At 38.6% G+C, this 288,358-nt stretch overlaps 15 protein-coding genes across 25 annotated transcripts; 6 read left to right on the forward strand and 9 right to left on the reverse strand.

The window, feature by feature from the left end:
* Positions 1–4,067: 4,067 nt before the first annotated feature.
* On the forward strand, positions 4,068–9,219 carry LOC110169527 (RIB43A-like with coiled-coils protein 2). Its single transcript, XM_055155908.1, has 6 exons — positions 4,068–4,278; positions 6,153–6,440; positions 8,042–8,160; positions 8,655–8,815; positions 8,890–9,054; positions 9,150–9,219. Exons 1-6 carry the CDS (start codon positions 4,068–4,070, stop codon positions 9,217–9,219), a joined length of 1,014 nt encoding a protein of 337 aa, XP_055011883.1.
* Positions 8,542–15,085, reverse strand: ada2a (adenosine deaminase 2a). The gene is made up of 10 exons (XM_020934916.2): positions 14,838–15,085; positions 14,201–14,534; positions 13,118–13,337; positions 12,097–12,310; positions 11,494–11,621; positions 11,126–11,216; positions 10,941–11,049; positions 10,713–10,870; positions 10,094–10,296; positions 8,542–10,010 (listed from the first exon to the last, which is right to left on the reverse strand). The coding sequence occupies exons 2-10, from the start codon at positions 14,499–14,501 to the stop codon at positions 9,890–9,892; spliced, it is 1,545 nt and encodes a 514-aa protein (XP_020790575.2). The 5' UTR covers positions 14,502–14,534; positions 14,838–15,085; the 3' UTR covers positions 8,542–9,889.
* Positions 15,086–15,353: 268 nt separating this feature from the next.
* On the reverse strand, positions 15,354–39,221 carry LOC110169510 (chromatin remodeling regulator CECR2). The gene is given in 20 exon segments (XM_055155116.1): positions 15,354–17,357; positions 17,428–17,484; positions 17,569–19,264; positions 19,551–19,919; positions 19,922–20,366; positions 20,557–20,682; positions 20,798–21,132; positions 21,699–21,825; positions 21,913–22,004; positions 22,086–22,126; positions 22,199–22,328; positions 23,022–23,160; positions 23,282–23,371; positions 25,883–26,046; positions 26,130–26,200; positions 26,319–26,429; positions 26,601–26,728; positions 27,504–27,687; positions 28,727–28,821; positions 38,938–39,221. Coding segments are annotated over 19 exon segments (4,509 nt in total). The 5' UTR covers positions 39,058–39,221; the 3' UTR covers positions 15,354–17,357; positions 17,428–17,438.
* Positions 39,222–42,039: 2,818 nt separating this feature from the next.
* On the forward strand, positions 42,040–44,913 carry slc25a18 (solute carrier family 25 member 18). Its single transcript, XM_020935152.2, has 9 exons — positions 42,040–42,181; positions 42,387–42,509; positions 42,883–42,938; positions 43,163–43,253; positions 43,432–43,547; positions 43,622–43,796; positions 44,080–44,243; positions 44,392–44,467; positions 44,556–44,913. The coding sequence occupies exons 1-9, from the start codon at positions 42,162–42,164 to the stop codon at positions 44,695–44,697; spliced, it is 963 nt and encodes a 320-aa protein (XP_020790811.1). The 5' UTR covers positions 42,040–42,161; the 3' UTR covers positions 44,698–44,913.
* atp6v1e1a (ATPase H+ transporting V1 subunit E1a) lies at positions 44,910–48,802 on the reverse strand. Its single transcript, XM_020935162.2, has 9 exons — positions 48,635–48,802; positions 47,937–48,002; positions 47,725–47,834; positions 47,009–47,075; positions 46,852–46,941; positions 46,666–46,734; positions 46,506–46,600; positions 46,309–46,396; positions 44,910–46,087 (listed from the first exon to the last, which is right to left on the reverse strand). Exons 1-9 carry the CDS (start codon positions 48,665–48,667, stop codon positions 46,025–46,027), a joined length of 681 nt encoding a protein of 226 aa, XP_020790821.1. The 5' UTR covers positions 48,668–48,802; the 3' UTR covers positions 44,910–46,024.
* A 1,046-nt stretch (positions 48,803–49,848) lies between these two features.
* On the forward strand, positions 49,849–57,070 carry bcl2l13 (BCL2 like 13). 2 transcript variants are annotated; one of them, XM_020935125.2, is made up of 7 exons: positions 49,849–50,044; positions 50,689–50,880; positions 51,705–51,794; positions 51,972–52,128; positions 52,207–52,279; positions 52,399–52,527; positions 55,478–57,070. In XM_020935125.2, exons 2-7 carry the CDS (start codon positions 50,751–50,753, stop codon positions 56,498–56,500), a joined length of 1,602 nt encoding a protein of 533 aa, XP_020790784.2. In that variant the 5' UTR covers positions 49,849–50,044; positions 50,689–50,750; the 3' UTR covers positions 56,501–57,070. The 2 variants fall into 2 exon arrangements, with proteins under 2 accessions (XP_020790784.2, XP_020790783.2); XM_020935124.2 differs by having other exon boundaries at positions 49,862–50,052.
* On the reverse strand, positions 56,805–58,791 carry bida (BH3 interacting domain death agonist). Of its 4 annotated transcripts, none has more exons than XM_020935315.2 (4): positions 58,433–58,791; positions 57,985–58,279; positions 57,703–57,821; positions 56,805–57,616 (listed from the first exon to the last, which is right to left on the reverse strand). In XM_020935315.2, the coding sequence occupies exons 1-4, from the start codon at positions 58,433–58,435 to the stop codon at positions 57,419–57,421; spliced, it is 615 nt and encodes a 204-aa protein (XP_020790974.2). In that variant the 5' UTR covers positions 58,436–58,791; the 3' UTR covers positions 56,805–57,418. The 4 variants fall into 4 exon arrangements, with proteins under 4 accessions (XP_020790974.2, XP_020790973.2, XP_020790972.2 ...); XM_020935314.2 differs by having other exon boundaries at positions 57,703–57,818; positions 58,583–58,790; XM_020935313.2 differs by having other exon boundaries at positions 58,583–58,788.
* A 109-nt stretch (positions 58,792–58,900) lies between these two features.
* Positions 58,901–63,329, reverse strand: wee2 (WEE2 oocyte meiosis inhibiting kinase). 2 transcript variants are annotated; one of them, XM_020934842.2, is made up of 12 exons: positions 62,978–63,329; positions 62,511–62,768; positions 61,899–62,107; positions 61,251–61,308; positions 60,735–60,904; positions 60,537–60,658; positions 60,328–60,474; positions 59,948–60,055; positions 59,792–59,877; positions 59,543–59,713; positions 59,328–59,476; positions 58,901–59,228 (listed from the first exon to the last, which is right to left on the reverse strand). In XM_020934842.2, exons 2-12 carry the CDS (start codon positions 62,757–62,759, stop codon positions 59,063–59,065), a joined length of 1,635 nt encoding a protein of 544 aa, XP_020790501.2. In that variant the 5' UTR covers positions 62,760–62,768; positions 62,978–63,329; the 3' UTR covers positions 58,901–59,062. The 2 variants fall into 2 exon arrangements, with proteins under 2 accessions (XP_020790501.2, XP_055011177.1); XM_055155202.1 differs by having other exon boundaries at positions 62,969–63,329.
* Positions 63,330–63,380: 51 nt separating this feature from the next.
* Positions 63,381–69,079, forward strand: dennd11 (DENN domain containing 11). Its single transcript, XM_020934843.2, has 9 exons — positions 63,381–63,932; positions 64,534–64,633; positions 65,232–65,390; positions 65,857–66,010; positions 66,103–66,241; positions 66,336–66,467; positions 66,549–66,699; positions 66,924–66,992; positions 67,077–69,079. Exons 1-9 carry the CDS (start codon positions 63,560–63,562, stop codon positions 67,270–67,272), a joined length of 1,473 nt encoding a protein of 490 aa, XP_020790502.2. The 5' UTR covers positions 63,381–63,559; the 3' UTR covers positions 67,273–69,079.
* A 177-nt stretch (positions 69,080–69,256) lies between these two features.
* Positions 69,257–72,205, reverse strand: agk (acylglycerol kinase). Its single transcript, XM_020934844.2, has 14 exons — positions 71,890–72,205; positions 71,628–71,667; positions 71,462–71,541; positions 71,293–71,368; positions 71,088–71,213; positions 70,910–71,004; positions 70,768–70,837; positions 70,617–70,696; positions 70,486–70,543; positions 70,232–70,379; positions 70,034–70,131; positions 69,863–69,933; positions 69,692–69,776; positions 69,257–69,607 (listed from the first exon to the last, which is right to left on the reverse strand). The coding sequence occupies exons 1-14, from the start codon at positions 71,997–71,999 to the stop codon at positions 69,479–69,481; spliced, it is 1,266 nt and encodes a 421-aa protein (XP_020790503.1). The 5' UTR covers positions 72,000–72,205; the 3' UTR covers positions 69,257–69,478.
* Positions 72,206–72,443: 238 nt separating this feature from the next.
* Positions 72,444–84,716, forward strand: nup205 (nucleoporin 205). The gene is made up of 42 exons (XM_055155963.1): positions 72,444–72,574; positions 73,185–73,327; positions 73,435–73,606; positions 73,717–73,861; positions 73,948–74,107; positions 74,193–74,421; positions 74,871–75,035; positions 75,331–75,506; positions 75,596–75,712; positions 75,795–75,932; positions 76,012–76,162; positions 76,235–76,440; positions 76,521–76,703; positions 76,784–76,834; positions 76,938–77,147; positions 77,224–77,461; positions 77,533–77,722; positions 77,805–77,925; positions 77,997–78,078; positions 78,152–78,316; positions 78,400–78,524; positions 79,076–79,190; positions 79,744–79,893; positions 79,963–80,037; positions 80,113–80,270; positions 80,629–80,709; positions 80,794–80,985; positions 81,184–81,382; positions 81,471–81,569; positions 81,651–81,799; positions 81,906–82,097; positions 82,175–82,296; positions 82,402–82,534; positions 82,609–82,735; positions 82,833–82,903; positions 82,987–83,115; positions 83,229–83,355; positions 83,452–83,624; positions 83,722–83,851; positions 83,964–84,092; positions 84,171–84,241; positions 84,324–84,716. The coding sequence occupies exons 1-42, from the start codon at positions 72,544–72,546 to the stop codon at positions 84,474–84,476; spliced, it is 5,973 nt and encodes a 1,990-aa protein (XP_055011938.1). The 5' UTR covers positions 72,444–72,543; the 3' UTR covers positions 84,477–84,716.
* Positions 84,717–84,803: 87 nt separating this feature from the next.
* Positions 84,804–158,231, reverse strand: fgd4a (FYVE, RhoGEF and PH domain containing 4a). 6 transcript variants are annotated; one of them, XM_020934893.2, is made up of 18 exons: positions 157,967–158,231; positions 124,452–124,532; positions 104,467–104,616; positions 102,802–103,000; positions 98,337–98,700; positions 94,720–94,809; positions 94,490–94,635; positions 93,247–93,403; positions 92,704–92,842; positions 91,205–91,263; positions 90,975–91,121; positions 89,253–89,425; positions 88,872–88,902; positions 88,682–88,762; positions 87,948–88,073; positions 86,992–87,132; positions 86,761–86,904; positions 84,804–86,504 (listed from the first exon to the last, which is right to left on the reverse strand). In XM_020934893.2, exons 1-18 carry the CDS (start codon positions 158,073–158,075, stop codon positions 86,220–86,222), a joined length of 2,622 nt encoding a protein of 873 aa, XP_020790552.1. In that variant the 5' UTR covers positions 158,076–158,231; the 3' UTR covers positions 84,804–86,219. The 6 variants fall into 6 exon arrangements, with proteins under 6 accessions (XP_020790552.1, XP_055011939.1, XP_055011940.1 ...); XM_055155964.1 differs by lacking the exon at positions 157,967–158,231 and adding an exon at positions 153,623–153,848; XM_055155965.1 differs by lacking the exon at positions 157,967–158,231 and adding an exon at positions 153,485–153,615.
* A 2,157-nt stretch (positions 158,232–160,388) lies between these two features.
* Positions 160,389–190,332, reverse strand: bicd1a (bicaudal D homolog 1a). Its single transcript, XM_020935297.2, is given in 11 exon segments — positions 160,389–160,512; positions 161,499–161,584; positions 163,141–163,351; positions 163,483–163,634; positions 163,740–164,477; positions 164,546–164,932; positions 165,532–166,020; positions 166,304–166,456; positions 168,772–168,795; positions 168,797–168,985; positions 190,117–190,332. Coding segments are annotated over 11 exon segments (2,769 nt in total).
* Positions 190,333–198,757: 8,425 nt separating this feature from the next.
* slc23a4 (solute carrier family 23 member 4) lies at positions 198,758–205,076 on the forward strand. The gene is made up of 11 exons (XM_020935066.2): positions 198,758–198,805; positions 199,856–199,984; positions 200,831–200,988; positions 202,550–202,709; positions 203,093–203,274; positions 203,359–203,479; positions 203,554–203,964; positions 204,040–204,204; positions 204,284–204,392; positions 204,468–204,563; positions 204,763–205,076. Exons 1-11 carry the CDS (start codon positions 198,758–198,760, stop codon positions 205,026–205,028), a joined length of 1,845 nt encoding a protein of 614 aa, XP_020790725.1. The 3' UTR covers positions 205,029–205,076.
* A 333-nt stretch (positions 205,077–205,409) lies between these two features.
* On the reverse strand, positions 205,410–208,252 carry LOC110169751 (protein FAM180A). Its single transcript, XM_020935335.2, has 3 exons — positions 208,106–208,252; positions 205,938–206,038; positions 205,410–205,864 (listed from the first exon to the last, which is right to left on the reverse strand). The coding sequence occupies exons 1-3, from the start codon at positions 208,182–208,184 to the stop codon at positions 205,541–205,543; spliced, it is 504 nt and encodes a 167-aa protein (XP_020790994.1). The 5' UTR covers positions 208,185–208,252; the 3' UTR covers positions 205,410–205,540.
* Between the last annotated feature and the right edge of the window lie 80,106 nt (positions 208,253–288,358).

Here is a 288,358-nt window from a genome sequence, read left to right on the forward strand (position 1 = left end):
GGTAAAAGTGAAGCAATTCTACAAGCTTATCCTCAAATGTATGATCCTTTTCATCCAAGGCATTTTGTAGCATTGCGGTGTTCGAGCCATATAATTCCAGAAGAATTTTCCTTACACTATCAATTATTTGACTCATGTTCTTTTCAGTTTGCTTAACTTGATCGTCTGATAGCTCGATCTGCTCCCAAGCTTTTTTAGTTAAGCGAGTCAAGATGAATTTGTAAGTCTTATTTTCAGGACGTAATATCAGTTTGCCCTTAAACAGTTTTACCAACAAAGCCATAATCAGGTACTGAGTGAATGACTGACCTTGTGACAAACAAGACTCTCGGGAGGAAGTCCCAAGAGAATACTGTTTTTGCTGGTTTTGTGGTGGAGTTTTCAAGACAATGGCTAAAAGGTCTGCAGGGACAAAAGAAGGAACAACCGCTTGGGGATGCATCCGGGCAGCTGTTGGTGTGTGGGCAGACTCTGGCACAGGTGTAGCTGCAGGACTTCTGCTTGCACAAGGGCAGATCAGTGCATTTAAGCAGTGCTTCAAACACACTAGAGCTTTGTCCACTATGCTGCTCCCAGCGCTCGGGCTACTCAAAGAGGAGTCCACCACAATAACAGACCTTTGCTGTTGTAACTTGGATGTGTTTGACAGGGCGCTGTTGACTTTGTGAGTAACTTCATTCTCAATCATAGCAGTGAGATCTTGAGACTCAATGCTTATGTCTACCTCTGAAGGTACTGCACTCATGTTTAGAGCACGAGCGAATATCAGACCAATGGACTCCTGGAGCACCGCTGTAATGGTCTTTAACACGCGCATCGACTCCGTTACATTTGTACATACACTGACCTCACTGAGGGGGATGACTACCCGCAAAACGTTTGTGGAGATATTTTGTACCATCTGGACAAACATGGAAAGGATAATCTGCTTGGTCTGCATATCCCATGAACCCCTGGACAACATCTCCCAGCCGTCGGGTCCGATAATTTTGAAGTGGCTCCTTACGATTTCCAAAAGAGCATCAGAAGTGATGAAAGTTTGCACACTGTGACCGTTTACTCTTGGCACTTCCATTTTTAATTTCTGACAGGTCAACTATCAGAAAACAAAAGTAATTGCCATTTTTTTCAACACTGTAATAAAGAACAAAACAAGAAATGGCAGAGGAACCAAAATGTTAATTCATCTCTCTCCATTCATGATCTGCTAGATCAGCGATGAGGGTAAGGATCCTTGGGTTTACAGTCAGATGCTTCTTGTTTTTCTTTGTTTCCACTTTTGTGCCCCTCTCAGGGTTGATGTTGAAGAAACACCTTTATTAACAAAAACAAAAAAAAGCGATTAGTTCCATTTGTAGCACACAGACACACTGGGTGTCCAAGGTTCCAACACCTTGGATAACATTAAATTCAAGGACATTCCAAGATCAATTTCTTCAAATTCAAGCATCACACGCTGCATCATGTACCAGCACCTCATGATAATCTAAACCCTTTGCCTATGGGGTTACTTTGTGTCATTAATATTCACAAATACACATGCAAATAGTCATTGCTTTATACATGTGTTTTGATATCCACAAATGCAAATTTAATATTTGAAACTTGTATTTTGGTATTTACAAATAGATGTATATTTGTAATTAGACATTTTTTTCATTTGCAAAAAATAATTTCATTTGTAAAACTGAAAATTCTGTTTGTAAAATGTGATTTGCATTTGTGGATCACCAGTTACACGAATTCACCGATTTCTGGTATGAGGTAATTTTGAGACACTTTTGAGAAATCCACAAACTCAGAAAGATCCACAAACTCAGACACTTACTTGACCAGCAGGTGGCAGCAGTTGGCACACGAAACATTTGACGTCGCCAAAATGGAAGCGTCTGTAGGATGGTCTGTAACATTAATGAATTGTCTACAAGCCCAGTTACTTATTGATTATTAATTATGATCAGTGTTGTTACTAAATGATTATTATTATTATTATGTATTAGCAAACCTCATAGTCTCTTACTAACACAATGTCCAGTAACGTCACTTAGGCAAATGTTTACCATTATCAAACGCCGCAACAGCTAAGGACTAAACCAGAAGTGAACCAGGACTGAACCAAAACTAAACCAGAACTGAACCAGGACTGAGTGTCGGGCTGGGCATGGAGGTGCGCCTGCGTAGACCATCGGGTGACCGTGGGCGAAAGGACCACGCTTCACGGGGGCAAAAGCGCAGCCATCGCGCTTTGCTGACACTCTGCTCCACGGACTCGGGGTTCTCCCTTTCTCTGTCTCTCAAGTCCAAGATTAGTCCTAGGTTAGATGTGCTTTAGTCCTGGTTTAATCCTGGCTCAGTCCTGGTTCAGTTCTTTAGTCCTGGTTCAGTTCTGGTTTAGTCCTTAGCTGTTACGGCGTTTGATAATGGTAAACATTTGCCTAAGTGACGTTACTGGACATTGTGTTAGTAAGAGACTATGAGGTTTGCTAATACATAATAATAATAATAATCATTCAGTAACAACACTCAACACTCAATCAATCAGTGAATTCCTGTAACTGATGATCCACAGATGCAAATCGCATTTTACAAACAGAATTTTCAGTTTTACAAATTAAATTATTTTTTGCAAATGAAAAAAGATATATTTACAAATATACATCTATTTTTGAATACCAAAATATAAGTTACAAATATTAAATTTGCATTTGTGGATATCAGAGAATGAGAGCCTCGCACATCAACTACTAGAGACGGGTGCGTTGGAGGAGAGGCTATGACTATTTGTATGTGCATTTGTGAATATTAATGATACAAAAGTACCTCCATATTTGCCTACATTGAGCTACCAGAGCAGGGATGTTCCTCTCTTCCCGCCCCCAAAGCCCCCACCCCAACACACACACGCATGCACACCATACCTTTGAAGGAACTCCAGCGTTGATCCCAACTCTACTGGATAGTGGATATTCAGGCAGTAGTAGCTCCCAAACATTATGTTGATGGCAGCGATGAAGTTTGTGATGTTGTCATTTAGAATCTTGCCATCTATGCTTAGCATGAACAATTTTGCACTGTAGCAGGAGGTTCCTGTAAAGATTAAAAGATCAAGAATTATTTGTTAGTTCAAAGACAGTTCTGAGCTGCAATAAATGTTCTTATTAATGCACAACAGAGATGATTTTTATATTTTTATGGTGAAGTCTCTCAATACACAATCACAAAAAGCCTTTTGAACCATGACAGTTTGCCTATTAGATTATGTAACAATGGAGGCTCCTTGATAATCTGAGAAAAAAAAAAAAAAACTTACCACATACTATGATGCATGGGGTCACAGGCAAGCAGTCCACCTGAACGTCATCTGCCAGGCAAGTTTCTTCAATATAGTGGAACAGGCTCTCCTCTTTTTCGTTGAAGTAGGACAGAAGCAGAAGCATCATATCCTTGATGTCATCTGAGCAACTCTCCAACTGTCCTCTCTGGAACTTCAGTTTAGTTACTGTCTCAAAGATGCGTTTGGTCTTGTTTGCACAAACAGTTGCCATAAAATTCAACAGCCATCTTCCTTTTTTTTCCCCACACATTCCTCCCTCAGGACTTGAATAGCTGTTCCTTTGTTTATTGCTTTACGTTGGGAGTAGTATGTGCATTCCATAAGTGTTGTCACCTCATCTGGGCTGAAAGCGCCTTGTTCATGTAGCATCTTCATTTTTTCTTTCTTTTCTTGTTGGCTCTCAAGTGTTTCAGTGACTGGCATAAACTTAACATCCCACTTTATGCAGCCATATGTGTCCTGAACTGATGCTTTTTTCTTCGCTGTTTCTTTTTCTGTGTCAGAATTAGCTGACTCCAGTTTACGCTTGTGTATTCTTGGGGTTGAATGACGCTTCTTGTTGTCTATACGGGCTTGAAGCTGTTTAACTAGACTGTGATATCCTGGTCCCACTACTTCACCTTCTATAACATCTTTTAAGGACTGGGGATACTTGGCAACTAACTTTTTGGCAACTTCTGTAGAGGCTTGTTTCGTGGGAGATGCACAAACCTTCATCATCTCGGTTACAACAATGCGGATCATTTCTCGCTGTAAACTTGGGCTTGGCCTTTTGCCCCTCTCCAAGTACTGCATCAAGGGTTCAGGAAATCTTTCCCAAGGAATCTCAAAGTGGTCAACCCAATCGGCACCTCTAACCAAATGGCTGGGTGAGGGACAAGGTGAGAGTGAGGAGGGCGTGGAGGTAGAAGTGGTGAGGAGGAGTGATGGTGAAGCTGAGTGGGGTGACATCTCGCTGGCTGTAGGTTTCAGGACTGTAAAACAAAAACAATCAAATAGTGGATTGCTGCATTGTCATTTGGTATTCTTCTTTTTAAATTTGTATTATTATTTATATATATATATATATATATATATATATATATATATATATATATATATATATATATATATATATATATTTATTTATATATACATATATATATACATACAGTGTTGGGGAGTAACGGATTACATGTGCCGCCGTTCCATAATCAGAGTACAAATTATGAATAACTGTATTCCATTACAGTTACTGTTTCAATGAGTGGTAGTTGGATTACAGTTACTTTGCTGAAATAAGTGGATTACAAGGCGGTATTTTCCTGTTTTCACATTTTGTGCTACATCCCATTTATTTATTTATTTATTTCGGTAATTTCACTCATTGCCGGAAACCCAAACAGAACGCGCGCAATAAGAGCGATGTAAACGTCATGTTAAAGTTGGCAGCGTCAGTCACACAATGGAAGCAGCAGTGCATTGGTAAAAACGCATTTGTGTCTTGGAAATTCTTCTCCCGATGTGAGATATATATTTAAAAAAACAAATATAAAATCGCCTACAACTTAAATGTGAAACAGGAGCTACTATCACTGGCAGTGTTGGGAGTAACGCGTTATAAAAGTAACGAATTACAGTAATGCATTACTTTTTGCTGTAACGCAGTAATGTAAGGCATTACAGGGGAAAAAATAGTAATATTTTACTCGGTACAAATGTGAGTAACGCGCGTTACAGTGTTTTTTTTAACCTGGATTGAAGTGGTGGGTTTTTCTTCATACAAATTCGCTAAAATCACATATCAGCAGCGGGGAAACGCCGGAGATACGCCCTCATAGACCTTCAGGTAACCGCGGGCGAAAGGACTGACAAAGAACTCCACGCTGTTTAGACCTGGTTTAGACCTGGGTCAGTTCTGGTTTAGACCTGGTTTTCACTCGTCCCTCCCTCTATCGCAGTTCACTTTTCGCTGTCTCGCAGGTTTTTTTTTTTTTTTTTTGTGCAATTTTGCATGCCCTGTTTTTTTTGACATTGTATGAATGCGTATTGCGTTCCTCCCGCTGCGTCCTGATTGGCCAAGGGACTCCTGTCTCCTGTACAGCACAGTACAGAATGTGTTCAGCTGCCAAATTTAAATACATGTTCAATCTGTATCAGTGTGATTCTGAAGTGCTGTACGGTTGCAAGTTTTCTCCCCGACGAAACCCACAACGTCGACGAAACGTTCTGCACCGACAAAGGCTCCTGCGCTCGCACCCAAAAGACAGAGGACGATGCAAACCATCACACAAAAAGTTGTACTTCTGGACACGCCGAAGGAAGGTAGAAGTTACACGCTGTAACAGACTCTTGCACCGGCTCGGGTACCTGCAAATAGTTGCTGAAATCAGGGCCGCGAGCCCGAGCAGCAGGGTCCATAAAGAGCGATCGGGTGACAGCCGCTCTTACCTCCATGAGGTGCGGAGCAGAGCCGCTCCTTTCTCCTGCGGTCACCTTCGAGCCCGTCCCTACAGTGAGTCCTGTTTTAGTCCTAGTTCAGTTCTAGTTTAGTCCTAGTTCACTTCTGGTTTAGTCCTGGTTCAGCTCTGGTTTAGTCCTGGTTTAGACATGGTTTAGTCCTGGTTCAGTCCATATACAGCGCAAAAGTTATTTTGGTGAGAGTAACTTAAAGTAATGCAATAGTAATGTAATGCCTTACATTTTAAATGCAGTAATATTGTAATGTAACGAATTACTTTGAAATGACAGTAATAGGTAATAAATAACGCATTACAGTTTCAAAGTAACTTGCCCAACAGTGATCATAACATACATCATAAGACATTTTTCCCCACAGATGCAGAGATGCTCCATTACCAAAAGGTAGCCAGCATTCTGACCCATCGTCAACAAAAGCAACAACAGCAAATAGCCCAGGATACGGTGATCTTCAGGCAGACGTACCAGCAGCCATCCAGTCGGAGGGAGTTTGACCTGAATGACCCAGACTTGCTCAAAAACATGAGTCCTGAGGAGGCACAGATGATGATCCCCGGGCTGCCCGGTGAAGACCCCAACTGTAAAGACCGCCAGCAGAGACAAAGGGAGCAGCTCAGCCACTGGCTCATACAACAGCAGGCAGAACGCCAAGGACTAAACCAGGAGATGTGTGACGCACACAAAATGTGCAGTCACATTTTTATGTTATATGTTATTTTATGGGGATAGTGTTATTTTGTAATCTGGCTATTTGTGTTGGTGCTGTTAAGTAGCTCCTTTATTGATAACATGTACTAAATTGCAAATGTAATGTTTTCCCCACGTTTCTGTAAAGTTTTTAGGATACTCTTGCATTACCGAGGTGCGCCAGGAGGTGGCAGTGTAGTGAGTAAGTCGCGGGTCTCCAGCCACGGCCCTTCTTGAAAAGTTTTGCGCCGCTCCTCTTCATACAATGAAGCGAGGCTGCACAGAACATGGATCTATTAAAATAATAATAAATAATTGTTTAGAGCCGATATACAAGTGGTTTTGATAAAGATAGATCGCGTTAGTTTGTTAAAAGCTGTGCTAGTCACCGCAGTAGGAACATGAGGTTTTGTAATGGCGGCAACTTGAACTTTTTTTAATAAGCATGTAGTATCCCGGACTATTTGTATTGTTCATATATATATAATTTATGATTAACAGTTAAGATAAAAAAAGGTAAATTTAAGGTTGTTGTTTTGATTGTAAAATGAGTAAATGTGTAAGCCGAACTGTAAAAATATGAATAATAATTCAGTTAATTGTCAAGTAAGAAAAAGGTACTGTTTAGATATATATACAGATATATACACGTATTTGAGTAAATATACGTTTTTTCGGTAATTGGACAGTATGTGTGAGGTTAGAACATAGGTTGGAACATGTATTGTGAAGAAACCAAATTATTGATAAATGTGGACTAAAATGTAATTTTGATTATTTTGTAAATAAATATGCAATGAAGCGAGGCTGCACAGAACCAAAGCTCACTGCTCACTGTCTTTATTTTTCTATTATTCAGACGCATTCTTCTGTGCGGGTCTGCCCCCTCGACCGGACCCGTAACAGATGGAAGGTAGGTGTTTTTTGTTTTTTTTTTTATCAAAGAGTCAACTATCAAATAAGGATCTGGTGTAACACTATTAAAGGGCATGGGTGCTATTTTATGAATTACAATTCATAAAAATAATTACAGGGCTCATTAAGCTATTTTCTGATCTGCTGTTGTTGTATACTCATCAAAAACACACTTGGAGTTGTGTTTTGTTTCATTCACACAAATCTTGCACATTTTGGCTGAATTCCTCTCTCAAATTAAAAGCAATCCAGCTTGTGATGTCATGTGGTAATACAGGAAGTGCTCCACTGTGTTTTCAAACTCCATTCACTTTCACTAGAGTCATTTGGATCATTTCAGAATGGCTGATCTCTCAACAAAAGGTAAAAGGAGCTGTTAACTTGAAAACTACCACTTTTTTGCATTTTGAGCTTTGGAGATGTAGACTCAAACACGTGTGAATAAAACAACACACAACTCAGGGTATGTTTTGGATGACGTGATAACATTATAACATTGCTTAAAGCGCCCTATAGATATAGAATGTTCTATATCTATGAAAGTGCACAAGAAATCCATGTTGTGTATTATAGGACCTTTAATGTCTTTGTTATAAAACTATAGAGCTTGTGAACTGGTTAGATGCTGTAGATTTCTGTTTTCAGATAAGAACTATGACCAGTTCATGGTGGAGGTCAACAATATGGCTCTAGAGCTGCAAAACCTTGAGATGGAGAACCGAAAAGCCGAAGTCATGGCAACTAAAGATTTCAATCTTGCAATGGTAAGTCAACTTTCTAACAATTTGCCATATACCAAAATGTGAGTAACTAAGCACACTCTGAAATGAACCACTTCTCCCGATAAGATCTGCAAATATGAGATGGTGTGACCCAGACATGTAAACAGTCACAGTTCTGGACAAGTCTGTCAAAGCTTGATCCTGTCAGGTCTCTGAAGCTAAGCAAAGCCAGGCCTGGTACTTGGTTGGGAGACAGTGGGGGCAGTATTTTACCACCAGGAGTAATGAAGTGAATGAATAATGTCCAAAATTGTAAAGTGCCTTTGAGCATCTGGGAAAGCACTATATAAGACTAATGTTTCTTTTTCTGATTAAATTCAATCAATTTGGAAGCATGAAAATGGAAAATGCACACACAAAAACTCAGTTTGTCTTCGAGAAGAGCTTTTATTTATGCCGGTGGAATGGGTTAGTGGTTGTGTTAGACAAAAAATAAGATGTGTAAATAACTACCACTGTTTTTCCATGCCAGTCAGAAGAAAAAAAGGCGTCAGCAATCTAAGGATAAGGACACCGGAGTTTGGGATTTCATGGATGGAGAGATCAATGCAGACTCCCCCCAAAGCATAGTGGAAAAAGAGAGGAAAGAGATCTTAAAGCTTAAAGAATTTCAGCAACAACAAATGGAAGAAAAAAAGCACATGACAGACCCTCCACCAGAAAAGTTACACAATACACATTTAAGCTACTGCTGTGTGCGTATTTGCAGAGACAAAAACTGAGTGAGGAAAATGAGCAGCGTTACTATGACAGCATCCGCATTGATTCAGCTCGGACGGCCACACTCATTGAGAGACAACAGGCAAAACTCAACAAACAAATGAGGAAACACCTGGACAGCACCAACCACATGTTAGCAGAGACCAGGAAACAAATGTAAATAGCAACAAAGTATTCAACAAAATAAAGTATTCAACAAAACATGCATGCACTTTTTAACAATATGTTCTATTTGTTTTTTGCCTTTAAAGAAAACCGGCGATTTCAAAGGGCGCTGTCACTGAGAGTTTCTTCACCCAGTTCAACACTTGCAGTCGATGATGAAAGTCGTATTGGACTGCAATAAATAAGCTATGCAAAAAATAACAACAAAACACATAATAAATCATGATAAGCAATCAACATTCATTTGTCATTGAACGGAGTTGTTAGGGCAGCTTTAAAGGCAGATAACGGTAAGTATAAAATTCATTCACACAATGGATCTCAACAGTGACTGCCCAAGTCCCAGACCTATCATTTTATTTAAAATCTGTTTCTGAAACCACTCAGTTATTAAAGCATTTTGCATAATCTTGTGTTTTAAATGTGCTTTCTGAATATTAGTTAGCAGATAGGTGTTTAGTCTCCACAATGTCTTTAATATCTATTGGAAAAATGAATGAAAATTTTACTTCCGGGACCGGAGCGAGCAGTCACTGTTGAGCTCCATTCATTTCACCTGAAAAAATATGTTTTAAAAATTGTCTCCAAAGATTTGAAAGCACTCATCACATTAAAAATCCAGTGTTCATACTCTTAAAAAAACATAAAAGTCTAAAGTGCAATTGTAAAACGATAACAATTTCTTGTCACAGTTTTAAAGGCTGAATTTAAATTATGTGTCTCCAACACTGCTACAAATCACTATTTAAATGATTACAATAAGCAAATCACAAAATGTCTTGTCTTGTTATGTAAATACAGACCTCTACCTCTCTTTTTTTCCTGTTTAAAATATAAACTCTGGATAGAACCCTGATATTAAAGTATTTTCAGATATAAACTTGTCCCATCTTTTCTGCCACATAGCCAAAGCTTTATCTCGTTGCTGGGCGGGTAATGAACTGTACCTGGAAGATAACACAGGCATTATGACAGTAATTAAGATATTCACATTAGCTCATTGAAAAACACCCTATAAACTCAGTCTTACTTTATGGAGTTCATAGCCAGTGCTTTGAGGGTGCCTAAGTTGGACCTTAAGCCCCCAAATCCAACAAAAGCTTCATAAAAGTCATAGGATAAACCCGAGGCACCGAACATGGCCGGATCATCAGAGCTGATGACCAAAGGGTGGCCCTCTGCCATCAGGACTGCCCCGGGGTGGTTTCTTAAATCATCTACCAGCTTTAACACCTGGGGAAGAAAACATACAGCTCACTTACTTTACAGGAGAGGCAAGTTTGTGGAAATATATCTATCCAAACTGTCTTCAAATTTTCAACACTTGGATGTCAACGTATAGAACCTGATCTAACAGTGAAGTCTTTTCATGACAGATCTCTTAAAAAACAACAACAAAAAAAACAAGCTTTACAGCTTTACTTTTTCATCAAAGCCTCTCAAAGTGCTACACTATAGTCATTATTCACTCACTAAATTGCTGGTTGAAAAACTCTTCCAAATCAATGTCTCTGTAAATTCAACCATAGTTCGAATATGGCCTATAGGCTGCAACAGCTCCTACTCAAAAGTGCATTTTTTTGTTGTTGTTTTTTTCACTATTACATTTTGACTGCATCCACTCATAGATTTTACATAATTACCATTACCTGGTTGGAGATGGGGCAAATTTCCACAGCTACTCCTCGTTTCCTGGAGAGCTCCTTGGCCACAGGGTGACGCAGCAGAGCAAAGCCATGTCCAATGCGGGACGTGTTGAACAACAGAGCGTCCAGCAAGTTCTGGTCCACTTCAGAGCCCTCCAAATCTACACACAGTCAAACAATAACATGAGCCATTATCTTTACTTCTACAACATAAACAAAACAAAGACATACTCGTTTCTCCTGCATGGAAAAAGAAGGGAAGGGACAGTCCTTCGTCTGATGGGAGAGACAGTTCATTTCTGAAATACCACAGAGGTCTCCCTACATCTTCATGGCCCACCTGGGAGCAACACATTACAAAAACACATAAGCATGCTTTAAAACTGAAACATTTACAATAAATACCTCATCCTCACCAAATCAAAGCCTGCCATAAAATCCGGAAAGTCTTTCTTGAACTTCATGGCCTTCTTCACAGCTTGGGCCATCACAGTTGAATTTACACTCCTGTGCAAGTCAGATTATCATTAAAGGGCACATATTTCAGATATTTTTTATAATGATTTAAGCCCTGGAATTGACAATCTCTACTGAACAAAAGGTAAAAGGTAGCTGTTATAGGCAATATAGACAGACTTAAAATAAAGGATTACTCAAACTTGTGTGAATGAAACAAAACACAGCTCCAGGTCTGTTTTTGAGGAGGTAACAACATTATTACATGGCTTAAAGCTCACATGAATCAATTTTGTGTAATATAGGACCTTAACACACCGTGGTTTACCTGTGCATAGTGAAAATGATTCTTGCTCCAAAGAAGTCTGGGTGATCTGCTGTGAACTGTCTCGTGACCTCCTGGTAGGTTTTTATAGTCCATGCCATGTCATGAGTACTGCCATCCAGCTCATAAATCTAAAAGTAATGGGTGTCATCATTACAACTAACAGCGTTTCCCATTAACAGAATAAACTATGTTGGCCCCCACAGTCTAAAATTTGCCCCCATAGCCTATACATAAGAGAAAAAAGTACCTACAGTGTTTAAAAAAACTGCTAAAATATTTACATACAGGCAATAAATATCATTCAAAGTCCACAAATAGTATGAAAGAAATTTATCAATCTAGAAATGATTTGTGCCACAATAAAGTGAGAAAAGTCTTACATGGGATGTCTGAGCAGTTAATCAGCAAATTGCGTTTTTGATATGATCTTCAACATCTATCTATTTTTGTGATGAATGATTGTTTAAAATGAATATTAAAATCATATTGTCCAGTCCTAGTGGATTTGATCAAGGAAAGATTAAAATATAAACTCTTCATTACTAGTTAAAGGGCCTAGAATCATGAGTAAATTTTGTGTAATATAGAGCATTTAAGCTGTACCTCAGGAAGCATCCCCCGCAGTTCCAGATACATGACATTGTCTGCATAAAACTCGCTGAGGCCTTGGTAATAGTAATCTCTGAAGACTGGAGCGTAGGTGACCAGACCCAACACAGCAACAAACGACTGCTCAAACCGCTTCCAGATCACGGACTGGGTTGGGTACAGCACATTTGGGTCCAGCTCAGTGAAAATGGTTAAGTTCTTCATTATACTGGCCAAGGATAGAGTGAAAAATGCATTAACAAATAGGTTGATGTTGGACTATTTTTCCTAAAACACAAAAATCTCACAGAAAATGTATTTTAGGGAATTTTAGTTAGCTAAAAGGTACATGCAGAATCAAGCCCTGTGCTCAGGTCTCTGCACTGGCTCCTGTGGCTCAGAAGAGACATTAAAGCAGCTCTGTTTGTGTACAAGTCTCTCCATGGCCTAGTGCCAAAGTACATCTCTGACATTTTAGTGCCATATGTACTACTCTATGAGGACCAGCCTCGTGCTTTAGTCCTGCTTTAGTCCTGATGTAGTCCTGGTTCAATCCTAGTTCAGTCCTGGTCATGATCAGTCCAGTTTTATGCAGCTAAAATCTGGAACAGTCTTCCTGAAGTTGTGAGACAGGCCTCTACTCCGATAATGTAGCTGTGCATATCACTGAAAAGCTTGACAAATCCTCTAATATGTTCCAAATTTTCTGAATGATAAAGTTAAGATGATGTGAAATAAAAAGCAGCTTACCCGCAATCACTTTATGCTACTTTACTACAGCTAACATAGAGTCCCTATCCTTGGACATCGACAGTAATGACAACACTAAACTCATCAGGGAACCTCTACAATACAGAATACCAAGCCCAAATTTTTCATAAACATTTTATATTGTTACCACTTTTGACTTCAGGCCAAGGCAGATCTGCAGTTTTTCATCTATTAAATTTTGCTGCTGCTAATCAAATATTCATGTGCTCATTTTCTTGCCTCTAACACATGAAATTAGGACAGACTTGCTGCTTGTTTCAATTACCTGTGATCAAGCTCAGTCACATTGGCAGTCATAGCTCTGAGTTTTTCCAGCAGAACCCAGGGGGAACAGCGGGGCACTGGTTCGGGCATTTGGGAGGAGAATATGAATTGTATGATGTGAGTGTTGGTAGTGCACATATAGAGATGAGGCCTATACGTCGCGTTTTTCACCAGCCACTCCACATCCGTAATGGAGAAGTCATGCAAGTGAAGGGCTGCACCTGGACACAAAAATACTCAGATTTCATACACAATAGAAAGCTCTTACACTTTAACCGCTGTTATTTTGTTATGTGTTATCTGCTATTATTATTTTACCCTCATGGAACTATAGCATGAACCCATTTGCGTATTTTCACCGTAATCTGTAGATGAAGTAAAAGTAAGTGAACAGTTTTTTTCTGTCTATTTTATAGTCTATTTTACTATTCTGGGTTACGTTTCTTTGTAACTGTTACGAATTTTGTATTTGTTTTCTGTATCACCTGCCTAGCTGTATTTACAGATGTTCATTAATAAATACTGTACCTAAGTAGGGTCAATTTAGATTATTTCCCCCAAATTATGTAATTTGAATTTACTACCAACTCATCTCATATATCAGCCAACAGATACTCTTCAGTTCTATTTTATTTTTATTTATTTTTAGTGAATTGTATCCACAATTTTTCTCTTTCCTTGAGTTACTACTTGTTTGAAGCTTCTGTAGCAATATTGTAGTAGGTATTGGATTACTTTCTGAGTAAATATGACCTCAGGTGGTATTTAGTGTGACATGTTTGAAAAATCACTGGTATGATTGACATTTCGTGTTTTTAAGTAAATGTTCGGCTGACTTGCAGGTGTCGCGACTACGTGACGCACCTGTGACTATTTTTATTGAGCAGATATTTAAAAAAAGGAACAAGTTGTTACTCTACCGTGTAAGCACATGTGACCACAGTTGCACTTCCCCATGAGCACAGAGCATATGACCTTGTTTTTTGATATACATGAACTCTTTCTGATTGTATTCATGCACAGCCTCTATGAGTGTTTAGAAAAGCCTATATAAATAAAATGCGTTATTATTATTATAGGCTACCTTTAGGCAATTTCTGCAGTAGACGGAAGAGGGCGCTGTTCTTGATCAGGTCCCTGGCTTTGAAGAAGTGCATTGCAGGTGGAAAGTCTGCCCTCATCACCTCCTTCTGCTTCATCTGTAACAGTCGTGAGTTGAGTATTTTCTCCTTCTCGTTCAGCACCACCTCGCCTCCTGTCTGCATGGACGCCTCCATCTTCATGAGCTCCTCTCTGTATGTTGGATCTGGCATGGACACACCAGCCCACAGGCAGCACAGCGCCATCCACACACACACCACGAGATGGCGCTCTGGGACATCCATGTCTGTAGCAGAGTTGGATTTGTAGCATTCGGTCTGACAAAACAACAAACAGACGATTTTCATGACTTGAATTAATTCCTCACTTACATCGTAAAGTTGCAGAAATGTGTTTTTGTAATGCACGAAACAAAAAAAAAAGCACCGTTATTTCTTATTGACACAGCAGATACTGTAAGTTACTGTACCGAGACAGTAGCCATAAGCTACACTATTTCCTCAGTTAAAAGATCCACACAACTCTTAATGTTTGAACAAAATAGAAAAAAAAAACAAAAACACGGCGCGTTGTTAAAACATCATATGATTAAGTGGATAAATAAATATAATGTTTCTTACAGTGTAGCAGCAGGACAGGTCTCGGAGTCTCCGTAAAGCAAAGGTTGTTGTTCGTCAGACATAAAAACAAACCGAAGGACAAATATAACGCATCGTCACTGTGAGCTCAACTTGGAGTGAAAAATAACGTGGTGCACTTTGACCATTGACTTTATATAGACGGAAAACGCGGATCTACAGTTTTGCAGCGTGATTTGATCCTCTGTAAAAAAATAAGCTCTGGTTTATGGGAGCCACCGTCCCTCCCCCTTTTGTTGTGAGAGGATGAGCTCATGTTGACACTGCTGCTCGGATTGGTGAAAACAAATAGAGACATGTGTGGGAAACAACTGTAACTGCTATTTTCTTGTTGGGTCTATTGACAGTTCAAAACTTACTCTATACTGTATATATTTTTTTGTTAACAATTAAGCCTAAATTTCTCATAACTTAGCTCTGCCAAACTATTTAGCCACCAGCTGACAACTGTCATTACTTCAGAAATGTGAGACATATTTACTTAAGAAAAGATATTTATTTCTAAGAAATGTACAGTATTTCGATCCATTTGAAAAAAAAAAAAAAAAAAAAAAAAAAGATCAGTCAGATATGAAGCGCTTAAAATGAAGCATACTGGTCTTTTTGTCAAAACAATCGAGGTATAGGACAACAATTTAAAACATGGAGAAAACGACAGCACACATTTATATTAAAACAAGGGGAAAATGTACAAGAAAAAAACGAAAAAGTTTAAAAAGCAAATAAATATGATTCACATTTTATCACGTTTCCAATTGTGCAGAAAGAAGACAGCAGAAAAACAGAGCTGAATGGATCAAGTCATGTGATGATTCCACACAAGACACTCATACACTCTCATCTGTACACTACAGGCAGTGCCACCACCTCATCTCTGGTTTAATATCGACAAAAATTAAATCTAGTAATGAGACCTGATCAGGCCCACTAATTATAGAAACAAGAATCTGAATGAACAAGGACGTCTACAGTGCATCTTTCAGTCCCTCTGTACACACTGTTACAACGCCAGCCAATGCGTAGAAACAGATTTTAATAATAAAGACAACAAAATCCTGTGTGGCCAGATATGTGATTGATGAAACGGCACAAAAACAGATTTTTGGAAATAATTTTGTAATATAAAAGCTCTACAATTATAAGTTACATTACAGTGACACTGGCCAATCATAACTATATAGCTAAATAATTTACGATAAGGCTGCTACAATCACATTTAAGTAACCTACATGTGTCTGGCAGAACAGTAGAGGAAGTGGCTACTCTCTGGCTCAATGAGGTAGATATGTTTAGGATTACAGAACTAAACAGATGGAGAACAAGGCAAAACTTGGTCTAAACAGAGACTATAGAAAGATAGCACTGCCACTAAACTAGGACCAATTTGAAGTTGAAAAACGAGGGAATGTGAAATATAACATGAGAAATTTTAATATAACCTAACCGGAGGAAAAAGGATGCATGACAATCAGTAAAAAAAAAAAGAAAAAAAAAAAAAAAAAGTGTGAGGCGTATTCAAATTCCTGTGAACAATTAAGAAAGATACCCGTATACAGCAATTGCGCACCCTGAGAAAAAGTTCAATGTGAAAGAAGAACCTCTACCATTTGAAGTAAAAGAACAAGAAACATACACAAAATCCATTACCGTGTTAATAATATGTGCATACACCAGCAGACAGGGCTCATAACATCTGAGGATTATTGAACCCTTTTTAGAGAAGTGAAAACTCATTACATTTGGGACTGAGGGAAAAACAAGTCACATTTTCTTGAGTTCATTTTCTCTATAAAACCTTCAATCTCATGTGAATCTAAAACAGAATGGAGAAGGCTGTACTCATAACTAAACTAAAATAAAAATGTGTTTGTGAAGACTATCCAAGGCCACTTGTTTCTAGATTAATAGTGCATTATAGAGTGGGTTCTGGTGAATACAGTGTGTGTCAGACATTCTTCACTTGGAGGGCAGAGTTTGATGCACAAAATTAAAGTCTTTTCAGGTTTTTATGTTCTACCCTGCTGAACTTCTACTTAACATTCACACATACATTCACAAAGTAAAACAAGGCATTTGTAAGGGGGGGCCTTCAAGCTGGCTAGATTTGTCAAATAGTACCTCTTGTTAAACCTGAGTTAATTATAAAGTGTGGACTAATGCAGTGATAAAACAGTTGTCTTCATTAAAGTACTCAAAAGCTCTCAAATTCTACAGAGTGGGAAAATATTCCACTGTATCAGACATGTCCAGTGTTGCTTAAGGCACAGTGGCCTAGTGGTTACAAAGAGCAGTATTCCTGGAAACACCCCTTTGCATCCTTGTCTATTACAGGAAGTGGGGCAGTAAACGGCATCGAGTCCCTTTCAGTGTATACCACAAATAAAGTCATGGCTCATAAGCATTTTTTTTAAATTGTGTCCATTAGGCGCAATGTCCAGTGTCACAAATTACATGTGTTGGTGCTGAAGATGCACAATTCCCTCTCCGAAGGATCTGCTGAGTCTATAAAAACAAGACGTTATTAAAGCTGCATAATAGTTAACAATAGTAATTTACATGAAAAGGCCCTTACTCAGTGGATTCTTAAGATTGTTTATTGCCAGAACCACCAGGCATGGGCATCTGTTGGCTGAAAAATAAACGGTAAAATCACTTTATATCACTTACATCATGCACAGTATAGCATATTAGCATAAACACAATGTGATGTTACCTGGCATGCACAAAGTGGTCTGGTGGCAGGCCTCTCTGGACCATCATGCCCTGGTAGTGTGGCCCAGGCTGTGGGGCTGTGTACATGTTCATGCGGCTCTGTCCAGGGGAGTAGGGCAGCTGCTGTGGTCGCTGCAGCGCCTCCATCAGGTGAGGGTGGGGTCTGTGAGCGTATCCTCCTGGAGGAGGGTACGGCTGGCTGGGATATGGAGCTCTGTTGCCCATCCCTTGAGCTTGTGACATCATGTGCTGTGGTGCTGTGTGCATCGAGCGGGGGGTGTACATGAAGCCAGGGCCCATGGGAGCTGCAGAGGGGTGATGTCGAGTGAGAGTAGGGGCGTGCTGAGAAGCTGCATTGTGACTGTCCAGATCCAGGATTTCTTTGGGGCTTTCAGGCCGCTCACATTTCTCCTCTGAGAGTCCCTGCTCTGCTGGACTGCCTCTGTTGCCATTCACACTGCCCCGCTCTTCTAGCCCGTCCCCGACAGGACAAGGGGAAATAAGGTTAGCTCCACTGGAGCCTTCTGAGCCCATTGGGGACATGCTACTCTCCCTGGCCTGACTGCTCCCTTTGGCACTGGCTGCAGGGAGGTAGGCACTAGCAGGCATTGGCTGATGAGGCTGATATTGTGAGCGATGCCAGTCCTCTGGAGGATAGCCACCTCTGCCATTGACCTGACCATGGCCCTGGCTCTGTGCGTGAGGGTAGGAGTACTGAGGACCAGCGTACATGTTGGCATGGGGGTGTGGCTGCCCAGGAGTTGAATGATAGGGGTATGGGCTTCCCTGATGGTGGTAGTTGGCACGTGGCGCAGCACTGTGGTGAGGATTGTAAGGCTGACCGTGGTAGGGGTGCAGATGTCTATTTGCTGGGTTAAATGAGGGATTGCTCATGTTGTATGAACTCATAGGTCTATTCATGTGTCCTTGAGGATGAGAGGACATGGGGGGATTATGGGTCATTGTAAGAGCCCTTGGAACAGAGTTGGTTCCCATGGGCTGCCCTTGATGACTGCTGGGGCTGAAGGCCTGGTGAACACCATTAACAGGACCAGACTTCACATCTGGCTCTGTGTCTGATCTACTGCTGGGCTCAGGGAGGCTGGGAGCTCCTTGGCTCGCGGGGCTGAGCTGGGGCAGAGCAGAGAAAGAGGAGGGTTGCCCTGGTGCAGCACTGGGGCTGCTCTGTGCCTTTGGCCTGGGAGAGCTGTGTGGAAATGGATGAGCGTGTGGACTCTGTATGTTCTGAGGAGATGCTCCCTGTGACTGCTGTTTTACAAAAGGATGCTGATGTTCTTGTTGGTTATGTGTAACATCAAAGTGTCTCTCTTGTTTTTGATGTGCAGAGTTTGGTGATGAAGAATCAGTCTGTGGCAAAAGCACTGGACTTTTTTGTGGAGAAGTGTGGACTAAAACATGTTGAGGAGGCCTGGCATGTGGATCCTGGGAGCTGCCATTGCTTAAGTTTAAGTTTGCTGAATTCATTATGCTGCCCCCTGGGAGTTTAGGTCTCCCAGACAAACCAGTTCCATTCACATTCTCACATCCTCCCTGAGGACTGTGCAGCTCATCCAAGGGACCGTTTGGATGAACATTTGTGACAGACAATGTTTCCTGGTCCTCAAAGACAGTGTCCTTGTGTGCCCAAGCATTGTCCACACAATTATTGGAAGGTATTTTTGTCTCTGACACTGAGCCTAGAACAAAAAACAAACACCATGTTTAATTACAATCACATTTATCTACAAATATTAAATTTTAGCACTGTATGTAGTTTTTGCTCTAAACCTGTTAAATAAACTCAACGAAGCAGTCATCTAGGCTAAATCTCCTTCAATATAATAAACTTCTACATTTAAGACATAATTTAACAGATTTTCATATCACCGTTTAGATATTTACATTACCCCTGGAAGTTAGGGTGAGCCAGACTCACTCAACTTTCAGGATTAAAAACCTAAGTGTATAAAAGGCCTGACACACCTGTGGGTGCTGTGCCCATCTGCTGAGATGGTGGTCGGTCTGGTCCATTGTGTAAAGAGGGATGTGGCAGCTGAAGTTGGTGTCCAGGAGGCGGGCACTGAGAGGGCTGGGCTGGAGTGCTGCCAACTGCTGAAGGGAGGTCAGACTGTTCATACATGCCCATGTGGGGATGTGGGGCAGCAGAGGGGGGTCCAGAGGGGGGTCCAGAGGACGCCGACAGCTGCTGTAAAGCCAGCATTTCTGGGCTTTCCAGCATCGAGGCCAAGCCGGTCCTGCCTGACAACTCTGGACTGGGCCCAGGGGGACGAGAGGACATGGGCCCTGGGCCATTGCCTGAAGCAGACATTTGATACTGGGCATTGGGGGGGGGTGGGGGTATCCTGCAGCTTCGGGCCACGGTTTGTGCCCCACTGGAGGGGGCATTCCACCATAGCTGTAGTTGCGCTGGTTCATTGCACTGGGGTCCTGCATATGCATCCCACCAGGAGGTTCCTGTCCACGGTGAGTCAAGCTATTCCACAGATGTGGTGGTCCAATAGCAGGAGGCCTCATCCCAGGATGGTTGTGCTGCGGTGAGCCATCTGGCCCAGGGAACCTGTTGGGCAGAGGAGGCATAGTGTGGCCTTCAGGCTGGTTGTGGGAGGGGTATATGCTGGCTTCAGGGGGAGGGCCTGGCTGAAGGGCCACAGGACGGGGCCCGAGCGAAGGGCCATGGGTAGGGCCCATGTAAGGATGGTGCTGTCCTGGTTGTGCAGGCGTGGGATTAGGACCCATTGGATACCTGGCACCCATGTGGTGTCCCGGCAACATGTGGTGCTGATAAATAAAAGGAACAATTGTTCAAACTTAGGTGAAATCAATATTTAAAAAAAAAAGTTCAAATTTATTCTGACACACATGTGAATATGACACTAGTGATAAAGATAAGCCAAATAGTCCAATTTAGATTTAATATCACATGTCACACGTAATGTAGACACACTAGTTTACACGATATATACATTACCTGCATGTTAAAGCTGTGACGTAGCGCGTTGGGGTCACCATTCTGTAGCATGTGATTTGGATAGTTGAAGTGAGCATTCATAGGAATTCTTTGGCCAAACATGTGGGGACCATGAGGCCTCTGAAGCTGTAGAAGAAAAAAAAAATCAAACAAAATGCAATTTTTTTTTACAGGTTTAGGACAAATAAGAAAAGAGAAAAATTGAAAAAAAAAAAAAAATGGAAAAAGTTGTATGACATACCTGTTGCCCAGGGTGAAACATGCCCCTCATGGGATGGCCCTGCTGCTGGTTTGGAGGATGGCCAAATGGGGGTGCATTAGACCACGGTGGTCGCGTTAATTTATAATCGTTTTCCTCCATAGGTGTGTTGCGTTTACGCTGTGCCTGTTCGGTAGCCTTGATTAGACTTTCTGGACCTGTAGTTTTATTTCCACGACTGCGTTTTTTGTCTTTTCGCTCCTTTTCATCTTTGTGAATTTGAAATTCTTCATCCGTGTCTCCATCTTCAGATGGAAAGTGTTTCAAAATAGCCCGATTAAAGCATCGCTCGAGGGATTCGGCCATGATTGTGTACTCTGCGGACAGCAAACATTGTCGTAAGACATTCTGACGGGAAAAAACACTAACCACAATACAAAAAATGTGTTCCAACAAAAACCGATGGCAGCTTGGGTTCGTATAGCCTCATGTTCACAAGCTAAGAGGAATATTACTAGAATGTAAGCCATGGCCACGTGCCAACAGCCTCTCTTGACCTGGTCAGAGGGTGTACATTGACCTGAGCCTCACCAAACCCTCAAACATGTCTTGTCCCTCCCTGGGCCTCCTCCCTGCTCCTCCCCCGTCCCATGGGAGAGCGTTCAGTTGGATAGATGGCTCCAGACAGCAGGCTTAGGCTGAGGCTGGAATGTCTCTGTGGCACTGCAGGGCTAAGATCCCCCTGAGCACCAGAGCACGGCTCAATCACTCTCCATTAATCACTGTCAAAGTGCTCCTGGCCTGGCCCCAGCACACTGCACACTCCTGCAGTTTCCTCACAAACACGCATACTCTTTCTCACAAAGCCTTTAGTATTATGCTGATAATGGTTGTTGTCATTTTAACTTATATGTAATGTATTTATCCATGTGTTTGTATTTACCACTGTCTTCTCCGTTGTATTCAAGGCAGTTTTCAAACATAAGCTTCACATCTGCTACAAACTCTTCCTTCCCAACATACTTGCCATCACCGAGTTTCTTCTCAATAGTAGACAGATCCATAGGAGTCTAAAATTACACAAAACAGACTAGTTTGCTAAGGTAGTCAACAAAAAACATACCTCATGCAGGACAGAACTGATTATCAATAAACACCTCAATAATTTCGTGGTAATTGGGGGCATAAGAGTCATCCACAGGTTCCAAAAAAGGCCAGGCATCTTTATGGGCTTTGAGTGCCTCAAGAACTGAAATAAATATAAATTTTATTAATACAACAGCATTTAATTTCATCATTAACTCAACAAAATATATGTTTTTGATTCTACCTTTATATAAAGCAGTGTAGTCATCGTCAATGTCATAGCTACTGCAATGAGAAACAGAGCAAGGTAAGTTTAAATCTTTAAGTTTTAAACAGCCAAACGTCAATGTGCCTTACAGTTCTTTGTTCCTGCGTTTCCTTTGGACCGGGGAAGAGGGCTCTAGGTTTAAAAGTTCCGGTGGCAGGTCTTTCCCCTCTGAGAGCAGCCAGGCGCGCTCCTCACGCATCTTCCTTCTCTTTGCCCGCTCTAGAACAGAAGATAAGACAGGGAAGGAAATCAGTATAGGTGGAAACATTCTTTAGAATCTTGTAAGTAAATATGTTGCACTGGTATGAAACTTTGCATAAAGTAGCTTAGTTTACAGTAGCTCGTCACTGTCAGAAAGTCAATGAAAACCAGACCATTCCTGTGCCACAGAAGAAACTATGAAAGTAGAAAGGGAACGATTCATCAGGCACTTTTCTAAGGGTCACATTGATCAAAAAAGCAGAACAGTGTAGAAAGGGGGCATATGTATTGCTTTATCTTTGGACATAAAAGGCCGAGGCCTGCCAGCCCCCTGCCGGGTGGATTAAAGATGTTTGAGGGCGGACTCCACATATGCAATGCACACAGTGAGCAGCCCAGGTCCTGCTGTTCATCTATAATACATTAATGAGGCTCCTCCACTGAAGCACAATCAGCAGTTCATTAACCCCTGACAGATGACATCAGAGGCGGGGAGAAAAAGCCAAGTGATCCTCTGATTAAAGGCCTCTACATTCTCTTTCACAGTCTACACAGTACAGCACATAAATCACACAGATCCACTCATGCTATGCTGCGGTACATTTCCCAACCGCTCAGGCCCATAGCAATAGAAAACCCATCTGAGCAAACACAACAGTTAGTTTTACATGCTGTTTACTTTCTATCTGTTATATGTGTGTAAATGTTTACCCTCCGCAGCTTTGAGCTTCTCCATCTTCTCTCGTTGTAGTTCCTCTTGAAGAAGTCTCTCCTCCTCTCGCCTCTGTTCTGCCAGTAGAACCTGTCTATCAAGATCTTCATCTTTGTTCTCATCTTCTGACAAATTATTCTGTGAATGTGAACAAGTGTCATTATTGTGCATTAACTGTTGTATGCAGAATTGGATGAAGGACCATTAAAACATTACAAATGTTAATAATTGGTTCAAGAAAAATGTTATTGATACACACCTCCTCTTCTTGCTTCACGTTTTTTTGAGAGAACCTTTCTGATGTTCTAACTGGATTTGGGTTGAGTAGCTTCTGCTTCTGTTCCCGCTCCTAAAGAAATAGAGAAATCATAACCATGTTAATCATTGTGTACGTAATGTAACTAAATGACAGTAGCATCAGCATTAGGTCTTCTTTTATAAATTAATTGATAAAGGCATAATGTATTTTAGGGCTGCAAGATTGTGATTAATCAAATCACAAATCGCAATTTGAATTAATGCCATTAGTAAATTGCAAAGGCTGCCACGTATTATAATTTCCTCCAGAAACAACAAAATATCCTGCCTTAAGTACACACTACAGGATTTTTCAGTCTTAAGAGCATTTTAAACATGTGACAAAAAGCGTAGACCACAGATACGAGGAGAATCAGATGAGATTTTAAATTTCCTAGCAGGATGACTGTAGCGAAGAGACAGCGTAGCACAAGCTAAAAGTTGCAAGTGCACCACATGTTGTGTATATAGTAAAATGACTGGCTTTGAAACTTTAAAGTGTTGAAAAGATCAGTGCACTGCACTTCTAGTTTAGATGCAAGTCAAAACTGTGTTATTATTTGTGAAATGTGGTGCAATAGATCAGATAAATGATTTTAATGCACAGAAGGCTGGTGATGAATTACGCAGAAGTAGAGTTGTATTTACTGTAGCAGCAGCTTCACAGAGATCCTTGCTGCCTGGATTTATGTAAACAGACACACGTGAGGATCTGCTCTCACCGTTTTACTTTTAAAGAACACATCAAACTAGATTTATAGCTTTGTTTAACGGAATGAGTGTCATTGTTTGTATAGATATGATGCTGCAGTTTAATTTTACAACTTCACAAGAGGTGAGTAATAAAGTTGCCTAATTATTTTAGATATTTCCAGAGTTTGTGTTTGTCAGCCTGTCTTCCTCTAATGCTCTGTTTTTTTTGGCTGGAGCTGAGGCAACAAGGTTTTAAAAGGCTTTACCGATATTTAAATCAAAATTTCTATCTGAAATATCTATCTGAAACACAGCATGTGGTTAAAGATAGACTTAATTGAACATAGAGAGCTCAAAGATGCTATTCACAGAAAACACGCAGTCACCACACTGAGAGGTCACAATGAGGGCCACTGCAGAGCTGTCATTCAAGAGGCTCCATCTGCCTCAAGGTGAGTGCCCTGTCCAATGAAGGCTGACAGCAGAGAAATGGCTGTACACATGAGCACTGATTCAAAGGATCCCCATCTTAAAAATTACACTCATTCAAAGATTAGTTAAGGGGTCCATATTAAGCTATATGTTACATTGTTTCTTCATCAAAAACATACCTGGCGTTGTGTTTTGTTTCATTCACACATGTTTGGATTTTTCAGTCTTCAAACATGCGACAAAACATGCACACCAGACACGAGGAGAATCTTATGGGATTTTAAATCTCTAATCACAAAGACTGCAGCGGGATATGGCTACATATCACAGGCTACAAAGCTGTGAGTATGATCACGTCAGCTGTTTCCTGACTACACTAAAACCACTCACTGAGACTCTTAATTGTTCAAAAGATCAGAGCGCTGCACTTCTAGTTTGGACACAAGTCAAAACTGTGTTTTATTATTTATGAAATGTGGTGTAGTACTTCATATACATTCAATTTAATGCACAGAAGGCTGGTGATAAAATACAGAGGAGTTAGAGTCACCATCGCTAACCTGCAGCTTTACCTTGATCTGTGCGCTGTGTGGATGTAAACAGACACACATGAGGAATTACCCTCTTTTTACTTTTAAAGAACACCTCAAACTGGATTCATAGCAGAGTTTTTTGGACTGGGTGTTATTATTTGAGGGCAATTTCTATGGATAATGTGGATAAGATGCTGCAGTTTAACTTTACAACTTTAAGAGAGGTGAGTAATAAAGTCACCTCATTATTTTCACTATTTCGTGAGTTTGTATCTTGTGCCTCTGTGTCTGTCACTCTGTCTTCCCCTGACGCTCTGTTTTATTGGATGTTACCATAGTGTTGCTGATGTTTAGTGGTTATGATGTGACCGAGCAGCTGAGAGTCACACTGACACCACACACACACGCAAGGAGAGCAGCGTCTTCAAAATCACACACAAGGACACAAAGTCAGGTCACGCCTCCACAAACTGCAGCTAAAATCGGGCAAATTCTCCTGTAATGTGTGGCGGGCTTTAGGCTGTGTTCTTCTCTCAAACTAAAAACACCCTGTTCCACCTTGTGATGTCATGTGGTTATACAAAACGCTCCACTGTGTACAGCTTCAATGGAATCGTTTGGATCATTTTAGCCCCAAAATTTCCAATTGCCATCACAAGGTGGAACAGAGCATTATGAGCTTTGAACTTGCTTTGCAAGTATGAATGAAACAAAGCACAACTCCAGGTATGTTCTTCATGAGGTAACAGCATTATAACATGGCTTAAAGAGTAAATTTTCTGGTTTCTGGTTGACAAAAAGACAACCTTTTCCCTACACACTAGATACTATAATTAATGCCAAACCCTACAATAATCCCTAAAGGAAGTCAGTGATAAAAATCCTTTACAAAGAGTGTGTGTGACCTTGTGCTCGATCATGTTGCTGATCTCGGGGAGGAAGTTATGGGTGATGACGCGGTGAAGGTGACGGTCCCGTGAGGAGCTCTTGTCCTTAAAACTGTCTGCCAGACTGACCCACTGCTCCTCAGTATCACACACAAGTGACCAGGCCCCACGTTTACAGTCAGCTAATGGGAGATTCCAAGTATTAGTCTTTATTACTGTAAATCTAAGACCAGCACAGGTAAGGAAAAAAAAAGCACAATCTTACTTTTATATTCAAGTCTTACAGGGGAGGAATCCGGTAGATCGATGTCGAATTTCCCTTCACTTTCTGTATCACTAAATAAAAAAGTAGTTGTTAAAATACAAACAAGAAACAACTTTCAGTGAATTACATTTTTAAAAGTTATGTTCCATCTTGTATTATCTTGTTAACATCAATAAAGTGGTTGTAAACCTTTGCTGAAGATCATCAAATTGTCTCTTCTTTGGTCTTCCTCTCCGCTTTTTCTCTGATGTTGTTGAGGCAGACGATGTGGAGGCAGATGATGTAGAAGCAGGGCTCTCACTGTCCCAAAAACAGCACAACACTGAGGAAGCTTTTCAAAATGACACCCTTTTACAGTAACAAGTAGCTCCTCTAATTAACGCGCAGTAAAAAGTGTCAGAACACCAATTACCACATGCCCAAGAGTTTACCGAGAGTTTAGAAGATAACACACCAAACAGTAGTAATTACCTGCCCTTTTCACACTTTCTTCTGAGAGGCTCTTCTTTGTACATGCGGGTACCATAAAAATACCAGTAGAGGGCTCCATCTCCATCTTGCCCCAGTGGTTCGACTCTCAGACTGTCAGCATCCAGGCCCTGTAGGAAAGTCAGCAAATGTTATACATGTGATACATTCATTTCAGCTTAGTGGATATTTCAATCAAAGTTTCTAAAGTAAAGTACAGAATACAAACACAATTTGTTTTAGGTGACTGGGTAGAAATATATTGTAATCTACAAATAAACAACAAACTAAAATGGCAGAAAAGGGCACAGCTTATTCAGTAAAACATTAACTAATGACACTGCATTAGTGTTGGTAAAACCTTGAACATTAGACTGATTTTATTATTTCACTTTGGCAGTCAGCTGCAGGGTTGCCCGATTTTCAGACAGCAACATGTGACCAAGCTTAAAAAAGCCCAACTAGTAGAAGGTGGCTGCTGAATCAGTGAGATGTGCATATTTTTATCACATTTGAAAACCTGGATGCTTACAGCTCTATTATTTTATTGATTAAACTAACACTATACCCTATACCCATTTCTAGGAATCTGAATAATTATATTTGAAGTACATCTTCATGTTCAAGAACAAATTCAGTAGAACAATATCATATAAACACACACTTGTGTCTTGAGCATTGGGGAGGCTTCTCTACAACTCATCATGACCTGCCAAAGCTTGATATTGAAAGAAAGGTATTATAACCCTTACGTTAATCCCATCACCTAGATGCCTTTTTAATGACAAAATATTTGTCTATGGTTGACTCCAGTGCTACACTCCACACTGCCATAACCAGAGTCATCTGAGAGAACACAAATAGCTAAATCCCAGTAGCTGTGTGCTCCTGAGGCTGAGCCTGTACCTTGAGTAGGTCAAAAACATCAGCAGCGTCCATGCGATAGTCACAGAGGCGGTGTAACAGCTCCACCTGAGTGCGGACAGGCAGGCCCTCAAAAGAACTGTCGTGGAGGGGGTTGGGCTTCCCTTCTTCTAGTTCCCACCTGTAGCTGATGATGTCATTCAGGTAACTGCTATATCCATGAGACCTGAGGAGGACAAAGGAGGACAGACTTTACCATATTGTGTGTTTCAACAATGTGTTGCTGTTTTGCCTTTTTTATGACATTTCATTTTTACATAGTATGCCATAAAACACAATGTCTCACCTCCCTCTGGGCCCTAAAAATTGCAAAGTACAAAAAGTGAAGGTATAAATGAAGTTGTGAAAAAGAGTGTGTGTCTTAGTGACCAAACAAATGTTGGTTCCGGTTTAGGCCTTGCTGATTAATCTGTACCGTTCAGTTCCAGCCCAGCTGAACAGAACAAGGGCTTGGGGCAGGGGTTACCATCTATGCAGCCGTACAAAGAGGAGGACAGAAAAAATGGCTTATCTTGAAAGAGCAGTGAGCACTTTTCACACAGACAGCTGCAGGCTCCCTCCTCTGCCCCCTCCGTTCTGCTCTTTCTGCCCCTGTATTCCTCGACGGCAGCCCTCCCTTCTGGGGCCCGCTCCGGCAGAGCGTTTAACGCGTGTGGATGAAAAGGGCAGATCTGTGAAAGGCCAGTACTGAGCTGCCACCCCCAGGATGCCAGCGCCTGTCCAGTCCAATAAAGCCGGCTGTACTCTGTTAGCAACAGCAACTCAAGTCCAGACTCTACTACACAACTATAGGATGATTGTACTGAGGGCGGTTTGTGTGAACAAAACAAAACTACAAAACATACAGTTCCTCTATTGTTATTGGGGGAAATGGTTGATTGTAGTGATGATGTCCTCATGCACCAAGAGGACATGCTGACAGCGCTGTGACTCGTCAGTGAGCCACATCAGCATCTGACTAATACTTCCCAGAAAAGTAATAACTTTTATTTTTAATGTCATTTCAGTTGGATATGAACATAATTTATTTATTTTAATTCATTTACAGAAACATGTACATGTGTAAACAATGCACTAGTGTAAATAATTGTTTTATTTTCAATTATGTATTAGCTTTTATTGGGTGTAACCTGGATTACTTGATTAATGCACATACAGTTAAATACACACTATGCTAAACGGTTTCAAAAGTGTTTTGGTCTTACGTGATATCTCTCCGCTGATAGCATCCCTGCAGCAAACAAGCAATGAGATCTCCAAGGAAGTCCACATCCTGCTCCGAGAGGGCCTTCTCCAACTCCTGTACACAACAGAAAGACGACACAGGGTTAGACTTCATTATAACTGATTATTTTTAGGAGTAATAAGTAGGCCTGTCACAATAATTGCTATATCGACTTATCAATATATATCTGACAGATGGAACGATAATTTCTGGAAGTCAATATTTATCATGGTACTTTTTCTTTATATTAGTTTGTTATTTTTCTGTTGTATTAGATTTGATCTTCAGAGAGTTGAATAAATAACTTCTATGACTCATTATAGACACAAAATCCTACAGTCATTCAGCCATTTATTTATTGTAGTTTGTATTTTTTAACCATATTGTACATATGTGATCATTTTTAGGGATAATTCTGCTTTATGATTTTGTCAGTGGCATAAAACAATTTCAAGATTATAGTTTATCGTCTATATTTTCTTACACTATATATTGTACTTCAAAATGTGTTATTATGACAGGCCTGGTAATGAGTTTGACTAGAGGAGCAATCTGCAGCAGCTTTATAAAAGAAAAGAGCCCTTATTTCAACAACTCAGACAACAGTGTACATTGTGTTGTTTTAGTCTTGCTTACTTCTTAAAGAGCCACTATGTAGGATTTTGGAATTTATAATAATTTCTAAACACAACACTTGTAGTGTTTGATTTTTTATAAAAGTGACAGCTAAATAGAAAGAGCTTTACGATTTAGTCCAAAGTTTTATTAATTTAAAATTATTGGGACACAGTAGCTCACACAATACAACATGATATAATTACAAATTATTATTATTATATATTAATTACAAAGAACAACAATACAATTGATAATAATAAATTCTAAATAAGTGTCAAAAATAGCAAGAGACCGGTGTCAAACAAGCCATAATTATATAAATCTATGTACAAGTAAAAATAAACTATAGAAATTTAGTAATACAAAATATATCTCGACTATATACAAGAGGTGGGTCAACTCCAGTTAGACCCGTCACGATGATTACTATATCGACTTATTATTCAGTACAGGAAGGCTGGAACAATTATTTTTTTTTCGGTCAGTATTTATTGTGTGTACTTTTTCTTTGCACTTCTGGGTCATTTTTGGTTATTTTTTGGCTATATGATAAGATTTAAGCCATAAAATGTTGAATTATTTCTATGACCCACTACAGATGCAAACTAAGTACTAAAGGGTTTCATTCTACTGTCTATTCATGGCAGCTAATGATTTTTTTTTTTTTAACAATACCAATAGGTTTTTTTTGGCATAAAACTTCTCATGGGTTATTGTGTCAGTGGCATAAATTCATCTATATTTACTTCAGCAATATGTCACACTTCAGGATTTGTTATTGTGACAGGCCTAACTCCAGTATGACTTAACTTCAACCTAGAAGTTCTTGAGGTCACCAGAGGTCAGCAGCACACACCCCTCGTGAAAAGCCAACAGTCAGCGGTGACGAAAGGCAGAGAAAAGGAGAGGCACAGACACAAGGCTCAGAGTGGAAAAACAGGATGAGAAGGATGTTTCTGCTCGAGGTCAGACTGGAGTGTGCGCAGTAAACTCATGCTAGAAGAGCGGGTTTAGCCAGTGCTGATAGAAATCTGCCACATGACTCAAACAGAACAAACCATTACTCCTTTTAATCAGCCTGCTGTAATTATGAGGCAAAGACCAGGTACATGTGGCAGAATGTACTGGAGTTATAATAGGATGGTGGATACATAATGGGATATTCTGCACAGGTCATCTCTTCACTTTGATATCAATTTGATAAATGTTTTCTCTCACATTATTTACACATAAAGACAAGCACTATGCCAACATAAAAATCATGACCTCAAGTCAGTAGGAAACAACCAAGACAATGTATAATGATGAAATGCTAACAAGACATTCTAATTTCTCTGTTTATTTTGTACAGATTTAATAATCCATAGTGAGGAACATAAAATGACTGATGAAGAAAGTGGTGTTTCTTAAAGTGGTAGGTTTTCAAATGTCTCGATTTCAAAAACAGTGTCCAGGTGACTAGCATTTAAATCTTTACTACCATGGATCATTCTTGGACAAATGAGGAATAACACACCCGTACTAAGTGTTTGTGAAAGGCTTGTGTGTCAGAGTCAAATCTGTGAGAAAAGGTTCCCCTGAGGGCCATGTCACACTGGCCCTTCTGCTCCCTATCAGCCTGGGCTAAACTGCAGGGAGCGTGTCCACAGAGACACTGCACTTTGATCAGTGCAGGACAGGGCCAGTGGACAGAGCTGAGAGGGACAGCTCAGAGTCAGAGGGTTATGGAGGAAGACTCCAATTCAGAATGGAGCAGGATTAACAGCACCAGTCAAGAGTGTCAGATGGTAGAGGAATGCATCTGCTGTCCATGCCCTATCTATATCCATCCACACTTCTGTGTAAAGACATCAAACAATCTTTAGAAAGATTTCACAAATGCACTGAGGATAAACAAGGTACAGAGCAGCACTTGGGCCGCTTTCATTAATGATCAATAGTCCAAACTGATAAGGGCAGTAGGTGAAGTGATAAGCCTCAGAATACTGTGTATAAATCAGAAGATTGTCACAATCAACAGAGCAGCACACTGAAGAGAGTAGTTCTTAGAGAAACATGACTGGGTGAGACAAGGCGCAGTGAAAGGACTGTCATGGCCACAGCCGCTGTCGTCAGCCAGCCTCAGGAGGTCTCACACTTGTGTCACTACACATCCTGCTTTACATGTAACATCTGCAGCAACCATTCTGTGCACGATTCTACTAAAAACAAGAGAGCACTTCTCTAATCAGACAGGATACGATGCAAACAAGCAAGAAGAATACAAGAATACAAAATATCTCACAGCTAATGAGCAGAAGACTGGCTTCACGGGCATTATTATATAACAAAATGATACTACAATGCTAAGCCACCACCAGATATCATGTTAGAGGACAGAACTGGAACATGGTCAACAAATAGCACAATTTATAAATTTTTTTTGACAGAACATATGTATTTGAAGATAAAAGTTGAACGTGTCATTCCCAGTGGGCAGTGCAATCATCCGCTAACATAAGAAAGGCGCAGATAAAGACGTCAGTGTTCAAGGTTGTGTCGTATCCACTTGGTGCGGGGCTTCCTCTGGGCACACACTTCCCTCTCCCTCCTTCTCTCCAGGCGCTAACAGCTCCTGTGGGCTCCATCTCAGTAGCAGTTGGAGGATGTGAGGCTCTGTGACGGGGGAGGGGTCGACTGTTTGTTGTGTAAAGGCTCTTCTTTCTTTATTTCTCACTCCCCGCCCCCACTTTCATCTCACACATGGTTCCTCCAGGAGCCATCATCTGACAACAGCCTCTGGCCCCAGCTCCCGCCACATGACAAACAACAGGAAAGGGTTTGCGTCCTCATCAGATTACCACAGTCACACGTCAACGTCGCTGACTCATTGCTCCATAGACTCTTGATGACTGGTTCTAGTATTGAATGATGGCTAATCTACAGTCATGGCTGAAGAGGGCTGAATAGTTGGGAGCACACCTGCCCTTAACACAAGCTGACACAGCTCAGCAGTTAAGAGCCTGCAGGCGCGGAGCCCATTTGCTCACTGACAACAGGAAGGAGCAGTGTGGATGAATGAAAACTCTCTAGTGCGGTTTTCCACCAGACCAACAGCACTTTTATTACAGTGTCAAATGCCAATGTCATGAGGAGTCAGACGGCTGATGGACAAGCACAACACATAGGTGGGATTAATGACTGTGTGAGTCGAAACATTAAGCATACAGGAGACTGGCTGCATCTCTCATTTACTTAGAGGTTACTTTACTAAGAGGTAACCAGAATATCACCTAAAAACATTATAATTCCTAAAGGACATGTAAACAAACCCAAAAAACCTGTGTGTATTTGAGTAATGTGTACCACTGTTCCACCTGTAGCTCCTTTCCAAACTTGCACATTCACCCTGCTCAGATTGGATTAACCTGAATAACACAGTTAGTGAAGTGTGATTCACAATAAATCACGTTACCATGTTAGACAAAGGAGCAAACCCAACCCTCTTTACAATACTTCAGAACAGCTTTAAACGCCCAATGAAACTTCCACAACTGTTTTGGTGAGTGCTCTGTTTTGCTTCAGAGTGCTGGAGCTACAGACTGGAGACAGACAGAGGGAACCATGGGGAGCATCAACAATGGAGCGGGTGCCCCTGAGCCTGCTCTGTAGCGCCCTCTTCCCTCCTTACCCCCCCCTTACCCTCCTCACCCATCCTCAACCATCAAACCATCTGATGCCACCGCTGCTTCCACTTGTCAATCACAGAAGGGGGAGGGGTGATGCTAGTCTAAGACAAAGCGCCTCTAAACTCTTCTGTGGGAAGAAAGGAAATTAAAAGTGACATACAACAGGTTTTTGATCTGCCATTTTACAGATGAGTTGGAACAAACATGTCAGAGTAGGTTGTGTCAGCAGGAGGGCTCTGTAGGTTGGACACAGAGGGAAAATCCAAAAGATGCAGGAGGTGAATGAACCTTTAGAAGACAGGAAGTTGAGGTAATGACACAGTGCTTCCAGAGCTGACAGCTCTGAGGGGTTTACAGGGGCAAGTTTCATTTTTGCACTTTCCTGGGCATCTTGGTTTGTGGCCTGTTGATTTGAGTGTTACTAAACTGGAAACTATGTTAAAAACATCACAGCTGGATTGGTGAGATGGTGGATCATTTTGGGGGGCAATGGGCAGGGAGAAGAGTTTCTCAAGAGGTAACAGGTTTATTATAATACATTCATTCCATATAATGCTTTTCAAAAGAAACTCAAGAGACACGAAAAGATTGCTAATAATATTGTTTGCACAGTGCTGTTTGAAAATCTCAAACTACACAAATATAACTAAGGCTGCATGTATATAGTGCACTCTGACAATGAGAGGACAGAAACTCTCCTATCACTGAATCAGACACAAATGATTCAAATTATGGTTTCTCCACCACAGGAAACTTCAAGCTTCTGTTAAAATGAAAAGAAAAAACTGCCAGGACTTGTATGTGTAGTCTAAATATTTACTTCTCAACATTTGCAAATTAATCAAGACACATGACTTTGTAGAAATTCATTTTCTGAAGAGCAGATATAAAAAAATGCCTAAAGTTATACCAAAAGAGCTCTGTGTGTGCGTGTGTGCGTGTACTGGTGTTTGCAGCAACTCTGTAGCATCAGCAAATCTCTGTCTAGTGTTTATGGTTGATGCAAATCGATCAGAACAATACTGCCACATTGAACAGACAAAGAAACATCTAAATGTCTAAAAGAAAGTGTAAATAGATGTTAATAATCTTATTAAAAGTGTGGATTTCTAAAACAATTTTAAGCAAGAAACATTTGACCTTTGCAGAAATAAATAACCATACATTATTGATTGTCAATAACTGTTCACATAATAACCACCAATCACAGAAAACATATGCAGCCTCAAAAACAACAAGTGGCAAGTATCTAAAGCACAAAAATCTCTGTTGCCCTCTTGTTCAGCTGATCAAATAGGACTAAACACCCTTCACAACAACACTGGGGCCTGATAGAGGGGCGTTTGCAGTGGCAGAAGAACCCTGCTAGAGACAAGAGCATCCACCTGCACCACGCACTGTGCCAAAATAAAAAAAATAAAAAAATCAACTGTGATCTGGACTTTAGTCTCAGTGATGCTTAGACAACTTCACAGAGCCACCGCACAAGGCCCTTTGCACAGGGCCCACCGCACGGGGCCCACCGCACGGGGCCCACCGCACGGGGCCCACCGCACGGGGCCCACCGCACGGGGCCCACCACACGGGGCCCGAACAAGCTCAGGTGGGTTTGAGAATGACCAACACCAGGTCATGAAAGGATCAGTGGACAGTCCCACAGAGGAAGTCACTATATGCTGAAGCACTTTTTTGTATGGCTGTAAAATTTATCACAGTCAAATCAAAATCACAATTTAAATGATCACAATTTGTAAATTGATGCAATACAAAATTTTCTTTTGCAAACAACTGACACTTGCAAAAAACTGACACAATTCTTGTATAGCTTATATGGAGTTCATATTTCTGTCTGTAAAGATAGTGAGTGTAATTAGATGTAGACAGTGGCAAAGACCAAAGCGTGGGAGACATACGGGAGCTTGGCTAAGAGCATTTAAAGCTCCAGGCTGTAAAGGGAATCACAAATGTCATAATGTCAAATGAAGATTGTACAATACCACATTATAACACAAACAATGCAGTTATATCAAAGACTGGCCCTTTTACACTGAAACCAGATCTTTCTTCTCTAATTGGTGCTCTGCTCATCCTATAATTGCAAAGTTGGTAGTCAGAATCCTGAAGTGTCATTGTGGCGTCAGGATCCTCATAATTGCCACTGTACTGTATATTGGGAGAGGTAATGCTTGCTATGTGGCAACAAGATAAGAGTGATGTCAGAAATGATTACACAGATGGTAATAATAAAAGAAGATGACAATAAGAAAAAACAAAGTATAACAATGTAAAGTGTAATGCAGTGCGTGTTTCAGAGGGCTGGCTTAACACATCTCTGATCAGTGGCTGATGGTCTGTTTTAGTAGCAGTCTACTCGCATGAAATAAGGAAGGAGCAGAAATTGAGTGAAAGCTGCTGGGTTCAAACTCTGACAGCAAAGGTGTGGAAAGAGCATAAAAGTGCATTAATCAAGCAGAACATACAGAGAAATATATAATATATATATGTGGAAATATATAATATTTGTCTTAAGCAGACTGACAAATAACAGTGGAGAATTTCAAGAAGACCATTTTCTCCACTTCCATCATGACATACTATGTAACTCTCAGGTCCATACAAAGAGGCCTCCCGGACACCTCACGACTGTGACAAGTGGAGTCGGCATCAGCTCTGGACAATATGAAAGGCCTGCTTTTGTCAGGTCTCCTGAGAGGGCCCAGGCAAACCATTATGACTGAGCAGCACCATAGAAAGAGCATCGCCCACTAGCACAGCAGTGTCACTGGACTGGATCATTGGGTTTTGTTAAAAAGGCAAGAGGCTGCAGTATTGCAGGATCCATATTACGCTATTTTCTGATCTATATTATAATGCTGTTTCCTCATCACAAACATACCTGGAGTTGTGTTTTCTTTCATTCACACGTTTAACACATAAACCCTGCATAATTAGGCTGTGTTCTTCTCTTAAACTAAAGACACTCTGTTAGACCTTGTGATGTCACCTGTAATACAATGTAGAAGTGCTCCACTGTGTTACTCCATACACCGTCAATAGAATCATTTGGATTATGTCAACCCTGGAATTGACCATCTCTAAATCTACTGGTAAAAGGAAGCTGTTAACTTGAAAATTACCACTTGATGACATCACAAAGTGGAACAGGGCCTTTTTGGTCTTTGGAGATGTAGACAGACTAATAATAAAGGATTACTCAAACATGTGTGAATGAATGAAACAAAACACAATTCCATGTGTGTTTTTAGGAGGTAGCAACATTATAACATGGCTTAAAGCTCACAAGAATCAAGTTTGCATAATATAGGACCTTCAAAACTATTTTTTAAACTACTACAATTATAACATAATTATATGACAAGTTCTGGTGTCTGCTGGTAAGCCCTGAGGGAATGCTTGACAATAGCGACCCGGCCTTGGTTAAATCATTTGACGCCTCTCACTCAGACATGACCACTCAAAGTCACTTCCTGTCCTTGTCTAAAGTAATTCCACTAGCGCAGTCGTCCTACAGGGGCAGCACAGAAGCAGCTTTCTCAACACCACGCTCAGTTACATGTGGCATCAGAGTTGTCCCATGAACTACCTAGGCACAAAAAACATATAAACAACAGCACTAGACAGTTTGAAATATCAATTTGTACTTCTTAACCTTATAACAAAGCAGCATTCACTGCTTTGAATACACTATACATGTTTGGGATAGGCCTCATTCAAAGAAGAATTCTGGTATTATTTTAATATGTTTCTGCTCTGGATCATTTCTGCAATTGAACAAGGTGATACAATCTGCAGTATGGCTCCCCAAATCAAAGACTCTCTGGACTCAGAGCAGCAGAGAGAAATCTATTTATAATAACGGTGAACTGTGTGCCTATTCTGGTGGAGGATCAGCTACATTGTCTCTGTAGAGTTGTTACCGCTTTAACTGGAATGTTCCGTGTTATAGAAAAACACTAATACCCTGAAAAACACCTTCTTATGTGAGTCGTCTCAATGGAGAAATTTCATGTCATATGGTGGAACACTGCAGTGCTTTGCAGTGCAACGTTCAATAACATTTCCTTGGAGACAAGCAGGTTGCGAACCTTTAAAGTTGAACCTTTAAATGCGATTGAATAAAGTGCATGATAACCCTTAGCAGATTGTATGATGTATTTTTCTAGTAAAATACATATTTTTTCTCATGTATAATTCAGCTGTTCTGTTTGGATAGATGAAAGTTTAAAGGGCCCATATTAAACTATTTTCTGATCTATATAATAATGTGATTTCCTCATCAAAAACATACCTGGAGATGTGTTTTGTTTTAATCACACATGTTTAACATACAAACCCTGCATATTTAGGCTTCTCTCAAACTGAAAACACACTGTTCCACCTTGTGATGTCATGCAGTATTACAGGAAGAATTTAAACTCCAATTAATCTTTACTAGATTCATTTGGATAATTTCAGACCTGGAATTGCCAATCTCTACAGGACTCTTCAAGTTAATGTCTACCTTTTACCTGTAAACTACCACTACATGACATCACAGGGTGGAACTGTGTTTTCAGTTTGAGAGACTGTTGACTAATAATAAAAGGATTACTCAAACACTCACTAATCAAACAAAACACAACTCCAGGTATGTTTTTGAGGAGGCAACAGCATTGTGACATGGCTTAACGCTCTCAAGAGTCAATTTTATGTACTATAGGACCTTTAAAATGATCGTTATGAATGGTGATCTGGCTTAATTTTCACAGAAACATGGGTGCTACTACAGGTCCTCCCATCTGTCTTGCACGTCGCACAACAACAAAGCAAAGGCTGTGTGAGTGTGTGACCCGGGGGGGTGGGGACTCAAGTGATGGAGACTGTTGATACGTGATGTTACACTCGTATTGCGTGTTTTGATCGATTGGATAATAGCTTGGTCCTACTAATATTACTAAAGAAAGTATTGCTTAGATTAAATCATTGTCGCAGCAGAGAACAGCCCCTTTTCACATCAAGAAACCCAGCAAGAAGTTGGTTAATGTTATGTTTCAGAGTAGTTCCTGAGTTAATCGGATATGATAACTACATTAAGCTTGTTGTACACATTTAGCCCGCCGCGGACAACACAAATAATCAACTAAAGGGAGGGTCTTCAAAACAAAATAGGTCTTGTACGAGTAAACAATGCCCAACAGCAGCATCTGCGTCCCCAGCCAGGCCAGATGGCTTACACCACAAGACAATAACTCCCACCTCACGCCATGAACTTAACTTTATTTGACAGTAACGTAATCAATAACAAACTAAAACACGCAGATTGGAATAAACACGTGTAACTATAAACAACAAACAACAACACAAGATGATTAATTTCCTAGTAGTAGTAGCGGTAGCAGTAGTAGTAGTTTGTAGATGTGACTAACAAAGATTGATAACTTTACATAGAAGAGTGCATAGCTGGTTAGTTTCGAAACAAGCTAATCTAATTCAGACAGTGGTTTTAAATTATGATGAAAACAAACGAGTAGCACATGGTTTTACGTCTAGTTTGTCAAAATGGAGCATCGATGTATTGGAAGCAACAACAAATACGTGAACGAGGCTGTTTACTTCGTCGTTGTAGAGCAAATCAAGACCAATCGTATGGTTATTTTCTAAAATAATAGAGGTTAATTAGTGGTACAACCTGCCTGAGCTAACAGTGGCTAGTTACCTAACAGGATCGCCTTAACTAGTAATTTTAAAAGACGGGAAGTTAAGGCAACATTGCTAAGCTAGTTATACAACATCACACAAACGCAAAACAAAAGTCGTTTGCGAAGAGAAAGCTGACACAAACAACTTTTCTTTTCGGTCATTTTCAACACTGGCGCTTTCTCAAGAGTAAAACTTTGTAATTTACCTCGATTTCAAAGTCCGGGAGGTTGAATGCAGTCCTGAACAGCGAGCAGAAGTGGGCTATGGCGGGGACTTCCCACCAAGACTGGATCTCTTCCACAGAAATTGTACATCCCTGTGACATTTTAGGACAGAAGAAAAGCCGCGGCGTTTATCTTTCACATTAGTAAGTAGTTTCCCTGGTGTCCTCTTTCGTGGACGTAGAATTAAACATGTTTCAGCAGCGCGACAAAAGTTGCCTCTTCCGTCCTCTGCGCGGTTGCCATTGCGACCCGTACAGCGCCTCAATCTGTTTCAATCAGTCTCACCCACGGGTCCGACCGGAGCAGATGGGGAGGGCCGTACCATTACGAGACTACCGGGGGGAGCACACGCACTCTTATACTATTATTATTATTTAGTAAGAAACAACTATTCTACAGAACTATTCAACAATACGTACACATATCGAGCACAAAACAACGTGTAAATATCTAAAACAGGACGCCTTTTACTTCTTCAGTTTATTAGCCTGACGGTATTTTGTTTGTTGTATTTTTATTTTTAGCAGTTACAAACATTGGTGTGTATTAAAGCTTTTGTATTTACTTTTTAAATGCTAAACTCGAATAAAAGCATGTTTTTTACTTGTTTATTTAATTTTAAAAATGTTTTTATTGCATTGCGTGCTTTCTCTGGGGGGCTTGCATCCCTACTTACCTGGCTCGACCTGGATAATCGTCCTGCTTGTCTCCATGGAAATGTTCATGGAAATTCCTTTGACTGAAATATTCCATAGTATGCAGTCGATGCATAAAACCTACGAAAAATGATCCAAAGTGTGGTTTTAACTTTATATATCCATGAAATGATGAAGATGATTACCTCCAGACAGGTGGTGCTGCTTGTGTCAATTAAATATGACCAAGCCAGTGAATTACACGTGGATTTATCTGATTAAATGATGATGGTATCCATAAAAATATTTATTAAGTACTAATAGTAAAAGATACACAAGCCTAGAGCTCCTCCGTCTGGTGAAAAGGTGCACAGACATCTGCTAGAAAATCAACAGGTGCATTCAACAGGTCCTTTGGAATAAAATAAATAAATACATAAAAAGACTCCAGTTAGGCCTATGCTATTTTAATTTAACATATTTTACTAGCCTGATAAGACGTGGTATGACATTTATTACACTTAGATGTTAGCCAACAAATGTTTTCGTATACAGCAGGTTAAAAGTTGGCCAAAAGATGGCGCAAGAAGACTTATTGTTAGGGTGTGTATATAGGCATAACTAAACAGTACCAAACTGAACCAAGAGTGAGATTTAGATTACCATTCTGATTGGACAACTTCCACTGACACTGTTGTAGAAATCTATATGTCAATCAATGCCTGTGCAAGGGTCAGTGAGTGACCTCTCTATAGGACTGCATTCATACAGCTGCACAACTCAGTCTGATGTGATAGGATATCAATTATCTGTCACATTTTTACATTATTTTACATGTATTCTTATCATTTAGAATTATAAATATTGTATTTGTTTTTTGTTATTTGGAATTGCACATTTATTTATCTGTTTATTTATTTATTTGGACTTACACAGATTTTATTGATCTGTAAGGAAAATTACTTACTTTGGAGCCCCATTACCTTCCACCAAGTGGTTGCTAGTCTTCCTGGGGTCCATTAAAAGGTATAAAATCACACTATAACATAAACGTTCCTGATTACATAACAATTAAATAACAAATACAATTCATGCATATTCATAACAGCATTATAATAATTCCAATCATCCTCCATATTCATTCATTCTTGTTAAAAGAACATCTCCTACTTATTTGCAGTGTGCATGCTTTCTATTTTTGCCTTCATTAAAAAAATGGAGAAGAAGCAAAGTTTTCACTTGATTTAAAAAAAAAAATAAAAAAAATCTGTAAACATTGGGCATTCAGCTTGCCTGGGGTATGGCATTATGTAACAGTGTAATGAGAACTCATTAAGGATTTCTGTACAAAAAAAATGAGACGGGGATTATAACATTTCTGAAATGCACAGTACTGCACTTGTGTGAGAGGCTATGTGTTGCATCAGATTTGGCAGCACCTCCACATGCATGAGTTTATGTCAGGTTGAGTTAGTGCAAAGTGGTGCTGCTGGGACTGTGTCACACTGGGAATCACCACGAGAGGGAGGGATTTAGGCATCGGGACAATGCTGCTGTTTGTGCAACGGCCCCTGAGTGGCGGCTGGTTCTCTCAGACCGCTCTCGCTTGACTACCGTTACTTCACACATTGTTGGAGTGAAAGCAAAGTGGACGGCTTGATCCTGCCTGCAGGATGCTCTGAGAGAGGTAAGTCCTGATTTCCCACTGTGATATCTTATTTAATAGACTAACTTATCTATTTTAGAGAAAGTTATGAAACACTACTATTGTGGAGTTGACTGAGAATAGCGGGGTCTGGTCTATGGTGAACTCTCAGCTGTGTTTTGGCAGGGTCTTCAATCCCTGTGAATAGAGGAAGTTGAAAGAAAGAGGCTCACTGAAAGGCAAGGGAACTAAGACCAATAAAGAAAAAAAAAAGATACAAGTCTAGAATATTTTATTTAATAGAAATGGAAATGAGATTAAATGGAAACACAGAAAAGGACCACAACATTTACATTAGTTATGCAAATATAAATCATCTTTATGGATTCTTAAAATGAAGGATGTGAAATAAAGCTTAGTGGAATGCTGTGCCAGTAAAGCATGTTGGAAAGTAATTCATTGTCCGCTCTGTCTACCTATCAAATACTCTTATCCCTTTTAACTCGCAGATTAGAGGAACTCAAGCTGTTCAGTCTCCATGTGGTAGTGATATATGCATCCATAATTATGAATGAACCTTTTGAATTACATGTGGTTTGTCATTAATCAGGCAAACCACCAAGGATATAATGTTAACTCCCCTGTGTATCTGATAAAAGAAGTCAAATACACTCCCCAAAACATGATGTCTTTGTGTTGTTACAGATTTTTGGAGGAATGCACTTCATGACAGAAAAACAGCATCTGAGCCATGATACATTACTAACATTAGGGATTTCATTGTACTGGGTGGGCCAGTGAGAGGAAAGCAAAGCTGTGTTAGGCTCTGACAAACTAAACTAAAGAAGGTAAACGAAAAAAAAAGAAGAAGACAGAAAGGCTGAAGAGGATATTGGTGGGCCTTGGAGCCCAATCAAAAATCAGTATGACAGACAAGAAAATCAGGTATGTGACACTTCCTAACTTTGTTATTTGGGAATGCAAATAGTAAAACTATTTATGTTTAAACCGCTGCTCTTGGTTTGTTTGGAATACAACCCCTTCTATATATGTGTATACATATATATGTGGACATGGCTTCTGCTTGTGTAAATGTATAAACGGTCCATGCACGCATGTGTGCGTGTGTCTGTGTTGATCCCTCTTGCAGCCTACCCGCTAAGCTGATTAATGGAGGTGTGGCCGGCCTGGTTGGTGTGACATGTGTATTTCCTATTGACTTGGCCAAGACACGCCTCCAGAACCAGCAGGGCGTCAAGGTCTACAAAGGAATGTGAGTGGGACTTACTTAACTTAATGCTAATTTGTAATTGATCTGTAATTAGAAGACTCACCATCACTTGCATGTATGCAACACAAAGAAACTATTTTACAGTATAAACTGCAATAGTACATAGCTTCATAAATATATCTGTCAAAACATATGATAAAGAAAATAACTAAGATTTTTACTGCTATAAAAGTTATTTTACTGTCTGATTGGGAGTGGTAACACAGACAATGTGGGTTTTCCACTGTGAGTCATACACAGTTTAAAACATCTGGTTCTAACCCCAACCTTGGGCAAACTATTTTAACCAGTTCCTACCAAGATGGGTAGAAGAAATGAAAGTTAGAGTGAGATTAATTGTGTTTTTGTTTTATAGGCTGGACTGTCTTGCAAAGACGATACGCTCGGAAGGCTATTTTGGATGCTACAGAGGTATAATTCAGGTTTCTAATCCCTGTGACAAACAACTTTACTATAAGTAATCTCATCTGTCCACCTACGCTGTTGTTTTCCCCTTCTAATCCTTCTCCTAATCTTTTTATCATAATAACCAGGGTCAAAAGACATTAGTTCACATTGTAAACTAATGGCTAGTTCCTTGTTTTTTTGTTGTTGTTTTTTTGAGAACTATAACTGAAACATTTTCTCTATTTCAGGTGCAGCAGTAAACCTCACTTTGGTAACACCAGAAAAGGCCATTAAGTTGGCAGCCAATGATGTCTTTAGACAAAAGCTCTCAAAGGATGGGTAACTGCATAATTTCCCTTTCTTGTTATCAACATATGCAGTAAAAAGTAAAGACATTTTAATCATACATGTACAACATAGGGAAGCTAATACTGTTACAGTTTAAATAGACCTAATCTGTGATACATTGTTCATGATAAATGTACCATATGTCACCATTATTGATTTCTGTTGCCAGGAAGTTGCCCTTGTGGGGAGAGGTACTGGCAGGCTGTGGGGCTGGGACTTGTCAAGTTGTGGTGACCACTCCAATGGAGATGCTTAAAATACAGCTGCAGGATGCAGGAAGGCTGGGTATGTTAACTATAGATTTGAGTGGGTTTCTGAATATGTTCTGAAATCTCAGTATTCTAACCTGAATGTTACAGCTGCTCAGAGACCAGCGCAGGCACCTGCGCAGACTGTAGGTCCAGCTCCATCACTTGTGTCGTCAGTGCAGCCGGCCCCTCCCCAAAGGCCCTCTGCTACCGGCCTCACAGTGCAGCTGCTGAAGACCCACGGTCTGGCCGGCCTCTACAGGGGAGCAGGAGCTACTTTAATGAGGTTATACCCAGCACGAAACACTGCATTTGTCACACACTGTCTGTTCATGCATTTGCATTCACTGCACACTTCTCCTCATGAGGCCACACAAAGCTGTGAGTGCCTGTGCATAATTACATAACATTGATTGTTGTATTTCCAGGCATTGACAAAAACAATACTCAATAAACTTTTGGCAACACTGCACAAGTTAAATTAGATAGGTCTTTTGATATTTACCAAGAGCACCAAAATGTCCTCACTTGTAACATACTCCTTCAGCAAGTCATTATTTTTGTTATAGGGACGTACCATTCTCAATGATCTACTTCCCACTCTTTGCCAACTTGAATGCTTTTGGCCGGGAAAGCCACAGTGACGTGCAAGGTCGAGCACCCTTCTGGCAGTCCTTTGTGGCAGGCTGCATGGCTGGCTCCATAGCTGCTGTAGCTGTTACCCCATTGGATGGTAAGTATAAAAGTATAAAATAGAGCTAAAAGTTAAAAAACATAGTAAGTCCAGTTATTTTAGTTTAACTTGTTAATAATAGAAAATAAAATAAATAATATTTTTTATGCATTATTAGTAAGAATTTATTTATCTTTGTACCTCTCAGTCATCAAAACTAGAATACAGACCTTACAAAAAGGAGAAGGGGAGGACACTTATCGAGGAATAATAGACTGCACAAGGTATGAGTATAAGCATATATGTATCAGTATGAGCATACAAATCAAATTCACTGCTCAAACCTACAAAAACTTTCATCCCTTTCACTAGGCGCATCATGAAGAGAGAGGGCCCTTCAGCGTTCCTGAAAGGAGCAACATGTCGTGCTCTAGTCATCGCTCCACTGTTTGGCATTGCTCAGGGCGTCTACTTCCTCGGTGTAGGGGAAGCGGTTTTAGGGCTGCTGGAATAGCCCTGCGGGAGGATGAAGGATGTGTTGCATAAATTGCTCTGCCTTGAAGTCACACCGATGAGATAAGCACATGGGCAGAATTTGTGGTTGACCAAATGAAGAGTGTGATCCATTCTCGTGTCTATCCACCAAAATGGATCAGCTTGTTTACTTCACTTAAATGGCTGTTGTATCGGTCAAACAGGGCTGTTGAGCAGAGTATGTGGCTCTTCCAAGTGAAAGGGATGAAATGTGTTTAAGCTTGCTAACAAAATGCCTATAAGTTTAACATATACGTGGCCATGTCAAACTAGTTGCATAACAGCAACGTTCATGTAATTAATTGTAATATTTTTATTACTACATACATTTGATTAAGGCATATTGCTTTGCAATGACTTGTGCATAACTGATAAAAATCAGTTTTTTCAAGTATCAGTATGTTTCCAAAAAGAGTCTAATCTCCTTGCTCTAGGAGGCTACTCTATCCGTGAGTTGTAATCTTGGATTCTAGGCTTCCCCCTGGATTGGGAAGAACTGTCTGTTGGTGTCTCTAAGGTCATGTGTTAATCTGATGGTAATGCTTTAATCCCAGTATTAGAGTAGCATATAACACTGCTCGCTTCCTGCCTACGGCACAATGTTGGGATGATGCATTTGAGAGGCTTAAAATACATTTAAACAGTTTTTAATACATCTATGAAGATTGAAAGAAGTAAACGTCTTAAATGAAATTGATGCATGTACGCACCAACTTAACAGATTACTTTTTGTGTGAAAATATCTTGAACAGTTTTAATCAAATTATTGACAACAAATGTCTTAACTCATATTGCACCTTTGAAGACTCTAAGTAACCTTGCTCTCTGCCATTTGCCATTATCTTAAGTCCACTGGGTGGCACCACAGTTGTTATTGTTGTTTTTTACATTTAGTGGAGTAATATTTAGATAGAGTGCACTGCTTATTTTCAGGGCTAATACATTTTAGTGTAAACAAACAAACAGAGTAAACAATGTACATTTATAAAAGATCAATAAATAAATAAATAATATTTGTCTTTCTCTCATAAACATTTATTACTTTTGAATATTTTTGTCTGCTTATAAGAGTCAAAAATTGTGGGCTATTAACCTGGAAAATCTATCTATCTATCTATCTATCTATCTATCTATATAGATAGATAGATAGATATAGATAGATATAAATATAGTTCTTTTCCAACACAAACAAACCTTGAACGTAACAGGTAAAATGTCAAATACACATCATATTTGTAACAATGGGGAAAAGTTAAAACATTACACTCCATCCACCTGTATACACACAGCTCTCCTCAAATGCACTATTAATCCATGAATTTGCGATTAGGGTTAACTCCAAACAAGGCCACTCTGATTTCAGGTATTATCTGGAAAAGTTTCAGTAAAAGCATAAAACATTTTTAATTATCTATAACCACTGCATAAAAAAATATAGAAATATATATTATGAACATGCTTTTAACATATCGATGGGTCACAATGTACTGCTTATCATCTAACTTTGCTATAACTGAACAAGTATCACAAACTATGCAATGGCTCCCTCTAGAGGTAAAAGACAGTAACTTCACAACAGTAAAGAAAGTACCTGGTGAGTTATAAGTTCGAGTCTTCTTTCTAGTGTATTGGAGACCTTAATCTTCCCGTTATCATTATAAACATCAACTCCCCCACATCTAGGAAAAGATCAAATCACATTTTAACCACTTATATTAAACATATATGAATTCACAAAATTGCAATAAATATTATAATTTTAAAAGGGCTAAAATATGTAATTCTCACATATCCGAAGGAAGAAAACGGTCTGGATCAATTTTGACCACAATGTTCATTTTCACTGACTCTTTATAAATAGGAATGACCTTGTCAACAGCAGCCTGTCAGGGAAATTGAATTAACCCTTACAAAACATTAAGTATAAAAACATACTAGGTGCCAGTACCTGAACCATCGCTACATCCTGTTGCCGACAGCGGACAGTTACTTTAGATTCGAGAAGTTGGTAAAACCCCTGGAAACACAACAGTAAGTTTTGACATGTAAAAATCTATTAATCTATTTTATCCTTAATATTCATTACACTAAATACAGATTGTGTTTGGTGTTTTAATGTTTTACAATGTTTAACCTGGAGCAGAAGACCTTGTAGTAATACAGAGTAGTTATCAGGATCCTTGGCAATGTCTGCAAGTCTTTCTTGGGCTTCTTTTATCAAATCCTGAATGACAACTGATATGTTATATATTAATTTTTATTACAAATTTGTATTATTTATTTATTTTTACCATGATCATGTCATCACGGGCCTTCAGCACCTTTAGCCTGGCTTGGTTCAGAAGGTGGGACATCTGACTATTGGACAATGAATAAAAAAAACCAAAAACATAATTTACAACATCAATATAATATACTTATAATCAGGCAATAAAACATGCATGATAAAAACGTACGGTAGTCACTCAATGTTAAAGGTGCACTGTGCAACTTTTCTGGTGGAGGCTCTGTCATCTGATTTTTTTCCCATGGGGATTTTACTTCTTTGCCTGAAATGTTCAACAGTGGTATTAATCTATCTATCTCGCATTTATTCAATCACATGTGTTTTTATTGCTTAAAAAACAGAGTAGAGCAGAGTCAGCTCTCCAAAGATCTGGCATGTAACTTGGCTTGGTGGTCTTATTTTTTGTCTCCATAGAGATAAATACCACCAGAAAAGTTACACTGTGCACCTTTAACAATAATAATTTTGTCTTATATAGTGCTTTTTGGACCTAACAAAAGCAGGCTCTTGCTGGAACTGGGATCAAACGGCCAACCTTCCAGATGTAAGACAGCTCTCTGTTACCTATTGTTGACCCGACTGAACCACTGTTGCCCCAATCAAGCCTTAACTTGCACCATGAAGTTTTTAGCAGTGAAAAACTAAATGCAGTTAGTTATTGTTGGAGTTTGCCAATGATTGTCACAACACACTAATTTAACACTGAAGGCATGCACCCACATTTTCTTGTGCTGTTCTATCTGCTTTTCTTTCTTCTCATAGTATTCCATTATTTTGACCCTCTGTGTCTGCACAAGGCGTCCTTTCTCTATGTTGAACTCTTCCTCTGCCTGTTAATAACATGGGAATGACAGGATCCATTAGTAGTCACCGTGGAAGTGTGGCAGTCACTTATGGAGAAATCACAAGACCCAATGATAGAGTTAAGTTACCTTAGCATCAATTTCCTCTACTTTTTCGGCAGCTTCTTGCTCAATGAAGGCCATCATGTGCTTGATCTGCAACAGACACGAAATATAATGTAACAGCTAAAGTACAAGTTTATGTACAACTAAGGAGACTTTGACTTCACCATTGTGTGGGAAATACTCAGAATTACCCAACTAAAATGGTTACAACAGTCTTAACAGGTAATAACAAAACATTTGAAGATGCATTGTGTAACTTTTCTGGTGGAGGAAGAAAACGAATTGCTTTCGTAAATGTTTCTCAGTATGGTATTAAACATTTTTTATCTTCATGGAGACAAAACCAGACCAACTTACAGGTCAAATCTGTGCAGAGGAAACCCAAGTATTTTTCAAATGTAAAACCACCTGTGATTGAATAAGATAATAATGTAAGGTAGAACTGTTTAATGTCATACTGTGGAACATTCCAGATCGAGCAATGACATATCCTTAGAAATAAGCAATTGACAGACCCCCAACCAAAAAGTTACACAGTGCACCTTTAAAGACCAGGCCATTTTAATGCACACAAATAAATATGAAATGTCAGAGTTTAAGCTGAGACTGACTTGAGTAACCGACTTGTTATTATCAAAACTTGGGTAGCCTAAGGGCAAACTTGAACTTGTTTATCTTACTCAAACACTCACACAGGGTCTGACCGCGATAAATACAATTACCTGCTTCTGGACGTCTGCATCTGTGAGCGCCATTTCTTTCGTTAAACTAGCAAAGTAACCTATATTTAACAATTAAAAAACAAAGTTGTGTTCTCTGTCGTTTACACACTTCTACTCTAAAATAGTTTGAGGCACGAGCTGTCCTAACACGTTCCGCTCGTGCCCACGGTCAAGTTACATCTGTAAAACACCAGAAAAGTCTTTCAAAATACAGTAAACACACATTGCACTTGAACCGAAATTAAATACAGGTATCTAATTGCGTTGCTGACATATAGTTCAAGTGCAAATTATCTGTATAATTTAGAAAAACAATGAAAAACTAATGATAAGTAATATTTGGCCAGAGCTCTTTTATTTGGAAGGAACAGTCCGGTACTGTCTCTTCTTTTGACTTCATGCTTTTTTCACTTGAGCTGAACTTAAATACAGATATCTAAATATTAATGTTACCATATTGTTCAACCATAAACTGTCAAAGTAATATAGAAAACCGCTGGAAAATAAGAAATATTTGGCCATGGCTATTTTATTTTGAGGGAACAGTCCGGTACCAAAGCTGTCTCAGGTGTGACCAGACGTCCCTATTTACCTGGTCCAGTCCAAGTTGTGAACCCCTTGTCCCCAATTCCTGCAGATTTATCCAAACCAGTGATTTGTCCCAGTTTTATATAAGAAATGTCCCAGGTGTCCCTATTTTTTGACCAATCTGATACCTGTCAACAGTAAAGAGAAGCAATGCCATTTGTTTAGGTAAAATACAGAAAAGCACAAAGAAAATGTGACTATGCTGACTGACATTAGTGTGCATAACAATGTTCCTTAATTACGCACTTATTTCACAGTTTTATTATAACCAACCACTTCAAACCAGGGCCGTCCCAGTTTTTTTTTTTTATCTGGTCACCCTAGTCTCCTCTTTTAGCTTTTTTCACTTGAGCCAAACCTAAATACAGATATCGAAATACTAATGTTACCATAATGTTCAACAGCAAACTGTCAAAGTAATTTAGGAAACCGCTGGAAAGTAAGAATTATTTGGCTATGGCTCTTTTATTTTGAAGGAATAGTCCGGTACCAATGCTGTCTCCTCTTTTGAGTTTTTTCACTTGAACCAAACTTAAATACAGATATCGAATACTAATGTCACTTTATTATTCAACTACAACCTGTCAAAGTAATTTAGAAAACCGGTGGAAAGTAAGCTCTTTTGTTGGCTCTTTTATTTTGAAGGAACAGCCCGGTACCAATGCTGTCTCCTCTTTTGGTTTTTTAGCTTAGCCCCTCAGCAGCAGCACAGGGAGCACACCGTGTACTTGTCTTTTAGTGCTGGTGGTCTCTACTCTGTCAAGGCATTGTGTTAACTCCTGATCAGTCGTTTGTGTAGCCTACACCGTGTTGCCTTTTACGGTAGGACGGTAAGAGTGCAGCCTTACCCCTTAAATTTGCAGGAATTACATGTTTTATGGTGTGAAATAGCATATGATCGACACATGTTGTAGAGCTAGCTAAGGTGAAAGCGGGTAGTGGGCATGGCATGACCACTCTATGACTTTTGTTTCAGAGGTCATTCGTAGGCCTATACCCTAAAGAGGCAATACGATTTATAACATTACTGCTCATTTTGTGTTAAGTACAAGCATGGCCATTGTGTGTACTGTAGTGCCGCATATAATGCAAAGGTTTAAAATATGCTTACTGCACTACTACTTTATATATTCACTTATTTACTCTAGACACTTCTGAAATAGAGGAGTGCTTCAATTTGTGAGCTGAGTGTAATTTTGTGTAGGCTCTGCATCTGAGGCAATGTTAAATTCCAATCCAATGTGGTTACACAAAAAGGGTTACACGCCCACCTTTTCTCCACGTGGCTACTGTACTTAATTGTTGCCTTTTAGCACTGTATTTTGTCACATTTGTGTTTGTTGTTAGTTTTATTTTTTATTTTGTAGAGCTTATTCATTTGTGAGTTACCTCTCCACATTTTTGTATTTATTTCAGAGAAGTACAAAACAAAGCTCCCTGACATTAATTTCTATTTTTCTCCACAGGTTTAACGTCCTGTTTGGCCTTTCAAACATATGTGCCTAGAAGCATAAAGTGCGTCTGTCCAATGGCAACCTCTGATCCCACCCCCACTCACACTTCTGTGTCTGATGAGTTCTATTATGAAACCAAATACATTGTGCTCAGCTACCTGCGACTGCCTCCGGCCAGGTCACACGCTCTGCGCAGCGCTCAGGGTGAGAGGGCTGGTTTGTGCTGTTGTGAATGTGGCCATGTCAAAGTTGGGGCTTTACAAAACACAAATAGATTTGTATTCATGCATAGCTGTAATGTTTGGGATGGTAAGGACATGGCACCTGTTTCTGCTTGCTTACTGCGTAACAGGACTAGAATTAAAATGGTGCATTGCATTAGCATTATGTTTTAATAAATATTTTTGATAAATAAAAAATGCCTAAGTGATGTGTGAGCTGAACTCAGTTTTGTAAGAAAATGAGCTTGAACAATGGGCTTGAACCTGTGGCATCCTGTATGACTGGTAAATTTCTCATATTTGCACACAACTATTGAAAATGAGTGCTTTGTAAAACAGTATTTTTGTTGACTAAAGGGGAAAGCAAACACATTTTCCAGTGTCTTTTTATTGGTGTGTAAAACAGCGGTGGAGGTGTCAGTTGATCCCAGCTTTCCGCTTGAACCAGTCCAATTTCTGACAGGCTGTCATGTGTAATCACCGCAGGATTACTCACGAGTCAATGGACCAAAGTGAAATAGTTGGCTAGCTAGTTGTCTGGCTAAACGCTGAAGCAGCACCAATACCAGAGAATAACAACAGTGATTCTTAGGGGGTGGGTGTGTGGGTTGCTGCCAGGGAATAACTCACACATAAAAGCCCACTGTCAGTGTAAAGTGATACTTAATTAAATTATCTTGATCCATAGTAAAACTCAGTCTTCTTCATTACTGCAGAGACCCTATATATAAGATATTAATGAAAAAAAATATAAAAATGTTTGATGTTCAGTCAGATATATTGTGGAATAATTCATTTATTTTGCAGGAGATGCACATATGGAAAGACAAAGAACTGATGAGATTAATGAACAGATAGAGGAAGAGTTGAGAAAACTTGAAGATGAGATTGCTTTCTGTAAGTATGCACATATGTAGTACCGGTATCTTATACCCAAAATTGTGACTTTTTTGTGTGAAATCATCATAGTTACCTTTCTTACATAAAAATGACTAGTTACTGTTGTGAATTGTACAAATCATAACTCACCTCATTTAGACTTTCTCCAGCCTATAAATGACTGTGTTTATGCAGCCTCTTCCAGCACAGGTTTTGACCGACACACATCATTGGTCTTCAATCCCACTAACCCTGAGAGTTCGATTGAAGACTGTCTCGCTGCACTCGGAGATCAAGTGGCTGCTGAACTGGATCCACATTTGTCAACTGCTGTGGACACACTCCTTACAGGGTTAGTTCAAATATATATATATTTTTTATTTTATATATATCCTTCTTTATCAAATCATTAATTTTATGTGCTGTTTAGGCCTCTTGACTATGAGAACTTCAGACAAGCCAATCTTAATCTGTCTGTGCACACACATGGGGGCTGGAGTAAGGTATGCAGTACTTTTGTGTTGAAGAAATGCTTTATTCATTTTTATTATTTTTTTTGAGAACACTGACATTATTTTGATAGAAAACTGACTGCTTTTCTGTACAATATATCCTCTCCTAGGTTCTAGTGCCTTTAGTGCTTCTACAAGCTTTACAAGCTAAGGGCCCATCTTTATCAAGTTTGCTGCCACTTGCTGTGCACTTCCTCGAGGAGAATGAAGCTGAATACATCACCCAGCAGGGGGGATGGGTGAGTATTCGCAATCATGCAATACAAAGAATGATGCAAAAGCAAATCCTCAGTACTCTATTTATAGAATTACAAATCATTGAATGGCCACAAGGGGGCGACTGCATTGTTTTTTCACTCTGAATGTTATGGATATGAAATTATAAATGTATTAAAAAGTAGAAGATTATTTATAAGATAGATTATATATAATTATACAGGTTATACAGACCACAGGTATCTGTATTTGTGAATACAATGTTGTTGTTTTTTTACTTTGAAGCAGTCATGTTAAATGTCAAGGCTCAATATACTATGCAAAAATACAGCCATAAAGCTACATTCTTAGTCAGCATTATGTCATAGGGGTTGAACAGATGACCGGACAGGATCAGCAAATGGAGGAGGGACGGTCTTAGCGAGCACACTGGAGAGTGGCAGCACAGGCAAGGGAGGGTGGGCTCAGAGATGAGGGAGGAACTGCATGGGCACGTGAGCCAGAAGTGAAACACCATTAGTCTGACAGCTGGCTACATGCACACTTGCACCAGGGCAACTGGGCTGCTCACCTCTTCTGTTGAAAATCAAGGTAGGACATTTTGCTTTGTCCTTAGAATTACTATTATTCTAGCATAGTGCAAGGTACAAAGCAAACATGATTTTGTTGTCATTTTCTGAATGCAATTTCTGGTTGACAGCAGCATTAATTGTTGTCTTTTTAGAGGAATACAAGGACTGTAAGCTTGTTGTAATATTCTGTTTACTGTCCGCAAAAGGGGCTTGGGCACTGCAAATTCTGCAATTGGCTAAAAGTGTTTTAGAGGTTGACTTTGATGACTGTGACCTGCTGCTGTTTATTGTGTTAAGTCATTCAGAGGTAAACAATGAGGGGTGACACAAATAATGATGAGTAATATTTATGGGTGGGATGAGTAGTATTTTCTCATTTTACCTTGTGTTATGTAACATTAATGTCCAGTTTAGAGGAAGCAGGTCACAAATATAAAAACATATTTGTTAAAAAAGCAATAGTGTTTTGCTTCGGGTAGTGGTACATTTGTAATATGAGGCTTTGTTGGCACACCCTCAAGTTGGAGGTAGAGGAATAGGAATGCACATTTTTTTGCATGTTAACTTTGCACTGATATTTTAGGGACAAAGTGCTTCTGCTAGTAAGTCAGGGCAAGTCACACTGCACCATGTACTGTGTCAACACTAACATTATGTAACCACGCTCTTACGTCTGCCGTGGTGAAATCTGCACATTATAGTGCCCTTTGGCTTTGGACATCATATTATAATGGAGCAGAGTGTCTCTACAAACTGAGAAATTCCCAAAATAACTCTCAGTTAATTCTGTAAAACATCAGCAGGGGTTTGAGTCTCCCACTTGTGTGTGAAAGCTCAAACCAGCAGCACATGGGGGCTTTCTGCAGAGGATATCCAGGGCTTTAACAGGGCGTCCATTTGTCCTGCCTCAGTCACATCACTATGCTGTCATATAAAAACACTTACCTTTCAAGCAGATTACACAGCATTTGACAGTTTTATGTGTATTACTTCTCCACTTCAGTGTAAATTAGTCTTAATCTCATTTTGGCCAGCATTAATATTTTACTGCACAACTGGTAGATTAGTTACCTCCCACATGAACGTTATGAGCGATATATTGGAACTTTCCAACTGAATTAACTTGTATATAAACAATGGCTAATGCTAAACTGTAAGATAAATATATTTAAACTGTAAATAAATGTTTCTAACATGTTACACAAGTCACAGACTATTCTCAGAATTAACCTGTATTAAATGTTTATATTGTCTATGTGGTGGTGAACCACTCAGATCCACTTCTGTAGTGATTGTCATTGTTGTAATGCATCACAGTTTAAGTGCGAGTCTCTTGACCATTGCCAATTTAACGAACGGGAATTGTCAGTTTGAGTGCCAATCCAGGGCATGTCAGAGGTGGGACAAATCTGCCTGGAACACAATTTAGAGCGGGGGTCTCCAATGTTTTTCCTCCAGTGAGCTACTTTTACAAAATGAAAATGCTAGAGTTACCTATTTTATCAGTCGCACAGAAATTTTGTATATATAAGAGCCTCGGTAAGCCTTAGATGCAGAAGAGTTAGATGCCTATAAAACATAAACCATTACCTATTTATCAGTGCACAAAGTTAGGTATGAAAATGATACATTTACAATGGTAATTAATCAGATTTTACTTATTCTGTACAATACATGGAATTCAGAAATCCCTTGGTGAACTACTTTGAAGGGGGTGGAGAGCTACTGGTAGCTCCTGAGCTAAAGATTGGAGACCCCTGGTTTAGAGGTTTCACCAAGATATTCAAGCTCTGTTAGGGCTAATATTATTTACATATGAAATAGACAAAACATTTTTATGACTATTTATGGCTTCTATATGCAAAAATACATAGATAATCACACGATTTGGTGCTAAATATAGGATTGCTGTAAATTTACATTATAAGGTGCTGCTAATGATCAACATGTGCATCCTAATTGGAAAGACTAGAAAGATGAGCAGCTGTACAGTAATTAGTCCAGGTCACTCCCATGTAATGTGTAGCTCACCAACTCAGTCCTGTGTTTAACTTACTTTGTTGCACACAAAACTAGATTGTACTGGTAAAATATTAATTTACATTGCTGATCCTTCTTATATTATTATCCTTTAGAACTAGCACTACCAACCCTCACTTTTCTTTGATTATTGATAAACATGATATTTTTTCCATTTTGCTTTTAATTTTCCATTCCCTTTCTTGTTAGAAAAATGTGTTATATAATGGCAAAAATAGCTGTACATTTAATGCTATGGCTTGGTAATTCCACTAGGTGGCATTATACACAAACGTTGGTTAAAAACATCACTATTTGTACAACCCCAACATAAATTATTCATTTATTGTATATGATATACTTACTGTTCTATCTTTCACAGGGTAAGGTCTTTGGCCTTATATCTGAGGAGGAGCGAGGGGTGACCATAGCTGAGGATAGTAACGACATTTACATCCTGTCAGGAGAGCAGCATCCAGACCAGCTCAGCCCTCCTTCGTCTCTGTTGTGCACCGAAGGCAACAGCAGTGGGCAGAGCTCCTGGCAAACTGAAAGCTTACCTGTGTCACTAGCTGCTCACGAGTCCTGGGCGCAGGTCGCTGCTATGGACCCTGAAGATGCCAAAAGCCTAGACAGCAACGAAGGTGTAGCATTGGTTGAAGAGCGTAGTGAAAATAACTCCTCAAACTCTGACATTGTTCATGTGGAGCGTGAGGACGCTGAGCTCCTGGAAGCCGGTGAAACTGAGGCTATAGAGGAGAGCATGATGAGTGTCTTGGGCACAGAGAGTGATCTTGCAGCACTCAGGGAAGAATACAGGGAGCAGACGGCACCAGTTCCACCTTCATATGAGTCTGCAGCACCAGCTTCACTCATGTCACTGGAAGAACCTGTAGTAATAGAGACACCTCCTAGTTTGTCCGCTGAGCCTTCTTTCATCTCATTAGAAGAAGCAGAGGTTCCTGTGGGGGCTCCAGAGGCTGTGGCTACCCCCAAAGAGCTACAACCTGTTCCTGCTGTAGAACCAGAGTCTGAGCCAGTCCCAGTGCCTGAGGAGCCTGCTGCTGTAGCCATTGAACCCCTGATTGAAAGTACCCCAGCACCAGAAGTGAAGGCTGGTTCCGAAGTACCCATTGCAGTAGAGCCTACTGAAGTGCCTGTCCCCTCAGAAGAGCCCCTTCCCCAAACTGAGCACGTGACAGAAGAGCTGGTCCTGGAGGCAGAAGCGCCGCCTGTGGAAGCTCCTGTCATAACTCCTGCTCAAGAACCACCTGCAGAACACCCAGTGGAGGCAGCAGAAACAGAACCTGCCTCTGATTTTCCAGTCCTGCTTTATGGGGGGGCAGCTTTGGCACTTATCACGGCCATTATGGCATATGGCGTAATTTCTTATAGAAGGAAGTAAAGAAAGGACTTTTCAGAAGGACCTTTTGTTGATGTAGAAATAAAATTAGTACACTTAATGAAACAATTCTTACAAGGGATTCAAATCTGTGCTTTTAAATAAATCTCACCAGCAACCAAAACACCTTTACGACTTGTTTAGCTGTGGATTAAATACAAATATGGCACTCCACTTTTATTGTCAATTTATGATTCACATGCCAACACATAAATGTGGTTATAATTTTAACTATTCTGACAAAGGGTTTCAGATTGTGTGGGTTGATTGTGGCACAATGTGTTGGTGATAGAAACGTCAAGTCTACTTCCTGTTTTTTCATGCCTTTAATACTGTACATTGCTACAGTAGATGGCTTTATTCATATGCAAGTTATTTAAAACATGTCATATACAAGAGACAAACACGTTACTATGCAATAGTACACTAAATGTAATTGAACAACATTGTGTAAAATGCATCTGTCCTGTCAATGTTGTGTTTGAAGAGTGAATGGGTGTAAAGAAGATGAAAACATACTTTGTATTCCGTACATTGCAGCACTTCAGTAAAAAAATAAACTCTTAGAATGTCTTGTTACGGTCAGCTAATTTAACATAATTACATTTAATAGAAGACAAACCATTGTTTGAGACTTACAAACGTTTATCAGAATAACACTTAAATCAAATGCAAAATATAACATTCAAGTAAAAAATGAAAATCAAGTATTTTAGGTTTATGGTCACTCAAAATCATATGACTGATATTCACCAATAACTGCTCAGGCTGAGCTTTCTTTTTTAAACCACACTTCATCAGTTCAGTCAAAATAATACTACAGGCAAACCTGTCACTAATCACTGACATTCACTAATGACTGCTCAAGCTGAGCAAGTGTTCTTTTTTAAACCACACTTCAGTTCCTTCCTCTGTAGAATGTCACTTGCCTCCTGTAGAAGACAAGTACTGCAGTGTTGTGTGAAATAAACCCCTTAGCAGCCAAGGAGCCTGTAGACACACTCCCTTTACCAGGGTGAAAGTGAGAGCTGCTACCACACGCTCTTGTTGTAGATTGTCCAGCCCCACTCCATGTGCTAGTATGTGCTGGACTTCCCGGTGAAGATGGTCTTTCCAGTGCTATAAAACAGATTCAGTAATATTCAATAATTTTGCACCATTAACCTCAACCTTTGAACAAATCCACTCAACTATGAAAAACTTACATCGATAGAGGATCCCAGTAGGTTTCTGGTGAGGTTCCCAGTGGCATGAGCAACAACATTAAGTTCAAGGTTTGCAGCTATTTCACGTATTTCTGCTGCAACCTGCTGAATGTTCTCTGCTGAAAGGAGAAGTAAAAGAGTAAAGGTTAATCAAATCAGTGACTGAGATTTAGTAATTATGAGCTTGATAGTGGTGCAGAGACTAGGCTGAGCTAATGCAACATTATTGTGCCTGAAAAGAGCACAGAAACAGTGTTATGAATAGGATCAGTGGAATCTCACCAGGGCCATTTTCATCTAGAGAGGCTTCCATGCCCTCAAAGGCGATTCTGAGGTTACTGGACAAGTGACCGTCGGTCTCCAGATCTCCATCAGAGTCCACATCGCCACAGTGCAAGACGGGCAGTGAAGCTCCAGTGCCTTTGAAGCCTTTGGCTCTCAGAGACAGCAGCTCTTTGCGGTATTCTGGTGGACAGTCTCCGGAGTCCGCCTGAAGGAAAGTCCAGAAGAGCACAGAGCACTGTGCCCTCGATAAACTCCCATTGTCCCCCATCCGAAATGAAAATGTTAGGTCAACCTAAAAAATAAGTAACTAATGAGGTTCAAAGTAATACATGTAAACACTGAACAATTGATCTATACTAAGTATCCATTTAAGCAACTCATACATTTTTTGTAGTTCGCATATCAAATCAAAGAATTGTTAGCAGATCATGCTAACAGTACTTGCCATTTAGTTTCGAAAGTTTAAAGACATTTTCCATTTCCTCCTTGACTCAAGTCACGTTTATTCTACTTACATTTAACTTTGCGGTGTGACGAAGAAGACACTACGCAAAATGTAAGTGATCTCTGCCAAAACAGTCTTAAACCCTCAAACCTGCAGACACAACGCGCCGCGCATCTGGTTGTTTTTGTCGCGGAGTGCGGTGGATGCAGGGGGCGGATCTTCTCTTGGCGGCTGTTCGCTGTCCTGTGGTGTTCGGTTTCTTCCTTTATGAGATCATACCCACGGCAACAAAACTCAGTGATTATAGACCCTTTAATAGCTTTAGAGAACTATAATGCAGTACAACTTTTAGACTGCATAGGAATCCTGCACCGCTGTAACACTATGGTTCAGAGAGATAAGTCTGGAAAGTCCCAGTTGTGGTTTTGTTCACAACTGTTCTGCATTAATCATGCCACTCACAATAACTTAAAATTGTTAAAATGTTTATTTACAGTAAATTAAAAACGCATTCGAATCCAGACATGTCAGATGAGGCATTGTAGTAGTAGGCATATAGACAAAAGCCATGTTAGCAGTATCAAACATGGGCTAATTCAGTAGGGGACAGGAGTAAAGTATGGGGGCCCATCAGACCCCATACCCTGAACACCCAAAGCTCATGGAGCGTGCTACTTTCCTGCCAACAAGTCTTCTGCCCGAGTTGAGTTGAGACCTCAACTTCTCAATAGGCTTCAACTTGAGATCAGGTGTCTGTTTTGGTGAAAAGGCAGCCAGACGAGCCTCCTTCAGTTCTCTGTGGGTTAAACATGTATTGTAATCACATCCTGTTTATGCTCTTTACTTCTATTTTACTTTAATTACAATTTTAGAATTTTAGTATGAGGCTACTTACTTTTCCAACATTGCAGACCTAAACTTCTCAACATTTAGCTCTTTACGTAGCTGAGCAGCTAGTTTTTCTGACCCTTCATCCTTCAACACTGGGTGCTTGCAGAGCTCCTTAGCAGATGGCCTCTTTGCTGGATCAGGGTCTATCAATAACTACAAAACAAAAACAATTTAATCAAATTTTATTCTATTTTTTTATGTAATTTTAAAACAGTATACCTGAAGTAAAGCTCCAAAAGGGGGTGAAAGGACCTGTGGGAGTTTGGGGAGTTGGCCCTCTCTGAGACTATGCCACTCATCTCCATTTTGAGGAAGTGGAGTGGCTCCAGCTGCCAACACCACCGTAAGGCCCAGAGCAAAAATGTCAGCTTTAGGAAGTTGGCTGTAGTCCTGTAGTAAGTGTTACATCCGTTGTCTGTTTAGAAAAGTACAAATCTAGATAGAGTAACAAACAAGCTGAAACTTTACTTCATGTAGCACTTCAGTGGCAAGAAAGCGACTGTCACCCTCTTCGACTTGAGGATTGTTAGTTGACGTGACATGTCCAAGGTCCCCTAGAAAATTAACAACACATCATGTGTAAAGCCATCCTCGGATCAGGCATGTTCTTACAACAAAACCAACCTATTTTATAAATTACACCAGCAGACATGCTGGTTTCATCTTCCTCTTCACTTTCTCCTTCACCTGCTGAGGCACTTTTGCTTTGTTGCTGGCAAATAAAAATATTACCTGCAAGCAGATTTAACAGAGAATTTTAAAATGCCATATGCAATTGCAGCCTTTTCACATTTGAGAGAAGACCCTCCTGAAAACTGCAGTTTATATTTCCATGTTTTTGTCTGAATTGATTTACTTTTGTAAGTAAAATTGTGGAACTTGGCCAGTGGTGCAACAGAAAACAACAAATTACTAATTATAGACTGTTTCTCTATCTGATGTATGTAGTAGAGTATACAGTATGCCTTCTGTACCAATCACCATTTACCATTGGTGAGACTTACTTGGCTTGATGTCCAGGTGTACAAGGCTGGAACTGTGGATATATTTTAGACCCATGGACACTTGAAGAAGCAAATCTTTCAACTCAGCTTCTGAAAAAAGTTCTCCTTGCTCCTCCTTCTTTACAATGATGTCATTTAGACTTCCACCTTAGTCCCAAGACAGAAATAAACAAACATTTCTGTCCAGTGTAAAATGTGTCTAATCTTACCGTCACAGTATTCATTCTGAATAATCATGTGATCATCTTCTGCCCAAGCTGAATAATATCGGACAACATGTGGGTGGTGTCCAAGAACAGCATGTGCATACACCTCCTTAAGAGCCAGCTGTCTACAGAAAAATCAGAAAGATCCTTTAGTTAAGACCAGTGAATAATAAACTAGTTATTGACATACAGTTGACTCACTCATTGGCAGAGCCTGCAAGTGGCCGACGAGAGCGTTTAATGGCATACAAGCAACCGTCCAGCCTCTTGACACACTTATAGACTGCCCCAAACTCGCCCACGCCAATGCACTCCAGCTCCAAGAACTCACTCTCGTACCGCGATAGCATGAGGGCCTGCACAGCTCGCCTCTGCCAGATAAACAGATGGGAAGTCCTGTGTTACAGAAGTCTCTGAAGGAGAAAGACGTCATAGAGCTTGTATGGGCTCGTGCGTGCCTACAAACAAGAGTTTTTCTTGGGCATGAAACCAAATATGGTACGATTTCCACCAGAAAAGAGGTTTTGTGGAAGGCTGACGAGCTTTTTACGGTGATTCCTTAGAAAATCCGGAAGATGACTGTCAGTGTGCCATTTTGGACAACACAGACAATATGAGGAGGTGGAACGAGATGAATGCTGGTAATAAAAAACATTAAAAAAAACAGCTGAGGCAACTATGTGGGAGTACACACGCACGCACACACACAAATTGTACCTTTGGTGGAAGAAATGTTTCATCATCCTCCTCAGATGATGTGAGACTGTGTTTGATTCTGTAAGACATTATGAAGAGAAGTTATTTTAGGCTGAGATGCAGGACCACACTTCACGCACACCTATTGCTGTCACTACTATACATTACATATTATATATTTCATCTCCTCGCTCGCTCCGTCCCTCCCTCCCTCTCAAACCAGCCTGAATATCTCTGGTCTATAATGATCATTGTCTGCATCAGGTTGCCCAAAGTTTATTATTATTATTCGGAGGGCCAAAAAAAAAAAGTGCATTAGCGGGTCGTGGGGTAAACCTAATGCCAGTTTGCACATAAAAATGTTCTTCTGCAAAGAAATGTATGATTACACGGACTTACACTGGAATATTAGGAAATAGACAGGACTGGGCTTCTTCTCATCTAACAGTCTTTTCAAATCAAAATTGAATCAAAATAGATTAAAATTTCAGAGCTCTTTCGCAGGCCAATTTAGATGCCCCAGAGGGTCAAGTTTGGCCCACAGGCACCCTTTGGGCACCCCTAGTCTACATGTAAAATAAAGTCAAGGTGGTCCTTACTAATGGATGGGCATAATCATAAGCTTGCCAGATGTACTTTGATTCCCAGTGTAGTGTAACTTGTGTGTACCTGCGGCCATAATCATCGTCATCGTCACTCCTGAAGCCATGTTTACACTGCTGCTCGCTCGTCCGACGCACCGTGTCTGGAGTGAATGGGTTTACATTGACAGATGGAGCCTGGACACTCTTTAAGGGTAGAGAGCTAAAACGACGGGACCTCTCGTAGTAACTGGTCTTAGTGCTAGAGCAAAGCTGTGATGATTTTGATAGAAGGCTCTACAAAACAACAAAGGCAATCCCTTCATATTGATAAATGTCTGTCCCTCGGTCATCCAGGTAGAGCACATAGCAAAAGAAAAGTTTATTCTGTCATCTGGACAAAAACATTACAGTGAATAGGTTTCAGTGCTACTCAAAGTAGTTTCTTCAGTTCTGACAGGGTTCTGGTAAGTGACTAAGAGACAATAATGAGTATTAATATTTACTGTAAACAATGCGAGTGTGCTAGTTTCAGTGTAGTTAGCTCCTTCCTTTAGATAGATATTTAAGGCTGCCGCTTACTAGACCCCTGTCAGAGCCGAACATGATGCTTAGAGGTGGCTCTCTAAAACCGTCCAGTTGACAGAATAATTTTTGAGATATTGATGCACAAATGTTTTCATGTGAAGACTGTACCCACCTTTGGCGTGCTTGGAGAGTCACATAGCCTCAGTTTTCTCCAGGACGCATACGGTATGGGGCTGGTGCAGTGGGCAGGTGAGGACTGTGTGTGGCTCCTGCGATGGTGCTGGGCTACAGGTGTTCTGCAGGTGGGGCTCTTGCTCTGGATCCTAAAGCTGTACTCATCCAGGCTGTTGTCACTGTTGCTGCTGTCCTCATCACAACTGGAGAAGTATAATTGCTGACTGATTCCTCCCAATGCCTCCATGATTATGGGCTTTGGAAAGTGACAGAATCATGATCATTACTGGCTTAAGTCAATGTAGACTTCAGTGTTTACTATGAAGGGCACAGCCAAAAAAATCCAAGTGAAATTGGCAAGCAAATAGGCTATCACATAAGATTTGTCTTTAAAAAATAAGCTCATAGTTTACATAAACATACTATATCTACCTACTACAGGCCTACTCCACTTACATTACTTACCAGCCAACCCACTCTTCTGGCTTAACCACTATCTTGAATTTAGCGCCACAAATGTAAATCACTTCCTGTTTAAGTAAACTCAGCCAAGTTTTTGATTGGCTGAGCTTTTCTGGAGCGCGCACCTGGCTTTGAGGGTTGCCAACGCTCACGAACCCATCAACATTTTTTTTGGCATAATGCATCACATTGCACAACCTAGTAAAAAAAAAAAAGCTATAAAGGTTAAAGTTGTCAACGCTATTTTTCAAATGGTCATAAAATATTGCTAAACCTGGGCCCTGTGCTGCTCAGTGAGGTGCAGAATAAGAAGAGCCTGAATGTTTTGGCTCCACAGTCTGTATATGGCTCTGGCCTCGTCGTCATGTGGGCGGAAGTGTGTGACGTAATGACAACAGAGAGCAGAGGAGAGGCTGGAGAGGGAGAGGCTCCGTCAGTGGATGTGACACGCTTACAAATAGATTGGAAAACAAGCCAGGGAGCGGCTGTAAACCATGTACAGGCATCAGGGACACATTTAACGCGTTTGTTTAGATTTTAAACCGTCTTTGTTCCGCCCGTAGTTTCTCTCAGATTGGTGAGATCATGGTGGAGCAGTCGGACCGAGCCCCGCTGCTAGATTGGGAGGAGATCCCACGTCCAGACCCGACCAAGGCGGCTTCCCCACAACGAGACGCAGCAGCGGAGAAAAGTTCGCAGGCGCCAGTGCGTCCACATGGGTGCATTGCGGTGGACTCTACCGTCACCTGCACTCCGAAGGGTGGGACTGTGGTTCGTATCGTGGAGCAAAATCCGGCCCGTCCTCTTCTTGAGCCCCGTGGGCATCGGAGGGAGCATCCGTGCTACCACAGCAGAGATCGCAAAGATGCTCATTTCCCCGTGCTGGCACTGAGAGACCAGTGGGAGGAAAAGGATCAGATTGTGGCCGTTTTTGTAGTTACCTTTGATACAAGATCAGGTGAGCATGATTATTATGTTGTTGACTATGGACTGAGTCATAAAATAATTAGGCCTAAATTAAATGCTATGAATTATATGGTCTGTAGCCAACCTATTTGTATCTTAATTCTACCATATGGCGTATCATACTGAACAATGTGGCTGCCAATTTGTCTGTATTACATTGGAATACATTAGATATCTGCACAAAATAGTAGTTTATTATCGCCTCCTATGTTTCACAACTTACTGTGAAACTGAGAATTTGAAACGCTGTTACTAAGAGGTACTACTTAAGGTCCTCACCTCCAACAAGTCTTTAATTCTTCTTGATTAATGTCATTTCACTTCCTCTTATTTCATGGTGCAATCAACTAAAGGGCATGAAGAAATAATGGAAACAACACTATTGAAGCTTTCTGTTTTAAATGTATGGGACAGTGTCAGGTGGTCACACTTGCTGAGTCAGTCTGTTCTCTGTCCTTGAACTCTACAAAGGCACAAGTGAAAGACAGAGTCAGAATGAAGAGGAAGCGGTTGAGATGAAAGTGTGGATGACGGTGTGATGAGTTGTAGAAGTTTTATTTCTGTATTTATGTGTTTCTCCTTCTGAATCACAGGGAACATGGTGGAGTGGTGTTTGCCTCATGACATAAGTCTGGATGGGGTTGAGTTCAAGTCGATGGCCAGTGGTTCTCATCGCATCACTAATGATTTTATGTATGTAGCGTAAAGGGTCCATATTCCACTATGTTCTTGTTGTTGCTGTAATGTTTCCTCATAAAAACATACCTGGACCTAAGTTTTGTTTCATTTACACATGTTTAACTCACAAATCCTACATATTCAAGATTCTGTCAAACTGAAAATATTATATATGAAAATAACATACCTTGTGATGTCAGGTTTTAATACAGGAAGCGCTGCACTGTGTTTTTAAACTTAATATACCTTCACTAGAATCATTTGGATGATTTCAGCCCTGAATTTGCCAATCTCTACTGAACAAAAGGTAAGACGTAGCTGAAAACTACTGCTTCATGACATCACAAGGTGGAAGAGAGCGATTTGAGCTTTGATGATAAAGACAAATGAACAAAACAGGATCACTCAGACTTCTGTGAATGAAATAAAACACAACTCCAGGTATGTTTTTGATGAGGTAACAGCATTATAACATGTCTTAAAACTCATAACACTCAATTTTACATAATGTAGGACCTTTAATTTGCTCTCTGTTAGTGGAAAGTATTGTTACATTTTGAGACAACTTTAAAGTAAAAGCCAACTAATTGAATTCCTGTGTTGCACTTTTTAGATATTTCCGTAAAGGCTGTTATTTTGGACTTGCTTGTTTTGCCAACATGCCAGTGGAGAGTGAGCTGGAGAGAGGAGCCAGGATGAAGTCTGTAGGAATACTGTCTCCTTCATACACTCTGCTGTATCGCTATATGCACTTCCTTGAAAACCAAGTCAGGTGAGGGATTTTACTGTTTGAGTTAGCCTGAGCCCGGCCTCTACCCTTTTCACACACATGCCGCACAAGAGCACACACACATTTCTTTTCATCTGCCCACTGATGTTCACGCTTTTTGTTTTTCAAATGTTCTCATCTATTAAACATGAGGCTAGAGTCCTAGTAACAGTTATAGCTAAAAGAGCCCATTCATATGCATATATATCAACTTTAATAGTAAATGTTAATTATATTTTAATTTTTATTTCATGCAAGTATTGTATAGGGGTATAGCATTTTACTGTCTGTGTAAGCTTCACATTCACTAAGTATTAGAAGCAACACACATTAAGTTTAATTCAAATGCATGCATGTAAATGAGGGTCTTAGTGTCCATGAGGGTATGAGTCGCTGTTAATGTATCAAACATATTTTTAATTATTACAGAAATTACAAAATGTTTAATACACTATTTATTTCTCCACAGACACCAGCTGAAGTGCCCAGGCCAATACTCTCCACTAGAGGCATTCTATGAGGACAAGAAAGCTGTCCTACCTCAAAAAGGAAATGGCCTTGTCAATGCCTGTCCAACCTGGAGTGTAACTAACGTAAACCGTTGCATGCACCCTGAAATGAAGGTCTGATTTCTTTCAGTTTCATACATTCTCGTTAATTATGACAAATGTATGCCAAAAAAAATAAAACTATTTGGCTGTTTGTTCCAACATAGATTACACACCCAGCTGGCTGCATGTCCCAGTTCATCCAGTTTTTCGGCGAGCATATTATGGTGCTGTGGAAGTTTGCTCTGCTAAGAAAACGTCTTCTCATCTTTTCCCCTCCACCTGTAGGTGTGGTCTGCTACAGAGGTGACATGCTTGAACAAATATTTAATTAACATTTGGTTTTGTTACTATTTAATTTGCATAGATGTATGATACCCCTTGTACTTTTCATGTACAGTGTACTGTCTTTGCTGTCTGGCTAACATCTCAATACCTGGGATTGGAGTGTCTGTTCCAGAGTTACGGCCTTTCTTCTATGTCAATATAGCTGACATCCCTGCCCTGGAAACTGAAATGTCATATGTGGCTTGTATGTAAAACATTTACTTAAAATGATTTAGCTCTTATGACATTAATTATTAACTTACAAAACAATGTGTTCTGATTCAAGGCACGACAGAAAAAATATTTGAGGAGAAAAAGGAGCTGTATGACGTTTACATTGATAACCAGAATGTAAAAACACACAGAAGCCACCTCCAGCCACTGCTGCGAGTCAATGCAGCTGATAAAGAGAAGTACAGGAAACTCACGGAGCAAAGGTACCTCATTCCTTTAGTGAATATTTAACCATCTTCTGTGACTACTGCCTCAACAATATGATCATAAAATTGTTGTGTCTATACAAAGGTGAAGTGTTATTAGAAAGCATAATTTTTACATAATGGAAAAGTTTGTAACGTTTAGCCGCAAAGTTGATAATTGGGACGGATGTTGGTATCACATCAGCGGTAGAAATGCAAATTATTATTATCATTTTCTCTAGGCAAATGCTGCTGTACTCACAGGAGATTGATGCTGACTGCACCTCAAATGAAGAGGATCTTTTTATTCTGTGAGTCAGTGGCAGATTGGTCCAGCCAAGACAATACTAATGGGTATCTTTGGCTAATGGTGTTTTTTCACTTCTTTTCACCAGGTTCTTCATGGAGCTGAATAACCGCATTTTTCAGACACTTTCAGAGGTGGCAGGCAGTGTCGACCCTACCCTCACCTCTGAGCATGTGAGGGCCATGGGGCTGGATCCTCAGGGGGACCACTCATTTCTGATGGACCTACTGGAGGTCTATGGTATGGACATAACACTGGTCATAGACAATTTGTGCTGCACATGAGTCTTGTTCAATCTGGGAAAAAAAAGCTTTGGGAGGTACTGGATACTCGTGCCTTTTATGGCCAATGCACCAAGACACTGACGACACTGCCTCCTCCCCAGGTCTTATATATGTTGCCTACTGGGTGGTCTATTACCCTATCTGTGTTTGATCAGACTCATGGACACTGTTTGTACGTGGTGAGTTAACAATGGATCGACTGTCTTGGCCTTTCATCTCACAGTCATGCAATACGGTTATTGACAAGAGTTGTTTTTTGTATGCACTTCTATGGCACCTGAAAAGCACTGGAAGCTGATCTCTTATTCCCACTTGATTTCGCACATGTTCAAAGAGTTTAATATTACATTGTGCTCCAGCAGCATAGTCCTAAAGCCTTCATAAAATGCAAATATAGATACATTTTATATAGATACAAGTTAATGCAATATCATAGGGGCTTTTTTATGTTCCCCTTATACTATTTTGTCAGCATTAGGTTTTATCATGTATCACATTTGCCTTGTTGAAAAGGTATCAATAGAAATAGAATTGATAACCAACAATTTAACTAATTGACTAACATTGTATTTTGCTGAAATGGTTCTACTTTTTGTTTTGTTTATTTTAGGTGGTCAGATAATTTTTCTTTAGCTAGGAGCATACAGATATTTTATTATTTAATGCACTTTTTTGGAAAGTGTAATTATGTCATATATGTGAGGGCACTGGAGATGGCTACATGTTTAAATGTTTATAATTAGTGAAGACTTGTGGATGTCTTTTACCTGTTCAATGAATGTGAAGTTATAACTAACCTTTCACAAATGCTGCACCATGTCTGACACTGGACTGTTTCCTATTATACACCGTGTTTGTATATTGTTGGGTGAGGATGTCATTTAGCCAGCAAGTTTATTCTAAAGTAGGTGAAATATGCAGGAAAAAAGTCTGACCTGTTGAAAGCATTTGGGGCATTCAAACGCTCTTGAGAGAGAAGTCTTCCACTTGTCTCTTTGGCAAATATGTATGATAACAATAACAGCAAGAGTAAAAGTTTAAGTCCTCCTTCATTGGCTATTAGACAGGGAGGCAGTCTGCTGTGTTCTGAGCATCTGATTCAAAGCGGCTCTGCAGTGTATAGTACACCCAGATGAAACTCAAAATGTAATGGCTAGTTTTGAGCCAGCTATCTATTCTTATGGATTTTTAAATGATCTCTAGAATGCATAATTAATGTGCAGAAGGAAGTCAATGTAATTATGTCAATACATATTTCATAAGCTGGGAAAGGCAGAATTTTATAAAGATTTATAGAATGGTTTCTGGGAGGGTCAGTGAAAAGTGCACTAAAAGCTGTATAAAGAAATGGGTGTTTAAGCTTTACTTCAAATGGGGCCTTATGGAAACGTGACATTTGTTATTGTGTGTGTCTTTGTTAAAAGGATTTATTCTTTTTAAATACTATCCAATAATATTTGGATTGGTAGGTTTATAATTCCGCTAATATGTTCTCCCATTTTAGTGTTTGCCTTTTGAAGATTTGCATATACTGTTAAAATCACTGGACTAAACACTAAGTGGAGACATTAACACATTTCAGCTTAGATAAGTAGTAGTTCACTGAATGTCATAGAAAACAACCACATTACATAGTCAGCACAGTGGTCTTAGCACTTCCAAAATCCACAAATAAATCCATATCCACACATCAAAGAGCTGTCTGAGTTGTCAGTAATGTAAACTGAGGTCAGAGCATGAGCATATGTTAAGTAAACAGTACTGCCATTGTGAAACAATAAAACATTGTTACAGTCAAGAGTGTCAATGCTTTTGCACTGTGCTTTCCATACCCTGCTATGTTGTATGTACTTAAATAATTTATAATTAAATAATATGGGTTTCTGCACTTTAACTGGACAGGACACTTTACATGGACATACACTTCTAACAGTCAAGACTTTAGCATTACTTCTACATTAAGCATTACAGGTTTTTAGTTTTTAGCATTTCTTCAGGTAGATGTAGTTTGGTTTAATTGTTAATACTATCTCCACTCCACCTCAACATCCATCTGATATATTAAATACATATAGTAAAACAAATCCTTTTTTTTTCTTAATATAGTGGAAAAGACTAACTTTTTGCATAAAGAAAGATAGTGGAATTACACTTTAGTCAGCTCAGAGTCTGTTGTATCCCTGTGGTTGCTACTGTTTTCCTCTCATCACTGCGTTTCTAGCTGGCTTCGGCGCTCTGCACTAATAAAAAAACGCAGTTTCCTTGGCAACAGCCGTACTTCCACTGGCATGGCCTCATACTCCTCATTGTCTATGTTATAGAAGCCACCAGTTCCCTGCAGGGTTAAAAAAAGTAACATAAGAAAAGAAACATTTACTGGTCTACTGAAAAGAAGAGTGCATGATGGACTGTCTCTAACCTCAGGCAGTTGCAGCATGCATGCACTTGCTTCCACTTCTGTAGAAGCCTTAGTAAATATACTTGGGTCTTCGTCCTTTTTGGATCTAGACAAAAGCATAGACGTCGTGTTAAATGGCTCTGCATGTGTTTATATAAATGTGTTTATATACTAGTAAATGTAACTACTAACCCAACTGTGATGAATTCGCTCACAGTGAAGTCATCAGGCTCTGCAGAGATCATCAAGGAGTCATAGATCCGCTGTAAGATTTCATAATTTAGTATTATTTTCCCAAACCTTATTCAAATAGATTTCATTCACTGAACTCAAATCTTGCAGAACAATTTTACAAATACAAACCCTTGTAACTGGATTTTTATTGTGCGTATGAATGCACAGCTCATAGGTAGACAACGTTTTCTCTTCCCACTTCTCAGGCTTTTCGGGTTTTGGAGGCTCTAAAAGGGACAAATACACCACATTCAACAATGAGGATGGTTATGAAAAATTACCATCTCTATTTTCTGCAAAAAAACAAACAAATTTATAGCTGCTTACCTTCAACTGGTGGATTCCAGTAGTTTTTTAACCGTTTCATGATGCGGTGCAGCAAACTAGGCCTGGGGGGTTTCTGAGTGGGTAAGTCAGGGGGGCGTAGATTTGGGGGCAAATATGATATTGTAACTTCTCGTACTAAAGGCCACTCCTGAAGATAGCAAAAAGGAAAAATTAAGATCATAACCACAAGCTCCAAATATATCTTTATTAATCTATAAATTGTAGTGAACAAAAACAATAATCTGGTTTCTTACCTGCAGTGTTTTAAACCAGTGTGCTGCTTTTGTCTTCAGTGGCCCAAGATACCAATATCTATGATCAAAAATTAACAATTACTATTTTGCCTAGATAAATATGTATGTGCGTGATAATCAATTTATCTTACTTGCTAATACGTGAGGCTACATCTCTGAAAGCTCCCCATCGAAGTCCCATAAGAGCAAATACTGGCTGCTCCTTTTCTCCCTACAATCACATACAGTAACAGTAAAAGAAAAAATGCATATAGCAATAGTATAGCATGTATTTATTCTCACTTTGATTTGCAGAACATCTAGTGGCACTGTTTCTCCTTTTAGAATTGAAAGTGTAGCCGAAAGAATATGTCTAAAATACATAAAACCGTTGATAAAAATATGTTGTTCTTAATGGCACAAAATAACAACTGACAATACTTACTTGACTTGGTTGTCACTGAGGAGATGAAGACTTGGGCTCAGAGAGTTGTGAGACCCAAGAGGAATATACCCAATAGGTGTGTTACTGAAATTTTCCTATTGTCATTGAAGATTACAAAGATGTTAAGTGAGATTTTTGTACAAATTACCAATTAAACCAGTTACAAAGATCTACACACCTGGTCTGGTCTACGTAGTAATCCTGTAATCACTTCCTGCAACGTACCATCACCTCCAGCAACAATTAACATGTCTGTCTGTTCCATCAATTCAATTAGTTTTTTGGCTTGTCCTTCATAGTCGGTCTGTGGTTAGAAGAAAGTGTCTTAATTATTATTTTAGGACAGATTTATTTGTAACAAATAAATGAGCACAAACCAATACCTTGACAATGGTAAAGTCGACTCCGGCTAAGTGCAAAATAGGAGCTGCATTTTTCTCAAAAAGTTTGTTGGCTTTTCTGAGCAAATTGAGAAACACAAGATAATATAGAAAATATTAAATTCTATTAATGACAAAAAATATTTTGTAACTGCAAAATGCATTTTCTTACCCTTTGGAAGCTGCAGGGTTTAAAATGACAGTAGCTTTTTTGAGTCGCTCTTGTGAACCAATCAGTTGACGTCCAAACTCCTGAAAGATATAAAATAAACACTATAAATAATTATTGCCACACAATAATCAGAGTTGCATTTATAAGGGAAAAGGTGAAGCGTTACCCTGGCCTCTAAACAAGCTTCCCTCCGCAGGAGATTATCACTAAACGAAAAACAGAAAATAGAGTAATTATTTTATTCAATTGTAGGCTACGTGAAGCCTCTAATAGGTGCTACACCTGAAGAAAAGGTTGGTGATGTGGACAATGTAAGTATAATATACTTAAATCGACATCATATGATAGCCACGCTAAGGATAAGGTGGGGCTGGGAAATTACTTTTCTCACAATCAATATTGTATATTAAAAATACAGCAGGACCCACCAGTGTTTTCCATACAGCCAGTGTCCTCCATATGACAGGACGCAAAAAGCAACTGTTGACTTCTTCCAGTGGTTCCGAAGAGTACGAAACACTCTAACAACTCGGGCCATGATGTTGACGATGAATATTTACATTGCAGAGGAACTAAAACTGATTTGAGGTAACGAAAAAACCTTCAAAGACGATCTACTCTCGGGCATGGGCGATCCAGTGCAACTCGAAAGAAGACGGAGTAAAACAAGACCGTAAAGCATTAGTACCGGGTTATCGGTTCCCACAGATTGTTACTCTATGCATTATGTTGTATTTTGAACAGAATTTAGGATAGCCACAAACAAAAACATATGTTTTAATTGTCCTGTTTCAAATGAACACACACAAACATGTAATATCGTATTTTCAGATAACTATATCATTTGAACTACATTTCCCAATTTTGACAAGACGGGAGCTCGAGCACCCAGGACCCTGCCTGAATGAATTAAAAAAATATAATTTAACAGCTTGGAATAATGAAATAAATGTAGACTATTTTGCTTTGAACTCTACTGCTTGTGTTTTCTCCACAGTTCTGACCCAAAAGCGACAATAATAAGGATATTTTAAATTTCTGACTGGCTCTGCACGGTAGCTTCTGCCCCGCTGTCTAGGCTCATGATGGCGGCGCAGATGGCGGTAAATTCAGGTATGTATTACATTTTTCTTGTATTGAATGGAACCATTGTGCCTTGTACCTATAATATATATTACGTGCCTATATAAATAAATCTGATTTTGCCTGGTTTTCATTTTTTTCGATTGTCGTTTGTTCAGTTTTCTATCCACATGGTGCTCATTCAGAGGGCTGGGCTAATTTAGCTTAGCATCGAAGGCAATAAAATGTATTTTGTCAACAAGTTTAAATGTAGTTTGTTGGAGAACTACTACACTAAAGTATAATATTCGTGGAAATGTCACATTTTCCCTTTGTTCTGCCGGATGAGCCGACTTAAAATCCAATACGTGTATTGTGTATAATTAATATATGTGTATTTACGTGGCGCAAAAGTGAAACTGCGAATATTGTGCATATTGTGTTACACTGCGATTCTGGAAGTTAACATGAGAACACATTTTTTAAAGTCTACATATTGCTGAGAGCAGTTTTGTTATTGTACTGTATAAGAATTGCACATATAGCTGTAAGCATTCAAGTAGAAAGCTGTTCAGTGATTTCACAGTATCTCTCTTCTGTCTCTCTTGGCTTGTCAAGACTTCATTAATTAACAAGGTATGTGTCACTTTCATCTTTTCAGGTGCCAGTATGTGGGGCCCACTCAAAGAGCTCTCAGAAACTGTCAGTGCAGCTGTGACGAGGAAGCAGCCAGACAGTGTCCATCTTCTTGATCTGCTGCTAAAAAAACACAAGTCACACTTTCTGCCACTGTTTAAAAATCCAGTGAGTCAAACATCTAAGAATTCATCGAATTATTCCTTTATTATCAACAATCACGAACAATCTATGATATAATAAGACATCCATTCATCCTGTGTTCACTCTTACAGCCCAAGAGTTCAGAACAGAGAGAGAAAGTACGCAAAGCCAGTACTGAAGGAATTACCGTTCAGGGCCAACAGGGATCTCGCCTCCTTCCAGAGGAGCTGCTGTCAGAAGCCTTCATCCTCAGTGATCTCTTTGATATTGGAGAGTTGGCAGCATTAGAACTCCTATTGGCAGGTAATGTTTATGAATGTGCAGACTGAATGTGCAGTTATTATTTCTTTTTTTTTTTTTTTACTTTTTCCTGTGAGTGTCAACCTCCACACCTTTTGACATTTCACCCTTAGGAGAGCAACAGCAGCCTCATTTTCCTGGTCTAAAACGGGGGCTAGTGGCTGTGCTGCTCTACTGGGATGGGAAGCTTTGTGTGGCCAATTCCCTCCGTACACTAATTCAGTCAAGACAAGGAAAAACATTTACCCTTGAGTTAAGGTTAGCAGAGATCTTTAAATAACCTTACAGTGCTATTTAAATTATATTTTTTTTTAAATAAAATGCGTTTGTTGTTGATCATGCAGTGGAGAGCTTGTGACACTGACAACGCGGTTCACAGATGAACTTATGAGCCAGGGTCTGACCAAACGCATCCTCACCCTGGTTTCTGAGATAAGCGTGACTCGAGAGTTTGAGCGACTACAGAAGGAACGTGGCTTGGGCAATGAGAAACACAGAAAAGAGGTAAATGCTTTATTCATGCTTTAAAAATGTGGTCAGTGCACACTGGGAAATTGATTATACTTCAATACAACCATATATTTAACAGGTTTCAGACTTAATTAAAGAATGCAGACAGTCCCTGGCAGACAGTCTGTTTTTATGGACATGCCAGTCCCCTCTGTCTCAAGATGACACCCTGGCCCTCATTGGGCACCTGGAGACAGTTACAGCTCAAGCAGATGGCTCATTGGACAGTGTCAACCTTGCTCTGGTCATGGCTTTACTCTACTGCATGGATGTCAGTTTTATAGAGCAGGGGACTGAAGACAGAGAAGGTAAGCGCATACTGACTTCTTGTGAAGAACTGATCATTTGCAGCTGATGTCATCAATATTCCCTGGGGGTGTAATGCTAACTTGGATTAATGTAGCCTTTAATCTCAGCTTTATTTAGCACATTCTGACCAGAAAGAGCTGTTTTAGTTGGAAAACAGGTAAATTGATTTGCGATGTTAAACATATCTCACATATTGACCTAACACATAAACCTAAACAGGACCATGAACACAGATATTAATCACAGTCTTCTGAAAATGAGTTGTTTAAATACATAGTTTATTTTTCCCAGACGAACTTAACTTTTTGTGTGCATTGTTTCACCATAGTAACTGCTGAACATTCTGCCAATAAATATACATGTAGAACACCCCCAGCATGATGTCACCGCAAAGCACCAGTAGGACTGTGCATTACTACTGAAAGCTACAACTTTTGTTCCCCTCCAGATTTGCTCCAGGCTTTGCCATTGCTCACAGAGAGGCAGTATGTATCTGCGGTTCACAATCGTCTAATGAACAACCAGCCCTGGAAGCTTCCTGGGCTGCAGGCTGTGTGTCGACTGGCCTGGGCCCTGTTTCTGAGGGTTCTTTCACAGCTCCCCCAAGGATCTGGTAAAGTATCACTAGAAAACTACTGAACCACTAACCATTAGAGTCCACTGTTTGCTTGACCGCTGCACACTCTGTCTCCTGTGGACTCTTTTTTTATTGCTATTTATTGGATGGATAACTTTGCCAGTACTGTTGCACTTGGACTACAAATTTGTGAAAAAGCATTCCTAAAAACAAAACAAAAAAACAAAAAACAATTAGAAGTGCAGTGGAGTAGCAAACAGTGGAATTTAGGCTCACACATTTTTATTGTTACTGTAATGCCATAATTGAATATCTTTTGTATCATCTTCAGCCCTTGTTGAGTTCACTGAGGCAGATGAAGCTCTTGCTGACCAGGCTTTACTTGGGGATGTCTTCCTGTTCATGAAGGAGGGTATTTTGTCATGTGAGAGTTTTACCCAAGAGGAGTTTTACACCCGCCGGCTTCATTCACTCATCACAGACTTTTTGGCACTTATGCCCATGAAGGTAAAAAATGCAATGTATTTATAGACTAAAATATGTTTTTGTTATACACTGTTATGTCATTATGTGTGTGATGCCTGTGCATTTTGTAGGTGAAACAGCTTCGTAATCGCGCTGATGAAGATGCTAGGCTGGTCCACATGTCTTTACAGATGGATAGTGAGCTTCCCTCATCGTTGCGCAAAGATCTCGACCACCTCATGACACTAGTGAGTCTTCTATACACACTAGCGACACTATCTGTTCTTTTTTTTGTGAATAATAAATTTGAGCTATAACATTTACTTCTAGATCGGAGAGTTTTACAGTAAAGACCCTTTTGGACTGGAGCTGGCTTTGGAGTTCTGGTGTCCCACAGAGTCCCTTCAGCACACCAGTCTACATGGCTCCTACTTGGGAATGGCAATCCAAAGACCTCCACATAAACAAGTAAAATTATCCCTTTAAATGGAATTGAGCCTTTCAACTTTGCCTTGTCTTAACTCTTTTTATTATTGTAATTTTGCAGGTTGTTCTATCAAAGTTTGTGCGACAGATGGGAGATCTTCTGCCCTCGACCCTTTACATTTCCTATCTGCGAATGCTCAAAGGGCTGTCAAATGGTCCACAGTGCGCCCACTACTGCTTCAGCCTGCTGAAAACCAATGGACCCACACACAGTAATATTGCCTCATTATCATCATAATCATAATAAAGTATACTTTATAAACAGTTTATTGTGATATTAACAGGTGACAACATTCAGGGCGTATCTGGGAGCCCAGTGTCATGGGAGCACTTTTTTCACTCTCTTATGTTGTACCACGAGAACCTGAGAAGAGACCTTCCAAACCCAGATGCGGCTCACTATCGCCACCCACCAATAAGAGGAATCACTCAGAGAGAGCTGGAGGGTCTAACTGCATTTCTCCAGCTTCTCACTAGTATAATAACATGGGTAGGTGACTTTGAAATAAAATATAGCACAAACTAAACACGTGCTCCAATATTTTAATCTGCTCTTTGTTTTTTGTTTAGAGTGAAAATGCTCGCCTGGCACTTTGTGAGCATCCACAGTGGACACCTGTGGTTGTGATGTTGGGTTTGCTCCAGTGCAGTGTTCCTCCAGTGCTGAAAGCAGAACTTCTCCTCTGCCTGGCAGCTTTTGGGAAGTCTCCGGAAATAGCAGCTTCACTGTGGCAGTCTCTTGAATACACACAGGTATGTTTGTCCTTCATACTTTTTAAATAGTTTTTCCAGTGTTATCCTTCTAAATCTGAAAATGTTTGTCTTCTCTAAAGGTTCTTCAGACTGTGCGAGATCCTGGGCAAAGGCAAGCTGCTGGAATTGAGGTGACATTTCTAAATTTAATGTGCCTAAAATTTGTGTTTGTATTATTCTTTGTGGTTTTGCCTTTGATTAAATTATTTGATGTGCTTATTCTTAATTTCATAGGTCGAACTCAATGAAATTGAGTCAAGTTGTGAGGAGTATCCTCTCACACGAGCCTTCTGCCATTTGATCAGCACGCTCGTGGAAAGCAGCCTTCCTGTTAATTTGGGTGCTGGACTTCGGGTTCCAGGCTTTCAACCATATTTAAACTTTCTGCGTGACTGCGTGTTCTTGCCGTTTCCTACTAGAGCATATCGACGGCCTGGTGAGAAGGTAAAACACTTATTATTTAGATGAAAATAAATCATCTTCTATATAAACATTTAAAATGCATATGGCTTTCTCTCAGTGGGAGGTAGCAGATGCTGTACTGGAGGTGTTCCACAAACTGTTGCGTGACTACGAGCCTCAGCCCTCAGACTTCGTTCAGGAGATGGTGGAGCTCCAGGGCGAGCAGATCCCCACTCACAAACCTCCAGGTCACAGTATAATGTTCCACCTGCTGAACGACTCCCCCACACTGGCCCTGTGCCTTAGCCTGCTGGAGGAGGGGGTCAGGCAGCTCGACACCTATGCCATCTTCCCTGGTGAGATATATGGTGCTTGCATCATGGCATGGTTTAGTTTTATTTTAATATTGATGGTTCTTCTTTTACAGGGAAAAAACACCTGGAGTCTGCAGTGCTGCATTGTTTGTGTCTGCTGGACTTGGCTCTGCAGAAGGAGCTGGTGTTCATGGACCTCCTCAGGGAGAGTCAGTCCTCTTTGCTCATTTTTCCTTTGGAGCAGCTGCTGCAGGGGGTCAGCTCTCAGACCAAAAGAGCAGATCACATTGTTAATATTGCCAGGTACCTCTTTTGTAACATTTACAATTCAATATAAATTTAAGATTATAGTTTTAATCAAAGTTCTTCATTCTTGTTTTTTCAGGTATCTTTGCCACAGTCACTCTAATTCTGAAGCTGCTTTTCAAAGCTCAAAGATCCTGCGCCATATAGCCAAATATCCTAATATTCAAACAAGACTCGTGGGAGATTTCATACATGACCAGGTAAAAAAAAAAAGCCTTATTTTGACAATCTCAGTAGTTGGTGTAAATTAAATGCATTGGATTAATTTTAGGCTGTGAGCAGCAAGTTGATGGCTGGTTTTGTGGAATGCCTGGACAGTGAAGAAGCAGAAGAGGGAACAGAGAAGGAAGAAGGTAAAAATTTGTCAAACGTTGTATTTTAACAAAGATTTGGGAGCATTTTCATATTTCCGCTTTTATTTTTCAGAGTTGGATTCAGTAAGGAAGACTGCAAGAATCCGCCATAAAATCCAGATTCATATTCTCAACCTCCTCATCACGTCTTTGGAGCTAAAGACCCCAAACCTGGCCCTTTATCTTTTGGGTTACGAAGTGAAGAAGCCAGTGTCCTCCACCAACCTTCAAGACCCAGGTCAGCCCACAGGCTCTGCCCTGGGAGTTAATCAAGTATTATGATCCTACTCAATTGAATTAATAACTTTCCTGCATTCATAGGCGTATTGGGATGTCCGAGGAGTTGCTTACATTCTATATTGAGTTTGCTGCAGAGGGGCACTGAAAAGAGGTCAGGTCCCATACTTACTCAGCAAGCCCCACATTTGGCCGAGCTCTGTTATCAGGTACTGCAGTTTATATGGCACACATTTTGTATACTTTTATCTTTAAAGGTGCACTGTGTACATTTTCTGGTGGAGGGTCCATCATCTGTTTCTCTACATGGAGATATTGTCTGGAATGTTCCACAGTTTTGATTAATTTATTTTAGTCACAGGTATATTCTGACATTATTCCACTGACACTGACTGTCATATTTAACATACATTGACCGAAAAGGTGTAGGCTGAAGCTTGAGCTTATAATGCCTACATTTTATTCCTTTGTCATAGTGTCATCTCTACAGAGACGGCAAATGACACCATACTATATTACTTATTTATCTTACTTACTTATCTTACATGTCAGATCAATGGAGAGATGAGCCCTCTCATAGTAAGAATTCAAGATTTTAGGTAAATTACAACCCATGTTCTTGTGTAAATGCAAAATGGATATATATAAACCGTAAGATCTCCGTGGAGACAAACAGGTGGTGAACCCTCCACCAGAAAAGTTACATAGTACACCTTTTAATATAAATGTTTATAGTGTGTTAACGTAATCTGTGCTATAGGTGATCTACCAGCTTTGCGCATGCCCCGACACCTCTGGACCCACAATGCGCTATCTCAGGACCAGTCAAGACTTCCTCTTCTCACATTTGCAACACTTGCCTTTCATCCTGCCTAGTAAGTTATCAAAGGGCCCATATAAGTTTTTTTCCTCATCTCTTATAATGTTCTCATCAAAAACACACCCAGGGTTGTGTTTTGTTTTATTTACACTTTCCTACAAATTTAGTTCATCTCTCAAACTGAAAACACTCCATTCCACCTTGTGATATGATGTGCTAATACAGGAAGTTTCAGCCCTGGAAGCTTTAGTTTCCATTTAACTGAAGGTAAAAGGTAGCGGTTAACCTAAACTACAGTTTCATGACATCACAAGGTGGAACAGAACATTTTGAACTTTCGAGATGTAGACAGACTAATAAAGCATTACTCAAACATGTGTCAATGAAACTAAAAGACAACTCCAGGTATGTTTATGATAAGGCAACATCATTAGAAATTGGCTTAGAACTCTGTCAATTCTGTTCAATATAGGATCTTTAAATCATGGTGCTATACACAATTTAAGTCAAATAAGATTGATTCATGGAAAATTTAGAATCATAAGTTATAAAGCTGGTAAAATCCACATTTGAATTTAATTTTGATGTATTTTTGCCTTCTTTAACAGATAACCAGATTGCTGCACTCTCCCAGATGTCATGGCTAATAAAAACTGCAGCTATTGAACTGAGAGTGACGTCATTAAATCGCCAGCGGTCACATACACAACGTCTAGTCAACCTTCTGCTTGACGACCAGCCATACACTCAACACACAGGTTAGGATTCATTATACTTGTTTAAACAATTAAAATACGTAAACCTGACTTTAATTATGATGTCTTTAGCTGATGGGGAGTCTGGTATGGAGGAGGAGTCCAGATCTGTTAGTGGTTTCCTTCATTTTGACTCTGTCTCCAAAGGTTTGTTTTTAACATTTACAATTTGATGTGTTGTACAAGTTAGTAACCAAAATACTAACTGTTTTATCTCTCCAGTGCGTAGAAAGTTGCTCAGCGTGCTTGATGCCATTGATTTCAGTCAAGATATCCCTGAGCTCCTGCAGCTGGACTTCTTTGAGCGCACTCAAATAGAGCAGGTCATCTCCAATTGTGAGCAGGTCAATGAGCAAGGACACACTGTTTGCAATGTTAAGGTACAGTTTCATTTTCAGCTCACTTTATATTTTTTTTTGGTGAAGGGTTCGCCACCTGCTTCTCTCCATGTAGATGTTGCTTTCCACAATATGGCATTAAACTTGAAGCAGGTGTCATCAGTCAAATCTAGGGATAATTGCCTTTGCTCAAAGAATGCCTGTTTTTCAAGGTGTTTTACAGCATTGAAAACACCTGTATGTGAACAAATTCAAGTTTACTGGCATACTGTGGCACATTGCATTAAAAGAAATATGTCCAAGGAGACAAGCAGGTTGTGGGCCACCCACTAGAAAAGTTGCATAGTGCACCTTGAAGTACTGTTCTCTCACTTGATCATTTTGAAAATGTTTCTTACAGTTGTTGCATCGAGTGCTAGTTGCTGAAGTCAATGCTCTGCAGGGAATGGCTGCTATTGGACAAAGGCCTCTGCTGATGGAGGTTAGTTAACTACCAAACTCAAGCAAAACATCAGAGTAATTATTTCACTATATTTTCTAAAACCCATCCCTGCTTAACTTCCAGGAGGTGAACTCGATCCTGCAGCAGGTGGTGGAACGAAACCGAGTACGTCGGAGCCTAAATGCGAAAAGACATGCTCTTCAGTCCTGGAGGAGCCTGGTGGAGACGCTGCTCACTGCATGTCCATCTGACCTCATCCCAGCCGAGGACAGGCAGCTCATCATCAGAGACCTGCTCCTGGACCTGCACGATAAGGTTGGAACTTTTTAATACTTATGTAGCACAATATAGGGCTGGAGTTGACTAAAGAGCTCATAGGAAGCCAATGCATTACCCTCAAAAGTTGCTCCATGCCTTTGTGCTGTGGTACACATAAATATATATGTTGGTCGACTAATACACCATTGGCCATTCATCGAGTGTAATTTAACAAACACTGTGATTCTGTCTCAGGTCTTGTCTGAGGATGCTGCTGGAGAGCTCATGCCTATTGTGGCTGGTGCAGTCTTTACTCTGACCGCCCACCTCAGTCAGTCTGTTCTGTCAGAGCAGCAGAGCACCGGAGTGGAGTCGTCCTCTGGGTTTGCCTCCATTGCAAACTCCTCCCTCCACCTGATTCTTCGCAAACTGCTCGACTTTATTCTTTCTACTGGTCAGTTATATAAAATGTTTATTATATAATTTAAGTGAGAGTAATTATTTTAGCTGTTCAATTACAAGTAACTCTAAAACCATTTTAGGAGGTGGATACCAGCGACTACGTGCTCACCTCTATGGCTCCTTGTTGTATTACCTTCAAATCGCCCAGAAACCAGAAGAACCTGACACTTTGCAGTCTGGTAACAATCCAGCAGTGAAATTTAAGTCTCAGAAAATCATTGAATTGTCTGTTGATTATTATTTGCTTTTTATCTCTGCAGCAGGGAAGGCAATGTGGGAGCGTCTTACTTCCCCTGAGGACACCTTTTCCAAACTGCAGAAAGAAAACCTCTCCATCATTGAGAATTATGGAAAGTCACTCATGGAAGTGGTTTGTCGAGATGCATGTGATGGCCATGAAATTAGTAGGGTAAAGACCAAACTTTGAAACTTTGAATTTTGTATTCTCTGTCAAATTTTTTTAAAGGTATAAAAGAAACATAAATGGAGGTTACAGAAGATGTGTTCTCTCTTAGTTGCTTGCCTTGGCAGTGCTGGACAGACTTCTCTCTATCGACCGTCAAAACCAATGGCTCTTGTACATCTGCAACAGTGGGTATCTGCGCACCCTGGTGGAAAGTCTGAGGCAGGACGATGGTGCTTTACAGAGCCTGCTGACACCACAGCCCCCTCTCTTCAAACCGCTCTACATTTATGAAAGCAAAATGGTGAGGAGATCATTCTTTAGCGCTCCTCTGTGTTACTGCTGCTGTATAAACTGTATAAAGGTTCTGTGCCCTTCTAGGCCCTGCTCACTCGAGTGGCTAAGACGGGCCAGGGTGCGGTGGAGCTGTTGCGTTGTGGACTGGTGGCTCACCTCATTGAGTGCCAAGTATTTGACATGGTTCCAGACAGTGATGCACACAGGTATTGTATGTATTTTATATAAATGTAGGTTTCCATGCTTTTAGCTGCAGTATACATGTTTTCGCTCACATTCTATGATAATCATGTCTCTGTTCATGTGAACAGAGTAATGAGGGACCCATCAGGCTTCATCCCTAGTCCTATGGACCGCTACAGACAGATTCTTTTGCCTGCGTTAAGACTTTTTCAGATCATTTTGACTTCTACCACGATGAATCACCAGCAGGGGGCAGCACAGGCAAGTATTCTTTGTAAAATATAGTGTTTGGTTTAGAATTATTGTGTTTTAAAGTTTTTTTCTTTGTATTCCAGATTCTTCAGTGGTTAATTATACACTCAGACACAATTCAGTCTCTGCTGCGCTGTCAGGAGCTCAGTATGGGAGCGTTACAACAGCTCTCTCTGCTCACTGGCATCATCAGTAAGACTGCTTTGCCAGGTACAGACCCTTCTTCACACTGTACTGTTCCTCACATGGGCTCTTTTGTTTTCCGTCATATTACTTTCTCTCATTTACTTATGAATTGATATCTCAGGTGTTCTTGAAATGGGTGAAGTCAACAGTGCAGTGCTTACGGAGTTTCAAGGTCACATCACTAGATTCCAGGTATTGTTATTTACCACTTTTTATGCTGTTGCCCTGTGTTGCATTGTATAATTCAATTTATGTTTTTGTGTGTATTTTTGTAGCGTCTGTGCCTGTCTTTGCTCAGTCGCCTCGCAGGAAGTGAACGAGAGAGATTGCTGAAGCAGGCAGAGGTCACCGCACCTGGTGAAACAGCTGAACAAAGGGAGGAGATGGAGGTGGCCATGCAACAGGTCAGGTCAATGTTCAACAAAGCACTCCCAGTTAAACTAAACTAAAGTATTATCTTGGGTGGGAACAACAAAGTTCCTCTGTTTGAGACGGTCAACAAAGTTTGTCTCTGCAGGTTTGTGCCAACATTATGGAGTACTGCCAGACCCTGCTGCTCCAGAGCTCTTCCCAGGCCCAGTTCAGTATCTGCCTCTTCAGTCCGTCTGGCAGTGAGCCAGCTGGCCGAGATGGAGGCCGACCAGGTCAGTGGAATTATTTCAAATCTTAACTGGATTCAGACTATTTCCTTTTATCGAAAAACAAAACAAAAACATCTGACACAAATGTTTTCTTTCTAGACCTCTCATCCTCCATGCCTCCGATGTTATACTCACGAGCCCCCAGCCTGGGCCTGGTGCTGTTCCTGCTGAAAAACACTGCTGCAGACTTCTTCCGCTTCCACCAGAGCCACAGACAGAGTCTGAGCAAACTTCAGAGCCTAGACCAGCTACCCCCCGAGGAGCTGAAGGAGGTACTGAGACATGAGCATGTATCTGAAATCTTTACATTCAAAGTAACATTATGTGCTCTAATGAACTAGAAATGTAACCACCCGTCTATGTGTTCAGTTGTGCCAAGGCCTTGTGGCTGGTCCAGGAGCAGTTGAAAAAACTTCTTCAATTCAAAGAAGCCTGCTGGCAAAGAAACGTCTGGTCCAACTCATTAACAACAGAGCCAAGCTCCTAGCACTCTGCTCATGTATCCTTTCTATTGATAAGAAAATAATAATCTGAATTTCTTTACGTACAAAGATGTTGCATTATTTTTACTAACATACACAATATTAAATGAGCTTTGACTGACTGGCCAGATATTATTGAAACATGTTTATTTGTACTGTGGCGCCACCTGGAGTACTACTTGTTACATTGTACTCCCACTGACCCTAAAGACTCCCTGATGGTTGGGGCCAGTTCATACAGATCACGTCTCGGAGATGGTAAGAAAGTCTGTTAATTGCAGTCATTGCACTCATATATTATTGTATTAAGAAACTACATTACCCTTCCTTCCATAGATTTATTTAGTGGGCTTCAATCGAGTGGAAGTCGGGGTCTTTCTCGAGTAAGCCAGTCAGATCTAGACCTGGTAAGTTTGTACTGATACAGTCTCCATATTGTTAGCTGTGCCACCCCTGACCCTGGTTCCGACCCTGGTTCTGTCCTTGCAGCTGAAGGGGGACATGGCGGCTGGGTTTGGGGAGGCGCTGCAGAGGAGACTGCTGGAGGTGGAGGGCCTTTACAGTCAGGTCCGCTCACGCTACACTTTCATCCAGGCACTGGTCCGCAGGATCCGTGGCCTCGTCCGACAGACCAAGAGCTGAGATCAATGGACTGACTCATGTTCATAACTCTGGGACAGCAAAGCTCTTCTTACCGACTGCTTTTCTTAAGTCTGAGTAACATTAATACCTGTGTAATAATGCCAATCTTGAATTATTTTGGGCAAATGTTGAAATGTAGCCTACATTTAAAACTGTATGAAATTTTTACATAAAACATATTTGATATCCTTGATTTTCTCTGTTCGTGGACTAATAAATGTTTTCTAAATTTGTTTAAAATCCCTGTTTTGAAAATGGATGACTGGAAAACCTTTAAAATCACAATATTCAACTTCACCACAACATTGAATTCTGCACACGCTAAAATTATATCTCCACAGACTATGTTGTTTAGTTTTATTTTGATGAAAAATACACCAGGACTGCAAAGTGCAAATATTTTCATTCCTTTGGGCGGTTGAGTTTAATTTGTAAAAACAGATTTACATTCAGATTCTTTTTAACCAGAAACATCTTTGTGCTGTTTATTAGAATACTGAGGATGGAGAGCACCAGCATTGCATTACAAGGGTTTATGTTAAAAAAAAAAAGGGGGGGAAAAGTATAGGCACATATCCCTTCTCTCAAATAACATCAGAGTGCTGAGACAAAAAAAGCCTACCACGTGTAGTAGCTGACAATAGGAAAACGTGTGCTATGTCAGATCATGCTCCTCTATAAATTACTATAAATAATACAATTAATTACAGCCGTTCAACACATTACAATTTATGCACCAGCTCACAAAGAACAGCTGTGATTGTGCCATTTCTATTTACAAGAGAAAAACACCTCCCACTATCAGACCATCAAGCTTCCATAAAGGACATTACTTTGAGTTCATTGTTACGTTGTACATCTTGAGTTAAATCATGATTGTAAAAGTTTGATTAGTTTGTCAAAATAACCATCACTTAACCACAAATGAATCCTCCATTGGACTTATATGCATTAAAATGTGCATTATTGTACACGGTAAAATAACTTAAAGTTTATATTACTTACATTTTTTCTAGTGGAAGGTCCGCTACTTACTTCTCTCCGTGGAGATGTTATTGCTTTGTCTAGAATGTTCCATGGTATGGCATTAAACATGTACAGCGTGTAGCGTGTATTCATGACGGGTGTTTCTATTATTTTTGTGAAGATGGGCGACTCTCCACAGATCTGCATTGTAATGTAGCGTAGTGCTGTGACCTGCCTATAGGTTTAAAATATACTGTGGAACATTCTTGACAAAACAATAACATTTCCATAGAGACAAGCAGGTGGCGGAAATGTTACGCAGTGCACCTTTAAACCATATCACTAAATGTAAATATCTTGGAAGGCTCAGTTGGGATAACAGCGATGCTTCTGCAGAACAGGTACAGATACAGGTCCAACGTGCTTTTGTTTCATTACAAAACGAATAGAGGAGACAATAAAATCCAGATATCACAGGCAAATGACGAAGGAATACTGTGTAGTTTCATTCTGTGTGTTATTATTTAAAAAAAAAAAATGCTTAAGAACTCCTTATATACATGCCATATTGTACAGGGCTGAAATCCAGCGCATAGTTCTGATCCCATATAAGTCTTTTAGTCCAGGGTTAAATTAAAAGTTTTTACAAAAGATAACAGCCAGATGTTCCTCTTCACTCTAGTGTTGATTGTACCAGACGTGTCCTCTACAAATCCAGCAGTGAGTGTATCTTAAAGTTAGTAGATAAAAGCAGCTTATCCTTATTTAAGTTCGTAATCAATCATTTTTAGCTTCTGTGTTTTCTGTATTCACTTCCTGTGTCGTGTTGTTGTTGTCTGTAATGTTGCTACTGCCATTTTGCTGTGGGCGTGACGGTTTCTCTCCGGTCACTGCCACTCGGATAACTTTGAGCCAGCGTTGTTTGATGTCCTCAGTGTCAGCAGCAAAGTTGTGTACAGATATGGACTGCGTCATGCGAAAACTGGACGGGGGGTCGGACTGGCGAGGGCTGTCATCCACTGTGTAACCCACCAGAGGGATGGAGCACTGAGCCTTCACATCCTGCACAAAAAGTAATGTCAGTCCAGCCCAGCCTGGCTACCAATCTCTTCTGAACTAAAGGTAAACAGTAGCTGTTAACTCAAAAACTACCACTTCTGTTGCATCTTCTTCACAAGGTTCAACAGAGCATTTTGAGATTTGAAAATGTAGATAAAATATGTTGGTTATTTATTTATTTTTTTTTTGCAGGAAGCTTCTTGATATTAAAAAGTTAAATTGAATAAGATGTACATTGTTTAAAGGATTATTCTTTTACCTGTGGAGCTCCGTAGAGGTAGAGCACAAAACATTCCTTCTCTGGGATGACACACCAGACCCTCTGCCATGGTTTGTTGGTCTTTTCACAGTACTGAAGGAAACCACACATGATGCTGCTGCCTGAAAACTGAGCGGCTTCAATCTGCAGAGAGAGAAATAAAGTTTATATCACATCATAGTTGCCAACTTTACATTTTATGAGTTATACATATATCAGTGTGCCCCTTACCTCCAGAATGCCCTTCTTTTTGTTTTCCTCGGATACTGTCACTCCTTTGAGGATTCGATAACAGTCATGGCAAACCTTGTTCATCTTGTTCCCATCATATTCAAGCGGCACTTTGTTATCGGAGCATTTCCAGCACACCACCTTTAACAGACACATAAACCTGCTTAATTTTGCTTTTTTTATGCTTTGCAGCTGCTCTCATCAAGATTCCCTGGAGATGTGATGCTAACTACAAACTCTGCATCTGATCATTGTTTTAACAGTCTGACCAGAAAGAGCTGACTTAGATGTAACTACAACAGAGGTGATTTGTGCCGTTAAACAAGTGTCACACATAAAATTACAGTCACAGTTAGTCACTTTCATGTTTTTTGTTGAAAATCAAACACCTAAATAAAACTATGAATGCTCGTATTGATCAAACTCCTGAAAATGTGCTGTTTAAATCCTTTTTTTTGTTGTTCAAACAATCTTAACAGTTTTTGGTAGTTATCGCTATTATACGATAGTGGTACATATAGGGTGACCAGATGTCCCTTTTTACCCGAGAGAGTCCCAGTTTTGAGCCCTGTGTCCCCTGTCCCACCAGATTTCTTCAAAACCACTGATATGTCCCAGTTTTATACAAGAAATGTCTCAGTTGTCCCTATTTTTGTCCAACTTGTTAGCCACCAACAGTAAAGAGGCCAATATATTGTCCTTTTTTAGCTAAAATACAGACAAACAAAGGCAAAAACAAAAAAGCAATGACAGAAGTCCCTCAGATTAAATACGTACTGACATATGAGTGGAGAAAGGACAATGCTCTCTTATCACAATTTTATTATTACCGATACCAACCATCCCAACCCAGGTGTGTCCCAGTTTTTAATTTTGCATATCTGGTCACCCCAACAGACACACTACTGCTGTACTGTTTGTATTCTGTATTAGACAGTGAGATCCAGCTGACTTACAAATCCACAGGCTCTGCAGTGGTGTCGGCGCCGCGTCAGAGCGTTGAACTGCTCTTTACATTTCATACACATGGTCACATCATTGTCCCGGATCCAGCGAGGAGCACGCTTCCCCAGTTCATCTTTCTGCAAAAGCAAACAAACTCAATACAACATTAACATTAACAATGAAACATTTTTGCACATATAATATTATTTACCATCAATTATATGGATTTATTGTTCAGTACAAGAAAGCTGGAACAAACTATTTTGGGACTTTATATTTATCATGTGGGGAGATCTGGGGTATTTTTGTTGTAATACAATTATATTTAAGCTGTAAAATGTCAATGTCAGTGATTGACTTCTATGGCTAATTATTGACCAATAATAGTACTTTCTGTTATTTATTTGTCACAGCTCATGCTTTTTAATGATACCATGTTTTAAAAATGATTTAGCGGGATTATCTTGCATTATTGGTATTGTATCAGTGGCATAAAGTTGTTTCAGTATTATTGTTTATCGCAGTAGATCTCTGTAGTAAAATATTGTGCTTTAAAATGTGTTACTGTGATAGGCCTATGTTAATATTTATATTTTGAAGCTGACTGCAAGTTATATTATTATATAGTCCACTAGAATAGATTATGTGTTTCTATTAATAACATCTGATACTGAACTATTAAAAATAAAACCACTTTCATGAGTTATCAAACAGAACCACAGTGAAGAGGGCTGAAGAGACTTACAGAAACATCATCCACTTCTCTTGAGGCATTTTTAAACGTCTCATTCTTTTGCTGGAAGATGTCAATGGTTTCCCGAAGAGCCTGTAAACAATATGAATATGTGTGACTGTGTACAATCTCAAAAAAACAATACAGTATGAAAAAAAACAAAAAAAAAAAAAACAAAAAAAACCCCAGAAAATTTAAATACCTTAATCCAGCTGGCCTTGTCCTGCTCTGAGCTGTGAGAAAAAAACAGAAAAAAATTGTTTCAGATTCTTGCCATCCCATGAGGTGTTTTTTAGTTTATTTTGGAAGTCTGGGTGTGCTCATTTGGGTGGTGTTCTTAAATTATACTGTACAACTAACGATTACATGTAATTACTATCATTGACTGTAAAAGTGCTGAAAAGTGTTTCAGGAAGAAAAAAGTGTGAAGTCAAATTGTTGAATGTGTTTGTTACAGAGCTTTGTCCTATTTTTATATAAACATTTGACTAAATGCACAGCCCTGGTATCATTCATACAGAACTGAAATAATATACAGTAAGTAGAATACCTTGAGTTTAGTTATTGTTGTTTTAATACATACCTGGCCTGTAGCTCCAGCGCCCTCTCTTTGCCCAGCACTTGAAAAGTATGTGGATATTCATCATTGATGGTTTCAGTGACCTGCATGCCATCGATGCCAATCCGAGTCCTCACTGTGTACTTAGGCCCTCCCAGGCTGAACTTAGGCACACAGTACAGCAGCATGTTGTTGAACTACAAAATCAGAGAACATATTTTTTGTCTTGATAAAAATAACAATCTTTATTTGAATGGACAATGCACAGAGACGTTAAGATCATAAAAAGAGAGCTGTTCCGCACCAGATTATAGCTAATTTCCAACTAGTTTTCACCTGCAGTCCCTGATTTACAGAAATAAATTATGCACAGTGTTACAGTCAGTCAACAATAAGAACGACTCACACTGTCTACTCTCTGACCCCATGTACAATACAACCACACACCTCTAAGCAACAGGTATTTACAAAATCATAAATTTCATCTTATAAAATACATATTAACCTACCTGCCCACTATTCACTATTATTACCTACTTTTATTACACTATTATTACCTCTTGTTTGGATTATTGTAACTCACTTTCCAGTGGAGTCAGTAAAACCTCAGTCTCACGCCTACAGCTAGAGCACCTTTTAACTGGATCACGTAATTCCCCCGGTCTTCAGTCTCTCCACTGGCTCCCTGTGCACTTTCACATTGATTTAAATTTTTTTATTGGCTTTAAAATGCATCTATGGCCCCTCAGCATCTATCTGACCTGATGTACCTCACACCTCATCTCGTGCTCTCAGGTCTGCAGATGAGGCTCTCCTCTGTGTCCCAAAGATCAAGAGAAAACAGAGAGGGGATCAGGCATTTGGCTGCTCCGAGGCTGTCGAATCGACTCCCTTTGCGTATCAGGCTGACTGACTCACTGCCTGTTTTTAAGTCCCTCCTAAAAACTCACTTTTTTCCCTTGGCTTTTAACACAGTTTGAGGGTTGATTTTTTACCTGCATTTGTATTGTATTATATTTTACCTGTACCTGTCACTGTATTTGTCACTGTTTCTTATCTGTTTGTGTATGGCACTTTGGTCTTCTGTGTTGTTTTTAAAGTGCTCTAAAAATAAAGTTGAGCTGAGTATTATATCAGTCCATAGTAACACAAGAATTCAACCAAACTAAACAAAGGCAGGTCTAATACATAACAGGAACCAGATAAAACCAGGATCTAAAACAACAAAAGTGGCAGTTCAGGTCAAAACAAGGTCAAAGCTCAAAGATAACCAGAATAATCCAGAATTTAACTGGGATAAAAAGACCGTGATGACATTTATACCCTTTTACCAGACATTTTCCAGGCATAATCTTTAATAAAACTGGTCAAATCACTTTAAACGAAGACTAAAAACCGTACAAACTGAGGTCTAAACAAGAACTAAACCAATCCCAACTCCAGCAAAATGCATAGACACTAAAGAAATATACATGTACAAATTGTGAAAACTGCACCACAGTTTCAAAGTCCTTGTTTCAGATCCTGGCGTTCTTCCGACTACACAACATGAGGTAGTGAAAATGTGGCTAATGGGAGATCTTTAAAGGAAACTAATTAGCAGAAAGCTCAACTTAATTTCATAATCTCTACATATGCGTAATAAATTCTTGTGTTCCAACCCCCCGCTTGTACCATAACGCCGCATCATGCTGTGTCTTTCCTCTGTATATATTTCCCTATAGTGTTTTTCATTGCCGTACTCACCAGGAAAAGGTAGCGCTCCATGGCTGACGTGTTCCTGGCCGCAAGCTTCAGTATGTGGCCCTCTTTGATAAACTCATTTGAGGGGTTTACGATGTCCTCCTCCTCGCCCAGCATCTCGTAAATCTCCATCAGCTTCTTTAGATTTTCCTAAATGAACAGTTTTATGTTTGATTCCAGGGAAGTGTGTGAGAAAATCTGTGGTACCAAGGAAAACATAGAGCTGCACTTACAGACTTGCGGATAGCGCTGTTTGAATGAGTTGCGGCCGTAGCGATGATTTCCAGTGATTCTGAAAACATAGACTGGGTTAGCATTTATAGAACCAAAATTAAAAGTGCTGTGTAACATTTCTGTAAAATGCTTTTTTCCGTGGAGATATCATTGCTCTGCCCAAAATGTTCCACAGTATGACATTAAACAGCTCTATTTTACTTTTTTTTTTTTAAATTTCAGGTGGTTTTATAGCTCAAAAATACCATTCTGACTGTGAGCTAGAAAGGTGTAATACCATACTGTGAAATTCCAGACGAAGCAAAAACATCTCCAAGAAGAACAGCATTTGAACAGCATCCGTCCATTAGAAAAGTTACACAATACACCTTTAAATAAATCAAATGGTAACACTTTAACTTAATAATAAGGGTAAATGGTTTAAGAAAAATATCTGAAAATAACTGAAAAACAATATTTCAGAATATATTTGTACAGCAGATCTAAACTACAGGGTTAGCAGTTTATGTCAGTCAAAAGTTTGGACACACCATCTCAATCATTGTTTTTTTCTTCATGTTTACTACCTTCAACATTTTAGATACACATAGAAAACATCAAATAAATGAAGCAAGATAAATGGAATTATGTAGTAAATAAAAAATAAAAAATAGCTAAACATTTTTTGACAATGCAAAGGCTGGCTACTTCCTTTTTGCCACACAATTCCACATATTTCTTACTTCATATATTTGATGTCTTCTCTATGCATATCGAATGTAAAAATAGTTAAAATACTTAAAATATAGTTAAAAACTGTGTCCACACTTCTGACTGGTAGTGTAAATATGTGGAGGAAATTATGATACTTCATCATTTGAATGAACACAATTGGCAAATTAGCTACAAGTTACATTATTATTTTTTATTATGTACTGATTGATGCTTTTTCAGACATATCAAACTCAGGCCCGGGGGCCAGATTTCGCCTGTGATATAATTATATTTGGGCCGCGAGATCATATCAAATATGTATTAGAGCTGGCCCTGTCAGCTACAAATAGGCTATAGAGACAGTATTTTTTTATTTTGGTTTCAAAGCAAAACTATTATTAAACATTTATTTTAATAAGAAATGGTTTACCATTACATATCTCGAAAGAAGAGAAAACATGCAGATGTTGCTGAAATTTTTCAGTAAATATATAGTTTGGCTTTGACTTGGTCCCAGTTTTTAATTTTGGCCTCTGTGAATTTGAGTTTGACACCACTGCTCTAAGGCAATAATAATAAGGCATGTACTCAACCATAACATTTTTGTCCCATTACAACTATTCATAAGTGATGTTGGGAATAGATGCTGTTCTACACACAGTATACTCTTAAGCATTAATAAGTGTGTTAAATACTAACTGACTAACTAACTAACCCCTAACTAACATACCAATTACTTACTAATATATGTGGTCCTAAACTTAAAGTTTAAACAATCAAACAGTTCAGTTAAAATGGCCCTTACTTTCTGCGTCTCGCCTGTCTGGGTCGTCTGGGGGTAACTTCTTCAGATAATCTTTGAGCAGCATCTCGTATCGAGGGATTCTCTGCACCGGCTCCAACATGTGATGCTGCAGGGTCAGGCTCCCACACACTTCCTGACTCTGAACACAGGCACACAAACAAAAGGTCATTATGATCTGAGACTTGACAGTAAACTTGCATTGAATAGAGACAACATTGTATCTTTTATTTTATCTGTATGGAGTTTAAAAATGCAGGGACTTTGCAGGGTTTGTGAGTTAAACATGTGTGAGTGAAACAAAACATAACTCCAGGTCTGTTTGTGATGAGGAGACAACATTATAACACAGATCAAATCAACCAGAAGACTAAACATGGAAAAAGTCAAATATTTGGACACCTATTCCCATTTATAGACCATAATGAGATTTTTTTTATGGAAAGGTGTATTCATACTTTTGCCACTTTAGTGTCTGTTTCTTTAAACTCTTCCAGTGGAACAGATAATATTTAGTCTAGCACAGTTGATCCATGATGTTTGTACCTGGATTTCCGTAATTATAGCTTTAAACTGAGGTGAACGGTCATTCCATTGTTTAAGCAAATCCATGGCCTTCTCAAAATTCTTCACATATTCGGCGTACATTTTGAGGAAGGGTGTGAGTTTCTGAAGGATGTCCCCTATTCTCGGCTTGGAGTCCCTGGTGCGAGAAACACAATGCATATTAATACATTTTCAAACTCAAATGTATCCCTGTAACTAGCTGAGAAGAAGAGGATGAACTGTTAATGCAAAATCGACTTTTAAGAGCTTGACTTGCGGATTTGTTTCTTTTATTACGTTGTTTTAGATCAATATTGCAATCATGGTCCATATAGAGAAAAGACTAAGTGAGCATTTGGCTCCACTCAAGCGGGAACTGGGACAAAAAAAGCAGTGAAATAAAAACCCCAGGATCATATAGAGCTCGTTAATACAACAATTTTAAGACCAAAATGACGAGGCTCATAGCAGCAGCTACAGAAAGAGGGTGACAATATTTTGATAATGTAAGTCAGTGGGAAGCAGGGTCAGAAAGAGCTGGAAATGCCCACATCTGAACTTCCTATTTGAAACGCAGTGTCCATTTATACACACAGTCTACCCACAGCTTTCATCTCGACTCAAATGAAGCTCAGTGAGGCCAACAGTTATAGGTGTGAATTTGGAGACGGGTTTCATGTTTGGTTCTGACCACAAGTCAACCTCGGCAAAAGAAGGCGCTTGGTTTGTCTTGTCTTTGTTATTAATGTTCATATCTTGATTTATGGAAAAAAAAAAAGCTAAATAAAAACATCACGATCATGTAGATTTGGTTAATATGAACATTTTAAGACCAAAATGACGAGGTGTGACAATAACAGAGAGAGTTGTGACAATTCTTTAGTGTAAAGTGAACTGGAGCAGGAGTCGATGAAACCGGAAACACCCTCGTGATCACTTCCTATTGCAACGAAGCGGCTAGTACGTTAACTATGTCCATTTATATATACAGTCTATGATTGTGATTTCAAATGTCCAAAATATAACATAATGAAACGTGTCATAGATCATTGTTATGTATAGCAGCAGTCAAATATATATATATAGATATGTGAGATTTTTTTTGTGTTGTTGCTGCTGAATTCTATCTACCACTATCTCTACTTATCTACATAATATATCTGTCATTCTTTCTTACTTCTTTTTTTTCTTTCATTCTTTCTATCTCTCTCTATATCAGGTGCAGGGACTCTCCATTACTCACCATTCTCCCATTCTTTTCTCTAAATCTGGAAGCAGGAACTGACTGTGGAAAGCGTGGATAGAGGTGATGTTGGAAAAGATGTTTTTCACCACGTCGACAGGAAACGTCCCTTTGTTTGCCTCCTCCATGAGTTTGGCACAGAACACCTGGAGCAGACAGAAGGGTCGTTACTTCCTGTAAAACTGTTAAATGATAAACTGAATTGATTTGATCCGGGCAGTCGTTCTGACCTGGTCCAGCAAGTGCAAACGTGCCACGTACGCCTTCTCTGTTTGAAGGAGCTCACTGGCAATTTTAAACAACTTTTGCTCGTTGGTCTCCTGTAAAATACATCACATTTATAGTTCAGTGTCTTTAAATGTATTTAAAATAATTACATACTTATGTAATTGTAACACAAATATTAAAACCTAAGATGTTAAAGTTCAAATAAACAGCATAAAACAGTAAAAAAAAACAAAAACACAAATTTTGTCAAAATACATTTTCTAAAACCACTGCAGAAGGTATGGGACTACTTTCATGCTTTCATACTTCATAGAATTCTACAACAATTCCCCCGTTAGGTAATAGATAACCCTATTTTACCAAGATATATTTTGTATTACTATATTTAGATTTTGTTTATTTTACTTGTGCATTTATATTTGTATAATTATGCCTTATTTGACACCAGTCTCTTGCCATTTTTGCTACTTATGTTTTATTTACCATTTATATTTTTTTACCTTTGTTATTATAATATATTATGATGTGTGAGATATTGTGTGTAGATGTCTAAATCTAAAGTCTACTTGCAGCTGGATAATAATTTGCACTATTTGGTTTAAATTATGGATTCAATTTTACAGTTTCACTCATAATCTAGTGTATTGTGCAACATTTTGCACTAGAATAACTAACCATCTCAGACATGCAAATCAAATATTTTAGCGTACCACAGTGCAGATTACTTTTTAACATATTACTTGTAGAATGGGAAGCAAACATTCCTCACAATAACAGCCTTATCACTAATGCATAACTAATAAAATGTAACTTTAAACTTTTCGTATTGATTAATTCAGGCCGAAGCACACAGAGCCTTAACATCTTTTGTTTGCACCATGGTGTGAATTCTCAAGGCACGTAGCACTTGAGTATGTGCAATTTACACCAGCCTGTTTGAAGGCTGACCTCTCACAACAGGAAATGAAAATAGGGAAGAAGTGGAACAAGACCAAATCGAACAATACGGTAACACACTGTAAAAACCAAACCATTGTATAAAAGTACAGTGTAAAACGTGTAACTGTGTCAGGTGTAACTCAAGACAATGCATGAGACCAAATCACACTCACGTTTTTAACTCTCTGTTCTCATGTAAGTTTGTGGACAGCATGACAACACAAGGTAAACTAATATTAATCTTACCATTAAACCATGCTGTTACTAGGCCTGCCATGGTCCTTTGAAGTGAGATAAATTGTAAATATAGATGATAAACCATAATATAGAAATCAAAAAGCAGAAGTATCAGAAGTATAAAAAAAATACAATATTGTTAAAAAAACAACAACACACAAGCTGCACTAAATAGATAGCATAATAATAACACTTAAGTTGTTTGTGTCTATGTTTCTACAGTTCAAATCTCATTGTATCATCTGAAGCAGAGGAAAAGCAACAAGTTCAGGGTTGTAGTGTCTTGTATTGCTCAGAAAAGTGTTTTTGCTGTTTTTTGATAACCTACAGCACTTTATAATATGGACCTGATGTTTTATTTTATTTGTATTTTCTAATTATTTAGAGTTTGTCAAAAGAACACAGCAGAATGTAAATAGTTGCATCTGTTAAAGTTCATTAAAAATAAATGACTATATAAAGTTTTTTTTTTTGTTTTTTATTATATATCTGCCTTTTGATCTGCCATAATAATGTAATAATGAATTCAAATGAAAATACCTCAAGTTGAGGGCTTTTCTCAGCAATTTTAGGTGAGATTAAAAAAGAGATTAATTAGATCGATTCATTACAGATCATAATTAATTAATCTCTCAATTTTTTAAATCTCTTGACAGCACTAACCAAAATAATGACAAAAAAAATATCAGTGTACTACAGTGATTATTTAAATGTGCCCTATGTATCTATCTAACTTCATGGGGACAAGGACAAGTTACAGGTCAGGTCTGTGGAAAGGGGAACCCATTTAGTAAGACAGCATGTTTTTGCAATTGTAATTGAGAAAAAAAATATCTACAACAAAATGGATAAGTTCAATGCTATACTGTAACATGCTATACCATGACAAGTCCTTACCAAAAAAGTTACACAGTGTATTATTTTAAGGAAACAAATTAATCATAAAGACAGATTATTCAGATAACTACATTATGCAAGAGCTTATCACAAATCATAATCTTTGTCAACAGAGGTAAAAATAGCTGCAAATATTTTTAACTTAGCATTTTAACACGAGACTGGCATGTTTGCGTGCTTTTTGCTGCAATTTCACTGTTAAAATATTTGTAGTGTTTCTTACCGACTTCACAGATAATACATTGTTATCAGTGGTGGGTTTATTTATATTTACTACTGGTATTTATTTTGTGACACAGAAGAGGATCCCTGAACTCAGCTGCTCCAGTGTGTGACATGTGTTGAGTCTTTAGAGGAAAATAGCCCCTTTGGGACAAATGACGGACAGACACATTGTACTATTGTAACTCTATACTGAGGACACACACAGAGCCACAGCTGAGGACAATAGAGTTAACATGGGACTACATCAACTGATTCTTGAGGACGGGAGAGAAACTAGAAGCAGTAAGGGTGTAAGGGCCATTTTGGGGCAAGTTTGGTCCAGTCTTATAGTGGTTCCGATTCCAAACCTAGTTCAAAAACTCTTTATTAAAGCGCCCATTTTGTGCTATTTTCTGATCTAGGTTATAATGTCATTTCCTCAAAAACATACCTGGAGCTGAGTTTTGTTTCATTCACATGCTAAACACACAAACCCTGCATATTTAGGCTGATTTCATCTCACACACTGTTCCACCTGTTCTGAAGTCATGTGAAAATACAGGAAGTGATCCACTATGTTTTTAAACTCCACACACCATCACTAGAATCATTTGGTTGCTTTCAGGAATTACCCATCTCTACTGAACTAAAGGTAAATAGAGCTGTAAACTTGAAAACTACCATTACATAACAACACAAGGTGGAACAGAGTATTCTGAGCTTTGGTAGAGGTAGATGTAGACAGACTAGTAATAAAGAGCTACTCAAGCATGTGTGAGAGAAATAAAACACAACTCTAGGTATGTTTTTCATGAGGTAACAGCATTATAACATGTCTTAAAGCTCACAAGTATCAATTTTGTGTAATGCAGGACCAACAATATCGGATCAACATAAACCTAACATGCTGTATCTTACTAAAACCCTTAGAAAACTAGAAGAGAATCCCATTCAGCTCTGCTACATCTAAGCTGTAATAGCATATGATTAAAAGCAGAACAAACATAGTCATAGCTGTAGTCAAGTTATTATCTCATGGAACAATAAAAACAAGTCTCTCACCTTTAGAAAACTTTACACAATGCTGTAGTATAAACAGTACAGCCTACTTCCTACTCACACTCACGAGTGCCCATTGCCAAGTGCCCATTGCCAGTTAAGAGATATAGCTTTAAGGATGTTTTTATTTTATTCAATTTGCACATCTTAACTTGTCTTCCTTCTCTTCAGACCACAGCATTTAAGTTTTAAATGAGCTGTGACATGCAGATAATAAGACAGCATACTAACCAAGGCTAAATTTATCTTGAGAACAATGAAGGCAGACATGTTGTGTACATACCTTAGGCTGTGTGCTGACTTCTTCAAGCTTGGGCTCACTTTTGTCTTCATTGTCACACGTATCAGTCCTTTTTAACAGAGATGGTGAGTGGTCCTCGGTCTGCTCCTCGCTGCCCATCTCCCCATTCACCATCCCCTTTTTCTCAGTCCTCACCGTCTCGCACTCAGTGTCCGTTTTACTGTCTGTATCCACTGAATCCATGTGAGCTACGACCCCATTGGCTGCTGGTTTGGGGGCATCCTGTGGCTTCCTCTCCCCTTCCGAAAGCTTGGTTTTGTCAACGTCTGCGCTGGTCTGTTTTTGCTGTAGTCCACGGAGAGCAATATTAGACGACTTGAGCTGCTTAGACTTGTTCTCGGCGATGCTGCGTAAAAAAAAAAGAGGAAGTCCGTTAGAAAATTGAAAGCTGGTAAAATAAGAAGGAAGAAGTTAGCAGCAGTTGTTGTGCAGGTCTGGTCACATTTGTACGAGCTGTATGCAGAGAATGTTGGCATGTGAGCGTAAGAGTTAAAAATAAAACGTGCTGCTGTGATGATGGGAACCAATGAGGAGATGGGAAGGAAGACGAGTGGTCCCTTGAGACAGATACTGTCCTAGTTTAACATGTATGTAGATGTAGATGTGTTAGAATATGTAACGTGATGGCTTGAATTGACAGGAGGAAACATTAACCCGAGGGAATTTTAACATAATTTATTAATAAGAGCAGACTATTTGGATAGAGACCAAGAAAGTGTTCTCAAGAGAGTTATATTAAAACAAAACAAAAAAAATCCAATCAAACTAATGCATGCAAAATACACTAGTATATAAAAAAGTAGTATTTACAGCCAACACTTTACAATAACTACACTTTAATTAGCCTTAATAAAACTCAGTGACTTAATTTATAATGGGAAATTAGTTAATTAAGAACACTTACTAACTACTTAATCAATATCATAATCATAACTCCTAACCCTAACTGATCAATATGGATAAGTCTGTTCATGGTTTATTAAGCTCTAGCTATTATAAAGTGTTAACAATTCATGAGGCATATCTTTAAAATGAAGACTTAGTTTCTTAGTAACACAGCAGCTACGTTTTTTGTCACATTTAAACCTGTAGACATTGTCCAGTAGGAACAGGAAGTGCGTATAAATAGGGGAACAGCAGACTGGTGAAACCCTCAAGATGACTCATTTCTGGACTGTGACACCGGTATTCTTACCTTTACCACAAAAACAAACAGGTGCAGTAGAGTGAATTTTATTGTTAGTTAGCTGGTATACAAATATGCTGTGCAGGAACCCTCTCTAAAGTAAAAATACTTGCTTGACGACAATGATAGCGTCTCTTTAAGACAACTCAGGACCATGTGAAACAGATTAGTGTATTAGGCTAATGCTGTTTTCAAATGCTGCAACCTAACCTGTAGTTCTGTCACAATAACACAATAACACATTTTGAAGTGTCATATCTTGTAAATATAGATGATAAACGATAATACTGAAACTCAATTATGTAACAAAAAGTATTCTTAATTTACAATATTGTTAAAAATAAAAATAAAAATACAAGCTGCAGTAAATAAACAGCAGATAAAACATTTAAGTGCATCTGTAATGAGTCCTAGAAGTTATAACTTCAACCATTTACAGCTTAAATCTTATTGTATATAGCTGAAAAAACTACAAAAAAGTTTCCTCGTAGCACAAAGAAAAAGTACATTGAGTATTTTATTGACCCCAAAAAATACAGTTCCAGCTTTGATATATTGAAAATCGATGCAATATTTATTGTGACAGGCTTACTAATCTGACAGCAAAGCAGGCCTACTTGAGGAATAGTGTAGTATTACGAAAACATGACAAAACAGTGGCATACTGGAAGAAAAATGTGTTACAAGAATAGATGTAACAGACATAAGGAAGTAAAAGCACTGATTACTTTATTTTCTTAGATCTACACTGTAAAATTTTACTATGACTAATGCTTCCCCATTTTTAAAATTAAAGACGCCGATATTTGGAGCGTATTTGCTAAATCTTAAATCTCCATCACAGGCCGATAGTTTGTTCTGGTTAATCTGCAGTCTAAAAAAATATACACAAAGCTTAATTTTAGTACTTTAATAGAAACAGGAATAGAAAAAAAAACATACACAGTTCTCTTATTGGTTTGTGTAAAAGGGCTTTGGGTGAGTTTGTACTAAATTTAAATATCTTAATTTGGGGAAAATAATCAAAATCTGCCCAAAAAATATCGGCAGAGCTCATTGGTATCGGCATTGAACATGAAAAAAACCCATATCGATCCATTGCTATTTTAAATCATACACTTGCCCTTCTTACTGACAAAATACAGAATGCAAAACTTTTTTTTTTTCTAAATTATATGATTCTATTATATGAAGCTATGTATTTTATTGGCTCATTTCAAGTCATACAAGAAAGAAAGTACATCCCATAGTACGTAACACTTTGTAAAAGCCAGTTTCCTTGTGCTTTCATTCATCTTTATACATATCTACATTCTGCACATAACAGCACACACACAGACACACATACTCACACACATACACGCACACACACGCACACATGCACACACACATATACATACACACAATACTTTCAAATCAATCAAATCTTTCTATGGAAACTATTTAAAAAGATGACAGAGAGAATAGCTGAAAAATGCAAGAGGATCTTTTCTACGTTGCTATGTTCATTTCTATGTTGCTGTTGCCAAAAGTTGAATTTCCTTCAGGATCAATAAAGTATCTGTCTCTCTATCTCTCTGTCTATCTATCCATATCATATACATTTTCAAAACTTTCAGACAAAGGGTGATTTAGCCGTTTCAGTCCGGGCGCCTCGACTTTGGAACGACCTGCCTGAGGAGATAAGGCTCGCACCACCAGTATCATCTTTTAAATCACTTCTTAAAACTCATTTTTATCAGTAAGCCTTCCTTTAGCTTGTTTTAGCTTGATTTTATACCATATTTATTTAATTATATTTTATTTATTTATTTATTTCTTATAATCAACTGTTTATGTCATTGTCTGTTTTTGTATGCCTTCTGTCTGCTATTTTTATGCTTTTTGTATTGTTCTTTGTTGCTTGTACAGTATTTTTGTTTGTATTTATTTGTATTATCATATATTAAAAAAATACAGCAACACAGCAAATGGCTCTGCCTCTACAATCTCACCTCACTTTCTGTTCCATTTAACCAAACAGGTGCAATTTTCGTCTAGTCAATACAAATTCCACTTTAAAGCCATTGACCGCAGTTTATTTGAAAGTCTATAGCTGAATCAGCAACAACAATAGCTAATCAATGAGGCCGCTCACAATCTATGAAAGAGGCGCTGTAATTGATAAAGAAATGTTACCTGCTGTTCCGACTTTATCTCTCTTTGTCTTCAAGGTGAAAGTGAAATGATTACAGATATATAATTTAGGTCTATTCCAGGAATGAAGTGAAATATAAAATGAAATCAATGACACATACTCCCTTCAATCCGTACTAAACAGGAAGTACCAACGCTTCCCTATTTGACGTTTACATTTTATTTATTCCATATTAACAGGAACCATAATGGGAAGCTAAAAGTGTAAAACAAAAGTTCAAGGGATTTTTTTCTTTAGATAATTGGTCACAATACTAAAATTAGGGATGTTTTTAATCCTCAATATAGATTTTGTTACAGTAATAATAATATAAAAAACAGATAAAGATAGAATGTGATTTTCCACACAACAAATAAATGTTTTAATTATACCATGTAGTGTCATATTATTTTTTATTGAGATCATGTAATCAGTAAGAAAAGTAATATCCAATTATATCCAAGGTGATTTTTTCCCAGTATCAATATATTTTCCCATGGGTATTCGCTGATGTTTTCTTCGTTATTATTAAAGGGCTTATATTAGGCAACACTGACTCCTGTGAACTTTAAGCCATGGTCTAATGCTGTTAACTCCTCAAAAAACAGACCTGGAGTTTTATTATTAGCTGTATTATTAGTCTGTCAACATCTTCAAAGCTCAAAATGCTCTCTTCCTCCTTGTGATGTTATGTAGTGGTAGTTTCCAAGTTTACAGCTACCTTTTACGTTTAGTTCCATAGAGATTGGCAATTCCAGATCAGAAATTATACAAATGATTCTAGTGAAGGTTTAAAAACACAGTGGAGCACATGCTGCATTACAACATGGCATCACAAGGTGGAACAGGTGTTTTCCATTTGAAAGAAGAACTTGAATTTGTGTGTTAAACATGCATGAATGAAACAAAACAACTCCAGGCACATCTATAATGAGGAATCAACATTTTAAAATAGGTCAGAATGTAGTGTAATATGGGCCCTGTGTCTTATTAACTTATCCAGCATTCTGCAATCCAGATTCAAGGATACAAAAAAAATTCACACATATTTCTTTCTATGATTTCAGATTAAAAGACCTGCTCACCTGCCATCCTCGAACCGGCTGATGAGGTCTGACACTTTGGAGTTCTTATCTTTGAGGCGCTCCTTGGTCACGGCCCCCCTCCCGCCTCCTCTGTCCTCCATGTTGGATTTCTGTGTTTGGAAGGCCTTAGTCTTCTGGGTCTGGAGTGGACAGGACGGGCTGGTCACCGGGCTCTGCAGATGAGGAGGTTTGGGAGGCACTAAAGGAAACAAAAACAGAGTAATAAATAACTGTGTATTAAGAATAGTAACAAAGTAAATCTTTACCTGAGTTATAATTTTAGTTATCTGTACTTGCATTTTCACTTTTGAGACCTTTTAGTTTTACTTCACTACATTTGTATCTGTACTTTCCCTCCACTACATTTTTGAACAAGACATTCATAGTTTGAGTTAACAAAAATATACAAATAAAAACATACTTTTGAAGCTTTATTAAGATCTTTATTAAAATCTCTTTAAGTACATTTTTAAACAGGAACTTTAGAAGTAGATTTTTGATTTTGCTCCAGTATCTGTACTTTTACTTAAGTAACAAAATCGAGTACTTCACCCACCACTGTTCAGAAATAAGTCTGTGCCATTTTCTTCTCTTTTTTTGTCAAGTGTTGTTGTTTGTTGTTGCTGAAGGGGGCACTGTAGACCAGTGTAAACATCTAATGACGGGACCATAAAAGTACTATTTTGTATATACTGCACTATATTAAATTGCTTTATATTGTGATATGTGATGGATATTGTGATTTGATTGGGCAAACATATTCACTGAAAAGTGTTTCAGCTGCAAAAATGCAAATGTCACTGCAAAGTAAATGCAGCTATCAATATGATTTCACCATTGACTAAACCAAAAGGGCTTTTAGGGGTCAGGCAGGACAAAAGGAAAACTAACTACATTGGTTTTGCTTTCTCTACCATTCACCGTGACACACTGGTCCATTGTGCTTCGAGTGGTTAATAATTGCTATATAAAGAGAAGTACAAGGGTCACAGTCAGTACACTGCCTTTATGTAAGCAAATTCCTGTAAGTTTTGGAGAGCATTGCCAGATTACTATATCATGTTCAGAGGTGAACTGATCCTGACACAGAGTCATGCAGAGTCAATATTTTGTCCCTGAATCACAGTCTGCAGCAGTGACAGCTTTCACTCTTCATAATGAGACAAACTGTTTACTTAAAGCAGGCCTATTCTGCAAATTCAACTTTTCAGAGCTTTTAAGCATGTTATAGGCTAGTTGTTTGCCCTTCTCATTTACTGTTTCAAAGTTTGCACGTTTGCATCTTCAAACACCACATTGCTGATCAATCTCTATTCGACTGCCACCAGTACACACTCACTGCTCTGTACTTACTTAAGCCATTTTAGTACAAATGAAAAAAAAAAAAAAGCTTCTTGCTAGTGTGATGTGTGATGTGCAGCTATCGATAGAAGCGACCAACAACTTTTTAAAAATGACATATGTACTGTGACATCTGCTGCCATTGGACACCACAGTTTTCTAATCAGCAGACTTGCCTCTTTTAAGTCATTTTTAGATGGATATTGTGATTTAAAATTATAACTATATCTCAACCAGAAGCACAATATGTGTCTTAATGTTTGTACCACACACTCTCACAGCTGTATAATGCATTGTATACTGCACATATACACAATACTGTACCTTTGGGTTTGGAGTCGAGGCGAGACCTGCTCCCTGATCCTTTTCCATTGGGGCTGGTCCTGTTCTTTCTGTTGCCTCCACTGACTCGACTTAAACACTCCTGAACACTGGGGGAGCTGTTTGTCTCAGGGGACGGGCTGCTGCCTAAAGCTGGGAACACAAAAAGGATATCATTAACAGACTGTATAAAGAAGTGGATTAAGCGAGTGTGACGAATGAAGCTTGCGATGCTACTAGTTACAGGGGAGAATTTGCAGCCAGACTTTATATTATGATTAGCATTTTCTTGACGGACAAAATAGAAATTCCTTTTTTTTTTTTAAACAACCAGGATCACGTAGAGTGGGTTAATACGAACATTTTAAGACCAAAATGACGAGGCTCACAGCAGTAGTTACAGAGAGAGGATGACAATAATCCAATGTAAGTCAATTGGAGCCAGGGTCAGAAGGAGCCATAAGAGCCGCATGTGAACTTTCTATTTGGAACGCAGCCATCTATACAGTCTACTAGCATTAATCAATTTATTTATTTGCATCCTTAAATTGACAACTTCTCCTTCTGAGTTCCTACTAAGAAATAATAATACTATCAATGTGAAAAGCATTCTATTAGACTAAAAACAAACAATACAGGCAGGCTGGTAGCATTAAAAGAGGTGCTACTCACACCAGATTCACAAGTACGCTCAAGCTAAATTGTATACAGCACCAGAATGTCCGTGCTTCAACTACTTAATGACCAACGGAAGATGGAGCGTGACCACTTCGATCTTTTAATTTATCCCTACGTGTGAATTAAAACATTTACCCCTTTTCATACGGCTGCTGAACTAACTAGAAAACATTTAGATTAGATTATCTTTTGTTGCCTCCTTTATATAAAAATTCCAGTTGGACAAACAATGATCACAGAAGACAAAACAACACAGGACACCAGACAACACAGTCACTCCACATTCACAACACGAAAGAAACCATGAAAAAAGAACTGATAAGACTTGATACAATACAATAGGCCTGTCACCATATTTACTATTTTGACTTAATGTTCAATACATGTTAGCCAGAACAAGGTATTTTTGGGTTCAATATTTATCATGTGTACAATTTTTTTGTAAAGGTTTTTTGTTGTAATATGATAAGTTTAGAGTTGCAGAGGGTTGAATGTGTGACTCCTACAGCAAATTACTGGTTCATTCTGTTATTCATGCGTTGCAGCTCAGGCCTTTTAATGACACTGTCTATTCCAAAATGATGTACTGAGATTATCCTGCTTTATTGGTATTGTTTCAGTTGCATTAAATATTTTCAATATTGTTGTTTATTACAATATTTCTCTGTACCAATATATCATGCTTCAGAATTTGATATGATGACAGGTTTGGTTTTCCCCTTTCACATCAGAAACTAAACACCTTCAAAAAACATCTCAAAACTCACCTTCTCCTCATAGACTATAACCTAAACACATGACTGCTCCTCTTTACTTGTTTTGTGACGCGTATTTGTGTTACTGTGAAAAGTTCTATATAAAACCAATTATTATTATATTTATAGGTCTACAATAGAGATTGAACGATATGAGTTTTGTTCATGGCTGATGCTGATAATGATGTTTAGAATCCAGAGAAACCGACGGCCAACAATCTCTATACAGTCATCCCTCACTATAACGCAAAATGCGTTCAGCTTGCCAAATTTACATAAATGTTCGAGCAGCGTGCTAGCAGTGTGATTCTGAAGTGCAGTATGTTTGCATGTCTTCTCCCAGACAAAACCCACAATGTCGATGAAACGTTCTGCACCGACAAAGGCTCCTGCAGTCGCACCCAAAAGGCAGAGGAAGATGCAAACCATCGCACAAAAAGTTGGACTTCTGGACACGCTGAAAGAAGGTAGAAGTTACGCGGCTGTTGGGTGCCATTACGGAATAAGTTAATCTTTGGTAAGTTTTAAGATGGATGCAAAAAGGGTTATAAATGTCCTGTCTGATGAAAGTGTATAAAGTGTGTGGTGAGGAGTTTTACAGCCTTAAAACAGATATAATAATTGTAAAGAATAAAGCTACTTCAAGGATTTCACCTATTGCGGGTTAGAACATAATCCCCGCGATAAACAAGGGACCACTGTACGATATTTTTGGGATGATACATAGAGCTAATTTTGGGTATTTTCCCCCCAACTTTGTATTGTAAATTTACAGCAAACTCATCCACAGCCCTATTTTACCACAAACCTATAAGAGATCTTTCGCATAGAACATTATGTGTACCCTTTAGTCAGTAAGTTGGTCTATCTCTAGTCTACAATACAAATTCTTGCTACCTTTATCGATAGTATTTAACCACAGTGATTAACAAACAGTGCAGGCCTCAGCAGCTCTCTAGACAGTAGCTGGTGTCAGACAGTTCACTTGATTAAGAGACTAATGATCCAAGCCTTGAGCATATCCACACACTTTATATTCTAGTTGGACACAGATGGTACAGCACTGTGCAGGAGACCACAGCAGGCTAGATTAATGCTTCTACTCCAGTGGTAGTGTTTACAGTAGCCCACATACACCACTCTTTGACCCTACATACTAACAGCAGCAGCAGCCTATAAGGAAAATGCCCAAATAAGGATGTCTGGTGCAACCGAGAAACAGCTCCATTACTTTCAATGCTTTTAGGCCCTTGCTTTCCATGTATGGTGGTCACTTTAGTTGCAGTGGGTTTAAACAAGGGGAACTATGTATAAAATTGCTTTCTGCCCTCACTGATAACATGCACAGAGCTGGTACTGGTAATTGAGCGTAGCAGACAGGAACGGACTTGCCCCTACTCTATCTACAATAGGGCTGAAACAAATAATCAGAAAAATGTGACTGTGTGTAGCTGGCTGTTAAAGGGCAGCCATATTATGCTGTTTTCTGATCTATGTTATAATGTTTCCTCATTACAAACATTCCTGGAATTGTGTATTGTTTTAGTCACACTGGTTTAACACTTTAACACAGCTTGTGATATCATGCAGTAATACAGGAAGTGCTGCACTCATTTGCATAGCTTCAGCCATGGAACTGCCAATCTCTACTGAATTAAAGGTAAAAAGTTGTTAACTTGAAAACTACCACTACATGACATCACAAGGTGGAACAGCATTTTCAGCTTTGGAGATGTAGACTGAGTAATAATAAAGAGTTACTCAACCATGTATGAACGAAACAAAACACAACTCCAGACAACAACATTATGGCTTTAAGATGACAGGAGTAAATTTTGCGTAATATAGGACTTTTAAATAATCCTTGCTATATTTCGATAATACAGACTTTAAAACACATGCAAAAAATGTTATTATTAAATCAAAATAGCAAAAAGGGATAGAAAAAGAATTACTTCATCAGTGTTTCTCTTTATTTGTAAATATATTTCAGTCACTGTTTTTTCATCAAAAATAAATCTGCAATAGAAATAATCTTTTGACTACTCGACTAATGAAAAAAAAACAACAATAATTGCAAACCTAATTTACAAAGGAACAGAAAAATCTAGATCGGTGCATCTCTAATAGAGTTGAGTATCATTAAGAAATTGCTGATACGATACATCTCGATACACATACACAATATATACCTCGATACATTGTACTTTTGGTTCGATATATTTCAAATTGATTCGATACGGTTCAATGAAAAATAAAGGCTAAATCACGGATGTGATACTAAAAGTCTTTGTTAAACCACTTCTTGTGCAAAGTGAATATGAAACACAAACCTTTTAATCATCAAAACTGTGAAAATGGGGCTTTCCATGAATAAATTCAAATTTAAATTCAAATATGTTTCATAAACGAGCTTCCTTCCACTAAAAAAAACAACAAAACTGTAGTGCTGTAACAAAATAATTTTGTAAATACTCTTGTCGATATAGTGATACAGTAGCCCACGATATCAATACTGTATCATCACATTAAACAATATGATACAGTATATATCGCTATTTCAATATTTTTGCACACCCCTAATCCCTAACCTCAATCATTTTAAAATTTACCTCAACCACAATCTTTAAGTCAGGTAACATTAAAAATCATAGTCACTCAAACAGAGAAATCAAACTATTTTCAATCCATTCAGAAATAAAAACCACCAGGCCTGTCACAATTATTACTATTCACTTATCGTTCAATCTATGTGCTTCAAAATGTTATCATGACAGGCCTATATATACATACAGTAACTTCCCTATGTTTTGTTTGTTTCATTTTCTCTTTTTTCACACACTTACTACAGCATCGCCATAACAACACATAAGAATTATACACATCCTCCTGCTAAAGTTAAAGCATGTAGCGTGCCCTGTGCCCATCCATTATGTTTAAATCGGTTTCTGACTGGGTTCCAAATTGCTTGTTTGGGGTACAACTCTTTCCCCCCAAACTGATCTTTATCTTACCAAATGCTGGACGCGAAACAGAAAAATACCACAGAGCCATAAGATCACGGCTCTATTTTTACTGCAGTGGCTGTAATTAAAGACAACATTGTGTGACTGTCTGACTGGTAGGGCTCCCACGCTGCGTTTGGGTGCATATACTGGCTAAACATGGAATCCCAAATTACCAATCAATTAAATGTGCAGCCTCAGGAATTTTCCTAGATTATGTGCTTGGGTACGCTTTGGGCCACATTAAGAGACGGTGTGTAGTGTTATGTGTGCTATATGGTAAAGGCAGAGTATGGCCCACAGTGTAGCCTTAAGCACAACACTGTGTAAATACAGGGGGGTACTGGATACAGCCTGGATCTGCTCCTCCGCTGTAATACTGTCAGACTCGTATGTGTACTTACTTATTATGCAAAATTGAGCTTTAAACCATCCTATAATGCTGTTACCTCATCAAAAACATACCTGGAGTTGTGTTTTGCTTCATTCACACATGTTTGAGTAACCTTTATTATTAGTCTGTCGTCATCTCCAAAGCTCAAAATGTTCTGTTCCACCTTAGGACGATCATCTAATGGTAGTTTTCCTTTTATCTTTTGTTTTGTAGAGATTGTGAATTCCAGGGCCATTCAATCATCCAAATGATTCTATAGAAAAGGTGTATGAAGTGTAATAACACAGTGGAGTACTTTCTGTAATACCGCATGACATCATAAGAGTGTTTTCTGTTTGAGAGAAGAACACAGTGTAAATATGCAGGATTTGTGTGTTAAACATGTGTGAATGAAATAAAACACAACTCCAGGTATGTTTCTGATGAGGAAACAACATTATAACACATCAGAAAACAGTGTAATATGGGCTAATGACGTTCCCTTGGTCCTCCGATAATTTATGTTATTAGGTTCTTTTTCAGACCAAGAGTTTGTTTTCATACCTGACAGTTTCGGCTGCTCACTAGTGATCTTCCTCAGAGTGGTCACGTGATGTTGCTGTGAAGTATTCGGTCGGCTATCTTTGAGACAGCGCCAAAACCTGGATAGATCAGCTAACCGCACACATCACAGCAACATCACGTGACCACTCTGTAAAAAGAACCTGATAACACAGTGTAATATGGGTCCTTTAAATGTTACTGCTTAAAGGGTGAAATCACTGGATACTATTAATATTGGACGTGCACAAATTTAAAGCAACGGTATGTATAATTTTTTGTTTAAATTTCATAAACATGACCTATACGTATCCCCTGATTGAGTTAAACACTCTACTAAAACCCCTGCACTTGCACCCAATCATGAATCAATGCTAGTGCAGCCTTTGCAGCTCAGTGAATTCTGGAGGTTCAGAGTTTTCACATGAGGCATGCCAAGATTCAACTGTGGGTGTAGCTCATTTTAAACCACACAGGCTACAAACCCTTCCTTTAAATTTGACATTGGTGAGAAGAAACATTACAATTTTACAGACACAGTTTTATAATAAGTGTAGTGAAGCAGTCCATTCTCAGTAAGACCACATCAAAGCAGTGACGCATCAGTAAAAACTTGTGTGAGTCTCGTGCATGACTTAAACCATTTCAGCCATGTTCGTCTTTGTTCAAAATATAATATTATACTTTTTGCATCACCTCTCCTTGACCAAAAGCATCTGCTGTCATTAAAACACCACTTTCACACTGGAGTCAAAACCAGTTGAGATCACATGTATCTCGGATCTCAGAATGAAGTTCTTTTGACATAGCTGTTACAGAAAGTTGACCTCTACTTCCTCTCTCAGGAACTGTTTCTGGCATGTGCTCATTAAAGCTTTAGAAAAGTGACACATTGCACCGCCTTCGCCTTATTGACTCAATTAGGAACAGGAGCCAGTCGCCACCATTGCACCAGCGCTTGGTCTGCCTCCTCCATGTGTGCAGCTCTCACATCTGAGGCCTGTTTAAACCAAAGACACGCGGCAGTGAGAGAAAAGTGCAGTGTCTTAAAATGTATCGTATAACATGTGATATTATTGTGAACTGAAAGTAAGACACGCCAACGATTCAAATAAGGAAGTCTGAAGTCGAAATGAACATTCCCCAAATGGCATAAAATGATAATGTGTTACCATGGCAACGACATAATTTCTTAAACCTGCCCACAGTTTATATTTGCCTCTGGAGCCTTCACCACCTGCGCCTACTTCAGTCAGTTTGGAGATTCAATGAAAATTATACCAGAGAGTAAACAAGATTTTTTTTTTCTTTGGTGTCTGAAACTGAATTACATTTTGTTATAAGCTTTGGGTAAAAATCTGTACATTTATTTGGCTTTGGGAACACTGTAGTATTAAGAGGAAATGCCTCAGTGTACAGATTTGAGCCCCAAACAGCGACAGACTGGATGTTTTTGTAGGAAGCGCTCAAGGCCACTCTTTTCTACTATTGTCAACATGTCTGTCTGGTCAAAACAACAGCTGGATGGAAGTCATGGGAAAACAGCATTAAAAAAAATACTAATTACTGATTTTCATACATGCAATTTGTGAAAACTATAAAAATGCATGAAAATTTTAATTAAAGAGATTTCAGATGTTCCAGTTTTTATAAAGATAAGGATTCATTAGCTTGCATAAGCTCTTGTACTGAATCTGTCTCATAGAATCATGTCACACTGTCTGAGGTTACATGCTCACTCAAAATCTGATAAATGGCAGATTTTTTGCAGAGTTTTTGAGTTATATGATTATTTAAATGAAATGTGAAAAGCAAAATCATCTAATTTCTTTCTGATCAATCACCCTCACACGTGATTTTACAATTTGCATGTCATTTAAATAATCTTAAATGTCTAGAAATCAGATTATTATCAGATTTTGGTGCACATGTGAATAAAGCCTCTGAGGAATTCACAAGCACTTTAGTAAACAACAACTAATTTACAACCACAGACAATTCTGTAATAGTTCATCTGTCTAGTTTAAACAGTAAAATGTATCATCTCACAGAGGTCTTTGCAAAAGTTCAAATAAATCAATTTCTATGCCAATGGATGCAAGCACAAGCAACAGCAACAATCCGAACACCAAAAAAAAAAAAAGAAATATTGATACTTTGCACACTTGGCACTTTGACATCATCAACATGCCCTGGGTGTGACGCTAACTGGAAGCACTGTCTGTTAGAATCTTAAGTTAGACTTTAATCTGTGCTTTATTTTTAACAGTCTGACCAGGTAGAGCTGATTTTTGGTTGGAACTACAACAGGTGAGATGATTTGTGCTGTTAAACAAGTACCTTTCTAATAACATTATAGTTACAAGCTATTTCAGACAATCTTAAAATGTTTTTTGCCAGTTTCTGCTAATGTGGGCATTGTGTCATCATGGAAACTACTGAACATTCTGCAAATAGAAAAGCATTATAAAACACTCCCAGCATGATGTCACTGCAAAATAACAATAGAATAACCATTTGCACACCTTCAGAAGCACAGACAAGCTGCTAATCCTCTTTTCCCGGTCAGTTCGACATAATTAGAGCAGCTTTAATTCTCCTGAGAGAGCCATGACCGCATGCTTTCTACACTACCCCCACTTTACCCCACCACCTGCCCCGGGGTTATGTTACCTGACCTTAAGCCCCGCCCACACCTGTCCCCAAAATGTCTGGCAAATATGTGTGCACTAACTGATTTTGCAATTGTGAGAAAACACTTCAAGACACACCTGTAAGCAAGCAACGTATGTCCCCACCCTATTTGTGTACTGAGCCGCTCTTTTGTTTTCCTCATGCTTTCAACAACGTGACAGCTTTCGGCATGTTTAAAGTGCGTAAGTAAATACGTAAAGTTAATTCATAAAGCGCTTTTCAGAGACATATTGTCACAAAAGGCTTCACCATAAAGATTAAAATGCTTGCTCAAAGAGATAAGTCTTTAGGTCTGTTTTAAAGGCATCCACAGAGTCAAAGCAGGTTTCTAATTTACACAACATTAACATATTTTCAGACTACTCCTGTGTTTACAACTCAAGTGACAAACTTCAAAGACTGTTATAGCTTGCAAAAGTGAAGTTAGAAAACTAAGATCTTGAATTTTAGTTCCGCTGGCAATAAATTACGCCACCTCAGTTGTACACCACAAAACTGACTATGCAACCAAGGCATCACTTTAGTAAATAAAAGTATTTTTTTATTAGAATCGAGCTTTACAAATCTCACCTTATAATACATGAATACAGCTTTTCTGACCCCTAGTGGTTGATTTTCTGATTCAAAATTCCAACTGTGCAAAAGTATTATCTATTTCCTGGAACCACAAAGTGTTTCCAATCCAAGCAGATCCTTTTAAAAAATCAGAAATCAAAATTATCACCCAAACAATCAAGCGTAAATACAGGCACGACCACAACATAATCGTCTTAACATAGCATTGCAAAACACATCTTTCTATTTGGCTGTTTATTCATCTAAATAATAGGACCTACTCACCACGTGCTTAGAATATGTAGCCACTAGTAAAGCATCCTTATATAGGGGGCATGTTTGGCAGAGAATCCAGCAGAGCGTTTGTGTGGAAGTCCCATGCGATCATCCCAGACAAGCAACAGCATGTAGTGACTCAGCTGAGCCACGGCAGTGAAGGACAGGCTCAGGGACACAGGCCCCGCCCCCTCTCTCTTTCTCTCTCTCACATACGCACACACACACACACACACACACACACACACACACACACACACACATCTTTAAGTGGCTTCCATAGAGCTACTCTGAACAATCTAACCACAATATAACACATGTATCTATAAAAAAAAAAAAAAAACACAACATATGCAATTTTGTAGCTTTGAACAAACCAGTGTTATTCTCTACTTAATAAAAAAAAAAAATTCTGTCTACATTTTTTTAACAAATTATTTCAAACTCAAATAAAAAGAGACAATAGACATTTGAAAGTTGCCACATTCTCAAGTTAATAACTAACAATGCTGTACCATTATCTCAGTAGGAAGATGAAGCAAGAGCCACACTCCTTCTGCTTTTTTATCTTGCACAATAAACCATATCTTTATTGCAAATTAGAGCCCGACCGATATATCGGCTGGCCGATATTATCGGCCAATATGGGCACCTGGAGACATATCGGCTATCGGCCGATATGCTTGCTGATATGGGCCGATATTTCACGTGGGCATGTTATACCTCCTTATAAAGCTTGGACTCTCTACATTATGTTCATTTAATCCAATTTATAGACAGATAAATGTCCTAATATGTGGCTCCACATCAGTATTTTTCTACGGTGTAATTTGTCTGTGTCCGTACTGTCCCTGAACACACCCCCAGAGTGACGTCACTTCACTCACGTGCTATTGTTTACACCCGCAGCCGTGCGCAACACTGAGATTATATTCTTTTTATGGACAATCGGTTTGAGTCTGGATTAAAAGGACATTTATTAGTGCAGACTTGTGATGTGAGGAGGAGCCTGTGTGAGCGGTGAGTGTTTCAAATACATCGACTTTGAAGCTAGTTTAGGTTATCTGTTAGCGATTAGCTGCTGTAGCTCCCGCACATAAACAGGCTGTTTCCTATTGGCCTATTGTAAAGTGACTATATTGTCCGTACATTTGTTACTGGACCAGAATTGATATGTAAATGAGCTGTGAATAGACGTGTGAATGATCCACATTTATGCATATAATTAATACCGCGGCGCGCACGTTTTTACGGCTAAAGGCTAATAGCGATAGTTTACTAACTAGGAGTTATGGGTCGGTCGCGATCGAAGCGGCTCTTAGAGCCGGCTCTTTGAAGCGAACAACGGGAGCATGCTTCTTATTGGGAGCCGTGTTTTCTCTTTTTCTCTTCAAGCTGCATGTAGACCCGTAGTTTGACAGCAGCAGCGGCTGAAAACGAAACTTTCAGAAATATGCGTGTGCATAGGATTAAAAAAAAAGGGCATATTTGGCTGCAGTTCAGGATAAAATAAATAAAGCAGGACTAAACTTGGGCTTGAGAGAGAGATAGAGACCGATTCCCGACACTCAGTCCTGGTTCAGTTCTGGTTTAGTCCTGTTTTACACATGGTTTAAATCTGTTTTAGTCCTGGTTTAGTCCTTTTTCAGTCCTGGTCCAGTTTTGGTTTAGTCCTGCTTGCAACAAAACAATCTCAAGAGTCGCTTGGGAGCCGAAAGAGCCAGCTGCTTTAGTGAGCTGAGCCAAAAGAGCCGGTTCTCCAAAAAAACAAAACAAAACTGGAATACCCATCACTAGAAGCTAGAAAAAGATGCAAAAATGCCATTAGGCCAATCTACTGTATGTAAATATGATGTAAAGAGTCAGAATAACAATAAATGTTGCCTAAATAAACCCAATTTAGAATCCACTAGAGCCAAACCTAAGTTTTTTAAACAATTCAAGATTTACAGTGAATTTTTACATCACTAAATATATCGGCTATCGGCGGCGCCAACTCCCATTATATCAGTTTCATATCGGCCACAACAAAATCCATATCGGTCGGGCTCTATTGCAAATAATAAGAAAATTCTCAGGCAGATATTAAAGGTAGAGCCCGACCGATATGGATTTTGCTGTGGCCGATATGAAACCGATATAATGGGAGTTGGAGCTGCCGATAGCCGATATAATCGCCGATATATTTAGTGATGTAAAAATTCACTGTAAATGTTGAATTGTTTAAAAAAAAACAGGTTTGGCTCTGGTGGATTTTAAATTGGGTTTATTTAGGCATTTTTGCATCACATTCTAGACACTAGTGATGGGTATTCCAGTTCTTTTTAGAGAACCGGCTCTTTTGGCTCGGCTCACTAAAAGCTGCTGGTTCTTTTGGCTCCCAAGCGGCTCTTCAGATTGTTTTGTTGCAAGCAGGTCTAAAGCATGTCTAAAGCAGGACTGAATCAGGACTGAACCAGGTCTAAACCAGGACTGAAAAAGGACTAAACTGGGACTTATTTATTTTATGCTAAACTACAGCCAAATATGCTCCTTTTCTTTATCCTATGTACACGCAAATTTCTCAAAGTTTCGTTTTCAGCCGCTGCCGCTGTCAAACCACGAGTCTGCATGTGGCGTGAAGAGAAAAAAAGTGAGAGAAAGAGAAAACACGGCTCCCAATAAGGATCAGGCTCCCGTCGTTCGCTTCAAAGAGCCGGCTCTAAGAGTCATTTCGTTCGCGACGGACCCATAACTAGTAAATAAACAATCGCTATTAGCCTTTAGCTGTAAATACGTGCGCGCCGCGGTAATTTATTATATGCGCAAATGTCATAATTCACACGTCTATTCACAGCTCATTTACATATCAGTGCAGGTCCAGTAACAAATATACGGCCAATATAATCAATTTACAATAGACCAATAGAAAACAGTCTGTTTATGTGCAGAAGCTACAGCAGCTAACCCATACAAATGATCAAAACTAGCTTCAGAGTCGACATATTTCCAACACTCAGCCTCACACAGGCTCCTCCTTACATCACAAGTCTGAACTAATAAAAGTCCTTTTAATCCAGACTCAAACCGATTGTCTGTAAAAAGAATATAATCTCAGTGTTTGGATCTGTGTCTGCAGGTGTAAACAAACACGCGCGAGTGACGCGACTCTGAGGTGTGTTCAGGGACAGTATGGACACACACAGACAAATGACTCCGTAGATAAATACTGATGCGGCAGCCACATTTATCTGTCTGTAAATTGGATTAAATGAACAGAATGTAGAGAGTCTAAGATTTTTAACGATGTATCACATGCCCACGTGAAATATCGGCCCCTATCAGCAAGCATATCGGCCGATAGCCGATATGCATCCAGGTGCCCATATCAGCCGATAATATCGGCCAACCGATATATCGGTCGGGCTCTAATTAAAGGTCCTAAATTACGCCAGTGTCTGATGTTATAATATGGAGTAAGAAAGCTGTCAAAAATATTTGTGCGCATAAAATAGAAATCCGTGCGTATTTGGGAAATCCGTGCATATTTGGCTGTAGTTGCGCATAAAATAAATATTTGTAAACTCACAAATGACTCCAGTCGTACATAAAATATATTGTGTGTATTTTATCCATCAGAATACGAATTGAAAAATTACGACGTCATGAATTACAATCACAAAATGAAAATTTACGATTACGCTTTCATCAGTACGAATACGAATTCACAGACGGAACTTTACTGTCAAAAATACGTCATCACTTCACAGACATTATCCATCGAGCAGAAGAAACATCGATCAAGATCAAGACTGTGCATGCTCAAGTTTGTAGCAGAGGGTAAACACAGAGTAATAGCACAAGAAGCTACAACAGCGACCAACAAGTGGGTTAATTAAAATCTATTGTAAAAATGTTTTGAATTCGGGAACCGAACGCTGCTGTATAATATTGTGTAGGAACACCTCCTTTAAACGGGAAATTGCACCTATATGTTAGATAACATAGTGGTAGGAGTTGGCTAACATCCGACGTAACGTTATCCCAGGGCTAATTAGCAAATATCAGCTTCTCTGTATGTTTAGATTAAAACATTCACGGCTACAGCCACAGCGAGCATCAGTCAGTCTTCACTTCAGCTGCATTTCTTGCATGAAATGCCACCAAAAGTTCCTCGGGACGCTGAAATGTCCCAGTTTACGCCAAACACTACCAAACTGTCCTGGTTACGACGTCACAGCCAATGAAATGTTACACATTACAGTTTAATGCAGCTTCCAGCAACAATTAATGTTCGTGTTTACAGGTAACACCTTGGTATGTTTACAGTATTTACCGGTAAGTTTAACATCACTGTAACGTGGATGGATTTGCTAATTATAACCCATTATAACTCATGAAAAACCCATTGTCTGAAATGCAGCTGAGATGAAGGTTAAGACTGACTGATGCTCGCTGTGGCTGTAGCCGTGAATGTTTTAATCTAAACATACAGAGAACGCCGATATTTGTTAATTAGCCCTGGGATAACGTTACGTCGGATGTTAGCCAACTGGCTACCACTATGTTATCTAACATATAGGTGCAATTTCCCGTTCAAAGGAGGTGTTTCTACACAATATTATATACAGCAGCGTTCGGTTCCCGAATTCAAGACATTTTTACAATAGATTTTAATTAACCCACTTGTTGGTCGCTGTTGTAGCTTCTTGTGCTATTACTCTGTGTTTACCCTCTGCTACAAACTTGAGCATGCACAGTCTTGATCTTGATCGATGTTTCTTCTGCTCGATGGATAATGTCTGTGAAGTGATGACGTATTTTTGACAGTAAAGTTCCGTCTGTGAATTCGTATTCGTACTGATGAAAGCGTAATCGTAAATTTTCATTTTGTGATTGTAATTCATGACGTCGTAATTTTTCAATTCGTATTCTGATGGATAAAATACACACAATATATTTTATGTACGACTGGAGTCATTTGTGAGTTTACAAATATTTATTTTATGCGCAACTACAGCCAAATATGCACGGATTTCCCAAATACGCACGGATTTCTATTTTACGCGCACGAATATTTTTGACAGCTTTCTTACTCCATATTATAATGCGGTTTTCTCATCAAAAACATTCTTGAGTTGTGTTTTGTTTCATTTACACTTGTTCAACACACATGCTCTACATATTTAGGATGTGTTCTCTCAAACAGAAAACACTGCTCCACCTTGTGATGTCATGTAGTAATACTGGAAGTGCTCCACTGTGTTTTTAAAGTCCACAACCAGCACTAGAATAATTTAGATAATTTCAGACCTGGGATTGTGCATCTCTAACTTGAAAATTACCGTTTCATGACATCACAAGGTGGAACAGAGCATTTTAGTTTTGGAGATGTAGACAGACTAATAAAAAAGGGTTACCAAAACACAAACAGAACTCCATGTATGTTTTTGAGGAGGTTATAACATTATAATATGACTTAAAGCTCACAAGAGTCAATTTTGCATAATATAGGACCTTTAATATTATACTATGAAGTCTAAATGTCAAAAAGAACAAACTATTTCAACTTTTTGTCAATAAGTCATTTTTATCTATAAATATTGTCTAACTAAAAACCTCTATTCCCTTTTCAGCCTTTATTTGGTTAAGAATACATTCAGAAATCTCACCAAGAAAATAATGCATATTGCACATAAATACACTGAGCATGTTTTAGTCAACTATAGTCCTACAAATACTAAAATATGAACTTGTAAAATCAGAAAAACTGTACCTTTTGCAGAAGCTTGCACAAGGAACTACGGCCTGTCCATGCTTAGCAGATTGTTGTGAGTTCCTCCCTGTCCATTTCTGAATTATATATATCAATCACATGGTTTGACAGGAAACCACATTTATATTTAGTTGGTCATAATTTTCTCTTGCTGCTAACTTTCAGTGCATGAGAAAGTTGCAAACAGTATTGTGGTACATATCTTACAAAAGGTGTGAAGACAGCCAAATAGCTCAGAACAACACTTACGGCTATTGGAATGACAGGTACTTTAAACAGACCAGTCCAACCTGTTAAATTCCAGTGACTACATACCTGCAGAGTTAGCAAGAAGGAGTTTACCTCAGTTTCTATTACTGTAATATGGTTTGTTTATATTTGCAAACAGGTGTCAGAGGCAGGAAGTCAATCTTGGAATTATGATGAAAACTGAATGCAAAGAAATAGTTGTCTAGGATAACCGGCATCGCTGCTTACAAATTGTCTTCTAATTAAACTCTGCACTAGAAATGCCAAGATTATTTGTTTAACTGATGACTCTAATAATTGAAGTCACACTATAGTTGCAAGGAGATTAAAGATGCGCCAATCCAGCTTTTTCAGGTCACTAACTAATATCTCTAACTGCCGATACCTAGTATGAACCGATACCAGTGTAGGGACTGTAAATGGCACTAATTTCTTTAAAACACAACACAACAAATACAACTTATTACACAGGAGATCCAATACTGTGAATTAATTGTTCTTTCTCCTTCACATAACTACAGATTAGCTTTGTATGAATAAAAGTTATTATATTATATCATATTATGAGACATTCTAGTTCAAATTTAGGATGGAAATACTCTTCTTCCATCCAATTAAATGCCCAGTCACAATATCAGCTGAACCGACGTGGAACCAATACACGCATCACGAATTTTGGACTTCCGGTCATTGCACACAGCCATGTTTGTTTTCCCAGTGGGATGTGTCTATTGACAAAGCTGATCTTTTCTAGTCTTTTGAACCATATTGCATTTGTTTCTGGTTCTGATATTGTCATATTTTATTTTTGGGATTCGGTCATCAAGGAATTTGTTTGCGAACTCCATAACTGCAAAAGGGAATCAGATCTGTTTGGCCACAAACCTCTATTCAAATGGATTCCCTTCCCAACGGAATAGAAAACTAGTGAGTAGTGAGCAGTATTGATACACAGGAAAGACGAAAAAGGAAACCTTTGACTGCCTAAGAAATCATCCTGAGTGCAGCGAACATTTTGTATGTGGAGCCATCAAAGCAAAACCCTCGCTCAACCTTGGTTACGAATTTAAAAAGTCTACGCCAAAACGAAAGGCACCAGCTGTTCACCAAGAAACACCTTCCACTGCAAAGCGACCAAGACCTAATGTTGCTGTAAAGCCACAAGAATAAGAAAGTGCAAGCCCAGCCTGTTTGTCTTCTGTACCTCTCGCTTAACAAACGGGATCCCACTTTGATGGCGCTCCACATACAAAATGTTCTCTGCAAACTCGGGATGATTTCTTAGGCAGTCAAAGGTTTCCTTTTTCGTCGTTCCTGTGTATCAGTACTGCCCATCACCTTCGCCTTTCACTATTTTTCAATTCTGCTGGGAAGGGAAACAGTTTGAATGGAGGTTTGCACTCACACAGATCTGATTCCCTTTTGCATTTATGGAGTTGCAATCTTCGGAAGTCCATTTCTCAAGCTGTTTTCTGCTGTTAGGACATCCAACAAAAACACAATTACAATGTCTGAATCCTAAAACTAAAATATGAAGATATCAAAACCAGAAATAAAAGCGATATAGGTCAAAAGGCTTGAAAAGACTGGCTTTGTCAGTAGATGCATCCCATTGTGAAAACAAACATGGCGGTTTGATGCTCACTTTTTCAGAGAAACAATCCCAGTATGCATTGCACAATGACTGGAAGTCCGAAATTCGTGATGCATCTATACCTGATCCAGATAATTTTTCAGTATCAACGCCAATATTCAATATCAGTATCGGTGTTGGTGCATCCCTAAATGAGTAGTGACATCACAAAGTGGAGCAAAGCATTATGACCAAACACCACCCCAGGAATGTTTTTGTGTAATTATAGAATCTTTAACTTTACTCTATCAATCAGACTATTGGGTTTCAGATGGTCACATACTAGAGGAAATCTGATCTACTGGACAGTGAAAAACAATGACTTCACTGTTGCTTGATCATGGTGTTGATTATCGTGTATAATTGTAATAGAGTTTCTTCTCACAGTAATTTTAACACTAAAATATGATATAGGGATCAAAGAGGATTGTGTTGATAAAGATTTAGAACATCAAGCAAATTATTTTATTCAATATAGAGGGAAATTCAACATCAGATAAGTAATTTACATTCCAATTTCCAACAACAAAGCACCGACTCAAATGTTCCCCAGACATTGCACACCCAAGACATAAGACAATAACATTCTGTCTGAAGTCTCACATCAACAGCACATGTGTCCGTCTGTATGTGATAATAATAATGTGGGCATAACATTAGCACTTTCTCTTAAAGGTCCTATATTATGCAAAATTGACTCTTGTGAGCTTTAAGACGTGTTAAAATGTCGTTATCTCCTCAAAAACATACCTGGACTTGTGTTTTTTGTTTATTCACACATGTTTGAGTAATCCTCACACTCATGTAATCAATTCACACTTAGGTCACAAACCAGGAAGAAAGATGCGATTACAACTTCCCAGGTGCAGTTTTCTTTGTCTAAATGTCATTGTAGCTTTCCGTTATGTTTGGCATCAACAATCAACAATTACAACCAAACCTCAGTTTTCATCATTTCCAAACTGATGCACAACTTCGAGCGCACTGGGTACATGCCATTAGAAGAGATGAGGCGCCAAATTCAAGATGATTCCAAACAGCACATACATATGCAGTCTTCATTTTACCGATGATCACATTTACTTCAGTGGGTTTTATCACAGTTGGTCGGCGAGCCTAGTGTCAGGAACTACACCGGAAGCTGTAATCGCATCTTTCCAAACGTCTTCCTGGTTTGTGATGTAAACTTGGATAGAGCCTATTAAGCTGTTTGCATCTCCAAAACTCAAAATGATCTGTTCCACTTTATGAAGTGACTTTATGAAGCTGCTATTTTCAAGTTAGCTGTTACCTTTTGTTTAGTGGAGACTGAAAATTCCAGGTCTGAAGGTGTATGGAGTTTAAAAACACAGTGAAGCACTTCCTCTATTGACATGACATCACAAGGTGGAACAGAGTGCTTTCCGTATGACAGGCAAACTCATCCTAAATATATAGGGTTTGTGTGTTAAACAAAACAAAACTCCAGGTATGTTTGTGATGAAGAAACAACATCATAACATAGATCATAAAAAAGTGTAATATGAGCCCTTTAAACACCACAGACTTTCTTCAGATTAACCTCTGTTCATCCTCTAATCCCAACCCAGCCGTGGATTAAGACCCATTGTACTGCTAACTAATACTGTATGTGACCACAATGTAGGGATGGGAGGGAGATTAAATTAAAAATAATATCGCAATTGTTGTTACTGGAGAACATTAGAATATCAAGTATACTGTCTATAAACAAAGCGATTAAATACCACAGCAAAAAAAGACAATTAAAAATTCAATGAACCGAAATGTTTAGTGTAATTTTCCAAAAAAGAATATACTGTGATATTTCTTCATTCTTGTGGTTAATTTTATGGGCCATTCACATTTTATGCAATAGTTGAACCTCAACAAAGAAAACACTGTCTAAATAACTTTTGAGATAATGCAAACTAAATAAAAAAAAAAAAAAATCATAATTCATTTTTGTCAATATGACCCACCCTTACCGCCATCATACAACGAACAGGACAAAAAATATTAAAATATGGGTGAAGACGCAGATGCAAATACTGTGGGATTCATTTTAGGAACAAATGAGAGTGTAGACATAAAGTGAAGAGGAAAATGAGAAAAAGTGAGAAATAGCAGTGGAAAGTGCGATCCAGAGGGGGCCGGTCATTCATCACCGTGACACACACAAAGGTGGGATAAAAATAGAGTCGCTTCTTCAGCGTCTGCAAAGTGTAAGGTGCACACTTTTGACTGTCCCGTACAACCTTGGCTGTTTTTTTTTCCTTTACAAAAATGAACAAACTAAATGTTGTAAACAAGATTTCTAATGAGATGTTGAGATGTATTTTCACACAGTAAATAAGAGTAAAGTCCCTGGACATGGCTGTGTTTCTTTAGAGCAGCATTGTAGAAAGCAAATGGAATACAATAGTCTTTTATATCATTATTGACAATTTAACATAACATTATTAGTAATACAAAGCTATAACCAATATTTTTGTGGATATAAATATTGAATAAAAGCAAATTTCATATAATATTTGGGCTTTGGACTGGAAATCAAAGTCATTTCCTGGTACACAATTTCCACAAAATGAGACAAGACAGGAGATTAAGGTGAAATTTTGAAATTCAGCTTTTTAAGAGATGTAATTTACCAGCCCCTAACTCTTTTTGTCTAATCTAGATGTAAACTAAATAGAAAAAAGTCACTGCTATCTTGTATCCTATTCTATATGTTAATAGAGCTGGGCAGAATAAGTGTTAAAACTTCAGCCTAAACCCCTTCGGTCTGTAGAATAACTTTAATGTTACGCATAATTTCTGTGTTAAATCCCTTTGCAATATGTTTAATGATTACGTTAACTGACCAAAGAAAAAAGTAAACTAACAAGATCATTTTCTTCATGTGTGCACAATCTTTTTTTTATCTCACAAGATCTTGTCTCCCATTCTTAGCAATAGAGCAGAGTGACTCAACCAAAATTACATTAGAAAACTTTAATAACTTCAGTTCTATAAGAGCCAGACACTTGTGTGTAAATCATAGCCTGTATGACGAATATTGTGTCATCCAAAGCGTTCGACTCCAGTTAAATGAAGCTCACCAGGGTTAGCAAAGAGAGAAGAATTTGGATAGGATTTGGATTCCATATTAGGAGTAGGAATTGATTTACGGACAAAATTGCAAAATAAAAGCACCACTATCATGTGGAGCAGGTTAATATGAACTTTTTAAGACCAAAATGAGAAGCCTTACAGCGGCAGTTACAGAGAGAGGGGAGAAATGTTTTCAACGCAAAGTGAATCGGAGAAAGTGTCAACAAGCCTGAAGTGTACCCATACTCACTTTCTATTTGAAATGTGGTGGTTAGAGGGTGAGCTATGTCCATCTATATATAGAGTCTAAGAGGCAAATATAAGCTGGTCTGTGTACCAGTGTGTAGAGCAGGTGCTGCCTCACCTCTCGAGTGTTCGATTTTCACAGCCACACAAGCCTCTTCAGCGCTCTTATTCTGGAAACAGCCTGGGTCGCCCTTTTTATCTGCAAACACAACACAACACATGCCATTTGTAAGCCAGCATGCACACAATTAAAGTATGAACATTTTTAACTGAAATTCCTGAGAAAATAAAGTTAAAGCATAAAAATAGAAAAGACCCACTGCTTTGTGTAATAATGTGCATGCGGAGACATTTCCTTGTAGCATTCGACACAGTAGAGTAGAGCTGTGTTTGCTCTGAGAATGAAAAGGAATAAAGTGCCCCGTGGAGAGAGAGGGTGCTTAATTAGTGCGTTTGATTTGTTGGGCATCGTCTGGAGGGAGAGCTCACAGACTCCCAACAAACAGGTTTAATATGCACATAAAAGATTAAAGATGGTGCAACTGGGGAAAAAATATACAAGAGTTATATCAGAGAAGAGACAATGACAAAGATTGAAAGCTTTATTTGATATTGAGCTATTAAAGAAGCATTGTGCAACTTTTCTGGTGAAAGGAAGGTCCGTCAAATGGTTTTCTCCTAAAGGAAATGTTATTATTGCATTGTCTGATTCACAGTATGTTATTAAACCTTTCTACTTTCTTGAAAACCAAACCAGACCAAATTACAGGTCAGAGCAGTGGAGAGGCAGTCAGAATGTTGGTTTTCTAGGTATTTTTCAGCTACAAAACCACTTGTTAATGAATAAATGTAAGGTAGATCTGTTTTAGCCAGGCTGGTGCCACCTAGTGCCTCCGCTCACTGTCATTTCTCTCCAGAGACTAGGTCAGAAATTGGAATAAACTAGACATTTTGTAAGAACCCCAGAAGTGCGAGTCCGGGCACCAGCCAGTCAGCGAAGAACCATACATTCTGTGTTGGCAACAATTCCTAAAATCGAGGATCAAGAGAAACAAAGAGAATGTTTGGTGAATTTTATCAAGGGGAAAGACGTTATTGCCCTTCTTCTGATGGGATTTGGGAAAAGCTTAATATACCAGTTAGCCCCGTTAGCGGCGTATTACATACATCACGACAAAATAGCAGCAATTGGTTAAATTGAAAAAAGTACCCGTCTACAGTCGAGCGAATGAATTCTAATGCTGCGAGGTCAGACAGTTTCCAGGAAGTGAAACCGGAGATCTGTTTAACGTCATACATTGGAACATTCCAGGCAGAGCAATAACATATCCAACAAGCAGGTGACGAATTCTCCACCAGAAAAGTTACACAATGCACCGTTAATAATGATAATTCACTGATTGCAGATACTGATAATAATTGTGTTTATAGTTTCTGAGAATGACAGAGCAACAATGGCTCATTATGTTATGCTTCTACCCACTAACCAGAGGGTTTGACTCTTACTCAAGTGCACAGCATCATGGGTCTCTAGACAAGACCATTTATCCACATTGTCATTCAGGCATCTACGGATTGGTGATTTATTGGTGCTAATATTGGTATCAGCCATATTAGAACCTTCTTTCCAAAAGGTTTACATTTGTGGGCCTGGATTTTGTATAACAGAAATATCACGAATCATCTGAAAAAGTCCATAGCAGACCAGTTGGATAGCATTAAAACCAGTGCTACCCAATTTAAAGTCACAATACATTTCTAAAACTGCTGTTATTTTCCAGTGAGCTCACAGAAACATGATATAAGTGAGTGTCAATAGTTGTATAAAAGAGGAAACTAAATGTGGAAATCTCTGCTGTGACTGACACATATGACAGTAAAAGTTATTTTTGGTGAACATGCAATCTCAGTCTTACTCAAGCAATCTATACACCCAACCAGATCTGAGTAGTTTCACAGTGAGCTATGGGAGGTACACTGTAAATGACTGTGGTGTATACGATGCAGGCAGCCACAGCGTCCTGGCACAGGGATTAGAAGAGAGCTTTCTCCTCCCACCATCTGGAGCCCTCCTGTTCTACCACACACTTAAACACATAGGACTCGTTTGCTGTAAGAGACCACTGCTGAGGGCCTGAGCGGTGTAAGCTGCTTATGGCTCACTTTATGCACTCTTAAAGGTATCCCGCTGAGTCAGATGTGGACCTTGATTGTCACCAAATATTTGGAATGATTGAGGAGGAATAATGGTCTGGAACCGCCTTAAGCTTCGCCCTCTTTCAGTTCAATTTCCTGTTTTTGATCTCCCCCTCTTCTATTTCTGCAATAAATCCATGACAGCAACAATAGCTAAATATAAAACAAAATGAATGTGCCTCATGTTCTTCACTCAAAAAGACAATGAAATGTTGACCCTATTAATCAAACCTTCTAGTCAAACCCTGATCTCGTCATTTCTTAGAAGTTAAACAGGGCCAGGCCTGGGTAGTACTTGGATAGGAGACCACTGGGAAAATCAGAAGTGGCAATGGCAAAACTGTCTCCTTAGGCCATAGACTATATAAAAGAAGTGGACTAAGCAAGTGTGATGTCACCCATAACATTCAGCGTCACTCAGATGAGGCTCCCAATGCTAATGGTTACATGAGCGAATCTGGAGCCAGGTTCTATGTTATGAATAGGATTTTTTTGACTGACAAAACAGCGAAAAAAAATCCAGGACCATGTAAAGCGAGTTAATACGAACATTTTAAGACCAAAATGATGAGGCTCACTGCAGCAGTTACAGAGAGAGGGGCGATGAGATCCTAATGTAAATCAATTGGAGCCAAAGTCAGAAGGAGCCGGAAGAGCTTTCTGGCAAACTTCCTATTTGGCACGCATGTCCATCACACCATTCCTGTCCATTTCCGTACATTCAGCTAGCACGTTAGCTATCTCCACTCACATATGCGGTCTATGCCTTAGACAAGACACTTCTCCCACATTGCCTTGTATAAAAGTGTGTGGTCGGAGGAGCCAATGGTGCAGATCAGCAGCCTCGCTTCCATCCTTCTGCCCCAGGGCTGCTGTGACTACCACCACTGCATGAGGGTGAGGGGGAAAGAGGAGTGAATAAATAATGCACCAAATTGCGACTTAGAGCATCTGGCAAAGTGCTATAAGACTAAAGCATCATTATGAATTATTTTATGTTGTTCCAAAGCAATACATTGAAAGAAGGGCCACATTTCTCTTGTGTGTTCTCTCTTGAATGTTAACATAATTTGCCAATTTCTCCCCATTGTATCTGTTTATAGTCTGTGTTCAACGTTTCCAAATTAGTTAAAAAGCTGATTTTCTACCACCACATTACTGTTAAGATCAATCATGTCAAAAAGCACTCTCATCTCTGCTGCATATTTACTTTCAAGAGCCTCTATCAAATTACTAAAACTGGCAACAGTTTCATTTCTAAATACGTGTTTTTTTTCACCAATTCAACCAAGGCATTTATCACAGCCCAGGCCATTCAAGTGCTCCAAACAGGCTGTCTATCTCATGCCACAATCTGCAGGCTGTTGACAGAAGCTTTGTCTTGTGTTTACAGTCACTGCCAAACACACGGACACTGCAGCCCTGAAATATTATGCTTTCCTGACCTACGGCGTTTACACAGGTCTGCAATGACAAGAGCCTTGTTACTGTGTCCCTCACTCGCACGGATGTCCTGCCTAATGACAAAATGAAACTACAAGCTGCTTTTACAGGACAGCAAACAAAGGTAAAATGACTACTTTTTCACACAATTTCTTATGTCAGATGTAAACAATGGAGCTTTTGTTTCTGGGGATTTAGTTGTTAAAAAAAATCACATTTATTAGTTTTATTTCTACTGTGATATGATAGTAAAGGTTCAATGTGTAACTTTCATGTGGGTTAGTCAAAAGCTTGTCTCCATGGAAATGTCATTGTTTGTCTAAAATGTTCCACAGTATAAATTAAACGTATCTAACATGGGGGAGACAAGCAGTTACAACACTACGAGACATTACAGCTCAGATCTGTGAAGAGTCGCCCCATCACAGAAGGAATTATGGTATTTTTGAGCAACAGAAACACCCTTAATCAATAAATGCTAGCTGGATATGTTTAATGTTATACCATGGAACATTCCAGGTGAAGCAATGCCATCGCCATGGAGACACACAGGTAGCAGACCCTCCACCAACTTAAGTAACTTCAGTTTGTTGGCTACAAGTCTAACCAAAACAATTCCTCTCTAGTGACGCTGATATAGAAACAGATATACTGTATCTTGATCTAAAAAATTTTTCACAAAACAAATAAAACCAAACTATATTTTTACAATCCATAAGAAAAGGGCAGTTTGTAAAAAGAAAAATCCACATTTGCGTGTCTTAAAAACAATCATTGTTATCTGGTAGTGAGCAGATTCTTAATTTTGTCTACCTCTCCATTCTATTGTATCAAATCTTATTGTAATTCTGAATGACATAACAAAAGTACAAAGGGCGCCAATACTACGCTCACGGCTAGATATGAACTAAATGTAGAAATACCAGTTCAACACTTCTAGTAGATTTTAAGATTTGAATTATCACACATCACAAAATCAGTATGTTAAATCAGTCATTCAATTATGGTTTGATTTTCCTCCTTCAAGTCACATAATTTTCAGTATTTTGGAACAACTACTAACAAGCAGTCTGTTTCTCAATCTCCACATTTACTTCCTCATATCTATATATTTGAACCTATTATTAACTATTGCTAAAACAGCAATCCTTCCTTGTTTTTGTGTTCATTACCTGCAAACACTGGTCTCCAAATAGGCACAGCTATCCCCCTCTTCTCCATCACACCATTTCTGTTCATTTCCGTACATTCAGGTGTGTTTGATCGTCACAGAAGTCCAACAGTGAGACACAGACTTTTCTTCGAATGATTGGCAAGCTCATATCTGGTCCTCTATATTTACCTATGAAGCGTTCAGGTACTTGAGTCGACACTGTACAAACCGGTTCCCTGGAAACCCAGAGTCACCAGGTAACGCGAGGCATACACAGAGACTGAAAGTGAAGCAGAGGGAGGAGACTGCCCTTCCAGATCCACGGTCTATTTCACTATTGACATAATAATAATGTTTGGAAGGTTAGTCTGTATCAAGTACAAACAGCACAGGGCCAGTAGTATAAGTGGGAGGAGTCTAAATGACTGTTAGGGGAAGTACTTTTATCTATCTTAAAGGTGCACTGATTAACTTTTCTTTGGGGTCCGCCACTTGTTTCTCTGTATAGGAAATCTTGCTTTGCCTGGAATGTTTGGCATTAAAGGTCCTATATTAAACTGGATTCTTGTGAGCATAAGTCATGTTAGAATGTTGCTACCTCAGTAAAAACACACCACAACATAACTCCAGGCATGTTTGTGATGAGGAAACAACGTTAAAACATAGATCCGAAAATAGTGTAATATGGGCCCATTAAATGTATATACCTCTATAGAGAAAGCAGGGGGTGTCACTAGAACACATTAAAGTGAGATCTGTAGAGAAATGACACAATAAGAATGTATGTTTTTCAGGGGATTTCTGAGCTGTAGTTAAGTTGAATTATTTGAACAATTTAATGCCATATTGTGAAACATTTCCAGCATATGACTGACCTCTCCCTGAAAACTAACAGAAGTAGTACGTACACTAGGCAAAAGGCAAAGGACTGTCATAAAGTCTGTGTGCACTTTCAGATAAAGTCACTTGATTAGGAGCCAGTGGAGAAAGTCCTAGTCTTAATAGATCTTGAAGAAAGGTTGATTTTTGAATTGCACTTGAATGCTTGTGACAATGGAAGTTTATTGCTTAGGTAAAAAAAAACAAAAAAACTCTTATATTTTAGGATTAGCCAGATGGCAAATATTATTTTAAATTATTAATTATTATTATTATTATTATTATTATTATTATTGTATATTATGGCATTCCATCACAAATGCTTAAATATAGAAATTATAATCTTGTTTGGAAGATTACACTGCAGGTTTTAGATTTTAGACATCTCAAAAACAGCAATTGCTATATTTTGAGTATATTTGTGGCCATACAGTCTTGTCAAAGCCTGATTTTGTCAGATCTCAGAAGCTAAGCAAGGCTGTTCCTGGGTAGTACTTAGATGGGAGTGCACCGAGAATACCAGGTGCCACAGTGGGGCGCCAGTGGTAAAACCATCGTCGTTGTGTCCTTAGGCAAGACTCTTCACCTGCAGTGCTTGGTATGAAAGCGGAGTGTGCATGAGTGATGGTGGATTGGCAGATTGGCAGCCTCGCTTCCATCAGTCTGTGCCCGAGCAGCTGAGGCTACAATAGAAGTTTACCACCACCAAGTGTGGAGTGAACGAACAATGGACTGTAAAGTGCTTTGGGTGTCTGGAAAGGTGCTATATAAATGTAATAATTAATTAATAAAATAAATAAATAAATACAATCTCAATTTAAATAAAATCAAAAATATATTTCTGCTTTTTCTAAATTCTAATAATCAATTTTTATTTAACTTCTTTACCATAGGGGCATGCTCTGACATTCCAGCTCTCCCTTTTATGATCCAAGCCCACATCAACCCACTGATTTGACTTAACCCAGATCCTGATACAAAAATATAATCACAGGGAGGGATCAGCATTAATGACTGAATAATGAAGAGAAATGGCAAGACTTAAATACACTGAAGCCTTCACAAGGGAGAGAGAACGCGACGTCTCCCCCTGTGTTTATTTGCATATCACAGGCCTAGATTGAGATAACTACCATTCAATTGAACCTCATGCATAATGTAAAGGGAAGCACGTATTAATATGCCAAGTCACACCCCTCTAATCATATGAGATGTGGGGCTGATAACATGGGAGAGGTTTTCATGGTTGACGCAGCAGAGACGGCCAATTCTCACAGACCCAGATGTGGCTATCTATACACTCGCTCACTTCTGCTTTTCCATTAGGACCAATTACCAAAAGAGTTATGGTTTTCTGTCACCACGGTAATAGAGGGGGAATTAAAAAGGCGTTGTTAAATCTTTATGTGGTCAGGGCAACCAGATGAGACCCTGCTTTTGTATTTATGGGGAAAACAAGAACATATGGGCAACCTTGGCATTGGCAATACAATTCTGTCATAAAAGCACTGTGACAAAAGGAGCTGAATTAGCCAGTGTAAGAGAGAGATCAAATGGCTATGGAGGAGAGACAGAGAAAGAGAGAAATACAAATACATATTCAAATAAAATAAATGGTACAAAGGCCTGAAATGTTCATTTAGCCGTCATATCAAAATTGAGATTCAAATGGGACTAAACCAGAAACAAAATCTGGACAAGACCAGCAGTAAAACAAGGCTGCATTTACCACATCAAAACTGGGACTAAACCAGGACTAATCCTAAAACTAAACCTAGAATAGACCTATGACTAAACAAAGATTAGAACAGGACTAAACCTAAAACTAAACCTTGACTAGACCTATGACTAAGCAAAGATTAGAACAGGACTAAACCTAAAACTAAACCTAGAACAGACCTAGACTGAACAAGGACTAGAACAGAACTAAACCTAAAACTAAACTTAGAACAGACCTATACTAAGCAAGGACTAGAACCAGACTAAACCTAAAACTAAACCTACTGTAGACTAGACCTAGACTAAACAAGAACTAGAACAGGACAAAAATAACATCATGACAAAACCGGGCTCCAGGACCAAAACCAGGCAATTGTCATGAAATCCTTAATCATTTTGGCTATATTAGAAATGTCATTCTCATTCTCCCTTCTCATTTTAGAAAATCTAAAACTTCTATGCATGGTAGAGATGGGATGTGGGACACAATTTCTACAAGGTTGGGTCCACACACAAAAGTAAATACATATTGGTGCACTTCATTTCACAAATTTGGACAAAATTTTTTTAATTTCATTTTCAATTGTTGCTGTTATTGTAGGTTTTTTTGGAACTACAGCTTCTCAAGAGATATGACTCATCAGCTCTTGACATTTTTGTCCAAGCTTCCATTATAAAAAAAAAATCCCCATCCTAATACACTAGATTACTTTCTTTTTGCACTTGGTCCCAACTTTAATTATATCAGCTATCAACATAATACTGAAAAAATACTGAATACTGAAAAACAGTCAAACTTTCTTGCTGCACTTGAGAGGCCTGTCATAATAGTCGTGTCACAATAACAAATTTTAAATCATGATATATTGCTATTAGGGATGAGACACAATTTTGATAAGACAAGACAAGATATGAGATTGGGCTGACGAGAATGAGACAAGACGAGATTTTAACATAATTCCTAATACATTTCAAGATTCAGTTTACAGTTTTGACCTAATTTTTTTAATTTATTTGACTGAATACTTTTATTTCCATTTAGTATTACTTTTTGAAACTATAAGAGATGTAACTCACCAACATGTAACCCTTTTTTCTCCAATCTAAATGTAAACACTTCTTGAAATCTCACAAGATCATTTTCCTGATGTGTGCACAGTCTTGTGGCTAATTTTGTCTTGTGAGATCTTGTACCATCCCTAATTGCTACAGATAAACAATAATATTAAAACTACTTTATGCCACTGACACAATAAAAATAAAGCAACATAATCCCAGTACTCTATTTTTAAATAGTCTTATTAAAAAGGCTGAGCTGCAACAGATAAACAGAATAAATCAATAATTAACCATAGAAGTTATTTATTTAACCTTGCACAGCTCAAATTTCATGGTATAACAATGAAAAAATACTCAAAATCTCCACACCTTTACAAAGAAGTGCACATGATAAACAATGAGCTCCAAAACACAGCTTTAATATATCGAATGATAAGTCAACATAGTAATTATCGAGGCAGGTTTTAGAGAGTAATGGTAAATACAAGGGATGTAACAATAAACGAAATATCGTGATATCATATCGTCAAAGTTCTCACAATAATATCGTGGACCATGACAATATATTGAATTACAAGTCTCTTTGCTTAAATTAAGAGTTATGGTGCAGAAAAAGCTAAAAACATAGCTGCATTTCAGTGCAGACCTCAAAGAAATAACAGTTCTAACCACTTTTAAGTCTTAGTTCTTTGAATTAAGGCTTGTCAAGGCATTTTAAGAGGACAAAGTAATATTAACAGTTTTAGCTGTTTAGCCTCCACAAAATATTGCAATAAATATTGTACCGTGTGATGTATACCATGAAAATATCGTACAGATACATTGAGAGATTTGTAAATTGTTACATCTCTAATCGTGAGCCTCCCCACCATATCATGAGCTTTCCCAAGATATTACAATAAATATCATACTGTGAGGTTCATACCGTGACGATATCGCATCGTGAGACTTGGATATCGTTACACCTCTAGTAAATACTGTGACTAGATCAATGGTTTGATTGATAACATCAGCAGCCCTTTCTCTAGCTGTCAGTCTTTTGTATCTTTCCATTATTACCAGTGTTTTGTATTTTCCTTTTCCTTTGTACAATCACCTCTCCCTCCCCCATAGCGACCTGACGCGTACCTACCTCGGATAACGGATCACAGCTTCCGGGCGAGAAGTCCCAAAGGTGTCAATCACAACACTGTCCCTCCAATGTCCACCTGTGACAGGGCCTCTATAGACCAGTGAATTCAGCATTCACCAACAGTAGCCTGCTTTTTCTGATAAGACTTCAGTAACAGATTGGAACTGTCTCCCAGATTAAGTACAGATATGTGACCTATATCTTTGTGTGTGGAAAGAATGAGCCAATGGGAGTCTGTCTATAAAAAGCAATAAAACCCAAATATGCAGATGGAGTCTCAGAGGTGAAGTCTCTTGAGTGTGTTAAAATGTCAAAATGCCACTTTTCAAATCGAAGCAAAAATAGCCAGGCCAACCAAAGTTTCCATCCACAGCTTCTTATACTTCACATACGCACCAAAAATAAACCCATGTGAATTTTTGTACCCATTTGATTTTCCGATTGAACTCTTCTACAGTGTTTATCTGGTCACTAAAACAGATCAGTCCATGTAAAAAGTTCATGTTATTTATAAAAGGTCAAGATGTGTGATGCCTTTTACATTGTGGAAGCAGTGACTGTTGCCCTTATAGAGGAAAGGGGAAACAGAAATACAAGTCATTTCCCTTTTCCCAAGATTTGCATCATAATTAAGTTCAGTTAAATGTTGTAATGTGTATTTTTGAACTTGTAAAAGGATTTTTTTTTTCATGTTTTTTTTTTCTTTCTGATGACAATTTTGGGCTTATGTAGGACTGATTTAGATAACAATTAGGCCTATATATAAAGTTATTTTATTTCAAACTCAACCACAACCCTGTTTTACTACAAACTGGATAAAAGAGTAGTCTAGTCATCTTTTCTGCAGTATCCTCTTTGGTCTAAAGTGTTCAAATTAAGCTTTATACAAATTTTAAGCAGATAACATTTAAAATGGAGACTTAAGGCCAGTAGCCAATACACTTTCTATCTATTTCTAATCTATACAAGAGAACCCTGCCCCGCTGTAGCCTAATTTTGGAAAATCAGATGGAGATTTTAATACTAAGATCTTCCCCTGGGATTTTGGTTCACAATTATATGCCCTGAACATCCTATGCAAATGTAACTGAACCAATCAATTATTAGAATGAATTATGGATTTTTTTTCTAAAACCCAACAAAAAACAACAAACTCTAACAAAATATATGAACTATGCCATGCTGGACAGCCTACACTTAATAAGGTACAGTATGTCTTTAAAAGTTCACAACTGTGCAGTGTAATCTATACGCTTGTCACGATAATGATATTGACTTATCGTTCAATATATGATAGAGGAAACTATTTTTTGGGTGATCAGTATTTATCATGTGCAGATTTTCTTTGCACTACTGGGAAATTTGGGTTATTTTATGGCTGTATTACAAGATTTGACCAGTTGAAGTTGAATTAATCACTTCTATGACTCATTACAGATGCAAACTCAGGATTTAAGTGTTTCATTCTGCTGTTTGTTTATTGCATCTTAGGTTTTTCAGAACAATATTGAAGAGTTAGAATAGTTTAACTTTGCTCTTGGGTTACTGTGTTAGTTTAGTTATATAAATTAGTTTCAGTATTATAATTTAAAGACTATATTTAATCTTGAGCATTACTTCCCCAATTGCTGCCATAGTCACCCATTATCGCCTCTGCGTGGGATGAGACTTAATTAAAGCAAACGCCTTCCATATAAAACCATGACCATTCTAATTTATCTAAAAAAACTCCAGTCTCAATGCTTCCCTTTCAATATAACTAAATGTCCTTCTGTGTACCCCCGCTATGCATTAAGAAAACATTAACCATCAGAAATTCATTAATGCTGAAGCAGGATGCATTATGGATGAAGTCAATAGAGGCTAATGCCAATCAAACAGTGTGGGCCCAAACTTGCATCTCAAACGGGTTCATTGTGCGCACTATGAATGAGGCTTAAGACTAGAGCCATCGGAACAACATACTCTCCACAGAATGCTGGAATGCACTGAAAGAGAAAGCCTGCAGCCAGCACTGGACCCAAAATGAGAAGACAAGAAGACAAGAGCAGAAAAAACTTTCTACTTCCTCTTTAGGAGGAAAAAAAATACACAGAATATTCACTTCTCAAAACATGTTTACAGGGTCAATATGTTTACGTAATTTAGCTGGGAGTCACACGGTCCCTCACGATTTGATACGATACACGATCCATGCCTCACGATACGATGTTATCACGATACGGCGATAAATATATTAATATATAATACTGTATATTGCTGTTTTTTAAATGTGCATTGTGTAACTTTTCTGGTGGAGGGTCAGTCACCTGCTTGTATCTATGGATATGTTATTGTTCGGCCTGGAATGTTCCACTATATGACTTTAAACAGCTCTACCTTACATTTAATGAATTATAGGTGGTTTTACTGCTCAAAAATACCTAGAAAAACAGGCATTCTGACTGTGAGCGGGGTCACCTCTCCACAGATCTGACTTGTATCTTGGTCTGGTTTGGTTTCCATGAAGATAAATTTTTATTTGTTTATTACCATACCGTGAAACATTGCAGACAAAACAATAGCACCTCCTTGAAGAAAAGCATTTGATGGACCCTTCACCAGAAGTTACACAATGCTAGCCAGGCGATTCCTGACCTATACACAAGAACCCCAGAAGTTGTAGACTGTGCACCGGCCAATCAGCGAAGAGCTGTGAAGCCATGACGTCAAACGCAAGCGCCTGTCTGGGTCCCTTTTGTGGTACGGCACAACAATAAACAAAGCTGTCGAGATGGATGTAGATGAAGATTTTTGCTAAAAATTGCTAAAAAAAGACCAAAAAACAGTCTTGGCAATATATCGATACAATCCATAATAACGATACTGTATCACCAAATTTAGTATCATGATATATATCGATATTTCAATATTTTTGCACAGCCATAACATAATGCATAATGCACATACTGTATCTGTATGTAGTCAGCATGTGAGGGCCCTCCTTACAAGGTGCCCTTCACCATCAGCACTTGTTCCATTTGAGACTGAGCAGAAAGACAAACTGCACAGCTCAGAGGTGACAGAGGAGACGATCTGCTGCCAAAAACTCAGAGTGCAAGGCTTTCAGACAACAATGACAGAGCACTTTATATAAGAACTAATCAAGTCTCTGTGGGTTTTCTGAAAGCCTTCAAAAGCATGAAAGTAGATTTTTCAATTGCCTTCAGTGAATGAGTGATAGTTTATTCAATCCATGTCTTGTCTATGTAATTAGAATGAACTAAACTGCATCAGGAGGCCAGTGTTATCCAACCGGAGGTATGAGGACTGGGGATCTGGGGATCAGTGAGCAAGTACAGGGGTACTTTGAATGATTTCAGATTGACAAAGACAGTCAAACTGAAAAGCATTTTGCAAACATGATGACATTTCAGGATGCACATCTTTAAAATCCTATATGGCCTGGCTCCATCACCACTTTCTAATTTCTTTCAGCAGAGTAGCTGACACACCAGATATAATCTGGCCATCCCCCTAAGAAAAAGTGCCTTCAGCCAATCTGCTTTCTCAGTGCCGGCTGTCCACTTTAGGAACACCTCATATACGCAATACTGCAACACAAAATAGAGTTTAAAATTAAGCCTCAAACAAGTCTGTGTATGTGTTGGTGCTCTTACAGTATGCTCTTATATGTTTCTCTTTCACTCAGTAATCTTTTGATCCATTTACATTCTTAAAAATGTTTCTTGTTGGACATTAATATTATTGAACCAGATAATACAGTTGTAGTAAAATATTAATCAAATCAAATTTATTTTTGTAAAGTCCAAACTCACAACAGCAGTTGCTCTATAGGCCATTAGTAAATTGCTGATTTAGCCAACACAATGTTACAGACCCAGAAGACTGATTAAAATAGACAATAAACTTATCCTCAAAGAACCACCATCGCATGAGTTAGGGAGTTAAACTGAACAACTAAAATACACGACTACTTCGTTTCAGTTCACTGTTAATACTATTCTAAAAATCATGACAACCAACAACAACCAAATCATTATTACTGTGTGCAAGCAGCTGAATCAGTTTTTTTTATTAAGAAGATTTATTAAATTTCTCAACTGGGTAAATAGTGGAAATAATCTAAATAAATACATCAATAGAAACTCTCCTAGCCTTATTAATTTTGGTTTGTTCACATAGAGACATGAGTTTCTGATCATTAAACACCAGAGATTTCCAGTTCTTTTACACATTTGAGCTCAGTAGACACACAGATGGAGCCTAGAGGAAGTCAAATCACCACGTGCACACATTATTAAAATCTTGCTTAACTTCCAAAAGGAGGCCGTCTGTATCACAACCTGACACTTTCCCTGATCCCAGATAAGTAGAGTGAAGCTTCCTGTGTTTCATAAGTCATTACTAATCTTGTTTCCCCTGCTCCTGGATTTCTATCAGACCGATCCCCCAGCGAGGATCTTTGTTAGAATATGCTCTAGCGAACACATGTCGGTCTCAACACAAGCAGCAGGATTTGATACCACCCCAGTAACATGCAGCCTCCTCCCTGGGAAGCTTGGACTCAGACACAGCACAGAGTAATGCTATAAGGCTGCAGATAAAGTTAATAGTTTAAAAAGATATGAGCAATATAGCAATATGGGATACAGTGGAGAATGGACATGGAGAAGAGATTAATGACACGAAATATTCTGTGGGTAATAGGGATGGGACGAGACACAATTTTCACTAGACGAGACGACATACGAGATTGGGTTCACGAGACAAGGTTTTAACATAATTCCTAATATATAAACTTCACGATTCGGTTTCCAACTTTGGTCTCACGTTTTTTTATTTATTTCATTTCATATATTTGTTTTCATTCTAGTGCTTCTTTTTGGAAATATAAGAGCTGTAACTCACCAACCCCTAACTCTTTTTTTGTCTAATCTAAATGTAAACACTTGGAAAGAAAATCTCATGAGAATTTTTCTCTTGTGTGCACAATATTGTCTCTTGTGGCACAAGATCTTGTTCAGTCCCTAGTGGGTAGTGATGATTCAAACAGTGTTGAAGTGACAAGAAATCAAACTCTCTGTTCCACAGTATGATATAATGTTTATTTATGTCTACGGAGACTGCAGATCACACCTTAGGGCCAAGTTGGTTTCAGATCTGTGTAGAGGCGAGCCCACTCATAGTTAGAATACAAGTTTTTAAGTCAAAGAAAACCCATGTTATTGAGTAAATGCAAGATAGATACAATGGATAATACAACACCGGGGCACTCCAGACAAAACCACATCTCCATGGAGACTAGCAGATGGTGGACACTCTACCAGAAAAGTTACACAGCGCAACTACTTTGGCCTGAGGTGAAAGCACAAGCCAGACAATGGCCAGTTAAGCAGCAGGGCTAATAATTACAGCCACTCATTACAGGCAATTTAAACTCCCACACACTCACCAGGAACAATTAGATTCACCAATTTAAAATTATCTTCAGTAAGTAAGATACAATGAGCACTGGGAGACCTCTACATGCAATAAGGAGTTATGTAACAATGACAAATGAGAAATTTAGAGACAGACGATATGCGGATCGGCTATTGGCCTTAAAAATCCAGCACAGGCCAATATTTTGTTTTTGTCTAGCTGCCTAAAAATACTTTAAGTTTAAGTTTGTAGTAAACTTTAATTACAATATTTGAGGAAAAATGTCAAAATTGGCCTTGTATATTGGCTTATTGGTCAACCATTCTTCTGGATTCTACACAGTTGGTATCAGCATCAGCCATGAAGAAAAAACAAAAACATATCATGGCATTAAACATACTGGTATTTTTGCTGCTTAATATGAATTGGAGATACATGTACTCTTACTGTGAGTGGGTACACCTATCCACAGATCTAACCTGTAACAAGGTTTGGTGGTTGGTTATTTTGCTCTTATCCATGGGGATAGAAACTTAATGCCATCCTGTGCAGCATTTCAGGCATCAGAAAAGTTACATAATCCACCTTTAAATAATGGTTTGGTTTGCTTTCTTATGACAGGTTTTTGTGTGAAACTGGGTACACCCTGGATTACTGCATGTTATGACAGAGCTACACCTGCAACAGCTCGCAGTGGACACACCAAGTAAAATAAAAAGGATCTCTGTGACCTTTACACGAAGAGGAAGAAGTGCTAAAGACATCATTATAACCATATGTGGTAGAAAGACCAGCACATATTTTACATTCTAGACACTGTTACCAAATTATCACCAGCGACTGAACGAATATTATGTTTCTTTCTACCAAAAACATAAAAAATTACCAGCAATGTACAAGAAAAAAGAGGAGCGGACCACTGCTTTCACTACCACAACCACATTTTTAACCTTGCAGTCCAATGCCCTTACAGATACTGCCACCAAAGTACTACCAATAGCTGTATGAATATAATATTTTATGCTACCAAAAACATAAAAACTACCTGCGATGTACTGAAAAAAGGAGGGGACCACAAATTCTTCACCTTGTACTCCAATGTCCTTACAATGTACTTCAGTAAGCCAATAAGAGCAAGTTTCATTCACAAGTGTTTCAATTATGCATAATACAAGTTGGCTTTAAGCATTTCCTCCCTCGTACGATACTCAGCTCTGATACTTTTTCCCTACTGCTTACAGTGGACATCAATTACCCCAACTCTGATCAACTATGCACATGCACACTCACATATCAAGTCTTCACCAAAAAAAAAATTAACAGTCCCTTAAGCCCACTCTCACCACACACACGCCTGCTTTAAATACAGCTACTGAACCACTAACCTTCAAAACATCCTGTGGTACGCCGAATTAAATGATGTATGTGGTCCTCCCTTTGTTAACCTCAGCTCTTGTCTATATCAATGTAAAGGGTGGAATAGCCCAGACCGGTGTGGCCACGAACCGCTAGCTGTCACCACAACGCCCCAACGCTCTCACAATGCACACACAGAAAGTGACAAGCATGTGTCTGGCAAAGCTCAACGCACTTACCTGGACAGAAAAGCGAAAAAGAAATGTAGTTCTCCCCAGAATATCCTTAGAATGAACCCATCTTGTGTCCCATGTCTCTGGCAAAGACACCAGCAGGTTCAGGCTGGTGTTAAAGTGCCGCCTCTCCGCATCGCTCACATCCTCCCATCCCCTCCTCTTTCTCTCTCTCTCTCCCTCTCACTTCCTTTGCTTTCCTCGTTGCTTTGCGACTGAACATAATGGCATTCCGCTGGTGAAGGGGAGGGGGGCATATGGTGGAGCAGGGGAGGGAGAGGGGGGGTGCCACTTCAGTGTGTGCGCCGCATGGACAATCGGACCCATTGTGACGATCAAGGGGAAGGGCCAGAGCAAAAGGAGAGAAGCCAATGACCGCACACATGTCACGGCGCTATACAGACCAGCTCAAAAAATTTGAATATCATGAAAAAAGTTCAATATATTATACGTCTTTATGTCTTGACGTTTGAATGATTATGGCTTAGAGACAACGAGAACTTTTTCATGATATTCAAATTTTTCGAGATGGTCTGTATATTGGGTGTCGTGATTGTGGTGCTGACAAGAGACAACCCCTCCTCCCAACTGCAAAAGAGCACTGGGAGAGAGAAAAAGAGAAGGGGGGATCCACAGGGTATGGAAATTAAAGAGGGGATGGTGAAGAATTGATCTGTGTGTTATTGAGCTCTGGGGGTTAGTGCAATCTCGGTGTATGATGTCTATTGGGGAGTGTATACAGTAGAGAATGGACAAGAGAGAGAAGTAAAGGCCACCCACTCTTTTCTCATAACAGCAACAACACGAGTGACTGGAAACATGTGCCGTAATAGAACTGAAAATGAAATACCTAAATAAGTGATGTGTAAGAAAATGTTAGCAATCCCCTTTAGGAGAAATGTTGTTTAAAGGGCCTACATTATGATTTTTTGATCTATGTTATTATTTATTATGTTGTTTCCTTATCAAAACAATCCCGGAGTCGTGTTTTATTTCATTCACACATGTTAAACACACAAACCCTGCATATACTGAAACTGAATGTCATGTGGTAATACAGGAAGTGCTCCACTGTGTTTTTAAACTCCATACACCTTCACTAGAATCATTTGGATCATTTTAGACCTGGAATTGCCAATCTGTACTGAAATAAACATAAAATGCATCTGTTACCTTGGAAACTATCGCTTCCTGACATCACAAGGTGGAACAGAGCATTTTGAACTTGGGAGATGTAGACAAACTAATAATAAAGGATTACTCAAATGTGGATGATTGAACCAAAACACAACTCCAGGGATTTTTTTGATGAGGTAACAGAATTATAACATGTCTTAAAGATCACAAGAGTCAATTTTGTGCAATATAAGACCTTTTGTTTGGTAACAGATGTGCTAAAATCCATGCATGTTACTCTTAAGACATGCAGTAAAATATCCTAAGTGGCCATTACTTAATCAATGGCAGAATTACTATGTAAATAAACTAAATACAGTGGCTAATATCACACACATTGTTTGTTACCGGTAATCACTTTAGCTATAATTACATGAACAATATAGGTTCTCATTGTTACTATTATAAACACACACACAATACAATTCTAGACTAACAAATTACTATTAATCCTATTCTCCACTCTAATCCTTGAGGGAATTAGCTAAGCATTAATTTAACATAAAAGCTGTATCAACAAACAGAGTACACATACGCAAACTCGATTTCAATACAAAGGAAAAGACTAAACTCTGGATACTAATTAACTTCAATAAATGCTGTTTTTTTTAGGATAATAAAATGTATTTTTCAACTATTTTTAAAAGGTGATCATGTGGTCTTAGCTAGTTTAACACATGGCAATATAAAGAGAGCAAAAGCTTTCTTAAATTTCTTATAAAAGGTTAGGTTTTGTCCTATACTTTACCTTTTATTTATCTAGATTTGATCAGGATATAGTTTTTTATTTATTTCTATTTATTCGACAAGTCTAATACTCATTCAGTTTATTTCTGAGTTTTTTACTTGCAAAGCAGGGTTATTGTACAATTACAATTAGACACGTATACAAATATAACTGTAGTTTGAGCTTCCTCTGTTCCAGCAGTTCTTGGTATGACTTTTAAAATAGTAATCGGTCGGTCTGTGCAAAAAAAAAAAAAGGAAGTAAATATTCACAATAACGTCAATGCTTCAAGCAACCAAACAACTCAGGCATAGATATTCACAATGACAGCGCATTGATTTTAACAAGCACATCAAAATCTATCGCCCCACATCGACTCATCTCCACAGTAACATGTCAACTTGTCAAAACTGTGCGTGAAATCGTTTAGAGGCAGACTGGCACCTCGGCACCACCAGACAGTGCCCCTCTCCCCTTTCTCCTCACCCGTCTCTCTCCCAATTCACGGTGGCAGCTCTGACCTCCATCTCCTGACCTGCGTTTAACCCTTTACAGCCCAACTTCATTCCTCTTATCTATTCCTCCTACTTCCTTCCTTCCCCGCTTCCTTTCCTGAGTCGCTCCTTTCATTTGAACAGTTGGAAATCCTGCCCTAGTTGCACACAAGTCTCTATTGTTGATCCCAATAACCAATACCGGATATGGCAGCTATTAAACTTTAATTATTTCAGCTGGAATGCTATATGGTTCTCAAACATGATACTACTCGTTATTACACAGAGGAGTAATTACTGACCGGAAAGCTATCAAGCAATAATGATATCCAGACACTAACAGGTCTGTATGGCTCTAGTATGTTAGCCGCAAGCAGGAAATCAGGCTGTTAAAGCAGCCGTTAAAGTGTACACGCGTGTTCTGGTGCTGTTTGACCACTTCCTCTGTCATTAATTAGTGTGTGTATAAGTCACAGGCCACAAACATGACCTGTAGTACATAACATAAGCAAAGTATAAGACTTTATGAGGCATTCAAGCGAAGTATCAGTCTTAAAGGTGCACTGTGTAATAGGGATGTAACAATAATCAAAATATTGTGATATCAAAAGTCTCACAATAATATCATGGGCTGTCACAATATATCAAATTACAAGTTTCTTTGCTTAAATGCATGGTTTATAGTAGCAACAGCTTATAAACATAGAGAACTACATATCCCATGATTCATTTCAGTGCAAAGAACATGAAGAAATATGTTTTTTTACTTCAATTCTTAGGATTATGATGGAAATAATTCACACCAAAATCTTGTCAAGGTATTTTAAAAGCAGAAATGTGTCCTATCTACAATTATATCAGCCTCTCCAAAATATCGCAAAAAATATCGTACCCTGAGATACATATCGTGATAATATCGTACCGAGAGATTTGGATATCGTTACCCCTACTGTGTAACTTTTCTGGTGGAGGGTTCGCTGGAATGTTCCGTGGTATGGCATTAAACATATCCATCTAGTATTTATTCATTATGTGCGTTTCTATTGCTCAAAAATACAATAATTCCTTTAGTGAATAGGGGCGACTCTCCACAGATCTGAATTGTAATGTGGCATAGCTGTAACCTGCTTGTCTCCCTTATATAGATACTGTATTTTTAATCTCAACTGTGGAATATTCCAGACAAAGCAATGACATTTCCATGGAGACAACCATGTAATGGACCCTCCACCAGAAAAGTTGCAAAGTGCACCTTTAAAAATGATAGAAAAGCCTAATCATTTTCCAAGATTTATGGTGATAATTAAGTGCTACAAAATGAACCAAACTGAACATGAGGAACTCAAAGCCAATGTGCTAAACACATCAGCCTTTTTCCCAACAGTTGTTAACTCTTGAGTTAAAAATTTGCTGAATATGTTGCACCTTAAATAGACATAGGAAAAAAAAGTGTCATTTATGTGTACAGAGTAGAAGTATCGCCATCTAGAGAAAAAACACAAAAAGTGGAAGTAAGATATTTTATGATATTTTACTTTGTCATTGTTATGTGTTTGCAAGCATGTTTGGTAGCAGGAAAACTGAAAAGAAACTATATCATTTGTTCAAAAAGCACTTTTTTCATTCTATGCTTCTATTTCTATTAAGGGCCTATACTATGCTATTTTATAATATGTTATTATTCTATCAAATATTATGTTTTCTCATTGAAAACTTGAGTTGTGTTTTGTTTCATTCACACATGTTTAACACACAAATCCTGAATATTTGGGCTGAGTTTTTCCTCTCAAATGGAAAACGCTCTGTTCCACCATGTGATGCCACAGGACAGGAAGTGCTCCACTGTGTTTTTAAACTCCATACACCTTCACCTTCATCATGTACATAATTTCAGCCCTGGAAATGCCTATAACTATTAAACAAAAATGAAAAAGGATGTTGTTAACTTGAAAACCACCAGTTCATGACATCACAAGGTAGAAGAGAGCATTTTGAGCTTTGTAGATGTATACAGACTAATAATAAAGGGTTACTCAAACATGTGTGAATGAAACAAAACACAACTCAGAGTATGTTTTCGAGGAGGTAACAACATTCTAACATGTCTTAAAGCTCACAAGAGTCAATTTTGTGTAATATAGGACTTTTAAATACAACTGCAAGGCCAGAACCTAAAATTATTCTTTATAAGCTATATATATTGGAACATTTATCCCTAAACTAACCCCATAATCTCCTAATACAATACTTAAAAACAAAAAACAATTGCATCTACACCTTTACTAGGAACCATTGATTGTTATAAGGAGAGCATATTGTTTCCACGGCAACTCTTGACAGGAGTACTATTGGATTTCAGACAGTGAGTAATGGCCATGCTGAAGTTTTTCCACTATAGTCTGCAGCAATATACAATACAGACACGTGCGGTAAAGCCTATTGTCATAATGCAGATACGCCTACAACAGAATACTAATCACAGACTTGTTTTCGACAGGCTGCTAGCAAACACAATTTCGGCTGATGTGAAAAATGTGATGAAACAGGATGCGTGGTGTTTGGTCGGATAAAGTCGTCCTCGCTCCGCTCCTCACACCCTAATCCTGTATATCTCACATACAAGAGCACATCCAGGCTTATTTGCATCTCTGCTGTTGTGTTTTAATTAAAAATGCTGCTGTGATTGACACTTTACACTGGCATTATATTACATGAGCTTCACACATGGCCAAGCTCCACAGAGGACCATGTGTGGCTGCAGGGCAAAATGTGTGTGTTTATTACTTGTATGAAGTGTCAATGTTCTCACTAGTTTATATAATGTAAACAGTATAATGCTGTGTAGGTGATAACATGACACTCTTGACTGAATATTAAACAATTAATCAAGTCCCCATTTCACAATTCATTTAAAAAGTTACAAGAAACAAGGATGATGCTGTGTGTTCTCATATTTTTACAAGACAGGCAAGAATTAATTCATGAAGAGACAAGCGATAATTATGATCTGCAAGCAATTCCATCACAGGACACTTTAAAATGGATTAATTGCACTTTATTTTATGCTATATATTGGGGACAGGGAAATCCTAATTACTAGAAGAGGGGGGTCTGATGCAATATCGACATTTTGGAGCTTTCTACTGTGTTATAACATTGTTCCCTGGAGTGATTTTATATGTCATGCATGTTTGAGTCATTTAGCGATCCATCCCAGCACTATTTAAAGGGACAGTCTGGAATTTTGGACACAGGACCTCATTTCCTAGTGAGCCAGAGTGTTGGAGACGTGTGGAGATACTTTTTTAAATATTCCATCCAATCCTTGTATTTGCAGAGGTCGCTGGTGCAAGACTAGTGCATGTTAATGGCCATAGTTAGTCTGACACTAAAAACAGTCTTACCCACTCCACAAAGCACCCAAGGCAAAACAAATATACCGCCAGACTGTCGATGTGAATGTCTGTGTTGATAGAATAATTTTAGAAATAATACCAACCTTGCATTTGAAGGATTTATGTCTGAGCAGCAGCGATGAGTTGTACTTCCTGATAGAAAGCTTGGCAGCAGTGGACTGATAACACTTAGCACCTATCTTACCGGCAAAGTAAAATTCCGCTGCTGCTGAGAAAATAATCCATCAACATGTGACGATTCATGAGATGCAAGGTTAATTTTATTTCAGACATTATTATATCAACACACATTTACATCAACAGTCTGTGGTAACAACAGATTTGTTTCGGGAGCTTTGTGGAGTGAGTGAGACTGTTTTTAGTGGCAGGCTAACTATGGCCATTGATATGCACTAGCCTAGCACCAGTGACCTCTGCAAATACAAGGACTGGATGAAATATTTAAAAAAGTGTCTCCACACGTCTCCAACACTCTGGCTCACTAGGAAATGACGTCCTATGTCCAAAATTCCTTCTTATGATTAGCAGTACACGTCCACCCCTTTCGGACTATGCTTGGTTATGATCCCACATGCCAACTTTTCGTGGTGCCAGAAGAGCTCTCAAGACTTTGAAGTATCTTTATGATCTACCTAAACGGCACTAACAAGACTTGTACATATCTGATGGGAGTATATATACAGAAAAGTACAAGTAAAGAGCATATTCCATTTTAAAGGGAGTCAAAATTCCCCTCCAAGATTCACTCAATGCCTTCTTTTTTCTACTGTAGTTCATATTAATACAAAAAAATAATTAGTTCACTGTTTTTAAAAAAGGTCAACTAACAATCAATTAATAAACTCACTGCTCTTGTCTTTGTCGTTTTACGTTTGTCACATTTTGGCTTTGTGCATGTGTGTTTTTTCCCCTGTGACATTTTTGCCTGTGCATATTTGAGCCTGTGTTCTCACTTTGGTTTGACAGCCTTCCGCCCCCTCCCCTCTCGCTCCCCCTCTCCTCACAGTCTCACACCTCCACTGCTGCAGCTGCCATCTCTGTCATGGCCACCTACCACCTCTTTTCAGCCATAAGAGCTAGGGGGGGGCTTTAATCACTGTTCTGGGACATTACTGCTACACCACCAGGCCCCCTTTCTCACATCACCGATTTAACCCACATTGCGCACACACATTTGACTGCACTCTGCTTCTATTGACTGGCTTTCACTACGAAAGTCAGTGATGAATGATGGGCATTGTCTGTGCATTTGTTCACTGGCCCAAACAAAAGGTATTCTGGGTAATGTAGTGTTTGTACAGCAGCTGTGGCACACATCTGTCAGGGGAGCACAGTGGGAGACATGTCAAGATGTGCTATACAGAGGATGCCCTGGATCGGTTTGCACACTCATAATTACACCTCAAAGCGACAGGGATATAACGATGTTCAAATCTCACAATACGATATTTTCACAGTACACATCTGACGGTACGGTATTTATTGCAATATTTTGTGGAGGCTAACAAAATTGTGAATATGAAAGAATGTGAATATCAAAGAACTAAGTGAAAAGTGCTTAGAACTGTTATTTCTTCATGTAGTTTGTGCCAAAACGAAGCAAAGGATCATGGTTGATGTAGTTCCCTCTATTATTATTTTTTTTTAGCTACTGCTGCACCATAACAATGAATTTAAACAAAGAAACTTATGAGTCGATATATTGTGCTGACGATATTATTGAGAGACTTTTGACGATACGATATCACAATAAATTTTGGTTATTGTTACATCCCTAAAAAGCAATGATCTTTTAGAGACGCTTGGAAACATGGCAAAATTAAATACATAAATAAAGCAAAATAAGAATAATTAAAATTTTGATTCTGTTTTCTTCAAATTGAACAAACACACATGTTGGGTTTTGGATAATTTTATCCCCGGAATTTCCAATATCTCCTGAACTAAAGGTAAAAGGAAGCTGTTAACTTGAAAACTACCACTTCATGACATCAGAAAGTGGAACGAAGCATTTTGAGCTTTGGAGGTGTAGACTGATAATAAGACTACTCAAACATGTGTGAATGAAACAAAACACAACTCCAGGTATTTGTTTGATGTGGTAACAATATTAAAACATGGCTAAAAGCTCACAAGAGTCAATTTTGTGTAATACAGGTTGTTAAAATATTACCTTAACCTAACCCATTTCTTCCTCGAAAGTCTGAACCACAAGCTTTTAACTTTAATCTGTTGATTATTTACAACAGGGGTCTCCAACCTGTAACTTGAGACCAACCAGTAGCTCTCCACTCCCTTCCAAGTAGCTCGCCAAAGGATTTCGGAATTAAACCATTGTGCTGAATAATAAAAATTTGGTTACTTACATGTCTATTAATTGTAAATGTATCATTTTGAAGCCAAATTTGTGCACTAGTAAGTGGACAATAGTTTATGTTTAATAGGCATCTAACTGTACCCAGAGGTTCGCCCTCTTTCTTATAATCGTCTCAATTTCTTGCAGCCATTAAAATGAGTAGCTCTCTGGGATTTTTGTTTTGTAAAGGTAGCTCACTGGAGGAAAAACGTTGGAGACCCCTGACTTACAAGGACATAATGCAGAGCAGCATTCTGGTGTATTTGCAATTTAAAGTTCAACTGTTTAATATTTGGTATTTTGCAAGAAGGATTTCACAGTTAAAGGTCCACAAAATGGATTCTTGTGAGCTTTAAGCCATGTCATTATGTTATTGTCTCATCAAAAACAGACCTGAAATTGTGTTTTGTTTTATTCACACACGTTTGAGTAATTCTTTATTATTAGTCTGTCTCCATCTCCAAAACTCAAAATGTCAACAACTACCTTTTACCTTTAGTTTGATAAAGATGGGCAATTTCCAGCGGTAAAATAGTGAGAGTGTTCACGTGTTTTCAGCCTAAATATGTAATGTTTGTGTGTTATGCAAGTGTGAATGAAACAAAAACACAACTCGCAGCATGTTTTTGATAAAGGAGGAACATTATAACATAGATCAGAAAATAACAATATGGGCCCTTTAACATGTTGCGCTTCAACGACTGCCCCCATGACCCGACCCTGGATAAGCAGAAGAAAATGGATGGATAAAACATGTTGTGTAACCAATATCTGACTGACAGGGGATAAAACAGTGTTGAGGACATAGACACAGACAAGCAAGGGCATTAGTATTCTGCTCAGGTCTGAGACACGTCCACTTGACTAACAGGATCAGCTTACATCCTTTAATATCATAAGAGGGCAATCACAGTCCAGCCCAGAGAGTGATTGGAAGCTGTTCTGATGCCAGGACAGCCAACAATGAAAGACATAAAACATCTGCTGGATAGGCCTGTCACAACAATTATAGAACGGTTACATTGATTTTATTGGAGATTCTGTATTCATGAATAACAGATTTGACCTGTAATTTGGCCTAGGGGAGCCTCCTGCTTGTCTCGGAGATTGACAAATTAGATGCGATACTGTGGAGCATTTAAGGCAGAGTAATACCATCTGCAAGGACATGAGCAGGTTGCAGACTCTGCACCAGGACAGTTACACAAAGCACCTTTAAGCACTGATGATTCTGAATGTTCAGCAAGTGTTTTACAAGACTGTGAATGAGTTTTTGAAAGACTCAGTAAGAAGTTTACTCAAAGGCACATCACTTTATGCCAGCAAAAAATGTGACATGGTAACTTTTGAAATAAATTAGTAATAACATAATCTAAAAAAATATATATATATGTGTGTGTGTGTGTGTATATATATATATATATATATATATATATATATATATATATATATATATATATATATATATCCCTCCACTACTATTACCAGAAAAAAATGAAAGGTTTAGAACAAAATGCCCCCAGGTGGTGACAGGTGAGATTACACATAGCACATGACGTTACTAATGCAGGGGGCAGAGGACAGTGTGGAAAAAAAAAAAGTGATCTAGCTTGACAGTCAGTCAGAGAGTCAACAGGACTGCCAGAGGGTAAAAATGAATTATTGAACTGGTGAATAAGCACTTTGGGTCTTGAACGGTGTTACATAAATCCAATACATTATTATGATCATGTCCACACAGTCCACATGTAAATATGTGCAGAAGTGTAGTAGACAGTGTGCAGCAGACAGCCCTGCACCTGAGGGAGTGATAAACCTGAAGGTGTGTGTATGTGTAGGGGTGTGTGTGTGTGTCTTTGTACGCGCGAGTATGTGTGTGTGTTTGCAGGCGTGAGACCTGACACTGTGTAAAATATGGTCAGGCCTGAGGCATGCTGGGAAGAATACTAACTAACAGGAGAGAGGAAATGTTTCCACACAAATTCCACTGAGTGACAAATCAAAGAAAAACAAGAGCAATTTGACTTTTTTTTTTTTTTTACATGCTCTCCTTATTTATAATTAAATGTCAAATATCTTTATTAGGGGTGTGCAGAAATATTGAAATATTGATACATTGTATTGTTTAATGTGATAATATTGTATCAGTATCAGGGACTTTTGAATCAATATATTGCCAAGAATATTTCCTGGTATATTTTACTATATTATTTTACAGTTTTGAACTACAGTTTTGTTGCTTGTTTACAGGAAGGAAACTTGTTTCTGCAACACATTTGACATTTTCACTGTTTTGAGCAACTTTTTTTTTTAACAATACCCAGCCCCATAGACTGCATATATAAATGGCCACAGCTAACTTACTAGCCACCACGTTCCAAATAGGAAGTGAACATGGGGGTGCTTCTGGCTCCATCAACTCCAATTTATATTACAGAGAAATTGTTACCCCTCACTCTGTAACTGCAGCATGAAGCCTCATAATTTTTAGTCTTACAACGTTCATATTAACCAGCTCTACATGATCCTGGTGTTTTATTTCACTATTTTGTCCATAAATAAATTCCTATTGCTAATATAGAACATGGCTCTTCATCTGCTCCTATAACCACTAGCCTCGTGAGCTTCATGTGACCGGAGCCGAACACACTGGGACATCACACTCCCTTAGTCCACGTCTGTATACAGTCTATAGATAAACCAATTACATTCATGGCATTCAAACAAACAGTACATATGTTAAAGTGAGGTAACAGTGAAGTCCTATGCCTTATCTGCCTGTTAGGGGGTTTTAATGATGATACAAATATTTCCTAGTCCACAGGAGGTCTTTGCTCTCTTCTCTTGTTTGCTGTGAAATCATTTAATGAACCTCAAACTGTCTCTGCAGCCAGTAACAACACACTGGACAAACAGCCACAGGCCATAAACAGTTGTCTACCACCAGTAATGAAAGCAAAAATGCAGTAGAGCAAATGTTACAAAAATGCTCACTGGGTTTTCTCATATAAACTAGGGGTCATTAAAAATACATGCATGTTTAAAGTAAGTTATACATTATATTTTAGGTGGTGCACTAAAATCACACTTCCACTGGGGCAAAGGTACTCAACACTTCTGAGTAGACAAAGTTTCTGTAATCACTCAGTAGGTTGATCAGGTAGTGTCATAGTTTGTATTTGCAGTTGACGCAGGGCAAGTCTTTAGTCAACCAAGAATTTCTTTAGTTGACTACAGCCATACATTATAAAAACTATACACTGACCCAGCTTTTTCTTTTCCGATACTGATGTTAACACATTTTTTTTCAACTCATACTAGAGCAGAGATTAAGAATATTACTTATTTTCTTTAAACAAAAATGTATGGTTAAATATTACCTAAATGTGTTTTGTAACTGTTACTTATCATTTAAAGTAACTAAGGAACAGCTTTGAAAACACACAAGTTCAACAATACAAGGTGTTTTAGGCCAAGATTGGTCAGTATATTGTCTAATTATACCAATTTATAGACCAAAATGAGATACTGATTGAACCGATATTTCAGAACTGATATCCAGTCCATCAAAATTTACACTACTGGATTGCATCTCTAATGACTCACATAAGATCATAAGAAATTTCCCTAAATTTATCAATGCCTTCAACAAACTGGCAATTAATTGATTTCTTGAAAAAGCACAAGACACATTTGCTTCTCTTTTGTTCTTCTACAACTCTCCCTTTCTACTACAGGACTGGAACAGTTGAGCGTTTCCCATCACAAAAGCCCACACAGTGAAAGGACAGGGGCCCGCTGCTGCTCCTGCCTTTTCCTTCCTGCAGCTAAACCAAAGCCCTGCACTTCCTCTGCTTCACTGAAACAGGACTGAATCACCCTCTGACAATACGCAACTACACACAACTTTACACAAACCAGGCTAACTTAGGAGCATACAAACACACACATGTAGCCTATACGGAGTTGCCAAAAAGTGGTTGAAAGAGAGCTCGTTCCCAGGACTCTGAAACAAATTCTTTCTTTAGACTTAAAATGCTGTTTCTCACGCTTCTGTCCAATGACAGAGTGTGACCATGAAGCAATAAGAACCACACAAAGTAGACAAAAATAGTCACGTAAAGAATATTTGATCACACTAAAAAGCATATGACAAAATGGGTAGTGAATCAGAGTGTAAAGTCATGATGATAAACAAGGCATATGAAGTAACATCACGAGTCCAGTTAGTAATTATATTTGTAGAAGGATAGGCAGAACTGTGATGTTAATAATATATTATTAACAGCTTCTATAATTCAGGGGTTAATCAATACATTATCACAGTACTTGTAGTAGAAATCATACAAAAGCATACAAATTTACATCATGGAGTATTGTGATCTTACCATAACAGCAGAGGAGACCCATCCCTTTACCTGTCCGACCCCAAAACCAGTACTTTCGTCGCCGTTTCATTGGAAATCCAGTCTTTTTGTATTTTCAAAAATACATCAATGTTGTATGTCCATTAAAAAATCACCTACCAGAGAGCACTCGTCCTAGAAAAGACCTCCTGCATACACCAGCCAGCCACTCCATCCTGCTGTCAATCACTGATAAGCCTGATAAATAGCATTTTGTTCTTGAAATACGCATTTGTGTACTATTTTCTGTCTTTCCTTCCTCTCTTTACTTCCTCTTTTTAGTGAAATGACCCCAGGTAGGAGGCTTTCCACTGCTCCAGACATCAAACAGCATTAAGAAACTTTAGTCATGCACCAACTCATTTCTGTAGTCTATATACCACAAGTGGGATGTCCTCCATTTCGCAAAGGCGTGAAAAAAAAAAAAAATTGCTTCATAGCTTGCCAAGGGATGGAGCAACGAATTTGGGTAAAGGGACTTGGTCTTGTATAGTTCCTTATTGGTGAGGTGAGGTGAAGTTTAGGTGGTGAGGTCTCAGAGTACATTGGCAGGAGAGGCTGTAACAATGCCAGTGATGCAGGGAAATGACCCAAGCAACAGAGAGCCACACCAGGCTACACAGACAGACAGGAAGCACAGGCTGGTGTTAGGGAGATAGAGAGTTTCCTGACTGGAACAACCAAGTGCAGGGAGTGGGATTTCTATGATTCATTGCTCTTTAATTGACAGTTTTAAAGGTGCATTGTGTAACTTTCCTGGTAGGGGATCTGCCACAAGCTTGTTTCTATGAGATATTAAAGCTTTGCCTGAAAGATTTCACAGTTTGGCATTAAAATCATCTATGTTGTTGTTGTGGTAATCAATTACAGGTGTTTTACTGCTCAAAAATACACTAAAAACATGCATTTCTCCGCAGATCTGACCTGTAACTTGACCTGGAGGCATTGCGGGCTTGCTACAGAATGGCATGAAGAAAATCAGACACTACCAGTCCAAGTTACAGGTCATATCTCTGGAGAGGCGACCCCACTCACGGTATGAGCATTTTTGAGCCCTAAAACACCCACAATAAATAAATGTTAGATTAGTCAGGTTAATGCCATACTTTGGAACTTTCCAGGTAACTACTACTACTGCTAGAGATGAGAAGAATACATAAAATCTCAGAAAATACTAAGAATTATTTTGCCATCATATTCCAATAATAAATAAATAAATAAATAAACAAACAAACACAAGATTGGGGCTATACAAGAATAATAGGCTCACACTAATTACCAGTAATAAAGTAGGATCTACCAACAACTTACACTATTATACAAAACCACAGTCTTCTAATCTTCACACCTTATTAAACCTTTGTGCGACACAGTGGTTAGAATCATCTTTACATGTCCTTGGGCTGTCAATAATACAATGTCTAATTTATCAGAGGGTGGAGTCAAGACTTTTTAATCATCGCCATAACCATAGGCAATTGAAAGAGCGTGCTATACCTTTATGTTAGTATTTCTGACACTCTACTGCCACCTACTGGAAAGCAACTGCACATCCAGGCTCACAAAGGCACAAATTATTGCACACAAAACGGATTTCCTGTTACTATTAGATCATAATAGCAGCTTTGCATACAGTTATTTTAGCAAACTAGCACCACACCCATATTCTTGTGCAAATATAAAATGTAAATAAACTACTGTCCCTGTCATTGTGCATGTACTAATAGGAGAAGTTTAGTGGTTGGAGATTCAGTCACATAGGACATAATAAATATTTGTAAAAATCTATATACTAGGGCTGTATGATTATGGAAAAAAACATTATCACGATTATTTTGGTCAATATTGAAATCGCAGTTATTCAAACAATTATTTTTTTGTTACACGATCCATTTATTCAGCATTTCTCTCTCTTAAAAACCCCAAAATAAAACACTTTGAAACTGATCATTTACGCCAAACATTCAAAAAATATACAAAAAATAAATATGGCCTACAAATATGTACCTAAGAGCAGTTTTGCAATGTATAAAACATAAAATGAATAAAATATACTTTGATCATGAAATAAGGCATAGAAAAACATAAATGTATCAAAAATAAACTATATATCCAGCTGTTCTACAATCTCTATATTTAAAAAAAATAAAATAAACTTAAACTGTTAAGCTTTACTCGTTTCAACTTGATTATATGAGTTTGAAGATCGCTTGACACACAAATTGAAACTGTAATAAAAATGTAATTAATTGCGCAGCCTTACTATATACTATAAACTAACTACATAACTTTGGAGACAATTTATCCTCACAAAAGTATAAGTTTTTAGTTTTTTTGCTGTATCCTTGTATCTTCAACTATAATGACAAGAATCTGACCCCCTCACAGTCTCTAATAGTGGCGTGTAAATGGCTGGGGCAGACAGAGGCCTCAGTTGTGACACAGTGGAGCGTGGTACAAAAACAGTAATTATGTGAAAAGTACAATTAACTCATGGTCTAGTCCACTGAGAGACAGAGCAGAGGACAACAGACTGAGGGGACATTATATCAGGACAATAACATCAGAAATCACAGCCTCACTGCTTCTGTCCTTGCAAAATAGTTTATAGTTTAATATAGTTAAACGTGAATTTGACTCATCTGAGCTTTTAGCCATGGTATATGTTATTACCTCATCAAAATCATATCGGAAGTTGTGTTTTGTTTCATTCACAGGATTGAGTAAGCCTTTATTATTAGTCTGTCTACATCTCCAAAGCTCAAAATGGTCTGTTCCACCTTATAATGTCATGTATAGTTTTCAAGTCAACAGCTACATTTTACCTTTTTTTTAGTGGAGACTGACAATCTGGGGCTGAAATCATCGAAATGATTCTAGTGAAGATGTATGGAGTTTAAAAACACAGTGGAGCACTCCCTGTATAACCACATCCACATGACATCACAAGGATTATAACATAAATCAGAAAACAGTGTAATACGGGCCCTTTAACGACTATTTCTACTCACAGCATAAGATCTTGTTTGATGGGTGTGTGGTAATCAGCAAGCAAATAATCTACAGTCACCATTTGTGTATAGTGGGTCAGTAAAGTTTTGTTTGCAATTACAATAACTCACTGCCTTACATGCATTGACTTGTATTTTGGGCAACTATGAGGCACAGAACACACCTTTTGCCATTGGGAAATTTCATTGTAAGGGCCCATATTACACTGTACTCTGATCTGTGTTATACTGTTGTTTCCTCATCACAAACACCTGGAGTTGTGTTTTAGTTTATTTACACATGTTTAACACACAAATCTTTCATATTTAGGCTTATAGGTTTTTCCCTCACTCGTCCACCTTATGATGTCATGTGGTAATACACGAAATGCCCCACTGTGTTTTTAAACATCATACACCTTCAATAGAATCATCTGAATAATTTCAGTCCAGAAGCTGCCAAACTAACTACAAATTAATTAATGACATCACTTGGTGGAACAGAACAGTTTGAACTTTGTGTGGATGAAACAAAACACAACTCTGAGTGTGTTTTTGATGAGATAACAACATTCTGACATGGCTTAAAGCTCACAAGAGTCAGTTTTGCTCATAGGACCTTTAAGGCCAGAATGTAAAGTGCTCATATAAGTCTGTGACAGTGTCCTTTCACTTTACCTCTATCCTGACAAGAACCTTATCACCTGGCCTCTGCTCTTGTGTCTGACACTGCAATTCAAATGTGTCACTTACGGTATTCCCTTGCCAAAGTCCACAGAATTACAGGATTCTGGGCAGGATTTTCCCGCATGTGCCTGGGTACAAGTTTGAACAAATTTAACAGTAAGATGGAAGATCGAGCAAAACATGTTTTTGGCTTCTAGTGACTTATGTAAATGCATGTTTTAGAAGTAGAAACATGCACATCTAGGTTGAGCTGCCACATGTACATAATGCATCTGTATTAATTTTACATTAATTTACTGTTATACTGTTGTACTGTGTCTTAGCTAAACTAACTAAATAAACAACAGAAACAAACAGAAAGTAGAACACTGCACTCTTCCAACAAAACTCCCCCTCCATGTGAGAAAAATGTGCCCCGCAGCTTAGTGATAGTGGGCCACAACATGCTGAAACGTGCCACTACACGGGGATTCATACTTGTTGAACTGCTTCTATAGAGGTAGAGTACATGTGGTGATGTGTAGGCAGGCGTGTGTGCGCCGTGCGCGCTGGACGTGGGATCAGAACACACCAATGTCACACAGACAGCAGACAAGTTTTATTAACCATGAAGTCATTGTCACTGGAGAAGTAATAACCCTACACAACAATATTCTGGGAAAAGCCAATTTATAGAAGAGGCTGGTGGTTAACACCTTAAAAAGTTCAAATATACGTTTTTGGTTTTTTTTTGCTTGTTTGTTTGAATTTTATTATTTCTTGTATTTTTTTTTCGTTTCTTACCCACCTGTCTCATCAGCCTCCTCACTCGACTCGTCCATACTTAGGGGTTTTCTTCGAAAGGCGACCCTGCTGAAGCCGTCCATTCTCCTGTGCAGCACTGACCGCTCCAGCATAGAGATTGTGCACAACAACAATCCTCCAAAAACATGGACCAGGTGCTGCGCGCCGTGCGTCCGACAGCAGTGCGCACGTGAGCCGAAGGCAGCGGTCCCTGGGGTGAAAACGTGGTCCCAGACACGAAAAATACACTCCCATACCACAAACAAATGCTGATAAAGTCTTACGAAGAGTTTATAACACTACGATAAACTGACATGGGTTTTGGCGCTGTTCGGGCGTGGGGATTCGGGGAAGAATTGTGTGGAGTTTGCCGAAGCCCCGCCCAGTTTCTCTGCGCTCTAAATCTCTGCTTCTCACATATTCTCCAATAAACCATAGGTACGTGAGAAATACTTTTCAGTGATGATAATTATTACGGTGGTGTAACTTGTCCTCTTATTTTAATGAGCATATATTTGCCTACTATTCTACCAGCCAACCAGATTAACTCATGCTAACTAGCAAACATAAATCTGCAATAAAAAAATAAAAAAATAAAAATGAATAAATAAAAATAGAGGTCTACTCTGGTACTTTTTGTTTTAATCTGTTGGTTAATTACATTTTCTTTAAAACAAAAGACAAATTAACAGAACAGTGCAGACGTTGCAATGTTTTTTTGTCATAATAAAGTCCAGTAATAATGTTTTAATGCTCTGTTCAGTAGAAATATTATTGTTTATTTATTTTACCTGATCAAAGCTTTTTCACGTTCATTCTTCATATAAGTAGCCCAGTCCATAATGCTATAGAGAAGATAATAAAGTCAGAAGTTCAAGGAAAAGTCTTTTATTAACTATAACACTGGCCACGGGTAAACTGAAGGGCACTCAGTGAGACTCATCTCGGCCTGTTCCTCCCAGACTCTCTGTTTAATCAGTGCTTCATTTGTGCAAACAAATCATAAAAGTCCTGTGTGGGAACAGGAAATACTCACTGTATCATTCAGAAATTGCAGAAAAAACATTCTAATCAGCCATAGGACACTACACACAGATGACAGACAGTCACCAGTACAAACAGTACAACACTGATCTGGCTTTTGGTTGAAGATTAAATGGTTTGTGCAATTAGGAAAACTAAATTTATTTAACTGGTATGAGGACTTACATAGGTTATGTTACAAATATTGAGCAAATTACATCCATCTTAATCTAGAAGAAGCTTCCTGTTTATTTGGTCTGAACGTGGGTAGTGTATTGCTGTTATAAGAGATGCATTGTGCTTGGAAATATTGCAATCTGTTCTGGACTTTCTGTTAAAAACACAAATTTACAATTTTAGTTAATTACACATATGATTAATTAATTAAATGTATTACTGTAAATCAGGAGTTAGTGAAAGACATAAGCACAATGAGAAAGGTTTAGATCTGAACTTAACACAAAGTACAGTGCACTCAGCCATGAACTCTCAAGGTCAGTTTACCTCTTGGCCACTTAAAACCTGTGCAAAAAAAGGCATACATAAACATAAACATAAATATTACAAAAAAGAAGATATAAAACTTGAAACATGGAACCATAAAAAATTCAAAGATTAAAAACCTTTAATTAGGCCTGTCACAATAACACATTTTGATGAGTGACGTCTCGAAAATATGCTGATGAACATAAATATAGAAATGACTTTATGCCACTGACAGTAAACCTTTGAACCAATTCAAAAACAAACATAAGCTGTCGTAAATACAGATCCCAATGAAACACTTTAAGAAGTTTGATGATACTGACTCAGAAATGATCCAATCCTCTACTGTGCATATGTTATTGTACTGCAAAAATATACCGTACACTTCCAAGTTACTGCAAAGAAAAGGCACACATCATAAATATTAAGTCCAAAAAGTATTGTTCCATCTGAAATTAGTTCCAGTTGAAATAGTAATTATCATGACAGGCCTTATTTAGGATGCTTAAATTGTTGATGTACAGTTAACCAATATTAGGATTAAAATGTAATGCTATTGTTTGGTTAGGCAAGGCAAGAACACCAATTCTTTCATTAAAGTCAAAACCTTAAATTTTTTATTTATTTTTTTATTTATTTATTTTTTGCTGCGTGGTTTAAAAGACGTTACACATCTTTTTTTATGAAATATTGCAACAACTTTGCCAAGTGATGCTTATAAATATCAGTAAAAAAAACAAACAACCAAGTGAATCAATTAAATAAATAGTTTCAAATAAGAACAATTGTCACAGGCTTTTACACTGCAGCTCAGTTATTCAGTAGGACGACATCAGTGAGAAGATGGTCCTGCGCCTCTTCTGTGACCCTGGTAACACAGAGGGGGGACAGGGGCTGTGGGTTTGTCTCTGAGCAGGTCAGGTCCCAGGCGGCTGGTGGAGCTGGTGGGACAGGCAGTTACGAGGGTCACACACAGAGAGGGCAACACTGTGTCCAGACCGGGCTGAGAGCTGCTCGGAGGCATCTGGGGCAGATCTACGACTGAAATGACAAAGTCAAAAGAGATTAGTCAGATAAATGTTCAAAATGTGAATACAAACTAAAGATGACATATGTGCACTGCATATGGCATCATTTCAGTAACAGAAAAGGAAACAGAACAACATGAAGTTCACTAGAACAGGTGACAGTAGCTTAGGAGGCAGAGCTGGTGGATTGACTTGTAACAAGAAGGCAGGGGTTTGAATCTGACGGCCTGCATGCATACTGCCATTGTGTCCTTGAGCACTTCGTCCAGTGGCTCCAGTATCTCTGGAGGCTGGTGTATGAATAAGTATTAAGCTAATCAGTGTCACTGTTTCACAGTGGTTTGAGTTCCTAGATGTATAAACTATTAATGAATTTCCCCCAAAGCTATAACTGGAAACTGCTGTGAAACTGTGGCCATACCGGCTTGTCAAAGCCTGATCTCATCTGATCTCAGAAGCTAAGCAAAGCCGGGCCTGGTTAGTACGTCTGAAAGCACTGGAAAAATCAAGTGCCACAGTGGGGTGCCAGCAGCAAAAACTGTTGTTGTGTCCTTAGGCAAGACACTTCACCCACATTTCCAAGTATGAAAGTGGTGTGTGCATGATTGGAGAGGCTGATGTTGCAGACTGGCAGTCTCGCTTCTGTCAGTCTGCTGCAGGGCAGCTGTGGCTACAATAATAGCCTACCACACTATTATTACACTACGGTGTATTCAGATATACCGACCCTCACAGTATATCAGATACCATTTCTTCATCTACATTTAAGTGTATTATATCACTAACTAATGCACCATGCAAAGCTGTGCATGCAAACCTAGGCAGTGTTTAACTTGTGCCACTTGTTAGTGCACTGCAGACTGCAATATAAAAGTACATGCAGAAAGTGTGCCACATTCATTGCGACGTGTTATTACGGGTCAATCAAGTTGCTGCAAGTTAGTGATGAAACTAAAGATAGACTGAAACTACAGCTACCAGCAGCCTTCAGCTGGTTACCTGCGGGCAAGAGAGGGCCTCCCTCGCCTTAGTGGTTGGGAGAATGGCGATACTGAGGCAGCAGGCTGCTGACAATCTACAAAAAACTGATAAATTAGACAAATATACAGTGGTGACGTTCAGGGTTAGACAAGGGACCCACAAGAAACAAGGGTACAACAGGAAGGACCATGTGAGAGTATCTGAGTGTAAATACACTAAAGTCTAGCCCGCCACTTCATTATGTGTGTATTCAAAAACTCTTCCAGGGTTGTTAAAATTCATTATTATGTAACTTTTAGTAAGAATGCTTATGTGTGTGCAAACATATGTTACATACAACAAGGAAAAGCAGCTTCACAAAGAGACAGTCGACACAACAGTCAGCAAAAACACAACACAAAGCAACTGACAGACAGACAGACACTGACACAAAAGCAAGTTCACCAATTCAATGTATTGTTTGTTTGTTTTTTACACAAAATACAGAGCATATTGGCAAAAGATAATTAAATATTGAACCCCATTCTGTTCATCTACATAGTCTATTTTCCTATACCCCTTCAAACCCACCCATACATTTTAGAAATATAAACCCTGATAACCATAGTATAGTAAGCACCCACTTATTATTTCATGGAATGGAATAAAATAAACTACAGAAGCAGCGTTTGACAGGTCATTTATTACAGGTGTTTAAATAGTAGAGTAGAGTATGCCACCTGGTGGTCAAGTTGGGGACTGGTCTTTTTTTGGGGCCAGTTTAAGCCCCTTAATTGAAGTTGGAGTTACAGGAATGACGCTAACAACTTTTTAAAATCTGTTGTCCAACGTTATTATGAAGTTTAGTTTTCAACCTGTCAAAAGCCAAATGTCAGTGCTTCAAAACTAAACAGCATGCACTGTTAATTTATAGTATGATGTATTAGGTAAGGTTATGGTTCAAATACAATTAATATAAAAATTAATTCCTGTTTGTATTGTGTAATATGTATAACATTTGCATGCCAATAAATACCAATGAGACACATACAAGAGTCAGCCACTAGGGGGCACTGTGTATCACGGAACACAGTGTCTCTGCAGAACACTGCACATTCAGTTTCTGTTGATTATTATGTCAGATTTAAATATTGGCACTTATGTTTATTGGAATCATACTTTCCCACTACTACAGGTTTCAACCAGTATTGTATTTCTGCAAACCTGTTTTTCTTCACCTCCCTGCATTTTTCCTAATTCCAACACTGCATAAGTAGAGCCAAAAAGCTACCTTCTTTTTGCATTATAAGTCATCTCTTTCATCTTTTTGCATTATAAGTCATCTCTTTCGGGGAAGGTGAGGAGACACTGAGGTGGAGTTACAGGGGCTACATCTTGGAGATCGTTGGCCTGTATCCTGCCTTGAGTAAACCTTTCTTTGAATCTCTACTGTCAGCCAGTCTGGGTTTATCACTACAGGCTCTATGTCCACACTAACAGTGGAGAGGTCTGGTTTGGACCCATCTGAACCTGAGGTCTGGTAGAGAGGGTTGGAGGTCCAAGCAGGCGTGTTTGGATAAGCTGGTTCTACAGAGGTAGGTAGGTTGAGGGTGCTGAGGACACACAGACTGTGGAATCGGGTGGGGCTGGGGGGAGCTGTGCGGGCAGCTCTGCCACTTACTTTAGGAGGACTGCTTTTAATCTTGGGCACTTTAGCGCCACGGCCTCGATGTGTCTGCTCGTGGTCAAATTCTAGATCTTCCAGACGTTGTGTTAGAGCCAGTTTCTGCTGGATCGCCATTCGCAGAAGAGAGTTCAGTGTCTTTTTCTCATCTTCTGCAGCTGCCAGCTGCCTCTGCATCTCATCCAACTGGGTAACATACTCATCACATCTATAAGACAAATTAGATAAAAGTTTAACTCAACACTGTCAGATAAAAGATCGCTCTGATATGATCTGTTGTATTGTCTTTGAGTGTTTAGAAAAGCACGATGTAATTAACATGAATCATTATTGTGTTACCTGGTAGCAAACATAGCTCTGAGAGATGAGAATGTTGCTGCATCTTCTTTCAAAGCCTTCAGCTCATTCCGCAGCTTCATCATGGTCTCTGTTACCATTGCCTTCTCATTTTCATATTTGCTCTTCAAATTGGCCAGAGCAACCTCTGCAGTCTGAAACATAGATTATAAATAATATTATTATTTACATTGCATCATGTTTACCTGCAAGATTAATCATAAGCATTAGTGCCGTCACAGGAATAAAAAAAAAATTACCTGCTTATTGGCCTTCAGCACCAGCCTCAGGGTAGCTATCTGTTCCCTCTTAGTGCTCAGCAGAGACTTCAGCTTGAGGATCTCCTCCATACAGGACTCTTTGTCCTTGTCAAGAATAGGGGCCAGTTCTCTGGCAGCAGCCCTCTGCCGGGACAGCTGCAGGGAGCGGTCCACAGCCCTCTGCAGGTGCTTAATCTGATCTCTGATGATCGCATTGAGGTTGTAAATATTCATGGGCTCTTTGCGTAGGTCCCCTGCCTCTGAGGGTACAGGGGATGAACATGAGGACAGACTGCTGGCTGTGCGGGTTGGGCTCCCATGATATGCTGGAGAGTCTACCCCAGAGGTAGACTCACTGTGGCTGGTGTCTTTAGATGGGGAGTCCATGGGGCTGCGCTGAGGGTCAGAGGAGCAGGCAGCAGAGATGGCAGCCAGGCGTCGGGCCAGGCGGGGGGACAGTAAAGCCCGGGGGTCATCTGAGCCTTTGAGACTGCCACCGCGAGTGACACGGCTCTGCCTGTAGTAGTCCAGCATGACACGGTTTGGAGTCTCATTGTTGCATAGACACACATGATGATAGAGCTGAGCCAGCTCCTCACTGAAGGTCACCAACTCATCCTGGGCTGTGTTCAGCACACTCTGGCTCTCTACTGTGGCTGATGAGGCCGCTCGGAGCTCTGCTTCCAGTGTAATGACCCTCTCCTTGGCCTCACGACACACACGCTCCAGGTTAGTGACCTGAAAGGACACATGTATTAGATCACATACTCAGTGTGATATTTAGTGTAATTCCACCTGACAAGTACCTGCTCAGAGAGAGTTTGGACCCTGTCATCAGAGGGGATCTCCCCTTGGCCCTCCACTGCCTGGTTGTACTTCTCCTTTAGCACCTTGAGCTCCGCCTTCAGGTCGATGACCTCGGTCACTGCCACTTTATACTTGCACTCCAGCATCTCCAGGCCATGAATGTCAGCGTCATGACTGTTGGCTGGAGGGGACAGACCACCGTCTGGTTTCTCACTCTCTTGGGGGTCTGCCAGCTCTTTGTCTCCATTGAGCTGCCTCATTGCATTGACATGCTCTGTGAGGCGGTGCACCCTCTCGTTCTGCTCGCTCAGGGCGCCCTGTGTGTGCTCCAGCTGCACCTGGGACTCTTGTAGAGTACGGAGGAGAGTGGCTTTCTCACGCTCCACCTAATGTGACGAAACACAACCAAATCAATAAAAACATATATGCTAGCCTGAATCATGATTTTTCACCACTTCCAATAGCTAAAAGGTCTACTTGGTAATTTTTCTGATGGTGCATCCAGTTCCTGCTTTTTAAGTACAAAACACAACAATGTGATATAGAGCCACTTTCAACCAACTATTAATGTTACAAAGCAATATCAACTCCCTAGAGAACAGAAGGTGGCAAAACCTCCACTAAAAGGTTACTTCATGCACTTTTAAGTTGTACTCTGTGTAACTTCTACACACAGAATAAAAAAATAAAAAGTCAGGTGAAACCAGTGACGTTATAATACTGTTACGGACCGTATGTTTCCCAAAAGAATCAGCTCTTAAATCAATTAGATAATAATTCTATTCACAGTTGCTCTGCTAACACAAGGCCACTAAGTTATTGTCTATTTATTATTCCTAGTGGAATATAGCCTATGTAAAGATCCAGAGCTACTACTTCATCATACTTTTCACTTTTTCACAGTTTACAATTTGTGCTTGTGTTATCATGAGAGTTACGTTAATCTTAAACCTGATCAAATCACCACTGAGGAGCTCAGTCTCACCTGCAGCAGCTGCTGCTTGAGCTTCTGCATCTCAGACATGTTGAGCTCGCTGAACAGATCTGGCACAGGGTGCAGGCTGTCCCCCTTTCTCCCTGGACGATACTCTCCATTTATTTTAGCCAATCCTGCTCCAGTGTGAAGGTGCCCATTACGCCTGTTGCAGTCCTCATTGTTCCCGTTGGAGCTGGAGGGCTGGTTACTGCTCGTGCTGTTGGTTTCTTCACTGAACTTGAGGCCCTCGACCCCAGTGACAGTGAGCGCCAGGTGTGCCCCTGCTCCATACACACTGTCGCTCAGGCTGAGGTGGTGCGAAAGCTCTTTCCGCAGGTTGTTCTTCTGTTCTCTCTCGTTCTTTAAGGCGTCCAGTGCCTCCTCCAAGTGGCCCTGGGAAATGTCCTTCAGACGAAGAGCATCCTCCAGCTGACTGTTCAGAAGAACAGTCTCCTCCTCCAGAACTTTGATTTCATGTTTTAACCCTTCATACTCCACCTATAGAAAATAAACAGATGTTGTTTGGCTCACCTTTGGAAAGAATTACAAATATTCATTCATTTTGTTCTACATATGTAACACAATGGTGTATGATAGCCACAATACAAGAAAGGATACAACACTACATAACATGAAAGGTATATAATCAAACTAGATTAAAGAGAGTACAGTATATAGATCAGAGGCAGCTAATGAGTTTGATCACTGCCCCGGGGCACTAGAGTTCTGTTCTTTAGGATGCCACAGCATCACTGAGGTACCTGTAGTACTTTACACTGACCTGGCTCTGCTTGAGCGTTGAGACCAATTTCTGCAGCGTGATGTTCTCCTCCTCCAGCTCAGTGTAGTCTTGGAGCAGCCGAGTCTCTCTGAACTTGTACTCTTTGATTTCTTCTTTCATTCTGCTTCTCTGTAACTCCAGAGTCTCATTGGCCTGTGACAAACAGTATTCAGAGCCTTTTCAACCCATAACATAGTATAGCATGTCCAGTTTTTCATTTATAGATATGATGCTAAGTTTGTGAATGAGTCAGCAACTTTCTCTTCCCAGAATAATTTTAAAAAGTCCATAGGAGAGTCAGGAGAAGTGTCAATGCGAGAACCAAAGTCATTAATCCTCCTATAGTTGGCACACATAGTCAGCAAAATCAATGATGTACTAGCAACTACTGTATTAATGCTAGGTTCTCCTAAAATAGGCCCTGATAAAATGCACATCTTTGCATTATTTGCCTTAATCCCCATGTGTCTCTGAGGCTTGTTGAAAATAGAACTGGATCACTGGTGATGTTGCTAATGCTAAAAATGTCATTACTAAAAAAAAAGCCAAGTTCAAAAGCAGTGTTTTGCCCTGTAGACTGTGCTCCATAGAATACCTATGTCCCTGTATCACGTAACTCGAACCTGTGTCCCTGTATCACATAAGTCAAACCTGTGTCCCTGTATCACATAAGTCAAACCTGTGTCCCTGTATCACATAAGTCAAACCTGTGTCGGGTATTTGGTCTTATATTTGCATGTTACTCTGAATCAAAGAACAATACTGTGTGTTTATGTGTGTGCTGGTTTTACTGCAGAGCTGCCTGCAGCATCCCTGCAGCTCACTACACATGGCAGAAGTGCTGACCCACAGTCAGTGTCAGGAAGGTGCTGCACATATTCTCAGACTAAAGCTCCACTTCTCTTTGTTACAGGAATGACATTGGCTGTACTTCAAAAACTAAGTTAGAAATACACAATGAAAGACCATTTATATGATGTAAAAAGCAATGAACACTACTGCAGTAACAGATGTATGCAGTGAATTACATATTCCCGAGACCATGGGGTATTTTGCAAGAACAAAATGCTCATGTTTAGAGGACAGTGAACAGTGATTCGATGCTGAGATGAAAGGTTAGGTCAGGGATAGAGCATTACTCAACACTGGCAGGCCACCACAGAGCACCCCAGGTTCAAAGCTCATTTGCTTTTAACAAGAGAATTGTGCTACTTCTGCACATAAAAAACACATTCCTTATTAATAATAACAATAATAATAAGAATGCATCAGTTTAATATAGTACTTTCCTACACACTCAAAGACACTTTACAGAGAATTATTCATTCACCTTATACCTGTTGGCAGTAAGCTACTGCCAGTCTGCACCATCGGCCCTCTGACCACCACCATCACTCACACACCACTTTTATACTAGGCAATGTGAGTGAAGTGCGTTGCCTCAGGACACAACAACAGATTTTGCGACTGGAGCCCCACTATGGCACCTGATTTTCCCAGTGGTCTCTCATCCAAGCACCGACCAGGCCCAGACTTCTGAGATCTGACAGGATCAGGCTTTGACAAGACAATACGGCCAGAATGATGAATGTGAATATTAGATGTATACAAAAGTTACATAAAATCAATTTGTGTATTTGATTGTTGTAACAACTGTTGGTGTGTTTGAATGTGGATCTGATGCATTATCTAGGAACATAGAAATAGTGAATGAAGAATATTAACATCTTTTGAATGTTGGGTTTTACATTTTTCTATTTTTTCCTACTGGAGCAGTCCAAAGCTAACATTACTATTGTTGCTGCATATTGGACAGGACAGATGCAATAACTGATCAGAATTGATTGTTATGATTGACAGTGTGTACTACTTTGTGCTTTGAGCCTGTATATGTGTTGACCCTGACGCCTCCCTCTGCTCCTCCACATGTGCCGAGCTCAGGGCATTTCTCTCAGGCCTGAGCTTAGAGCTGGATTTGGCCTCTACAATGGGGTCTGACCCGGGCCTGACCTCTGCTGCTGTACTGGGGCACACATGAGTGAGCTACAGTGCACTCATGTAATGTAGAGCCTGACCTATTTGTGTCAATCAACAACAATTTACACTACTGACTTCAACATACAGTGCAGTGAGAAAAGTTCTCCTGTCCAGCAATGCTCAGCTGGTATTTTAAACAGGGTCGTCTAAACTATGGCAACATGTGGCCTTCAAATCATTTTTTGCTGGCCCTCAGGCTTTGTGCTAAATTGCCCCAACTAACTAATAGTAGTGTTTTTTTGTTTGTTTGTTTTTTTTACTGCAAATGATGCTATCATAAGCTAAATACAGATCTAACATGTTCTAATGTTTCAGGCCTTATTAGTGTGGTGGCTCAGTCAAAAGTAACATTTTAAATAGTTTACTGCATTGTCCTGTAGTCTGTCGGCCTCCTCTCCATATATGTTTCAGATCAATACAGTTTGACTCACCTCTCGTAGCTCCTGTGCTAGACCTGGTGAGCCTCTCGGTCTCGGCCTGGGCGTTGGAAGCCACAGAGCGGCTCAGGGTCAGCTCTGTCTGCAGCTCCAGCAGGCGGCCCATGTAATAGGCCTCTTTGGATGCAGATTCCAGCAGCAGCGTCTCCTCATTGCTCTCTCCGTCCTCTGCCACCTTACGCTGGTTTGTGTAGGCCAGTCCGAAGGCCTGTGGAGATACCAAGAACACAGAGTCAATTTAGAAAAAAACTAACAAAAATATGCAAATGATTGGAGCAAGAAATGTTGTGATGATTCAGATGTGACTGAAGGTACAGCCCATGTGTTGAAGAAGATAAACATGGTGTCTACATCTAACTCTGCTTTGTAAGTGTATCAGTGATCACGAGTGGAACATTGGCAATGCAGCAGGTGCAGCGGCGGTCCCATAAGGATACCTCTGGAGGCTGAGGTTTCAGGAGATCAATAGAAACACTGTTCCTATTTCCTGACACAGGTTTTCACAGAGCTGACTTGTCATGATAATGAGGCCATGACTCTGATTAAAGAAATCAAGTTAACAACATAACAATACTGTCTTACAAACAAAGTCAGACTGGTTTTAAGGTCCTATATTATGCAGAAATTTGCTATAAACCATGTTAGACTGTTGTTACCTCATCGAAAACATACCTGGAGTTGTGTTTTGTTTCATTTACACATGGTTGAGTAACCCTTTATTATGTCTACATCTCCAAAGCTCAAAATTTAACAGCCAGCTTTTATCATTAGTTCAGTAAATATTAGCAATTCCAAAATACAGGGCAGCACTTCCTGTATTACCACATGACATCACAAGGTGGTGTTTTCCCTTTGTGAGAATAACTAAAATGTGCGAGTTAAAAAAATACAACTCCAGGTATGTTTTTGATGAAGAAACAATATTATAACCAGAAAGCCCACCCAGATCTCAGGAAAACATATGTGGAAAAGTATGCAAGCCCTTTATTATAAATTATACCATGCAAAAGTTCTACTTGTTGATTAGTGACTTGCTTGAATTGCAATGACGTGATGGTATGGTAACTGCTTCTACCATACATTTTACAATCACTGTTTTATAACATCTTTCTTAACTATAAAACAACAGTATTTTTCCTCAAGAGAGTCATTGGTCAGGTATAGGAGAAGGATGTGGGGTTGCCAATGAAATATTTTACTTGAATTCTTGGGATTATGATATTAATAGTTCACACCAAAATCTTGTCAAGGTATTTTAAAAGCAAAAAAAGTGTCTCTCCAATATATCGCAATAAATATCGTACCGAGAGATTTGGATATCGTTTCATCCCTAGTACATAACCAGACGAAACGATGCAAGAAAGGACACTAAAGCACCATAAAACTATTCAAGTGTCCCAACACATCTCGTACAGTCCTCGCTCGCTCCAATACACCGTTACACACTCCCATTCCCCATCCAACACATTTATTGACTGGGACTTTTTGCTTTCCATTGAATTGCAAACGTAGCACTAAGCATATGGAGCTATATCAACCCCAATACATTAACAATAAACCATTGGAGCATGAAAACTACCATTGACTTTGTGTTGTGTTTTCTGCTTTCCCCTCTGAGTCGTCCTCTCTCTTTGTCCATCCACTATAGAGTTCATCTTGCGCCGCGCTGGCCCCGTTACCCGCCCACTCTCCAGGGGCTCGGTCTTAATTGTAGTGAGCGATTAAAAGGGAGGGCCTCTAGAATAAAAGTGGTGATTAATGAACACGCTATGTGGGCTACGAGTAACTGCTTCTGCTGCCAGCATCTCCACAGTCTTTTTGTACACAACCAAGGCCGAACACAGACATTTGGCTCCAATGTGACATTAACTCAAATTATGTGACAGTGAAATGAATACAAATCATCCCACACTGATTACACAATATAAAAGCCTTATAGTTGGCAAGACAAAAAGGTTGTCCAAAAATCAATACCCATATACGAATTGATACTAAAATTAGATACACCCACTCAGGACTAGGACAATTTTGGATATATGTATTATTACAACTAAAATTGTATCAAAAAAACTACTGTTCATTTGTGTTGCAACAAAAGTGTATTTTTTATGATTACTGTGAAGTCAATTGTTATTTATTTCTGTTTGCAATTGATTAATAATTATGCCTGAACTGAAATGTACTGATTTGAAATTTTTAGTACCATCGGTATTGATGTATTGTCTGGAAAATGGAAAAGGGGGCAGATAACATAAGATTAAACTCTTCTTTCTGCTCCTTTTCATTCATTTCTTGTATGTTTGATGTTGTGACACTGTTGATGCTTTTTTATACTATATGAATTAAGTAAATAAACAAATAATACTTACTACTGAGTCTGTTTCTTCTAATTAAAGTTGTGTTTAAAAAAAAATACTACAAGACAAACATTTTCTGTTTTGTGTTGCTGCTCTCACTGCATGAAATCCAGTGATATGAAGCTAAAGTTTTGAAGCAAGATGGCAAAATAATGTTACAAAAATAGCCTGTCAGAAAGAAAAAAAAAAGAAAAATATAATATATAAATGGGCACTATTATTGTTTCTCATCATCACGCTTGAAAACTCCAGCCAAAATACCAGCTTGGCAGAGTCGCTCCATTCCTTACTGGTGACGTAAGTGATTTGACTGCCCAGTCTCCCAGAATAGATCCCCAAACCCTGAAAGAGCTTGTGTCTGAATGCAGTCAAACATGTAATCCAAATAAACATGTATTTGCTGGAAGTGAATGAAGAGGCAGATGGTCTGAGCACGTCTCTCCTGTCTCTTCCTCTGTGTCTCTGCACCGCAAAATGGAGATATCTACATTTGCAAAAACGAAAAAGATTCAATTGTGACTTATCTCTTGTTTTGAAATATTTTTTTGTGTAGTTTTGACTATAGTTTAGATTTGTTTAGTTTGCAGAATACACTGCATCAATTAAGGCCAGAAATATGGCAAACATTGCTTTAATATTGTCTTTTATTTTGATATGATCCTAAACGATAAATTGTGTGCCTTCTGTATCATTATTATTAGTTTGAACAACCATAAACAAAAACAAAACCAGCAGCTTTAAAAAATGAAGATAAGAACAAAAAAGTGAGTGCTGATTTTAAAAAAGGTATAAAGCGTTATGTTATGAAAGATATAGAGCTCTGGACGGAATGAATTATGCATTTTTTGTTTTTTTTTATTTATATTTTGTCTCTTATATATACAGTAAGTCGTAAGTGAAATTGTAAATGCAGTCTTGTTGTTCATATGCTGCTTTTCTTTCTTGGAATTCTGTCATTATTAGGGAAGTAACAATAACTGAAATATCATGATATCGTATCATCAAAGTTCTCACTATAATGTCGTGGAACATCACAATATATCGAATTACAAGTCTCTTTGCTTAAATTAAGAGTTATGGAGCATCAATGTCTAAAAAAAGACAGAGGGAACTATATAGACCATGATCCTTTGCTCCATCTCAGTGTAGACTACATGAAGAATGGTTCTAAGCACTTTTAAGTCTTAGATCTTTGAAGTCTTGTCAAGACATTTTATGAGATAAGTAGCATATTAACAGTTTTGTTCGCAGCCTCCACAAAATATCGTAATAAATATCATACTGTGAGATGTATATCGTGAAAATATTGTACCAAGAGATTTGGATATTGTTAGATCCCTAATCGTGAGCCTCCCCACCGTATCGTGAGCTTTCCCATAATATCACAATAAATATCATACAGAAGACTTGGATATCGTTAAACCCCAAGTCCTTATTTAATAGTTTGGCATTATAAGAACTTTTTACTTCAGCCTAAACCCTTTCGGTCATGATCCATGGGGTTGTAGTCTATGTTTTGTTTTATTTTGTTTTGTAGTGCTGCAGAATGACCGAATAAAAACTACTAAATGTACATGAAATAACATATTATCATAATTCTCCTAGAAACACTCCATAAAAACTCCTAGAGATGATCACTTTGTTGGGATGTGCTCTGGGGCTGCATGATTTCGGAAAGAAAAAAAAAAAAAAAAAAGAGAGAGAGAATTGAGATTTTTTAGGCCAAGTATTGCAGTTAGATTTGCAATATTTTTTTTTTTTTTATTTTTTATATGAGTCTGTTCAGAGTGCACATACTACTCCAGGAGCAATAATATTTGAAAGTAGACTAAAACACAACATGATAATAAATTTGCACAAGAATCTCAAAAGAACTTCAGAACATGCCGCATTTAAAGACTTTAAAAACTCCCACAGCTTTGGTTTTCGATAAATTGTGCCAGAGCCGTAGTGAGCTCCATCTGCCTCCCGCTCCCATTCATCCCAAAGTCAAACAGTACAAAGATGGCGGCCCAAACGTAGTATTTACGCAACGAAGCTCCTAGCCTTCTGTCACTGCACCACCTCTAAAAATAACACGTGCTAATTATATTGTTGATTACGAACATTGATCTACAGAACCCACCGGGACAAACATACTGAAAAACATAAGCCACATGACGTAAGAAATAATTTATGAGGTGTTAAAAGTTTAATGTTGTTTCCTGGTGTGTGATTCGTTTGGAGAGGTTGATTGGCGGCTTGTTTAGGTTTGAAAATGTGATAATTCATTCAACCTTGAGGCCCGGGGTCTAGTGCAGAGGAAACAAAAGCGTCCTCTCCACAGATATTCTCCCCTGAGGCCCTGCGGACAGAGAGAAAGGGACAGAGGGTTAGAGAGAGAAAGAGAAAGAGTGAATGAAAGAGACAGAGAAAGTAAGGGAGAGAGAGGAAAAGGAAGATACAGAAAGAGAAAAAAATAGAAAGAGAAAGTAAGGGAGCGAGAGAGTGTGGAAGAGAGATACAAAGAGAAAGCGAAAGAGACAGCGAAAGAGTGAGAAAGTAAGAGAGGGAGAGAGAGAGAAAGAGACAGAGAAAGTAAGTGAAAGAGAGAGAGAGAGAGAGCTACAGAGAGAGAAAAGGAGAAAGAGAAAGTAAGGGGAGAGAGAGGGGGAGAGAAATACAAAAGAAAGAGCGAAAGGAACAGACAGAGATTGAAAAAGTAAGAGAGAGAAAGTGAGTGAGAGAGAGGGAGATACAGAGAGAGAAAAAGAGACAAGAAAGTAAGGAAGAGAGAGAGAGATACAAAGAGACAGTGAAAGAGAAAGTAAGGGAGAGAGAGGAAGAGAGAGAGATACAAAGAGAAAGTGAAAAAGACATAGAAAGAGTGAGAAAGTAAGAGAGGGAGAGAGAAAGAGACAGCAAATGTAAGTGAGAGACAGAGGAGGAGAGAGACTCAAAGAGAGAGAGAAAGAGACAAGACAGAGAAAGTAACAGAGAGAAAGAGGGTGAGAGTGATACAAAGAGAAAGCGAAAGAGACAAAGAGTTAGAAAGTAGGAGAGGGAGAGAGAGATACAGAGACACAGAGAAAGTAAGAGAGGGAATGGGAGATACAGAGAGAGAAAAAGAAACAAAGAAAGTAAGGGAGAGAGGGGGAGCGATACAAAGAGAGAGTGAAAGAGACAGAGAAAGAGTGAGAAAGTAAGAGGGGGGGAGACAGATACAGAGAGAGAGAGAGAGACAGAGAGAGGGACAGAGACAGAGAGACAGAAAGTAAACGAGAGAGAGGGAGCTACAGAGAGAAAAAGAGACAGAAAAAGTAAGGGAGAGAGAGAAAGAAACAGAGAAAGTATGTGAGAGAGAAGGAGAGAGAAGTACAGAGAGAGAAAAAGAGACAAAGAAAATAAGGGAGAGAGGGGGAGCGATAAAAAGAGAGACTGAAAGAGACAGAGAAAGAGTACGTAAGAGAGGGAGAGAGATACAGAGAGAGACAGAGAGAGAGAGAGAGAGAGAGAGAGAGAGAGACGGAGCTACAGAGAGAGAAAGAAACAGAGAAAGTATAGGAGAGCGAAGGAGAGGGAGGTACAGAAAGAGAAAAAGAGTCAAGAAAGTAAGGGAGAGAGGGGGGCCATGCAAAGAGAGAGCAAAGGAGAGAAAGAGTGAGAAAGTAAGAGAGGGAGAGAGAGATACAGAAAGAGCGAGAGAGAGAAAGAGACTGAGAAAGTAAGGGAAAGAGAGTGAGAAAGAGACAGAGAAAGTAAGGGAAAGAGAGAGGGGGGGACGCAGAGAAAGTGAGAGAGGGTGAGAAAAGTGAGAGAGGGAGGAGAGAGAAAAAGAAGAAGTGAGATGGATACAAAACTCTAGAGAGACAAAGAGAGACAGAAAGAGTGAGAAAGAAAGAGAGATAGAGGGAGGAATGGAGAGAGGGAGAGGGAGGGAGGTGGACAAAAACAAACTGTCCTGTGCACTATTGTTCACAGGAGGAGGCGCTGATACTGTGGGCTGCTAATGAGGAGTCATGGGACGTCCTGAGGCTCTGGGATCGTCTACACAGCCCGATTTCAACTGTAGCTCACCAAATAACAACCTGCACACTGTATTTAAGAGCTATGCTTAGGTGAGGGAGGAATCAAGTCTAGCTCAAATTTGCACTATGTAACTTTAATTTAACTTTTCTGGTGACAAAGGTCTGACAATTGCAATGAATGTGTTACTGCATCGACTGGAATTTTCCACAATATGACATTAGACTAATCCATGTGGTATCTGGCACAAGTTTCTTCCCACAGTCGGTGATCACTTCAAACAATGTCCTTTTTTTTTTTTTTTTTTTTACATCTGTTTTAATTTTGTCTCTTTGAAAGAATGCCTGTACACTCTGGGCTTCTCACATTACTTTTCCTGTGTGGTTTTTCTACTGCAAATTGTAAATAAACTCAGCTGAACTTTATTCAATTCAGGTGTTTTTTAAGGCTAACAAATCCCTTTCAAAAACATTGTTATTGTGAGTCATTTCAGGCAAAAAACATAACAAGCAGATGGTGGGAGACCCCTCAGCAGAAAATGTACAAAGTGCAACTTTAAACCTATTTGCAACTGTGTCCTGTCCAGATGGTTCACCCCATGTTGAGCTCAAACCGGTCTTTAGCACCATGGACAGAGACAAGCAGAGCAGCTGTCCACACTGCAAGATCAAATTTGTGACAGCAGGGATTCAAACTAAAATACACAGGAAGCAGATTTCTTTCTTTCATTTTTCTTTCTAATTAAGACACAGGACCAGCTACTGTACCAGAGTTTTACTGTCTTAAAAATGAGAAAAACAAAGCCAGTTCTTTAGTCTAGTTTATTTTAGTCCAAATACATGACTCACTTTTTTAGCGCATTCCAAGGATCCCAATTCTTCACCACAATGAGTTTATAAGAACTTTTTATAACTTTCAGAGGCTAAAGCGAGCAGCAACTTTCATACCAGCCACACTTTCTGGTTCAAGGACAATAAAATCACTTTAAAATTAGATGCATGCAGCACACAGCAGTATCTTTAGATGCTAAAAGCTGCTTTTATAATGAATCTTTACTGGAGCAAAAGACATTTTACCCAACTACATGGACAAAGGTTGTGTACATTGCCCTATGTATAGAACATATTGTATATTAGACTATATAATACCGTATAGGATATTTATGTGAAACGATGCCCCGACACAGTATCTGTGCACAAGGACAAATGTCCTCATGTGCCTTTGGGGCCGTGGTGAATGTGCCAAGTCAAGAGATCTGTCAGCTCCGAGACTCCACCACCATCATCCTGCAGCAGAGAGAAGGCCACAGCCGCTAACATGGAGGTCACACAACCGAGGATTACAAACTGACTGAAAACGTAATCATATAAGTCTGGTTAAGCACATGACCCTGTGTTCAATTTACTCTGAATGCCAAGTTTAAAGGTGCACTGTGTAACTTTTCATTTGGGGCTCTGTCACTTTCTTGTTTCTATAAATATGTCATTGCTCTGCTTAAAATGTTCCACATTGTGACATTAAACTTAAAGATTAAAGATCTACTTTTATTATTATTATTCAAGGTGGTTTTATTGCTCAAAAATACCTAGAAAAAGAAGCATTCTGACTGTGAGCGAGGTTCACCTCTCCACAGATCTTATCTGTAACTGAATGCGGCTTGGTCTCCATGCAGATGAAAAGGTTTAATGCCATAATGTGAAACATTCCAGACAAAGAAATAGCATCTCCATTAAGAAAAGCATTTTAAGGACTCTCCACCAGAAATGTTCAGTATAAAAAATTACAGCATACAATGTACCTTTAAAGATGATTATATTAAATTGAAAAAACAGAGAAAATTGAGTGCACCAGTGGGTTAAGAGCAATAGGTGCTCTACTAGGATGTGGCCAAAGGATTTGAAAAACTGTCAAATACAACTGACGTGCCAATGTGCAGCAGTTAAGCATGGATCAAAGGCACTCTGCAGTATGAAAAAAATATATATTAAAAGTCCTTTAATACAGCAGGGACAGATTATTTTAAAGCTTACTGCTTGGATGTTTCTTTTGCAATTGCCACTAGAAACTGAACGATTTGGGAAATTGTGATTAGATTTGATTCACATTTTAAACATGTTCAGGAATATTGACATTGTACAGCTATAAATTACATTGTTTGTGGTTTTTATGCTGAATAATGCAGAAAATTTTGTTGTTTGTTGAGGTAACTATGATGCTTCAAAAATTGCAGCCTCTGTGATTTGCTAATTGCATCCATTCAAATTTCGATTTTGATTCAATAGTAATTAATCTTGCAGCTCTGATTTCATCCTCCCATTTCAGAATGACCCTCCTGTCTAATTTGACTGTTTTATAGGATGACAGGACAACACAATAAGAAAATAGATTACCTGGGCTTTCTGCAACTCCACTGCTATTCAGCCTAGAAGAGCCCATCTCATGTATAATAACATGCTATTATGCTATCACCCCAGGAAGGCATCATAACACAGAATCACTGAAATACCCTATTTGTGCTTCATAGTGAAAATCTATGCCTGTTAGAGCCAATGCACAACAGTGTCACATCTGCCACTTTGTAAGCAGCACAATGTATTCACACAATCTGAAGGTCTGCCAGAGGAGAGGCCTCCTCAGTTTAAAAGACTTGTCTTATTAAGAGTGATTTAATTTGGCTCATGATAAGAAAGAACCTGGATTATTTCCCAGAATGCCTGTCACTAACGGTCTGTGCCTCACTGAATGGACATTGGATCCATATAATACAGGCAAGAGGGAATAAGAATGCATTTTCAACTGTGCCAAAGAATGTCATTTCAGTCTTTGTTGGTTTGTCATAACCTTGCACAGCAAGATGCATTCCAGCAAAATTTGTGAGTTCACACAAGTGAGTTCTTGGCGTTCCCTCGCTGTCGCCATAGGACCCGACAGGTGGAAGACGACAAATCACATCGCAGCACTGAGGTTTGTGCAAAAGCCAAAGGTGAATCGCCCAAAAGAACCAAAGCATCGATTTAAGCATAAATACAGATTATTTGGTTGAGAAAAACATGCAGAATGTCAGCCCTTTGTGCATTTGTGGAGAGGGAAACTGTCTCAACTGGGTATAACAAAAGTTTGTTTTTTCAACTTGTCCCACTGCTGTGACGCTTTAACCATTTTCAGATTCAAATAGTCGTCATGACGCTTCGTGTTTTCCAATCATTTTCAACAAGAGTCATCTGAGATTGATAATGTGTAGAACTCAGTTCAGAGTGACAAATATCAGTCTGGTGTGAGTCAGGCTAGGTTCAGTCTGTTAGTGAAAACAAAAATGTTATCTTTCCTTTCTATGATCTACTTTCAGAATTTGAGGCAAGATGCCCATCCACATTTTCTCTTTAGTGGGGCTTCATCAATTACATTGTGGCTGACAAAAAAGAAAGCATGCATTGTCTGTGTGGGAAGTTTTCTGTCAATTTTATATATTTACAGTAAAGTACTTAACACCAAACACCATCCATCAGCCATTAGAACTGACAGAGTAATTAATGTAAACTTACCCATGTAAAAGACACCACCCTGAAAATATGTGTCTCTACAGTTTTCTCACAGTTGATATACTCTGTGAATAAAACTGCATGATTCAAATACCCAGGGTGATGCAACACTGAAAAATACGAAGAGAGGAAAATATGGAAGTGCACAAGTAAGACAGCCCTTTCTGTTGCTAATGCCCCATAGCACATTCTCAGCAAACCAAGCAACAAACCACACAGTCTGCCCTTTGAATATGTCCTGCACACACATAAAAGATGACTTCAAAAATACACACTGCTACAGGCTCTCTCAGGCACTGCACTGGGATTCAGAAAGACTGCTGCCAGTTATCTGCACTGAAGAGAATCAACTCACAGAGAGAGATTGTGTGCATGAACCAGTGAACCAAACATATATATATATATATATATATATATATATATATATATATATATATATATATATATATATATACTGTATTTTTTTTTTTTTAAAGTAATTTTAGTTGGTTAGTACAATTTAGTCCAGAATGTCTGACAATATAGCATTTCCATTCCATTTGAGACAAGAAAAAGGAGATACTGCCAGTGGAGATCAGTGGTTCGTATGGTACACATGATGTTTTGTCCTATTTTCCATCTATAATAGTCCTGTTTTAGATCTGGTTTAGATTTAAAGGTACTCAGATATTGTGTTGTAAAAAGCTTGAGAACCACTGACATAGACCGCATCAATATTGGGACTAAACTGAAACTACATTCAGAACTAAACATGGACTAGACCAGGACTAAACGAGAGCCAAAACAGAAGCAAACCAAGTCAACCATCTGGACCAATCAACTAAACAGGACCCAACAAGGACAGGCCCTTAGTAACCACAAGAAATCAATTGCTCTTTTTGAACTTCAAATGACCACAATTAAGTAATTATCCACTCAAATCAAGTACACTGTGGCTTCAGTTTATCGTGGGTTGTGCCTCGGATGAAGAAGAATTACCGATCTAATGCAGGAAGTGTGGATCGACCAGGGCTGTCTCCACCTCCTGTACAGCGCCGCATCACTCTGACCTCTGCTCCATCACTCAAGGCAATGGAAACAGCACTAAAGGGAGGATTCCTGATGAGTAAGGTCCAGAGACAAGGAAATACATAGTGGGGTTATGAGATTGGATCAGTGGATGCAGGAAGAGAGACACCAGTGGCAGACAGGCTGAGAGACAGAGGTCAGATTCACATGATAAGGGCTCTTTTCTAAGTGGGAGACAAGCCAAAGAGATAACCATTCAGGAACCATTTTCATCAGTACAGAATATTATGTACTACAGAGAGAAGACAGCCATGATAATTACTATATCGACTTATCTTTCAGTATATGAAAGCTGGAACAATATATTTTGGAGCTCAATATTTATAGTGGGTACTTTTTCTTTGCAATAGTGAGGAGATTTTTTGCAATTTTTTTGTTATAACGTAAGGTTTAAGCTGTAGAGGGTAGAATAAATAACTTCTATGGCTAATTATTAGTTCATTCTACAATTAATTTAATTTAATTTAATTCATTTGGTTTATTTAGCAGGGACACAGTGCACATTAATCAGCATTTCTGTAAATGTACCAGAACAAGCCAGAGAGTCCCTGGACAGATGGAAAACATGGTCACTCTAAAAACACAACAATTAGAATTATCCAAAAAAAAGTGCAGCTCATGCTTTTTAATGATACAGTATATTAAAAAATGTGTTTACTGGAATTATACTGCTTTTGTGTCAGTGGCATAAAGTAGTTATCGTTTATTGCAATATTAAATTATCTTGCGCCAACATTTGTTATTGTGGCATTTCAAGGTCTTTGGGTAGAGACAGCCAAAATATTCTAACTTTATCTTGGTCACATGGTAAAAACAACCAACCATAATTGCTATTGATAAAGAGACTTGTTATTTAGGCCTTAATGATTACGCACTAAAACGCAGTAATAAACCTGTTACGATAACACATTTTTAAACACAGTAGTACTGAAACTACTTTGTGCCACTGCTAAAATAACAAAAATGCAGGATAATCCCAGTAAAACAATTTAAGTAGACAGTATTGTTAAAAGGCATAAGCTGTCACATATAAATGTACCAATAATTAGCCATAGAAGTCACTTAACATTTTACAGCTCAAATGTTACTTTACTAAAACAAAAATACACACAGTCTTCCCACTTTTACAAAGAAAATACGCACACGAAAAATATTGAGCCCCAAAATACATTGTTCCAGCTTTCATATATTGAATAATGAGTTGATATAATAATTACCCTGACAGGCCTACAGTCATTTATTAACATTTTTACATATTATATTAATATTATAATATTTATTTTAGAATTGTCAAATTAGATACCAAAAACATGGTATCTAAACTGGACAATTAATTATGTTCAGTATTATATAATCAATAGTTGACCAAATACAACATATAGGTTATTCCAGATTAATTTATAATAAATGTTAAAGATACATTATCAGTAACTTTTACAGGTTTCACAGTATTGAACTTTTCTGTCTTTATGGAGACCAAACCAGACCAAGTTACAAGTCAGATCTTTCGAGAGGTAGCCCTACTCACAGTCAGAATGCATAGTTTTATAGGTATTTTTGGACTCCTGTAATAGTTTCAATGTAAGGCAGAGCAGTTTAATGTCATATGGTGAAACATTCCAGACATATCCATAAAAACACCCCCCACAAAAACACAGTGTACCTTTAGTTGGTCTCTTTTTCATACCCTATTCTCTTGTGTGTTATCTAGAAAGGGAGCTAATTAAAGGGGTTAACCAGGGTTTGATTTAGTGCATGTCTAACCCCATCGTCTCCTCACGGGTCACATGACAGAGACAGATCTGCTGACCCTGGTGTGAGCAGAGCACACACTAGCTGGGCTTGTTTGGCTATGCAAGTCACTGTATGTAGAGAGGACAATAGAGCTGAAGAGGAAAGACAGGAGACTCACAAAGTCCATACAACTCAAACGCCTCTGGTCATCTACTGTATAATGTATGAACCACGATCAAGAGTCTAGACTGTGGCAATTCAAGTAATGGTTGAAAGAGTTTGGACTAATATCTCACTGCAATTTTTGGATGATTCAATTTCCATTTTGTTTATTTAAAATAACTCTATGTAAGATTTAAATTTAAAGTCTATGTGTCTCCTGATACAAGGTAAAACATGCTCAAATCAAATAGAGCTTTTACTGAAAATAATTTCAGAGCTGATTTATTCTTAAAGCAGCAATAGCGCAGCTCCATTAAAGGTGCATTGTGTAACTTTCCTGGAGAGGATCACGCATGTTTGTCTCCATGGAGATGTTGATGCTTTGGTGTAAATTGTTCACAGTACAGCATTTATTCATTTACATGTGTTAGTTATTGCTTAAATTAAAATTGCTTATCTTAAAAAAAAACATTCATTCTAACTGTGAGTGGGGTCACCTCTCCACAAACCTAACCTGTAATTTGGCTTGTGAGAAGTTTATGGCTATGCTGTGGAACATTTAAAGCACATCTCCAAGGAGACAAGCCGATGACAGACCCTCCACAGTTACACAGTGCATCTTTAAAGTCCATATTTCAAACATTGACACCTAAGACACACTGAAATATGAACTGCTACACTAAGTACAAGAAAAAAATCAGATTGTACATTTAGAGCTGTAAACTACAATATTAAAATACTAAATAATTGCAGCCACAAGAAACAGATTTGACTTGATTGTGATTTTCAGCCCTAATTGAAGTGGCTCTAATGTTGCAGTTCTCAGTTGGAAACATACTCCTCAAAACTCGTTCTTGTTGGAGGTGGTTGAGGTTGTGTTTTGCTGGGCTTTCAGACATTGCAGCACACACAGCTAAAGCAGAAGACTGATCAATAAGCAGCACCCACAGCTAGGGGAGTCCTATTGCTTCTTATTGTCTACTGTATCTCATTGCAGCAAAGGCAATGCCTTTTAATAAACATCTGTGTGCTTCTCGGCACTGGCGGAACAAAGGGAAATGGGTCAAATGTGTTTAGAACATAAAAAAAAACATATATCTTTGGTGTAGAGTTGAGGCTCGTAGGACACGCCCATCCATTTTTACCATTACTTAGACAGGGGCCATTAGTCAATACAACCATAAAAACTGTTATAAGAAGACTCCCAAAGGACTGACAGTCACTCAGCAGCATGCAATCACACACATATTCCCAAAAGAAAGATAAATATAGTGTATTATATATCGGAGAGGTGTGGAGTGATTACAGTTGTCTTCTGTTGTCAATTGACCAAACATAAAATTTCCATATCCAAACACAAGGCGTGACAGGCATGTATCTGTATGTGTGACTAGACTTGATAAGTCATGATAATTACTATGGATTTATCGTTAAATATATTATAAAATGATAGGGATGTAACAATAACCAAAATATTGTGATATCGTATCATCAGAGTTCTCACAATAATATCGTGGACTATCACAATATATCGAATTATAAGTCTCTTTGCTTAAATTAAGAGTTATGGTGCAGCAATAGCTCAAAAAAAGACAGAGGGAACTACACAGACCATGATCCTTTGCTCCATTTCAGTGCAGACTACATGAAGAAATAACAGTTCAAAGCACTTTTAAGTCTTAGTTCTTTGGATTAAATCTTGTCAAGGCTTTTTAAGAAGAAAAAGTAGCATATTAACACTTTTAGCTGTTTAGCCTCAACAAAATATTGCAATAAATATCATACTGTGAGATGTATATTGTGAAAATATCGTACCGAGAGATTTGGATATCGTTACATCTCTAATCGTGAGCTTTTCCACGATATTGCAATAAATATCGTACCGTGAGACTTGGATATTGTTACACCCCTATAAAATGAACAACAATTTTTGTTAATTTTTATTCAATGCCCAACTTTGCACAGTTGGGCATTTTTTTGGTCATTTTTGTTTTATGATGAAATTTGAGATGTAAAAGTTTGAATACATAATTTCTATGACTCATTACAGAAGCAAAGTAAGTAATAAATTATTTCATTCTGCTGTTTATTTAACGCAGATCATGTTTTTTTTAACTGTATTGCACATTTAGAAATGTTTTTGTGGTTTAAATCTGCTCTTGCGTTTGTGTGTCAGCTACATAAATTAGCTACGGTATTATTGATTATCAGCTATATTTACTTAAGCAATATATCGCACTTCAAGATTTACTATTGTGACAGGCCTATGTGTGCAACAGCTTTTGTTGCCTGTTGCAAAGGTCGGAGGTCATCCATGCCAAATCTCAAGCCAAGCCACAATCAAAGCCTCAATAAATTTGTAGAACATGATTAGAAAATGTGTAATTGTTATGCAGCAGACAAGTATTATTTCAGTTCAACTTCTAAACAATTAGCCTAAATATAAACACTGTAATACCTGCATCTGATTACTTAATTGTTAACCTATGTTTGTGTCTGTCCCTATTAAAATAAATAGAAATAAATACATTTCAGTACATTTAGTTTCATGCTAAAACAATCTTAGATTCCAAATTTAATTAAAATCTATATGTTGTTGCCTCAGTGGACATTATTAAATTAGTAGTATTATTTACCTCTGAATAATGTCCACTAATGCAGTAAACCAGGTCAGTTTTCCTTGCTCTTCATTAAATTACATGGAATCTGTCAACGCAAAGCAGGACCAAAAAGGCTGCTGTCACAAATCAATGCATAATTCCACCTAACAGCGGGATAGAGGAAAAACAGAGCCCCCGGACAAGGAGGGGGATGGTGGGCTGCTGGTCCAGGGAACTACGCAGACCCTCTCAGTATTGATTGAGTCCTTACGTGCATGTTTACTGGGCTCTCTGCTGACGCAAAGAGACGCAGAATCGGAGGAGAGAAAAAGTGTAATGAATCCTTTCTCCTAGATAGATTTACAACCGCAACCGCCATTTCTTTTTCAGCACTCAAAGGTCAAAAACACCAGGGTTAAAACATGCTAATATACATTCAGGCTGTGCAAATCCTCTAATTGATTTCTTCATTATCGGTTTAGGCAAGACTTCAATGTTCAAATGAGATTGTTAACATATGAAAGACCAGGCACAGTTCAGAATGCAAAGTTGAAGCTCTAGAGATTCCACCAAGGAGGTAACCCTGAACTGACTTTAAACATGTCCTTCACCGGCCACCGTAGTCATTAATTTTGTGAAGGAGGTGAAGTCAGAGAGCAGTTTCATCTCGGTACAACTGGTGTGATTGGTGTGGTCACAAGACAAAAGTAATCAATCAATCGTTTTTACCAATTACCAGTGCAAAAAGTTTTTAAAAGATACAAAGGTTCAGGTGCATCTTATATGTCAGCTTGGATTTTACTCTATATTGGTTGAGTCAAATGGGAGCTATGACAATAAAAATATATGTAAAAATTAAAATATATTTCCTGAACATAAAAATATAGGATTTTAATCATTGCCATTTAAATTTCTTCTTCCAAAATCTGAATTGCTGCTTTATATATGTAAAAAAAAAATCTGTAAATGGTCACATTTTTATACAGTGCTTTTTCACCTTTAAGGCACTCAAAGCACTTTACATCAAGGAACCACTCACCCACTCACACATACATTCATGCACAGACACGGGGGCGAGGTGGGCTAAGTGTCTTGCCCAAGGACACAACCACAGCATTCAACTGTGGGAGCTAGAATTGCACCACCAACCTGTGGGTCAGTGGATCTGACCTCTCAACCAATAACATTTATGTCGAGAGCAGGATTCGTACCGCCAACCTTTGGATCAGTAACCAGGCTGGCTCCACCTAGTGCCTCCACTCAATTTCATTTCTCTCCAGCGACTAGGTCAGGAATTGGAATACACTAGACGGTTCTCAAAAACCCCGGAAGTACGAGTTCAGGCACCAGCCAATCAGCGAAGAGCCATACATTCTGTGTTGGCAACGATTCCCGAGATCGAGGATTTAAAACTGGAACAAAGAGAATGTTTTGGTGAATTTTCCTTCTTCCTATGGGATTTGGGAAAAGCTTAATATACCAGTTAGCCCCGTTAGCAGCGCATTACATACGTCACAACCAAATAGCAGTGATTGGTTAAATTAAAAAACTAACACTGCGAGGTCAAACAGTTTCTACGAAGTGAAAACGGCTGATGAATCAGGCTATTGAATCAGTGGACAAACAATCAACCAACTGCGCTAATGTCACCTGAATATATAAAAATGTTAATATATTTCCTGAACATTCAAAAAAATATAGGATTTTAATCATTGCCCTTTAAATTTCTTTCCTCCACATTGTTTACTGACAGAAGATTGGCTGCCGCTGTAGAGCTCTTGATAAAAAAGACCCAAGCTGATCACTGACAATTGTAAATGCCTAAATCTTGATTAAAATTCTGCTAATTGACCAGCCCCAACACCACACTTTATAAATAATGTGAACGCTGACAAGACTTAAGTGAAACAGACATAAGAACATAGTGTCCGTTCTTCACCACAGCTGCAGCATCCCCTCTAAAGCAGTGCTGTAGTGAGACGACTCTGCCCAGAAACAGCACTAACAAGACCACAGGGTACGAATAAGAACAGAGCTAAGATCACTGTCCCAGGACACTGCATACATGCACAGAACAATACAGAAGAGGGGAAAACGAGCTGGACCAGAGGCAAAATACAAAAAAAAGGAAAGTGCAGTAGATAGAGGAATGAGGGAGAGGCTTTGGGTACCTGAAGTGACTGTATAATTATTCCATACAGAAAGAGCCTAAGGTATGAAGAGCAAAAACAGTAATACAGCTGTCTTTGAGCCGATTGTTGTCTGAATTGGCATTCTGCAATCTGCCACTGGGAGAAAGTTATGTTTTATTCATATAAAAGAGAAAGCATTACTTTCATTTTTGCAGTATTTATACTGTACCATTATTCTTCAGTCTGATGTACTTGTTCATGGGGATGGTACCAGATCTTGTGCCTCAAATTCTCACAAGACAAAATTGCCAAAGGTTTGGGCACATATGAGAAAAATTATCTCTTGAGATCTTTTAATGTTAACATTTGGATTGGACAAAAAAAGGCTTATGTGGCAGGGAGTTACATTTCAATTACAGTTTCCAAAAGCAGTACTAGAATGGAAACAAAAATATGAAATCAAATAAATAAAAAATTGTAAAGCAATTTTTTAATTTTGTCTTATTTTGTTCTCATGGACCCAACCTCGTCTCATCTTGTCCTATCATCTGTGTAAAATACATAATATTATAAGTTGCTACCACCATAAACCTGCACAAAACCTAGGCAAATTAAAGCAAAAATAAAATGATTTTCACTTTAAGAGTTCAACAATTTAAAATAATGCACATCATGTTGCATCTCCTAACATAGGAAAGAGACACACACAAGACAAACAAAAAAATCCACCCTCTGCAAGAAAAGATGATTTATGAATCCAACACTAACCACTCAGTCCCAAAAGCAATTTCAATTTCCATTTTGATTTCCCTCCAGAGCCACCTAAGAGCACTGAATATGTAATGCTATTGTGAGGAAGATTTAAAAGTTTATGTATTCATAGAAGTGTGACACTGAATCGAGGGCATCTGTAAGAGTAAAATTACATCCAAAAATTACTTGTTTGGCAGTAGAGGTACACGTACAAAATAAACAAACAAAAAAATCTCCAGAAATATGTAATATTGTCTCCAAAATGCCATAATGTGGAACATTTGCGGCAATGCATTGACACCATGACGAAGACGAGCAGGTAGCAGATCCAGAATGACACCAGAGTAAGACGTTAGTTAGTGCAACTTTAAATGTCCTATATTAAACAAAATTGAGTCTTGAGAGCTTTAAGCCATGTTAGAATGTTGTTACCTCCTTAAAAACATATCCAGAGTTGTGCTTTATATCATTCACACGTGTCTGAGTAATCCTATATTATTAGTCTATATCCAAAGATCAAAACACTCCACCTTGTGATGTCATGAAGAGGTAGTTTTAAAGTTAACAACTACCTTTTTTTTTATTTTTTTACCTTATGTTCAGTAGAGATGGGCAATTCCAGAGCAGAAAATATCCAAAGGTGGTTATGTTAGTGAAGGTTTTTGGAGTTTAAAAACACAGTGGAGCACTTCTTGTATTACCATATGATATCACAAGGTGGAACAAAGTGTTTTCTTATGCACTTGCGTGTTAAACATGCCTGAGAAAAGGTATGCTTGTGATAAAGAAACAAAATTATAACACAGTTCAGAAAATAGCGTAATACGGGCCCTTTAAGCCACATTTCTTTCGGTTATTCCCTCATCATCCACAGCATCAAATCTCACTGAAAATCAATACAGAGATAGACATGGTGGCTCTGCTTCACTGCTGTCAACTTGTTCCAAACATACTGTATAATGAATCTGCAAAGTAAAGTGCTCAACTCTTCAGCACTGCACCAAAAAAGCACATAGAACCATGAAAGATGTGTATAAGACCACACATGCATAATGTAAAGTGGGGAGTGCTGTCCTTACGCTCAGCAAGTGGCCATGACTTATTTAGTGTTGAGCTTAGGTGCTAGTGAACATAACAAGGAAATTACATAAACTGCACTATGTTTGACTCATTAATAATTGTCATTTTGAAAGCTTTTTGTTTTCTTAAATGTTTGACTTCTGTGTCTTAAAGATGCATTACGTCACTTTCTGTGCTGGGGGTCCACTTCCTGCTTGCTACCGAGTTTTTCTTTGCCTGGAATGTTCCGCAATATGGCATTAAACTTGTATATCTGGTTCAATCATTATTCAGTCAATGGTGTTTACAAAAAAAAAAACCTTGAAAAACATTTGCCTCTCCATAGATCTAACATGTACCTTGGCCTTGTTGCATCGCACGCTTTGCATCTATATACTAAATGCCATACTGTGAAACATTCCAAGCAAAACAATAACATCTCCATGGAAACAAGCAGTGGTGGACCCTCCATCGGAAAAGTTACATCTTGCACCTTTAAAATATTAAGTACTCGTGTTAAAATAAAATAAAGATGTTACCAATATCAGCTATAATAAATTCAGAAAAAAAACAAACAAACAAAAAAATCTCATATCAAAGTTAAAAGCATCCAATGTTAGAAGCAAATGTTATTTCAGCTGTTTCTTCAGGCTTGGAAGCAGCACAACAAGCCAAGAGTAATTATTTGTGAATCCAGTGACAATTTTCTTATTATTAAACCGGTAAAAATAACTCACACTCTAGATGGACAGACAACATTTGAGGGAGTGTAGCCTTCATCAGATGCGGGAGTTGGCAGTGCCTCGTCTCCCCTGTGACTTATTGTTGTAAAAATGCCCCCTTCAGCTGTTCCTTCATGTGCCCTTTTGGGTTTAAGCAACTCCCAAAACGACCTTGAGCCCTGGGCCTGTCAGCAGCACCTCTGTGTCCATGTATGCACTAATGATGGAAGAGACTGGAGCACGCCACTATCCATTATTCAATATGGATCAAGTGGCATTTCTAAATATGTCGCCCGCACAGGCTTCATCACAGGGAGGATTTCGGAGGAGACTGTAGCGTGGCCCAAAGCAAGAAAAAAATGATCTGATGAAGGCTTTTCCTAAATGTCTAAAAATTAAAAAAAATTTTAAGTTTTGGACATCAGCCATCTGGGTGTGCTATGAATTTTTTCACTTTTATGGATGTTGGAGGAGAAGCATCAATCTATACTGAAATTGAAGAAAAAAATGTAATAAGTGACAATGTTTTAATGCAATAACTATACATATAATGTTAAGATAATTCTGATTGTTTTAAATCACAGTTGAATAAAACATAATCACTGTTTTGAAGATATATAGGTCTCATTGTGCAAATTTTTTTTTTAATAGCTAGATAATTTTCACAGAAATGTAATTTTTTTTTTGCAATATTATCATTGTGTTGTACTGTGTGTGCCAAAAACACCTTTCCCTTGTGTCTTTGTTGTACAACGTTTTATGACTGCAGTGTGCAACTGTAAATGAATGGATTAGATTGAATTTAATTAAGATGAAATACAAATAATGTCATGGCATGAAAAAGCCCAATAAAACACTGATATTATGGCTCAAATGTGATTCAAATATGATTCACTGGAGGAGAAAAACATTTGAGTAAGACTTGAATACTTGTATATTTAGTGGTGAAAACCAGAACAACTTTCCAAAGAGAAGCCCTCACAACAGACACATAAATTTGGCCCTGCACTATTCTTTTTTAGACAGGACTACATCAATCTCAGCCTCACTGTAGGCTACTGTTGTAAGCCATATACTGTGGGCTGTTAGTGTCTGGTGGATGCTGGACGGTCACTCGGGGCTGCAGCTCATCCTCCCTGTGTCTGACCACATCACTGCAGCACTTTATCCGCGCCACTGTCTCCCACAGAACAAGTGTCTCCTCTTACCTCCTGTAACTGCTCCAGCTCCCTCCTCAGAGCCTCCTGCTCGCTCTCCAGGTCCGCATACTTCACTTTCAGCGCCTGGTTCTCCTCCAGCACCACCAGCCCGCACTCTGCCGCCCTGATCTTCTCCCGGTTCGCTTCTGCCAGCTCCAGCGTGAGCCGCTCCACCTCGGCACGGTACTCCTCCGCCTTTTCCCCGCATCCCCCATCCGCGGCCATCGCCCCTCTCTTGCAGTGTGTGTCCCCGGTCAGTGTGCCTCTCCCTGCCTCTCCCTCTCGTCTCTTTGGGGCTGCACGCAGGCGGGCGGAGGCTGCGGGATGCTCGGTATGTCCGCCCCTGTGCTGACACTCAGCACGCAGAGGCGATGCGTAAAAGGGGGTCCATTGGCTCCAGGTTACACTGACGGGCAGAAGACAACAAAACCCTTGCGACAAAATTAGGTCAGTGCTGTCCTGTCCTCCGCCGGACTCTCAGCAATAATACTCAGCATCAATTCTGCTTATTCATACATCCAGTGGCGCCGCCTGTTGGAGTGTTGAGGACAGCGGCTGGACCGTACCACGTGCGAACTTACATAGTGCATTTAGGCTAGTTTAGGTTTTCTTTTATTTTTATAGTTTGTATAGTTAGGGGAGACGGAGCATGTTGTCACTCTGGGTAAGTTGTCAGTTTTCACAGTTTTTCTACAGAAAAGCATTTTTCATAGTTGTAAGTAATATTTTAACTTGCAATATTTGTAATACAGTTACATTTTAAACATGTCTGAAAAGCCAGTTTTATATCAGGTCCTAACCACCGCGGTTGAATTGGTTTGATATTGGATATTCGTCACATTCAAAGACATTTAACTTGCAATACATATCACAGATTTTTATCAAACAACTTGTGACGTCTAATCATCCAGGGTGTATAATCACAAGACAGTAATTATTAAAAAGATGATTTAATGCATCTTTATAAAATCATACTTTGAGCTGATTTAGTGCATATTTGTGAATTCAACACTCATTTAACTTGTGATGTACAGATATGGACAAAATTGTTGGTATCCCTCTGGTAAGGAAAGAAGAATCAACAATGGTCAGTGTTAAATGAGTGTTAAATTCACAAAGATGCATTAAATCAGCTCATAGTATGATTTTTAAATAATTACTGTCTTGTGATATATACCCTGGATGAGTATGAAGACGTCACAAGTTGTTTGAAAAAAATCGGTGATACGTATTACAAGTAAAATGTCTTTGATTGTGTTGATTATCCAATATACAACCATTTCAACCACGGCGTACTACCCTACTTTCTGGTAATGATGATCTAACTCTGACGTGGGCATTGTACAGCTCCCAGGTCACATACGGCCCTTTGGAATTACAATAAAACCCCAACATATTTTATAATTTTACCTCTTGCATGGACTAAAGTTGCATTGCTTTTATTTTAGAGGTGTTTTTAATGACATTTTTTGTAATACAACCTCACTTTTTCATTACTTATAACATATACTCTTATCAGTCTTATCAGCTTGTCAAAACAATACTATTTACTGCTTTTTATTAAGAAATTCTATTAATATTGTGCAGAATTGAGGTAAGCATTTTGGCCCATCCCTCAAAAATATTTTCTGTTTCTCTTGTGGCACCATGGAATAAATAATTGCCCACCCGTGCTCTCACTGATCAAATAAATAGGCTTAACTTTGTAGCCACACCCTGCAGAAGTGGTGCAAGTGGTCACGTCATTAACCCTCCTATCTAAAACCAAACAAAACCAAACTAATTTAGTGAGTACATTTTCCAACAGTGTGGGCACTAAAGATTACACATTTACAAGTGGGGCAGGATTAGAATCTGCCCTGCAGGTCCAGATGCTGCTCTTTCATTTGAAATAGCCTACATTTGTCTTCAGTTTCAGAGACCTGAGGGAGACAGCGCGACATGCCCCTGTCTTCATGATACATAAGTCAAATAATAAATTGCTGCTAACCTCCATAATAATCTGAAGAAAGGCCACAGAAATTGCAACAGAAAGTGCAACAAAATGGCAACCTCCAGCTTTGACTTTGATTTTCTGATTCACTGTTTCTTAAATCATAATTTTGTTAGGTGCTGCTTGGCTACCGCTGTTGTGATTTTGGTCTATACAGAAATACACTGAATTGAACTGATGATACTGATTCTTACTCGAGAATTTGACATTGGTCTTCACATTTTAATTATTGCTGTATTTGGGTTATCTGACAACACTTGGGCAGACTGTTATGAATGAATTGGGGTCAGGGGTCTTTAGGATAAGATCAGAAGGAAGTCATTTCAGGACAGGTTTAAACGGTCGCCCCTCAATACATCTTTTATCACACTGCACCACAAAAGGCTCACTTCCAAGAACTTGTTTATTTTTTCTGTAGATTTCACCTGATCAGTGGCAGTTCAATATGCATATCTTTGTCATGATAAAATGGCCTGCTTTTAACGCACAATTCAGATACACTATTATATTATTATATATTATATTATTATACCTGTTAATCTATCTTGCAGCCAGGAGTATGCTACAGTTTTCATGGAGTAAACATAAAAGCAATAAATGTTAACGAGAGGGTTAAGAGTTCACCTGTTCTTCATGCTTCACTGTTATGAGACTTTTATAGTGATCAGTATCAGGACTTTAACTGTCTTTGAGCAATGTCATATTCAAATAACACAATGAGTTTTGGTTGCTAAAGGAAGTTCTGCCTTACTGATCAGTTTCCTGTCGTAAATAAAGAAGAAGGGCAAAATGTATTTCTACACACTTGAGAGAATTCAGTTTTCTATAGTGAACCTACTTAGATGATTGAGACAGAGAGTTTTGCTTTTGTATTCGAGATTGAGCAATACTTCTTTATCAAATTGATCACAAATAATAATGTGGTACAGTGTGTTAGTACAATGTGTTAAACTGGTATTGTATATTTTTAGATTCTGTTTAGATATTGTGCCTTTAATCACTTCAGACAAACCTCTCCATTGGTTAGAAGGCCTGACCTGTCCATAACCTTAAATTACAACTGCAAATTTAGATAAGCACAGGTTGTCAAAAAGTCAAGCTGATAAAACAGTTTTATTGCGTTCACCCTATCTAAGTTTTACTGGGAAATAAGGCTTCATAACTAGGACTCTGACATTTTTATAGGAAAAAAACAAGACATTTTTAAGAAAAGGAGATTATTGCCTCCTTGTGGGGACATTTATTTTCATTGACTTTGCCTGGCTGCGACAGGGTGGGTCCATCAGCATGCAATACTTGGTTACATATCCACATATTCTATTTCTGAATTTGTCTGTAAGTAGTACATACATTGTGGAATTTGTATACTTAACATTACAGTAAAATAAAAATGTCCCTGCAGCACCTTTTATAGAAAATATAGATAAACTCAATAAATAATAAAAACATCACAAATATTACAATATTGACAAAATATATATAGGCAATGTCTATTTACCACAACTAAGAACATGAAATCTTTCTGTTTGCAGGATTGTGAAAATACTGCGTTGTGTGATGGAGGATATGGAAGCTCGTACGTGGGGGAGAAGGGGCCCAGTTTGGGACGACCGGCGCTGGAACATGTCCAGGTAAAAGACAGTGCCTCCAGACCCCCGTGTGCCTCTGGAGCTTCTGTGAGATCAAATACACAGGCAAGTGTCAGATTAGCATCTTTAAGAGCTCATCTGTTCCAGGACGTTGTTTGCGAGCACTGTGGCTCCTTCCTACCTCATAATAAAACGGTTGATGAATGGCTAAAGTGGCTGTTAGTCGATGGGAGAAGAGTTTAATGTCTTTTTGTGTTTCCACTTTTCTCCACTTGGCTCTGCGGTTCTGGAACCAAATCTGGAATGGTTTCACAAAACAAACAGCACAATCATCACCAACAAGAGACTATAAAAAACACACATCTGCAGGAATGCCACAGGTCTATACTACTAGACTAAACTGTGTGAAATTATAATAACATAATACATTTAAACAACTACAAATTTCCAAACATTTAATTATATTAAAAAAATACTTTTCACTCATTATATTATCACAATATCATATCATTAACCACTGTGGAGTTTATTTATTTAAAGTAGAAGAGTGATGCAGCTTAAACTTAATCAGTTTCATTAAAATAACCTAAATAGGAATGTCAAATCAAATACTGTGTGGCTACCAAGTACCAATGACTATTTAAATACTGTAGGCATTTTATAAAAGACACACAGCCCCACTCCATTGCTGCGCATATTCATATTCATGTAAACTGAGTTGTAAAGTGTAGCGACTGTACCTGTATGCGTGCCTCTGTGAGCTGCAGGCGGGAGGCGAGCTGGTCTCGAGTTTTCACATCTGGATAAGGAGTCCTCTGGAAAACCCTCTCCAGCTGCTGCAGCTGGAAGGAGCTAAAGGTGATCCTCGTCTGTCTTTTCTTTCTCTGAACTAGAAGTTTAAAAAAACATTCACCTAATATTACCCATATATTAATGTATATGTGAATACTCTAGCCATGGGCTGTAAGAGTAGAGCTTACCTGTACAGGTTTCCATCATTATTGAAGACTCCTGTGGTGGTTTGTCTGTAACATGAAGTCATGTATAGTAAGGGATTTTACCTCTGAAAATACATTTAAATCTAAGGCATCAAGCTCACCTGTCCACTGCTTTGAGCATCCATTTTTATTCTCATCTATTACAAATTCGTTTTGGTATATTGTATTGTTTTTTGTAGAACACGCGGGTCTCTTCAAAATCTCCTCAATAGAATGTGATAGTTCCTAATTGGTGGCTCATCTGTGTGTTGGTCCATGCAATGCTCTTTCAAAGAAGTGTCTTCTTCAGTACAGGTCCCCAAAACAGCCTCTCTGGACATCAGCATCTTTAGGGCTTGTGCTTCCTTAAAAAAAAAAAAAATTTGGTTTTTACCATCCAAAAACAGAAGAATCCTCAACTCCAGTGTTCGGTGCTCAGGATAAGCATGTTATGATGGTGCTGTTGCATGTTTGACCGGCTTCATATGGGTGTTGAGGAGGAGGAGTCAACGTGTGTAACAGCATACTTCTAGGAAACTTCATAAATCACCACAGTTTCATTGAGAATATAATCTATTTTCACTTATCTTGTTCTTTCTGTTCTGTCTGTCTTACTGGATTGTATAATGTGTTCACTTTATTTTTTGTTTAGTTCAGAATGCCAAGTATTTAGATGCAGCCATAAATTAATTTGAAGTTTTATAGTTTTATTCAAGGTTACACATGCTTTAATTAATATATATAGTTTTTGTTCTGTTATCATATCTGCAGGTTTATAGGTAGCTTTATCTGCCTGGCCCCAGTATGACCTCTTGCACCAGTTCATTCAGAGGACTCACTGTTGCGTGGCGGCAACAGAATGAAGACCTTGATTACATCTCCATCTAGTGGTTTAAGGTGCTTTACTACAATCAAAATAATGATCCCAAGTTTAATGTTTAAAGCAATGGTATGCCATTTGTGGTTTCAAAAGGACTTCTATGAATTCTTAACCTACATCGTCACTATTTCAAAAATTCAGTACTATTAGGATCTATTTACAGGTTCAAAGACTTCGGTAGCACAGTTCAGATCAGAGAAAGCCCTTTTTGGTTTACTTCCAATTGGTTTAAGCCAGGGTCAGGACTCATTCTGTGTCGGGCTCATTTTGCTTCCTGATTAGAGCTTGAGAAGATAAACAAAATACAAACATGATACATTTTTACATCTAGTAAAGTGCTTAATTTAAAAAAAAGGTAACACTTTATAATAAACAAAGGCAAGAACAAAGGCTTAATTAATAATGAACAAAGATTTAATTAATAATGATTCACGCTTAGTAACTACTTAATTACTACCTTAATTAGCACTTGCACTTAATTTGCCTGTGCTGTAAATAGTTACTCATAATTATTTCATACTTAATTACTCATGGACTAACCATTTGAGCATTTATTAATCATTAGTAAGCTATGAGAGAATGATTTACTAATAATGCAATGCAATGATCATTCAGGCAGCTATTATCTGTTAGTTAAGTCTTTTTGAGAGCTTTTCTAAAGTGAAGAATTATTATCCTTTATTAAGCATTTACTAAGCGTGAATCATTATTAATTAAGTCTTTGTTCTTTATTAATTAAGTCTTTGTTCATGCTTTATTAAGGCTAAATAATGTGTAGTTATTATAAAGTGTAACAAAAAACAAAACAACAAAACAAAAAATATTACAACATTGTTATCCTTAGTAAAATCATTATAGTTTTTATCTCTTTGAACACATTACAACTTAATCTTTGGGAAGAGGGGGCATAAATGTCTTCCACAGTTTTACATGGGATATAAAATTCTAATCAATTCCATATTTGCTATTGATAAATTAATAAAAGCTCTCAGTGTAATTTTTCACGTAGGCTATTATGGCTCTTATCACGTTAACTCCCTCTTCACCAGGCAACTGAGTGCACAGCAGCCGGCCAGCCCCAATCTAATTACACTGGTGACTGCTGTAGTGCTCTCAGTTAAAAGCTCATCTTGTCTGTGTGTTAATGTGATCATGTGACTCTGAGATACTGTTTGACGCACAGAATGTAGGCGACAACAGTGGTTAGTTAGGCAAAAGCGTGAAATCACAAAGAACATTTTTCTCCAAACTGTTAGTTACACTTCAGAGATTGGACACACGTAAAGAACCATGACTCATGAGTGCCACACTTACAACCTCACACACCCTCAGACTTTTTACTTATTGCTTTACCTTCGATATTCCAAAGTATGGCATTAAACTTTTCAATCTCCATAAAGACAAGAAGGAGATGCCACCGGGCCAATTTGCAGGTGAGATCTGTGAAGAGGCGACCCCATTCAGAGTAAGAATACATGTTTTAAAGGAATTTTTGAGCAATAAAAACACCCATAATTGAATAAATGCACCTTATACAAGTTTAATACAATTTACAGGCAAAGCAATGGCATCTCCATGGTAGCAGAAAAGCTGAAACATTACGTGGTGCATCTTTAAAATATGTTATAAAGATATGTTTTTTTTATCATGTTTTTATTTTCATGTTTTTTCAAGAATGTTGGCATTGACCCGAATCCAATCCTTACCTGACATGTGATGGCTCTTATATACGGTACACAGTCACATGCGCAGTGGACAACCTTTTAATGCCCCAACTGCAGCTCAGATTCATGTGAGATTAATTTCCTTCAACTATTTTCTGGTTGAGACATTTGCTCTTGGTTAATTTTTTTCTCAACCATCAACAAGATCATCCATGTCTGCGCCATATCAAGTTTATTACAGGCATCATGAGGGATATTACACATGGAAAAACATGACACAGCTTTGGTAGAACTGACCAAGCCTAGCCCAAGATCTGGTCCTGACAGGAAAGTGATAAGAATAACAATACAGTAATTTAATAATAATGTTATAGTACTCAAAGATGCTTCACATAGATTTAGACAGACAAAAACAGAAAAGAGGACAAATCACAGTCTCATCGATGGTGGATGAAGTACTCAATTTTGTTACTTGACTAAAACTACAGATAAAGGTGCAAAAAATTACTCAAGTAAAACTAAAAGTATCACAGTATCAAGTAAAAGTATTAAAGTACCTGTTTAAAAATGTACCTAAAGAGTAAAAAGTAAGTATTTCGCAGCGATATTTAGAACAATTAAAGATAACAAAATAAGATGATTCAGTTGATTTATTCAGTTTTGTAGCTGTTTTAGTGTATTTAGTTTACTCAAAGTTGAGACGCTAACTCAAATTAAATGTGCGCTCAGCCTTTTACAAATACTTTTTACTTTTCAGCCCAAATCTAAAATGTAGTGGAGTAGAAAGTACAGATACTTGCTCTCAGTAGTAGTAAACTGTAAAACTTATCTTAAGTAAAGTTAAAATTGTATTTAAGTAGGCCTATTGTACTTTTGTACTTCATTATTTTCCACCAGTATCTTACTAATACACATTTCCATTGACAGGATCTTCAAGTCAGTGTAATAATTATCATCTCTATAACAGCTTACCCTACTGAGAGTGACCTATTTACTGTAATTAGAAAGATGTGGGTATTTATTTAAGTCTGAAAACACTAATAATGTTACTTTCTCCTAATATCATTTGAGGGGAAATAGTTGTACTACAGATTAGGAAACAAAGTTAACATTCTCAGAGCACCTACTCCAGTGAAGGCGCCATGTGATCCTATTGTCAACATGTGATAGTCATAGTATTTGCCCTAAAAAAATGTTAAAATGAGTAAAGGTCATGGTAGAGCAACTATTAATATCTTGGTGTTTTATCTTATATGTATCGGGACATAAGGGTCAGCGTCTGAGAAAGTAGAGAGGTTAAAGAGCAGTGGGCTTCCCAGGTCCTGATTGGTCAGCTGCTCTTTACTGTTATAATTGGGTTCACATGAATGCTTGTGGGACTCAACAAATGCAGCTCGTGTCTCGTGTCTAAACTTTGCTCCTTCAGCCTGCCCTCCTCCTCCTCCCTTCAGCCTCTCAGCCTCTGTCTCGACTGCTTTCACTGATGTAGTTTTAGTTTGGGTCCTGTACCAGAGGACTCCCACCTGAGTCTTATCGGTTCCTCCAACATGGCCCCGGAGAAGGACAGCAATGGTCTGGACAATTATGCTTTTGCAGTGAGTATTTACCCTAAACCTATTAAGCATTTCTTATTTATACTGCCTCTGAAACTTAACCAAAAAAAAGAGTCTTTTGAATTATTACTATTGTTAACCCAAGAAAATCAGATTTAAGTTATTCAAGATTTAGAAACATAGAAAATCAAACAGTGATTTGTCAATAACTGATTAACTGTACTGCAGATTAACCAGCATTCACAGGAAATAAGCAAAAATATAACTCCCATAAAAGGGAAAAAAACAATACTTTCTTTAATCACAATAATAAAAAATATTAAATAGCTAAAGGTTGTATTTTTGTTAAATTTCTGAGTATCTGATTAATAATTATATTTGCTGAACTCAACATTATAGCTACAGAAAGTTTTAAATCAACCCCAAATCCCATGGGACAGAGACTCATGGATACGTATGAATGTACTTGTTTACATTCCTGTTCCTCCATGGACTTAATCACATTACCGACGTGACGAGCAAAAAGGCCTATTTTGTCACCGTGTATGCTTTTGTCAACCATTTGTGACTGACTAAACACGCATAAAAATAATTTCCGTTCGCATATTGTGAAAGGTGCACTGCGTAACATTTCTAGTAGAGGGTCCACCACCTGCTTGTCTCTGTGGAAATGTTATTGTTTTGTGTAAACCTACCTATAACAGGGGCAACGAGCAGGTTACACGCAGGTTGCACTAGTTTCACACTTTCACTGAATGACTTATTGTATTTTTGAGCAGTAGAAACACCCGTAATGGATAAATAGTAGCTGGATATGTTTAAAATCCCACCAGGGAAAGCAATAACATCTCCATGGAAACAAATTGGTAGTGTGCACTGGACCAGAAAAGTTGCGAAGTGCACCTTTAAGTGAAAAAGAGTGAGAGTAGAGGAGCATTTGAAAAAAAAATGATTGTGTTTTGTTTATTTCTAGATTGTAGGTTGAGAATGTATTCAGTGTGACACCAAAATACAAGTTAAATTCGCATATCCGTTCACATACTCCACTGCATGTGCACTTTTCATGTGACTGTCATGTTATGGTGATTTAAGCTTGAAGGACGGTTTTGTGATCTGCCTGGGGAGGAGGTGGACAGCTCCGTGGAGGAAGACAACAACAAACTGGCCTACTGTGTGACTGATGTCCCGCCCTGGTACCTGTGCATTATCCTTGGCATCCAGGTTTGTGCCACGCAAGGCTATTTGGGGTCATTATCTACTATCTCTGAGTAAATTCCACTCTGTTATGCAACTAGAATGAACTCACATGATGATTGCTGTTAGAAGTTACGCTCACATGCTTGGGCGGGTGGTTATCTCTCTATCTACGCTTTGTGCTTACTGTAAATTAGGGTTACCAAAAAAAAGAGAAAGAAAGATACTACTAAATTCTGGACTAGTATTGCAAATATTTAAACAGGTATGAAAAAAATCACATAAATTAGTAAAGAATTGAATTTGATCTTTTGTGACTTCGGGAAACTCAAAATGGAGATCCCTTTTTTCCTAAAAGCACAACAACTTCTTACCTCATCAAAAACATACCTAGAGTTGTGTTTTGATTCATTCACACATTTTCGAGCAATGTATTATTATTGTGTATATGTTTATCTACATCTCCAAAGCTCAAAATGCTCTGTTCCATCTTGTGATGTCATGAAGCAGTGGATATAAAGCTGCCTTTTACATTCAGCTCAGTAGAGTTGAGCAATTCCAGAGCTGAAATTATCCAAATGAGTCTAGTGAAGATGTGTGGAGTTTAAAATCACAATGTTACCACATGGCATCACAAGGTCAAACAGAGTGTTTTCTGTTAGAGAGAAGAAATCAGCCAAAATATGCAGGGTTTTTGAGTTAAACATGTGTGAATGAAACAAAACACAAGTCCAGGTCTGTTTGTGATGATGCAACAACACTGTAATATGAATCAGAACATAGTTTAATATTAGTGCTCTGTTTTGTGTTGAATATTACATTTTACTGTCTATAAATGTGCTTTTTACTTATTCTCTGTCTTATCTGCTGTAGCATTGCCTGACTGCGTTTGGGGGCCTCATCGCCATCCCCTTGATCCTGTCCCAGGGCCTTTGTATTCAGCATGATGGTCTCACTCAAAGTCACCTCATCAGCACCATCTTTTTTGTCTCTGGCATCTGCACTTTACTCCAGGTCACATTTGGGATAAGGTACATAATTTCTGTTAACAAAAAGCATACTATTTTTCAGATCAATATGATAAAGATGAATTATTAAAGGTCCTATATTACGCAAAATTGACTCTTTTGAGCTTTAAGCCAAGTTATAATGGTGTTACCTCTTCAAAAACCTACCTGGAGTTATGTTTTGTTTCATTTAAAGTGTTTATTAATCTGTCTACATCTCTAAAACTCAAAATGCTCTCTTCCACCTTGCATGAAGCTGTAGATATAAACCTACCTTTCACCTTTAGTTGAGTAGAGATTGGCAATTCCAGGGCTGAAACTATCCAGATGACTCTAGTGAAGGTGCATGGAGTTTAAAAACACAGTGGAGCACTTCTTGTATTACTGAGAGAAAAACTCAGCCTAAATATGCAGGGAATGTGTGTTAAACATGGGTGAATGAAACAAAGCACAATTCCAGGTTTCTTTTTGGTAAGGAAAAAACATTAGGCCATGAAAAAACATGAAAAAAACAACAACAATAAGCCACTTTGCAGCAGGGCATATTAAAATGACCTCCTTCTGTGATAAAGTAGAACAGTACGTGCGGCTTTACTGATTAACCCACAAACGAACAGCACTGCCCCCAGCTTTGTAGTGTCAAATATTTATCAGATTATCAGGGAAGAAAAGGAAAAGTGCCTAGTTGTATTTTCCAAGAGTTTGCTTGCAATTGCTTGAATAGTGGCATTTGGCACATTTGAAAATATTTATGTCCAAGTTGTGATTCAAGAATTCAAGTGTTATCAAACAGTTTGGCTTCTTATTTTGTCGCAGTGGGATTTTGGGAGGAATTTGTGCACTGTTTAGTTTGGAATCTAGTAGCCCACATTCCTCCAGTTTAGCAGTACTGATGCTTTTTGTCTGTCTCCACATAACTGATGGACAGATATAAAGAAAACACACAAAAAAGGCCCATATTACGCTATTTTCTGATCTATGTTATAATGTTGTTTCCTCATAACAAACAGACCTGGAGTTGTGTTTTGTTTCGTTCACACAGGTTTAACACACAAACCCTGCATATTTAGGCTTCCTGAAGTTCTTCCCTCAAACTGAAAACACTCTGTTCCACCTTGTGATGTCATGTGGTAATACATGAAGTGCTCCACTGTGTTTTGTCAGCCCTGGAATGGCCAATCTCCAAGATAAAAGGTAGCTGTTCACTTGAAAACTACCACTTCATGACATCACAAGGTGGAAATGAGCTATGGAGATGTAGACAGACTAATAATAAAGGATTACTCAGACATGTGTGAATGAAACAAACAAAACAAAACGCAACTCTAGGTATGTTTCTGATGAGGTCACAAAATTATACCATGGCTTAAAACTCATAAAAGTCTATTTCATATAAAATAGGACCTGAATAATAATATAAAAAATGATGAATTAGTGCAGATAACTAATTGACTTAACTCTCTGGGTCAGTTTGACTGATTGGAGGCACCCCCTACCTCACATGGTTTAAATCTATAAATCATATGTCACTACTGAGATACAAAGGGACATACTCATTTACTCTGCTTTTCTGTCTTATTTTCAGACTCCCAATACTTCAAGGTGGCACGTTCACCCTCCTGGCACCTTCAATGGCAATGCTGTCCATGCCAGAGTGGACCTGCCCTGCCTGGACTCAAAATGCAAGTCACGTCAACACGTCATCCACAGAATATATTGAGGTCTGGCAGAGTCGCATGAGAGCAGTGAGTAAACTGTATTCATATGACATTTTTAATTACATTTTATACAGTACAATTTTTCATCGTCTAACAAACGGTTTCTCAGTCAAGTTAGGTCAAACACTCATCAATTGTTTAAGTTTTTTTTTTATTAGAATGAGACAGTTTCAACTGGACAAGACAGTCATTGTTTAATTCCCGTCTGTGTGCTTGTATTATTAGTTAGGCTTTTGTCATGCTAACACATTTCATGTTTATGGCATGTTACTCAATTAACTGTAGTGGCTGTTTTTTCTTCTGTTGCTGAGAGTTTTATAGGCTTCCTTATATAACTGTTGTACTTGTTCCATATATTATATAGGCTATTTTTTATAGCATAAATAATGTGTTTCATTTGTGTTCTGCAGCTTCAGGGCTCCATTATGGTGGGCTCATTGTTCCAAGTGTTTGTGGGCTTTTCTGGGCTCATTGGCCTTTTCATGCGTTTTATTGGACCCCTCACAATCGCTCCCACCATCTCTCTCATTGGACTGTCTCTGTTTGACTCTGCGGGCACTACTGCTGGGAACCACTGGGGCATTTCTGCCATGTAGGTGACCACTTTGATGACTTTAATCTATGCTGTACATTGTTGAAAATTACTTTAGTTTTAACATATTTTGATCTTTTTTAGGACGACATCTTTGATCATCCTCTTCTCACAGTACTTGAGGCACATTGCAGTGCCCATCCCCTTTTACAGCAAAGTCAAAAAACTGCACACCACCCGTGTATATATCTTTCAGATTCTGCCTGTATGTACAAAACACTCTAAATATTTGTTACATACTTTTATATATGGTAACTACATTATGTATTGTAATTTCAGGTTTTACTTGGCTCTTCAATATCTTGGCTCATCTGCTACCTCTTGACCAGATACAACGTCCTCCCCTCGGACCCCTCACAGTACGGTTACCTGGCCCGCACTGATCTAAAGGGGGATGTCATGGCTCAGGCTCCATGGATCAGTTTGCCTTACCCTGGTCAGTGGGGCATGCCCACTGTGAGCCTGGCAGGAGTGGTGGGCATCTTGGCGGGTGTTATCTCCTCTATGATTGAGTCTGTTGGAGACTACCACGCTTGTGCCAGGTTGTCCGGGGCTCCACCTCCACCTAAACACGCCATCAACCGGGGCATTGGCATTGAGGGCCTTGGCTGTCTGCTGGCTGGAGCCTGGGGCACTGGAAATGGCACCACATCTTATAGTGAGAATGTTGGAGCTCTCGGTATCACCAAGGTAATGTGCTGATGCATTAAAGGTTCTGTAATGGCAGAATCAATCATGACAAATTTTTTTATAAACTTTTCTCAGGTTGGCAGTCGAATGGTGATTGTGGCCAGTGGAGTCCTGATGGTTGTTCTGGGAGTATTTGGAAAAGCAGGGGCTATTTTTACAACCATCCCTTCACCTGTGGTAGGAGGGATGTTTATGGTTATGTTTGGGGTTGTCGCTGCTGCAGGAGTATCGAATCTACAGGTTCATTTTAAAGTTTAAATCTTTTTTAATTCTCGTGTTAAACATATTTACTTAACTTTTTAAATGCTTTGTTTTTTAGTATGCTGACATGAATTCATCTCGAAATATTTTCATTTTTGGCTTCTCCATGTTTTCTGGTTTGGTAATACCCAACTGGATAATAAAGAATCCTAACAGATTTGCTACAGGTATTAAAACTGAAGAAGAAGCCTCTGTGTGATTTGCACCAAACATCTTAAAACATGTGAACATGTTGTGTGCAGGTGTGGTAGAGCTGGACCAGGTCCTGCAGGTGCTCCTCACCACCAGCATGTTTGTGGGAGGATTCTTTGGCTTTATACTTGATAACACAATCCCAGGTATTGTCGGCTTTGTTATTATTGGTATTTTTTTCATAATTTTTTGGTTGCACAGTTGTGAAATGTTTAGGTGTATTAACTTTAAAATTGTATATTTCACATATTAAAATATATGCTGTAGCGATTCTGGTACTACTATTATATATTATATTGTACTAAATACAAAGTGTACTAAATACATATTGATATTTGCACACAGGATCTAAACAAGAGCGTGGCATCTTGGCCTGGAACAAAGCTCATGAGGATGACTCCAGTAACACTCTGGAGAGTGGAGAGGTCTATAACCTTCCCTTTGGCATTAACAAACACCTGAGCTCCTCCTGGCTGCATTACCTGCCCTTCTGCCCCCCCACTGTGGCCCGCTCTCAGGAGGGAAGTGGGGCTGACATCAACGCGCTGGAGCCTAAGCAGCCTCTGGGACCCCCACAGCCTGCACCCATCATCATAGGAGTGACTTTGTGAGCTCAGCTCCACTTCATTCTGAGGACTAAACAAACTTCGTCTGTAATATTTAAGGCAGCTGAAGAGGGGCCTTTGTCAAAGACACTGTACTGTAACAGCATGGTGCAAGTATTTCATACACAACCCTTTTGGTCAACAGAACTTTTTTCTCCCTGTGGAGAAGAAATATAAAATCTGTATCGTTGCCTGCCTCTATTTCATTTTACTGTAAGAAATGTCCTTTGCTGAACACTGTTTTTGTATTTTAATCAAATTCTTTAGTCCTGTAAATCATATGATTGATGTTCTACAGGACAAAAGCACAAACATTTTTGAATGTGAGAACTATGGGTCTGTGCATGGTCAACTCACCCCTCAAATGTATATATAATATATGAACCGTATCTCTGGTTAAAAAGTCTTTTTTTCTATTGTTTTATTTTTAAGTACAGCCAAGGCCTGTAACCAGATGGATTACGTACTATACATGTGTTTATCATAAATTGTTCTGTCCAGTTTAATAACAGTTTCACTCATGTCATCAAGTCCTGCTTGAGAGCTTTGTATAAATGAACAAAAGACTGGGCCCATGCCTCTCTTTGGTGCGTGCTGGTGGAGTTGGCCATTCTCTGGGTGGTGTATACCAAAGTCAGCAGGGTGCGTTCAAACTCATCCTGGTGCAGATGTCCCTCTGTGTGTGAGATGTGTGAGACCAGACGCAGGATTTCTGAAAAATCTCTGGGAACAATGTCCTCACAAATGACCTCCAGTTTCCTTGTCTTTCGGAGAGAAGCCAGCTCGCCATCTTCAACAGAAAAGTCTCCATTGGGTTTGAAATGTATGCCGCTCATCAGGATCTATAAACAAGTACAATACTATCATTAGACAGGACTCAGTCAGTACAAAGTAAGACTGGCTACATTATTGCACCTCAAACAGGAGATGAGCATCCTTAGAGGAGTGGTGGAAGACGAGATTGTCCACAGATGCCAGATTTCTCTTTAGTCGACTGTGTGCAGATGGGAACAGGGCTAGGAGTCAAAGTGAGAGTTATTCTCTAAAGATGTGTGAAGAAAAGCAACCTTAAAATCTCACTGTGCGTGCCTAATGTTGATTCATGTGTTTGTCATCAATATGCTGACCTTTGACCTCATCTTACACATGACTTGTATTTAGGGGATAAGGCATGACCTAAATCTTCAAAAGAAGCAGAATAAAAGGCAGAGTTACAAATGGATTATAAGATCTCCATATGATCTTAAAGTTCTCTGTTGTGTTAGCCTAATTTTCTCCTAAAGCTGCAGTTTAAGATCTGAATATCCACACAATTTGACCTTGAAATCATCAGGGCCTGAGACAAAAACAGTATCGCAACGAACTATTACTATTGAATAACTAAGCATTAAAAGAACATATGCATACATTTGTCCATAATTTGATGCACCAAAAGATAATTTTAGCACATTTATTTACATTTTATTTCTACCTAAAACATTATATTACACAAATTTGACTGTTGTGAGCTTTAAGCCACGCTAGAATGTTGTTGCCTCTTCAGACACATGCTTGGAATTGTGTTTTAATTGGTTCACACATGTCTGAATAATCCTGCATTATTAGTCTATCTACATCTCCAAAGCTCAGAATGTTCTGTTCCACATTGTGATGTCATGTAGTGGTAGTTAATAACTGCCTTTTACCATAGTTCAGTAGAGATGTGCAATTCCAGGGCTGAAATTATTCAAATTATTTTAGTGAAGGTGTAAGGAGGTTTACAACACAATGAAGAACTTCCTGTATTATAACATGACATCACAAAGTGGAATAGAGTGTTTTCCTGAGAGAATGTGTGTGTGAATGAAACAAAACACAACTCCTGGTATGTTTTTGATGAGGAAACATTATTATAACATATATAGATCAGAAAAAAAAAACATAACATAGGCCCTTTAAGCTTCCATAAAGCTACACTTTATCCTTACTCAGCTATAGCTACATTACTGTATGTGTTTCTCCTCCTCCTCTAACTCAGCCAACATTCCTCACGGACTGTGCAGACTGGGGTCAAATCAAAAGCACAGGCATTAAAATTTTCAAAGGCTGAAACTGCACAGTCAGGTGAGCAGCACATACAACAGGCTCATAAAGTTGCGGATACACTTGGCAATCAAACTCAAAATACTGCAGGCTTAATAAAATTCAACTGTACACAAAGATGGAAGAATTGTTTTGCTGGCATGCATCTTCATTTCTCCAGTAAAAGTTGTACATGGGTAATGGTTTTCTGACATTTCCACCATGATTAGATTACCATAGGTTACTCTTACAGGTATAAAAGTTTGACAATATGAATTTAATTTTCATTTAATTTAATCTTTATTAAGGACACAAGAGCAGACTCTTGATCCATAGAGTATAAAATATAATACTGACTTAAGCAAGCTCTATAAAGTGTCTAAAGTGACTGACAGGTGGCTACAATATCAGTGGCACTAATTCTCATCAAAATCAGATGTAAATAAAAGTTTGCATACTTAATAGTTATACAATACAAATGTCCTAAATGAGACTTAGGTGTGATATTTAAGTAGTGCTGAGTAGTATCTGAATACATGTACAGAGAATATGTTTTCTGAATACCACTTTTGAGTAACTCCATTTAGGTACAGTAACTTTTTCATTTGGTGGTATTCAGATTACAGTTACTTTTCTGTCAAAGGAATACATGGCAGTATTTGATCACACAATGTCGACTTGAAACTGCACATAATCAATGAAAACACAGCTCTTGTGGTGAGGCATGTGTGATTTTTCCTTCTCCAATCAGTGATAAATAAACAAATAACTAATAGTCAAACAAACAAAGCTGTTTTTAATCCTATGTTCTTATTCCTACCATGTAAAAGTATTCTAAGTATGCAGAATATAGTACTCTGATTGGAGCATGTATAAGAATTCATTACAAAATACATTAATATTCTGTGCTCTTCCCATCGCTGTATTTAAGTAAACACATGAGGTATTACTTTGAGCCTGGTGATAAATGACTCTTTCCCCACTAAAAGTAAAACTGCACTTTTTACATTTGTAGTTCTTACCTTGACTCCGACTCCTGGCAGTCCCAAATCTGATGAATCCGTACAGAAGACAAACCAGGACCAGCCTCTGCACCGTCATCCTGCCCTCCTCTCCTCACAGCTCTCCTCAGATGCAGCTTTAAACGTATCTCTGCATCTCTCGCACCAGCCCACCATACTCCACTCAAGTCTAACCCAAAGCACACCGTCGCTGGTTTTAAATATGACTCCTTGTGTGTGCCCTCCTCCCCTCTTCACACATCTGATCTGTCTTTGCCTCTCTTGCTGAATCTGGGCGTTTTAAAGCTCTCAGCTGGTTGTCATCAGCTCCATGCTCTTGCTCGTGTTATAAATCTTCATATTTCAAAAATGAATGTTAATAATGGGACACATGCTTCCTGAGATTCCTATGTTTTTTTTTTTTTTTTTTTTTTTTTTCATTTACCAAGACACTCAGTTGCTTCTACTACTACTACTTTGCTACATAACATTGTTAGTACCAAAGAAAGATTTTATTGATTGCTTACTGTCTTCATAAAAAGGCATTGGCACAGGATGTAACATTATTAAAACAGCCAATATAAATATGACAATATCACTACAAGAGAATCTTTGGTGGCTAAACAGTAATATTCTAATATCATCTGACTAATATATGCTTATAGGTTTATCTTAATTTCAAGCTACTTACACTTAAGGTGCACTATGTAAGTTTTAAGGTGGAGGATCCGCTACATTGTGATTACCAAGTTTATTTCCATACTGTGGCAAAAGAGTACTGTAATATCTCCATGGAGACACCCAGAAAATTACACAGTGCACCTTTAACAGTTGTACAGAAAGAATACAATCCCTACATATTATAAAAATACATTTACAAAACACTGATGCTCGAAATGGAGTAAGACGTATTTTATGCTCTTAATAATAGGAGTATTCTGGATGGAGCTGTAGTCTTTTTTTTTTTTTTTTACAGTAAACAATAAACCTGCTAATAATATCTGAGTTTACGATTACACAATGGACCCTTATGTTTTGGGCATAAAACATGAGCTACAACTACAAAAAGAGACTTTGTTTGCTACTTGGCAATGGGCATTTCTACAGCCTTAGGGACATCAAGTAAGACTATAACGATGGATACACCCTCTTTTGGTTTGTGAAAATGCCAAGCTGTTTTCCATATGATGTGTTCAGAGTGAGAGAGAACAATATTTCTATTAACATGCTATAGTAAGTGTTAAAATAGCTCTGACCACAAACTAACCTTCAGTGTTACCTCACAAAAACCCTCTTTACTCCAATGAGAGGAAAATGTTATTCTACACCGCACCCCGAATATTTCCCCTCTTTGGGCAAGTGACTCATATTTGTTCGTCACACTCAGAACTGGCTGTACCTATTGAATATAAAGGGAGGGGCCTTTCTGGTGGTGAAATAGTAGTAAAAGTCCTCTGTTTTGGTTTTCCTTTCTGCGTCACCTCCCATGACATCTGCTCTTTCTGACTGTGGACCTGGGGCCGCACGTAGACCTGGGCCTGTGTGGATCGATTTCTTGTTTTATCAACAATGGTAATCGATACGGATGCACCGATACTGAACATTTTGATAGATTTTATATCAGTCCCGAGATATTGGTTCAGTTGATACTCCATTTTGATTTATTAATTGGTGTAATAAGACGATTTACTCACCAATATTAGCCCAAAACACATTGTGATATTGAAGTTGTATTTTTTCAAAGCTGTTCTGTAGTTACTTCAGTCTCTGGTATCGGCTGACATCAGACATTGGTATCGGACCATAAAAAGGTGGATTGGTGCATCCCTAGTAACAGAGTCAAACATATATGCAAAAGGTATTGGTCTTACTCACAGCTCCCCACTAAAATGTTGCACAAACATTTAAGTAATGCACTCATTGTTGTAGAATTAGACACTTTATAATGTTTGGTGTTTATATTTTTGTTAATGTGAAATTATTATCCGTGTCAACACTACTAGAGTTTTGTTTTTCGGTACATTTTGAGATAATGAAAATGTAACAAGAGCAAAAGTGACTCTTATCCCTGTATTTGAACACATTGAACACATCACACTTGCAATTTCCTTTCATTCCACACCCACAAATACCAGTCACCACGGGGAGGTAGGGTCACACTGAGAGCCATTTTGAAGTGATTCCAGGTTCACTGACCGACAGGAGCTCACAGTGATCTCACAACAGAGGGTCACAACTGAACTGTTCCAGACACAAAAGAATGGATGGGCTCAGGGGCAAATCTGTTTTAGACTCACTGTGCTCTTGTTATTGTTATTGTTATGCTTTAGTCTTATTGTTTTGCAGATTTAGAGGGATTTAGAGGAAGAGAGAGAGATAGAGATAGATAGATAGATAGATAGAGAGAGAGAGAGAGAGAGAGAGAGAGAGAGAGAGAGAGAGAGAGAGAGAGAGAGAGAGAGAGAGAGAGAGAGAGACTCATTATTAACAGGTTTTTCTAGAGGAAAGCAGAAGGACAGACATCTGCAGAACCTTTCACACAGGACATGCCACAGGAGTGCCAAAATATTCCACTTTTATTTTATCACTCTGATAAAATCTGATCTCTGTTTGGGCTGTATTTGACAGTGGAGTAGCTCTTGTATGTTTGTTTACCTCTACCGTGTCCAGTTGCATTTCCATGGTTTCATCTTCAGGTTTGGCAGTATACACTTGTGTTATGAATGTATCCACTCACCAGGCTCTGCTCTGTGAAGGCATATGGAACTAATGCATCATGTTCAGAGTTTTTTCAACTAAAACCCATTTGGACTTACGGGCATATGCATTTCCAGGAAAAAGAGGAAGGAAAATATGTGTTTTTGCAACTCAAAAGTCTATTTTTAACCTTTATCCTTGACGTAGTAGATGCAACCATAGAAATTCCCAGGTATAGGTCCTCATAGCTGCTCTTTTCAGTATTTTATTGCAAAGGACATTTTTTCCATCCTATGTCTGGATCATCAGACATTCCTGAGCCCAGACTATTCGTCTTGGACTCCACAGCATTGAATAACATTCTTTCACTTCTTCGCACGCTCCGCCCATCTTAAAGAGAATCAGCACAGTTCAATTGTTTAGGTATGGGCTGGACAGATTGCCTGTTCAGTACTGCCATCTTGTGGTTGTTTTGTAGAAGCACATGGAAATACTTTGGTTTATAACATCTGTGACTCAAGCATAGAGCTGTATAATGCAGAAAATCACCAAGTTTTAGCTTTAGGAATCATAAAAAAATAAAATAAATAAATAATAATAATCCACAACATTAACCTTGGTACTCTGCAGCTACACCTTACTTTCTGCATAAAAAAAAAAAAAATACTTGAACGTACATTAAGTTAGGCATTATTTTCTATTTTTAAAAACAATCTAAGCTATGTGAATGCAGACTTGTTGTGAATATTTCAATATTCACAAAAATCCTGCATTTACTATAAATCAAAACATCAGCTCCCGTTAAAAAGTATTTTTTGTAATGTTACAATTTCCCCACTAGAGGGAAGCCTTTATTCGCTGTAGTTTAAAATAATTTCTGTCCTCTGTTTTCTGAGTTAGGAGGAAATCACAAATCTATACAATTTCTGCTATATACATTTTTACATGGCTCAAAACAGTAAATATGATGTAAGATAATTTTGGGAAATATTTAAAGCCCCATATTACACAATTTTCTGATTTATGTTATAACGTTGTTTCCTCATCACAAACAGACCTGGGATTGTTTTGTTTCATTCACACATGTTTAATACACAAACCCTGCATAATTAGGATGAGCTCTTCTCTGAAACAGAAAACACTCCTTCAAAGCCACTTTGTGATGTTACGTGGTAATATAGGAAGTGCTCCACTGTGTTTTTAAATCCCATACACTTTCACTAGAGTCATTTGGATAATTTCAGCCCTGGAATTGCCGGCCCCTGTTAAAGGTAGCTGTAAACTTGAAAACTATGGCTTAATCTCACATGAGCCTTTTTTTTTGCATAATATCGGACCTTTAATATATTTTGTCTACTCACTAAGCCACCACGAAAACCTCATCATGATTCAACACATCCTGCAGCCTACCACTTACACTGCTGTATAAGTTCTGACTATTGTCCTTCCAGCAGGCCTACCACATTAGGCCGGTTTATCACCCATTTAACCACATGGTCTCATTAAAAGGACTTCTGCTCCATAGTTCAACAGGTTTTCCTCCACTGACTGGGACTGGTGCATATAAAGTCCATCTGTTCCTCATAGTCTGGAAGCGCGCGCAGGAATCACTGTAATTATCGGCTCAGGGAAGTCAGAGAGCCCAGCCGAACGTGACTCCGAAAAGAGGACTGTATCCAAAATGCCACCCAAAATAGCCTTGTGGGAATGCACTGGAGTCTGGCTTCTTCACAATTACAGTGATTTGACAAATGAGCGGTGTTTTGCTGCAAATATTCAGTTGGACCTGACATTTGAGCGTAAATAAAGCAGACTGTGAAAGTGAGTGGGAGAATGATGCCATATTTGTCGTAATACTGAATCATGTTGTGGAAAATACAGACGGAATAAACTGAAATATTACACATCCACTATAGAGCGTGCACATATAGAATGACAGTGTGGGTGTTCATTTTAAACTCTAATGGTCTTAAAACATTTGGGTAGGAGGTTAGCAAAGAAATTGTGGGCTTTGCAGTTATATACCATTAATAATTACAGTAAGTCAACAAGAATTCAACACTTGTCAGACAGGAGAGTTTATTTACCTGCTTTACATGTTTGGACTACTTTCTCCTCAGAGGCGTCTCATGGTGGTGTGGTGATGTGTCTTGTTGCTGCTTTAAGTTTTGTTAAACAGTAGGGGACCACTTGATCAAAGAAATCCACAAACGAGGTCCAAAGAGCATGAACTGTGACAAGGGAACGCACACCTTGTCACACACGAGATGCAGTCCTGGAGAAGGCGTCTGACAAAACCAGCCTATAAGACCCTACAGCATCATGTCACTAATTTTAAGTTTAAAGCGAAAGACAGAATTAACCTTTACCAAAACAAAACAAAAAAAAGGTTAATCAGCCAATTATCAGAATTACCATGAAAGGAGTTAATTTATCGAATAGTCTTGACAAGCATATAAAAGAATCAAGTACAATGATGACATTTAAACACCCATAAAATCCAATATGTATGTATGTATGTATGAAAAAGGAAACTAAGTCGTTGTGCATAATAGTGGAGATTTCTGTTTGCAATACATACATAATTGTGACAGAAATGAAATGTACTGATTTGAAATGTTTTAAAATAACTATTGGTGTTGATATATTATCTGGAAAAGGGAAAAAGGGAGTAGATAACATAGGATTAAACTCTTCTTTCTGCTCCTTTTCATTCATTTATTGTATGTTTGATGTAGTGACACTGTTAATGTGTTCAAAACATGCTCAAAACATTTCTCTTTAACTGTGCATATGACTGAAAGGTTTTGATTCCGCACTCTTCTCTCTAATTTGTGTCTCTCTTTTTTCATTTTAATCTTTATGATTATTTATGTTTTGATTTGTTTGTTTTGTGATTTCAATGTATTTCTTATTCTGTAAAGCACTTTGAATTACTTTGTGTATGAACTGTGCTATACAAATAAACTTCCCTTGCCTTTTTATACTTTATGAATGAAATAAACAAACTAATAATCAAATAATAATAATCAGAAAATATTTTTGCTTTTAGGGAAACCATGGGCAAATACCTCTAATACTTAAAGCAACTGAATGTATCCTGCGCTTTTACAGTTTTAAAAAAGGAAAAACAATCACAACCAAACCTGAGTTGCCAGAGGAGTTTAAGTAGTGAGGCTTCAGATCAGAGAACCGGAGCCAACTGGATTTCCGCACTGAAACTGGCAACCCAAATGAAAGACTACTTCTGATCTCTGACAAGATAATGAGAACCAAAACACCAAATTATAACACAAACAACACAATTAATAGTTATCAGTAAAAGCTATATGTGAACATGCATAACTCTTTTCTGAGAACACTCATAGGTCATGTTTATGGGATTTAAAATTTCACACATGGTCCCTTTAACCTTTATTAATTTACTAATACTAATAACTTTTGACCCCAGGAAGAATAACTGTGTGGAATCAGAGCCAATGGAGGTCAAATAAATATAATAAATACTAATAACATTACAGTATATTGCATAAATGAATGACTGCTATAAAATCCACCCTTTTAAACAGCTCTTTGTGGTTTGTCTGAAGACTAAATAAATCTTCTTGTGCGCTTCATGTCACCTAGAGATTTTTATTTAGATATGAGACAGTGGTTATTATCGTAGTTATTATAGTGAACCGTCTGGGCAGATGAGGGCAAGACCTCATGTCTGCTCTTCAGTTACAGAATGTACAGTGTGTCCTCTTGTCCGTATATGGTCGCAAAACCTTGACCCAGTATTGTTTTTTTATTTACTCCCTTCCTGTATGTGCCTCCATCCTTGACTCTGTATGTTTATCTGCCCAAATAAAGACTCGAAAGCGACTTTTGATTTGAAATATGTGTCTGCAACGCCGGTCAAAATGTGTGTAAATGTGATCAAATACCAAAATAATACCAAAAACAACAACATAATAATAGCAACACAACATATTACAATACAGAACAACAACAAACAAATAACAATCAACATTTTTGTAGGAGATACACCGATAGAAGATTTGCAATTAGAAATGAGTCACATTAAAGAGTCTGTATTATGCAATTTTCTGTTTTGTTATAAAGTTGTTTCCTCATCAAAAACAGACCTGGAGTTGTTTTTTGTTTCATTCACACATGTTCAACACACAAATCCTGCTTATTTGGGCTGAGTTCTTCTCTCAAACTGAAAACACTCTGTTCCACCTTGTGATGTCATGTGGCAATACAGGAAGTCCTCCACTGTGTTTATAAACTCCATAAACTTTCACTAAAATCAATGGATAATTTCAGCCCTAGAATTGCCAATCTCTACTGAACAAAAGGTAAAATGGAGCTGTTTACTTGAAAACTACCGCTACATGACATCACAACGTGGAACAGAGCATTTTGAGCTTTGGAGATGTAGACAGACGGATAATGAAGGATTACTGAAACATGTGAATGAAACAAAACACAACTCCAGGTATGTTTTTGAGGAGGTAACAACACTATAACACAGGAGTCAGTTTTGTGTAATATAAGACCTTTAAATCCATGTATCATTCTTTCATTTGTTTTTCAAAATAAAAACAAAAATCAGAAAACGAAAAAACAATTTTTCTTCATTATTTGTCTCCAAAACCAAAATGAAAAATCAGATAACGATTTATTTCTTGAGTTTTCAATTTAGTGTTTATATGAATAATGGAAAAAAAAAACGGATAATGGCTGTTTCCTGTTTCTGTGACTTAAACTGCGATGCTGGACTTTCAAGCCATGTATGGACTGAACCAGGACTAAACCGGTCTCAGTCTTGGTTTAGTCTCGGTCCTGGTCCCGGTCTGGTACTGGACTCAGACCTGTCTCAATCCTGGTCTTGTCCCGGTCTGGTACCAGTCTCAGTCCCAGTCTGATCCTGGTCTCAGTTCTGATCACCCGACAGGCTACGAGGGCGCACCTGTGGGCCCATCCCAACACTCAGTCCTGGTTCCTGGTGTAGTCCTGGTTTAGTCCAGCATCGCACTTCAAGTTACGGAAATGGGAAACGGCTGTTATCTGTTTTTTCTATTATTCATTTAAACACTAAATTGAAATGAATGAACAAATGATACACGGATTCCTTTAAATACAATATTCCAGTTTCCTTCCATAGACAAAATGGAGACACACACACAAACAAATGTAGGATATGTTCCAAGCCTATGCTAATTTAGTTGTCTCCAATCTTGCATGCCTTAATTTTGTCTCCTCTTGCCTCCTGTAGTTAATCCTAAACTGTGCTCAGCGGCACGTGCTGGTGACCGCGGGCTCCAGACTCTTGTAGTTCAGGCCCATTAGCTCCGAGCTGCAGCTGGGCCTGTCTCACTTTATTCACTAATGCACGAGTTTGTCATCTTGAAAGTTTTACCAGCCATCTTTATTATTAACTGTCCTTCAAATCTGCAGCATGGGTGTAGTATTTTAGTAAACAAGCGAACGTTGTCAAGCTATTGTCAGACTGCAGCGAAAACAGCATCAATCAATAAATGTCAATGGGATGTTAGTTGGTGTGTTGGTCGATTTTAAAGATTTTTAGAGGAAAGCGCTGGTTACAATGCAAGTGGGATCAACAACAGGCTTAAACTTATATTGATGATGTTCTTAGGCAAGTTACTTCATCGACTTTATCTGCTTGTATTTAGTGTTTATTTGGTCGTTTATGGTAGAAAGGCTAATGGTCACATTTTTATACAGCGCTTTTCCAACTTCAAGGCACTCAGAGCGCTTTACATTAAGGAACAACTCACCTATTAATGCACACAGACTCTAAAGGTAAAATGGGTTAAGTGTCTTGCCCAAGGACACAAGCATTCATCTGGGGGAGTTGGAATCACACCTCCAATCTGTGGGTCAGTGAATGTGACCGCTAAACCAACTGAGCTACACTGCAAAAAACAAATCTAGTCAAGTTAAGATTACTTGAATTAAGAAAGTTTTATCATGATTTGAGTCAATTTCGCTTGACAAGTAAAATTATCTGCCAGTGGAATAAGACTTTTTCCAGTTAAAATATGAAAATACATTTTGCTACACTTAAAATAAGAAATACAACAACTTTTTGCACTTAAAATAAGAAATAAAATCTAATGTTGCTTGAATTAAGAAAAACTCACTTATTCCATTTGAAGATAAATTTTCTTGTCAAGTTGAATTTACTCAAATAAAGTAAAATCCTTTTAGCTTACATAGATATTGTTTATTTCCAGTGTACTGTCTAATGTGCAGATTGGCAGCCTTGCTTCTATCAGTCTGCCCTGGGTCAGCAGTGACTATACTCCCTAAGTGGGAGTGAATGATGATTATAAAGACTGCAGAAGAAGTTTAAGGTTTTTAATGCTCAATAGAAATGAAAGACAAGACTAGATATTTTCCTTTCTGATCCATAAATCCTTATTTGTACATTCACCCACATCATGAAACACTTGCACTATGTAGCTCGGGAGCTAGGATTTCTGAATTATATGTACTGCGCTTAATAACTAAAATCTGATTAATTACCATTGTAAATGTATAATTTTGATGCCTAAATGGATAATGGTTTATGTTTAATAGGCATCTAACTGTTAACCAGGCTGGCACCACCTAGTGCCTCTGCTCAGTTTCATTTCTCTCCAGTGTCTAGGTCAGGAATCAGAAAACACTAGACAGTTTCCCAAAACCCCCAGAAGTGTGAGTTCTCAGCGAAGAGCCATACATTCTGTGTTGGTAACAATTCCTGAGATTGAGGATTTAAAACCAGAACAAAGAGAATGTTTGGTGAATTTTATCAAGGTGAAAGATGTTATTGCCCTTCTTCCTACAGGACTTGGGAAAGCTTAATATATCAGTTAGCCCGTTAGTGGCACATTACATACGTCACGACCAAATAGCAGACTGGTTAAATGAAAAAAAGTACCTGCCTACTGTCGAGCAAACAAATTCTAATGCTGTGAGGTCAGATGGTTTCTACAATGTGAAACCGGCTGATGAATCTAACTGTGCTCTGTCCAAAGCATGCCATAGCTCTTCTTGTTTCTCTATTTCTTTCAATAGCTAAAATAAGTAGCTCTGTGGCATTTTCGTTTAATCAAGGCAGCTCAACAGAGGTAACAGGTTGGAGACCCCTGCTGCCATAGAGCCAAGCAGGTGCTGTTCTCCAACTAGAAACATTACATGTGTCCCTTTAAACCATACCATCTTACACTATATTTACTGTATATCTTAAAGGTCCTATATTAAAATGGATTCTTGTGCCCTTTAAGCCACATTAGAATGTTGTTACCTCCTCAAAAACATACCCGGAGTTGTGTTTTATTTCATTCACACATGTTTGAGTCACACTATTATTAGTCTGTCTACATTTCCAGATTGCTCTGTTCCACCTTTATGTCATGTACTGGTAGTTTTCAAGTTAACAGCTTTAGTTCAGTAGAAATGGGCAATTCCAAAGCTGAAATTATCCATATGATTTTAGATTCTAAACACATCACATCACAAGGTGGAACAGAGTGTTTTCTTTTTGAGAGAAGAACTAAGAGCCTAAATATGCAAGGTTTCTGGGTTAAACATGTGCGAATGAAACAAAATACAACTCCAGGTATGTTTGCGATGCGAAAACAACATTATAACACAGATCAGAAAATAGCACCCTGGCCCTTTAAAATATGGCACATACCACTTTAAGTCTTTTCACAGCTGTGCACTTGGCTGACGTCCTTAACCCACTGAAAGATTGCTCCTTCTTATAGTCTTAAACACAAGGGAGCAGACAGGTTTGAGTTGGATGAAGGTTAACACTGTATGATGGATTGTACTGCCTGTAGCTATCCCACTTGTTAGTAGTGAATCTGGCCTGTGTAATGAAATCATAGGCCATAGCGGCGCACGAGGAAGAATGCCAGACAGTTCGCATAGCAGTTGCATTCCTTCATAAACTACTCTATTTCATAAATTGCTCTGAGCTCAAAGCTTACAATTCAAGGGTTTTATTAGAAGATGAGCAGTAATAGGTGTGTTGATGGATGACTAAACTTAGCGTAGTGTAGGATATATGGCCTTACTGGAATCATGATTATGCTCTTAGGGGTAATTCGACAGTCACATGCAAAAACTATTTCCATCCAAACAAGCTGAAGAGGAAGGCCCACTCACTCTGACCACAAACAGTCAGAGGAGCTAAAAAGAGGCTCTGGCTGACTCTGAAGACGGCATTTACTGCTCAAGTGAGCTTAGCCAGAGAGCGCAGAGAGGGAATGCTGTTAGGAGCAACAGGAAGCGTTTTGAGAGATTAGTCAGATGTTATTCTAAAACATTTAAAAAGCAATTCAGGTTCTGGTTCAGGTTTTCATTTATTTTGCCTCTTTGTGGAGAAATTGGGCTTGGAGCACGGGTCAGCAGCATTAACATAACATATAGACATGACAAAATACAAAAGAAAAACCTGTAGAACTGGACAATATATAATCACTCATTCTCCACACATCAGTCATCAATACATTTTATGGACTTACAGAGTTTTTATATTTGTTATTTTTGAATAAATGAATTCAGTATCTCCTTCCAGACTGCAGGAGCTCATACTGTACTGTACGGTGTGTTGACAGGATTTATGATGATCTTTAGAGCCTCTCACAACTGCCTGTTCAAAAATGGTCTAATGGGAAGTCAGAATGGACACCCCCACGATGTTCCCAGCCATTATCACCGCAGTCTAAGGTTCTACAATTTATATTTGACAGTCAGGTACCTAGACCAGTAGCCAGGCTGGCGCCACCTAGTGCATCCACTCAATTTCATTTCTCTCCAGAGACTAGGTCAGGAATCGAAATACGCTAGACGGAAGTACGAACTCGAGCACCAGCCAATCAGCGAAGACCCATACATTCTGTGTTGGCAACGATTCCTGAGATCGAGGATTTAAAGCCGGAACAAAGAGAATGTTCAGTGAATTTTGTCAAGGGGACAAAGACGTTGTTGCCCTTCTTCCTATGGGATTTGAGAAAACCTTAATATACCAGTTAGCCCCGTTAGCGACACATTACATATATCACGACCAAATAGCAGAGATTAGTTAAATGAAAAAAAGTACCCGCCTACTGTCGAGCAAACGAATCCTAATGTTGCAAGGTCAGACGGTTTCTACGAAGTGAAACCGGCTGATGAATCAGGCTACCAAACCAGCTGTATGATATTCTTGCATTTTATATATTTTTTATATATATATATTAGATAAAACTTCATTGTATTATGATAGGAAATCACTCTCTGAGTGGATTTTGATTGAAAATACCCCAGATGCCCTTTCCCTTACTGTTGGTTAGTTTTGCATCCTAAGTCAGCGTTTCAGATTCATGCAGCTAAAACCTGGAACAGTTTTCCTCAAGATGTGAGACAGGCTTCTACTTTGACACTGTTTATTAAATCCAGGCTCAAAACTGTTCTGTTTAGCTGTGCATATGACTGAAATTTTCATTCTGCACTCTTCTCTTTTATTTAATCTCTCTCTCTTTTTTTATTTTATGGTGATTATTTATGTTTTGATTAGTTTTATTTTGATTTTAATGTGTTTCTTATTTTGTAAAGTTACTTGTGTATGAATTGTGCTATACAAATAAACTTGCCTTGCCTTGTTTTGCCTTAACATGTTTTATTAACAGGCAGAAGTGAATGTTATTATATATTTTTTTTCCATATTTTGACATTACAATAATAGCTGTACACTACTTACATAAAGACAGACAGTATGACGACAGACAGGATACATACACCATTAGAATTCCTTCTAAATCGATGACTAATAATGAGCCATTTAAGTGCGACTAAACTACAAAAGAACAAGAGACCTTAAGTGCACCAAATCACTTTATGTACAGTTTGAATAATAATTTTCAGCCTTGCACAGTTTGACAGAGGGTGGACCACTCAGAATAATGGCTTCAAATTACCATGCATGCAATCAAAGAAAGGCTAGATGGAGCCGTGATGAAGATTATAGCTTTTTACACTGTTCCTGCGTTTAGGTGGATCATGGATAATGGACTGAACTGAGCCGGGCTTTTTGTCTGCGTTTGACAGCTGAGTATGGGGAAATGGATGGTTATCGGACGCAATTACTTTGACTTCATCCATGCGTTTCATTATTTGCTGAATTTAGCTTTGAGACAGCAAAAGACTATAATTTCCACTACATTTATCATGATTTATAGGGGTAGATTGTGATATTGAGAGGTTCTTGTATATGAAATATGTGTATCTGTGTTTAAATGAAATTAACTTGACAATAGTTCTGATGAATGATATCCATTTACTTTCTCCCTGGTTAAAGATTTATCTCTCCAGCCCACATTGAAATGAAATTGGTCTGACAACAGAGTTAGGGCACGATGGCCCTCAAAGAAAAAAGCACAGTAAAATGTTATATAGGCAATAGCTTTTAATATATAAGTCACCAGTAGATGGCACTAGAAACTTTTGATTATACCGTTTGGAGAAAGTTAAAGCCACAATACTTACATTTTTATATATAATTAAACTTGTGTGGGTGTGTCTTTGTGTATTTATTGAACTAAAGTAGGCACTGGCCTTCTCCTGCTTGTTTCCAGGAAAATGTTGTTCCATTGTCTATAATATTCCACAGTATGGCATTAAATCTATACTCATGGGAAATGTTCACAAGTCAGATTTTAATTTTCTATTTCTATGGAATCATGTAGGTCAGGGGTGTCAAAGTCAAATTCAGAGAGGGCCAAAATTAAAAACTAGCACTAAGTTGTGGGCTAAACTAAATATGTATTGAAAAATTTCAACAACATCTGCATGTTTTCTCTTCTTTCGAGATATGTAATGTTAAACCTTTTCTTATTAAAATAAATGTTTAATAATAGTTTTGCATAAACACTGAATCCAGAACAAGCATAATATAAAATAATAACAACATTTCAAATAAATATTGTTTCTATAGCCTATCTGTAGCCAGCGGGCCAGCTCTAATACATATTTGATATGATCTCGTGGGCCAGATATAATTATATCCTGGGCCAAATTTGGTAACTGGGCCTGAGTTTGACATGTCTGATGTAGGTGAAAGCCACCTCCATAAAGTTACATGGGCCTACTTAAATTGTGGCACTCATTAATGTTTTAAAGGTGCATTGTGGGTAGAGGTGGAGGGTCCGTCAAATGGCTATGTTATTGCTTTGTCTGGAATGTTCCACAGTATGTTACAGGTCAGATCTGTGGAGAGGCACCCCCGCTCACAGTCAGAATGCATGTTTTACTAGGTGTTTTTCAGCTATCTGTTAAAAAAAAAACAAAAAAAAAAAAAAGTAAGGTAGAGCTGTTTAATGTCATACTGTGGAACATTCCAGGCAGAGCAATGACAGATCCATAGAAACAAGCAGGTGATAGACCCTCAGCCAAAACATTATTGAGTGCATCTTTAACATTGGAATCTAGCTATTATGAACTACAAACATGAGCAAAGTATTTCAGACACAAATGTATATGCAGAGTATATTTATTTTATTTATTATAAGAGTATATTTTAAAAGCATCATTTTTATATGTACTGCCATGACAACAACATAACAGAATCAACTTCACAAACAGGTGCCGCTCAGTGCAGGATTCTGGGAGTGAAATGTGAGGAGTGAAGCTTGTTATCCCCCATATTTCAGATGTTTTCTTATCTATCTCCAGCCACACACAGGTCATATATTTTATGTTCTTTTTCTGTCCTCGTACCTCCCTCGCTTCCACCCTCCTCCTCTCCACAGCTCAGTTTCATCACTTTTAATGGCGTGTTTGTTTGGCCTCATGGGAAGTGCAGCCAGTTTATATCCATTTATTCTCAACTGTTGACAATAAAGATCTAACTTTTATTAGACAAACAGATGTTGTTGTTTGGCTGTTCATTTTCACATCGAGCTGTTTGCAGGAATACTGTACATTATATTTACTCGGCTAAGTTTTGCTTTGGCATCTGTATCTTGAATATTAAATAAACACTTTGTATTGTTTAGTCAAAATACTATTCAAAATGTATTATTCATTGGTTTGTTAGCTGTTTTGTCATTTATGAGAAAGATAATCAAATCTTTTCAAATCTGTTTATAGGTGAATTGTGTAACTTTTCTGGTGGAGGGCCTGTCATGTGCTTGTGAGAAATGAAATTTGTCATTTTATTATTGTCACATTTATTCAATTACAGTACAATTAAAGTGGTTTTATAGCTCAAAAATACCGTGCGAGTGTCTACAGATATGACCTGTAACTTGGTCTGGTTTGGTCTCCATGTGGATACAAAGGTTTAATGCCATACTGTGAAACATTCCAGACAAAGCAATAACATTTCCAAGGACAAAAGCATTTGACAGACCAGACCCTCCTCCAGAAAAGTTACAGAATGCACCTTTAAGTAAAGTTTGTTTAGCAAAATCACATTTTAAATCTTACTCTTAAAAGCGCTGTACCTGATTTTTACTATCTCAAAATTGTCAAAAATAGAACTAGTTAATTTTAAACACTTTGCAGCGATCCAAACTTAATCCTCACTTCCCTTAAGCATTCCAAGCATCCTAATTATTCACCATGATGACTTTATAAGAGCTTTTCCCGGCTTTCAGAGACCAGAGTGGAGTTTTGCTGTGCCCGTAAAACCTAACAACAACCGGCAAGCTATCGCCCACTTCCTGATAATTCAGACAATAAAATGCTTTCTAATGAGATGCAGACAGAGCACTGCAAACTCATTTTGACCTCAAGAGCTGCTTGTACCTACACTGTGGCAAGACAGATTTTGTGCAAATGCATGGGAAAAAATCAGGCTCACAGCACAGGCCCTTTAAGCTATAATTGTAGAAACAACAAGTAAAAACATATCTTAAATTATTACACTCAAGGTCGCCTTACAACAATAAACCAATACAGATGCATTAAAGAACAAAGTTAAATACAATAAAGTTAAAAGCACAGAATTAAAGCAAATCTATGGTCTGGAGTGAATAGGCCAGTCTAAACAGGTGTGTGAGTCTAAGTTGTGAGTTGATATAAAAGCGTAAACTGTATTTGCAGGTGGGAAATATAAAACTCAGTAATGTCACTTTACATTTCTTATGAAGTATTTTAAATGTAACCAAAAGCGAATGGCATAAGGCGCAGTAATCTCTCTGTGTGTAATATATAGCAGTTCTTAGTGGTTGGGGAGTCTCCTTCTGGTTGAAAGGGCTGGGGCTCGTGTCTCCAGAGATCCAGATGAAGACAGATGTGTTTAATCTCTGAGTCACACAGAGCAGAGGGGCCGTGTGGTCACAGACTCCCCACACACGCATGATCCAGTCACATGACATTAGACAGAGGGGATAGTGAGAGCAGAAGGGGACAGAGGCACTGAAACGAGCTGTCATCACTCTGGTACCGTAAAGGCGATGGTCAGCAGGCCCACACTACACACACAGTGAAATAATTATTACAACACTGCTGGGAGAAGATGTGTACAGTGATATACACCATATTACCCCAAAGACTATTATAAGCTTTTTTTTTTTTTTTTTTTTTTTTACTGTGGATACGCTGTTTTCTCTACATGGGTTTCAGCTTTCTGTAATGTGGTGGTATTCTGAGGATGGTTGACAGTTCAAAAGATTTAACATTTAGTTTAGTGAATTGTTAATTGCTATGGAAACAGTCATAACTTTTGTCATTTTGAAACCCATGGATTCAAAAGCCACACACTGCAAATAGTGTCCATCAATCACATTACAACAAAGAATTGAGCTTTTTTTGTAATTCTAATTGTATTAATTATCACATAAATTCATAAACAGACGTTCAAATAATTGACAATAACTGAACTATTATTTTGCCATATCTTAAAGGTCTTATATTATACAAAATCAACTCTTGTGAGCTTTAAACTGTATTGAAGTGTTGTTACTACCTTTCATTCACACATGTTTTTGCAGCCCTTTATTATTACTCCATGTACGCTACCAGTCAAAAGTTTTAGAACACCCTAATTTTTCCAGTTATTTGTTGCAATTCAAGTCGTGCAAGTCCAATTAAGAGCTTGAAATGGTAAGTACTGAACAGCCAGAGGTTAAAAAAAGATAAAAGATAACAAAACACAAGTCCAAGCTCTGCCAAAACTACCGCAGGAAAAAAAAACAAAAAAAAAACAAGGTGAGCTTGAAAACATGTAGTGTCCAGCACAGTCTCCAGACTTAAATCCCACTGAGCTTGTTTTGGGATGAACTGGACAGACGAGTGAAAGCCAAACAACCTACAAGTGTCGCACATTTATGGGAACTTCTTGGGAACAAACTTGGGAAGAACCTTCTGAAGAATATTTGATTTCTGTTGTAAAAAGAATGAGCCCCCAGTGTGTTCAGCTGTTATATCTGCCAAAGGTGGACACTTTCACGAATCAAAAGTTTAGAATACATTTTGGTCAACAGGAAACAGTAAACAATAAAAAAAATGGAAGAAGTGTGGTGTTCTAAAACCTTTGACCTGTAGTGTGTATCTCCAAAGCTCAAAATGCTCTTTTCCACCTTGTAATGTCATGTAGTGGTAGTTTTCAAGTTTACAACTGCATTTTACCTTTTGTTTATCACCATTAGGAATTGGGCTGAAATTATTCTTGAAATGATTCTGGTGGAAGCGTATGGAGTTTAAAAACAGACTGTAACCATATGACATCACGAGGTGGAGTGTTTTCTGTTTGAGAGAAGAACTAAGGCTATGTTTATATGATGACTGTCTGAACAGAAGACGCACAGTGGTGTCGTGTCTTCACTTTTTATTCCGTGTGTAGATGAGCGTTTTCGGGAGGAAATCTGCATGCATACGGTGAAGCAAAAGTGTGTGGAATTCGATTGGGTATACATGCTAGATGGCTAGGTGGTGATGCACGTGATGTAAACGTGAACGCGACATGAGCAGCTCTGACCTGAGTTTTGCGTCTTGGACAGTGTAGACGGAAACACTGTGGCGGAGCATATTCAACTTTTCCACTCTGGAGGATGGTTTCAGATTTTTGCATTTTTTAGCCCCAAAAACACTGTCACCGTCTAAACAAAAGGCACTTCTGATAAAATATTTTCGTTTTTACCCACATGTGTTCTCCTGTAAACAGCCCCTAAGCCTAAATCTGCAGGATTTGTGCGTTAAACATGAATGAAACAAAACACAACTCCAGATATGTTTGGAATGAGAACGCAACATTATAACACAGAGCAGAAAATTGCATCTTTTTATTTTTTCAGCAAACTCTCCTCAGCATCTTTCCATAGCCTAATAGTAATGTCATAATCCTTGTTTTATTCATATTTATATCACAGTGTACAGTCTTTTATGAAGTCTACATTTACTATTTTATGACACATGAAACAGACTGTCTGAGGACCTCTGTGCCACTTCAACCCATTCCAGAGAACTGAACTAATGTCTGAGACTGTCCCTGGGGTGGTGTGGTCAGAGACATCCTAAAACTTGCAGTAAAGGCACAGAGGGGACCTAAATCTTACCGTAATCTGCAATTTTACTATGACACACATGGGACCAAATAAGAGAGGTCTTAAAACAGGCCACAGAAATTCACACTACTCTGCAATTTCAATTATAGATTTATGAAGTGCTTTTCTATAAAATTTCTTTCACCTTATATTACACAGTTTAGTTCTAAAATGTAGAGAAAAAAAAATACGACTGCTGTGAAATAAAGTTGCCATCCAGACCTTTCTACGTTCTGTTTGACTACAGAAGAGTCTGGAATTGGACCACAGAGCCTCCATCCTAATGTGGAACAATCCAACCACAGTCGCTAATTTGTATCATGTTTCTTTCCATCTCCTCTCAAAAATTCTCATAGCATTCAAAACAAAATATGGAGCAATTAAATCACCTGTCACTCACATTGTCTGGAATCAGGGTCCTTGTAACTTAGACTTATACAAACTTTTTTGATCCACAAGGGGAATTATTTGGACACAGTAGCTCACTCATCACAATATAATATAATAACAAAGAGCAAAAATATAAATGGTAAAAAATAAATTCTACATAAATAGCAAAAAAGAGCAAGAGACAGGTGTCAAATAAGACATAATTATATAAATTTAAATATACAAGTAAAAATAAAATAGAAAGACAAGTAATAAATCCATTATATCATTATATAAGGTTGAGTTGTTGTACAGTTGTAGGGAGTATTATCTGTTACATAAAGGTTATTTATTGTACAGTTGTAGGAAGTATTAGCTGTTACATAAAAGTGATTTATTGTACAGTTGTAGGGAGTATTATCTGTTACATAAAAGTGATTTATTGTACAGTTGTAGGGAGTATTATCTGTTACATAAAAGTGATTTATTGTACAGTTGTAGGGAGTATTATCTGTTACATAAGGGTGAGTTGTTGTACAGTTGTAGGGAGTATTATCTGTTACATAAGGGTGAGTTGTTGTACAGTTGTAGGGAGTATTATCTGTTACATAAAGGTGATTTATTGTACAGTTGTAGGGAGTATTATCTGTTACATAAGGGTGAGTTGTTGTACAGTTGTAGGGAGTATTATCTGTTACATAAAGGTGAGTTGTTGTATAGTTGTAGGGAGTATTATCTGTTACATAAGGGTGAGTTGTTGTACAGTTCTATGGAGTTTGGTATGAATTTAGTCCTGTATCTCTGACCGTTTGAGTGTAGCTGTAGGAGCCTGTTTGAGAAAAAGCTCCTCTGTTCCTCTATAGTCTGGTGCAGTGGGTGAGTTGTTGTACAGTTGTAGGGAGTATTATCTGTCCCTTTATAGTCTGGTGCAGTGGGTGAGCAGGAGTGTCCATGATGGAGAGCAGTTTGTCCAGTGTCCTCCTGTCCCTCACAAATGTCTCCGGCTCAGGGCCGATCAGATGACCAGCTTTAGGGATCAGTCCTTGTAGACCTTTTGTCAACAGTTGGTTGATTGATTGACTTACTGATCGTTTTTATTTTGAGCAAATGCAGAGCACAAAGAAATGTCTAAATTTTTCAATTTACACAGCAAAGAAATATAATTATTTTAATAATTATTAAGAAAATACACTGCTCGCTCGAAAGGGAGTGAGAAGAAGTTAAAAAAAATAAAATAAAATACTGATTTACTCAATATTTACTCTAATGAACTCTAAAAACACTGTCACATATGGAAATAGCCCATTCTATAATACTGTATATTCACATTTCCACCAATTTCAATTAATTTCAGTCAACTTCAAGACTTCCAAATAAATAACGGCCATTGCACAGGTGTATAATCTTAGACCCGTCGTTCTACACTGTAAATCCTTGCCACACTCTTATACAAAGGAAAGTTAAACGCATTTAGTTCTTTAAAACTTTATTCCAAACTGTTAAATTGCATCTGCTACTGTCATAGTTTCCCTCCAAGGCAAAGCTTATAGAATAATCTAAAGTACCTCCAGCCTCTTGGGCTCTATAAGACAGTATCGAGCCAAACAGTAATTGCAAATTCATCACAATTGGCTATCAGTGGTATATCAAATTCAAAAGGACTATGGCACCAGTGTTTCTATATAACCACATTTCAACACAGTGCTTCCAAACATTTTCTAGGCCGGGTAATATTACTTGACAATAATCCTTAATTTTAAATAGCGGTTTATGCTTGCTGACATTCGCAGATATCCTCGAGAATGTGGTTCACCAAAAGTCATCCACTCCTCTTTGAAAATTCCCAGAAATCCGAGCGATGGAACATGGCAAACAATGTGTGTAATTATCTCCTGTTGGGGGCTAGCTTCCATGCTGCTTCCATGCGCTATCTACTCTGTAATTTAGCCTCTCCAACATGGCTGCCACAGAGGAGACTGGCACTCATCTCCACCCCGCAGATCTGGCACGAAGGCAGGCTTTCATTTCGTTCCCGGTGCCAGCTTCCTCGTCTCTCAATTCCCCATTTGGGACTAAAAGTTTGGAGCGGGGACACATGGGTATTTCCTTTCACCTCTTCCTCCTGACTCGTTTGCTCCTCATTATCAGAACGCGTGGTGCCAAAACCTGCTCCCTCCAGCTGTGATAGAAGTGAGATTGGATAGAGCTGAAAAGGAACTGAACTGTTTCCAGTGCTGCAGCTTTTGATTAGAGAGTTTGTGAAGTTGCCACCACCAGCTAGTGTTAAAGGTGCACTGGGCAACTTTTCTGGTGGAGGGTGCTCTATCTTCTCCATGGACATGTTATTGCCTTGCTTGGAATGTCCCATGGTATGACATTAAGCATATTCATCTAGCATTTATTCATTACAGTTCTTTTTGTTGCTCAAAAAGTAAATAACTCGACTCTTCACAGACCTTAATTGTAGAAATAAAGATTTAAAAATGCACTTTTTGTTTTTTGCTCAAAATATGACACAATTATCTATTTTAATTAAACCATTAGATCTAACCTGTGGATCTAAGAGCAATTAAAAAACACAGTACACTTTGTCCAATAGACCTTCTTCACAACGGTTGGAAGTGCTGTGATGTAGGGTAAACGTGACTCCCGGTTAATGCTTTTCTATGGCAAAATATCTGTGGAAATGTCTTGCATATATTCAGCTTCATAAATCTGCTAGCCTGATTCATCAACCGGTTTCACTTTGAGGAAACTGTCTGACCTCACAGCGTTAGGATTAATTTGCTCAATGGTAGGTGGGTACTTTTTTAAATTTAACCAGTCGCTGCTATTTGGTTGTGATGTTTGTAATGCGCCAGAACGCTCAATCGTGTCCAAGTAATTCTCGGCACAACAGCAAACAAAGCAGAGAGTGAACATGTCTGTCAACGATTGTTGTCATTTCTGTGAGGTGAACTTATGAATTAAAGGTGCAATAAAAAAATGCAAAGTTTGTATTTGACAAAGGAAGTCCAAAAGAGGATAGCGAATGCAGTCTGCTATCGCAACACGGGTTGGTTCAGCTCTTAGCTGATTGGCCGTTGCGCAGTCTACAACTTCTGGGGTTCTTGCAAACTGCCTAGTGTATTATGATTCCTGACCTAGTCGCTGGAGAGAAATAAAATTGAGCAGAGGTGCTAGGTGGTGCCAGCCATCACCAGATCTTCATCCAACAAAGTCCACAAAAGACATATTCTGTCCATGAAGAATTTATCCACAGCTATCAAGGTAAGGAAGACAAAAATGTAAAGGCAAACAACGACCAGTATTAGTAAACTACTTCTGAGCAAAACTAATGTTATGGTCATGAATAAAACATAAGTAATAAGTAATTGATTAATAAGTAACTTGTGAACTCAGGCTGATTCTAGAATTAAAATTAAAAATCAATTTCATGATGTAGATATTGGCATAGACAGAGAGATTTGTGCAGTTCGAATGCTACAGATATTCACAGATTACATGTCTAATATTTAAACTGCACAAATCTCTCTGCCAATATCTACATCATGAAATCGATTTTTAATTTTAATTCTTGAAGCAAGAGTAGTTCACAAATACTAGTTGTTGTTAACCTTTACGTTTTCATTTTTCTTACCTTGATAGTTGTGGATAAATTCTTCATGGACAGAATATGTCCTTTGTGGACCTTGTTGGATGAAGATTTGGTGATGGGGCAAATTTATGAAGCTGGTTGAAAAGACATTTCCACAGATATTTTGCCATAGAAAAGCAATAACAGTTCCGGCCGTTGTGAAAAAGGTCTATAGAAACTACAGCTGTTTTGATCATATTGTCAACTTTAACGTCTAATATAATGTCTCAAAGCCTCCCCACCAAAAGTTCCAATCCCTTCTACCCATGGATTTCAGAATAATGAATAATTCGGACTGTTGCCATAGTGATTAACAATTTAAAACAAAATATTACATCTTTAGAATAGTGTAGAGCCCTCAAAATGTCACCTAACAGGAAGCTGAAACCCGTGCATATTACTATAATGCCCACTAATGCGTGTGATGAGCTTAGCAGCCACAGAGGAGAGTTTCAAACAAAGCTGAAGCCGTTAAAATCTAAGACTGGATGTGGCACCAGCCCAGACAGAATAGCACGCTCCCACACGCTCTCTCGTGCACTCACACCCCACGTGCACTCTCATACCACACATGCACGTGCATTTCTATGGAAACCGCCAATCTTTCACTCCAGCTTTCATCTTTCCCTGGGTGAGACGGCTCTGATTGCTCTGACAGGTTCTCCATAACAACTGGAGTCCACTTAAAAGAATGACATTTCACACTGACACGGCTCTGGTTTGGAAAGGGATTAAAGCCGCACACATTAACAGCTACATTAAGAGCTGTCAGACCTTGTACAGTTCTTTCACTACACTGATTTGGCTTAGAACCTGAGCTGGCGTGGTCTCCATTTGCTGCACTATTGAAATGGATTGTCAGAGGAATGAGAAGTGACTGTGGGGAAAACAGCGTGTAGAACCTGCTGACAGCCCAATGCAGCCAAATAAATGCTTTATTGACCCTGGGCCTGATACACTCCAGTCTGATGATTTTCACCAGAGGAGAAACTCAACTGTTCTATACAGGAAGATTTCCAATAGACCCGGGGGAGTGCTGACTCCTGACACACTTGTAATTAAGAAGTAATTGTAGCATTGTCATTTTCTCTGCAGTGACAAAGCCATGAAAAAATCTAATCTCAGTTGAACAGAAATAAGATTCTTTCCCCAGAGCCACACCTCTTCCACTTCTGCAGTGACAGCACTTATTGATTTTAATTTCTTTGTAATGCTTTTGGGATGTGTCCCAAATTCTGACTTGCATTAGGTGTAGACCCAGCATCAAGAGGTGTGGCAGTGTGGTACATTGTTCACACTGCACCAGAGCAGACAGTGATGTATGGCAGTTTTAGCGCAGGGCTCAGGCTAAACGCTGAGTGTGTGTTTATGCTGATCATAATCTGGGAAGTTTTTGCACACAGTGTTGGTCCACCTTCTCCATGCATCACTGTCAGTGTGCAGAACTGTGTATACATACAGTTTGTGCCTAAATGTACACTCATATTTAAACATATGTGTGCAGTCTGCTATAGCACAGGACAACAGAGAAGAGGAGTCACATATGCTCATTACAGCCAGTGGGAGGAGACAGACTGTACAGGATCTAGAACATGAGACATTCAAAATTTAAAATAAATCATTGTCTGTGGACAAAATTCACAAACTTGCTTGCATTCAGGACATGCATTCAGCTGTTTTGGTACAATAAGAATAAGTATAAGAATATAATCAGTTAAAAAACAGCGTAAAAGTAGTATAATTGTAGTTTTCATTTCCTAATTATAAAGTTTATTTCAAACAATAGAGGTCCAAAAATGTGTGGTCACGGTGTTCTTGTGATGTATTTTTTGTAGATGTGATGATCCGTGAGATGATCTCAGTCAATAATCCAGTGTTGACGCAGCATGTGTAAACACTGGCACTGTAAACACAACTCAAGATTTCATTGCACAAGCATCTAATATTTTTCCAAAGTTTGGACATGTTTGGAACAGTATATAATCAGTACTAGTTGAAATTTAAACCAGTCCCCACCCCAACTCTGTTTCCTCTGTTGGCTCTCTCTTCTAATAAATGACAGCAGGGGATCAAGGAGTTAGAGAAACAAACAAAGACATTAGAATTATCATAAACTCTAAACAGTGACTCCACATGAGCTGAAGGAGCTGTCAGGGCCCAGAGCACACAGAGTCCCTCTCACTGTTGTCACTGCTGCTTCTGTTCCACTGATTCAGCTCACACACAGCAGTGAACCCGGCTACATCCTGGTCCTAATCCTCATAAGTCTGCTCTCACACTGTGTCTGCACACAGTTTGATTTAAACCTCCAAAATGTAGATCCTTATGAAGCCAGCTCCTCCAACCCACATGTCATGAGGTTGGAAAAAATGAGGTTACAAAAGTAATACAGGAAAGTGATAACAGATATTTAAAAACCCTCACTCAGATGTAAAAGTTCAGTTTGAAAATTTAATCTTTATGTGGTATAGATTCAGTGAAAATATACATGAATTATAATGACAAAAACTTTAAAGTTCAATGTCTGTCTAATGTCTGTGCTCTTTCTTTGGCAGTGCATCATGTAACTTTTGTAGTGGAGAATCTGCCACCTGCTTGTTTCCATTCAGTTTAAAGCTGTACTGTGGAATATTCTAGGCTTAGCAGTAACAGTAGAAATGAGCTTGCAGTGGATCGTCTAAGTTACACAGTGCACCTTTACATTTCCCAAAAACAAACTCCCTTGGACCACAATGCAGCCCGTGGCCCTGGGCACACGCTGTTGGCCATGTCCAGATGGCTGAGATCTGGTGAACATGTGACCTGCACTGCCCCTGCTGTAAAACAGACTTCCTGTGGGGCCTGAGACCTGCTCTGTCTTCAGAAGCTCAACATGTGATCTCTGTGTCTGTGAACGTCATTGGCCCCCCAAACATGCAATGCCACCGCTCCTCAAACATGCAACACCATCAGCCCCTCAAACATGGAACACCTCAAACATGTAACGCCACGGGCCCCTCAAACATGGAGGTAGCATGAACAAAGAGGCCCGGATGCACAAAACAGGTGTGTGCTCTTTGATCCTTCCCATAAAAGCCCCATGTGGCCTTAACTGGAGAAGAAAGTCTACTGCTACCTTTCAATAGTCACATTAAAATAATCAAAACAATGCACTCAGGAGAGCAGGTAATTTCCTCCTGTGGAAATGTGTGTGTAATGAGATGGTTTTCAAAGGTCAAAGTCATTTTAGAGCTTGGTTTTAATTTAAACAACCTTGTATTTCAAACAGCCACATGTGTAAAACTGTATCACCAACACTGTCACTGTAAACTCAAACATTCGACAGACTAAAATATAACTTTGCATTAACTTTACTTGCTAAATGTTAGGTTTGTTAACTTTTTTACGTGTTATTCATTTTATTCATTGACTTAAACTTGACCATTTGAAGTAAATTCTGCTTCAGTTTTGACATTATACACATGTCCAATAATAGCCGAAATGCTTAAATAACTAAAAAAAAGTACTGTGCAGATTTGTTGATTTCAGCCATAAATTCTCTTCACATTATCCTGACTTCTGTGTCCTTCCAGCAGGTGTTCACACAGTTTTATGCTCAGAGGAGTCGACCTCCATTTCCCTGTGGGATTTTGTTTCTTTTAAATTCACGAGTTGACTGGGGCCTGCACACTGAGGAGAGGGCCCTGTGTGTGAGCTGTCCTCTGACATACCACCTGCTCAGACCTAAGAGCTCTGTGAGACTACACTATAAATCATATCACTCTCTCTCATGGCCTTTCTCATCACAGCATCCTCTTCATCTTTATTCAGCTAGAGATTAAGAGGAGTCAGGTGAGATGTGGGTGAGGGAGGGGCATGTCTGAAATGTCACTGTCAGGATCCAGTGGGTGATACATGGGGCAGATGAGGAGCAGAGACAAAGGTGGAGATGAACCTGTTGTGAATGACTCATGAAAGATCTTGATACAGTTTTTAAGGTTTTATATTTAGCAAAATTGACTCTTGTGGGCATTAAGCCATGTTATAATGTTGTTACCTCTTCAAAAACATATCTGGAGTTGTGTTTTGTTTCATTCACATGTTAACCTTAAAATGCTCTGTTCCACCTTGTGTTGTCATGAAGCAGTAGTTTTCAGTTTAACAGCTGCATTTTGTCTTTATTCAGTAGAGATACAGCAAAAGAAAAATTAATTTCTGTCAACTGGACAGTGGACAAAAGTTTCAGAATTGAAGAAGCAGTTTGGAAAAGCTGTGAAACATCACGTCACACACACGCGCTCGCAAACGTTTGCCTAGTTCATTGTTTCACAAAAACTGGGTCGTGAACCTTAAGTGAGTTGCAAGAGATTTTTATTGAGTCGCCTTATCACGATCTGAATGTAGCTCTACAACATTCTGCCTATAGACCTGATATGCAGCTGCGCTCTCCTCCTGCACCCCGGACTGGAACACACTACAAAAACGCAGACAGGCCCAACTATCTCATTAAAAATTTTGAAATGTTAAGACATGTTTTGTATAATTTTTTAATCTTTTTTGTAATTATTTTATTGACTATCTTGTTCCAATATTGCTGGTTTAATTGAATGTTGAAAAGAAAAAGAAACGGGGTTAATTTTATGTCCAAACAGGCGACTTATGGATACCTTTTATTGCTGGATCAATTACTGTTTTTCATTGTTGAAAATTTGAGTAATACTAATTGTTCAGAAAGGCACGATTACACAGTCAACAATAAAATATCCTCATTAATGTTCAATAATGGTCAAATCCTTATTTTGTGATTTATGAATAATGTGTATTGACTTGGGTCACAGAGGTTTGTGACTTTTAAAACAAATAGTTGACAGAATTAAATTTTTCTTTTGCTGTAGATCCTTTCGGAATGATTGAGAGATTTTACAGACATCTTCAATATCCAAATTATTCAAGTGAAAATAAGTTTAAAAAGCACAGTGTTCACAGAGTCCTGGGCCCTTTTGAGGTATATGTGATATTGAGTGACTCCTGTGTTTCTTCCTGATGCCATTTATTTAAATAAATAGTGATTTGAAGCAAAGTGGGCTACAATTAAGTATTAAGTAAGTGTTGCATGAATTTACATGTTAATATTGTGATCTATGACAAGGACAAGCAAACTCCATGAACCAAGTATAACCCAGGTATATTTATATTCCATTGTAATCATGAAGGGTTGAAGAGAAACTCAAAGGGACTCCTTGAAGTTCAACAATAAAGTTTCACCAGTCAGCACCTGTATCCTGTGTCAGGCTGCAGAACTCAGCAGACCCCTGAGCAGACTTTGACTTTAGTCTTTTGTGAAGTGCCACTAGAATGTAAATGAGTCCACCTCAAAGAAAAGAGGAAAAATTGTCAGGATAGAAATATGAAAGGGGAAGTTCTTGAGGTAGATCTTCATTATAATGTTTGAGAAGCCTGTAGAACGAGCTAAACAAGCAGACAGGTCTTCAGTATCCACCACGTGCCGATGCCAGCCTCTGAGCCAGACTTTGAAAATGACTAGATTACATCATCTGCTGCTCGGTGCATAGTCAGGGTAATTTGGATCAGATTGGGAGCTATGGTACGACCCCTGAGTGACTTTCCCTTTAGTTCTCTGTGTGATCATGTGACAGACGAGTGACAGACTCTAACTCCAGACAGTTGAGGTATTGTTCACTTGAGGGAAATCCCCTGGGAACTTGTCACTGACCCTCAGCCTGCATTTAAAACAGAGCAAACACAGACAGGACTGTGCATCAGTATTCATTCCTTCTAGTAGCCCATTGTAAAGGTGCCATTGTCAAAGTTGTGTGATGTGACAGTTGTTGTGGCTAACCAAGAAATAAGCTTGTTAACAGCAGCTGAGAAAACCAGGGTGATTTTGAACTGAAGTGATATTGAAAATGCCATTCGAATTGCGAATGTAAACTCTGTACACTCGCTGTATAATTCAATATTATGTCCACAGCTCCTTTGTGCTTTCATGACTGCAATTAACCTCTTGATACATGGAGCCAAAGCACAGCGCAACAGAACAATCTCATAAAAGTCTTCACAGGGGGATCTTTTCTCTTCCTTGTGATGTGATGTGGCTCCGTAAAGGGAAGGAACCAGTTAATGAAATTATTGAGACTTGTGCAGGTGCAACATTTTCAATTACGGCTGTTTGCATTTTAATCAAAACCCAGACCCAAGAGTCTAAGACCTCACCTATGTGCATGAGGTATTTCCAGACCTAAAGAAGTTACACTGACACTAGAAGAAAGATGAGTAAGTGATTTTACATGGGTGTATTCCTGACTTGATCCACAAGGGAAATTATTTGGACACAGTACACTGTAAAATCTAACACTAGGGTTAACTTGCATTCAACTCGTTTACTTTACTCACAGCTACGAATCTGTGGATCTTAATGACTGCGGTAAAGTAAGAGTTATTTTCAGGGTGAAAAAAGTAGATTACTTGTCAATTCGATTTTAAGGTCAACTTGATTGAGACAAGTAACTTCAACACTGATGTATTATTGAGTCCAGCTCCATTTCCCAGTCTGTTCAGGTCCTTCTTTCGCTACCTCCCTGTTTTTCCTACAGCTGTCACTCATTCCCTGATCTTCCCAGGGCGTCTCTATATCCTCCCTCTGTTCATTCAGTCTGTGCTCGATTACACCTGTTTTGTTTCTTCAAGCATTTTTTGACAGCTATGAGCTATGAGCTATATTATTTTATTGTTACACATGTCATGATGTGTTTGAACTTAAAAGACTAATACATATTGAAATCCTTGTGTACTTGATGCAGATCTAAATGGCATTTTTGTAGAATAGAACCTGTTTTTACTCTAAATTGTGTATATAATTCACATTTACTTGCACAGTTCAAGGCATTTGGGCTCCATTGTTTTACCAAGTAAGATGAACTTACTCTTAAAGTAAAGGTTACTACACATTTCAGATTTGAAGAACTGACTGACTAGTTGGCACAGCTTTACAACATGAGTTCTATGAATTTAAATTAAAGTGCACGTAATTTGCTCTGCCTAGTTAGATAAAAGAGGAAGTTACTGTACACGACACTGTGGAATTACTTGTAAGCGTCCACTTTAGTCAGATTTTTCAAGGTGATCGGTTTCCTTGATTTTTTCAAGTAAGGTGTACTTATTAGAAATGACAGTGTAGCATGCATACATTACAATATAATATAATAACAGAGCAAGAATATAAATAGTAATAAAACATTCAAAATAAGTAGAAAAAGTAGGGTTAAGAATATTTTTACTGCCTTAACTTTCTTCAAAACAGTGGTAACACAAGCTCTGAGCATTTCAGATATGACCAGTTTTGTTCATGCTCAATTTGACAGATTGACACAATCTGCTTGTATTTGTCTCTGAGGCAATGCCTAATAAAGGCCTAATTAATCATACGGTTAAGTACACGAACAACAGTTTAAAAAGAATGCCTGATAAATAAACTTCAAAATGACATCTGAATAAAACATGACAGACTTTGTCTGTCAGACTTGTCAATGATCATTTTCTTGCTTTGTTGTTGCTTGATTATTAATTGAAACATGTTAAAGTGCTTCCTGAACAAAAAGGAAAACGTGAAGTTTGGCATTTTAGGCATTTCTTAAATAATTTAGATCCATGGATTCAGTCAGTGCACACTTAGAGCTATAGGATCAAAGCACCGTCCTTTGACTTGGTGGGCACACACTTTGATGAGTACCATTTTTCCCCTGTGCGCTGAGGCCTTCATTTGGTCATTCTTCATCAGGATTGATACTTTGTAGGAGGGACAGCAGACGAACAGCGTGACTCCATTTGCATAATTGAATCATTAATAGTGGATCTCTTTTAATATCTGCAGTCGGCTGGTTCTTGGTCCATACCACAGGCTTTTTTATTTGCTCCAGAGGAATGCCCACCACATGATTAGTGCACTCTCCTTTAGACCTCCTTCTATTCTTCAAAGCCAGTGAATGACAAAGCTGTTCTTCAGTGGCTCCATTCAGGTGGCACTTACTCCACTTTTCCCATAACCTCCACAAGGACTCTGAAGGTGTATTGTGGATGAGTGCTTGTACCTTTTCCCAGAATGCTCAGCTGCTGATGCCCTGAACAGAATGTTACTGGATGTAAAAGGAGTTAGGAGAATTTGGAGTGGCAAAAGGAACGCCAGGTGTAAAAGCTGCCCCTGAACAGTCGAGAGGAATTATTTCATTATATTCGTAATATTCGTAGCAATATCTTGATATTTTGGGGAATATTTCAATGACAATATTGAGATAATATCTTAGTAATCCATCAGAAATGTGCTATATTTTGTCCCGCTCCAGCCTGCAAATCCTGCAAGATGGGGAATTTCACATTCTTAGGCTCTATCAAACATGGAGAAGGTAACAAAATTGTCTAAAATGTGCACAAGATTAGACCATGTACGCAAATTTAGGCTGCTTAAAATGTTTTAATTAAAGCCAAATAAAATATCCAGCACAAATGATGTATGATAGTCATATAGGAATCATTTGTATATTTTACTTTACACTCATATTTAGTTTACGGGTCTGCAGTTTATCATCCCATCCACCTGCTCCCGCATTGTGCAGTCCTGCTCTCTCCCGCACCCACAATGTGCTTCCAAAATGTGTCCAGTGCCGCACTGTTTTGCATCGGAACCTGCAAGAGGCAAGATGGGAGAGCAATGCTCTACCCCGAGACCACAGTGCAGAGTGTCCACAGAGCACGATCAGGCGATGGCTGCACTTTCAGCTTTGTGAGGCGCAGAGCTCTGTGTCAGTTCTTTTACCTGTGTTTGTTCACCTGAAAGTCTTATGTGGGCGCACCTCCGGGCCGTCACAACACTCAATCCTGGTTCAGTTCTGGTTTAGTCCTAGTCTTGGTTTAGTCCTGGTTTAGTCCTGTTTTAGTCTAGTTCAGTCCTGGTTTAGTCTTCCTGTGTTGCGTCTCATCTATTGAAAACAGCTGTGCTAAAACATATCTGTAAATTGTGGTTCAAATGTCCCGCAAAAATGTGAATGGACTTTAAAAAAAACAAAACAAAAAAAACAAAGCAAGTGCAACAAAGCAGAACAAGTGCACATGTCATCCCATGTAGAATATAATATAATTTGATGTTCTTATCATTTTTTTGCACATAACATACAGTTTTCAGGTTTCAGTTGCAAACGAAACCTGAATACTAGTGATATATAAAGCTATGTATAAGCGCTATATGAATATAAATGTGACCATTGACCATAAGCACTTGTACGAGCTGATGCAAATACATAAAATAATTGAGTGAGTGCAACAATTGGCTATAACAGTTATTTGTACTTTCATAGCACATCTGCATTGGGCTGTTCATGCATTTTTAATAGAATGTAGCTGTGAGTTCTCAGCACAGCGGTGGAAATGTCTCTCTGACCTTTGTGCTGATATGGGAGTTAAAGAGACAGTCTGCTGGGTTCATTTCAGATGCACAAATCCATCCATAATAAATGATGCCCACACAGGAGCGGGGCCTGGTGTTGGGAAAGCAAACACATGGAAAGGTTCAACTGTGAGTCTTGGATGGAGAAGTCTGTGATGAGTGACAAGAGGACGGTCTTTGCCAGGCACTAACCACCACCCAGCTGTGTTTGATACAGAAATACACTGTACAGTTTCTATATTGGCTAAGCGAATCACAGACATAGGGCATTATAGACAAAAGGGAATATCTTGATCATTTGGGAAATATTACAATGAAGATGTTAAGATTATATATCAACGGTCCATCAGAAGTGTGCTAAAAATGAATGAAAATTGAGGTATCTGTTTTCCACAAGAAAGTGAATAATCTGTACACATTTCATCCCATTTAGAATACTACCATTATGTGTTCTTTTCATTTTAACAAATATTCAAATTTTGCTTATCCTAACAAAAATGTATAAGACGTATATTATTTTTGTATATACCCATTAAATCTAGGATAGTTGAATGTTGATGACAAAATAGCTAAATAACAACACCAGGATCATGTAGAGCAGGTTAACACGAACATATTAAGACCAAAATGACAAAGTTTACTGCAGCAGTTACAGAGAGAAGTGATAATTTTTCAATGTAAAACCAACTGGAGCCAAGTCGATGGAGCCAGAAGTTGTTAGCTATATCCATTTATATATACAGTCTATGAGTTTGATGAATGATGAAAATGGAGGAAATGCGTTAGCCAGGTTGGCGCCACCTAGTGCCTCCACTCAATTTCATTTCTCTCCAGCGACTATGTCAGGAATAAAAAAACAATAGACGGTTCGCAAAAACCCCGGAAGTGCAAGTTCGAGCACCAGTCAATCAGCGAAGAGCCATATATTCTGTGTTGTCAATGATTCCCGAAATCGAGGATTTAAAGCCGGAATAAAGAGAATGATTGGTGAATTTTATCAAGGGGAAAGACGTTATTGCCCTTCTTCCTATGGGATTTCGGAAAAGCTTAATATAATGAATACCAAATAGTAGCGATTGGTTAAATGATAAAAAGTACCCACCTACCATTGAGTGAACAAATTCTAACACTGCGAGGTCAGACGGTTTGTACAAAGTGAAACAAAGTAAAACTGGCTGATGAATCAGGCTGGAAATGCATTTGAAACAAATAAAAATAACTTCTTCAGGACAAATAGAGCAACCTCTCCAATGGGACAAATAACAAGCAGCCTTAATAACCTTAATTCTACTTCAGGTTTAGTTCTACCTCTGAAAGTCGAACATCTGGACTCTGATGACTAAAGCAGGTTTCTTAGACACAGTTGCCTTGCCCATCTCCTCTTGGACCTCCGGGACTGTTTATGTGGAGAATCATGAGCAAAAGAAGGAGCTGTTCATGCAAAAGCACATATGGAAGAGTGACCCGTATAAATTTGGCCATTTGAATTTCAAGAACATTGCGCTGGAAATGAAAGAAAAGCAAATAAACAAACACATACTAATATAAACTTGAAGAGTGTTAGATGCTGAGATGATTGAAAAGATTGCTTTGTTTACTGTGTTTGTTGAATGATTCTGAATTTCCCCATATTTAGCTCCTAAGTATGCTTCAGAGACATAGAGGTAGCGTCACTGCTGACTCTGTTTACCTCTCAGATCCTCTATAATCTCCTACACAGTGTAAACCAGTCATGAGAAGATGAAGCATGATTCCCTGATTGTGATGTTTGGTTTCCACTAAAGCAGTTTACAGAGGACAGACTGGAAATACCTCCTTTTTACCAGTACAAGTGCTATTTACACAGAAGCCAGAAAACCTCAGCCTATTCAAGTCTCACAAACTCAATTTAGTTTGAATAAGTATAGACATTGCACAAGTGTGTTGCAATATACCTGATGTAGCTACACTAGAGTAATGATACTTTGCAGCTGATGTCATCATTGTTGTGAAGCTAACTCCCTGTTTAGCCGGGACAGTCCCGGTTTTGAGCCCTGTGTCCCCTGTCCCAGCAGATTTATCCAAAACCAGTGATTAGTCCCAGTTTTATACAAGAAATGTCCCAAGTGTCCCTATTTTTGACCAATTTGATCCCAACCAACAGTAAAGAGAGACATAAATTATCATTTGTTGAGGTAAAATACAGAAAAGCTGCTTAAAAATGACCAAAACACAAAGAAAATGTGACTATACTACACATGTTTTTTATGAATGGTCTCTGCGTAACAGTTTTCCTTAATTACGCACTGGTTTTACAATTTTATTATTATCAACCACCAAAAAACAGGGATGTCCCAGGTTTTTATTGGGAAAATCTGATCACCATAGCTCTCTTTGAAGCTCTGTTACTCAAATTAGACTTCATCTGAACACAATCTGACCAAAAATTGCGAACAACACTTTTAAACAACTCTTACACACATAAAACTTGTCACAATAGCAAGCATTAACCAACAGTTTTTCAGTTAGTCACTCTCACCTTTTTGTCAAAAATGAAAGCTTAAAAGGACCATAAACGCTTAAATTGATCACAGACTTCTGAAAATGTATTATTTAAATCTGTTTTTTCTTCTTCTTTTTCTGAAAACTTTCCTGTCAGTTTTTGCTGATGTGCACATTGTGTCACCATGGTAATATTAAAAAAGAGCGAATGGAAAAGTCCAAACATTGTGTGTGTTAACATTATGAATAATATTTGCCCGTGTCCGTCTAGCACCTGGCACAGTGGTCAGTTATTGATACGCTCCTGTCAGACCTGTCGTCCTAAACCCTCCTGATGTGGGACCTGCTGCTCCTGCCCCTCTCACTCCGGTGTCCCATTTCTCTTGTTACGGTAACTTTTCATGAGAAAGTGTCCAGAGTAGTTAGCGGCAGAGTTTTTACAGCTTTTTGACACGAGGCAACAGAGAAGGCCACTGTGCTGAAGTTCTCTGTGTGTTCTACATTTGCATGATGGATGGTGGCAGTGTGTGGTGGGGACAGGCTGCAGCTCTAATGGGTCTCAGAGGAACTTAATCAGCCTTTCCCACTGCACAGAGTGAGAATAAATAAGAGCGTGGACATCTCTGAGCCGGAGGTCTGAGGGGAAAGAGCTGACTGCAACAGGGACAGCAGCACTTTTACACAGACAATGAGGTTAATCAATACTAATGACCATAAAAATCTGTGTTTTATATCTTCAAGTCAATGTTCAACAAGGGGTTTTGTGAGGGGTTATGTAAGCATGACGGTGTATTAAAATTAGCCCACACAACAGCAGATTTACTGCATGGGTCAACAGGAAATGCAGCACAATGAAAAAATGTTGAGTAACATTAGAAACTTGGTAAAACAAATTATTAGTTAAGACACTGTTACAGCAAACTTCATCAAGTTATAAATGCTATAAATTGTGCTAAGAAATTTCAAAGGTCAAATGAAATCTCAAGGTGCCATGGCAGCTGAAAATAAAATCACACGTAGAATTCATAAACAGACCTCTCCCTGGAACTATGTCCTATGTTCTGTCATGTAATGGTATATGAAAATAGCTAAACCAGAATTCTCCCATGGCATCTTCTATTTAAAAAAAAAAATATATATATATATATATATATAACTAATTAATAAATACTATGAAATAAGGAATGTCCAATCAAAGTCATCCATACCAGAAGGCACGCCTAAATTGAAGGCAAACACTTTTAAATGAGGTTGCAATGCACCTTTCTGCAGACCTGCGCCTGCATACCAGCAAACTATTTATTAATAACTGACTTACAAGCAGAATGACTAAAACTCCATACTCTCATCTCCACTGCACCCATCTAAGGTCATTGTGACTTTTTCTAATATGTAGTAGTTTTATTGCCTATCTTTGCGTTCCCAGCATTTGTGCATCCACTCTACTGGAACAGCACACACCTATAAATATGATATAGTGCTGCTGGTCTGGATACACAGTGTGCAGTCCAGTCACTCCTGTCTCCCTGGACACAGCTGCTTCCTCCTCTGATAAGTCATGCTTTGATTGAACACACACCACCAGTTTTACTGTCAGACTTAGAGCTGTGAAATACACAGGGTCCCCCCTAGTTTGTACTGCATTATGGTAAAGAACAACCCACACATGTTGGTGTTTGATAACAACCTTCCTAACAAATATGAAATAAATAAATGTATTTAATAACCATGCCAATTTCTCTATGGGTGTATTACATTTGTATGTTGTGCAGGACAATAAACTTCACAAGTGTGGTTAAAATGGATGACTTTAAATACAATGAATGTGAAGTTATACATGGTCACAGCTGTGGCAGGATAAAAAAAAAGAAAAGAAATAAAACAGCAGCTGGATGGAGATGGAGAATGTTTTTTATTGTTTTAAACACAGCAGAGGCATTTTGAGGTGACTAATTGTAAATTACGACCTTAGAACCTGTGAATTGTATAATTAATGTGGCAGGGACCACCAGGGCAAGTGCTTTAGAGTCCCATAATGTGATAAATATTTAGTGGTAGAGCTGCTGGTCTCAATGGAGTGGGAATGCTCAGAGGGTCATTTTGGGGAGGCTCTGTTTGTGATTAGACCGACACTGTCTGCTCTCTCAGAGATACTGCATGTCCAAACAGGGAGATAAATGTACAGGAATAATAACACAACATTTGTTGAGCTTTTTCAACTTGAAATGACAGCATGAACTCTGAGCCGTACTCACCTCAATGGAGTTAAACTTGCAATTCTGACAAAGCACATGGCGCTCACATTCACTACAGTTTGTCTAATATCTCTCTTTTTTTTTTTTTTTTTAAGTAAAGCCCACAGCATTTACCCAAACATTTCTTCTGCACAGGCCTCTCGGTTATTAGACTGAATGCAAAAAAAAAAAAAGACTTTGGGACTTTGGGAAAATTGGGGACTAAACCTGCAACTTAATCTAAATTAAACCAGGACTGAACCAGGACTGAACTAGGACTAAACCAGGACTGGAACAGGACCAAATAAGGGTCAGAGCCACATCTTAACAAACAAGAGTTTAATGTGTGTTGTGTGTGAGTAACACATGTGTCTATTGGATATATAAACTGATGTACACTGGACTCACATGGCGGTGCTTAGGTTATACTGGGTTCTAAAATTCTTCAGTGTTTGAAAAACATTTCAGAAAATAATGGCATAAACATAAGCTGTATTTGAAATAACAGGGCAAGGATGGAAAACAGGCCACTATGTCTTAGAATGTCTTCACAGAGTTTGACCTGACTGATGTTGAGACTGGCAGGTTCTCACCATTCCCAGGATAAGTGGGCTGTACCTGTTATGGAGACGTTAAGAGGAGAACAGAAGAATCTGAGCCTCTAGAGCCCCAGACAACACAGAGCAGGGGGCGCTCTCAGGGACAAACTGTGGTCAGCAGAAGAAGAGCTGTGACACATCTGGACTGGCCTCCACATGTGGACAGTGCACTGCTCTGCACATATGGGACTCTTTACATGCCTCTCTGTTGTACTGGGATCAAAGTGCAGGAGATGCTTTTGGCTTGATTTTACGACACGCTTTAGCAAGTTTGCAGGAGAGGTTTAGTTCTTCAAATTCATGTGTAAAATGTGTTCTGCTGCATGTAATCCACATAAATGAAATGGAAATCTGCATGCAGTTTTGGAGCCTTGGCTTCTTCCATTGTGCAAAAAATAAGTAGTGATGGGAAAATACACTGCTCCACAACGAATACATGAGTCACACATTGTGTAAGACTATGGCTTACACAATGTGTGTAAGCCCCCCCCCAGAAAAAAACAAGGTCTGTATTTTCTGCTAAAAATAACCCATAACCCTTCTTTTAAAAAAAAATAAATTCTAATTCTAATTTATTCTTTTTGCACTCCCATGGGCAAAAATATCCTTAATTACTAAAATGTGCAGCCAACTATTATTTTTCCAGGTTAAAAAAGCTCATCAGAAGTGCAAAGCTCAGCAGAAATGTACCATAAGTCAGGTTATGATTTTCCATTTCCCACGGAATGAGACATGAGGAGTAAGATTGGTTTCCCAGTCACTCTGACCTTGTTTGTCAGATGGTGCTGGTTGCGGTGCGCTGTTTGGAGCAGTAACCATCAGTGTGCTTTGTGACCACACACGTCAGAGACAGACAGGAGCAGAGCTTTGAAGTGGCTACACAGGCTCCATACTGTATATGTCCCCGTGCAGGCACCAGGCTGAAGATCAGTCTGTGGTGGAGCTCTCAGGAGGAGCTGACGTGAGCAGAGCAGGAGCACCATCTGAATCACATTAGGCTCAAACTGGGCCTCTAATGGTGTCACCCAGACACTGACACTCTACTTTAATATGCAGCTCTTCGGCCTTTATGTGCCTATTTTATTACAAACAAATGAGTACGGGATATTGTTTACGTTTTTGTTATAAAGCTTTTGTTATAAAGTTAAGATTGAAAAATTCAAGTTTTCAGACAAGCTTAGTTAAAGGTGCAGTATGTGACTTATCTGCTGGAACGCCCGCCTTAATTTTGTCTCCATGCTTCATGACAATGTAATTGCTTTGCTTGAAATGTTTCACAGGATGATATTAAACTTAACTCTCTCCATGGAAAGGAGCAGCAGATGCCATCACACCAAGATACCAGTCACATCTGTCCTTTGAGTGATTAAAACACCCAACTGCATGAATGGTAGATGATTAAGTTTAATGCAGCACTGTGAAACATTTTAGACAAAGTAATACAATCACTACAGATACAAGCAGGTGGTGGACCCTCTACTTTTGCACTATTATTATTTTTGTTAATTTTTATAATAAATGCCTGTAGAAGGGTTAAAACTTTCGCTGTTGTTGTCCTCACCTTTGTTTGTTGTGACCTTTTGATCCAGGGCCATAACAGCACCTTTAAAGTAAAAAAAAAAAAGCTGCGAAGGGATTAAAGCAAGTACAATTTTGTTTGTTATTTCAAGTCTTGGTAAACTTGTTTCATAGGAAAGTAATTTTACCATTAAAAGATATAAGTATATAAATTCCTGCACACTCACAAGCAGATTATTAGCTATGTTGATCTACTATTGAAAGTCAAATATAAATATACTCTATACATTTTAAAAATGTGTCAATACTTCTCTGCAACATTTCTTCATCTTTGCACATGGCCTACCTCACCAACTCTTCTTACTGCTCCAGCCCTCAAAAGAAGTCCTCATTCTTCAATAGAAAGTTCCTGTAATTACAATAATCCCCAAGTAAAACAAGCCCCTTCTCAGCTGCCTGTGTTTCAGTTAGACGTCACCTGAGACGCCAGGGCTCTGAGCTCTAATAGACGAGAGGATCTTACATTTGTTGGGCTCATAAATTACCTGTGTTTGACCTGCCATTTCAGGTCACACCACTAATAACACCAAGGGAGCTATTTGGAAGTCAGGAAAGTGTTTATACAATTGAAAATCATATGGGGGTTGTATATAAAAGCGCTCAGTAGAATTCAGTAGTGTAGTTTGTGGGCTATATTTGAGATTAATCATGAGAATAGTCTTGAGCCTGCAAGGACAAGCAGATCAGAATTATGTTTTATTATGTCATGAATAAAGACTGAAGAGGGAATAGGCTGTTATAGCTAAACTAACTGGCCAATGTGGTCAGATCAGAATGCAATACGAAAATTTGTTATGTAATAAAAGATAAACTGTGCTGTTTAAAGGGCCCATATTGCACTATTTCCGGATCTATGTTATAATTTTGTTTCCTCAGCAAAAACGTACCTGGAAAATCCGTGTCTCATTTGTTCATTCGTTTTTCAATATAAAACCAAAAATAAGAAAACGAAAAAAAACCAAAAAACATTTTCTTCATTATTTGTCTCCAAAACCAAAATGAAAAAACGGATAATGATTAGAATTTTCAGTTTCAATTTTGCGTTTAAATGAATAATGGAAAAAGTAAATAACGGCTGTTTCCCATTTCCATGACTTAAACTGCGATGTCGGACTTTTGTGCCTTAAATGGACTGAACCAGGATTAAAACAGGATTAAAACAGAACTAAACCAGGACTAAACTGGTCTCAGTCCTGTTTTTTTTAGTCCTGATCTGGTCCCGGTCTGGTCCTGGTCTAAGTCTTGGTCTGGTCTCGGTCTCAGTCCTGGTCTGGTCACGGTCTCAATCACGGTCTGGCCCTGGTCTGGTCTCGGTTTCAGTCCCGGTCTAGTCCCAGTCTCAATCATGGTCTTGTAACGGGCTGGTCCCAGTCTCAGTCCTGGTCTGGTCCTGGTCTGATCCCGGGCTCAATCGCGGTCCGGTCCCAATCTGGTCCCAGTCTAGTCTCAGTCTCAATCCTGGTCTCTGTCCCTGTCTCGGTCCCGGTCTCAGTCCTGGTTTCAGTCCTGGTCTGGTCCCAGGGCTGGTCCTGGCCTTAGTCCTGGTCTCAGTCCTGGTCTGGTCCTGGTCTCTGTCCCAGTCTCAGTCCCGGTCTGGTTCCTGACTCCCTGACTGACTGCTTCACTAACTCATCTGTGTCTCCAGCTTATCTGTTTCATTTCTGCACACTTACTTGTAACTTCTAAAAAGTTTTTGATTTATCCTGTGGCATACTTTTTACTAGGATAGTCTGTACGGTACAAAAACATTCCCTTGTCAAAGCCTTTGATTTCTGCTCATTTCCTGCTGCTCTGTTACCTCTCAACCTCTGGAGCTTTCCCTAAACTGGCATGAAGGCAGAGGAGGGAGCAGATGTGGAGCGGATTTGTGTAACTTCTTGTGGTTGAGTTTGAACGCTTGAGTAAATTTATTCTGACCTTATTGTTGCAGAGCAGGTAGCAGCAGAAAGATGGGTAGAGGAAATAATAATAAGTTAATTTTAGAAGTTTTAAGAAGACTTTTGCATGTAAGAGAGTCCAGACTGGTTCTCTGTGTACTGCAGTGTTTCCCAAACTTTTTTTCTGGGCACCCTTTAAAAGTCACAAAGCTTTATGACCCAAGCCAATAGATATTATTCATAAATCACAAAATAAGGGTGGATTTGACCATTATTGAACATTAATTTTATTTTTGACTGAGTGATCGTGTCTCTCTGAACAGTTACTATTACTCCAGTTGCAAACAATGAAAAACAGTCACTGAACGAGCAATAAAAGGATCCATAAGTCGCCTATTTGGATATTAAATGCAGCCCATTTCTTTTTCTTTTCAGCATTCAATTGAGCCAGCAATATTGGAACAAAAAAAGTCATTAAAACAAGTAAAAAAAGATGAGAAATTAACATTTCAACATTTCTAATGAGATAGGTGGACCTGTCTGCGTTTTTGTAAAGTGTTCCAGTCTGGGGTGCAGGAGGAGAGCGCAACATGCAGATCAGGCGTAGAATTCAGTCTGTTTCTGTGCTTTGTCTTCATTTTTGTGAGCACAGAAAATCCAAATTCACACGCACGTATGTGGTAGTGAAAGAAATAAGAATAGAAATACTGATGACAGGATATTCTGACGAAATGCTTATCCAGAATTACGATAAGGCCGCATATCCATGTATACAGCTGTATATTGCAGACCAACATGCAGATTGTGACAAGGTGACCCATAACAAATCTTTTGCCACCCACCTGAGAATCACGACCCAGTCTTTGGGAAACAATGGTGTACTGTATATTTTCCAGTTTGTGCACACGCAAACACATTGGTCATTTCATTATCATTTACAACAAAATCCATCTCTCACCTCACATTAACATTGTTTACTGCACTCATTGATTCTGCAAAAATCCATAAGGTGTCATTTTTCCTTAACTGGATATGGACAAACCATGCATGTCCCTAATTGGCCAATCCACCTGAAATCCACAGAAACTAACCTTTTCAAAATAGCTTTAGAATGATCTTGAGTTGTTATCAGAACAAGGATAAGACCACACAGACTAGTATAAGCTCACAGACCACAATGGAACCTACCTGAACCATTGAAGGATAGACTAAACTGCATAATATAAAGGAAAGTAAGATTATTTAATGTTGTATTGAGTATCAGGTCTCTTCCTTAGTGCTGAAATCTAGTACCAGTCCTCTTTATTCACTACAGACTTCTTCCTTGCATGTAGAGCGTGTAAGTGTATAAATGTAGGTCAAAATGCTATGGAAGCTATAAGTGCACATGAATAGAGTAAATGGCACCTCTCTTTCAACATAATCATCCATATGAATTCAATATGAAACGATTTGCTGAGTGAAGCGTCAAAAAGCAGCAAAGCGTGAAGTGACAAACGCAGACGGACAGAGAACACAGCTACAGTCAAGTCCCATTGAGCAGAACAAAGAGAAGGCTCTGAAGATGGATGAAGCCCGAACACATGACTATTGTGCATCAGCTGTAAGCAATACAACTCACAGGAGGAGTCCAAGTCTGAGTGACCATAAGGCAAGTGCGGTCAGTGTTTGGGTTTGGATCTACAGTGTTTATACAGCTATGGAGGCCAAGAAAAAGTCACATTATAACAAACTGAAAATAGCAATAAATGTGTGATAAATAAAAACGTCAGGAGTTTTTGGAGGAAGAATGATCCTAAACTTTAGCTGTTCCAACATGTTTCAACAAACATATTTTCTTACTGTATAACTTGGGAATTAACAAAACGTTTACACTTGTGAGAGAAGAAAAGTTTCATTAAGATTTGTGTGGAGCTCTATTAATTGTTTAGAGGCATCAGTTTGTCTTCCGTTCTGTTACTCTGTTCTTATGTCTGAATTACTGTAGTTCTAGGAAGCTCTCTGAAGAACAAACACTGTACGATGCCTTAAAGTTGACTTGGACATACCTTGCTGCCATAGGAAAACTATTTATTTGATTCAACGCACACAAATAAAGTGAGTAACCACCTGACTAACCAACTGCGTAACCTTGGCTCTATAGCAGTCACTTGGAGCAGTCGTGTGTGGAGCTAGAGCCCTTCATTTTCAGGATGTCAGCGCCTCTGACCAGGGGGTTATTACCATTATTCTTTCCAATCTGCTCACTCTGCCTGAGCTTTGAAGTCACTGATGGATGCTGCACAAACACATTTCAGAGTTTAGTCCAAACTAGCCCTCATTTCTCTGCCTGGCCCTCCACAAAGAGCCCCATTCAGGCCAGTAATAAGAAGGGATTACTGCACAGGCCAGGCACTCTGATTGCTCTTATGACAGTAAACAGCAGTAAGAATTATGAAGACTGTGAAAAAAATTGACGTCTTCACATAGAACTAGGTATCTTTCATCTCACCAATCCTTTGTGTTCATAAATTCAATTAAATATTTTTTCTTAGACAAGCAGATGTTTTTATTGTTATTGTTGTTATTATAGTGACACTGTTGTGTAACTTTTCCTCTTTTTGTTCTCCAGGGACTCATTTGGCATCACACTTGTTATTAACCTATACATACTGGTTTTTGGTTCCACATGTTTTTGGTAGTACCCAAACCTTTTTCTTCGGTACTCCACTGGTATCTTTAAATGGTACCGTAGCCCTATAACTTTACACTACAATAATAACATGAGTTTACAAGTTTGTATTTTTCAATTTAGACATCATGATAAAAGAAAAGTCAAAATGCATTCACAATAAAGATTAATTCTGTGTCCAATTCAGGACCAAAGCTAAATATCTACACAACTCTGCTGGGATTATGTAAAGAGTCAGACCAAAACTTCTTCTAATTTTCTTTTAAAGACAGTCATTTTTGCTTTAATTATTTTGTTATATAAATGCTAAATAAATATTATGTTTGTATTGTTAGAACCTGCAGCCAGGAGGCAGGGACTCTCCTTTTAAGTGCCTTCTCTGTACCATGTGGTTTGTTTTTAGCAGATGGTGAATCACCACGAGTCCCTGCAGCACGGACCTGAGCCTGCACCTGTCACATCCCAGTGTTTTCATCTCTAACACCACACGGTGCCTCCTACTGTCTGTCTGCTGTTAATACACATAATGCACAAACACTTTACAGTCCAGAACTGCTGGACTCCACAGACCACTGCAGGCCACTCAAACAGTTTCAGTCTGAGAAAGTCAAGGACACAGAGCGGGGAGAGAGAGGGGCTGATCAAAGCAAGTGTGGCTCTTTCATTTGAGCTGTCCTCCGTGTGTATAAGGAATCAGAGGGCCCTGGTTTGGTATATGTGTATGAGGTACTGTTTCATGAGTGACAGTGCATAGTTGAATATAGATAAGAATTTACTGAACTTCTGACACAAATGCACAAGACTGAGCAAACTGTCCCCTACAGAGGCAACACAAAGGAGCAGCTTGATGCATGAAAATAATGTCAACATCCTTTGAAGGACCAGTTTAGTTTGGAAGTCTATTTAGTCAATTTCTCAGCCAAATGTTGACAGTGACAAAAGTGAATTTGTAAATGAATGTATGTTTGTAGGCAATCACTGTTTCTCCCTATACAGCGATGGGCAATTTGATAATTTGAGTTACTATAGTATAAGAACAAACTTAACTGTAACAATGCCAAATGTGTATCAGATCTCACAACTACAATTTATGTTTTGGGTCAAAGTTGCTCTTTTCCAAACAACTACTTTAAATTCCTGCATGGATCCAAGTACAGGGCTGTAGCTGAATTTGTCCAGACATTATAAATGCGGCCTCTCGTCCAGCCACAAACACAGGCCTGTTTGCCAACACAAGTATTCAGAGAGATCCAGCTTCAGGGCAAGAATGTATGTGCCATTCTAATGGGATAATGTCATTATCACGTTTAACAACAGAGCAGCTGAACTGTGTCTGTACTGAGGCCAAAGAGCACTGGTCTCACGATGGAGTCTGTGTTTGGGGCTGGACCAGACAATCCGGGAGAGACTGAGGAGAGAGGACGAGGAGTCATGAGGGTAAACAACTTTGAATTTATGCCAACTTCTACTTAAATTTACATCCAGTCGTGAGTTAGAAAAATATGGCCAATTGTGAATATAAACTACTTTCTACAACTTGGACTGTAAAGATTTAAACTTAAAAAATAAAACTTCATGTACGTTATGGTGACAAGACATCAGAGAGAAAGAACTAAACTGTATTTCTACATAAAGAATATTTAAGAAAGTGTTTAGGTTTAAACAGCAGATGCATGGCCCATCTGTCTCCATCCCACAATCACATTTTGGAGATTGGCCTCGGTCCACTGCACACAGCTTCAGCCGGAGGGACTCCTGATGTACTGTCTGCTACCAGCTCATGTTATTACCCACTATCAATTCAAAGCAAATTACACATTTAGCAACCACTGGGGAAGGTAAAAACACTGAATCTGACACAGCTAACGTCGTGACATGCCACTTACGCAGACTAATACCTCACATAAGAGCCTCTATAAAACATGTGCTTCCAATAGAAACATTTATGACTGTGTAATGTATTTTAACCATTACTTCCTCAAGAAAAGAATAAATCCCCCACACAAGTCATATTTACAAGTATGAACTTGGCACACTGGTCTCACTGTCTTTCATGCCCTCTCTGTCCACATGAACCAGCTTCTGCAAAATATATAAATTATCCTTAAAATGATGGGTTTGGTGAAAATCCCAAGGACCCACGAGTATAATAATAGACATTTGCACATCTAAGAGGCCGTATTCTTTAGAATCACTTTTGTCCCTCCGACAGAGAGCCTTTCCACTGTAGCCTCCAAAGCAAACATATAAAGATCATGAGCCATGGAGGAGCGCAGAGAGAGGAGCCCATGCCAGGAGCCAGGGAGGGGGTCGAACACATGCTGCTCCAGCCTCTGCCCCACTGTGAGGGGCTCAGATACACACAGTGTGAGGGGCTCAGATACACACAGTGTGAAGGGTTCAGATACACACAGTGTGCGGGGCTCACATACACACAGTGTGAGGGCTCAGATACACACAGTGTGAGGGGCTCAGATACACACAGTGTGAGGGCTCAGTTAGACACAGTGAGGGGCTCACATACACACAGTGTGAGGAGCTCAGATACACACAGTGTGAAGGGTTCAGATAGACACAGTGTGAGGGGCTCAGATAGACACAGTGTGAGGGGCTCACATACACACAGTGTGAGGGGCTCAGATAGACACAGTGTGAGGGGCAAAGAGAGGCTGGAGATAGACACAAGTGTGGGGTAAACAGGCTCTAATTGCTCCTTTTGTGACCAGAGAAGGGCTGTAATATCAGATCTATAAGAGTTTTTAGACCCCACATGGTTTGAGATTTTAACTCCCAAAATGTTGCTCTTTGATGCAGCTGTGCTCAGTTTGCTTGGTAAATAACTGTCCAATAATAACATTCCTGCACTCACCCTATGAAATTTGGATCATATTGGTGCACTTTTAGAAGAAATTTCATAACACATGCCTTTGTCTTTTACACTGTTGGAGTCCCACTTGTCGATCATCAAAAACACAGAAGTGTATGACACAGTGTAACAGTGTAAGGAGCTTTAGGCGACTGCTGAAAGATTGGCTGACAGAAAAGGACTAAAGGACTAAAGGACTAAAGGACACAGCCATCAGGGAGGTTACAATAAAAAACAAGGACATGGTCTATAAATGCAGGTTTTAAAATATAGTCGTAGTTTAACACATTTTCTGAAAGAACCATTTGCAATTGACTGAAACAAATGTAAATATTAAAACAGGGAACAAGTGATAGAAATGATCTTCAGTGTTAACCCTGCATATTTATTGATGGATGTTTGTACGCGTTAACATAAGTTGTTATTTCGTTGCTTATTTTGTATTGTCCATTTCTAGAAGATGAACTTCATATTTGTACAGATGGTCACTTTGTCTTCACTTCACACACTCTTAGAGTAACTGTAATCTGTGGTCACAACTCACATCTGTATGAAGACACAGCGCTAACACAGCCCAGGCTCTGGAGCTGGCTCTGCTGTGAGGAGAGGATTACTCTAAATCATGAGGCTGAGGACTGTTGTAAGCCTGGGATAAAGCTGCAGACTGAAGACCTCCCTCTCTCCTTAGCCCTGGAAACTACCCAGGCCCACCCATCTCCTCCTCACTGTAAATGACCAAAGCCCACACTGAAAGCCCACCCTCCTCACTGTAAAGCCCACCCATCACCTCCTCTCACTGTAAATGACCAAAGCCCACCCTCACCTCCTCCTGTAAATGACCAAAGCCCACCCATCTCCTCCCTCACATCTCACCTCCTCACTGTAAATAAACCCATGACCAAAGCCCACCCATCTCCTCCTCACTGTAAATGACCAAATCCACCCATCTCCTCCTCACTGTAAATGACCAAATCCACCCATCTCCTCCTCACTGTAAATGACCAAAGCCCACCCATCTCCTCCTCACTGTAAATGACCAAATCCACCCATCTCCTCCTCACTGTAAATGACCAAATCCACCCATCTCCTCCTCTCACTGTAAACTCCGCAGTTTTCAAACTGTCAATTTAGTTTATATTTCTGTCCTCCTTTGTGTTATAGCCGTGGTAATAAAGGTCCGGAGCCGGGGATGCAGTTTAGGTTATTTATTTAATATAAATGGACAAGCTCGAGAAGAAAAAGGAAGTGACCGGAAAAAAACAAACAACTACAGGACAGCAGGGACAATAGCCAACTGCAAAAAACAAAAAACCCAAATTACAAAAAACTGACAACTTGATAAACTTTAATGATTTAAAACCAATTTAAAATGCTGCTACCTGTGTCGTAAATCCACACACAGCTTCCCCGTAGCACCGCTCAAGTTTCTTTTAAAAACAGCATGGCCGCCCTAACACACAACAATCAATTTTCAAAACACAGTTTCATTCACACTCACACACAAACCATCTAAAAACCCACCAGTATCTTCAGCCAAACGCACGCACACGTGGGTCCAGCGGTCTACCTGGCCACCCACGGAAACTGACACCTCCCGGGCACACAGCCAACTTCCCCTTAAATTCCGCCCGGCTGTGGCCCAGCAGCGACACCCTGTGGCACCACCCTGCTACATCCGGTTTAGACCTTGTTTAGAATTACCAGCACGTGTAGTTCTTTCAAGTCCTGGTTCAGCCCTAGTTTAGACCTTGATGTCGTCCTTTTTAGAGCTGGTTTAGATCTGGTGGTACTTGGGGGAAAGGTTTGACAACCATGGCAAAAAGACCAAGGCCCACCCATCTCCTCCACCACTAACATGAGTAGTTCTTTTTAGTCCTGTTTTAGTCCTAGTTTAGACATAGAACAGTCCTTTCTGACCTGGTTTTGATCTGGTGGTATTTGGTAAGAAACGTTTGAGATCTGTTGCTGTAAATGAAAAAAGCCCACCCATCTCCTCTGCTCACTGTAAATCTGTGACTTTCAAACTGTCAATTTAGTTTATATTTCTGTCCTCCTTTGGTTTAGCCCTTGTTTAGAACTACTAGCGTGTTTAATCCTGGTTTAGATCTGGTGATACTTGAAAACCACAGAAAAAAGACCAAAGCCCACCCATCTCCTCCACACTGTCAATGATCCCTGTGCGTAGACCTCATCATTTCCCAATCCAGCCTCACCTGAGCATATGGGCGGCACTGAAGACCACATCAAACTCTCCACTGTCGAGCTGAGCTGCTTTCTTGGCCATCTCTGCCGCCTCCAGCCCCCGAGACTCCTCCAACAAAAACTGACCTGGAAGCACCGGGACAAACTGTGAGGGAGAGGCCTGAGCAAAGACAGAACTCACTGAAACATTTTCAGGACACAGAAACTTTCCAAAGATGATATATAACACTCAAAAGCTGGCACGTCTGAGATGGGATTTTGTTGTTAAATAAAAACATTATTAAATTATTTCGAAGTTGCTGATTCAAGGTGCAGTGTATCGTTTCTGGTGGAGGTTCCTTCAAACGCTCCATGGAGATGTTATTGCTTTGTCTGGAATGTTTCACAGTATGGTACTAAATCTTTCTAGCTTCATGGAGACCAAACCAGACCATGTTATAGGTCAGATCTGTGGAGAGCAACCCCACCACAGTCAGAATGCATGTTTTTCTAGGTATTATTGAGCTGTAAAACCACTTATAATTTGAGCGATGACAAATCCATATTCACAGAAACAAGTAGATGATGGATCTCTAACCAAAAATGATGTAGTCCACCTTTAACTGAGATGAAAAGTCTGAAATAACAAAACAAACATGAATTTCTGCACAGTCATCCAGGCGTTACACTAACATTTTGGCTATATGCTCAATTTAGTCTTTTACTTGAACCTTTACAGTAGGCACTCAGCGTTCCATCTCTCTCTGGCTTCCTTTCAAGATCAACTTGTCCACATTAACCAACCACAGCAGACCTGTTATTGTAATGTAAAATATCTCTCACAGGAAATAGGCCTTATGAGGAGCATGGCTGCAGTTCAACCACGCCTGGACCAGTCTCACGAGGAGATCAGGAGGACAAAAAGTGGCTCAAACACGTCAGGTTTAAAGAGTCATTCTGTGGTGTTGACTTTGGTCAGCCTTACCACTGCACCACATCAGATATTATCCAACGCAAACCGAAACCTGGACTAAAATCCTAGTATAAAGCCAGGTTTAAAGCCAAATGTTTAATCATAAAAACGATCCAGAGTTTAAAATCATAAATAAAACATAATAGGCATATAACAGGCACATAACAGGCTTCAGCTGTAACAAAATATAATTGCCAAACAAGCCACCTAAGCTCTTAACTGTGGCACGCAAGTTCATTGTTGAATATAAACAGAGGCAAGTTATTCACACCACAGGATTTATTTCTTTAAATAAATTAGCTTGAAAAGTTCTTAACAGTCCCATTGTTGTATTTCATGCCACCCATTCATCATCACAGTTCATATGAGTCCATCTTTCCTGGAGTTTTTTGCACATCGAGATAATTTCATGACAAAGAAAAGGGCGAGACCGCACCGAAAGGCAAAACCGCAGGAGGGATCTCCGCTGCACCTAATATGGAAAGATGGATTATCACATTGTATTAGTTAAACACTGATTTCTTCTGCTGGCAGAGCTCGCCTGCAAGCTACACTGCCACACATATTTTCACATTTAAAAATGAATTAAGTTAATGATTTGACTAATTATCTAGTATTATGTTTATTATGTAATTTTCTCTGATGATATCCACAGAGCCGAAAATGAAATGGGGTCCATATCCTTTGGAAATCAATAGCCCTCATTTAGGCTTTGAATGGATTTTAAAGTGCGTATGACTTAATTTGGTAAGATAACACCTGCTGTAAATATAAATTATAGTTTTGCACCAATCAAGAAGCAATTTGGGAAGAAAAATTGCTGAAAAATATGTTGAAAATCTCAGGAAGTAAAAATTTGACTATTTTAATGAGTTCAATATTGACACCATCACATTAGGGATAATTCTGTCCAAAAGTTCAGCACAATTTACACGTCTTATTTATATTTTTATTTGTCACATAATAATTTCTGTGAACATTAGAGGAGGTTTGACTCAGTGTAGGATGTGGTTGCTAGGTAACTAGACCCTAGCCAGGGTAGTGCCACCTAGTGGCTCTGCTCAATTTCATTTCTCTCCAGCGACTAGGTCAGGAATTGGAGTACACTAGATGGTTCGCAAAACCCTCGGAAGTGTGAGTTCGGGCACCAGCCATTCAGCCTAGAGCCATACATTCTGTACGATTCCCGAGATTGAGGATTTAAAGCCAGAACAAAGAGAATGTTTGGTGAATTTTATCAAGGGGAAAAAACGTTATTGCGCTTCTTCCTATGGAATTTGGGAAAAGCTTAATGTACCAGTTAGCTCTGTTAGCGGCGCATTACATACGTCACGACCAAATAGCAGTGATTGGTTAAATAAAAAAGTACAAGCCTAACATCGAGCTTGAGAACGAATTCTACTGCGAGGTCAGATGATTTCCATGAAGTGAATCCGTCTGATGAATCAGGCTAATAATTTCCAACCATTAAGCAAAATTTGAAACCTAAAAAAATAGCCAAACTGGGAATTTTGAATTTTTTTTTAGTAAAATCTTAATATAACGATTTTTGTCTGCATTCCAGTAAAATTCTGAATCCAACCTATCATAGACACTTTAATCTTTAATGTGGTGCAAAATAAGACATACGAGTGCTCCCAGTTGCAGATACAAGCCCCTGACCCATTGATTAGCTAAATATCATTGTGTTAGGAGCTGACAGATCCCTGCAGAATACATATGATAGAAGAAAGAAGCCTTTAAAAGAACACATCCTCATTTTCACATCAGCTTTTGATAGAATTTTTCGGTTTTGTTGTTTCTGCAGCTTTTATAAATGAAAAAGGAGATAAGTGCCATGTTTTCAGGGTCAGAGAAAGTTCACAGATGTTCTTCACACAAACAAAAAGATCCCAGAGCTTGAAGCTGGCACACATAATAATGCTTCTGTTATATTACGCCAAGTTTGCTCAAAAGTGATTTATTGTATTTACTGTTAACTTTGCTTTCACACAATGTAACAATGCAACTGTATTATTTGATGGTACTGAACTGAGCAGAATGAAAAAAGCTTACAAAAATACAACAGTTTCTGGAATTTTCTTTTATAAAATGCATGTTGACAGGGATTCATGTAAATGTCCAAATCCCTCGATACGATATTTTCACATTATGTGTCTCACCGTACGATATGTATTGTGATATTTTATTTTCCTATATTTCCTTTTTCCTTTTAAAATGTATTGAAAGGCTTTGATTATGTCATAATTCAAGATATTTCTTCATGTAATTCGCACTGAACTGTCTTTGTAATTCCCTCTGTTTTTGTAGCTATATTGTTGCACTATAACTTTGACTATTCGATATATTGTGCTGATCCACGATATTATTGTGAGACTTTTGACGCTACAATAACACAATATTTCAGTTATTGTTGTGTCCCTATTGATTACATGTGAATAAGCCAAATTATAATTGAAGGATTTAAGATTTTTTTGTTATTTAAACTGGTGTAGTGAACCAGTTGCTCATTTTTCTGGCAGATTTTTACACCAGATGCCCTTGCAGATCCATCAACTTCTTATCTCCATGATGAATAATACTGCTTTGTCTGAATGTTCCACAGTCTAGCATTCAACTTTCCCACTATCTCCATGAAGACAAGCAGATAATGCCACCAGGCTAAGTTAAGGTCAGATCTGTGGCTATTCAAGCCTGACCTAAAGTAAGAATACATGTTTTTCGAGCAAAAAAACACATGCAATAGAAGAAATATATGCACTGTAATCTTGAACATTTGAAGTAATTAAATAGATTCAGTTGTGTACCCAGTATGCGTTTACGTTGGTTTAATGTATAGGATAACTGGTTTCACAGCGGTAATGTGTGAATATGGACCAAGAGCAGGAATACTGCAAAAACGAATACTGTATTCAAAGCATAAAACCAGAAACAAAAGCAATAGTTGTCAACAAAAATTACAGCTACCCAACCAACCTCTCTCCTCCTCCATGGCCCAGGTGAGTGCACGCCCACACACACACCCCGCGCTCATGTGACCCCACCGCCTCTCAGGGGAGCAGACACACATACACATGCACATAATGCACGTTTCCTATAGTATGTAGGCAAATATGTATGTATTATTAAACTATATACATATTGTATAATACTATAAATCTCCTGTCTTTTTTTTTTTTTTTAAACATATAAAACTGAAATTGTATTCAGTTATTCCAGTGGGTTGAAAACTCTAACTGCAAATATTTGAGTTGAGCTGAATGAGCACTTTTAACTCAGCTGATGCCAAAAAGTAAAAGTAGCAAGCCATGCAATCCTTTTAAGTTCTGGAAAATTGTGACTTTAGGTGACTTTAAGTTCACCAACTTAAAATAATTGAGGAAATCAATTGCCTCCATTTTTTTGAATTCTGATAACTTATTCAGGTTTATAGTGTGATAGATAAGATTAATGCTATACTGTGGAACATTCCTGGCAACTCCTAACCCAGGCAAAAGTGCTCAGTGCACCTTTAAGCAGTCACATATTATCTGTGATCATAGGGGCTACAGTGTCTTGTCTTACCCCATTAAACGCAAAAACACTGAATTAAACCACTGTAATGTGATTCACAGCTACACTGAAGAGGTGAGGACAAGTTAATATTAGGTTTTAAACTTGCCTGTACAGTAATGCATGTAGCAGTTGAACTTTGTGGGATCCAGCTGAATGGCCTTGAGGAAGTAACGCTCGGCTTCTGTTTTCTGGCCCTGAGAGAGACACATTACACAGTGTCATTATTATTATTTCAACCAATACATCGGAGTAGACCAGTGTCCCTGTCCAAACCACTTGCCTCCTCTACAATAAATCCTAATGAAGAGACACCAAACACAGTGTTCTGTTATTCTTACAGACTGTCAGAGTGCACATATGTCTGCAGCTCATCTATTACACAGTTTTATCTGAGCAAAGACACTTCAGGAACACAACCACAGCAGAAGAAATGTATGATACTGCCACACTGGGACAAAGGATAGATTTATTATTCAAATACAAGGTTAGTTCATGCACACACTTGTCACTGTTACCTTTTATATTATTCATTTAATAAAAATATGTTATTATTAGTATTACAATACTGAAATTTCAAACTCAATTATGATACTAAGAAAAAGGCTTGATACTGATTTTGATACCACAGAGATGCAATTTTTTAGTGAAGAGACTAATTTTCAAAACAAAATAATAGTACTTTCTTTATAGTACCATGGGGTCTTTGTCTTAATTCTAAAATTGTGCAGGAAAGATCAATTTTGGTCTGTTTATGAGACTTTTTCCAGTACTTAGGCAACGTTTATATGATGATGGTCTAAACAGAAGACACAAAAGTGGAGTCGCATCTTCACTTTTTATTCCGCATTTAGACGAGCATTTTTGAGAGGAAATTTGCGTGCATACGGTGACTCAAAAGTGTGTGGAATTCAACTGCGTATGCATGTCAGGCGGCTAGGTGGTGATGTACGTGATGTAAACGCATACATAAAGTGAGCAGATCTGACCATAGTTTTGCATCTTGGGCAGAGTAGACTAGCCTGATTCATCAGCCGGTTTTACTTCGTTTTACTTTGTACAAACCGTCTGACCAGCAGCCTTAGATTTCGTTCGCTTGACAGTAAGCGGGTACTTTTTATCATTTAACCAATCCCTGCTATTTGGTTGTGACATATGTAATGCGCCGCTAACGGGGCTAACTGGTATATTATGCTTTTCCCAAATCCTGTAGGAAGAAGGGCAATAATGTCTTTCCCCTTGATGAAATTCACCAAACATTCTCTTTATTTCGGCTTGATCTCGGGAATCTTTGACAACACTGAATGTATGGCTCTTCACAGATTGGCTGGTGCCCGAACTCACACTTCCGGGGTTTTTACAAACCGTCTAGTGTATTTTGATTCCTGATCTAGTTGCTGGAGAGAAATGAAATTGAGTGGAGGCACTAGATGATGCCAGCCTGGCTAAGTGTAGACAGAAATGCTACAACAACTTGTCCATTCTGGAGGGTGATTTCAGATTTTTGCGTTAAGTCTCAAAAACGGCGTCACAGTTTTAACGAAAGGCACTTCCAATAAAATATTTTTTACCCGCAAGCATTCTTGTGTAAACAGGCCCTGATACTTGTTAAAATTAGTTCAATAATAGTTGTAGTATAGAATATGAGATTATGTGAATGATTTTCGATACTTTTTACAAGCCTAATAATTCTAGACCACAGTTTTATTCATGGGGATTATAACATGTCTCACATACAAAATTGTGTAAAAGTCTGCTGGGGTAATTAGAAGTTAAAAGTTTGTGTAAAGTCCCAGATGGTCTTTTGACAGTCACACTTAACCAATCACAGCTCACACAGAACGCAGCAGCTGGCCAATGAGAGAGCCAGCTGGGACTGGCACCATATGGCATCTGATCAACAATTAACAAAGAGCACTCAACTAGAACTGGAACAATACTGCAATTAAGAACAATAGCACGTCATGAATAATGCACAAGACTAAACTGTAGTAATCACCCTGCAAAGGTTTATGGAAGAATGTGCATAAATTAAAAGAAAGGGCCCATATTACGCTATGTTCTGATATATGTTATAATGTTGTTTCCTTGTCACAAACATACAGTTGTGTTTTGTTTTATTCACAGACACACACACACGCACACCCACACACACCCACACACACACACACACACACACACACACACACACACACACACACACACACACACACACACACACACACACACACACACACACACACACACACACACACACACACACAGGTAACAACATTCAAACATGGCTAAAAGCTCACATGAGTCAATTTTGCATAATATAAAACCTTGATGCAAATGACTTTAGCTGAACAGAGGAACAGGCTTGTTTCTAAGTGAAAAGAAGAAGTAGGGTTATTTAGGTGTGCAGTACTTTCAAATAAGAAGAGGTAATTTCTCTTTCCTTAAAAGAGGGAACAGTTCCTACTACTTTGTTACATGATATTTTATGGCAGCTCATTATTGGAGCTGTTAGAGTCTGGCCCTGCTCCTCTGAGCCAGGTGGATGTGTGAAAAATAGGAAGAACAGACCACTACATGTGTTATCTTCACCTCTATAATACAGAAGCTAAAGGAAGAGTTTAATGCCATTTATGAGTAAAGACTATCCTCTTGAAATTGAAAATGTTATCCTTTTATTCCTTGTCCTCTTTTTTTCTCTGATAACAGCAGATGCAGTTTTATGTACCTACAAGCCAGAGGATTATGAGGTCTGTGGAAAATAACTCGTCCAATCTTACCAGCATTCTTTGGTGTATGTACTATGTATGTGCTCTGTAACACATCCTGGCCAGAGGTTTTACAGAAGGCAAGAAGCAATGCAGTAGATCATTAAGTATGATTCCTGGCTTTGGTAATTTGACTCAGGTTTAAACTCTTCACTAGCCTGATTCATCAGCTGGTTTCACTTCATGGAAACCGTCTGACCTCACAGCATTAGGATTCATTCACTCAATGGAAGGCGGGTACTTTTTTAAATTTAACCAGTCGCTGCTATTTTGTTGTGATGTATGTAATGCACCAAATCCTGTAGGAAGAAGGGCAATAACGTATTTCCTCTGGATAAAATTCACCAAACATTTTCTTTGTTCCGGCTTTAAATCCTCAATCTCCGGAATTGCCAACACAGAATGTATGGCTTTGTTTTCATCCATCTCAACCGCTTTGTTTACTGTTGTACTGTACCACAAAAGGGACCCAGACAGGTGCTTGAGTTTGACGTCATAGCTTCACAGCTCTTCACTGATTGGCCGGTGCGCGGTCTCCAACGTCCGTCCATCTAGTGTATTCCAGTTCCTGACCTAGTAAATCTTTCTGTCTTGAAAAATCTCTGAAAAATATATGACCACATTGTATTTGGATCATTTGCATGACTGATGATTTCAACCCTAGATTTAACAATTTCTGCTGAACTAAAAGTTAAAGGTAGCTGTTGACTTGAAAACTACAGCTTCATGACATCACAAGGTGCAACAGAACATTTTGAGCTTTGGAGATGTAGACAGACTAATAATACTGGGTGACTCAGACATGTTAGTGTGAATGAAACAAAACACAATTCCATGTGTTTTTGATGAGTTAAAGTGTCAATTACAGGATCTTTAATCATAAACATAATTCTGGTCTGTCACTGCTGAGGCCTCCACCATCATCTGACCATCACTCTAACCTCCCCCGTGGAAATTTCTTTTGCACACTGCCCTTTATAGGTATAACTCCCATTAACCCGGAAACATCTATCTAGGGTCAATCTGAGGAGGATGACCGTTTGACCTGAATTTGTGACCACAGTGGAGAGTTGGCGTCAGTGAAACTAAATGTACCCTGGAGAATGTGACTTTGCTTGTTCTGGGACATGTCACTGACCCTCTGTGATATTATCTGTGGAGGCTGCAAAATGAACAGCAACACAGGGCTTATATTTCTGTAGGTCCACACAGCCTGTAGTACGGTCAATAATAAAAGCAGCAATTTTAAAGGGCCAATATTACACTATTTTCTCGTCTAAGTTATTTCAGCATCACAAACATACCTGAAGTTGTGTTTAATTTCATTCACACATGTTTAACACATCAACTCTGAATCTGAATTTAGTCTGAGTTCTTCTTTCAAACTCTCATACAGGAAGTTCTCCACTGTTTCTTTTTTAGCTCCATACACCTTCACCAGAATCATTTAGATAATTTCTGTCCTGGAATTGCCAATCTCTTCCCGAACAGAAGATAAAAAGGTAGCTGTTAACTTGAAAACTACCACTACAAAAGCATTCTGAGCCTTGGAGATGTAGACAGACTAATAATAAAAGGTTACTTCAGGTTTTTTGAGGAGGTAACAGCATTCTAAAATAGCTTATAGCCCACAAGAGTCAATTTTGTGCAATATATATGACCTTTAAAGTCATGGTTTCTGGCTGTGGCTGTGATCAGTTAAGAAGTGATGAAAAGCCTGATGGAAGTGTAAGTGAAAGCTGGAGGACTGGACAGAGCTGTGTGTCGTAATGAGCAGTGGTTCAGAGATGGAGACAGATCACAGACAGATAAGGTCTTTGCTCCATGACTAATGCAGGACCAGACCTCTAGAGACGGTCAGATGTAAATGAACTATGTTGGACTTGTTCTATAGTCACATGGGAGAAATGGATACTCTGTGAAGAGGACACACATCACAGCATGAGATCAATTCAGTTCCATATGTTTCTACTAAATCAGCGCCAGATGATTTTATTGCACATATAAAAAAATGCATTTATACAGCTCTATTACAACGATTGCATCCAGAGATCGACTGATATGTATTTTTTTTTTCATGTCCGATGCCAATATTGTGTCATGGTGTTAATTTCCATTGAATTATTTTACTATTCTTGACCCAGTTGTATTTTGTATTTCTCTAGCTGTGTGTGTGTTTTGACTTCCTGTTGTATTGATTGTTTGCCTCGCCCTAATGCATTTGTGTTTGGTCATTAAACAACTTTAGAAATGTAATTTTGCATTTTGGGTCCTACTTCTGCTCTAGATGTGACATATTGATTGTTTAGAATCCAGAGAAACCAATGGCCAATAAACTCTACTGATTTTTGGGCTGATATCATTATTTCCCTCAATTCATCATTTAAATGTGCTACAAACTCACCCACAGCCATTTTTTTTCTACTGTAAACCTTTACGAGAGTTGTGTAGTCACATTTTGTGCAATTATCTCTTTGCATTTTAGACACCATACTGGCCAAATCTAAATCTTGGCCTCCACTAGTAATATAGAGATTTAAGGGCGATAGCGAATATGTGGAGTCTAGAATGTGGTGATGTGAGAGACAAATTTCCCTTTTGATTACATTTTACTTTGCCATGAAATAACCAAAAGATAAAATCACAAAGGGTGAACCTGATCATTTCTATTATTGACTAGACCCAAAAACTCACTGTATTACAACAAAAATCAGCATTTTAACAGTTATCAATTTTAGCTGCCCACATCTGTGTTAAATTAAAGCTGCATTGTGTAACTTTTGTAGTGGATTGTCCGTCAAATGTTTTTTTTTCTCCATGGAGATGTTATTGCTTTGTCTGGAATATTCCATAGTATGGGATTGAATCTTTCTATCTTCATGGACACCAAACCAGGCCAAGTTACAGGTCAGATCTGGGGATAGGCAACCCTGCTCACAGTTACAATTAGGTATTTTTGAGCTATAAAGCCACCTGTAATTGAATACATGTAAAGTAGAGCCTATAGAATCTGAAACCCAGCAATACGCTTCAAGTGTAAATGTCGGCATGATGTTGATCTATCACTAAACTTTATGAACATGTGCATTTTTACCATTTAAATCTGTTACATCAGGTCATTACAGCTCTTAGTACATGTCATTTTGTGCACAACTCCTCTAAACCTTCTTACATAGAAATAACTACACATTTCTGCTTTGTGCAAAATTCAAATAGTACTTCAATTTAATTTCAGTTCAATTCATAATACATATGGGTAAGTGTCTTTTATGTGTTTGTAAGTCCATTTGAGTACTGTAGCTAACAAAGCGAACAAAAAAAAACCCACTAGTAATATCGACCTTCATGGTCTCTCTGTACCAGTGCTCAGCTTCAGTCAGTCTCTTCATCTGCATGTAAGACCTCTCCTGTAGGTCAGAGGTCAACTCAGCTCAACACTGGACAGCTCTGCTCGGAATTTATTGCATCAGCAGTGGGATTAGAATATGGTCAGTGAGGCAGCAGAGAAAACATAAAACCATAGAATCTGTTTTTATAAAAAATGTAATTATATTTCCACATTATGAGACCTTCTCGAGCTGTGGATTCAGCTGAGAAAACATGGACTTCCAGCGTCATCCAATAATGCTCAAATGATTACAGAGGTTCAACAACATTGGCCTGTACTAGAATACAATATTATATTAACATAATTATTTGTATTATCTCTCCTATGGCACTCTGGAGACCTGCTGTACTCAGGTGTTATCATTCCTCTGCAGAGTGTAACAGGCTCTGAGACTCTTCAGCCCACACAGTTCAATGAGATGTGGAGAGATAGAGGCACTTTCCACTGTGGAGCACTCTCTGGTCCAGGAGGATTAACCCTGATCAAGTCCTCAAAGGTCTCATAAGTGCAGGTGCCTTCAAGACTCTGACCCAAGCAACATATCCTATTTAAAGGCTTTTATTATATCATAGTTTATATTTTACTATAGTTAGTCATTGTTTTCTGTTGCACCATTTCGATTATATAAATTCCAAGTTTGTGATTAGTTGACAAAGGCAGTAAAACTGTTTCAGCAAGATGACCCAAGTTGCAACACTAAAGGATGGGTCAAATACAGAAGATGCATTTTATTACAGGAACAATAAGGACATATAACTTTAACATTAAGAGCTTATGGTAACTGGTTCTATCTCTGAAATCCCTCATGTAGCGTGCTTTGTTGACTTATGGTGACAATATTAAAATCATTCAGTAATTTTATACCATCACCAAAAGTGCATGCTTGTTGGAATTGCATAAGACTGATGCAAGAAAATCAATTCAACATGGTGAACACAGACTGTAACTTTTGCGTATACTTTGGAAAATATGACAGCTCCAGAGTTGGATTATGTAGGCTTCAAATTAACCATGAAGCTGAACCACTAAAGCTACACGGCATTACATCTGTGAGACTGTTTTGACAGAACCTCTTCAGATGAAATCCAAAACACTGGTGTCGTCTTACTGACTGCAGAGCTCTGTGGGATTATAACATCATCTCACATTTGCATGGACCCCCCTCTCCACAGAGAAGAGACAGGCCCCTCAGAGCAGAGCATTCTGGGTAGAGTGTCAGTCAGAGCCACAGGGAGTAGTTACCGTGCAGACCGTCTGCTGTCACACTGTGTCTGAAGAGCAGCATGAGAAGAAACAGAGAAGGTGTGTCAGAGACAGAGGGGAAAGACTGAGGGGGAAAACTTTCCCAATTTAAGAATCTATTTACACAATTTGGGACATCTACACAGTGAATGTTACAGTTTTTTTTTTTTTTTTTTTAAATCCTGTGGAATTTCAGTAACAAACAAAAATAACAAATGTGACACTTTCTTACCTGAAAGGTGCACTATATCACTTCTTGATTTGGTGGTCTGTCACATGTCTTAATTGGCATCTTAATTGAAATCTTATTGATTTGCACGCTGCATGTTCCACAATATGGCATTAAACTTATCTTGTAAATTTGATCAAATAACTGATGTTGTTGCTGAAAAAAATACGGTGAAAAGCATGCATTCTTACTATGAGATGGCTCACCACTCCAGAGATCTGACCTGTAACTTGTCTGGGGTGTCACCTTATTGAATCCATGAAGTAAGATATGTTTTTATACACAATACTGTGGAACATTCCAAGCAAACAAGTGGCAGATCCTCCACTAGAAATATTACATGGTGTGCACTATAAGTCAACGTGCTATTTTTGTGCTGAATCAGGCATTAGCCTTTGTTTTCTACAAATATTTTAGAAAGCACTGCACTCCATGTCCAGATGAGAGACATCTGAATGTTGTTTTGAAAGTGTGAAATCAAAGCTGGAAGCTGAGAGAAGAAAAACAAATGCACTGCTAATGAGCGTGAAGGCAGCTGCTCCACATCTGTAATCCTTAAGTCCAGGTTCTTCTTATAATTCAAAGAAAATAAACTGCGACAAATACCACCTCACAGCACACAAGCCCAAATATTTAGACAGCACTCTCCCTATATTATCTCACAGTCTGCACTCTCTCTGAACAAAAGCGCGCCTTACCCATCATGTTGTAGAGGCTCTGTGGTGCAAATTGTCTTGGCATTTTCTGTATTGCTTCTTTAAACACAGAGAGGGCGTCCTGTGAATGAGACAAACAGGAGAGGGGAGAGGGGGTGGACTCTGTTAGCGACAGTGGCTAAAGGCTACACAGTCTTTCCTCCCACAGCAGCCAGGCCCCGCACTGAATACCCAGCGTAGAATCAGGGGTCTCCAGAAGGCTGGTGTGTACAGAAAGAGTCTATCGTCACACTTTCACGCCTGTTAGGACGACCAAAGCAGAGTCAACAAGCTGAGGCCATGATATCTTTGAGGAGAAGGTCAGAGGAAAGAGCACGTTTGTCCTCACAGGTTATTGGATTAGATTAGATCAGCGTCACAGTCGTTCCTAAATATGAGCGTTGGAGAAGTGCCTCATTTAAAGGGGCGTAAAGGAGAGAATTTCTACAGCTTTAGGATTATCTTCATAAAACACACAATCCCCAGTGACACAGCCAATTCTAAGAGCTGTCCATTCAAAGCCTGTTGCAGTGGTGGAATGCAACGAAGTAAAAGTAGAAAAGTACTGTTTTTAAGTTAAAATTTTAGGTATCTGTACTTTACTTGTTGAGTGCATTTTTAAGTCAGGTGAAGTACTTTTTACTTTTCTTTAAGAGGAGGTATCTGTACTTTCTACTCCACTACATTTTTGAACTAGACTGAAAAGTAAAAGTATATTTTATGATAGTTTGAGACCCACTGAAAAAAAGCTGAGGGTTTATTTTTAACATGTTCATTGTTTGCAGTGAACCATATTCATCACAAATCTGTATCAAAATCACTAACTAACTCTTTTTACTCTCTTTAAGTGCGTTTTTAAATTTGTACTTTAACACTGTGGGGAAGCTGGCCAAAGTGGTGAAAGTAGGAGGCAGACGCAACAAAAAAGGTGTTTTTACCCAGACAAAATGTATTTTAAAACATACTTCTGGAATTCACCAACAAAAGTACAAATACACAGAAAGTAAGTAACTCAAATAAAAAAAAAAAACAAAAAAACAACCTGCACAGAAGTCTCTTCCCTAACTGATGACACTTGCTTGCCTTTATACTTTATACCTCCCCCTGGTGAGTATTGGTTCCAGGTCACTTTTCAAAGCAAAATGTTTTTTTCAAAATCAAAATGTTTAACATAAACTACAGTGAATTTAAAATGAGACAAACGCCCACTTTGTCACATACACTTTTTTTTGTTGTTCTGTTATTTGTACTTTTACTTAAGTAACAACATCGACCGCTTCTTCCACCACTGGCCCGTTGCTCTCCACATAGACTCTAGTGTTCTCTCTGCTTCTCAGACTTTTTACCCATGTTTTTAAGCAAAATTTATCTTTCCCCAGTACATATATATTCTATAAGCAGCTCTTGAAGTGAAAAATGATTCTGCTGCATCTAATTACTGCATAAAGCTTCTTATTACCGCTCAGCCCTCTGAAAGTAAATCATGAAATAAATGCATGCTCTGAATGCATAAGGTAAGTGTGGGATCATTTGGACTCCTACCAACCATTAAAAATGTCTCTTTTTCACATTTTAAGAACTGTGAAAATTAGGGATGCCTACAGCTCCTTTAAGAAAAGATTTGGCTTTCTGAGTACCAGCAGGGTTTATATGGGTTTATAATAGTATTATTCCAGGTCTAAACCAGAGCAAAGCCAGGACCAAAAATGAAAAAACATCTCAACTACAGTATTTCTATCCAAATTACCCAAAAGCAGGGCCAGTTATGCAAATGTTAAAACTGTGGAGGACTCTGTAACACAATTTGAGAAACACTGCTCTATCTATTTCTACATGAATAATATATGATGAGCTGTTGTATGCATGTCTAAGCATATTGGCCTTTATATTTGACCTTTCTCTGCGCACTGTGGGAAACGTCAGAATCTTGTTTTCATGAGAGACTACAGTACGATCAATACGCCAATAGAATAATTAGTTTCAGAGGGGCTTTGTCAGTAAACATCCAGTCCAGCTATCAAGCTTCATTAACTTAAAAGGGCCGGTCCATCTATGGGGAGTTACGTGTAGACATAAACACTATTGTCCACTTTCTAAATCATATTTCTGTACTAGTTGGGGTTTGTGGTTTGTAAATTCTTATAAGAATGTTTAATATTTATACCTTTTGATTTTTATGCATCCTCTTCCACCTGTTTGTTGAAACTAGGTCAAACAAACCTGGATACTAAAAGCTCTCTGTGACAGACTCTCTGGCTCATTCATTAAAGTGTGTTAACGGCTCCAGCAGACTGGATAATTGCTGAATGGAAATGTTCTGATCCGACCACGTTCTTGATTAGGACGCTAATTAATGAAAGAAGAAAAAAAGAGATGTTTTAGAGACACTGTTTATCTGTCAGTGACTAATGCCCCAACAGCAGGAGCTCATTTATATGATCAGGTGAGAGAGGAGGATCATTTTTACATTTCATCCAATGAAAATACTGTTGCTATGGAGACTGAATGGTAGAATATCAAAGGAAAAGATTAGATGGAATAAAAATGAATATTATTGTTATTCATTGTTTTTGTTATCACCCATGTCATAAATAATATCCTTGGTGTATTATGCTCGTAGATTTGCAAGTTCGTACTCGGGCGGCAGTAGCTCAGTTGGTAAGAGCATTTGTCCACTGATCCGAAGGGTGGGTCTAAATCCCAATCTCTGATTGCTCATCAGCTGAGTAGTCAGATCCACTGACCCACATGTTGGTGGTGTGATGCCAGCTCCCACAGATGAATGCGGTTGTCATGTCCTTGGGCATGACACTTAAACCACCTCACCTCTAGTGTCTGCGTAGACTGTGTACAGTGTGAATGTGTGTGTGAATGAGTGAGTTGTTCCTTTATGTAAAGTGCTTTAAGTGACTTAAAGTTGGAAAAACGATACATAAAAATGTGACCATTTATATATATAAAAAAAAAATATATATATAATTGTATTACGTAATATGTATTGTAATATGTAAATGAAATATTTGACGGCCTTCTTGCGGCATACGGGTATCTGTCATTTAACATGCAACACATGAAACAGAATTACGATTAAGGTACTCTTTAGTGTCTCTGTATGAAATGTGTCCTCTGTATTTGACTCGTCCTTCAAAGCCGCTGGAGCATCTCACCAGGAACAGTGGGCGCTGCAGAAACCTATCTCCGTGATGTTGTTTTGTTACTAGGCTTGATCAGGACTGTTTCAGAGGATTGTGCCTATGGTGCATTTAGGTTGGTAGAGGAATCCAGATTGCCCAGAGAAACCCACCCAGACACAGGGAGAACATGCAAACTCCACACAGAAAGGAACTATCTTGCTGTGAAGCTTGAGGGCTCACACTGCAAATTTCTGTGACCTGGCCAAGATTTTAAAACTTATATCAGGTTATTCACCTTGTTTTCAGATTTATTATCTACTTACTAGTTGGCTACTACTGAGACTGCTTAATTCTAGTCTAGAGGTTGTTATTTTAAGATTTTATCAAGTAAAATTATCTTGCAGAATGGACAGATAATTTCACAATTTTAAGCCATTTTATGATAGATTTAAGTGTTTATATCTTAAATTTTGGCCATGTTGCTGGGGTAGTACAGAGAGTTCCTGTAGGCGTGCTCGGCCTCCTCCATCTTGCCCTGGCTCTTGAGCACATTTCCCAGGTTGCCCCACGCTGACAGGTCACAAAAACAGAGGCCAATCAAACATAGAATAACTACTTTGTGTCTGCTGCAAAAAAACTCTTAACTGAAAACAGCAGGTGGCAGGTGGTCCATTTGAAGGTGAAAGAAAAAACGTGATGAACCGGAGAGCTTTGTGCCAAAACCGGTTTAGACAAGAGAAGGAGACCACCACAGAGCTATTGCACAGCTAATAGTTTAAGCACTGAATAGTATGTTCTAACTGACTGACGTGAGCATTGAGGTTTCGAAGAGGCTGTCAGCTCAACCACATAAGAAAACAAATGTGTGGTGGGAGGTAGGAAAAAAAAGATATGCATTATATAAAGGAATTATTTAAAGTGGACATCTTATGGAAAATTGGCCTGAGCTTTCTTAACGACTTCCCCTCTTCAAATGCTTCTGTGGAATTGTCCTTTGAGTGATTCAGTCACAGATGAGTAATCCTGTATTGTCCGAGACATAAGTGCTTCCTGTGATGTGTTTTTCTCTGGCTTTTCTCAATTTATTTTTTGAATGCCCAATGAATTACCCGTTAGTGTCATTATATTTATGAATTTCATACAATAAAGCTTCACATTAGGGCATCACTGGGTCCTTCACTATCCGATATGACAATGCATACATGCTCACAGTATGGGGATGCATGCAATAATCAATGATACTCTGGATTTGGTTCTTAAAAAACTGCAATATATCACATTTTAGCAACAATATTTCTTTATTAAAGCATTTCTTGTTCAAAGTTAATATGAAATACATCTTTTTAAATCATCAAAACAGTGAATATGTCAAGTATATTGCATAAACAAGTTTCCTTTCACTAAATAAGCAACAAAATTGTAGTGTGATCACACAAAAAATTGCTGAAGAATACCAAGAAATACTCTAAATCAGAGGTTTTCAACATGTGAAGAAAAGATAACGGTCCACATCAGTACACATCTGCAGCAGTATTGATATCGGTCATTGTGCGTGCATGTATTAGCTGTAAAATTATGTCGCCATTCTGACAAACTACTCATAGTGTGGAGTGTCAACTTTTTTGCCTTGTATACGCAGTGTGGACCACGCCTCTAGGAGGAGCAAACCAGGACCAGGAGCAAACCACGACTAAAATCAGGTCTAAACCAGGACTAAACCAGGACTAAAATCAGGACTAAAACCAGAACTAAACCAGAATTAAAGTCAGGACTAAAACCAGTTCTAAACCAGGTCTAAACCAGCACTAAAATCAGGACTAAAATGCAAACTAAAACCAGGACTAAACCAGGACTAAAACAAGATTAACCAGAACTAAAATCATGACTAAAACCAGGTCTAAACCAGGTCTAAACCAGATCTAAACCAGGTATAAACCAGGACTAAAACCAGGTCTAAACTAGGACTAAAACCAGGTCTAAACCAGGATTAAAACCAGGTTTAAACCAGGTCTAAACCAGGACTACAACCAGGACTACAACCAGGTCTAAACCAGGTGTAAATCAGGACTAAACCATGCTGCACGGGTGTCTTTACCTACGCTAAGGAGAGTCTTACATTCACCCATTTTGAAAACCCCTGCTCTTGGTGATACATATTGATACAGCAGCCCACGATAACTCTAACATCAAATTTAGTACTGCCATATATTGATATTTTGACATTTTTGCACACCCCTACTTCATATTATGGTTGATGTGTTCTCCTCTGGTCTGTCCTGCAAGTGTAAAATATGCAAACAAACTAGTGTTTTTGCTCCACTGGAAGCAATCCACCCACACTCTCCAAGGAATACCAATTAAAATACAAGCAAACATAAATAAAACATAACGTAGCAGCAACATTTGTCCAATAACTGATCATAAAATGAACTTAGGAAGGATCGGATTTGCTCACTTTCGGTTCTGACACATTTGATGAGAGCTGTAATAAATTAGATAATAAACCAGGACTAAAATCAGGACTAATCAGAAATAAAATCAGGACTAAAACCAGGTATAAACCAGGATTTTGCCAGGACTAAACCAGAACTAAAATCAGGACTAAAACCAGGACTAAACTTGAACTAAAATCAGGACTAAAACCAAGACAAAACCAGTACTAAACCAGAACTATAATCAGGGCTAAAATCAGGACTAAAACTAAACCAGATGTAAACCAGGTCTAAACCAGGTCTAAACCAGGACTAAAACCAGGACTAAACCAGAACTACATTCAGGACTAAAACCAGGTCCAAACCAGGTTCAAACCATGTCTAAACCAGGACTAAAATCAGGACTAAAACCAGGTATAAACCTGAACTAAAATCAGGATTAAAACCAGGTCTAAACCAGGTCTAAACCAGGTCTAAACCAGATCTAAACCAGGACTAAAACCAGGTATAAACCTGAACTAAAATCAGGATTAAAACCAGGTCTAAACCAGGTCTAAACCAGGTCTAAACCAGATCTAAACCAGGACTAAAACCAGGTCTAAACCAGGACTAAAATCAGGACTAAACTCAGGACTAGACAAGGAATACCAATTAAATTACAAGCAAACATAAATAAAACATAACGTAGCAGCAACATTTGTCCAATAACTGATCATAAACGAACTTAGGAAGGATCTGATTTGCTCACTTTCGATTCTGACACATTTGATGAGAGCTGTAATAAATTAGATGCAGGCGCTCCACCGACGCTGCCAAAACAAACAGCTGTCACGCTCCACCTCGGCCTGAGCATCTGAAAGAGAGATCAGACTCGCAACATGTCCGCTGCCCGCCCTGCCTCACTGCTGCAAAGAACAAGACCGAGCCCTTCTGCCAATCAGGAGGGAGGCACCACTCCGATGCCCCTCCAGGAAGACAAAGGGCAAATGGTGACAGCAGACTTCACACTGTGCACTGAAGATTCATGCGTGTCTGTGTTGACTGAAGCTTTTAAAAATGAAGGGTTCTTGAGAATGAGATCGGGACAAGACGAGCTCTCACACCAGGAGTCTTTGGATTAGATGTCAGCCCTCATCCCTCCTCCCCTCACTGCTCTGCTCTGTGAAGAATAATGAAGATGTGATATTAGCAGACAGATCACATTTATGAGGTTTTGTCTTCAGACTTCAACAGCTTATACAAGAAGGACATTTAGGACAAAAAGATACAGACTAAAGTAGAGCACAAAAAGTTCAGAGCGATAATGTCTTAGTAAAAAGCGATATAAAGCAGTATAATTTTTCTTGTAATGCTGGTTTACACGTGCATGCACCTGTAACCAATTTTTTTTTTCCATGTAGTTGAACACAATTTGTATTATTCTTGCACAAATCTGTTGCAAAAGCTACTCTTGGGGTCAAAGAAAATGAGGCTGATGTGTGCTGTCTGCTTCTAATTATGAAGTGTTTTAATCTCAGTGAATCAGAAAGTAGTCTGTTAGCATGCTGGTCTCTCAGGTGGGTTGACCAGCTCCACCCGAGTGTGCAAAAGACCAGCCAGAAGCTCAGAGAGGACAGCACCAAAACTTTGCACATTAGATAGACAGGCCTTTTCTGTTTTTAGATCTCTTCTTAAAATGCACTTGTTCACTTTGGCCTTCGACACAGTTTAAGAAGTTGACAGACTGTTTTTATTAGATTCTGTTTTTATACATATATTTTATTGTTTTTATTGTTTTTATTATTATGCTCTGGAGCACTTTGGTCATCCTGTTTTGTTTTTTAAATTATGTTACTTTTTTATCTTTACCATAATGTCAAAACTCCACTCTGGCCTTGGAAAGTTGCAATAATGTGTTTATAAAGTCATCGGAGTGAATAAATACGATGCTAGGAATGTGCTTGGAATATGTTTGTAAGGTGAAAAACAGGAACGCTGCTTTTAGTTGGAAGATGAGGGTTTACGGTACAGCTAAATAGTCATAATCCTACTTGACCCCGACAAGGGATGGGCATGATTAGTCGATTAATCGATAATTGATCATTAAGAATTTCATCGATTACGTTCATTTTCATCGACAAACCAAATGTAGGTTGCTGTGCGTAGCGTGACCAAACAGGTCCGTACATGTGTCACTCAGAAGGAGCGAGCAAACACAAACAGTCTGCAACATGCCGAAGCGCAAATGCGTATTTAAAGATGACTTGTACAAGAAATTCCACACTTTCTGTTCCGGTCGGGACAAGTGTGAGGCCATGTGCACAGTGTACAAAGCAGCACATATGTTTTGGTGTCCAGTGGGAAAAAGCTCACCAGGACACCGAAAACATGAAAAAGCTTTGCCAGGTGAGAGCAGCGCAATGCGATGACGAGGCCACACCTCCCACCCCCCATACGGTGTCCTGGTTTTGACAAACGCAAATATGGTCACACTAACCTGTATTCCACTGAGTTGTGCAGCTGTTTTTTTCCCTTCGCTTAGTTCATGCAAATTAGCGATGCGGTTTTAAGTTTTATTTCTTTGAGAGTTGCGCAAAAGCTGCATTAAACACATTATAATCTCAAACGGGCTGATGTGGCTCTAAAGCGGTTACGATTTATATGTCGTAAAGTTGAATTTATTTATGCAGATTAGTAGTGCAGATATAATAATAATGATGATAATTTTCATCTAAAAACGTTAATGATTAATTGATAATCGTTAATTCTCTCGATGATCGATTAAGAAACATTTTATCGAATGCTCATCCCTAACCCTGACCCTCTATTTGCAACACATATTTGAAAACCATTGCTCTAGAACAGGGGCCTTCAACCTGCAGCTCTCCACCCCTTCAAAGTAGCTCACCAAGGGATTTCTGAATTCTATGTATGTATGAAATTTTATTAATTACGATTGTAAAAGTATCATTTTGATGCCTAAATTGGTGCACCGATAAATGGACAATGGTTTATATTTTATAAGCATCTAACTGTTCTTTATCTAAGGCTCGCCGTGGCTCTTATATTTACTCTTCTTTCTTTGCGACTGCTGAAATTGGTAGCTCTCTGGCATTTCTCTTTCGTAAAGGCAGCTCACTGGAGGAAAAACGGTTGGAGACCCCTGCTCTAGAACATGTGCTCAGAAGAACGTTTGCTGGTGAACAACATACATAGACCAGAGATTCTGCCTGACTAAAACCAGCACATGTGTTCTTCCTAACGCCTGTGGAGAAGACCATTATATGTCCATGCATGGCCCAGCGCTGTCTTTGTGTGTAATCCAGTTTAGTCTGAAATAAGTGCTTCTCTCAGCCCCACAGGAGGCCGGGGCACTTTCTGCTTCTCTTTTGTGTTTGAAGAGCAATCAGTTCAGAATGAAACCATTTAGAGCTTTATAAGAGAGGCGTGTGAATAAAATATCCCTGGAGATGAAATGCAAAACAGGCCAATTACAGAAGCTCCATTTGTGCGGGAGCCTGCCACTGTTTCCTCCACTACCCTTTGATTAGTTAAATTGACCACATTATTTTTTTTAGTTGGTGTTTTGAGAGAGAAACCTTGTGTCCGGTTATGAGAGGAACATATTCAATACAATTCATTAGTCTGAAGGGAAGAAAAGCTCTTGGTCTGTTTGCAACATAATTGGCAGCAAACATCTTGTTATAAGGGCATCTAATGAGAACTCTCCATAACAATAAACCACAATAATAAACAGTGACAATATGGAACTATACAGTAGAGCGATTAAAACAGTGAGTTCTTAGGTACATTCATTCTCTCTATTATAAAACCTATATTCAGAGGTGGTATATGATCAGTGTTGGGGAGTAATGGATTACATGTACTGGCATTACGTAATCAGAGTAGAAATTATGAGTAACTGTATTTGGTTACAGTTACTGTTTCAGTGAGTGGTAATTTTATTGAAATAAATGGATTACATGGTGGTATTTTCCTGTTTTCACATTTTGGGCTATATCACATTTTTTTATTATTTTATTTTGGTAATTCCACTCATTGCCGGAATCCCAAACAGACTGCAGTTACATAAACGTCTTGTTAACGGACAAGGTTGTTAATAATCGTTGTTGTTAATAATCTGATTCTGCATCATTTTGAGTAAAAAAACATCAAATATGACATCTTACAATAGGGCTGGCATAATTTAAAGCAGCAGTGATCTCATATAGAAAGCATTTCTCTATCAATAATATTTTTAATACGGTTAAGGACACACGGGGCTTTTTATTGTCTTTTAGCAGACAAAATTTCTTATGTTCAGATATCCTAGTCTTTGCTTCTCTACTGAAGAAAATGGTCCATGAAGTGAAGTATCTGGGAGTCACCCTGGACCCACAACTATCATTCAAACAACACATCAAAAGAACAGTGAATAAAATCAAATATCATTTATCAAATTTTCGTCATATAAGAAATAACCAACCGACCAACTCTGCATTTATGTATTTAAATTCAATGATTTTGCCACACCTAAATTATTGCATTACTACTTGGACTCTGACAAACAAAACTACTCTTAAATTAGCTGAAACTATATATAAAAAATCACTTAAAGTATTAGACAAAAAGCCCACAAATTATCACTGTTGCAGAATACTTGACAAATACAAATTCCTAAATTGGGATAACACAATCAAATATGCAGATTTAATTCTGGTATACAAAGTTTTTAATCATCTTGCTCCACCTCCTCTAAAGGAGTTTGTGAAAAGAAATTCAAATCGCACAACAAAAGCAGCTCTAGAGGCGACTGCTCTGTGCTGTTTAGGAAAAGTACCTTTGGACAACTCTCTTTTGCTTATCGAGCAGCTCAAACATGGAACACAGTGCTGCTCATATACGAGAACTTTCAACACTGGCAGCATTTTCTAAAGCTTTAAAACAGTGGTTATTCAATGGTCAAATATGTCACCATGTTTAAACAATTTATATTTTCTTTTATTTTGAGGGGTTGTTGGTTTAACTCTTGACTTAATTCTTAAACTTCTGACTTTGAACTTCAAATGAACTGTTTGAAACTAATTGTGTGTATAGTGAGTGTGCTGGTGTTGTGTACTTTTGTGTGATTGTTGCTGTACTTTTCCTAGTCCTATAAATGATTTTACATCAACCTGCCGAGGGACTGAAGATAGAAATTAGCCACATTGGCTATAATCTTTGCATATTTACATTTTTAATGTTCATTAATATGTACTGTCCCTTTACAAATAAATAAAATAAGAAATAAGAAATACAGCAAACCTATTCATGGAGACTTGGGCTCAACAGCAAATTTGAAGAGAACAAAGAGGAATTTTCAGGATGTGGTTGCTACATTTGTGTAGTTTTAAAAAACATGATAATATCAAGTGATCCAAAGTATTCAGATTACATTACTCACCTAAAGTAATTTAATGGATTAAATTACAAACTACGTTTTGGGGTATGTAATCTGTAATCTTTAGTCGAATACATTTTCAAAGTAACCTTCCTAACACTGTATATGATATAAAATGTATTTCATTTCTAACTAAGGTGGCAAACAGGGTAGCACTGAGTTCAGTTTAAAGCTGCATTTTGTAAGTTTTGTGGTGGAGGGTGCATCTGTACTTGTTTCCATGAATATGTCTGAAATGCTCCACAGTAACATTAAACAGATCAGCCTTACATTTATTCAATTACAGGTGGTTTTATTGCTCAAAAATACAGAGAAAAATGGGTATTCTGACTGTGAGCGCTGTTGCCTCTCGGCAGATCTAATGTGTAACAGTGTCTGGTTTGGTCTTGGTCAAGATAGAAAGGTTTAATGTCATATTGTGAAACATTCCAGACAAAGCAATAACATTTCCATGTAGAAGAGCAAGCACTGGATGGACCCTCCTCCAGAAAAGTTACACAGTGCAGCTTTAAGATAGAAAACTGATCTTTCACTCTTGAGTATGAAAAAGTAGGCCTACCAAAGAGTGTAGATGTTACACAAGAACGCTTGCAGGTAAAAACCTCAAAATATTTTATCGGAAGTGCCTTTCGTTTAGACGGTGATGGTGTTTTTGTGGCTTAAAAACGCAAAAATTTGAAACCACCCTCCAGAGTGGAAAAGTTGAATACGCTCTGCCGAAGTGTTTCTGTCTACACTGCCCAAGATGCAAAACTCCAGTTAGATCTGCTCATGTCATGTTTATGTCACATACGTCACCACCTAGCTGCCTGGCATGCATACCCAATGGAATTCCACATATTTTTGCGTCACCCACTCGTCTAAATGAGGAATAAAAAGTGAAGACGCAGCGCCACTTTTGCGTCTTCTGTTCAGACCGTCATCATATAAACATCGCCTTAAGCATTTTAACAAAAACAGGATTAACAGCTCATCATTGGAGTCCTGGAGAAACTTCAGTAAAAGGCATTGGTGCACATGTGGCCTCTCCTCTTTCTAGACCTGTCACGAAAATTACTGTATCGACTTATCCTTCAATATATGAAAGCTGGAACAATATATTTTTGGTATCAATATTTATAGAGGATACTGTTTCTTTGCACAACCTGGAAATTGTTGGATAAATTTTGTCTATATGATAAGATTTACACCATAGGAGGTTGACTTTTTACAGATACAAACTAAGTACTAGTGTTTCATTCTGCTATTTATGTATTGCAACTCATGTTTTTTAACACTATTTTGGTTTAAATCTGGTCTTGGGCATGAGAACTTGGGTTTGGGACTTCAAAATTTGTTATCATGACAGGCCTACCTCTCTCCATCACAGCTCTGATCACTGGTCTCTTCACGGCTTTGTCAGGCTGCTGCTCACTCATAGACTTATAATGGAAGTGACAATGAGCTCCAGACTCGCTATCAGACCTGAGCAGCACCAGAGCAGCTCCGGTTTGACGGATGGTTCTACACAAGGTGACTTCAAGATCCACGGTTCACGCCTGTAGTTAATGAAGCACAAGTTTCTCTCATTTATCTCTGTAGTTTCTTATCTGCTGTAGCTGGGGGCCTCCTCTGGTTTGGTGTAAAAAGCTGATTGCTCACACACGAGACAAGATAAGACAAGAGAGGTTTTAATTCCCAACTGTGTGTTTAAGGATTATAAACAGCTGCAAGCCGGAGTCAGATTACTGATGGTGGGATAACTGGCACACACTGGTAGAAAAGGTAATAAACATTCTTGATTGACTTATCCTAAATCCTAAATGTTTTTTTGGTTTATTTAGCAATTATCACAGCTTTCTTCTTCTTCTGCCTCTTCTTTTATTTTTAACTTTTATCCTTTTTCTTATATATATTTTAATTAAAGGACCCAGATGACAGTGTTCTCTAATCTCTGTTACAATTTCATTTCCTCATCACAAACATACCTGGAGTTGTATTTTGTTTTATTCACACATGTTTAACACACAAACCCTGCATATTTAGGGTTTAGAGTTCTTCTCTTTAGCAGAAAACACTTGTGAGGTGGTACTACAGGAAGTGCACCACTGTATTTTTAAACTCCATACATATACCTTCTCTAGAATCTCTGCCCAGGAATTAGAAATGAACTGTAAATGAGCTCACCCAGTTTGTTCTGGTATATTAAAAAAAGCACAAGGGCAATGTGGTATAAAAAGTTACACATCTTTATTTAATATTCTAGATATTCTTTAAATATTATTTCATTTGTTTTAAGTACACTAACCCTTGCAAATGCTGGATTCAACTCACCCCTAACTAAACACAATGAATCTAAGTTAGTAATCTCAAACCAAAAATTAATGAAAAACAAACCAAACTAATTAAACCCTACATTTGCAATAAGTTAAAGTGCCAGTGCTGTGGAAACATGAATGCTGTGCTAATTGGTACTTAAAGTGCGTGTGCTAAGGTATTTGAGGTAGGCTTTAAGTTAAAGTGCATAGAGTTCCAGATGGTGAAAGTGCATTGTGCTGAGGGGGCCTATCTGGGTTAGAGTGAGTTGAGCTAACCCTGGCGCCTAACCTTGCATTGCACTGCGAACCCAGCCAGATATTGTACTGCTCTCCAAGACATCAGCTAGTGTCCCACAACATTCATCAAATACTACAACAACACTAAGAATAAGAATAAAGAGCAAGAATAAAGCAGCAGTGGCAATCTGTAAATTAACTTTAGGTAGGTTATTACTGACCACCACCCCAGGTATACAACAAAAAAAGGCATTTACCGAGAATTTAAAGGGGGAGGCGGGCACCGTACATGGGGCTCGGAGTGCGTTAGGAGCGGCCGCCGTCACCACCAGCTCCACACAACACCTTGAATCTGGTTTCCACAAGCAACATTAGGGCAGGTTTTTAACAGCAGACATTTTCAGGAAAAAAGCTTCACTACTTACATGCAGCACGTACAGCTGCAATCAGGGACGTATTAAGGTGGGAAAAATCTAATCCCTGAAACCACCTGGTAACAAAACTAAAGGTAAAAGGTAACTGTTAACTTGAAACCACATCACATGGTGGTACAGCGCATTTTTTGCTTTGGAGATATAGACAGACTAACAATAAAGGGTTAATCAAACATGCATGAATGAAACAAAACACAACTCCAGGTATGTTTGTGAGGAGGAAACAACATTCTAACATGGCTTAAAGCTCACAGGAGTCAATTGTATGTGATATAGGCGAGTTTCATTGTCGACAAAAACGCGCGTTGCATGCTGGGAATTATTTTGGTCGGCGGAAATAAACACTAATTCAACATGACGGACGGAGCGAGAAAGCATGTAAAGGGTATTGATCCCGGTTATTTATCCACTCTGACGGCAGAGGACCGAAGACGACTTGACCAGAAATTGGTCATAAGCATCGATGGACACCAAATCACCCTTTTCAACCCCTACAAAAGGTGGACCAAACCAAATTTCTGGTCGGAATCGCCAACTACCTGGCTAAATATTCATTGGCGATATCCACAATTACTTGGTGGAAACTTCCAGAAAAGTTGAAAGCCTACAAGAGTGTCGATGCATTGCTTGAACTTGTTGGAGTCCACGGTTTGCTAGGATCTTCTATGTTTGCTCTGCGAATGTTTGAAAGTCATTTAATTCACCTGTTAGTGGTTCTTTTCACTCGGAATACGAAAAAGACATTTTCCTTCTTCCGTGCTTCGATTTGTGCATCCGATAATGCAGCAGGAATTTACCTTTATCGGGGATAAATATGCAAGGATGGATGGATGGGTTACGCACTGTGTTTGACCGCTATCGTGTTTCTTGCCTCCAACCAAAATATTTCCCTTATAGGAACTTGCAGATACTGTAGATGTTGTTTATAATGATATAGTATTTGGTGTGTGATCCTGCTCAAGTCAAGTCTATGTAGTTAGACTGTGAACTGCTGAAAAGGTCAGAGGTCAGATCCCAGTGCGGCCCATCCTCTCTCTCCTCTGTCTCTGAGCGATCAAAGCTTTTAACCCCAGTGAACCTGTAGACAGACCTATTCAGCTGGTTTAACGGCAGAAACACTTGCAGCACTTGGAAAAGCTACAGAAAATTCTCTCATTCTCTATTTATAAATGCTCTGGTTACAGTTTTACACTGTGCTCATATAGGAATAGACAGAATTACAATGTTTTAAAGCAGAGCCTTAAAAGTATGTGGAATCATAAAGATGAGTCCAAGCATGAAAGTTTCCAACCACACTACTTCAAAACAGACATTCTTCTTTTCTTTTGGATGGCTTCAATAACTTTTGGAGCAAAATTCCTGAATGTTTTGGAGTAAACTTATTACAAACTAAAGTGACTGTTGTGTGTGAGACTCTATTTGCATGTATTTCTGCTGAAAGGATGTCAACATGACACGAAAACATGACAGGAACGAAGTGTGCCACAGGAATACTTGTTAATTTCTCCTCAAAAGGCAATGTTTCTGCTCAAGGCTGGCATCAACAATAATTTAGAAATTTACATAATTCAGGGGTCTCCAACCTTTTTCCTCCGAGGACCTACTTTTTATAAAACAAAAATGCCATGGCAACTTCGGGAATAAGGTTTATGGTCAAACAAAAATGAAAATATACCCAATTTTAAGGGCCCATATTACTACATTTTATGATCTATGTTGTAAAGTTGTTTCCTTATCACATGTTTTGTTTCATTCACACATGTTTAATGCACAAATCCTGCATATTTAGGCTGAGTTCTTCTCTTAAATAAAAAATCCAAACCAATCCACTTTATTTATATAGCACAACACAAACAATTTCCTGTGCTGCACAATACAAATAAAGCATACAAAATAGAAATATGAAAAAAAGCTTTACTTAACTAGTCCTGATTAAAAAAACACTTCATGATGTCATGTGGTAATACTCTGTGGTAGTGCTCCGCTGTGTTTTTAAACTCCATACACCTTCCATACACCTTCACTAGAATCATTTGGATGATTTCAGCCCTGGAATTGCCAGTATTTACTGAACTAAAGGTAAAAGTCACATATTAACTTTAAAACTGCCACTACACAACACAACAAGGTGTAGCAGAGCACTTTGAACTTTGGACTAATAATTACTCAAACATGTGTGAATGAAACAAAACACAAGTCCAGGTCTGTTTTCGAGGAGGTAACCACATTATTACATGGCTTAAAGCTCACAAGAGTCAATTTTTGTGATATAGGACCTTTTAATATTTGATACTCTTTGCTGCAGCCCTCTTGTGTGTGCAAAACAGATTTGTTGTACCTGGATTAACTCATTACAATGCATTTGGCAGATTACGGTAGACATTTCACTACACCGCTACACAGAACTAAAGCCAAGCTAGGAGAAATCAGTCAAGATAGACGCCAGGAACTGTCCTTTTGCATCCTTTATCCGGTCCAAATGTACGTTTAAAAACTGCACATTTGCTTCAGAGATAAGTGATAAATGAGTGTGACGATTAGTGCCTGTTTATTCTGGACACTAAGAAGCACCAGAGACTTTACAAATGGAGAAACCTGCCTTTGTGGTGTGGGATAATGACACAAACCAGAAGCGTTTAAAGCAATTTCAACTTGTAATTTTCACCAATCTGAATCATCTCATCATAATGACTCATTTTAACCAGAAGATGAGTGAATAAATTACACAGAGTAAAAACAGAAATGTCCAAAATGATCCGTGTGTTTTATGTGAAAATGGGTTTGTGGTTGGAGAAAATTGAATCCCTGGGCAACACGAGCAGGAAGAGGGCACTTCACTGGGCATGGTGAAGTGAAACTAAACGCAGAGATTTCAAAGATGTTTCAAGTTATAGGGAAATTCTTCTGAAAATAATCCTTGTTGACAGTAAGAACATGTAATTGGCATAATCCTGTCAGTTATAATTAGACTTCATGTACAGAGACTCTGCCAATTATCATTTTTGCACTTACAACTAAATTGATGCAAACATAATGATATATTTTGTGCATCTGCTAAACTTTTTGCAACTTAAAGGTCATTTATTACCCAAAATTGACTCTTATGAGATTTAAGACATGTTAGAATGTAGTTACCTCCATAAAAAACCTACCCGGAGTTGTGTTTGAGTGTTAAACGTGAAACAAAACACAACTCCAGGTATGTTTTTGATGCGAAAAAACAACATTATAACATAGATCAGACAATAGTGTAATATGGGCCCTTTGAGTCTATATCATTACCAGGTATAAAGTTTTGTGTTGTCAGCAAAGAATCCAATCAAGTAGCATTACACTGGCTGTGTTTGAAAGACGGATGTACTTTGAAAACATTCAAAACTATACCCATGAATCAAACATATGGTGTCTTGTAAAAAATAGAGTCTTAGACAGGGACATCATCATAAAATCATCACACTGTCACATAAGTCATAAAAACATTGAAGCCTTTCATTTGTAGTCATCAGAATAGACAATAAATCAGGCAGTAAAAAGTGTTGGAGCGCAGATGTTAGGATCAAATGAGAACAAGGGAAAACTATGTAACTTTTCAGACCCGGATTTCAAAGTGTGCCAACTGTCCGTTTATGTGGAGACATTATTGCATTTCCTGGAACAATCCTTATTATGGCATTAAATGTATCTATCTTGCATTTAATTACAGGTGTTTTTATTGATCAAAAATAATTTATAATAACGCAAAACTGACTCTTGTGGGCTTCAGACCATGTTATAATGTTGTCACCTCATCAAAAACATACCTGGAGTTGTGTTTTGATTCATTTACACGTGTTTGAGTAACCTTTTATTATTAGTCTGTCTACATCTCCAAACTTCAAAATGCTCTGTTCCAGCTTAGTTTTCATGACACAGTACCGTCTGACTATAAATTGCACTTTTTGGGGGAAATTTATTTTACCAGGAACCTACATTTCAAGGCAAGTAACAGTAATATAACAATAGGATAGAGAACAACAGGCTGTTAATGTAGCATACGAACAGTTCTTCAGATAACTATAGCAAAAACAACAGAACAGAACAAGTTTACTAAACTCTCCATCTCATCCAAATCACTAAATCCATTGAATTCTCCATCCATAGTGTCACTTCTGAGCAACTCTACGAGCTCCAGAGGTAAACAGAGCTCCACTTCCTCTTTTGTGTAGCTGTTGTCAGACTCAAGATCAGTTCAGAATTATTCCAGCCTTTCTGAATCCTGACCGAATGGTTTTGGTTGTCACTGAAGTCCAGGTTTTGTTGATCCATTAAATGACTTTGAGGAAAGTTGCATGGTGCACTATCCCCGTTACTGTGAAGCTATGTTCTCCATCCGCGCTTTTTCGCTCACTCCAGACTTTCTTTCTGCTGCTTGATTACTGTTTTCAGCTGAATATTTCACTATTCGGCTCTTTCTGCGGGAGACATGAGCAGTAGAGCGAAGTGACAGTGGTACAGGAGTAATCGTAGTAGCAGATACTAGCACACAAGCCTAGAGCAATCTCTCGCGGCTGTCAGTGTGAAAATTTTACTATATAAGTTGCAGGACCACCAAAAACCATGAAAAAAAGGGTGACTTACAGTCCAAAAAACATGGTAGTTCTCAAGTTAACAGCTACCTTTATCTTTAGTTTCGTAGAGACTGAATTCCAGGGCTGAAATCATCCAAATAACGTCTGCTCCCATTGGACACCATAGTCAGCGGACTTGTTTTTTTTTATAAAGTTGTTTTAGATGAATATTGGGATTTGAAAAGTGCTAATCATAACATAATGATCCACTGGTGTCATAGATTATAACTATATAACAGATACAAACGCTATAGCTCATATTTAATAACATCTTCTTATTTTTCCAGTATTATTTTTTCCTAAGACATTTTTTTTTTTTTTTTTTTTTCGAGTCTCAAGATTTACTGAAGATTCACTTTCTACCAACAAGTCAATGTCACTTTTCCTCACCTCGATGAACAACAGAAAAACAACACAATTTCATTGTGAGAAGCAGTTCCTTTGAGAACTGTCCAGGCGTGTCTCAGTGGGAAGAAGATGTAAGAAGTGTGCTGTTCTGGATGACTGGGTTTACATGGCACTTTATTTACAAAAACATCACATCTCAACACATCATTGCGTTTCTGTCAGTACAAAGAAAGAGCCCTACAGCTATGAAGATTTGCAGAATTATAATTTGTATTGGAATTGTTGCAAGGACAAAAAAGAGTCAATTTTTTCCATGGCCTTGGTACCAGCACAAAATTTCATCTCTTATTATAATGTTATTTC

This window comes from Boleophthalmus pectinirostris, unplaced genomic scaffold, assembly GCF_026225935.1.
Source record: "Boleophthalmus pectinirostris isolate CB_2022bp ecotype Guang Dong unplaced genomic scaffold, ASM2622593v1 HiC_scaffold_2, whole genome shotgun sequence".
Lineage (NCBI taxonomy): Eukaryota > Metazoa > Chordata > Actinopteri > Gobiiformes > Gobiidae > Boleophthalmus > Boleophthalmus pectinirostris.

Bases quoted from the DNA above. Each gene is read 5' to 3' on its own strand.
- dennd11 (XM_020934843.2), top strand. From the start codon at position 63,560: ATGGTGGAGCAGTCGGACCGAGCCCCGCTGCTAGATTGGGAGGAGATC. The intron at 63,933-64,533 runs GTGAGCATGATT...TCTGAATCACAG, and splicing joins TACCTTTGATACAAGATCAG to GGAACATGGTGGAGTGGTGT. The intron at 65,391-65,856 runs GTGAGGGATTTT...ATTTCTCCACAG, and splicing joins TTCCTTGAAAACCAAGTCAG to ACACCAGCTGAAGTGCCCAG.
- bida (XM_020935313.2), bottom strand. From the start codon at position 58,606: ATGCGCGGCGCGTTGTGTCTGCAG. The intron at 58,280-58,582 runs GTTTGAGGGTTT...CTTATTTTTTAG, and splicing joins GCGGCGCGTTGTGTCTGCAG to GTTGACCTAACATTTTCATT. The intron at 57,617-57,702 runs GTAAGTTTTTCA...TCTGTTTTATAG, and splicing joins TACTGGGATCCTCTATCGAT to CACTGGAAAGACCATCTTCA.
- slc25a18 (XM_020935152.2), top strand. From the start codon at position 42,162: ATGACAGACAAGAAAATCAG. The intron at 44,244-44,391 runs GTAAGTATAAAA...TGTACCTCTCAG, and splicing joins AGCTGTTACCCCATTGGATG to TCATCAAAACTAGAATACAG. The intron at 44,468-44,555 runs GTATGAGTATAA...CCCTTTCACTAG, and splicing joins GGAATAATAGACTGCACAAG to GCGCATCATGAAGAGAGAGG.
- bcl2l13 (XM_020935125.2), top strand. From the start codon at position 50,751: ATGGCAACCTCTGATCCCACCCCCACTCACACTTCTGTGTCTGATGAG. The intron at 52,129-52,206 runs GTTAGTTCAAAT...TGTGCTGTTTAG, and splicing joins GTGGACACACTCCTTACAGG to GCCTCTTGACTATGAGAACT. The intron at 52,528-55,477 runs GTGAGTATTCGC...TATCTTTCACAG, and splicing joins TCACCCAGCAGGGGGGATGG to GGTAAGGTCTTTGGCCTTAT.
- LOC110169527 (XM_055155908.1), top strand. From the start codon at position 4,068: ATGCGGATCATTTCTCGCTGTAAACTTGGGCTTGGCCTTTTGCCCCTC. The intron at 6,441-8,041 runs GCCAAGGACTAA...TTCTGTTTTCAG, and splicing joins CATACAACAGCAGGCAGAAC to ATAAGAACTATGACCAGTTC. The intron at 8,161-8,654 runs GTAAGTCAACTT...CATGCCAGTCAG, and splicing joins AAGATTTCAATCTTGCAATG to AAGAAAAAAAGGCGTCAGCA.
- atp6v1e1a (XM_020935162.2), bottom strand. From the start codon at position 48,667: ATGGCGCTCACAGATGCAGACGTCCAGAAGCAG. The intron at 46,397-46,505 runs GTGAGAATTACA...ATCTTTTCCTAG, and splicing joins CGTTTTCTTCCTTCGGATAT to ATGTGGGGGAGTTGATGTTT. The intron at 46,088-46,308 runs GTACTTTCTTTA...AAACTTTTCCAG, and splicing joins TCGAACTTATAACTCACCAG to ATAATACCTGAAATCAGAGT.
- slc23a4 (XM_020935066.2), top strand. From the start codon at position 198,758: ATGGCCCCGGAGAAGGACAGCAATGGTCTGGACAATTATGCTTTTGCA. The intron at 199,985-200,830 runs GTTTGTGCCACG...TATCTGCTGTAG, and splicing joins GCATTATCCTTGGCATCCAG to CATTGCCTGACTGCGTTTGG. The intron at 203,965-204,039 runs GTAATGTGCTGA...AACTTTTCTCAG, and splicing joins GAGCTCTCGGTATCACCAAG to GTTGGCAGTCGAATGGTGAT.
- fgd4a (XM_055155964.1), bottom strand. From the start codon at position 153,734: ATGCGTATTTCAAGAACAAAATGCTATTTATCAGGCTTATCAGTGATT. The intron at 98,701-102,801 runs GTGAGCAGGTCT...TTTTTTACGCAG, and splicing joins AGCCGGTTCGAGGATGGCAG to CATCGCCGAGAACAAGTCTA. The intron at 87,133-87,947 runs GTAAGTCAGCTG...TGTCTGTTAAAG, and splicing joins ACTGCAGAGCCTGTGGATTT to GTGGTGTGCTGGAAATGCTC.
- LOC110169751 (XM_020935335.2), bottom strand. From the start codon at position 208,184: ATGACGGTGCAGAGGCTGGTCCTGGTTTGTCTTCTGTACGGATTCATC. The intron at 206,039-208,105 runs GTAAGAACTACA...TTTGACTCCTAG, and splicing joins TGCCAGGAGTCGGAGTCAAG to CCCTGTTCCCATCTGCACAC. The intron at 205,865-205,937 runs GTGCAATAATGT...ACTTGTTTATAG, and splicing joins ATGCTCATCTCCTGTTTGAG to ATCCTGATGAGCGGCATACA.
- nup205 (XM_055155963.1), top strand. From the start codon at position 72,544: ATGATGGCGGCGCAGATGGCGGTAAATTCAG. The intron at 78,317-78,399 runs GTCAGCCCACAG...CTGCATTCATAG, and splicing joins CACCAACCTTCAAGACCCAG to GCGTATTGGGATGTCCGAGG. The intron at 83,356-83,451 runs GTCAGTGGAATT...TTTTCTTTCTAG, and splicing joins CCGAGATGGAGGCCGACCAG to ACCTCTCATCCTCCATGCCT.
- agk (XM_020934844.2), bottom strand. From the start codon at position 71,999: ATGGCCCGAGTTGTTAGAGTGTTTCGTACTCTTCGGAACCACTGGAAG. The intron at 71,214-71,292 runs GTATTGGTTTGT...TTCTAACCACAG, and splicing joins TCGACTTTACCATTGTCAAG to ACCGACTATGAAGGACAAGC. The intron at 70,132-70,231 runs GTAAGCAGCTAT...TGTCCCTTTTAG, and splicing joins CTGGAATCCACCAGTTGAAG to AGCCTCCAAAACCCGAAAAG.
- wee2 (XM_020934842.2), bottom strand. From the start codon at position 62,759: ATGGAGGCATTGGGAGGAATCAGTCAGCAATTATACTTCTCCAGTTGT. The intron at 62,108-62,510 runs GTGGGTACAGTC...GTTGTTTTGTAG, and splicing joins ACTCTCCAAGCACGCCAAAG to AGCCTTCTATCAAAATCATC. The intron at 60,905-61,250 runs GTACAATTTGTG...TTTATCTGGCAG, and splicing joins AAACATTTCTTCCACCAAAG to AGGCGAGCTGTGCAGGCCCT.
- ada2a (XM_020934916.2), bottom strand. From the start codon at position 14,501: ATGGATGTCCCAGAGCGCCATCTCGTGGTGTGTGTGTGGATGGCGCTG. The intron at 11,622-12,096 runs GTACAGCTTAAA...CATTACTTTTAG, and splicing joins TGCGGGGGATGCTTCCTGAG to ATTTATGAGCTGGATGGCAG. The intron at 10,011-10,093 runs GTAAGACTGAGT...GTTATCTTCCAG, and splicing joins CTGGCTATGAACTCCATAAA to GTACAGTTCATTACCCGCCC.